This window comes from Pimephales promelas, chromosome 6 (genome assembly GCF_988280905.1).
Source record: "Pimephales promelas chromosome 6, fPimPro1.hap1.1, whole genome shotgun sequence".
NCBI classification, from domain to species: Eukaryota; Metazoa; Chordata; class Actinopteri; order Cypriniformes; family Leuciscidae; genus Pimephales; species Pimephales promelas.
Window position 1 is genome coordinate 13,902,456 of NC_142774.1, and position 288,358 is coordinate 14,190,813.

The window sequence follows — 288,358 nt, forward strand, 5'->3', positions numbered from 1 at the left end:
CAAGCTATTTGTACACTGTAAAATAAAATCCACCTGCCTCATTTCAATTTAAATTACATTAAGTTTACTTAAAAAAACTGAATCTTGTATAACTTAACCCTTTGATGCACAACATGGGTCTAAATAGACCCGACTCAGTTTTCATTTTCTATATCTTTGCAAGAAATTAATTTCATCATTCAGTATTCCAGGTATTCCTCAATTAACTTGTTTTTGATCATCACAAATCCTTATTTTTATTTTTCCTTTCTTACTTTTTGAATAAAAATAGTTTTTGTATAGCAACCCCTCTAATGCGCAACATGGGTCTAAAAAGACCCGTATTCATTTCCTATGGTATTTCAGTGATGGCTGAGTGTTTTCTTTGCTGAATCTTTAAAATATATGTATTTTATCATTTGTTATTCCAGTTATTCATTAAATATCTTGTTTTTGATTTCCACAAATCATTGGGTTTATGTTTCCTTTCTTACTTTATAAACAAACACAGTTTTTGTATTTCTACATCAATTTTACATACATGGGTCTAAAAAGACCCGTGTTCATTTCCTATGGTATTTCAGTGATGTCTGAGTGTTTCTTTGCTCAATCTTTAATTTAAAATATGTTTTTTAATCATTTCTTGCAGGTATTCATTAAATATTTTGTTTTTAATTTCCACAAATCGTTTTGTTAGGGTTTTTTTTTTATTTCTACATCAATTTTACATACATGGGTCAAAAATTATTATTAATCTTATTTTATTTTAACCACAGACTTTTTTTATATATTGTAAAAGATTACAACATAATATCTCAATATTAGGCTATGGTTACCTTGACCTTGTAAACCTATTGAGAAATTACTTGTGAGAAGGAGAAACATGTCCAATACTATTAGCTAGCTAGCTTTTGACATATTCTAGCTAGCTAATGTTAACTATACACTAAAAAAAATTGTTTTTTAAAGCTTATTTACATTTAGTAGGCCTAACAGTTCATAATCATTCATATGCTGAAATGATTCTTATACTGAACTCATTCTATGATTGAAATGATGCCCAGCTTTGCTAAAGACAGAAAAGTCAGCAGCTGGTGTTCCCAGAGCACCAGGCCTGTGTGCAAGGAGCACAAACATGTAGTTGTCATTTGTGAGGCATGTAAGCACTAAGATGGCAATTTGAGATGCCGCTGTACCAGTGCGATTTTATTTTTTCTGTTTTCTTTTCTTTTCTTTGATCACATTCACCACAATTCAATACAGTTACACTACACAGTTCAATTTCAGTGTTATCAGTTATCAGTTATCTGTGATATGTGAATGCTATGCGAGACAAAGTGGCAAATAAACATTTCAAGTGTTAAATGTGTTGTCTAAATTACTTCTAAGATGATTAATTTAACAAAATGTTGTCTTTATTCTTTTGTTTTATTATGCTTGATAAGTACATTTGATATAGTAACACAAAACCTAGGAAAAAAATGAAAAAAAAATATTTTTGGTAATTGAAAAACATATTTTTTTAATATTTATAAATCATGAAATTTATAGATAATGGAATATTAAATGCTTAAATAAATTGATCTCAAAAGATAAAAAGAAAAGAAAAGTCCAGCCATGCATTAAATAACATAGCAAATGAATACAGGTCATTTTAGACCCATGTATGTAAAATTGATGTAGAAATACAAAAACTGTGTTTGTTTATAAAGTAAGAAAGGAAACATAAACCCAATGATTTGTGGAAATCAAAAACAAGATATTTAATGAAAACCTGGAATAACAAATGATAAAATACATATATTTTAAAGATTAGCAAAGAAAACACTCAGCCATCACTGAAATACCATAGGAAATGAATACGGGTCTTTTTAGACCCATGTTGCGCATTAGAAGGGGTATCCATAGCTTGCGCATCAAAGGGTTAAAGTAACAGTAAAAACATATGTTGTCATGATTTATTGATCATAATTTTAATAAATAAATAAATATTCTCCATGAACTGTCTATAAATGCAGTCAAAACAAAAACATATAAATTCCAAAGGGTGCAGTATATTGTGACATGTATTGCATCATTTTATCTTGATCAATCAACATGACTTATCTGTTTTAAATACTTTCGGACTTGTGTTTTGTTATATCGTGGCATCAGTACAGTCACCAAGTCTACATTAGTTATAACTAACTACATAATATTATGCCCTAGTTGGTTCACAAGGGTTAAATTTGACAAGAACAGTTCTAAGAGTGTCCAACTTTTTGCGCATCACTGTAACTTTGCACATTTAAACATCACAGAGATTACAAAGAATGTGACTCTGCTTTGATATGACAGCAGATAAAGATATGAAAGTCTATGAGGGCTGCACGGGAGGGAGATGTTTAAACGATGACTATTTGATAGTCAGAGCTAGTCGAGTATGTTGAGGAATTCTTGAAGGAAGTTTTCTATATTCTACAAACATTTCCTCATTGAATTCTTGTAATAACCAAACACAAATGTGTTTTCATCTTATAATCAGTTAAAAAAAGAGTAAAATACTTAAAACTAGTATTTCTTTACATAGGTCGTTCATGATCACAGTAACTACTGCTAACGTACAGACACATTTTGTATAGGGTAAAGGTCGTTGAACTTATATCGGTCATATGAGTGAGAGGAGACCAGACGAACCAGACAACTGAGAGATCGCAGGTAAGGCCCTGAGGGGTGGGGTGTGACCACAGGGTTAACAGATAAGAAATCTTATAGGTAATCACTAGTAGGCAACCTCTGCTGAAAGATATGCAGCTTGGTTAGCTCACTGTAAGCATGAAGTTGTGACAAGAGATAAACAGTGTGTTGAATGACTTCCCTTACTGTGTGTCACAAATCTGTCATTAAGAAGCAATATGATCCTATGGATTGATTTTCAGAAGCAGAATTTCTGTATTCGAAACAAAGAAAAAAAAAAAACACAATGTGCAAACAATAAATGCTCTGATTACATTCAGAGTTTCTCCCCCATGAAAGATCACTTAGCATGCACACTGAGGCAGTGAATACAGATATCTGACAGCTCTAGGTCACAGAGGCAAGTACTGAACTTCCAGTGGCCTAGATCATTTCCTGACCCTGGTGCGTGCAACTCATGTTCACTTTGACAATCAATGTGCAAAGGGATTCATTACAAAGCAGCAGAAATGTTCATCCACTGAAAGTTTTGTTGTGTTTTGGAACTCCTCCATGCTGAGTAATAGTTCTGAGAAATGGAAATGAGGCTGAGTGCTTCCTTGTGTGATCTCTGCACAGGTTTAACTTTTGGTCTCCCAAGCAAAGCAGAAATTTTAACATATGCATTTAGAGAAATGCATGTGATAATTACCTATTATCATTGTAAAGCCACATTGGAACAACCTACATTGTTAAAAGCGCTATATATATGAAGATGACTTAATCTTATAGGATGGGGGGTTGGGTTGAACATGAAAAGGTGATCATTTGATCCATCATGCTATCTTCAAAATTAGACACACATTATCTATCAAATAAAAGTTATTAATTTTACACAAATAGTCTTAATTTCTGACAGCGTGTTGATAGTTTATTGGCGCCCCCCTCAGGACAAAATCCAAAATCCATAAAAATATACATATAAAACAAACACACACACACACACACACACACGTAGAACCATTACATTATTTTCCAAAACATTATTTACAGTTCATGCATTTCTCTATCAAAACAGTCTATCAAGAACCACTACTGAGAAACCATGACAGTAATTGCTGGTCAAGTCCAAAACAAATGTTCTGTTAAAAAATAAAAGAATTTAAATCAAATAGTTAACCCTTGTGCTGCATTAGATTTTTAACACCGTTGAGTGCATTAAGGACCAAAAATGGCCACATATTAAACATTGCCTAAAATATTATATATTATTATTATTTTCCACTTTTACCAAGTTAAATCTTTTAACCAGCATCAGTCCTCATCATAACTACCAAAAATGTATTCAATTTCAGGATTTTAACCCTTTAATTACCAGTTTTGTTTGCGAAACCATCGATTTGTATAAGAGGAAAAAACACAAAAATTCAATTATTTTCAATAAACTAAATGCAAAGAGAAAACTTTAGATTTGGATTATCACAGTCCCACTTTGCAAAAAATCCCACTTAGCGCGTTAGAGACCAAAAATGGCCACCTATTAAACATTGCCTATTGCCTAAAATAAGGTGCATTTCCACCCATAGGGAATAAATATGTAGTGACATCATCTGGTGGAATACACTATATAATGCAAATATAATGCTTTTGCTTCAAAATGAAAGGATGTTTGTGCAAAAATCATGCTTCATGTATTACTGACAGCCTCAGGTTTAAACAACGTTTTAATGGGTTTCAATGGGCCATATTTGGTCTTTATGGTGCTGAGTGTTACTATTTGATCTACACAGTATTTTGCAAAATGGGATCACATTTTTTACATGTATCCAAAAAGTCACAATTTTGCCAAATTTCATACCATTTGCATTAAAACAGCCAAAAAAATTAAAACTGCAAAGAAATCAAAGAAATTAAACTGCAAAAGACCAAAAATGTCCCTAATGCAGCATAAGGGTTAAAACTGTGTCTACTTGAAATACTTTGTTAGGCTGCCGTTGTGTCATACTGAGTCCCACATCTGGACAGTACCGCATTCTGACAACATCTGTGAACATTTGTGAGCACTTCACTATTACATATTGTAAAAGTATTGTTGGGTATCAGATCCAACTAAGGATTCAAATTTCAGTGTTTATAGACAACATTGCTAAATTCTGCTTTTTTGTGGAATTAAAGACAAAAAAGGCTAGCACTGAAGCAAAAATGTCATTGTGGAAGTTAAAGATACAAATTGTACTGTGGATTATCATTTTGTTAGAGATTAATGTATTTAATGCATCTCTTTGGGAGTTTAATATTGTGCAAATGTCTAGACCCATTACTTCGCTGTGTATTTGCCTATGCTTTCTATGTAATTCTTCAGCAGTCAGGCGGCCTATACAACGAAGCTGGTTTAGGTGGCTAGCCAGCTATGTTTCAGTTTAGTTTGCGCCAACCCTGGGTTTTAGGCACCATAAAAGTGGTTTGGCTAATAACTACACTCCACAGCTAACCTGGTCCGGGGCAGGTTTGTTCCAGGTAAAAGGTTGCAAACCAAACTTGGACCAATCAGCTGTGAGCAAAGTAACACATGTATGATAAACGTGATAAAGTCACTCCACCTCCAAATTAAAGGTCACTCAGCAAATGATTTTAAAAGACAAAATCTTGGCTTTTAGTGAATAAATTTGTATGATTTAGAAAGGATTTCTGTAATTATTATATCCTTAAACGATCTCACATGTACAATTTCAGTTCATCAATTATTATTACGCAGATTTTAAATTAATACGTATATAAAGGAAGGCTAATATAAATATGCTTTAGAACCAAGAAATGAAGCTACATGTGAGCTTAAATGTTCAATTCTCTCTATACCTTTATCAATAAACTAACTTCACAACTTACTTGCACTGATAGTAACGATACTTTTTCTTTTATTGTCCTCTTTCATGTAGACAGCTATTTTATTCTTGTTGTATTAATTTGTTTAAATTCTTAATATTTTATTTATTAAGTGAATTGCGATACATCTCTCACCAGAGTTTTGAATGAGTGTCACTCTTTCTCAGCAAGTGATTGGCTGTTCGCTACTGATGTCACACCACAACTCCTAAACTCACAATCAAAGCCTGAGTTGATAGAGAGATGATGCTCAGCATCATGGTACCAACAAAGCTTGGTTGGATTGGTTTGGTTTTGTCAACTGGAAACCAATTCTGCAACCCTGAGTTTGAACTACCATCATGGTACAGGCCCCTGGTGGGGTTTAAAGGGATACTCCACCAAAAAATGAAAATTCTGTCATCATTCTCAAGTTGTTGCAAACCTGTACGAGTTTCTTTCTTCTGCTGCTGCACAAAGGAAGATAATTTGAAGAACGACTATGGACTACTTTTTTTCTACTATGGAAGTCAATGGTGCTAAACAACTGTTTGGTTCCAATCGTTCTTCAAAATATCTTCCTTTGTGTTCAAAAGAAGAAAGAAACTCATGAGTTTCAGGTTTGCAACAGCGTGAGGGTGAGTAAATGATGACTTTATTTCTTTTTTATTTTTTGGGTGGAGTATCCCTTTAAGTGTTTCAAACATCGTTTACAAGCAACTGTCACCCAGGACAAATTACAGAGTGGGCCGAGGGGGCTATAGACCATTTTGCAAGATGTAAACAACACTGGTCTAGAAACAGTTTGTAACTGTTTTCTTTATTTCACATGTAAAGAAAACATCTTAAAGATGTTTGTTTAACTTTTTGATTCAGTTTTACATGTTCTGTTGGTTGAATTTTATCCCAGCTTTTATGTAGTGTTAAAAAAACTGAAACAGGAAGTGCTTCTGGACCAGTGTTGTTTAGATCTTGCAAAATGGTCTATAGTACCCTGATGCCTCTGACTATAAGCTAAGGGAACAAATGGTGACCTGACAGCAAGAAATAAGCCATTTAAAAAGTTAAATGGAAATAGACCAGTGAACAGCACTTAAATCTGTGCCAGCACTAAAGGTACCTTCTGAATATTTTATTGCAGCAAGCAGTTCTCATTGCTACTTCCCATACATGCAATGTTATTTTCTGTCATTTAGACCATTGCAGTGACCTCCTCACTACGGTATACATATAAACTGCTCACAGAATTTCTTCAAAGTGACAGATTAAAAACACTAACTTATTCACTATGAGTCAACAATGCTGTTTTTTTTTTTGTTGTTGTTGTTTTTGTTTTTTTTGTTTTTAGAATCAAGTTTTTGGGTCACATTCACCTTGGTCTGGGGTAAAACAAAAAATAGAATAGAGTATTTGCAACAAAGCAAGCTAAAAGCTGTGATAAGACACCCCCCTTCACCTCAGATTAAATGGGATACAAGACGTCAGGCCGGCCTGCATATTCTCTAGCCTCACACCCTTGTCACCCGTCCAGCGAATTGTGGTTTCTAGCTTGATTCTCGCTGGGGGCAAAGCCTGCATCAGCACAGGACAGGAAAGGACAGAGAAAGGAAAAGTTTAAAAACACAACCAATTAACTGCTGGTTTTGAATCATTTAATAGTGTTATGGTGCTCCTATACTACGCAAAAATCTGTTTTCAAATCTCTTACTGGGAAAAGATTTGGCCTCACAGATTTGCTCGATGAAGTGTTGCATTTTAATACATATATATAGTAAATACACCATCTGTACCATGAAAAAAAAAAAGTTAAATAATGCCCCAACCAGACACCCATACACACACACACACACAAAGAGGTTTTAAGTGAAAAGACAAAAAAATAGCTGAACAAACATAAAATTAATTTCTAAGAAGCAAAAATCTAGATGACCTAAATGTGTCCTCTTGTCACAAAGAAGAGGAAATGTGCAAACATGCCATTATTGTTGGCAGGGAGGCAGACAAATCTGAGATAAGGAAGAGGTGTTTAGTTCATATATTCATTACGGACTATGGTGGGAAAATCGAACACAATATTCTATTTTCTGCCAGTTCCAGGAGATATCTTCAATGTAAACACAGCAGGGACAGTCTCTTGGGATTGTGTCTGTATAGGCATTGTAAACTCTGCTGCTTTTGCACTTATTGCCAAATACAAGCCCAGCCTGATATTTGAACAGAGCTGAGATCTGTATCCTCAGGTGATGAAGACTAACTTCTAAATAACTTCTTAAAGATGTTTAGCACAGATACAGAATAAGATATACACGGCACAGAGAGCACCTTGTGGATAGTATCACTGTGTACATTCCCACTGGTGTTGCTAAGGACTTGAGACTCAATCAGCTCGTAGGTTTACAGAGACGCCCCTATGTTTATTTTACATCGGGGAGCCAAGTGGCCTAAATACTTGCCTATGTGCTCGTTTCTAATGATAAGATGTTATTGTATGGCTTCCCATGAGCATGTGAAAACTGTTTTGACTGGCAGGCAATGAGGTCTTGGCGGCTGACCAAGGATAATAACTCGGCTCCATATTGGCAAAGAAAATAAGCATTGAGAGTGGTGTAAATTTGTAATCAAGAGACTGAGGAAATTCTTTTCGGAACAAAACAATGAAATAAAATGAACGCTAATTTAAGAGGTTGGCAGAGAAAAAATATTTAGCCCATGAGGCAATATAAACATGTAATGAAGTTAGCTTTATATTATTATTTTTAAATGTTACACTAAAAAATAAAAGCTGCTGCTTTACATTTTTAAGTACAATCAACTTGGATGTTTGTCATTTCAACTTGAATTAAATAAAACTGACTTAAATTTTTTTTAAACTTGTATAACTTATTATAAAAAAAAGTTAAACATGATTTTAGCAATGTTAAAGCAATGTGAAAACATATGTCTACTTATTGATCATATATTTTTTTTTACAGTTTTATATCTGTATAATTTGTACTTTAATGTCTCACTATCAGCAAACAAAATAAATTATAATGTTTTTTTGCTTGCGCGAAGTGTTGAAAACGTTATTTCTGACTGCTCTCTGAACATTTAAAACATCCATGTTGCAAAATGTTTTTCTGGTTAGGCGAACGCTATAGAAAACATTAAGAAAATGTTCCATTATTTAATTTTGCAAATGCAATTTTTTTGTATTTCATCTGAACATTCTGAAACAATAAGTAGTCATTTAAATAATAATATTAAAAAAAAAACTTTGAACAAATGTTCTATAAACATTACAGAAAGAATATTTTGTTCAGAGAACCATGCCAGAATGTTAGATAAGTTTCTGAGAAAGTTCCTCGTAAGCGGCGTAGCTTTTTAATGTATTAAAAACTAATTTCAGCTTCATATGGCTGAAAGTCAAATAAACTCATCTGTGATTCTAATTATATCTCTTTCTCATTTCACTTTCTTCATCTCATTTACTTATGCCCTCCAACCTTTAAAAATGCTCTCATTAACTTGAGTGATTAGCTCAATTAGCCTTGTGCTCCACAAGAGGTGCAGATGCCGGCATGTCCGCGACAAACCAATCAGGAAGGTAAAGAATTCATAGACATGCATGAGGTCCTGCTAATTAGGAGTGAAAATGAACCTAATGTGTATAGGGATATGGAATGGTGAGGTTGGTGGAATGGAATGAGGGGAGCTTGCATAAACATACACGCTTTAAGAAAGAGGAGGAATGCAAAAAAGTGTTCCCTCTCACCCACTTTACCAAGTAGTTTCTCTCATCTCCCCCACCCCTCTTTCAGGACAATGATTAATGAGAGCAGGGGATTACAACAGCACTGGAGAGCAACAGAGCCGTGCTCCCAGTGGCCAATCAACAGAACCTAATGGCACATTCATTATTAATGGATCCCTGTTCTCATCTTTCATTCCTTTTTTAAAAAATAAAGAGCTGAGCATGGATTATTATTGCAGTCATCAGACCTCGTCTAGTCTGCTTCTTATTCATATCATTGCAACACATCAAGATCCAACTACAAACTCTCAAGTTACAGTAATTTTTTTTTTTCTTTAAAAAGCAACACAAAGCAAACAGATTTTATTTTATTTAGCTTGATTAATTGCTTTGTCTTTATTGCAGAGTTTCGAGGTTGATTTGATGCCAATATCATTTTTATTTTTATTTTTTTTTTTTTGCTTTAAGGCAAAATGACTGCTGAATGTTGTATGAAGCCTCAGTGAAGATTTTCCAATAAAATAAGAAAAGATCCATTCATTTTTAGTTACATAGCAAGGCCATTGACTAAATTAAGAATAAGTTCTGGTTTGTATTGGATGTTTTTTGAAAGAACCATTTCCTCATGCAGGATGAGACCACATGACTGACGAAATGGTTTCTTATGCTCCTCAAGGCTCCATTTATTGATGTAAAAATACTGTTAAAAACTAATATTTTGAATTATTATTACAATTTTAAATAATTATTTTCTATTTTAATGTATAAAATTTCAATTTATTCCTGTGATGGCAAAGCTGAATTTCCAGCAGCCATCCAGTATTTAGTGTCAAATGATCCCTCAGAAATCATTCTAATTCTGATTTGGTGATCAGGGAAAATTTCTTATTATTATAAATTTGGAAACAGTTGTATTGCTTAATATTTTTGTGGAAACTGTGATACTTATTTTCAGGATTCTTTGATGAATAGAAAGTTCAAAAGAATAGCAATTATTTTAGATAAATCTTTTGTAACACATGCATTTACTGTCACTTCTGATCAATTTAATGACATTCTCTGAATAAAAGAAGGCTATTAATTTCTTTAAAAAAGTGGTGAGTGGTGGTGTAAAATGCCCAACCACAGTTGAAAATGTAAAGAAAGAAATAGTTAATGGACCATATTACAGGAGTAGTTCCCCCATGCATCCAAGATGTCCATGTCATTCTTTCTTCAGTCGAAAAGAAATTAAGTTTTTTGATGAAAACATTCCAGCATTTTTCTCCATATAATGGACTTCAGTAGGAACCAAACGATTTAGTGCAAACTGTTCAAAGGGCTTTAAACGATTTCAGACAATTAATAAGGGCCTTATCAAGTGAAAAGATCGCTCATTTAAAAAAAAAAATAAATAAATAACAAAGTTTACGTTTTATAAGCTCAAATGGTCGCCTTGCTCTGTTCTGTGATGCGCGTTCGTGACTCTCCTGTTCGAACTCGTTCATCAAAATGAACAAATCTTTTTTCATGTAATTTGGTTCATTCAACGCACAAAGTTGACTCGGGAAAAGATTTGTTCATTTTGATGAACGAGTTTGAATAGGAGTCACAAACACGCATCACACCCTTAACCCTAACCCTAACAGAGCAAGGAGACCATTTGAGCTTATAAAACTTAAACTTTTCTTTTTTTTTTCAATGAGCGATCGTTTTGCTTGATAAGACCATCGTTTGAAATCGTTTAAAGCCCTTTGAACAGTTTGCAGCTTGCACTAAAACAGTTTTTTTGGACCTTGAACCGTTTGGTTCCCACTGAAGTGCATTATATGGAGAAAAATGCTGGAATGTTTACATCAAAAACCTTCATTTCTTTTCGACTGAAGAAAGAAAGACATGGATATCTTGGATGACATGGGGGCAGACCCATGGCCACCAAAGCGCTTTACATATTGCCTCACATTCACCCATTCATACACCGACGACGGTGACAGCCATGCAAGGTGCCATCCAGCTTGTCGGGAACAGCTGGGGTTAGGTGTCTTGCTCATGGACACCTCGACACTTGGTCAGGTGGAACCGGGGATTGAACGACCAACCTTCCGGTTTGTAGACAACCTACATGATCCACTGAACCACTGCCACCCCAATGCCAGTTTAAAGCAAAAAATAAAAATAAAAATATTTAATAAATATCTCAAAGGTTAACTTACTACTACTGTAAGTCTATGTTCACATTGTCAGTCCAATTCCGATTATTTCTGTATCTGATTGGAATTGGAACTAAATTATTGACTTTCCACACTAGCTTCCTAGTTCCTAAATTCCAATCAGATGCACAAAAAGTTGGATTTTAGCAGCCAGTCTGAACAAGGCTTAAGTGGCTCAAAGAATCCACTTTTAAGTAGGCCTACCCGGTAGGCTATTCCCAAAGTTCTCACTCTTTAAATCCAGTTCTAGTTATAAAAAAATAAAATAAAATATCTACTCGCATATAAACTCATATGCAGTCTCAAGGAGATAGCAGAGCAAAGGTTAAAAAAAAGTATTTCCCATTCACATCTGGCCCCAGCCAGAGGCCTGTTGATCCCACAGGGGGTTTCTGGGGCCCAGGTTATGATGTTATACAGCAGACTTGGTATATGGGTCAATGACATAGCTTGTTTTTTGTGAAGTTTGTTCACATTAATGAAAAGAAAACTTAAAAAAAAAAAATCTTGCTGTCTACCAAGTTCTTAGAAATGTTTGGTTTTGAAAAAAAAAAAAATCAAAAGTTATTCAAATATTAATACAAATTAAAGCAGTTTTGTTTAAAATGCAGACAGCAGCAAAACCCTGCATTGTGGCTAGTGGAGACGTTGTGCATTCCCTTCAGTTTAGAGAGGTAAAACTGTCCATTGGACACACATCAGTTCCCAAAGAATCTGTCTGAGCACCTCTTCCATGCTGACTAACCACACAAACACAAGCACACACTCTCCTTCAACATAATTACAGCGGTCATCTGACCTTTCTTTTCCTCTCCATGACTGCTTTTTGTCCGACTGATCTCAACAGAGCAATTCCTGTTCTGTCTGCACAGTATATAGGGCACCGAAAGGAAAGTCTGGAAGAACGACCAGAGGTCAGTGTTGTCTATATGTTGTCAGAGAGAAAATCCACTGATGAAAAACAGTTTTACTATCATTGCCTTGTACAGAAATATGAGAAGGGTAAAGCTGTCCTGTGAGACCAACAAGTCAGACCTCTGATGTATTTTTGTGAGACATCGCTAGGTCAAAGTCAGATCTTTCATGTTGTTTTTTTAAGGCAAACTGAAATCTGTTGAATGTGATAACTTGTGCAATGACAGCCAACACCAAAGGACCATCTAAAGTTCAACTGAACTCAGAAACATGCTCAAATTAGTACAAGAGATGGACTCTCGGGTATAAAGTAATCGTTCAATAAGTTCTACAAACACTCCCTCATCTGTCATTGGTCCAACACACACAAGAGAGTCACATCCCAAACTACAATATCAATAACATACAGAATCATACAATAACAAATACATTTCCTTAATAATTGTGCACAGGGACATCACCCAGTCATTTTAAACATTTAATTTACCCTATATTCAAATAAATGCACAACTGTTGTGTGGTACTAGCTGATGTTGCTTTCACAGAGTGCAATACAAAACACTGACCACAGAGGGCGCCATAGACTAATTCACCATAATGTTTTACTTGGGTAGCAATGCCATCTAGAGGACAAGCCACTTACTTTGCATGTCAATGCAACTGCAGAATCAATTGGAAGGCATGAGGTTATAAATATATATATATATATATATTGAACACTATATTGACATAAGGTGAAATATTGTTCAACCAACACATAATAATACAAATACCAAAATACCAAATACCAATTTTGTTCTGTTGGTCACAAAGTCTGACAGAAAGTCAGGAAAAAATAAAGCACACAAGTCACATGGTCTGTTATGATACTTATTTCCCCCTTTTTGGAGTCCGACCACTTCTGATCACTATGTGGGTATACTGTATACAGCAAAATTTTCAGTGTAGTTTAGAGTTGTTTTTATGGTGTTAAATTATCAGAGTTAAAAAGTGTTGATACTGGTGTTAATTTGAAAGGCATCAACACTTGCAGAGTAAATCTGTGGTCGGAGTCAGCGTAATTGCAGCGAGTTGACGTAATTGACACTGCGATGAGTTGATCCAATTTCCGGTTCTGGCACATTATTTCCTTTTTGATTAATGGCGGACGACCACGAGGAGAGGAGTGTTCAATCAGGTATTATGTTTTAACCACTTGATTTTTCTAACCAATTTTCATGTTTAGTTTACATTTATCACCATTTAGAATAATATTAGTACATTTCTCAGCATTGCCTGAGCGCTAAACTAATTTCCTTTCAGATAACACGACAGACCACCGATCGCACCTCGAGGACCTTTCGTTTGTTTGCTGGCAAATTGAGGTAAGAGTTGCAAAGTTTATATGTTAATTAGCAGTTTTAACCTTATAGTTTCATATATTTTAGAATCTGGGATAGATGACAGTGTAATTTCTGTGATTTGTTTAATTACGTCTACCGCAAAGCATCGGCATTCCCCCTTCTTGGTGTTCACGTTATTCGTTTTGGCATAAGGCATTGTAAATTTGTAATGCATTTTTATCTCCAATATTTTAGTATAACTGTGCACTTGTTCCACCAATAATCTCCGACTGTTTAAGTGTTTAGTAGTAGCGCGCGCGAATGTATTTTTTTTAACGTGAACTTTGAACGCGCCGCTTCGGTGGTCTGGTATTTTTAAGTATACGTTATAACGTTTACTCTTATCTACAAGGTAAAAGGCAACGGACATTCATTATCAGATAAACGAACTCTTAAGCATTTTGCTTAACTTTCTGCCAGTGCATATCTGTTTTCTCATTATATGAGACGCGTGATTGACGACAATGACGAGCATGCTTCATCTGCAATCCTGTTATGATATTAGATATGACATTACGAATTAATTTGCTGCAATTTCACATGTGGTGTGACAAACGGAGCTTTTACAACAGCAGCTCGTAGGAACTTCTTTAATATTAATAACTTCATAATCTGCATTTTTCTTGGCCAAACAGCTTTCATCATGCTGGTTAAAGTTCAGTATCAAGGTGTAAAGAAATTTGTGAAATTTCCCAGCGATCGTACGTTCCAAGATTTTCTCAATGATGGTAAGTGAAGAATCTTGTGCTATTTCTTAAATGAACTTAAGTCATATAGTAATATTGTATAATCCCACTAAGTCAAAACATTACAGTAGGTCTCATTTGTTAACATTAATGTGCTAACTACCTTCAGGATTAGTTAATAAAAGTAGAACTGCTTGTTTTGTTAAATTTAGTTCATAGTGCATTCATGTTAAAAGAGAGAACTATTGATTAACAAATGCCATAGACGTTTTGTTCATTCTTAGTCTGTTAACTAATGAAACATTATATATATATTTAATTGTTATTGTTAAAATGACTTTTCAGTTAAAAGCAAATTTGGTTTGGCAAGAACAGCAGCTCTTCAAGTCTTTGATGACACCGACACCAATGTGGAAGAGGACATCTTCCATGAATTGATCGAAGGCAGTCCACATTTATGCCTAACTGTAAGATGTCCAGAAGAAGATATTACTGTTGGTTTGTCTGATGGTAAGTCTTTAATAACACTTGAGACATACTTTTTAGGACTCCAGAGTAATCCCAGTGGCAAAATATCCATATTTTTATTTTAATGGGTTGGTTCACCCAAAAATGAAAATGTGATTTCTCGCCCTCATGTCGTTCCAAACCTGTGAGACCTTCGTTCATCTTCAGAACAAAAATAAAGACCTTTTCAATGAAATCCGAGAGCTTTCTGAACCATCCAGCGGCAACGTAATTACCACTTTCAAGGCTCAGAAAGGAAGTAAATACTGTAGTCCATGTGACTCCAGCAGTTCAACTTTAATGTTATGAAGCAACGAGAATAGTGGGCAAAAACAATGACTTTATTCAATAATCAGCTCTGATTTTATTTATTTTTATTATTATTTTTTTTTAACCTTTATTTATCCAGGTAAAATGTTTGAGAACCACTTCTCATTTACAAACATGACCTGGCCAAGAGGCTACAGGAAAAAATAAGAACATAATGTACAGCTGTACATAGTCAAACACATAACACTTAGAACAAGCAGCTAAATAAAAATAAAAAATACAACAAAGAGGAAAAGAAAACGAATAGAGTGCTTAAATAAGTGTGTAAATATGGTTCATGATTGTCAGCAGGAACAAGAGTCAACTATGTAATTTTTGAGGTTTTGCTTAAAGGTGGAGATTGGGATCAGAGATGTAAGTTTCAGGGTATTTTGTAGTATGTTCCAGTCGTGTACTGATGCAAAGCGGAAGGCATTATGTCCAAAGGTAGTAGAAGTAGGGGGGATACTAAATTTAATCAAATTACTTGATCTTGTGTGATAGGTGTTATGAGCGGCATGAAGTAGGGATGACAAATAGAGAGGTGCCTTGCCCAGAATTGTCTTGTATATGAAGAGAAACCAATGATGGAGCCGCCGGGTATGAAGGGAGGGCCAACCCACCAGTTTATACAGGTCGCAGTGATGAGTGTGATAGGGTGCATTAGTGGCAAAACGGATGGCTGAATGATAGATTGTGTCAAGTTTTTTTTAGAGCTGTGTTTGGTGCCATTTTGTAGATAATGTCGCCGTAATCCAAGATTGGCAGTACTGTCGTCTTTACGAGGGTACATTTGGAAGCATGGGTAAAGGAGGCTTTATTACGAAAAAGAAAAGCTTTTATCAAACATATCTTAATCTGTCTCTGAATATGAATGGAGGTCTTTTGGGTTTGGTAGTATTGAGGGTGAGTAATGACAATTTTAATTTCTTCTAAACTAACCCTTTAATTTGATTAAATTCTTGCTTCAGAAGTGAATAACATTTTGATAAAGCCTTTTTTAATGTCTTTAGAGAAAACATTAAAATTGTTTTGCTTTTCCCTGTCAAGAGTTTTCACCCACAAGATCCTCAACCCCCAGCACATGCACTGATACTCTTTCACTCTCATCAACTGACCATGAAGAGACAGAGAGAGCTGTGCAAAATCAAGCAGCAATGGTCAGCAACAGTTTTAGCATAGACGCTGAAAAGGCAAAACGGGTATGTATACAGGTTTTTTCTTGTGGTTAACTTGTCCTTATAATACTTTCACCATTTTATTAGTCTTCGTGTTCACCTGTATGTGGTCATGTTTAATCAGACTGTCCGAGATGCACTGGAAAAAAAATCAGGTGGTGAGGAAGTGCTTGAAGAATACCAGACAACTAAGACTTTAAAGCACAGCACCAGACGTCAGCTTGTTAATATTGTTGTCAGTCACATGACAGAGATTCATGGGTAAAGATTTCAATGCACCCAGATGTGAAATACACACAGCTGTCAATTGATGTAGAAGTTTACCATTTAACCTCATGTATTTTTTTTTTTTTACATTGCAGGAGGATTCCCACCCGCAAACAGCGGGAAACTTATGCTTTGGGCATTATTTCTCTCTTTCCTAGCCTGAAAGACCCATTTTCAGCAAAGGGCTATGTAAGAATCATTTGTATTGTTATAACTGAAATACGATCTAGTTTGACGAAGTTAAATGCTCCTTTTTTGTTTCATGTAATGACAGTTTCTCTTAATGTCTATATGTGTCATGATGATTCTTCAGATTTAAAAAAAAAAAAAAAATTCTTTTCTTTTTGACAGGAGCATTTCTATGATCCGGAAAAGGGAACGGGGTTCATCTCCTGGCGCCTTAAAACTTTGTCGAGGAAGAACCCAAAACGTGTTCGCTTGGAGATGACTGAAAGTGCGGGACCAAGTCGACGAAGGAGGATAGATGATGTGCAACAACTTGAAGGAGATGCATGCAGAGAGGCAATTTCTTTCCTTGTCCACACAGCTGATGAAGCTGAAGTTATGCAGAAGATGAAGGAAACGTTTAAGCATAGACAAGAACTGGTACATAATCCTGAAAGATCAGCTGACGTCCTTGATGTTTCCCCAAGATTTTTGGATGTAAAAGGTTTGGTAAATAAAATTTATTGTACTTTTCAAAGATTGTTTTAAGTGTGTTTTAGATATGGTTTATTTTATTTGTATCAAATGAGATCACACTAACATAATTGCTAATTTGACTCATTTGTTCATAGATTTATCACACTGCTCGTACATGCCTTTCAAACATAGTGATAGATTTTGTAAGAATTCAAGTAAATATACATTCATGATTTCTTAGTCTATCAAAACATGTGCACACTATCCATTTTGGTGGTAAATGATGAAAAAGTGCCAAGTAACCTCTTAGCCACCTTGTAATATGCTTTGTTATTAGATAAACCAGGACTTTGCTCTGCTGTTCAATGCTGAAACATCCAACATGCTTCTTAAGAGGTGGGAGACGGCATTCAAGCAAAAGATCATCAACGAAGCCAAGACTCTTACTTCAACAGCAGAAATGCGGAGTCTTCTCAATGCAGCAAGTGGACAAGGATCTGAAAATGGTTGGGATGATTTGTGAGGATGTCATAATTTCATATTTGGTCTGGTTTCTTGTTGTGAGCACTAAATCGTTTGTTTTTGTTTTATCTTAAATCGCCCACCAATCCCAAAACATCTACTCATTCAGATTGGGACACTGACATGTCATCTGTCCTGCTGCTGTTGCATCTCCTGCCGCCTCCTCCAGGGAGGAAGAAGACTAAGATCAGTCCAACAGAGGCTGTTGACAGACTTGTGCGTTTCCATAAGGTAACACTTACAATACCATTTTAAAGTCATTGTGATCATTTCAATTAAAATTGGGGTTATAACTTATAAACCCTAAAATGCAGTGTTTTTCATTCGCGGTCCTTGGGACTGAACCCTCTGCACATTTTGTCTCTCTGACCTGATGAGCATAAAGATAGTTCACCCAAAAATGTCACCCTCATTTTGTTCCAAACCTGCTTTGTACTGCTGAGCACAAAGGAAGATATTTTAAAGAAAGTTTGTGGCCAAAGCAGCCTGTTTACAAATTCTTCAAAATATAATTCTTTGGTTCAGCAATACAAACAAATAATATTGAGTTATAAAGAAAAACCCTAGCATGTGTAATACATTTTCAGTTTTGGGAGAAATTAACCCTTCAGTTTAGTTCGTGGAGCTTGTACCTAATGAGATGAAGAGCTGGAACGGGTTTGTTGAATGAGGCAGACATCCAATGCATAGAGCCATTGACCCACAGGACTGGGATTGAAAATCACTGGCATAATTTGACTTGTTTAATTGTCCCTTTTAGAGTCTCTAACTAATTGCATGCATTCAGTTGCATTCTATTGACCTACAGATCTCGGATTTCCATGTACAACTCTTTGTTCTAATGAAGTAAGTCAGTCACATAGCTTGGTTTGGTGGCTGAGGGTTGTAATGTACAAAGCATGATAACAACTGGTTTTGTCAGGCACAAATTGGGTTAAGGTGTGTCAGGTGGCTTTTTTTGTTTTGTTTTGTTTTGTTTTGTTTTTCTCTTTGTTCAATTTTATGTGAGCAAGTTTAATGCATTATTTCATATGTAATTTTTTTTTTCCTCTAATCTTTTTTTTTTTTTTTTTCCTCCTCAGTCCTGCACCAGTATTGAAGGCCTTCTCAATGGGAGGGAGGGCCACCAGCCATTTCTACTGGGATCAGGAAGGATCAAGGGCAGGATCGACCACTTTTACGTCGCTGTAGACAAACGCCTTATCCCTTGCCCTGGTCAACTTCTTTACCTTCCTGCAGACCACAGTTTACAACATCGATGTTGGTCTTTCAAGTGAGTCTCCAAGAGTAAGGGAACTGCGCGCAAAGCTTTTAAATTAGTTTAAATGTTAGTGTTTCCTCTGTAAAAGTGTGCATGCAAACAGCCACTCTTTGATAGCTCATTTAAGAGTCACACACAGTTTTTATCCTTCGTTAAAGTTTAAGTTGTTGTGTGCGCAGAGTGGCTGTAGTCGGCAGTTTTGCTCATATTCTGGGTTTCGAAAGCATTTGAACCGTTTTCACATGCTGTTGATGGCTGTCCCGCTTTTGAATTGTCATCTGGTGAACTGTCGTCTCAAAATGTTGATGATAATCAGTCAGGTTCTTTGTTTGTTGGAGAAAGTGATCCCCAAGTTGCTCTCATTGACAATGTTACCTTTTCCAGGAGAGAAACCGCAGATATATGTGCCTCAATTGTGGCCAAATTACAGTGCAGTGGAGTAGCCAATAGCTTGGTATCATCAGTTGTTTCAGACCTTGAGGACCTCACCACTGAACTGCATAGCCAAACTCGTCAAAATGTGATTTCTGTCATTCCTCTTGAAAACCCAGTCAGATCAGCTGTCGAAGATAGTTTAGAGCATTTTGAGAGTCCCTTTTCCATGTTTAACACTGAAACTAAAAGAAATAATTATTTTGTTGACAAATGGGGTGTTGTGGAGCCGGTTGAAATTGTGCTTGGGATGAGGTATGACATGAGGAGAAACAAAAAGACTGGATGTTATGATCAGGTCCCAGTAAAAGATACATTCGTGTATGTCCCAATTTTGGAAACATTAAAATGTATGTGTCGAAATGCAGATGTATGTACTCTGCTGAGAGAATTTACAGGAATGCCGAAATCACATTTTGAGGACTTTTGTGATGGAAGTTACTTCCAAAGTCATCCATTATTCTCCAAACATCCCAATGCTTTACAAATTCAGGTGTATTATGATGACTTTGAAACCGCAAACCCTCTTGGCTCTAAACGTGGGGTACACAAGGTTGGTGCTCTTTATTTTGTGCTTCGAAATTTACCTCCCAAATCTAATTCGAGACTGATGAATATCCATTTGATAAGAACATGTGAAAAAGTATGGTTTTGACCCCATCTTGGAACCATTGATTCGTGACATAAAGATTCTAGAGACAGATGGTATTGAACTACCCATATCAATGAGTAGAGTTTATGGCACAATATGTCAAGTAATTGGAGACAACTTGGGGATGCACTCAATACTTGGGTTCACAGAATCATTTAGTGGACATTACTCCTGTCGTATGTGTTTAACTGAAAAAGATGATATCCAGTTAGTTCACAATGAAGATGATTTTAGGGTTGTTTTGCGTGATCGTTCGATTTATGACCAACACTGCAGTGAGTTAGAATCGGACCCTCAACTTAAGTCAACACATGGCCTTAAAAGAAGCTCAACACTCAATAGCCTGCAGTATTTTCATGTGTGCCACAACTACTCTCTAGATGTGATGCATGACCTCCTGGAAGGAGTTGTGCAATTTGTAATGAAACTACTGTTTGAGTATCTTTCAGAAAAATTTGTTACACGGAGTGAATTGCTCTCCAGAATATATTCATATGATTATGGATATTTGGAGAGAAAAAATCGTCCAACAAAAGTCAATCTAGAGCACAGTGGAAATACCATAGGGCTTAATTCTATCCAGGCACTCTGTCTTGTCAAAAACATTCCTTTGCTGTTTGGTGATATTGTACCCTTAGGTGATCAAAATTGGCATTTGCTCCTGCTCTTGCTTCAAATTCTAAACCTGGTGTTTTCCCCTTGTATTTCTAAAGGCATGACTGTCCTCCTGAAGTATTTAACAATTGAGCACCATGAATTATTTAAAGAGTTGTACCCACAAAAAAAGTTGCTGCCCAAACACCATTTTATGGTGCATTATCCAGCCTGTATTCGCAAAATTGGACCGCTAGGGCACATGTGAAGCATGAGGTTCGAGGCTAAGCATAAAGTTTTTAAGAATACACTGAAGAATTTCAAAAATATCACCAAATCACTGGCAAAAAGTCATCAAATGTCAATAGGTTATCTTTGGGAAACAACACCATTTAGTCAAGTTGAGTGTGGACCAATGAAATCATTTTGTTGGAATGATGTTGAGAATGGTGAAAAGTTGGCAGGAATGCTACAGAATCCCATGCAAACTATGCATTCCATGAACTGGGTCAAAATAGATGGGACAGAATATAGACAAGACCTCATTGTATGCAATGAAATCTTGGATGAAATTGCTGTTTTCAGTCAGATTCGGAAAATACTTTTCATTGACAGCACTGTGTATTTTATTGTTGACAAACTTTTCACAGAACATTTTTCTGAACATTTTCATGCATTTAAAGTACAGAGATACTGTGAGTTGAGTGAACTTGTAAAAGCCAACAGCTTGAAGTTCTACAGGCCTTTTGATCTGCAGTGTTTATATGGGTCAGATGATGGCCAATATGTTGTATCATCCTCTGTGTTGGTGTAATTGTTGCAGCTGTTGTTGAAAATAAAATTTCAAACTGATACATCGTGTTGACTTTAACTGAATACACTTTTTTTCCCCTAATTTTTTTTTACACTAGTACCTTAATCAGGGTTTTTTTTTTTATGAACACAATATTAGTGTTAAAACTAATCTCTTGGTGTTAAGATATTGACACACCCAGTGTAGTTTCAACACTAACTTGGTGTAAATGAGGGATGAGGGGCACTAATGGTGTTAACGGGGAACACTAACAGTGTTGTTTTTACACTAAGCAAGTGTAAAAAAAAGTAACACTATTTAAAGTGTAAGTTTAACTCGATTTAGTGTGGACCTATATAAACTCCGAAAAAGTGTTAATTTTCACACTGTGCGTGTTAATTTAACACTTTCAAATTTGCTGTAAAAACATAATTTTATAAACTTTTATCAACTTAATTTTATTTACTTATTTCTCAGAAAACTGAAAAACAACACACAGGTTTGGAACAATGTGAGGGTAGTAAATAATGACACATTTAAAAAAAAAAAAAAAAAAAACTTGAACTGAGATGAGATTCACATTGCCGGCTCTATATTTTGCAGAATGTTAGCTGTATCCTTCATCCTGTAATGGGAAAGGAACAAACAATCTATTGATGTGCAGTCTTTGTCTAAGTGACAATTTTTCAAGCGAAATATTAAACTTTTTATTACATTTATAAAAATAACAACACTTACATATAAACTATTCTGTCCAGCCTTTCTTTAAAATTCTAAGAAATTGGAAGAAAAATATACAATAGTTATTGGATGGATGGATGGATGGATGGATGGGTTAGTGGATGGATGGATGGATGGATGGATGGATGGATGGATGGGTAAGGTGAGTGGATGGATGGATGGGTGGTCACCTGGTTCGCTGTTGGAGGAGTACTGGCTAGAAGATGCCCATTATCACTGATTTCAGATGGTGGTTGAATCACAGTAGAAAAGCCACTTGCAGATACTTTAACTGATACAAATAGAAAAAAATAATAATATTCAAAATAAATAAATAAAAGTGCCATTTGAAATTTTCTTCTAGAATGATCATTTTTATCAAGCTTGTATATTTAAGATCAGTGATTTCACTTAAATGGCAATGATAATTACCTATTAATTGTTATTTAAGTGAAATTACTGAACTTAAATATACAAGTTTGATAAAAATCATCATTAAATAACATTTCAAATGGCATTTAGAGGCTTTTGCATCTGAACTCTTCAAATATATTTATTTATTTATTTATTTATTAATATACAGGAATATAGGAATATACACAATCCTAAAGAGATTTGATGAATATTTCATTTATTTAAATTATTCAAATTAAAAAAGCTAAAACATTGCAAAGTACCTGTATTCTCTTTAAATTCAACCTTGCCTGAGTTGAAGTCCCCATCTTGTGAAGTTAGACCCTATAGGAGTAGAGAAATCTTTTGTGAGCACCATAGAACACATTTATTTATATTCATTACTTCTCAAGAGATGCAATGTCAACTTGTCATTTTAAAACAAATCACAAAACAAAATAACACACTCATGAACAGTTATATTAGGATATTAAATTGCAACAAAATTCAGTTTTTCTGAACAAATCAGTTCCTGTAGACTGGAATCTGACCTCTAAATTGGTTTGCAGTCTTCAAAAAACAAACTATTTTCCTTATACATTTTTCCGACTTAGAAACTGAAACATGAGAGCTTTGCTATAGTGCATGTATATGTGCTGACTGTCACTGCTTTTCATCCCGTAACGCAAGCTTGATCATCAAAGTGAGTTGGGAGAAAAAGGCATTATGCCACAATTGCAAAATTAAATGAAATTTAACTTCCAAAGGATGTTAAACTCCCCTACCTGTGCTGAGGTCAGTGCCAGTCTGGTCTCCAGCAGCAGCACGCGACTCTCCAAGTTCTCCCACTGGTTGCTCTCGATGATAATCTTGCCACCCAAGCTTTTCTCCAGAGTATGTATCCTGTGTTCCATGAGGGCCAATCGCTGCTCTAGTCTGCCAACACTCTCCAGAAGACTTAACTCCACGCCCCTCAGCCGGCTTTCTAAAACACAATACTAAAGAGACCCCATGTGCATTAGAGTGGATTGCCAAATTTTGCAAATGATTGTATGTACTAGGAATTGGCAATTTGAGTAATTGTGTAGTTTAGTTTTAGCCTAGTAATACCAAACTCTGCTACTTCGCTTTGCTTCGAATAGACAAAGTCTTGAGTGGCATCATTGAAAAGTGTTTTCTTTATCGCGAGGGGCGCTTGTCTGAAGTATAAAATCATTGGTTACCCGTAAGCCAATCACATAACGTTTGGTTATGCGCCAGCTCAGCCACATCGATCTAAACCTGTAAACACACAAGTTATATGATGCGAAAACGAAACCATCGAGCGAAATACCGGAGTGCACATTGCTGTGAACGACTTTTGTCGATTATGAGAAGTAAATCTACGCATCCACAGCACAATCTAAATTAATATTTGACAGTAGAGAGAAAAAGGAAAATATTTGCAGCCAACTGTCAAAGTTAGAATTAGTTCTGTTAAACACAGCTCTTTGTTCATTTCGAGTCTGTCGGATATGCTGCAATTTAATTGCAAGATTACAGCATGACATGGCAATATTTAAGAACTGGAAAAGAAAGCGGACACTGACCTGTCAAAAGGGTGCTAGATCGAGCTTGACAGATAAAAGAGACCGAGATACTCTCTCTGTCGGGAGTACGGTTACAACATCACCTCCATTCAAAATGTTTAACAAACACTTCTTGGTCGGGATTCAGTTTGCAAATGCCGGGAATATCCTGCACAACAGAGTGAATTGCATGTCGTGTCTCCATATGCGTGGTCGTTTTCGATTTCCCCAATCTTAAACATGGTGCTTAGCGTCTTCGTCACGGCTCTCAGCCCGCCCTTTGTTCGTTGATTGGGCCGGCTGTTTTCAGGCCGGAGGAAAACGAAGAGACATGTTGCTGTTTTAGACTGAGTACAGAAGCGAAAATAAATAGAGCGGAAGTACGAAGTCTGACGTAGTCAGGCTAATTTAGTTTCACAACACACAGAAAAAAAGTAAATGATTACCCAAAAAAATTTAACTAAAGCTGTAGTCCATAGCCTTTTTGGGGGTTAAAAATGATCCAAAATACATAACCATCCAGTGTTCAAAACTATCTGCTTGCCTTAGCTCGATTCAAAATGGTAAGCTTGTAATAATGTTTTTAATTCCAGTGGTACTGGTGGATTTCCAAGGGAGATTCAAGCATGTCTTTGCGTCATTACGCCACATCTGTACACATAAAGAAGGATCGAAAAAAAAGGTCTCGGGAAAGTCCTTTTAGGCAAGTCATGCCACTCGGCCGCCATCTTGGCAACGCCTCCGGGCAGCTATTTCGGACAAACAAGACCAGGCTCCTATCTAAATGAATGGGCAGAAAGTGAGAACTGCACTTTCACTGGTCACCGGGACATAAAAACATAAAAACAAAATATGTTGAAGTACAACTCACTAAAGTTGATTATTCTGTGAATGACTGCAATTGCAGATTTCGAACAGAGATGGCGAGGAAAACTGCGAACTGCAGCTTTAAAATGATAAAAAAAAAAGATCAAAAATGTATAAAGGTTTCAACAAAAACATTTGTTGTAACACTATGTAGTTTTTCAACCTTCATAATATATTTCCAAGACCCTTGTGATGGTACATCGAGTTACAATAAGTTAAATGACACGTCTGTCATAGCCTGACGTGGTCTGTATCGCTTTTACTTGCACTATGTAACTTTGGGTTTCGGGTAGTAACCGGAGCACAAAAAGAACCACAAAATTCAACTGCTTTACGTCATACGTCACTTAACCCACCACTTCCTCAAATTGATTCCAAAGCCGGTGCTGGATAAACAGCGAGCATGTGTGTGCGACAGTAGGCTGCGGTAGACTAAATTATTTACGACAGCGGTAAGCGACCGCAGAGAAAAAGTTACTTTATGATGCTTTAAACATTAACTGTTTCCAACATTTATGATAAGAAATGTTCTTGAGCACCATGTCAGAATATTAGAATGATTTTTGAAGGATCATGTGACATTGAAAACTGACTAGTTGGTGCATTATGTGCTCTCAACTAGATGATTACTCATGCACCTCCCTGTGTGTACATGTGTTGCAGGATGCGCACTTACAGTGGAATCTTTAGGTTGAGTTGAATCCTCAAGAGCCTCACTGTCTAACTCTGTCTTTTCTGTTTCCTGTTCATCTGAGCAGCATCTGATCTGAGCTGGTGCTGAGCTGCTGCCAAGATGCCTTTCTACCAGTGGCTGCTTCTGAGGTAACTAAGAGGGAAAGAAGCAGATACCTGTATGATGCAACAATAATTATTATTTACTGCATTTACAATAATAGTTTATTTTACTGTCAATTATGTTTTTACTTACTGTCAGGGCTGTTAACACCAGTGAATTACTCTCAGGAGAAGGGATCTCATTTTTAATGCAGCTCTTCAACTGAGGCCTTCTCTTTGGCTTACTGTCATGCTGTAAAACAATTTGCAGTTTATTCAATTAAAATATAAAAATATACATAATAAACATAAATAAATAAAATATGGCCAATAACCAAATCTGATATAAAAATTATATCATATTTTCTCAAAATAGATTAAAAGTAAAATCACTTTAAATGCTACAAGTGATTTAGTGATTTGCTAAATATTACATTTAACAGTGTTATTTAATATGTTTATTTAATATAAGTGTTTTTAAAGATTAACTTTTAAGTGACAGATGACAGCAAATGTAAAAACGTAAAAGTAAAAATAGGGGAAATGAGAATGCAAAATGAATTATCAAATTTAAAGGGTTAGTTCACCCAAGTTGTTCCGAACCTGTAAGACTTTTGTTCATGCTCAGAACACAAATTAAAACATTTATTTGTTTATTTTATTTTTTTATGAAATCCGGTTTAGTCCAAATTTTTTGAAGAGACATAATCACTTTGCATGATTTTAGGCTTTAATTCACATATAAACATTCATCAACTCACACATTGGTTGTGGTAAACGGAAGCTTTAACATGCTTGCTTGACGTGCAAGAACCAATGAGGTTAATTCTGGTGTGTTACGCAGCACATTTGAGCTTAAGCAAGAACCAATGAGGTTTATGTTTTAATCAGTAATAGTTGAGCTTCTGTTTGATCGCTCAACAATGTTTAAAAGTGAATAAAAGCATAAATTCCATCTGTCCATACAACGATCAAGTCTTTTCAGAAAATTTTGACTAAAACACTTAATTCGTATGAATTAGTTTTTTAACTTTTGAAGTGTCAAAGTGGTAGTTGCGTAGACTGTCAAAAGCGGGATTATAATCTTTCTATATTCATTTTATTCAAAATGTCTCATTTGTGTTCCAAAGATGAACAAAAGTCTTACGGTTTAGAAAGACATAAGGAAGAGTAAATAATGACAATGTAATATTTAGGTACCTATTTCGCTTATCACTATATTAGAAAACAATATATATATTTTAGATACCTTGCTTTCTTTCGTCAGTTCTTTGTGCTTGTTGAGAATAAGGCCAATGATATCACATAGAATGGTGACTTTCCTCTCAGCAAAGCCAAACTGAAGAAACTGCTGTTTGGTCAACAACGGCTTATAGCTGAAAACATCCCTCAAGACCTACATTTTAAGAGATTTTCCCATGAAAATGCAGATACAACAAAAAGAGTGCTAAAATAAATATTACAACTTCAGGGGTTTAACATATTAAAGGACTTGGAAGGAAATCATCCCCTCGGTGGATTAAAATCACAAACAAAAAACATGATTTGTAGAATTTCTGGTACAGGAGGAACTCCAGAAGAGCCACCAAGACTAATCACAGGAGGACTAAGCCAGATGTAAACAATGAGCTGTAGCGCAAAGGGAAAAAATATGACTGGAAAAATATGATAGAACTGCTTAACATACTTTCCTGTTACAACAACTCTATATTTTAGCAAATGCCATCGAGGTCCTCAAGGTAATATAGTGGGACCACTAATTCCCCCCAGAATATTTCACGTGAGCTGCAGATGATCCTGGGACGAAGGCCAGAACTTTTAGAACTGCACAAAAGGTCAATGGAGGAAGGAGGAAGTGTCAAAAGACAGAGCAGCTCTTCAGTCCAACGGTTGAACGTACAGAATCAGCTTTAAGTTAATCTGAGATCAGATGACTTGGACCAACATGAAGGCAAGCTTACTTTTTTGTTCTCTCACAGCAGGAGAAAATTTAATTACTCAAGACTTGGTGGAGAAGAGATGCCAGAACATCTCAATGCTGGAGAATGGGGTTACAGATGCTCCAAATCAGGAGGGTTAAAACCCTCTGAGATCAGGGACAGTGCCAGTAAATATGGCTATTAGGCAACATAAAGCATGGCTTTGTAAGTTTAGTTCAATTGTGAAATTGCTTTTCTTAAAAAAAAAAAAAAAAATCCACCTCGGCGACTCGGATACTTATTTTTTTACCTCAAAAATTAACTTTCTGTCCTCACAACTGAAACAAAGCAACTCCGACCACTTGGATCCAATTAAAACAACCACCTACTCAAAACCACTAGAACTTGAATGAAACAACAAACAGTTTATAAAAGTAAAATTAAAAGGGGCTGCAATATCACAAACATGCATGCTTATGAAGATCTATTGTTGATTTCAAATGAAAATTATCCACTAGCTAAACCATGATAGCTGTATTAAATATAGCATTTTAACTGAACTGTGACTCAATTTGTTAAACACAAGAGTTTAAAGGGATAGTTCACCCAAAAATAAAAATATTTACTCACCCTCATGTTGTCAAACCTATAGTTTTTTTTTCTTTTTTTTTTTTTTTCTGTTTATGCAAAATAAGATATTTTGAAGAATGTTGGTAACCAGTTTTGGTGACCACTGATTTTCACAGAAATGACAAAAATAAATAAAGTCTCTCGAAATATCTTTCTTTTATGTTCCACATAAAAAGAAATGAAAAAGTTAGCAATGACAGAATTGTATTTGATGAACTATCTCTTTAAAATATAGGCTATTCTTCCTAGCTAAAATAATATTTGATAAGCTACATTCAAGCAATTCACCTTGTAAACATTCTCAATAAATCGTAAATCATTCATTCCGGTTAATTCCACACCATAATCGACCAGGTGCTCTGCGATTGAGGGGGAAAAGGACGTGAAGGTAAAGCTCACAATAGGAAGACAAGCTGATGGATCTCCCACAGCCAATCTGGAGGAGTAAAACACAACATCATCAAATTATAAAGCACTTCTACTTACAAACAACATAAAAGTGTTACAAAATCAACAACATATATAGGATTTAAATCAAATCAAGTTTTATAACATGTCTGCAAGCCATTTTGAGTATCGTGCATGAGACAAATTAAGTCATTTTTCTGGATCACCTCCAGAATGTACAAGCCAAACGGATCTGTCTTTCAGAGAAGAATGTTGTGTTTGATGCATCTCACATCAAAACCTCTTCACTAAGCATCTGATGTGCAGCTTGAGATCCTGGTGAAGGAACAGAGCTGGTTTTTGTAAAGCATGTTTACAAAATAGCTCAGCATTGGAGAGGCTCGGGACAAGTCTTCAACTTCCCAAACTTCAAAACAAAATATGGGACATGAAACACTGGCAGACCCCCCTTTTGGATGTTTACGTGAGTCATGATGTTTAAAGTCTAGGCCAAAAAAGTGGGGGTAGAATTAGGGGACGTTAATGTCTAATGAATTACATCCCCGCATATCATCTCTGCTGACTGCATGTGAAAAATGAATTCACAAAAGCTATGCATTCATAAAGGCTGGAAAGTGAATGAGATTGGTATCAAATGTCAGTGTGGTCAGATTTTATTATAGGAGGTCCCTTTATTTACTTCATTTAGGTTCAGGGGAATATATCTAAAAACCTACTTTTAGCATCAAAGGTGTTTAATCTGTGTTTTTGAACAAATGATTCAATGACAAATACGCCCACTTCGGTGATAATTTGAAAATCTGAAATAACGAAAAGGTTAAAAAGACTGTTTGTGAAGTTGTTTCATAAGTTAACTGCTCTATCCGGGTCAGCGCCAGAGCAAACTCAGATTTGAATGTTTCGGTGTGATTTTGTCAAAGATTTAAAAGTCACAAGCAAATCATTGCCATTTAGGAATGAGATTGTTTGGGTGTTTGAATCGAGATTGGGGACACCCCTCGCTGCAGCCTGTAGCATGATGACATAGCTGGATGGTCCAATACCTGGTGGACGCTGTAACGCGCGTGCGCACTAGTCAAGTCAAGTCATCTTCATTTATATATCGCTTTTCACAATTTAGATTGTTTCAAAGCAGATTTACATAGATACGCATATAATTTAATGTAACAGAGATTGTTTTGGCTTTATAGCGGTTTATATACCGCTTTTAACAATTTAGATTGTTTCAAAGCAGATTTACATAGATACGCATATAATTTAATGTAACAGAGATTGTTTTGGCTTTATAGCGGTTTATATACCGCTTTTAACAATTTAGATTGTTTCAAAGCAGATTTACATAGATACGCATATAATTTAATGTAACAGAGATTGTTTTGGCTTTATAGCGGTTCGTGAATAATGTTATTCATATCTGTCGAAATGATAATTTTTTTTATTAAATTAGGGGACGACACCGTTCTCTCTAAACAGACTTTAAACGTGATCCTGTAATAAACGCTGATGGCACATGCACATTAAGAATTGATAGTTCGTGTAGAGAGTAGAGAGTTGGTGAACAAACGCACATTGATCTTCCAAGAATACATTTAAATATAAATGGTTACGAGTATGGAAGCTCTTTTCAGAGCTTTCAGAATAAAAGATTTTTTTTTTAAATAATTGCGACTTTTTCCTTACAATTGCGATTATACATTTCAGAATTGTGAGATATAAAGTCAGAATTGCGTGAAATAAAGCCTCAATCGCATGTTATAAAGACAGAATTGCGTGAAATAAAGTCCCAATTGTGTGCTATTAAAGTCCCTGTAAAGTCAAAATTGAGTTTGTCACACCACAGAAAAATGTGTTATTAGCCACCCAGCCAAATTTGAATGATAAAAAAAGTCGGCAAGTACATAAAATAAGCTATTAAAATCTTGAAAAAATGAGCAGTTATCTCTGTTCTCAAACGCTGGGGGAGTGTCCGCTGGCTGCGTGGAAACCACGCCCACTCGCGGGAAAGCTAGTGTCGACGGTGATATTAGCTGCTGAGATAGTTGGTTAAACAGCGGATTATCAGTGAAGCCCAGTTGTCTCTGAGGAAAGTTTATAAAACGATCCCGTGTAAAATGATCACCACAGAGGCGGGTGTTGGCGGTGATCCTCAGCTCTTCATCAAGGTTGGCTCTCTAAAAACCTCTCCTTGATGTGATCGTTTTTAAATAAAGGGATTTTAAATAAAGATACCGATCTGTTTTGTAAATGATCACATTCAGCCTATGCTGAATAGTAGCCTATGCATTTCTGTATTGAAGGCATAGCTAGAAAACTGTAGGCTCAGCTGTAGTAACTAATTGTACTGACAGTCACTCGCGATTGAGCAGTGAATGCAAATGTGCTCGGGGAGTGTTATTGTGTGTTAGGGGAGAGATCAGACTCTGTGCGTCATCAAATAGGGGTGTGTCCAGGAGGATTAAAGAGAAGAGAAGAGAAGAAAAGAGAAGAGTTATTTTGATTAAGGATTAGGAGGGCAGATAAATAAAATATTAATTATAATAATGGTGTGCACAGATCATTAATAATACTGCAATATTCCACAAAATAAATATTACTTAATACATTTTGATTTCAAGGAGACTTTAAAGATACGATTTAGAGTATAAACACTAATCTTATTTTATAAAGTGCTTACATGCACGCAGTACAAGAATGGAGATTTATAAAATGCACACTCTGCCATAGTACATTTAGATAGTACTTTTATTTACACAGGCATGATCAGCGTCATGTAAATTAATTAGGATATTATAATGTATAAATGATATTGTAGAATGGTCACCTGAACACCTGTATTTCCATGTGCAGAATAATTAGGTAACTGAATAATTAGGTAACCCACTGCGCAATGTGACGTCAGAGTGACGTCTTTTCTATGTCATTTTTGGACGTCCAATTTCGGTCCACTGAAGGGGTTGTTTTGTAATGTTGATGTCGGTGGGACCAAATATGGTTGTGTGGACATCTTTTCAACATCAAATTGAGTATCTTCTATAACGGTAGTCCCATGTTTTAAAAGGGTAGAGGATGTTTTTTGTACCATATATTCAAATTAATACATTTGGCAGACACTTTTATCCATAGTGACTTACACTGCATTACACATTTACATTCCTATTCCATGGCTTTCACTGGGAATCGAACCCATGATCTTGGTGTTGCACTAGGTGGCCGTCACACAAGTGCCAACGCTCTACTGTTTGAGCTACAGCACTACACCTTTGTATTTGTCAATTACCGAGTTTTTTGGAAAATTATCTTAAATGATTATAAATAATCTGTATTCATTTGTATTAATCATGTTTATAACAACAGTGCTGATATTTGTAAAAAAAAAAACAAAAAAAAAAAACAAATATTAATCATGTAAATTTCCTGCACCTGTAATAGACGTCCAAATGAGGTAAAAAAAAAAAAAAAAATTACCCAGTTCAATGGTCAAATGTTGAACATCAACATGACGGCCAAGTTGGGTCATGGTTGGATGTCCAAATAGTGGACCTAGTTTGGACATGGACCAACGGACCGAATATAGACATGATCTGCATGTCCGACGTCCAGTGTTTAATGGGAACTTCAATTCATGATTTTTTTTTATATAAACAATAATATATATATATTGTTATATTGCGTGCGTGTGAATGAACTAGGCCTATTGGTTTAAAATTCGTCATACCTTTGATAGTCCACTTCTCTCGGATACTTTACAGAACGGAGAGAGGCTTCTAGCTTTCTCAGACATCCTTTTAAATCACCAGTGCCCATCTCTGTAATGTCAGAGAATTTCAGTTAGGAGTAAACATAACGTTGTCGATGTCAATTGAATTTACCATTCGTAGACCATAAGTTACAATGTTACAAAATGATCGTGGCGTACGTGTTATTTCAACGAGTACATTAGTTGATTAAATGTCACACTTATTTTCGTTTGTAATACAGTAACAACTGACTTACCAATGGTTATGTTTTATAGATAAAAAGTTATTGCTAATTCCTCCCTTTTGTTTTTGCCGCTGAAACACCCGAGTTCGTTGTTATTGGTTTCTATCAGGTTTCTACGCACCAGACGACGGGTCAAACCTTTGTTTCACTTCTACACATTCTTGTCTTAGCTTGCTTCTTTGGGGTTTTAGAAGTACATACACATTTGTTGATTTAATTTCATGTAATTATTAATTTACTCATGTATTTTAATTCATTCACGCATATATTAATGTATTTTTTTGTATCAACTTCACTCCTTTATTCGTTTTATGTATGTATTTTATTACTGTACGAACATGACAGAAAACTTTTCGATCGAAAGTGCAACTGTATGTACCTGTGTTTGATTTACTCTGAGCGATATGCGTCACTTCCACCAATAACAAGAGAAACGTCAGTCTGGCCAGAGTGTTCGAGGAGGCGGAGAGACAGCCAGGAGGAGCGAGTGGACTGATGAAAGATAGTGTCACAGGACTGTCTCACCTCGATCAGCAGCGTTGGAGCTGTCAAGATGGCTGTCCTGGGCTCTTGTTAAAAGATTGAGATGATTTCATCCGTGAGACACTGGCAGGTCACTAGCAACTCATTTCGTCGCGGCGGCGGTAACGTTAGAAGTATTTCATATACACAGAGGTGGGTGGTGCTGCTTAGATTGACGCTGCGAAAAAAAAACACAAGCGTTTTTCCGCAACAGCCAATCAGAGTTCGAGTGTATGTGTCAAATTGGTATTCCAACCAATTGTTTTAGAGCGAGGCGGGCCTTTGTGCTTCAGCCAAACATGATAGAGGACCCATTGCTTAAAAAATACAAACTGTAGAAAACCTCGATTTGTATGTCAGTCATCACACTAAATGATATCTATTTTTATAATTTACATTCTCAGATATTGTGCTAATATATATACATTTTTTTTCTTCTTTAATTAATGTGTCAGATGAATTTTCTTTTGTTCCGTCAGAAATCTGAAAGGCTACTGATACTATGCTAATAAACTTTATTTGCATAGTATCAGTAGCCTTTCAGATTTCTTCCGGAACAAAGGAGGACTCATCTGACTATTTACAGTAACTATTTTCAGTAAACTGAGACAATACAAGCTAGAAAAAAACAGCTATACAAGAATACCACAAAAGTACCATTATTTACAAAATATACATTTTTTATTAAAAGCAGAAACATTAGGTCAGGGTTAAACTACGATTTAAGTACTTTTCAACTGACCTAAAATTTATTTTTAGATCCTGCAAATGGTACTTTTGTGGTATTCTTGTATAGGCCTAGCTGTTCTTTCCAGCTTGTATTGTCTCAGTTTTTATGGAAGCTTGTTTCCGCCATTGAATAAAAAATATAATAAAGAATTGTGACTTTTTATCTTACAATTCTGACTTTTTTTTCTCACAATTCTGACTTTTTTTCTCACAATTGCGAGTTTATATCTCACAATTCTGACTTTATTTCTCAGAATTGCGTGATATAAAGTCGCAATTGCGAGTTATAAAGTCAGAACTGTGTGTTATAAAGTCAGAATTGCGAGATATAAAGTCAGAATTGCGAGATATAAAGTCAGAATTGCGTGATATAAAGTCAGAATTGTGAGATATAAAGTCGCAATTCTGAGAAAAAAAGACAGAAGTGTGACTTTTTTCTCACAATTGCGAGTTTACATCTCGCAATTCTGACTTTATAACACATAATTGCGAGTTTATATGTCGAAATTCTGACATCTTTTCTCAGAATTGTGAGATATAAACTCGCAATTGCGACTTATTAGGCCAATTCTTTTTCCCCCCATCAGAAGAGTTTAAATCTCACAATTCTGACTTTATATCATGCAATTCTGACTTTAAAACTCGCAATTGCGACTTTATATCACGCAATTCTGACTTTATAACTCACATTGCGACTTTATATCACGCAATTCTGACTTTATGTCTCGCAATTCTGACTTTATAACTCGCAATTGCGACTTTATATCACGCAATTCTGACTTTTTATCTCGCAATTCTGACTTTGTAACTCGCAATTGCGACTTTATATCTCGCAATTCTGACTTTTTATCTCGCAATTGCGACTTTATATCACGCAATTCTGACTTTATATCTCGCAATTCTGACTTTATATCTCGCAATTCTGACTTTACAACTCGCAATTGCGACTTTATATCACGCAATTCGGACTTTTTATCTTGCAATTGTGAGAAAAAAAGTCAGAATTGTGAGATAAAAAGTCGCAATTATTTATTTTATTTTTTTATTCAGTGGCGGAAACAAGCTTCCATACAGTTTACTGTAAATAGTTTTGTTTGTTTTTTTTTGTTTTTTTGTCAAGAGTAACACAATTAGAACATGCATGGAGTTAATTGCCAGACCTGTTTACTTTCACTTTTAATAGAAAGACAAGAGTTAGATGAGCTAATCCACTGTGTAAAAAAAAAAAAAAAAAAAATGTTTATTATATAACTTTAATGAGGGCAAATGTTTTGTAATGATTTAAGAACAGCTTCTGCCCTTAGGCAAAGCAGAGGGAAATTACTTGTAAGAGTTCATTGACCTTGTTCAGATTTCCGTTCCATGTTTTAAGCAGGTCTAAGAATTCCCAAGCTCCTCCTACAGAATGCCAAGGAGCATTGCGTCAGTCCCGAATAAGGAATATGTCAAGATCATATGAAAAAAGCTGTTGCAGAGACAAAGAAAGCGACCCGAGAGCATTCAAGAGGCCTTTAAAGACAAGAATAACAAGGCTTCTCATAGACTGAGATATGTTTTAGAGAGAAAGGCCCTTGGAGGGAGTCAGACAGGGCCACATAAAAAGGCTTAATGCATATCTCAGAGAGAGGATTAGTGCTACTGCAGTGGAGATAAAGCTGCCATCAGAGGTTTTATTTCCCAGAGGACTACTGCACACTAGCACTAAAAACAGTTTCCTTTGGGCTGTTTTGCTCTGTCGGATAATGCAAAGATTCGGGGACCTAACAGCAAAGATCTAAATCAAAAAATAATGTGCTGATAGTTTGAGGCCTGTGGATTGGTTTAGTTTGGAGGAACAGAAGGCAGAGGCTTAATACACAATGCTTTCCTTTAATAATAAGTAAATACAAAACGAGATTATATGATTTACAAAAACTTATTTTCACTACTGATCAAACGTTAATAATCAAGTTTTTTTTTTTTTTTTATAAATTAGTCTCTTATGCTAACTAGGGCTGAATTTATGTAATGTAAAACAGAGTAAAAATAGCCATATTGAAAAAATATGATTACAATTTAAAGGGATATTCCAGTTTATTTGGAAATAGGCTAATTTTCCCACTCCCCCAGAGTTAAACAGTTGAGTTTTACCATTTTCGAATGTATTCAGCCGATTTTCTGATATTTAGAAGAATATCAGTAACCAGACATTTCCTGGTCTCATTGACTTCCATAGTATATTTTTTTCCTACTATGGAAGTCAATGAGACCAGAAACGGTCTGGTTACTATTATTCTTCTAAATATCAAACAAATCGGCTGAATGGATTAGAAAACGGTCAAACTCAACTGTTTAACTCTGGGGGAGTTGTAAAATTAGCCTTTTCCAAAAAAAGTGGAGTATCCCTTTAAAATAACTGTTTTCTATTTAAACATATTTTAAAATGTACTTTATTCTTGTGCTGGCAAAGCTGAATTTAGAATTGTAGTGTATCGTGGTTACCACAAAAATATAAAAAAGCACGATAATAATAAGTGATTCTTGTGCACCATTTTAGAATATTAGAATGATTTCTCAAGGATCACATGACTGAAGACTGTAGTAATTTTCATGTAGTATAAAGTTGGTGTCGTGGATTTTCTTTTCTTTTTTTTTTTTCTCAAGCTACACAAACTTGTATGCAAGTTTTTTTTAATGCATGAAGCTGCAATGAAATGCATTTTTAAATATGTTTTCAGATCTGCAGATGGGTCAGGTTCTGTGGAGGGTGGTGAGGAACCAGCAGCTGCAGCAGCAGTACAATGAGCAGTGCTTCCTCCAGCAGGAGAGAGAGCAGGGCCGAAGGATGGGTCCGCCACTGTCTGAACCGCTGCAGCAGCGCCGTACGTCACAGTGCCAGGTCCCCGGCTCCGACATCAGTCACCTGCTGCGCGTCCGCAGGGGCAAAGAGGAGCAGGGCTTCATCGATCTTGAGATGCTGCCGCCTGAACTCAGCATCACCATTCTCTCCTACCTGAATGCTACCGACCTGTGCCTGGCCTCTTGTGTGTGGCAGGACTTGGGCAATGATGAGTACCTGTGGCAGGGGTCAGTGATGCATTTATCTTCCATATAAAATATCATCTCAGTATTTTCTCAATAATAATTCAGGGAGAACTGTATAAGGGAGGATAGTGTTTCTTTCAATGGATTTGATGCAAACTTACGTAGCTATTATGAAATAAATAAAAATAGGGATATTACCTATTTTATGTTTAAGTATTCCTTTGTTTTTCTTTGTCTGCCCCCTAGCCTCTGCAAGTCCACTTGGGGTCACTGTTCCATATACAATCGAAGGCTTCCATTTGGATTTTCCTATAGAAAGCTCTATATGGAATTAGATGAAGGAAGTTTAACCTTCAACGCCAACCCGCAAGAGGTAGAAAAAATACACGCTTTTGTTCTCTCTCGCCACAATAATATCTCTGTAATTATATGGCAAAGCCATTTAATGTTTAAACGGGCAAAGAACAGAGAAATGATCATAGCCACAGTGTGCTTTGGAAACACAATTCTGACCAACCTCAGCTATGATTAATATGATGGTTTTCTCCTCCACCCTGTAAATTCCCACATAACCCGGCAATGCTCATACAGCAGACCAAATATATTATTTTTACAAGTTCACCTAGAATGAATAATGGTCCATGACATAGGCTTTTAGACCACAACCCGGATTAAAACGAAATGAATGGCTTTTCTCTCATGCAAGCTGCTCTTAAAACATAATTTCTGTTCAAAGATGCATTTGAATGTCTTGACTCCCCCTCGCTCGTGTGTCTTAGGTTAGATTAGCAAAGCTTTAGCTGTCCACTTAAAGGACATGCGATAGCCTTGCTCCGGACTAAACGCGGTGTCTGGCAAAAAAACTCGCCCCCACCTTCAGTTTTTCCCCTAACCCACACACCCTGTTTTTTGTGGGTTCTTTCATTTAGGGTATCAGTTACTTCATGTTCAGAGGTATTCTTTTGGACCACCCGAAGGAAATTGCCAAGTTTATATTCTATACCAGAATGCTCAACTGGAAGATGTTGCGGAATTATCTTGATGAACGGTTTGTTTCCTAATCTTTTTATTCCCTTTTATTTTTATATCATTATACCAAGCACTATATATATATATATATATATATATATATATATATATATATATGTATGTGTGTGTGTGTGTGTGTGTGTGTGTATACATATATATATATATATATATATATATATATATATACACACATATGTGTATATACATACATACATACATATATATAGAAGCTCTATATGGAATTAGATGAAGGAATATATATATATATATATATATATTCTGCTACTGATTAAGTTTCCTGTGATTGCAGGCGAGATGTCCTGGATGAGTTGGTCACACTTCATAATTTTAGTAACCAGTTCCTTCCTAATGCACTGAGGGACTTCTTCAGACACATTCATGCCCCGGAGGAGCGGGGAGAGTACCTGGAGACCCTCATCACTAAGTTTTCTCACCGCTTCTGTGCCTGCAACCCCACTTTGGTCCGGGAAGTGGGCTTAAGTCCCGTTAAGTGAACTACAGCACAGTCATTACAGATGCCAGAACCACACTTATACTACGATGTGATCTAGTGTGTAATTGCGACATCAAGATCACGGTGGTCACGAGTGACATTCAGAGATTTTTGCTATTAGCAACAATTAAAGTACTGGTTCTAATTTCGGTACATGCAAATCACAACTTGCAGGATTATTGTCGTGTATTGATTCAAATCGACCGTCTTTTATTAACTGCAGATCTGCATGATCTTGTCTTTGTATAGAACAACATGTGAGAAATCCTTGTACTAACACTGCCGTTTGCTTCTAAAGCCGAGCTAAGCCTGCTGGCTTAAACTGTTATCAGAAGAGGGCTCTGTGTTGAGTCCAACCAATCAGAGTTATCGCCTGCAATAACATGTGACCTGTAGTGCATGTATATACAGTAGCATGTACAAGCAGGAAGATTTTTAAAAAATTACTGACCGAGTTCAAGCCGAGTTGTGCTCTTCTCATATTGTTTACATTTCATTATACATGTGTGAATAAATGGGCAGTCAAAGGTTTGGACTAATCAGTTAATTAATTAGAATGATTAATAGAAATTATTTGATTAAAAAAATATTCTTACAAAAATAACTGCACAGTTTTTACTCAATAAAGTGAAGTTTCAGCTATATACAGTATTAAATGCAGTGTAAAATGTAAGTGTGTTTTAAGAAATATTATTGTTTTAGTGAACTCGAATAAAATAAGTTCAGAGTACTCATAACTATTGTTTTTATAAACTGAAATGAATTGAGGCAATCGGTTTCCTCAAATGAAATGAGTTAGCTTAACTTGTTGGGTTTTATTTGCCATTTCTTATTATTAATGATGAAAACAGCTGCAAAATATTTTGTGGAAAGAGTGCACCATTTAAAAATAATTTGGGCAATTATTGGGACAATTAAGTTATTTATTTATTTATATATATATATATATATATATTAGGGCTGTGCAAAAATTAATTGCGATTAATCGTATCCAAAATAAAAGTCTGTGTTTACATAATATATTTGTGTGTGCTGTATATAATTATTTTGTATATATAAATACACACACATGCATGTATATATTTAAGAAAATGTGTTACTCATATATAAAATATTTATATTTATATAATATAGATTATGCATTTATATATATACACAGAATTTAAGCACAAATAATTCTTAAATATATACATGCATGCATAGGTATTCATATATACAAAATAATTATATACAGCACACACAAATATATTATGTAAACACAGACTTTTATTTTGGATGCGATTAATCGCAATTAATTTTTGCACAGCCCTAATATATATATATATATATTTAACCAATACATTAAATTGATTCAAGTGCCAGTGACATCTATAATGTTACTAAGGATTTCTATTTCAAATAGATGCTGATTTTTTTTTTCTATTCATCAAAGAATCTTTGCATCACAAAGACACAAAATGTAAAAGTTTCCACAAAAAATGTTACTGAAATATAAAGCAGCAAAATTTTCAATATTGATAATAATATGAACCATTATTAATAATTCAGCACCAATAATAATTGATACTAACTGAGCACCAAATCAGCATAGTAGAAGGATTTCTGATTAGTCATGTAACACTAAAGACTGGAGCAATGATCCTGAAAATTCTGCTTTGCGATCACAGGACTAAATTGCATTTTTAAATATATTCAAACAAAAACCAGTTATGTTAAAATGTAATATTGTGAAATATAAATACTGTTTCTGCATAATGCAAACATTTCTACATTCTCTCTCTCCCTCTCTCTCTCTCTAATCTGGTTTTGCAGATGCTGTGTACGTGCTGTGCTACTCCCTCATCCTTCTCTCCATCGATCTGACCAGCCCTCACGTAAAGAACAAGATGTCCAAAAGGGAGTTTATCCGAAACACACGGCGGGCTGCTCAGAACATCAGCGAGGACTTTGTTGGCCACCTCTATGACAACATCTATCTGATCGGCCACGTGGCGGCCTAGGCACTACAGCGTTTGACACGTCAGGGAGAGCTGGCACTAGAAGGATTCCACTTGAAGCTGGAAGAATCACTGTCAGAACTCATTTTAAAATGAAGACCTATGAGCTCTAGATATGATGTGCTGCATTACAAACTTGGAGGACGGCCACAATGTGAAGAATCAGCGAAGCAAGTCAGTTGTTAGCAGGCTAGCAATGGTAGCGACACGGTTTACCTACAAGAAACCGCTTAAACATGCAAAAGTAGGTATGTAGCTACATGAAGATAAATGAGATAAGCTATGAAGTCTGTAAAAGCTGAATGTAGTGGGGCTTAATGGGGCTTATCAGTGTCATATTTACAACGACATCTCATTCTAATTTGAAAACCTCTCATTAGATCAAATGAATGTCAGCTTTTTTTTTCATATCTACAAAATTCAGGCAAGTCTAAGACACTCAATCGAGTCACTGTGATATCAAAGGATTGACAGGCGAAAATTGCAGAACTATTGAAAATGAACAAAAGCATTTTATTTTAACTGTGTGTGCACTTTTGTGTTTTAGGAGGATTTGTGTTTTTGCATCGTCACATAAGTCTCATCTTCCCTGAGAAGAGTAAAACCCTGTGAGACATTGTATGCACTGAATTTTTATCACATATGTTTTGTAGGTTTGGTACCTTCTTTTGGTCATATTCCTTCAATATTTTTTAACAACATGTAGACATTATGTTAGACTGTTTCCCAATCCTATATAAATTATATACATGCACATAATTCATATACAAGAAGAAATCAGCTCTATGTATCATCTGAACATCTGAGTACTCAAGAGGAACTTTCCAAAAAAAAAAAAAAATGAATTGGACATCTTGTCTTTTGGTTAATTCATTTCTTTCTTTCTTTTATTCAGATTTGTCTTTTATTTAGATTTTCTACAATTGGGTGCCAATAGAGAGGATTAAATACTAGACAACATATACACAATAATAAGGAATGATACTATTATTCACACGCTCTGCATAGTTTAATTTAATGTTGAACATTTTATTTGCACATAATGTATATATTTAAGTATAGAGATTTATAAACATTAAAATTTATTTTGGAGTATTTTAACTAAGAGTTGTGGTTTTTCCCTCAATTAAAAGAGTTTAATCTGGTTTGCACTTCTTTTTTGTTTTCTTTTAATATTTACAATGTCACAATGCTGCATAATTATGATAATTATTCACTGTTATCCAGTGCTGAATTAACTGTAATTTTAACCCCCTCAGACCTGAATTATGTTTCAAGTTTCTGAAAAATATAAAAGTACATTTTACCAGCTCATGAGGTTTCTATAAATTAAAACAAAAGAATTTTTTTTTTTATATAATTGCTTTCATTGTGATTTTTTTGTCCATTCCAATGGACATCAGGTCAAAACAGGTGTACTTCCCAAAAATGTACCAACATGAAATAAATTAATAAACATGAAATTTGTTGGTCTATACTTTAAGAACATTGGTCTATACTTTTAAAACATCCCAGCAGTATACCATTTCAACTATAATTTTGAGGTTTTTGTTTTACAGATTGCACATTGTTTGTAACAAACTAAATATCTTCGAATCAATCTAGAGTCATTTTTTTCTAGAGTCGACGGGAGGAGCCCGATATCTCAGCTCTGGAAGGGGCTAGAGCCTCCATTTTTGCACTCAGGTCTAAGTCTCATGGCCCTCTATCAGAATCCAGAGTTTTGGGAAGATTGGAGAAACTTAATTTTTAGCCTGAAAAAAAAAAACCGTAAGGGGTACCACTGTCGTTTTTTTTCGGGCCGGATTTTTGAGTTTCGATATCTCAGCTCTGGAAGGGGCTAGAGCCTCCATTTTTGCACTCAGGTCTAAGTCTCATGGCCCTCTATCAGTTTTGAGGAGATTGGAGAAACTTAATATTTAGCCCGAAAAAAAAAACGAAAGGGGTACCACTGTCGTTTTTTTTTTTTCGGGTCAAATTTTTGAGTTTCGATATCTCAGCTCTGGAAGGGCCTAGAGCCTCCATTTTTTGCACTCAGGTCTAAGTCTCATGGCCCTCTATCAGAATCCAGAGTTTTGGGAAGATTGGAGAAACTTAATTTTTCGCCCGAAAAAAAAACAACGTAAGGGGTACCACTGTCATTTTTTTTTCGGGCCGAATTTTTGAGTTTCGATATCTCAGCTCTGGAAGGGTTTAGAGCCTCCATTATTGCACTCAGGTCTAAGTCTCATGGCCCTCTATCAGAATCCAGAGTTTTGGGAAGATTGGAGAAACTTAATTTTTCGCCCAAAAAAAAAAACGTAAGGTGTACCACTGTCGTTTTTTTTTCGGGCCGAATTTTTGCGTTTCGATATCTCAGCTCTGGAAGGGGCTAGAGCCTCCATTTTTGCACTCAGGTCTAAGTCTCATGGCCCTCTATCAGAATCCAGAGTTTTGGGAAGATTGGAGAAATGAATTTTTCGCCCGAAAAAAAAAAACCGTAAGGGGTACCACTGTCGTTTTTTTTTTGGGTCAAATTTTTGAGTTCCGATATCTCAGCTCTGGAAGGGGCTAGAGCCTCCATTTTTGCACTCAGGTCTAAGTCTCATGGCCCTCTATCAGAATCCAGAGTTTTGAGAAGATTGGAGAAACTTAATTTTTCGCCCGAAAAAAAAAAAACGAAAGGGGTACCACTGTCGTTTTTTTTTTCGGGTCAAATTTTTGAGTTCCGATATCTCAGCTCTGGAAGGGGCTAGAGCCTCCATTTTTGCACTCAGGTCTAAGTCTCATGGCCCTCTATCAGAATCCAGAGTTTTGGGAAGATTGGAGAAATGAATTTTTCGCCCGAAAAAAAAAAAACCATAAGGGGTACCACTATCGTTTTTTTTTCGGGTCAAATTTTTTAGTTCCGATATCTCAGCTCTGGAAGGGGCTAGAGCCTCCATTTTTGCACTCAGGTCTAAGTCTCATGGCCCTCTATCAGAATCCAGAGTTTTGGGAAGATTGGAGAAACTTAATTTTTTGCCCGAAAAAAAAAAACGAAAGGGGTACCACTGTCGTTTTTTTTCGGGTCAAATTTTTTAGTTCCGATATCTCAGCTCTGGAAGGGGCTAGAGCCTCCATTTTTGCACTCAGGTCTAAGTCTCATGGCCCTCTATCAGAATCCAGAGTTTTGGGAAGATTGGAGAAACCTAATTTTTCGCCCGAAAAAAAAAAAAAACGTAAGGGGTACCACTGTTGTTGTTTTTTTCGGGCCGAATTTTTGAGTTTCAATATCTCAGCTCTGGAAGGGGCTAGAGCCTCCATTTTTGCACTCAGGTCTAAGTCTCATGACCCTCTATCAGAATCCAGAGTTTTGGGAAGATTGGAGAAACTTAATTTTTCGCCCGAAAAAAAAAACGTAAGGGGTACCACTGTCGTTTTTTTTTCGGGCCGAATTTTTGAGTTTCGATATCTTAGCTCTGGAAGGGGCTAGAGCCTCCATTTTTGCACTCAGGTCTAAGTCTCATGGCCCTCTATCAGAATCCAGAGTTTTGAGAAGATTGGAGAAACTTAATTTTTCGCCCGAAAAAAAAAAACGAAAGGGGTACCACTGTCGTTTTTTTTTTCGGGTCAAATTTTTGAGTTCCGATATCTCAGCTCTGGAAGGGTCTAGAGCCTCCATTTTTGCACTCAGGTCTAAGTCTCATGGCCCTCTATCAGAATCCAGAGTTTTGAGAAGATTGGAGAAACTTAATTTTTCGCCCGAAAAAAAAAAACGTAAGGGGTACCACTGTCGTTTTTTTTTTCGGGTCAAATTTTTGAGTTCCGATATCTCAGCTCTGGAAGGGGCTAGAGCCTCCATTTTTGCACTCAGGTCTAAGTCTCATGGCCCTCTATCAGAATCCAGAGTTTTGGGAAGATTGGAGAAACTTAATTTTTCGCCCGAAAAAAAAAAAAAACGTAAGGGGTACCACTGTCGTTTTTTTTTCGGGCCGAATTTTTGAGTTTCGATATCTCAGCTCTGGAAGGGACTAGAGCCTCCATTTTTGCACTCAGGTCTAAGTCTCATGGCCCTCTATCAGAATCCAGAGTTTTGAGAAGATTGGAGAAACTTAATTTTTCGCCCGAAAAAAAAAAAACGAAAGGGGTACCACTGTGGTTTTTTTTTTCGGGTCAAATTTTTGAGTTCCGATATCTCAGCTCTGGAAGGGTCTAGAGCCTCCATTTTTGCACTCAGGTCTAAGTCTCATGGCCCTCTATCAGAATCCAGAGTTTTGGGAAGATTGGAGAAACTTAATTTTTCGCCCGAAAAAAAAAACCGTAAGGGGTACGTACCACTGTCATTTTTTTTTCGGGCCGAATTTTTGAGTTTCGATATCTCAGCTCTGGAAGGGTCTAGAGCCTCCATTTTTGCACTCAGGTCTAAGTCTCATGGCCCTCTATCAGAATCCAGAGTTTTGGGAAGATTGGAGAAACTTAATTTTTCGCCCGAAAAAAAAAACCCGTAAGGGGTACCACTGTCATTTTTTTTTCGGGCCGAATTTTTGAGTTTCGATATCTCAGCTCTGGAAGGGTCTAGAGCCTCCATTTTTGCACTCAGGTCTAAGTCTCATGGCCCTCTATCAGAATCCAGAGTTTTGGGAAGATTGGAGAAATGAATTTTTCGCCCGAAAAAAAAAAACGTAAGGGGTACCACTGTAGTTTTTTTTTCGGGTCAAATTTTTTTAGTTCCGATATCTCAGCTCTGGAAGGGGCTAGAGCCTCCATTTTTGCACTCAGGTCTAAGTCTCATGGCCCTCTATCAGAATCCAGAGTTTTGGGAAGATTGGAGAAACCTAATTTTTCGCCCGAAAAAAAAAAAAACGTAAGGGGTACCACTGTCGTTTTTTTTTTTCGGGCCGAATTTTTGAGTTCCGATATCTCAGCTCTGGAAGGGGCTAAAGCCTCCATTTTTGCACTCAGGTCTAAGTCTCATGGCCCTCTATCAGAATCCAGAGTTTTGGGAAGATTGGAGAAACTTAATTTTTCGCCCGAAAAAAAAAAAAAAAACGTAAGGGGTACCACTGTCGGTTTTTTTTTTCGGGCCGAATTTTTGAGTTTCGATATATCAGCTCTGGAAGGGGCTAGAGCCTCCATTTTTGCACTCAGGTCTAAGTCTCATGACCTTCTATCAGAATCCAGAGTTTTGGGAAGATTGGAGAAACTTAATTTTTCGCCCGAAAAAAAAAACGTAAGGGGTACCACTGTCGTTTTTTTTTCGGGCCGAATTTTTGAGTTTCGATATCTTAGCTCTGGAAGGGGCTAGAGCCTCCATTTTTGCACTCAGGTCTAAGTCTCATGGTCCTCTATCAGAATCCAGAGTTTTGAGAAGATTGGAGAAACTTAATTTTTCGCCCGAAAAAAAAAAACGAAAGGGGTACCACTGTCGTTTTTTTTTCGGGTCAAATTTTTGAGTTCCGATATCTCAGCTCTGGAAGGGGCTAGAGCCTCCATTTTTGCACTCAGGTCTAAGTCTCATGGCCCTCTATCAGAATCCAGAGTTTTGGGAAGATTGGAGAAACTTAATTTTTCGCCCGAAAAAAAAAAACGTAAGGGGTACCACTGTCGTTTTTTTTTCGGGTCAAATTTTTAAGTTCCGATATCTCAGCTCTGGAAGGGGCTAGAGCCTCCATTTTTGCACTCAGGTCTAAGTCTCATGGCCCTCTATCAGAATCCAGAGTTTTGGGAAGATTGGAGAAACTTAATTTTTCGCCCGAAAAAAAAAAAACGTAAGGGGTACCACTGTCGTTTTTTTTTCGGGCCGAATTTTTGAGTTTCGATATCTCAGCTCTGGAAGGGGCTAGAGCCTCCATTTTTGCACTCAGGTCTAAGTCTCATGGCCCTCTATCAGAATCCAGAGTTTTGAGAAGATTGGAGAAACTGAATTTTTCGCCCGAAAAAAAAAAACGAAAGGGGTACCACTGTCGTTTTTTTTTTCGGGTCAAATTTTTGAGTTCCGATATCTCAGCTCTAGAAGGGGCTAGAGCCTCCATTTTTGCACTCAGGTCTAAGTCTCATGGCCCTCTATCAGAATCCAGAGTTTTGGGAAGATTGGAGAAACTGAATTTTTCGCCCGAAAAAAAAAACGTAAGGGGTACCACTGTCGTTTTTTTTTTCGGGTCAAATTTTTGAGTTCCGATATCTCAGCTCTGGAAGGGGCTAGAGCCTCCATTTTTGCACTCAGGTCTAAGTCTCATGGCCCTCTATCAGAATCCATAGTTTTGGGAAGATTGGAGAAACTTAATTTTTCGCCCGAAAAAAAAAAACGTAAGGGGTACCACTGTCGTTTTTTTTTCGGGCCGACTTTTTGAGTTTCGATATCTCAGCTCTGGAATTTTCTAGAGCCTCCATTTTTGCACTCAGGTCTAAGTCTCATGGCCCTCTATCAGAATCCAGAGTTTTGGGAAGATTGGAGAAACTTAATTTTTCGCCCGAAAAAAAAAAACGTAAGGGGTACCACTGTCGTTTTTTTTCGGGCCGAATTTTTGAGTTTCGATATCTCAGCTCTGGAAGGGGCTAGAGCCTCCATTTTTGCACTCAGGTCTAAGTCTCATGGCCCTCTATCAGAATCCAGAGTTTTGGGAAGATTGGAGAAACTTAATTTTTTGCCCGAAAAAAAAAACGAAAGGGGTACCACTGTCGTTTTTTTTTCGGGTCAAATTTTTGAGTTCCGATATCTCAGCTCTGGAAGGGGCTAGAGCCTCCATTTTTGCACTCAGGTCTAAGTCTCATGGCCCTCTATCAGAATCCAGAGTTTTGGGAAGATTGGAGAAACTTAATTTTTTGCCCGAAAAAAAAAACGTAAGGGGTACCACTGTCGTTTTTTTTTTTCGGGTCAAATTTTTTAGTTCCGATATCTCAGCTCTGGAAGGGGCTAGAGCCTCCATTTTTGCACTCAGGTCTAAGTCTCATGGCCCTCTATCAGAATCCAGAGTTTTGGGAAGATTGGAGAAACCTAATTTTTCGCCCGAAAAAAAAAAAAACCGTAAGGGGTACCACTGTCGTTTTTTTTTTCGGGCCGAATTTTTGAGTTTCGATATCTCAGCTCTGGAAGGGGCTAGAGCCTCCATTTTTGCACTCAGGTCTAAGTCTCATGACCCTCTATCAGAATCCAGAGTTTTGGGAAGATTGGAGAAACTTAATTTTTCGCCCGAAAAAAAAAAACGTAAGGGGTACCACTGTCGTTTTTTTTTTCGAGCCGAATTTTTGAGTTTCGATATCTCAGCTCTGGAAGGGTCTAGAGCCTCCATTTTTGCACTCAGGTCTAAGTCTCATGGCCCTCTATCAGAATCCAGAGTTTTGAGAAGATTGGAGAAACTTAATTTTTCGCCCGAAAAAAAAAAACGAAAGGGGTACCACTGTCGTTTTTTTTTTCGGGTCGAATTTTTGAGTTCCGATATCTCAGCTCTGGAAGGGGCTAGAGCCTCCATTTTTGCACTCGGGTGTAAGTCTCATGGCCCCCTATCAGAATCCAGAGTTTTGGGAAGATTGGAGAAACTTAATTTTTCGCCCGAAAAAAAAAAACGTAAGGGGTACCACTGTCGTTTTTTTTTTCGGGCCGAATTTTTGAGTTTCGATATCTCAGCTCTGGAAGGGGCTAGAGCCTCCATTTTTGCACTCAGGTCTAAGTCTCATGGCCCTCTATCAGAATCCAGAGTTTTGAGAAGATTGGAGAAACTTAATTTTTCGCCCGAAAAAAAAAACGAAAGGGGTACCACTGTCGTTTTTTTTTTCGGGTCAAATTTTTGAGTTCCGATATCTCAGCTATAGAAGGGGCTAGAGCCTCCATTTTTGCACTCAAGTCTAAGTCTCATGGCCCTCTATCAGAATCCAGAGTTTTGGGAAGATTGGAGAAACTTAATTTTTCGCCCGAAAAAAAAAACGTAAGGGGTACCACTGTCGTTTTTTTTCTTCGGGCCGAATTTTTGAGTTTCGATATCTCAGCTCTGGAAGGGGCTAGAGCCTCCATTTTTGCACTCAGGTCTAAGTCTCATGGCCCTCTATCAGAATCCAGAGTTTTGGGAAGATTGGAGAAACTTAATTTTTCGCCCGAAAAAAAAAACGTAAGGGGTACCACTGTCGTTTTTTTTTTTCGGGCCGAATTTTTGAGTTTCGATATCTCAGCTCTGGAAGGGGCTAGAGCCTCCATTTTTGCACTCAGGTCTAAGTCTCATGGCCCTCTATCAGAATCCAGAGTTTTGGGAAGATTGGAGAAACTTAATTTTTCACCCGAAAAAAAAAACAAAAACGTAAGTGGTACCACTGTCGTTTTTTTTTTCGGGCCGAATTTTTGAGTTTTGATATCTCAGCTCTGGAATTGTCTAGAGCCTCCATTTTTGCACTCAGGTCTAAGTCTCATGGCCCTCTATCAGAATCCAGAGTTTTGGGAAGATTGGAGAAATGAATTTTTCGCCCGAAAAAAAAAAAAAAACGTAAGGGGTACCACTGTCGTTTTTTTTTTTCGGGTCAAATTTTTTAGTTCCGATATCTCAGCTCTGGAAGGGGCTAGAGCCTCCATTTTTGCACTCAGGTCTAAGTCTCATGGCCCTCTATCAGAATCCAGAGTTTTGGGAAGATTGGAGAAACCTCATTTTTCGCCCGAAAAAAAAAAAAAAACGTAAGGGGTACCACTGTCGTTTTTTTTTTTCGGGCCGAATTTTTGAGTTCCGATATCTCAGCTCTGGGAGGGGCTAAAGCCTCCATTTTTGCACTCAGGTCTAAGTCTCATGGCCCTCTATCAGAATCCAGAGTTTTGGGAAGATTGGAGAAACTTAATTTTTCGCCCGAAAAAAAAAAAAAAACGTAAGGGGTACCACTGTCGTTTTTTTTTTTCGGGCCGAATTTTTGAGTTTCGATATCTCAGCTCTGGAAGGGGCTAGAGCCTCCATTTTTGCACTCAGGTCTAAGTCTCATGACCCTCTATCAGAATCCAGAGTTTTGGGAAGATTGGAGAAACTTAATTTTTCGCCCGAAAAAAAAAAACGTAAGGGGTACCACTGTCGTTTTTTTTTTTCGGGCCGAATTTTTGAGTTTCGATATCTCAGCTCTGGAAGGGGCTAGAGCCTCCATTTTTGCACTCAGGTCTAAGTCTCATGGCCCTCTATCAGAATCCAGAGTTTTGAGAAGATTGGAGAAACTTAATTTTTCGCCCAAAAAAAAAAACGAAAGGGGTACCACTGTCGTTTTTTTTTCGGGTCAAATTTTTGAGTTCCGATATCTCAGCTCTAGAAGGGGCTAGAGCCTCCATTTTTGCACTCAGGTCTAAGTCTCATGGCCCTCTATCAGAATCCAGAGTTTTGGGAAGATTGGAGAAACTTAATTTTTCGCCCGAAAAAAAAAAACGTAAGGGGTACCACTGTCGTTTTTTTTTTCTGGCCGAATTTTTGAGTTTCGATATCTCAGCTCTGGAAGGAGCTAGAGCCTCCATTTTTGCACTCAGGTCTAAGTCTCATGGCCCTCTATCAGAATCCAGAGTTTTGGGAAGATTGGAGAAACTCGATTTTTCGCCCGAAAAAAAAAAACGTAAGGGGTACCACTGTCATTTTTTTTTCGGGCCGAATTTTTGAGTTTCGATATCTCAGCTCTGGAAGGGGCTAGAGCCTCCATTTTTGCACTCAGGTCTAAGTCTCATGGCCCTCTATCAGAATCCAGAGTTTTGGGAAGATTGGAGAAATGAATTTTTCGCCCGAAAAAAAAAAAACGTAAGGGGTACCACTGTCGTTTTTTTTTCGGGCCGACTTTTTGAGTTTCGATATCTCAGCTCTGGAAGGGTCTAGAGCCTCCATTTTTGCACTCAGGTCTAAGTCTCATGGCCCTCTATCAGAATCCAGAGTTTTGGGAAGATTGGAGAAACTTAATTTTTCGCCCGAAAAAAAAAAACGTAAGGGGTACCACTGTCGTTTTTTTTTTCGGGCCGAATTTTTGAGTTTCGATATCTCAGCTCTGGAAGGGGCTAGAGCCTCCATTTTTGCACTCAGGTCTAAGTCTCATGGCCCTCTATCAGAATCCAGAGTTTTGAGAAGATTGGAGAAACTTAATTTTTCGCCCGAAAAAAAAAAACGAAAGGGGTACCACTGTCGTTTTTTTTTTCGGGTCAAATTTTTGAGTTCCGATATCTCAGCTCTAGAAGGGGCTAGAGCCTCCATTTTTGCACTCAGGTCTAAGTCTCATGGCCCTCTATCAGAATCCAGAGTTTTGGGAAGATTGGAGAAACTTAATTTTTCGCCCGAAAAAAAAAAACGTAAGGGGTACCACTGTCGTTTTTTTTTTTCGGGCCGAATTTTTGAGTTTCGATATCTCAGCTCTGGAAGGGGCTACAGCCTCCATTTTTGCACTCAGGTCTAAGTCTCATGGCCCTCTATCAGAATCCAGAGTTTTGAGAAGATTGGAGAAACTTAATTTTTCGCCCGAAAAAAAAAAACGAAAGGGGTACCACTGTCGTTATTTTTTTCGGGTCAAATTTTTGAGTTCCGATATCTCAGCTATAGAAGGGGCTAGAGCCTCCATTTTTGCACTCAAGTCTAAGTCTCATGGCCCTCTATCAGAATCCAGAGTTTTGGGAAGATTGGAGAAACTTAATTTTTCGCCCGAAAAAAAAAACGTAAGGGGTACCACTGTCGTTTTTTTTTTTCGGGCCGAATTTTTGAGTTTCGATATCTCAGCTCTGGAAGGGGCTAGAGCCTCCATTTTTGCACTCAGGTCTAAGTCTCATGGCCCTCTATCAGAATCCAGAGTTTTGGGAAGATTGGAGAAACCTCATTTTTCGCCCGAAAAAAAAACAAAAACGTAAGGGGTACCACTGTCGTTTTTTTTTTTCGGGCCGAATTTTTGAGTTCCGATATCTCAGCTCTGGGAGGGGCTAAAGCCTCCATTTTTGCACTCAGGTCTAAGTCTCATGGCCCTCTATCAGAATCCAGAGTTTTGGGAAGATTGGAGAAACTTAATTTTTCGCCCGAAAAAAAAAAAAAACGTAAGGGGTACCACTGTCGTTTTTTTTTTTTCGGGCCAAATTTTTGAGTTTCGATATCTCAGCTCTGGAAGGGTCTAGAGCCTCCATTTTTGCACTCAGGTCTAAGTCTCATGACCCTCTATCAGAATCCAGAGTTTTGGGAAGATTGGAGAAACTTAATTTTTCGCCCGAAAAAAAAAACGTAAGGGGTACCACTGTCGTTTTTTTTTTTCGGGCCGAATTTTTGAGTTTCGATATCTCAGCTCTGGAAGGGGCTAGAGCCTCCATTTTTGCACTCAGGTCTAAGTCTCATGGCCCTCTATCAGAATCCAGAGTTTTGGGAAGATTGGAGAAACTTAATTTTTCGCCCGAAAAAAAAAAAAAACGTAAGGGGTACCACTGTCGTTTTTTTTTTTCGGGCCGAATTTTTGAGTTTCGATATCTCAGCTCTGGAAGGGGCTAGAGCCTCCATTTTTGCAATCAGGTCTAAGTCTCATGGCCCTCTATCAGAATCCAGAGTTTTGGGAAGATTGGAGAAACTTAATTTTTCGCCCGAAAAAAAAAAACGTAAGGGGTACCACTGTCGTTTTTTTTTTTCGGGACGGATTTTTGAGTTTCGATATCTCAGCTCTGGAAGGGGCTAGAGCCTCCATTTTTGCACTCAGGTCTAAGTCTCATGGCCCTCTATCAGAATCCAGAGTTTTGGGAAGATTGGAGAAACTTAATTTTTCACCCGAAAAAAACAAACAAAAACGTAAGTGGTACCACTGTCGTTTTTTTTTTCGGGCCGAATTTTTGAGTTTTGATATCTCAGCTCTGGAATTGTCTAGAGCCTCCATTTTTGCACTCAGGTCTAAGTCTCATGGCCCTCTATCAGAATCCAGAGTTTTGGGAAGATTGGAGAAATGAATTTTTCGCCCGAAAAAAAAAAAAAAACGTAAGGGGTACCACTGTCGTTTTTTTTTTCGGGTCAAATTTTTTAGTTCCGATATCTCAGCTCTGGAAGGGGCTAGAGCCTCCATTTTTGCACTCAGGTCTAAGTCTCATGGCCCTCTATCAGAATCCAGAGTTTTGGGAAGATTGGAGAAACCTCATTTTTCGCCCGAAAAAAAAACAAAAACGTAAGGGGTACCACTGTCGTTTTTTTTTTTCGGGCCGAATTTTTGAGTTCCGATATCTCAGCTCTGGGAGGGGCTAAAGCCTCCATTTTTGCACTCAGGTCTAAGTCTCATGGCCCTCTATCAGAATCCAGAGTTTTGGGAAGATTGGAGAAACTTAATTTTTCGCCCGAAAAAAAAAAAAACGTAAGGGGTACCACTGTCGTTTTTTTTTTTTCGGGCCGAATTTTTGAGTTTCGATATCTCAGCTCTGGAAGGGGCTAGAGCCTCCATTTTTGCACTCAGGTCTAAGTCTCATGACCCTCTATCAGAATCCAGAGTTTTGGGAAGATTGGAGAAACTTAATTTTTCGCCCGAAAAAAAAAAACGTAAGGGGTACCACTGTCGTTTTTTTTTTTCGGGCCGAATTTTTGAGTTTCGATATCTCAGCTCTGGAAGGGGCTAGAGCCTCCATTTTTGCACTCAGGTCTAAGTCTCATGGCCCTCTATCAGAATCCAGAGTTTTGGGAAGATTGGAGAAACTTAATTTTTCGCCCGAAAAAAAAAAACGTAAGGGGTACCACTGTCGTTTTTTTTTTCGGGCCGAATTTTTGAGTTTCGATATCTCAGCTCTGGAAGGGGCTAGAGCCTCCATTTTTGCACTCAGGTCTAAGTCTCATGGCCCTCTATCAGAATCCAGAGTTTTGAGAAGATTGGAGAAACTTAATTTTTCGCCCGAAAAAAAAAAACGAAAGGGGTACCACTGTCGTTTTTTTTTTCGGGTCAAATTTTTGAGTTCCGATATCTCAGCTCTAGAAGGGGCTAGAGCCTCCATTTTTGCACTCAGGTCTAAGTCTCATGGCCCTCTATCAGAATCCAGAGTTTTGGGAAGATTGGAGAAACTTAATTTTTCGCCCGAAAAAAAAAAACGTAAGGGGTACCACTGTCGTTTTTTTTTTTCGGGCCGAATTTTTGAGTTTCGATATCTCAGCTCTGGAAGGGGCTAGAGCCTCCATTTTTGCACTCAGGTCTAAGTCTCATGGCCCTCTATCAGAATCCAGAGTTTTGAGAAGATTGGAGAAACTTAATTTTTCGCCCGAAAAAAAAAAACGAAAGGGGTACCACTGTCGTTTTTTTTTTCGGGTCAAATTTTTGAGTTCCGATATCTCAGCTATAGAAGGGGCTAGAGCCTCCATTTTTGCACTCAAGTCTAAGTCTCATGGCCCTCTATCAGAATCCAGAGTTTTAGGAAGATTGGAGAAACTTAATTTTTCGCCCGAAAAAAAAAACGTAAGGGGTACCACTGTCGTTTTTTTTTTTCGGGCCGAATTTTTGAGTTTCGATATCTCAGCTCTGGAAGGGGCTAGAGCCTCCATTTTTGCACTCAGGTCTAAGTCTCATGGCCCTCTATCAGAATCCAAAGTTTTGGGAAGATTGGAGAAACTTAATTTTTCGCCCGAAAAAAAAAACGTAAGGGGTACCACTGTCGTTTTTTTTTTTCGGGCCGAATTTTTGAGTTTCGATATCTCAGCTCTGGAAGGGGCTAGAGCCTCCATTTTTGCACTCAAGTCTAAGTCTCATGGCCCTCTATCAGAATCCAGAGTTTTGGGAAGATTGGAGAAACTTAATTTTTCACCTGAAAAAAAAAACAAAAACGTAAGTGGTACCACTGTCGTTTTTTTTTTCGGGCCGAATTTTTGAGTTTTGATATCTCAGCTCTGGAATTGTCTAGAGCCTCCATTTTTGCACTCAGGTCTAAGTCTCATGGCCCTCTATCAGAATCCAGAGTTTTGGGAAGATTGGAGAAATGAATTTTTCGCCCGAAAAAAAAAAAAAAACGTAAGGGGTACCACTGTCGTTTTTTTTTTCGGGTCAAATTTTTTAGTTCCGATATCTCAGCTCTGGAAGGGGCTAGAGCCTCCATTTTTGCACTCAGGTCTAAGTCTCATGGCCCTCTATCAGAATCCAGAGTTTTGGGAAGATTGGAGAAACCTCATTTTTCGCCCGAAAAAAAAACAAAAACGTAAGGGGTACCACTGTCGTTTTTTTTTTTCGGGCCGAATTTTTGAGTTCCGATATCTCAGCTCTGGGAGGGGCTAAAGCCTCCATTTTTGCACTCAGGTCTAAGTCTCATGGCCCTCTATCAGAATCCAGAGTTTTGGGAAGATTGGAGAAACTTAATTTTTCGCCCGAAAAAAAAAAAAAAACGTAAGGGGTACCACTGTCGTTTTTTTTTTTCGGGCCAAATTTTTGAGTTTCGATATCTCAGCTCTGGAAGGGGCTAGAGCCTCCATTTTTGCACTCAGGTCTAAGTCTCATGACCCTCTATCAGAATCCAGAGTTTTGGGAAGATTGGAGAAACTTAATTTTTCGCCCGAAAAAAAAAACGTAAGGGGTACCACTGTCGTTTTTTTTTTTCGGGCCGAATTTTTGAGTTTCGATATCTCAGCTCTGGAAGGGGCTAGAGCCTCCATTTTTGCACTCAGGTCTAAGTCTCATGGCCCTCTATCAGAATCCAGAGTTTTGAGAAGATTGGAGAAACTTAATTTTTCGCCCAAAAAAAAAAACGAAAGGGGTACCACTGTCGTTTTTTTTTCGGGTCAAATTTTTGAGTTCCGATATCTCAGCTCTAGAAGGGGCTAGAGCCTCCATTTTTGCACTCAGGTCTAAGTCTCATGGCCCTCTATCAGAATCCAGAGTTTTGGGAAGATTGGAGAAACTTAATTTTTCGCCCGAAAAAAAAAACGTAAGGGGTACCACTGTCGTTTTTTTTTTCTGGCCGAATTTTTGAGTTTCGATATCTCAGCTCTGGAAGGGGCTAGAGCCTCCATTTTTGCACTCAGGTCTAAGTCTCATGGCCCTCTATCAGAATCCAGAGTTTTGGGAAGATTGGAGAAACTCGATTTTTCGCCCGAAAAAAAAAACGTAAGGGGTACCACTGTCATTTTTTTTTCGGGCCGAATTTTTGAGTTTCGATATCTCAGCTCTGGAAGGGTCTAGAGCCTCCATTTTTGCACTCAGGTCTAAGTCTCATGGCCCTCTATCAGAATCCAGAGTTTTGGGAAGATTGGAGAAACTTAATTTTTCACCCAAAAAAAAAAAACGTAAGGGCTCACTGTCGTTTTTTTTTTCCGCGCCGAATTTTTGAGTTTCGATATCTCAGCTCTGGAAGGGGCTAGAGCCTCCATTTTTGCACTCAGGTCTAAGTCTCATGGCCCTCTATCAGAATCCAGAGTTTTGAGAAGATTGGAGAAACTTAATTTTTCGCCCGAAAAAAAAAACGAAAGGGGTACCACTGTCGTTTTTTTTTTCGGGTCAAATTTTTGAGTTCCGATATCTCAGCTATAGAAGGGGCTAGAGCCTCCATTTTTGCACTCAAGTCTAAGTCTCATGGCCCTCTATCAGAATCCAGAGTTTTGGGAAGATTGGAGAAACTTAATTTTTCGCCCGAAAAAAAAAACGTAAGGGGTACCACTGTCGTTTTTTTTCTTCGGGCCGAATTTTTGAGTTTCGATATCTCAGCTCTGGAAGGGGCTAGAGCCTCCATTTTTGCACTCAGGTCTAAGTCTCATGGCCCTCTATCAGAATCCAGAGTTTTGGGAAGATTGGAGAAACTTAATTTTTCGCCCGAAAAAAAAAACGTAAGGGGTACCACTGTCGTTTTTTTTTTTCGGGCCGAATTTTTGAGTTTCGATATCTCAGCTCTGGAAGGGGCTAGAGCCTCCATTTTTGCACTCAGGTCTAAGTCTCATGGCCCTCTATCAGAATCCAGAGTTTTGGGAAGATTGGAGAAACTTAATTTTTCACCCGAAAAAAAAAACAAAAACGTAAGTGGTACCACTGTCGTTTTTTTTTTCGGGCCGAATTTTTGAGTTTTGATATCTCAGCTCTGGAATTGTCTAGAGCCTCCATTTTTGCACTCAGGTCTAAGTCTCATGGCCCTCTATCAGAATCCAGAGTTTTGGGAAGATTGGAGAAATGAATTTTTCGCCCGAAAAAAAAAAAAAAACGTAAGGGGTACCACTGTCGTTTTTTTTTTCGGGTCAAATTTTTTAGTTCCGATATCTCAGCTCTGGAAGGGGCTAGAGCCTCCATTTTTGCACTCAGGTCTAAGTCTCATGGCCCTCTATCAGAATCCAGAGTTTTGGGAAGATTGGAGAAACCTCATTTTTCGCCCGAAAAAAAAAAAAAACGTAAGGGGTACCACTGTCGTTTTTTTTTTTCGGGCCGAATTTTTGAGTTCCGATATCTCAGCTCTGGGAGGGGCTAAAGCCTCCATTTTTGCACTCAGGTCTAAGTCTCATGGCCCTCTATCAGAATCCAGAGTTTTGGGAAGATTGGAGAAACTTAATTTTTCGCCCGAAAAAAAAAAAAAAACGTAAGGGGTACCACTGTCGTTTTTTTTTTTTCGGGCCGAATTTTTGAGTTTCGATATCTCAGCTCTGGAAGGGGCTAGAGCCTCCATTTTTGCACTCAGGTCTAAGTCTCATGACCCTCTATCAGAATCCAGAGTTTTGGGAAGATTGGAGAAACTTAATTTTTCGCCCGAAAAAAAAAAACGTAAGGGGTACCACTGTCGTTTTTTTTTTTCGGGCCGAATTTTTGAGTTTCGATATCTCAGCTCTGGAAGGGGCTAGAGCCTCCATTTTTGCACTCAGGTCTAAGTCTCATGGCCCTCTATCAGAATCCAGAGTTTTGAGAAGATTGGAGAAACTTAATTTTTCGCCCAAAAAAAAAAACGAAAGGGGTACCACTGTCGTTTTTTTTTCGGGTCAAATTTTTGAGTTCCGATATCTCAGCTCTAGAAGGGGCTAGAGCCTCCATTTTTGCACTCAGGTCTAAGTCTCATGGCCCTCTATCAGAATCCAGAGTTTTGGGAAGATTGGAGAAACTTAATTTTTCGCCCGAAAAAAAAAAACGTAAGGGGTACCACTGTCGTTTTTTTTTTCTGGCCGAATTTTTGAGTTTCGATATCTCAGCTCTGGAAGGAGCTAGAGCCTCCATTTTTGCACTCAGGTCTAAGTCTCATGGCCCTCTATCAGAATCCAGAGTTTTGGGAAGATTGGAGAAACTCGATTTTTCGCCCGAAAAAAAAAAACGTAAGGGGTACCACTGTCATTTTTTTTTCGGGCCGAATTTTTGAGTTTCGATATCTCAGCTCTGGAAGGGGCTAGAGCCTCCATTTTTGCACTCAGGTCTAAGTCTCATGGCCCTCTATCAGAATCCAGAGTTTTGGGAAGATTGGAGAAATGAATTTTTCGCCCGAAAAAAAAAAAACGTAAGGGGTACCACTGTCGTTTTTTTTTCGGGCCGACTTTTTGAGTTTCGATATCTCAGCTCTGGAAGGGTCTAGAGCCTCCATTTTTGCACTCAGGTCTAAGTCTCATGGCCCTCTATCAGAATCCAGAGTTTTGGGAAGATTGGAGAAACTTAATTTTTCGCCCGAAAAAAAAAAACGTAAGGGGTACCACTGTCGTTTTTTTTTTCGGGCCGAATTTTTGAGTTTCGATATCTCAGCTCTGGAAGGGGCTAGAGCCTCCATTTTTGCACTCAGGTCTAAGTCTCATGGCCCTCTATCAGAATCCAGAGTTTTGAGAAGATTGGAGAAACTTAATTTTTCGCCCGAAAAAAAAAAACGAAAGGGGTACCACTGTCGTTTTTTTTTTCGGGTCAAATTTTTGAGTTCCGATATCTCAGCTCTAGAAGGGGCTAGAGCCTCCATTTTTGCACTCAGGTCTAAGTCTCATGGCCCTCTATCAGAATCCAGAGTTTTGGGAAGATTGGAGAAACTTAATTTTTCGCCCGAAAAAAAAAAACGTAAGGGGTACCACTGTCGTTTTTTTTTTTCGGGCCGAATTTTTGAGTTTCGATATCTCAGCTCTGGAAGGGGCTACAGCCTCCATTTTTGCACTCAGGTCTAAGTCTCATGGCCCTCTATCAGAATCCAGAGTTTTGAGAAGATTGGAGAAACTTAATTTTTCGCCCGAAAAAAAAAAACGAAAGGGGTACCACTGTCGTTATTTTTTTCGGGTCAAATTTTTGAGTTCCGATATCTCAGCTATAGAAGGGGCTAGAGCCTCCATTTTTGCACTCAAGTCTAAGTCTCATGGCCCTCTATCAGAATCCAGAGTTTTGGGAAGATTGGAGAAACTTAATTTTTCGCCCGAAAAAAAAAACGTAAGGGGTACCACTGTCGTTTTTTTTTTTCGGGCCGAATTTTTGAGTTTCGATATCTCAGCTCTGGAAGGGGCTAGAGCCTCCATTTTTGCACTCAGGTCTAAGTCTCATGGCCCTCTATCAGAATCCAGAGTTTTGGGAAGATTGGAGAAACCTCATTTTTCGCCCGAAAAAAAAACAAAAACGTAAGGGGTACCACTGTCGTTTTTTTTTTTCGGGCCGAATTTTTGAGTTCCGATATCTCAGCTCTGGGAGGGGCTAAAGCCTCCATTTTTGCACTCAGGTCTAAGTCTCATGGCCCTCTATCAGAATCCAGAGTTTTGGGAAGATTGGAGAAACTTAATTTTTCGCCCGAAAAAAAAAAAAAACGTAAGGGGTACCACTGTCGTTTTTTTTTTTTCGGGCCAAATTTTTGAGTTTCGATATCTCAGCTCTGGAAGGGTCTAGAGCCTCCATTTTTGCACTCAGGTCTAAGTCTCATGACCCTCTATCAGAATCCAGAGTTTTGGGAAGATTGGAGAAACTTAATTTTTCGCCCGAAAAAAAAAACGTAAGGGGTACCACTGTCGTTTTTTTTTTTCGGGCCGAATTTTTGAGTTTCGATATCTCAGCTCTGGAAGGGGCTAGAGCCTCCATTTTTGCACTCAGGTCTAAGTCTCATGGCCCTCTATCAGAATCCAGAGTTTTGGGAAGATTGGAGAAACTTAATTTTTCGCCCGAAAAAAAAAAAAAACGTAAGGGGTACCACTGTCGTTTTTTTTTTTCGGGCCGAATTTTTGAGTTTCGATATCTCAGCTCTGGAAGGGGCTAGAGCCTCCATTTTTGCAATCAGGTCTAAGTCTCATGGCCCTCTATCAGAATCCAGAGTTTTGGGAAGATTGGAGAAACTTAATTTTTCGCCCGAAAAAAAAAAACGTAAGGGGTACCACTGTCGTTTTTTTTTTTCGGGACGGATTTTTGAGTTTCGATATCTCAGCTCTGGAAGGGGCTAGAGCCTCCATTTTTGCACTCAGGTCTAAGTCTCATGGCCCTCTATCAGAATCCAGAGTTTTGGGAAGATTGGAGAAACTTAATTTTTCACCCGAAAAAAAAAAACAAAAACGTAAGTGGTACCACTGTCGTTTTTTTTTTCGGGCCGAATTTTTGAGTTTTGATATCTCAGCTCTGGAATTGTCTAGAGCCTCCATTTTTGCACTCAGGTCTAAGTCTCATGGCCCTCTATCAGAATCCAGAGTTTTGGGAAGATTGGAGAAATGAATTTTTCGCCCGAAAAAAAAAAAAAGAACGTAAGGGGTACCACTGTCGTTTTTTTTTTCGGGTCAAATTTTTTAGTTCCGATATCTCAGCTCTGGAAGGGGCTAGAGCCTCCATTTTTGCACTCAGGTCTAAGTCTCATGGCCCTCTATCAGAATCCAGAGTTTTGGGAAGATTGGAGAAACCTCATTTTTCGCCCGAAAAAAAAACAAAAACGTAAGGGGTACCACTGTCGTTTTTTTTTTTCGGGCCGAATTTTTGAGTTCCGATATCTCAGCTCTGGGAGGGGCTAAAGCCTCCATTTTTGCACTCAGGTCTAAGTCTCATGGCCCTCTATCAGAATCCAGAGTTTTGGGAAGATTGGAGAAACTTAATTTTTCGCCCGAAAAAAAAAAAAAAACGTAAGGGGTACCACTGTCGTTTTTTTTTTTTCGGGCCGAATTTTTGAGTTTCGATATCTCAGCTCTGGAAGGGGCTAGAGCCTCCATTTTTGCACTCAGGTCTAAGTCTCATGACCCTCTATCAGAATCCAGAGTTTTGGGAAGATTGGAGAAACTTAATTTTTCGCCCGAAAAAAAAAAACGTAAGGGGTACCACTGTCGTTTTTTTTTTTCGGGCCGAATTTTTGAGTTTCGATATCTCAGCTCTGGAAGGGGCTAGAGCCTCCATTTTTGCACTCAGGTCTAAGTCTCATGGCCCTCTATCAGAATCCAGAGTTTTGGGAAGATTGGAGAAACTTAATTTTTCGCCCGAAAAAAAAAAACGTAAGGGGTACCACTGTCGTTTTTTTTTTCGGGCCGAATTTTTGAGTTTCGATATCTCAGCTCTGGAAGGGGCTAGAGCCTCCATTTTTGCACTCAGGTCTAAGTCTCATGGCCCTCTATCAGAATCCAGAGTTTTGAGAAGATTGGAGAAACTTAATTTTTCGCCCGAAAAAAAAAAAACGAAAGGGGTACCACTGTCGTTTTTTTTTTCGGGTCAAATTTTTGAGTTCCGATATCTCAGCTCTAGAAGGGGCTAGAGCCTCCATTTTTGCACTCAGGTCTAAGTCTCATGGCCCTCTATCAGAATCCAGAGTTTTGGGAAGATTGGAGAAACTTAATTTTTCGCCCGAAAAAAAAAAACGTAAGGGGTACCACTGTCGTTTTTTTTTTTCGGGCCGAATTTTTGAGTTTCGATATCTCAGCTCTGGAAGGGGCTAGAGCCTCCATTTTTGCACTCAGGTCTAAGTCTCATGGCCCTCTATCAGAATCCAGAGTTTTGAGAAGATTGGAGAAACTTAATTTTTCGCCCGAAAAAAAAAAACGAAAGGGGTACCACTGTCGTTTTTTTTTTCGGGTCAAATTTTTGAGTTCCGATATCTCAGCTATAGAAGGGGCTAGAGCCTCCATTTTTGCACTCAAGTCTAAGTCTCATGGCCCTCTATCAGAATCCAGAGTTTTAGGAAGATTGGAGAAACTTAATTTTTCGCCCGAAAAAAAAAACGTAAGGGGTACCACTGTCGTTTTTTTTTTTCGGGCCGAATTTTTGAGTTTCGATATCTCAGCTCTGGAAGGGGCTAGAGCCTCCATTTTTGCACTCAGGTCTAAGTCTCATGGCCCTCTATCAGAATCCAAAGTTTTGGGAAGATTGGAGAAACTTAATTTTTCGCCCGAAAAAAAAAACGTAAGGGGTACCACTGTCGTTTTTTTTTTCGGGCCGAATTTTTGAGTTTCGATATCTCAGCTCTGGAAGGGGCTAGAGCCTCCATTTTTGCACTCAAGTCTAAGTCTCATGGCCCTCTATCAGAATCCAGAGTTTTGGGAAGATTGGAGAAACTTAATTTTTCACCCGAAAAAAAAAACAAAAACGTAAGTGGTACCACTGTCGTTTTTTTTTTCGGGCCGAATTTTTGAGTTTTGATATCTCAGCTCTGGAATTGTCTAGAGCCTCCATTTTTGCACTCAGGTCTAAGTCTCATGGCCCTCTATCAGAATCCAGAGTTTTGGGAAGATTGGAGAAATGAATTTTTCGCCCGAAAAAAAAAAAAAAAACGTAAGGGGTACCACTGTCGTTTTTTTTTCGGGTCAAATTTTTTAGTTCCGATATCTCAGCTCTGGAAGGGGCTAGAGCCTCCATTTTTGCACTCAGGTCTAAGTCTCATGGCCCTCTATCAGAATCCAGAGTTTTGGGAAGATTGGAGAAACCTCATTTTTCGCCCGAAAAAAAAACAAAAACGTAAGGGGTACCACTGTCGTTTTTTTTTTTCGGGCCGAATTTTTGAGTTCCGATATCTCAGCTCTGGGAGGGGCTAAAGCCTCCATTTTTGCACTCAGGTCTAAGTCTCATGGCCCTCTATCAGAATCCAGAGTTTTGGGAAGATTGGAGAAACTTAATTTTTCGCCCGAAAAAAAAAAAAAAACGTAAGGGGTACCACTGTCGTTTTTTTTTTTTCGGGCCAAATTTTTGAGTTTCGATATCTCAGCTCTGGAAGGGGCTAGAGCCTCCATTTTTGCACTCAGGTCTAAGTCTCATGACCCTCTATCAGAATCCAGAGTTTTGGGAAGATTGGAGAAACTTAATTTTTCGCCCGAAAAAAAAAACGTAAGGGGTACCACTGTCGTTTTTTTTTTTCGGGCCGAATTTTTGAGTTTCGATATCTCAGCTCTGGAAGGGGCTAGAGCCTCCATTTTTGCACTCAGGTCTAAGTCTCATGGCCCTCTATCAGAATCCAGAGTTTTGAGAAGATTGGAGAAACTTAATTTTTCGCCCAAAAAAAAAAACGAAAGGGGTACCACTGTCGTTTTTTTTTCGGGTCAAATTTTTGAGTTCCGATATCTCAGCTCTAGAAGGGGCTAGAGCCTCCATTTTTGCACTCAGGTCTAAGTCTCATGGCCCTCTATCAGAATCCAGAGTTTTGGGAAGATTGGAGAAACTTAATTTTTCGCCCGAAAAAAAAAACGTAAGGGGTACCACTGTCGTTTTTTTTTTCTGGCCGAATTTTTGAGTTTCGATATCTCAGCTCTGGAAGGGGCTAGAGCCTCCATTTTTGCACTCAGGTCTAAGTCTCATGGCCCTCTATCAGAATCCAGAGTTTTGGGAAGATTGGAGAAACTCGATTTTTCGCCCGAAAAAAAAAACGTAAGGGGTACCACTGTCATTTTTTTTTCGGGCCGAATTTTTGAGTTTCGATATCTCAGCTCTGGAAGGGTCTAGAGCCTCCATTTTTGCACTCAGGTCTAAGTCTCATGGCCCTCTATCAGAATCCAGAGTTTTGGGAAGATTGGAGAAACTTAATTTTTCACCCAAAAAAAAAAAACGTAAGGGCTCACTGTCGTTTTTTTTTTCCGCGCCGAATTTTTGAGTTTCGATATCTCAGCTCTGGAAGGGGCTAGAGCCTCCATTTTTGCACTCAGGTCTAAGTCTCATGGCCCTCTATCAGAATCCAGAGTTTTGGGAAGATTGGAGAAATGAATTTTTCGCCCGAAAAAAAAAAAAACGTAAGAGGTACCACTGTCGTTTTTTTTTCGGGCCGACTTTTTGAGTTTCGATATCTCAGCTCTGGAAGGGTCTAGAGCCTCCATTTTTGCACTCAGGTCTAAGTCTCATGGTCCTCTATCAGAATCCAGAGTTTTGGGAAGATTGGAGAAACTTAATTTTTCGCCCGAAAAAAAAAAACGTAAGGGGTACCACTGTCGTTTTTTTTTTCGGGCCGAATTTTTTAGTTTCGATATCTCAGCTCTGGAAGGGGCTAGAGCCTCCATTTTTGCACTCAGGTCTAAGTCTCATGGCCCTCTATCAGAATCCAGAGTTTTGAGAAGATTGGAGAAACTTAATTTTTCGCCCGAAAAAAAAAAACCGAAAGGGGTACCACTGTCGTTTTTTTTTTCGGGTCAAATTTTTGAGTTCCGATATCTCAGCTCTAGAAGGGGCTAGAGCCTCCATTTTTGCACTCAGGTCTAAGTCTCATGGCCCTCTATCAGAATCCATAGTTTTGGGAAGATTGGAGAAACTTAATTTTTCGCCCGAAAAAAAAAAACGTAAGGGGTACCACTGTCGTTTTTTTTTCGGGCCGACTTTTTGAGTTTCGATATCTCAGCTCTGGAATTTTCTAGAGCCTCCATTTTTGCACTCAGGTCTAAGTCTCATGGCCCTCTATCAGAATCCAGAGTTTTGGGAAGATTGGAGAAACTTAATTTTTTGCCCGAAAAAAAAAACGAAAGGGGTACCACTGTCGTTTTTTTTTCGGGTCAAATTTTTGAGTTCCGATATCTCAGCTCTGGAAGGGGCTAGAGCCTCCATTTTTGCACTCAGGTCTAAGTCTCATGGCCCTCTATCAGAATCCAGAGTTTTGGGAAGATTGGAGAAACCTAATTTTTCGCCCGAAAAAAAAAAACGTAAGGGGTACCACTGTCGTTTTTTTTTTCGGGCCGAATTTTTGAGTTTCGATATCTCAGCTCTGGAATTTTCTAGAGCCTCCATTTTTGCACTCAGGTCTAAGTCTCATGGCCCTCTATCAGAATCCAGAGTTTTGGGAAGATTGGAGAAACTTAATTTTTCGCCCGAAAAAAAAAAACGTAAGGGGTACCACTGTCGTTTTTTTTCGGGCCGAATTTTTGAGTTTCGATATCTCAGCTCTGGAAGGGGCTAGAGCCTCCATTTTTGCACTCAGGTCTAAGTCTCATGGCCCTCTATCAGAATCCAGAGTTTTGGGAAGATTGGAGAAACTTAATTTTTTGCCCGAAAAAAAAAACGAAAGGGGTACCACTGTCGTTTTTTTTTCGGGTCAAATTTTTGAGTTCCGATATCTCAGCTCTGGAAGGGGCTAGAGCCTCCATTTTTGCACTCAGGTCTAAGTCTCATGGCCCTCTATCAGAATCCAGAGTTTTGGGAAGATTGGAGAAACCTAATTTTTCGCCCGAAAAAAAAAAACGTAAGGGGTACCACTGTCGTTTTTTTTTTCGGGCCGAATTTTTGAGTTTCGATATCTCAGCTCTGGAATTTTCTAGAGCCTCCATTTTTGCACTCAGGTCTAAGTCTCATGGCCCTCTATCAGAATCCAGAGTTTTGGGAAGATTGGAGAAACTTAATTTTTCGCCCGAAAAAAAAAAACGTAAGGGGTACCACTGTCGTTTTTTTTCGGGCCGAATTTTTGAGTTTCGATATCTCAGCTCTGGAAGGGGCTAGAGCCTCCATTTTTGCACTCAGGTCTAAGTCTCATGGCCCTCTATCAGAATCCAGAGTTTTGGGAAGATTGGAGAAACTTAATTTTTTGCCCGAAAAAAAAAACGAAAGGGGTACCACTGTCGTTTTTTTTTCGGGTCAAATTTTTGAGTTCCGATATCTCAGCTCTGGAAGGGGCTAGAGCCTCCATTTTTGCACTCAGGTCTAAGTCTCATGGCCCTCTATCAGAATCCAGAGTTTTGGGAAGATTGGAGAAACCTAATTTTTTGCCCGAAAAAAAAAACGTAAGGGGTACCACTGTCGTTTTTTTTTTCGGGTCAAATTTTTGAGTTTCGATATCTCAGCTCTGGAAGGGGCTAGAGCCTCCATTTTTGCACTCAGGTCTAAGTCTCATGGCCCTCTATCAGAATCCATAGTTTTGGGAAGATTGGAGAAACTTAATTTTTCGCCCGAAAAAAAAAAACGTAAGGGGTACCACTGTCGTTTTTTTTTTCGGGCCGACTTTTTGAGTTTCGATATCTCAGCTCTGGAATTTTCTAGAGCCTCCATTTTTGCACTCAGGTCTAAGTCTCATGGCCCTCTATCAGAATCCAGAGTTTTGGGAAGATTGGAGAAACTTAATTTTTCGCCCGAAAAAAAAAAACGTAAGGGGTACCACTGTCGTTTTTTTTCGGGCCGAATTTTTGAGTTTCGATATCTCAGCTCTGGAAGGGGCTAGAGCCTCCATTTTTGCACTCAGGTCTAAGTCTCATGGCCCTCTATCAGAATCCAGAGTTTTGGGAAGATTGGAGAAACTTAATTTTTTGCCCGAAAAAAAAAACGAAAGGGGTACCACTGTCGTTTTTTTTTCGGGTCAAATTTTTGAGTTCCGATATCTCAGCTCTGGAAGGGGCTAGAGCCTCCATTTTTGCACTCAGGTCTAAGTCTCATGGCCCTCTATCAGAATCCAGAGTTTTGGGAAGATTGGAGAAACTTAATTTTTTGCCCGAAAAAAAAAAACGTAAGGGGTACCACTGTCGTTTTTTTTTTCGGGTCAAATTTTTTAGTTCCGATATCTCAGCTCTGGAAGGGGCTAGAGCCTCCATTTTTGCACTCAGGTCTAAGTCTCATGGCCCTCTATCAGAATCCAGAGTTTTGGGAAGATTGGAGAAACCTAATTTTTCGCCCGAAAAAAAAAAAAAAACGTAAGGGGTACCACTGTCGTTTTTTTTTTTTCGGGCCGAATTTTTGAGTTTCGATATCTCAGCTCTGGAAGGGGCTAGAGCCTCTATTTTTGCACTCAGGTCTAAGTCTCATGACCCTCTATCGGAATCCAGAGTTTTGGGAAGATTGGAGAAACTTAATTTTTCGCCCGAAAAAAAAAAAACGTAAGGGGTACCACTGTCGTTTTTTTTTTCGGGCCGAATTTTTGAGTTTCGATATCTCAGCTCTGGAAGGGTCTAGAGCCTCCATTTTTGCACTCAGGTCTAAGTCTCATGACCCTCTATCAGAATCCAGAGTTTTGAGAAGATTGGAGAAACTTCATTTTTCGCCCGAAAAAAAAAAACGAAAGGGGTACCACTGTCGTTTTTTTTTTCGGGTCGAATTTTTGAGTTCCGATATCTCAGCTCTGGAAGGGGCTAGAGCCTCCATTTTTGCACTCAGGTGTAAGTCTCATGGCCCCCTATCAGAATCCAGAGTTTTGGGAAGATTGGAGAAACTTAATTTTTCGCCCGAAAAAAAAAAACGTAAGGGGTACCACCATTGGTACCACTCCAATCTTCCCAAAACTCTGGATTCTGATAGAGGGCCATGAGACTTAGACCTAAGTGCAAAAATGGAGGCTCTAGCCCCTTCCAGAGCTGAGATATCGGAACTAAAAAATTTGACCCGAAAAAAAAAAACGACAGTGGTACCCCTTACGTTTTTTTTTTCGGGCAAAAAATTAAGTTTCTCCAATCTTCCCAAAACTCTGGATTCTGATAGAGGGCCATGAGACTTAGACCTGAGTGCAAAAATGGAGGCTCTAGCCCCTTCCAGAGCTGAGATATCGAAACTCAAAAATTCGGCCCGAAAAAAAAAAGACAGTGGTACCCCTTACGTTTTTTTTTTTCGGGCGAAAAATTAAGTTTCTCCAATCTTCCCAAAACTCTGGATTCTGATAGAGGGCCATGAGACTTAGACCTGAGTGCAAAAATGGAGGCTCTAGCCCCTTCTAGAGCTGAGATATCGGAACTCAAAAATTTGACCCGAAAAAAAAAACGACAGTGGTACCCCTTACGTTTTTTTTTTTCGGGCGAAAAATTAAGTTTCTCCAATCTTCCCAAAACTCTGGATTCTGATAGAGGGCCATGAGACTTAGACCTGAGTGCAAAAATGGAGGCTCTAGCCCCTTCCAGAGCTGAGATATCGAAACTCAAAAATTCGGCCCGAAAAAAAAAACGACAGTGGTACCCCTTACGTTTTTTTTTTTCGGGCGAAAAATTAAGTTTCTCCAATCTTCCCAAAACTCTGGATTCTGATAGAGGGCCATGAGACTTAGACCTGAGTGCAAAAATGGAGGCTCTAGCCCCTTCCAGAGCTGAGATATCGGAACTCAAAAATTTGACCCGAAAAAAAAACGACAGTGTTACCCCTTTCGTTTTTTTTTTTCGGGCGAAAAATTAAGTTTCTCCAATCTTCTCAAAACTCTGGATTCTGATAGAGGGCCATGAGACTTAGACCTGAGTGCAAAAATGGAGGCTCTAGCCCCTTCCAGAGCTAAGATATCGAAACTCAAAAATTCGGCCCGAAAAAAAACGACAGTGGTACCCCTTACGTTTTTTTTTTCGGGCGAAAAATTAAGTTTCTCCAATCTTCCCAAAACTCTGGATTCTGATAGAGGGTCATGAGACTTAGACCTGAGTGCAAAAATGGAGGCTCTAGCCCCTTCCAGAGCTGAGATATCGAAACTCAAAAATTCGGCCCGAAAAAAAAAACGACAGTGGTACCCCTTACGTTTTTGTTTTTTTTTCGGGCGAAAAATTAGGTTTCTCCAATCTTCCCAAAACTCTGGATTCTGATAGAGGGCCATGAGACTTAGACCTGAGTGCAAAAATGGAGGCTCTAGCCCCTTCCAGAGCTGAGATATCGGAACTCAAAAATTTGACCCGAAAAAAAAACGACAGTGGTACCCCTTACGTTTTTTTTTTTCGGGCGGAAAATTAAGTTTCTCCAATCTTCCCAAAACTCTGGATTCTGATAGAGGGCCATGAGACTTAGACCTGAGTGCAAAAATGGAGGCTCTAGCCCCTTCCAGAGCTGAGATATCGGAACTCAAAAATTTGACCCGAAAAAAAAACGACAGTGGTACCCCTTTCGGTTTTTTTTTTTCGGGCGAAAAATTAAGTTTCTCCAATCTTCCCAAAACTCTGGATTCTGATAGAGGGCCATGATACTTAGACCTGAGTGCAAAAATGGAGGCTCTAGCCCCTTCCAGAGCTGAGATATCGAAACTCAAAAATTCGGCCCGAAAAAAAAAACGACAGTGGTACCCCTTACGTTTTTTTTTTTCGCGCGAAAAATTAAGTTTCTCCAATCTTCCCAAAACTCTGGATTCTGATAGAGGGCCATGAGACTTAGACCTGAGTTCAAAAATGGAGGCTCTAGCCCCTTCTAGAGCTGAGATATCGGAACTCAAAAATTCGGCCCGAAAAAAAAAACGACAGTGGTACCCCTTACGTTTTTTTTTTTCGGGCGAAAAATTAGGTTTCTCCAATCTTCCCAAAACTCTGGATTCTGATAGAGGGCCATGAGACTTAGACCTGAGTGCAAAAATGGAGGCTCTAGCCCCTTCCAGAGCTGAGATATCGGAACAAAAAAATTTGACCCAAAAAAAAAACGACAGTGGTACCCCTTACGTTTTTTTTTTTTCGGGCGAAAAATTCATTTCTCCAATCTTCCCAAAACTCTGGATTCTGATAGAGGGCCATGAGACTTAGACCTGAGTGCAAAAATGGAGGCTCTAGCCCCTTCCAGAGCTGAGATATCGAAACTCAAAAATTCGGCCCGAAAAAAAAAACGACAGTGGTACCCCTTACGTTTTTTTTTTTTGGGCGAAAAATTAAGTTTCTCCAATCTTCCCAAAACTCTGGATTCTGATAGAGGGCCATGAGACTTAGACCTGAGTGCAAAAATGGAGGCTCTAGACCCTTCCAGAGCTGAGATATCGAAACTCAAAAATTCGGCCCGAAAAAAAAATGACAGTGGTACCCCTTACGTTTTTTTTTTTCGGGCGAAAAATTAAGTTTCTCCAATCTTCCCAAAACTCTGGATTCTGATAGAGGGCCATGAGACTTAGACCTGAGTGCAAAAATTGAGGCTCTAGCCCCTTCCAGAGCTGAGATATCGAAACTCAAAAATTCGGCCCGAAAAAAAAAAACGACAGTGGTACCCCTTACGTTTTTTTTTTCGGGCGAAAAATTAAGTTTCTCCAATCTTCCCAAAACTCTGGATTCTGATAGAGGGCCATGAGACTTAGACCTGAGTGCAAAAATGGAGGCTCTAGCCCCTTCCAGAGCTGAGATATCGAAACTCAAAAATTCGGCCCGAAAAAAAAAACGACAGTGGTACCCCTTACGTTTTTTTTTTTCGCGCGAAAAATTAAGTTTCTCCAATCTTCCCAAAACTCTGGATTCTGATAGAGGGCCATGAGACTTAGACCTGAGTGCAAAAATGGAGGCTCTAGCCCCTTCTAGAGCTGAGATATCGGAACTCAAAAATTTGACCCGAAAAAAAAACGACAGTGGTACCCCTTTCGTTTTTTTTTTTCGGGCAAAAAATTAAGTTTCTTCAATCTTCCCAAAACTCTGGATTCTGATAGAGGGCCATGAGACTTAGACCTGAGTGCAAAAATGGAGGCTCTAGCCCCTTCCAGAGCTGAGATATCGAAACTCAAAAATTCGGCCCGAAAAAAAACGACAGTGGTACCCCTTACGTTTTTTTTTTTCGGGCGAAAAATTAAGTTTCTCCAATCTTCCCAAAACTCTGGATTCTGATAGAGGGCCATGAGACTTAGACCTGAGTGCAAAAATGGAGGCTCTAGAAAATTCCAGAGCTGAGATATCGAAACTCAAAAAGTCGGCCCGAAAAAAAAACGACAGTGGTACCCCTTACGTTTTTTTTTTTCGGGCGAAAAATTAAGTTTCTCCAATCTTCCCAAAACTATGGATTCTGATAGAGGGCCATGGGACTTAGACCTGAGTGCAAAAATGGAGGCTCTAGCCCCTTCCAGAGCTGAGATATCGGAACTCAAAAATTTGACCCGAAAAAAAAAAAACGACAGTGGTACCCCTTACGGTTTTTTTTTTTCGGGCGAAAAATTAAGTTTCTCCAATCTTCCCAAAACTCTGGATTCTGATAGAGGGCCATGAGACTTAGACCTGAGTGCAAAAATGGAGGCGCTAGCCCCTTCCAGAGCTGAGATATCGAAACTCAAAAATTCGGCCCGAAAAAAAAAACGACAGTGGTACCCCTTACGTTTTTTTTTTTTCGGGCGAAAAATTAAGTTTCTCCAATCTTCTCAAAACTCTGGATTCTGATAGAGGGCCATGAGACTTAGACCTGAGTGCAAAAATGGAGGCTCTAGACCCTTCCAGAGCTGAGATATCGAAACTCAAAAATTCGGCCCGAAAAAAAAAAAACGACAGTGGTACCCCTTACGTTTTTTTTTTTTTTTCGGGCGAAAAATTAAGTTTCTCCAATCTTCCCAAAACTCTGGATTCTGATAGAGGGCCATGAGACTTAGACCTGAGTGCAAAAATGGAGGCTTTAGCCCCTTCCAGAGCTGAGATATCGGAACTCAAAAATTCGGCTCGAAAAAAAAAACGACAGTGGTACCCCTTACGTTTTTTTTTTTTTCGGGTGAAAAATTAGGTTTCTCCAATCTTCCCAAAACTCTGGATTCTGATAGAGGGCCATGAGACTTAGACCTGAGTGCAAAAATGGAGGCTCTAGCCCCTTCCAGAGCTGAGATATCGGAACTAAAAAATTTGACCCGAAAAAAAAACGACAGTGGTACCCCTTACGTTTTTTTTTTTTCGGGCGAAAAATTCATTTCTCCAATCTTCCCAAAACTCTGGATTCTGATAGAGGGCCATGAGACTTAGACCTGAGTGCAAAAATGGAGGCTCTAGCCCCTTCCAGAGCTGAGATATCGAAACTCAAAAATTCGGCCCGAAAAAAAAAACGACAGTGGTACCCCTTACGTTTTTTTTTTGGGCGAAAAATTAAGTTTCTCCAATCTTCCCAAAACTCTGGATTCTGATAGAGGGCCATGAGACTTAGACCTGAGTGCAAAAATGGAGGCTCTAGACCCTTCCAGAGCTGAGATATCGAAACTCAAAAATTCGGCCCGAAAAAAAAATGACAGTGGTACCCCTTACGTTTTTTTTTTTTCGGGCGAAAAATTAAGTTTCTCCAATCTTCCCAAAACTCTGGATTCTGATAGAGGGCCATGAGACTTAGACCTGAGTGCAAAAATGGAGGCTCTAGCCCTTTCCAGAGCTGAGATATCGAAACTCAAAAATTCGGCCCGAAAAAAAAACGACAGTGGTACCCCTTACGTTTTTTTTTTCGGGTGAAAAATCAAGTTTCTCCAATCTTCCCAAAACTCTGGATTCTGATAGAGGGCCATGAGACTTAGACCTGAGTGCAAAAATGGAGGCTCTAGCCCCTTCTAGAGCTGAGATATCGGAACTCAAAAATTCGGCCCGAAAAAAAAAACGACAGTGGTACCCCTTACGTTTTTTTTTTTCGGGCGAAAAATTAGGTTTCTCCAATCTTCCCAAAACTCTGGATTCTGATAGAGGGCCATGAGACTTAGACCTGAGTGCAAAAATGGAGGCTCTAGCCCCTTCCAGAGCTGAGATATCGGAACTAAAAAATTTGACCCGAAAAAAAAACGACAGTGGTACCCCTTACGTTTTTTTTTTTTCGGGCGAAAAATTCATTTCTCCAATCTTCCCAAAACTCTGGATTCTGATAGAGGGCCATGAGACTTAGACCTGAGTGCAAAAATGGAGGCTCTAGCCCCTTCCAGAGCTGAGATATCGAAACTCAAAAATTCGGCCCGAAAAAAAAAACGACAGTGGTACCCCTTACGTTTTTTTTTTTTGGGCGAAAAATTAAGTTTCTCCAATCTTCCCAAAACTCTGGATTCTGATAGAGGGCCATGAGACTTAGACCTGAGTGCAAAAATGGAGGCTCTAGACCCTTCCAGAGCTGAGATATCGAAACTCAAAAATTCGGCCCGAAAAAAAAATGACAGTGGTACCCCTTACGTTTTTTTTTTTCGGGCGAAAAATTAAGTTTCTCCAATCTTCCCAAAACTCTGGATTCTGATAGAGGGCCATGAGACTTAGACCTGAGTGCAAAAATGGAGGCTCTAGCCCCTTCCAGAGCTGAGATATCGGAACTAAAAAATTTGACCCGAAAAAAAAACGATAGTGGTACCCCTTACGGTTTTTTTTTTTCGGGCGAAAAATTCATTTCTCCAATCTTCCCAAAACTCTGGATTCTGATAGAGGGCCATGAGACTTAGACCTGAGTGCAAAAATGGAGGCTCTAGCCCCTTCCAGAGCTGAGATATCGGAACTCAAAAATTTGACCCGAAAAAAAAAACGACAGTGGTACCCCTTACGTTTTTTTTTTTTTCGGGTGAAAAATTAGGTTTCTCCAATCTTCCCAAAACTCTGGATTCTGATAAAGGGCCATGAGACTTAGACCTGAGTGCAAAAATGGAGGCTCTAGCCCCTTCCAGAGCTGAGACATCGGAACTAAAAAATTTGACCCGAAAAAAAAACGACAGTGGTACCCCTTACGTTTTTTTTTTTTCGAGCGAAAAATTCATTTCTCCAATCTTCTCAAAACTCTGGATTCTGATAGAGGGCCATGAGACTTAGACCTGAGTGCAAAAATGGAGGCTCTAGCCCCTTCCAGAGCTGAGATATCGAAACTCAAAAATTCGGCCCGAAAAAAAAAACGACAGTGGTACCCCTTACGTTTTTTTTTTGGGCGAAAAATTAAGTTTCTCCAATCTTCCCAAAACTCTGGATTCTGATAGAGGGCCATGAGACTTAGACCTGAGTGCAAAAATGGAGGCTCTAGACCCTTCCAGAGCTGAGATATCGAAACTCAAAAATTCGGCCCGAAAAAAAAATGACAGTGGTACCCCTTACGTTTTTTTTTTTCGGGCGAAAAATTAAGTTTCTCCAATCTTCCCAAAACTCTGGATTCTGATAGAGGGCCATGAGACTTAGACCTGAGTGCAAAAATGGAGGCTCTAGCCCCTTCCAGAGCTGAGATATCGAAACTCAAAAATTCGGCCCGAAAAAAAAACGACAGTGGTACCCCTTACGTTTTTTTTTTTCGGGCGAAAAATCAAGTTTCTCCAATCTTCCCAAAACTCTGGATTCTGATAGAGGGCCATGAGACTTAGACCTGAGTGCAAAAATGGAGGCTCTAGCCCCTTCTAGAGCTGAGATATCGGAACTCAAAAATTCGGCCCGAAAAAAAAAAACGACAGTGGTACCCCTTACGTTTTTTTTTTTTCGGGTGAAAAATTAGGTTTCTCCAATCTTCCCAAAACTGTGGATTCTGATAGAGGGCCATGAGACTTAGACCTGAGTGCAAAAATGGAGGCTCTAGCCCCTTCCAGAGCTGAGATATCGGAACTAAAAAATTTGACCCGAAAAAAAAAACGACAGTGGTACCCCTTACGTTTTTTTTTTTCGGGCGAAAAATTCATTTCTCCAATCTTCCCAAAACTCTGGATTCTGATAGAGGGCCATGAGACTTAGACCTGAGTGCAAAAATGGAGGCTCTAGCCCCTTCCAGAGCTGAGATATCGAAACTCAAAAATTCGGCCCGAAAAAAAAAACGACAGTGGTACCCCTTACGTTTTTTTTTTTTGGGCGAAAAATTAAGTTTCTCCAATCTTCCCAAAACTCTGGATTCTGATAGAGGGCCATGAGACTTAGACCTGAGTGCAAAAATGGAGGCTCTAGACCCTTCCAGAGCTGAGATATCGAAACTCAAAAATTCGGCCCGAAAAAAAAATGACAGTGGTACCCCTTACGTTTTTTTTTTTCGGGCGAAAAATTAAGTTTCTCCAATCTTCCCAAAACTCTGGATTCTGATAGAGGGCCATGAGACTTAGACCTGAGTGCAAAAATTGAGGCTCTAGCCCCTTCCAGAGCTGAGATATCGAAACTCAAAAATTCGGCCCGAAAAAAAAAACGACAGTGGTACCCCTTACGTTTTTTTTTTCGGGCGAAAAATTAAGTTTCTCCAATCTTCCCAAAACTCTGGATTCTGATAGAGGGCCATGAGACTTAGACCTGAGTGCAAAAATGGAGGCTCTAGCCCCTTCCAGAGCTGAGATATCGAAACTCAAAAATTCGGCCCGAAAAAAAAAACGACAGTGGTACCCCTTACGTTTTTTTTTTTCGCGCGAAAAATTAAGTTTCTCCAATCTTCCCAAAACTCTGGATTCTGATAGAGGGCCATGAGACTTAGACCTGAGTGCAAAAATGGAGGCTCTAGCCCCTTCTAGAGCTGAGATATCGGAACTCAAAAATTTGACCCGAAAAAAAAAACGACAGTGGTACCCCTTTCGTTTTTTTTTTTTCGGGCGAAAAATTAAGTTTCTCCAATCTTCTCAAAACTCTGGATTCTGATAGAGGGCCATGAGACTTAGACCTGAGTGCAAAAATGGAGGCTCTAGTCCCTTCCAGAGCTGAGATATCGAAACTCAAAAATTCGGCCCGAAAAAAAAACGACAGTGGTACCCCTTACGTTTTTTTTTTTCGGGCGAAAAATTAAGTTTCTCCAATCTTCCCAAAACTCTGGATTCTGATAGAGGGCCATGAGACTTAGACCTGAGTGCAAAAATGGAGGCTCTAGCCCCTTCCAGAGCTGAGATATCGGAACTCAAAAATTTGACCCGAAAAAAAAAACGACAGTGGTACCCCTTACGTTTTTTTTTTTCGGGCGAAAAATTAAGTTTCTCCAATCTTCTCAAAACTCTGGATTCTGATAGAGGGCCATGAGACTTAGACCTGAGTGCAAAAATGGAGGCTCTAGACCCTTCCAGAGCTGAGATATCGGAACTCAAAAATTTGACCCGAAAAAAAAACGACAGTGGTACCCCTTACGTTTTTTTTTTTTTTTTCGGGCGAAAAATTAAGTTTCTCCAATCTTCCCAAAACTCTGGATTCTGATAGATGGCCATGAGACTTAGACCTGAGTGCAAAAATGGAGGCTCTAGCCCCTTCCAGAGCTGAGATATCGGAACTCAAAAATTTGACCCGAAAAAAAAACGACAGTGGTACCCCTTTCGTTTTTTTTTTTCGGGCGAAAAATTAAGTTTCTCCAATCTTCTCAAAACTCTGGATTCTGATAGAGGGCCATGAGACTTAGACCTGAGTGCAAAAATGGAGGCTCTAGCCCCTTCCAGAGCTAAGATATCGAAACTCAAAAATTCGGCCCGAAAAAAAAACGACAGTGGTACCCCTTACGTTTTTTTTTTCGGGCGAAAAATTAAGTTTCTCCAATCTTCCCAAAAGTCTGGATTCTGATAGAGGGCCATGAGACTTAGACCTGAGTGCAAAAATGGAGGCTCTAGCCCCTTCCAGAGCTGAGATATCGGAACTCAAAAATTTGACCCGAAAAAAAAACGACAGTGGTACCCCTTTCGTTTTTTTTTTTTCGGGCAAAAAATTAAGTTTCTCCAATCTTCCCAAAACTCTGGATTCTGATAGAGGGCCATGAGACTTAGACCTGAGTGCAAAAATGGAGGCTCTAGCCCCTTCCAGAGCTGAGATATCGAAACTCAAAAATTCGGCCCGAAAAAAAAACGACAGTGGTACCCCTTACGTTTTTTTTTTCGGGCGAAAAATTCATTTCTCCAATCTTCCCAAAACTCTGGATTCTGAAAGAGGGCCATGAGACTTAGAACTGAGTGCAAAAATGGAGGCTCTAGCCCCTTCTAGAGCTGAGATATCGGAACTAAAAAATTTGACCCGAAAAAAAAAACGACAGTGGTACCCCTTACGTTTTTTTTTTCGGGCAAAAAATTAAGTTTCTCCAATCTTCCCAAAACTCTGGATTCTGATAGAGGGCCATGAGACTTAGACCTGAGTGCAAAAATGGAGGCTCTAGCCCCTTCCAGAGCTGAGATATCGAAACTCAAAAATTCGGCCCGAAAAAAAAACGACAGTGGTACCCCTTACGTTTTTTTTTTTCGGGCGAAAAATCAAGTTTCTCCAATCTTCCCAAAACTCTGGATTCTGATAGAGGGCCATGAGACTTAGACCTGAGTGCAAAAATGGAGGCTCTAGCCCCTTCTAGAGCTGAGATATCGGAACTCAAAAATTCGGCCCGAAAAAAAAAAACGACAGTGGTACCCCTTACGTTTTTTTTTTTTCGGGCGAAAAATTAGGTTTCTCCAATCTTCCCAAAACTCTGGATTCTGATAGAGGGCCATGAGACTTAGACCTGAGTGCAAAAATGGAGGCTCTAGCCCCTTCCAGAGCTGAGATATCGGAACTAAAAAATTTGACCCGAAAAAAAAACGACAGTGGTACCCCTTACGTTTTTTTTTTTCGGGCGAAAAATTCATTTCTCCAATCTTCCCAAAACTCTGGATTCTGATAGAGGGCCATGAGACTTAGAACTGAGTGCAAAAATAGCGCTCTAGCCCCTTCTAGAGCTGAGATATCGGAACTCAAAAATTTGACCCGAAAAAAAAAAACGACAGTGGTACCCCTTACGTTTTTTTTTTTCGGGCAAAAAATTAAGTTTCTCCAATCTTCCCAAAACTCTGGATTCTGATAGAGGGCCATGAGACTTAGACCTGAGTGCAAAAATTGAGGCTCTAGCCCCTTCCAGAGCTAAGATATCGAAACTCAAAAATTCGGCCCGAAAAAAAACGACAGTGGTACCCCTTACGCTTTTTTTTTCGAGCGAAAAATTAAGTTTCTCCAATCTTCCCAAAACTCTGGATTCTGATAGAGGGTCATGAGACTTAGACCTGAGTGCAAAAATGGAGGCTCTAGCCCCTTCCAGAGCTGAGATATCGAAACTCAAAAATTCGGCCCGAAAAAAAAAAACGACAGTGGTACCCCTTACGTTTTTGTTTTTTTTTCGGGTGAAAAATTAGGTTTCTCCAATCTTCCCAAAACTCTGGATTCTGATAGAGGACCATGAGACTTAGACCTGAGTGCAAAAATGGAGGCTCTAGCCCCTTCCAGAGCTGAGATATCGGAACTAAAAAATTTGACCCGAAAAAAAAAAACGACAGTGGTACCCCTTACGTTTTTTTTTTTTCGGGCAAAAAATTAAGTTTCTCCAATCTTCCCAAAACTCTGGATTCTGATAGAGGGCCATGAGACTTAGACCTGAGTGCAAAAATGGAGGCTCTAGCCCCTTCCAGAGCTGAGATATCGGAACTAAAAAATTTGACCCGAAAAAAAAAACGACAGTGGTACCCCTTACGTTTTTTTTTTTTCGGGCAAAAAATTAAGTTTCTCCAATCTTCCCAAAACTCTGGATTCTGATAGAGGGCCATGAGACTTAGACCTGAGTGCAAAAATGGAGGCTCTAGCCCCTTCCAGAGCTGAGATATCGAAACTCAAAAATTCGGCCCGAAAAAAAAACGACAGTGGTACCCCTTACGTTTTTTTTTTCGGGCGAAAAATTCATTTCTCCAATCTTCCCAAAACTCTGGATTCTGATAGAGGGCCATGAGACTTAGAACTGAGTGCAAAAATGGAGGCTCTAGCCCCTTCTAGAGCTGAGATATCGGAACTAAAAAATTTGACCCGAAAAAAAAAACGACAGTGGTACCCCTTACGTTTTTTTTTTCGGGCAAAAAATTAAGTTTCTCCAATCTTCCCAAAACTCTGGATTCTGATAGAGGGCCATGAGACTTAGACCTGAGTGCAAAAATGGAGGCTCTAGCCCCTTCCAGAGCTGAGATATCGAAACTCAAAAATTCGGCCCAAAAAAAAAAACGACAGTGGTACCCCTTACGTTTTTTTTTTCGGGCGAAAAATCAAGTTTCTCCAATCTTCCCAAAACTCTGGATTCTGATAGAGGGCCATGAGACTTAGACCTGAGTGCAAAAATGGAGGCTCTAGCCCCTTCTAGAGCTGAGATATCGTAACTCAAAAATTCGGCCCGAAAAAAAAAAACGACAGTGGTACCCCTTACGTTTTTTTTTTTTCGGGCGAAAAATTAGGTTTCTCCAATCTTCCCAAAACTCTGGATTCTGATAGAGGGCCATGAGACTTAGACCTGAGTGCAAAAATGGAGGCTCTAGCCCCTTCCAGAGCTGAGATATCGGAACTAAAAAATTTGACCCGAAAAAAAAACGACAGTGGTACCCCTTACGTTTTTTTTTTTCGGGCGAAAAATTCATTTCTCCAATCTTCCCAAAACTCTGGATTCTGATAGAGGGCCATGAGACTTAGAACTGAGTGCAAAAATGGAGGCTCTAGCCCCTTCTAGAGCTGAGATATCGGAACTCAAAAATTTGACCCGAAAAAAAAAACGACAGTGGTACCCCTTACGGTTTTTTTTTTCGGGCAAAAAATTAAGTTTCTCCAATCTTCCCAAAACTCTGGATTCTGATAGAGGGCCATGAGACTTAGACCTGAGTGCAAAAATGGAGGCTCTAGCCCCTTCCAGAGCTAAGATATCGAAACTCAAAAATTCGGCCCGAAAAAAAACGACAGTGGTACCCCTTACGCTTTTTTTTTCGGGCGAAAAATTAAGTTTCTCCAATCTTCCCAAAACTCTGGATTCTGATAGAGGGTCATGAGACTTAGACCTGAGTGCAAAAATGGAGGCTCTAGCCCCTTCCAGAGCTGAGATATCGAAACTCAAAAATTCGGCCCGAAAAAAAAAAACGACAGTGGTACCCCTTACGTTTTTGTTTTTTTTTCGGGTGAAAAATTAGGTTTCTCCAATCTTCCCAAAACTCTGGATTCTGATAGAGGACCATGAGACTTAGACCTGAGTGCAAAAATGGAGGCTCTAGCCCCTTCCAGAGCTGAGATATCGGAACTAAAAAATTTGACCCGAAAAAAAAAACGACAGTGGTACCCCTTACGTTTTTTTTTTTCGGGCAAAAAATTAAGTTTCTCCAATCTTCCCAAAATTCTGGATTCTGATAGAGGGCCATGAGACTTAGACCTGAGTGCAAAAATGGAGGCTCTAGCCCCTTCCAGAGCTGAGATATCGGAACTCAAAAATTTGACCCGAAAAAAAAACGACAGTGGTACCCCTTTCGTTTTTTTTTTCGGGCAAAAAATTAAGTTTCTTCAATCTTCCCAAAACCCTGGATTCTGATAGAGGGCCATGAGACTTAGACCTGAGTGCAAAAATGGAGGCTCTAGCCCCTTCCAGAGCTGAGATATCGAAACTCAAAAATTCGGCCCGAAAAAAAACGACAGTGGTACCCCTTACGTTTTTTTTTTTCGGGCGAAAAATTAAGTTTCTCCAATCTTCCAAAAACTCTGGATTCTGATAGAGGGCCATGAGACTTAGACCTGAGTGCAAAAATGGAGGCTCTAGAAAATTCCAGAGCTGAGATATCGAAACTCAAAAAGTCGGCCCGAAAAAAAAACGACAGTGGTACCCCTTACGTTTTTTTTTTTCGGGCGAAAAATTAAGTTTCTCCAATCTTCCCAAAACTCTGGATTCTGATAGAGGGCCATGAGACTTAGACCTGAGTGCAAAAATGGAGGCGCTAGCCCCTTCCAGAGCTGAGATATCGAAACTCAAAAATTCGGCCCGAAAAAAAAAACGACAGTGGTACCCCTTACGTTTTTTTTTTTTCGGGCGAAAAATTAAGTTTCTCCAATCTTCTCAAAACTCTGGATTCTGATAGAGGGCCATGAGACTTAGACCTGAGTGCAAAAATGGAGGCTCTAGACCCTTCCAGAGCTGAGATATCGAAACTCAAAAATTCGCCCGAAAAAAAAAAAACGACAGTGGTACCCCTTACGTTTTTTTTTTTTTTCGGGCGAAAAATTAAGTTTCTCCAATCTTCCCAAAACTCTGGATTCTGATAGAGGGCCATGAGACTTAGACCTGAGTGCAAAAATGGAGGCTTTAGCCCCTTCCAGAGCTGAGATATCGGAACTCAAAAATTCGGCTCGAAAAAAAAAAACGACAGTGGTACCCCTTACGTTTTTTTTTTTTTCGGGTGAAAAATTAGGTTTCTCCAATCTTCCCAAAACTCTGGATTCTGATAGAGGGCCATGAGACTTAGACCTGAGTGCAAAAATGGAGGCTCTAGCCCCTTCCAGAGCTGAGATATCGGAACTAAAAAATTTGACCCGAAAAAAAAACGACAGTGGTACCCCTTACGTTTTTTTTTTTTCGGGCGAAAAATTCATTTCTCCAATCTTCCCAAAACTCTGGATTCTGATAGAGGGCCATGAGACTTAGACCTGAGTGCAAAAATGGAGGCTCTAGCCCCTTCCAGAGCTGAGATATCGAAACTCAAAAATTCGGCCCGAAAAAAAAAACGACAGTGGTACCCCTTACGGTTTTTTTTTTGGGCGAAAAATTAAGTTTCTCCAATCTTCCCAAAACTCTGGATTCTGATAGAGGGCCATGAGACTTAGACCTGAGTGCAAAAATGGAGGCTCTAGACCCTTCCAGAGCTGAGATATCGAAACTCAAAAATTCGGCCCGAAAAAAAAATGACAGTGGTACCCCTTACGTTTTTTTTTTTTCGGGCGAAAAATTAAGTTTCTCCAATCTTCCCAAAACTCTGGATTCTGATAGAGGGCCATGAGACTTAGACCTGAGTGCAAAAATGGAGGCTCTAGCCCCTTCCAGAGCTGAGATATCGAAACTCAAAAATTCGGCCCGAAAAAAAAACGACAGTGGTACCCCTTACGTTTTTTTTTTCGGGTGAAAAATCAAGTTTCTCCAATCTTCCCAAAACTCTGGATTCTGATAGAGGGCCATGAGACTTAGACCTGAGTGCAAAAATGGAGGCTCTAGCCCCTTCTAGAGCTGAGATATCGGAACTCAAAAATTCGGCCCGAAAAAAAAAAACGACAGTGGTACCCCTTACGTTTTTTTTTTCGGGCGAAAAATTAGGTTTCTCCAATCTTCCCAAAACTCTGGATTCTGATAGAGGGCCATGAGACTTAGACCTGAGTGCAAAAATGGAGGCTCTAGCCCCTTCCAGAGCTGAGATATCGAAACTCAAAAATTCGGCCCGAAAAAAAAACGACAGTGGTACCCCTTACGTTTTTTTTTTTCGGGCGAAAAATTCATTTCTCCAATCTTCCCAAAACTCTGGATTCTGAAAGAGGGCCATGAGACTTAGAACTGAGTGCAAAAATGGAGGCTCTAGCCCCTTCTAGAGCTGAGATATCGGAACTAAAAAATTTGACCCGAAAAAAAAAACGACAGTGGTACCCCTTACGTTTTTTTTTTCGGGCAAAAAATTAAGTTTCTCCAATCTTCCCAAAACTCTGGATTCTGATAGAGGGCCATGAGACTTAGACCTGAGTGCAAAAATGGAGGCTCTAGCCCCTTCCAGAGCTGAGATATCGAAACTCAAAAATTCGGCCCGAAAAAAAAACGACAGTGGTACCCCTTACGTTTTTTTTTTTCGGGCGAAAAATCAAGTTTCTCCAATCTTCCCAAAACTCTGGATTCTGATAGAGGGCCATGAGACTTAGACCTGAGTGCAAAAATGGAGGCTCTAGCCCCTTCTAGAGCTGAGATATCGGAACTCAAAAATTCGGCCCGAAAAAAAAAACGACAGTGGTACCCCTTACGTTTTTTTTTTTTCGGGCGAAAAATTAGGTTTCTCCAATCTTCCCAAAACTCTGGATTCTGATAGAGGGCCATGAGACTTAGACCTGAGTGCAAAAATGGAGGCTCTAGCCCCTTCCAGAGCTGAGATATCGGAACTAAAAAATTTGACCCGAAAAAAAAACGACAGTGGTACCCCTTACGTTTTTTTTTTTTCGGGCGAAAAATTCATTTCTCCAATCTTCCCAAAACTCTGGATTCTGATAGAGGGCCATGAGACTTAGAACTGAGTGCAAAAATAGCGCTCTAGCCCCTTCTAGAGCTGAGATATCGGAACTCAAAAATTTGACCCGAAAAAAAAAAACGACAGTGGTACCCCTTACGTTTTTTTTTTTCGGGCAAAAAATTAAGTTTCTCCAATCTTCCCAAAACTCTGGATTCTGATAGAGGGCCATGAGACTTAGACCTGAGTGCAAAAATGGAGGCTCTAGCCCCTTCCAGAGCTAAGATATCGAAACTCAAAAATTCGGCCCGAAAAAAAACGACAGTGGTACCCCTTACGCTTTTTTTTTCGAGCGAAAAATTAAGTTTCTCCTATCTTCCCAAAACTCTGGATTCTGATAGAGGGTCATGAGACTTAGACCTGAGTGCAAAAATGGAGGCTCTAGCCCCTTCCAGAGCTGAGATATCGAAACTCAAAAATTCGGCCCGAAAAAAAAAAACGACAGTGGTACCCCTTACGTTTTTGTTTTTTTTTCGGGTGAAAAATTAGGTTTCTCCAATCTTCCCAAAACTCTGGATTCTGATAGAGGACCATGAGACTTAGACCTGAGTGCAAAAATGGAGGCTCTAGCCCCTTCCAGAGCTGAGATATCGGAACTAAAAAATTTGACCCGAAAAAAAAAAACGACAGTGGTACCCCTTACGTTTTTTTTTTTTCGGGCAAAAAATTAAGTTTCTCCAATCTTCCCAAAACTCTGGATTCTGATAGAGGGCCATGAGACTTAGACCTGAGTGCAAAAATGGAGGCTCTAGCCCCTTCCAGAGCTGAGATATCGGAACTAAAAAATTTGACCCGAAAAAAAAAACGACAGTGGTACCCCTTACGTTTTTTTTTTTCGGGCAAAAAATTAAGTTTCTCCAATCTTCCCAAAACTCTGGATTCTGATAGAGGGCCATGAGACTTAGACCTGAGTGCAAAAATGGAGGCTCTAGCCCCTTCCAGAGCTGAGATATCGAAACTCAAAAATTCGGCCCGAAAAAAAAACGACAGTGGTACCCCTTACGTTTTTTTTTTCGGGCGAAAAATTCATTTCTCCAATCTTCCCAAAACTCTGGATTCTGATAGAGGGCCATGAGACTTAGAACTGAGTGCAAAAATGGAGGCTCTAGCCCCTTCTAGAGCTGAGATATCGGAACTAAAAAATTTGACCCGAAAAAAAAAACGACAGTGGTACCCCTTACGTTTTTTTTTTCGGGCAAAAAATTAAGTTTCTCCAATCTTCCCAAAACTCTGGATTCTGATAGAGGGCCATGAGACTTAGACCTGAGTGCAAAAATGGAGGCTCTAGCCCCTTCCAGAGCTGAGATATCGAAACTCAAAAATTCGGCCCCAAAAAAAAACGACAGTGGTACCCCTTACGTTTTTTTTTTCGGGCGAAAAATCAAGTTTCTCCAATCTTCCCAAAACTCTGGATTCTGATAGAGGGCCATGAGACTTAGACCTGAGTGCAAAAATGGAGGCTCTAGCCCCTTCTAGAGCTGAGATATCGTAACTCAAAAATTCGGCCCGAAAAAAAAAAACGACAGTGGTACCCCTTACGTTTTTTTTTTTTCGGGCGAAAAATTAGGTTTCTCCAATCTTCCCAAAACTCTGGATTCTGATAGAGGGCCATGAGACTTAGACCTGAGTGCAAAAATGGAGGCTCTAGCCCCTTCCAGAGCTGAGATATCGGAACTAAAAAATTTGACCCGAAAAAAAAACGACAGTGGTACCCCTTACGTTTTTTTTTTTCGGGTGAAAAATTCATTTCTCCAATCTTCCCAAAACTCTGGATTCTGATAGAGGGCCATGAGACTTAGAACTGAGTGCAAAAATGGAGGCTCTAGCCCCTTCTAGAGCTGAGATATCGGAACTCAAAAATTTGACCCGAAAAAAAAAAACGACAGTGGTACCCCTTACGGTTTTTTTTTTCGGGCAAAAAATTAAGTTTCTCCAATCTTCCCAAAACTCTGGATTCTGATAGAGGGCCATGAGACTTAGACCTGAGTGCAAAAATGGAGGCTCTAGCCCCTTCCAGAGCTAAGATATCGAAACTCAAAAATTCGGCCCGAAAAAAAACGACAGTGGTACCCCTTACGCTTTTTTTTTCGGGCGAAAAATTAAGTTTCTCCAATCTTCCCAAAACTCTGGATTCTGATAGAGGGTCATGAGACTTAGACCTGAGTGCAAAAATGGAGGCTCTAGCCCCTTCCAGAGCTGAGATATCGAAACTCAAAAATTCGGCCCGAAAAAAAAAAACGACAGTGGTACCCCTTACGTTTTTGTTTTTTTTTCGGGTGAAAAATTAGGTTTCTCCAATCTTCCCAAAACTCTGGATTCTGATAGAGGACCATGAGACTTAGACCTGAGTGCAAAAATGGAGGCTCTAGCCCCTTCCAGAGCTGAGATATCGGAACTAAAAAATTTGACCCGAAAAAAAAAACGACAGTGGTACCCCTTACGTTTTTTTTTTTTCGGGCAAAAAATTAAGTTTCTCCAATCTTCCCAAAATTCTGGATTCTGATAGAGGGCCATGAGACTTAGACCTGAGTGCAAAAATGGAGGCTCTAGCCCCTTCCAGAGCTGAGATATCGGAACTCAAAAATTTGACCCGAAAAAAAAACGACAGTGGTACCCCTTTCGTTTTTTTTTTCGGGCAAAAAATTAAGTTTCTTCAATCTTCCCAAAACTCTGGATTCTGATAGAGGGCCATGAGACTTAGACCTGAGTGCAAAAATGGAGGCTCTAGCCCCTTCCAGAGCTGAGATATCGAAACTCAAAAATTCGGCCCGAAAAAAAACGACAGTGGTACCCCTTACGTTTTTTTTTTTCGGGCGAAAAATTAAGTTTCTCCAATCTTCCAAAAACTCTGGATTCTGATAGAGGGCCATGAGACTTAGACCTGAGTGCAAAAATGGAGGCTCTAGAAAATTCCAGAGCTGAGATATCGAAACTCAAAAAGTCGGCCCGAAAAAAAAACGACAGTGGTACCCCTTACGTTTTTTTTTTTCGGGCGAAAAATTAAGTTTCTCCAATCTTCCCAAAACTCTGGATTCTGATAGAGGGCCATGAGACTTAGACCTGAGTGCAAAAATGGAGGCGCTAGCCCCTTCCAGAGCTGAGATATCGAAACTCAAAAATTCGGCCCGAAAAAAAAAACGACAGTGGTACCCCTTACGTTTTTTTTTTTTCGGGCGAAAAATTAAGTTTCTCCAATCTTCTCAAAACTCTGGATTCTGATAGAGGGCCATGAGACTTAGACCTGAGTGCAAAAATGGAGGCTCTAGACCCTTCCAGAGCTGAGATATCGAAACTCAAAAATTCGCCCGAAAAAAAAAAAACGACAGTGGTACCCCTTACGTTTTTTTTTTTTTTTTTCGGGCGAAAAATTAAGTTTCTCCAATCTTCCCAAAACTCTGGATTCTGATAGAGGGCCATGAGACTTAGACCTGAGTGCAAAAATGGAGGCTTTAGCCCCTTCCAGAGCTGAGATATCGGAACTCAAAAATTCGGCTCGAAAAAAAAAAACGACAGTGGTACCCCTTACGTTTTTTTTTTTTCGGGTGAAAAATTAGGTTTCTCCAATCTTCCCAAAACTCTGGATTCTGATAGAGGGCCATGAGACTTAGACCTGAGTGCAAAAATGGAGGCTCTAGCCCCTTCCAGAGCTGAGATATCGGAACTAAAAAATTTGACCCGAAAAAAAAACGACAGTGGTACCCCTTACGTTTTTTTTTTTTCGGGCGAAAAATTCATTTCTCCAATCTTCCCAAAACTCTGGATTCTGATAGAGGGCCATGAGACTTAGACCTGAGTGCAAAAATGGAGGCTCTAGCCCCTTCCAGAGCTGAGATATCGAAACTCAAAAATTCGGCCCGAAAAAAAAAACGACAGTGGTACCCCTTACGGTTTTTTTTTTGGGCGAAAAATTAAGTTTCTCCAATCTTCCCAAAACTCTGGATTCTGATAGAGGGCCATGAGACTTAGACCTGAGTGCAAAAATGGAGGCTCTAGACCCTTCCAGAGCTGAGATATCGAAACTCAAAAATTCGGCCCGAAAAAAAAATGACAGTGGTACCCCTTACGTTTTTTTTTTTCGGGCGAAAAATTAAGTTTCTCCAATCTTCCCAAAACTCTGGATTCTGATAGAGGGCCATGAGACTTAGACCTGAGTGCAAAAATGGAGGCTCTAGCCCCTTCCAGAGCTGAGATATCGAAACTCAAAAATTCGGCCCGAAAAAAAAACGACAGTGGTACCCCTTACGTTTTTTTTTTCGGGTGAAAAATCAAGTTTCTCCAATCTTCCCAAAACTCTGGATTCTGATAGAGGGCCATGAGACTTAGACCTGAGTGCAAAAATGGAGGCTCTAGCCCCTTCTAGAGCTGAGATATCGGAACTCAAAAATTCGGCCCGAAAAAAAAAAACGACAGTGGTACCCCTTACGTTTTTTTTTTCGGGCGAAAAATTAGGTTTCTCCAATCTTCCCAAAACTCTGGATTCTGATAGAGGGCCATGAGACTTAGACCTGAGTGCAAAAATGGAGGCTCTAGCCCCTTCCAGAGCTGAGATATCGGAACTAAAAAATTGGACCCGAAAAAAAAACGACAGTGGTACCCCTTACGTTTTTTTTTTTTCGGGCGAAAAATTCATTTCTCCAATCTTCCCAAAACTCTGGATTCTGATAGAGGGCCATGAGACTTAGACCTGAGTGCAAAAATGGAGGCTCTAGCCCCTTCCAGAGCTGAGATATCGAAACTCAAAAATTCGGCCCGAAAAAAAAAACGACAGTGGTACCCCTTAAGTTTTTTTTTTTGGGCGAAAAATTAAGTTTCTCCAATCTTCCCAAAACTCTGGATTCTGATAGAGGGCCATGAGACTTAGACCTGAGTGCAAAAATGGAGGCTCTAGACCCTTCCAGAGCTGAGATATCGAAACTCAAAAATTCGGCCCGAAAAAAAAATGACAGTGGTACCCCTTACGTTTTTTTTTTTCGGGCGAAAAATTAAGTTTCTCCAATCTTCCCAAAACTCTGGATTCTGATAGAGGGCCATGAGACTTAGACCTGAGTGCAAAAATTGAGGCTCTAGCCCCTTCCAGAGCTGAGATATCGAAACTCAAAAATTCGGCCCGAAAAAAAAAAACGACAGTGGTACCCCTTACGTTTTTTTTTCGGGCGAAAAATTAAGTTTCTCCAATCTTCCCAAAACTCTGGATTCTGATAGAGGGCCATGAGACTTAGACCTGAGTGCAAAAATGGAGGCTCTAGCCCCTTCCAGAGCTGAGATATCGAAACTCAAAAATTCGGCCCGAAAAAAAAAACGACAGTGGTACCCCTTACGTTTTTTTTTTTCGCGCGAAAAATTAAGTTTCTCCAATCTTCCCAAAACTCTGGATTCTGATAGAGGGCCATGAGACTTAGACCTGAGTGCAAAAATGGAGGCTCTAGCCCCTTCTAGAGCTGAGATATCGGAACTCAAAAATTCGGCCCGAAAAAAAAAAAAAAACGACAGTGGTACCCCTTACGTTTTTTTTTTTCGGGCGAAAAATTAGGTTTCTCCAATCTTCCCAAAACTCTGGATTCTGATAGAGGGCCATGAGACTTAGACGTGAGTGCAAAAATGGAGGCTCTAGCCCCTTCCAGAGCTGAGATATCGGAACTAAAAAATTTGACCCGAAAAAAAAACGACAGTGGTACCCCTTACGTTTTTTTTTTTTCGGGCGAAAAATTCATTTCTCCAATCTTTCCAAAACTCTGGATTCTGATAGAGGGCCATGAGACTTAGACCTGAGTGCAAAAATGGAGGCTCTAGCCCCTTCCAGAGCTGAGATATCGAAACTCAAAAATTCGGCCCGAAAAAAAAAACGACAGTGGTACCCCTTACGTTTTTTTTTTTGGGCGAAAAATTAAGTTTCTCCAATCTTTCCAAAACTCTGGATTCTGATAGAGGGCCATGAGACTTAGACCTGAGTGCAAAAATGGAGGCTCTAGACCCTTCCAGAGCTGAGATATCGAAACTCAAAAATTCGGCCCGAAAAAAAAATGACAGTGGTACCCCTTACGTTTTTTTTTTTCGGGCGAAAAATTAAGTTTCTCCAATCTTCCCAAAACTCTGGATTCTGATAGAGGGCCATGAGACTTAGACCTGAGTGCAAAAATTGAGGCTCTAGCCCCTTCCAGAGCTGAGATATCGAAACTCAAAAATTCGGCCCGAAAAAAAAAAACGACAGTGGTACCCCTTACGTTTTTTTTTTCGGGCGAAAAATTAAGTTTCTCCAATCTTCCCAAAACTCTGGATTCTGATAGAGGGCCATGAGACTTAGACCTGAGTGCAAAAATGGAGGCTCTAGCCCCTTCCAGAGCTGAGATATCGAAACTCAAAAATTCGGCCCGAAAAAAAAAAACGACAGTGGTACCCCTTACGTTTTTTTTTTTCGCGCGAAAAATTAAGTTTCTCCAATCTTCCCAAAACTCTGGATTCTGATAGAGGGCCATGAGACTTAGACCTGAGTGCAAAAATGGAGGCTCTAGCCCCTTCTAGAGCTGAGATATCGGAACTCAAAAATTTGACCCGAAAAAAAAAACGTAAGGGGTACCACTGTCGTTTTTTTTTTTTCGGGCGAAAAATTAAGTTTCTCCAATCTTCCCAAAACTCTGGATTCTGATAGAGGGCCATGAGACTTAGACCTGAGTGCAAAAATGGAGGCTCTAGCCCCTTCCAGAGCTGAGATATCGGAACTCAAAAATTTGACCTGAAAAAAAAAACGACAGTGGTACCCCTTACGTTTTTTTTTTCGGGCGAAAAATTAAGTTTCTCCAATCTTCTCAAAACTCTGGATTCTGATAGAGGGCCATGAGACTTAGACCTGAGTGCAAAAATGGAGGCTCTAGACCCTTCCAGAGCTGAGATATCGGAACTCAAAAATTTGACCCGAAAAAAAAACGACAGTGGTACCCCTTACGTTTGTTTTTTTTTCGGGCGAAAAATTAAGTTTCTCCAATCTTCCCAAAACTCTGGATTCTGATAGAGGCCCATGAGACTTAGACCTGAGTGCAAAAATGGAGGCTCTAGCCCCTTCCAGAGCTGAGATATCGGAACTCAAAAATTTGACCCGAAAAAAAAACGACAGTGGTACCCCTTTCGTTTTTTTTTTTTCGGGCGAAAAATTAAGTTTCTCCAATCTTCTCAAAACTCTGGATTCTGATAGAGGGCCATGAGACTTAGACCTGAGTGCAAAAATGGAGGCTCTAGCCCCTTCCAGAGCTAAGATATCGAAACTCAAAAATTCGGCCCGAAAAAAAAACGACAGTGGTACCCCTTACGTTTTTTTTTTCGGGCAAAAAATTAAGTTTCTCCAATCTTCCCAAAACTCTGGATTCTGATAGAGGGTCATGAGACTTAGACCTGAGTGCAAAAATGGAGGCTCTAGCCCCTTCCAGAGCTGAGATATCGAAACTCAAAAATTCGGCCCGAAAAAAACAACAACAGTGGTACCCCTTACGTTTTTTTTTTTTTCGGGCGAAAAATTAGGTTTCTCCAATCTTCCCAAAACTCTGGATTCTGATAGAGGGCCATGAGACTTAGACCTGAGTGCAAAAATGGAGGCTCTAGCCCCTTCCAGAGCTGAGATATCGGAACTAAAAAATTTGACCCGAAAAAAAAAAACGACAGTGGTACCCCTTACGTTTTTTTTTCGGGCAAAAAATTAAGTTTCTCCAATCTTCCCAAAACTCTGGATTCTGATAGAGGGCCATGAGACTTAGACCTGAGTGCAAAAATGGAGGCTCTAGCCCCTTCCAGAGCTGAGATATCGGAACTCAAAAATTTGACCCGAAAAAAAAACGACAGTGGTACCCCTTTCGTTTTTTTTTTTCGGGCAAAAAATTAAGTTTCTCCAATCTTCCCAAAACTCTGGATTCTGATAGAGGGCCATGAGACTTAGACCTGAGTGCAAAAATGGAGGCTCTAGCCCCTTCCAGAGCTGAGATATCGGAACTAAAAAATTTGACCCGAAAAAAAAACGATAGTGGTACCCCTTACGGTTTTTTTTTTTCGGGCGAAAAATTCATTTCTCCAATCTTCCCAAAACTCTGGATTCTGATAGAGGGCCATGAGACTTAGACCTGAGTGCAAAAATGGAGGCTCTAGCCCCTTCCAGAGCTGAGATATCGGAACTCAAAAATTTGACCCGAAAAAAAAAACGACAGTGGTACCCCTTACGTTTTTTTTTTTTTCGGGTGAAAAATTAGGTTTCTCCAATCTTCCCAAAACTCTGGATTCTGATAAAGGGCCATGAGACTTAGACCTGAGTGCAAAAATGGAGGCTCTAGCCCCTTCCAGAGCTGAGACATCGGAACTAAAAAATTTGACCCGAAAAAAAAACGACAGTGGTACCCCTTACGTTTTTTTTTTTTTCGGACGAAAAATTCATTTCTCCAATCTTCCCAAAACTCTGGATTCTGATAGAGGGCCATGAGACTTAGACCTGAGTGCAAAAATGGAGGCTCTAGCCCCTTCCAGAGCTGAGATATCGAAACTCAAAAATTCGGCCCGAAAAAAAAAAACGACAGTGGTACCCCTTACGTTTTTTTTTTTGGGCGAAAAATTAAGTTTCTCCAATCTTCCCAAAACTCTGGATTCTGATAGAGGGCCATGAGACTTAGACCTGAGTGCAAAAATGGAGGCTCTAGACCCTTCCAGAGCTGAGATATCGAAACTCAAAAATTCGGCCCGAAAAAAAAAATGACAGTGGTACCCCTTACGTTTTTTTTTTTCGGGCGAAAAATTAAGTTTCTCCAATCTTCCCAAAACTCTGGATTCTGATAGAGGGCCATGAGACTTAGACCTGAGTGCAAAAATGGAGGCTCTAGCCCCTTCCAGAGCTGAGATATCGAAACTCAAAAATTCGGCCCGAAAAAAAAACGACAGTGGTACCCCTTACGTTTTTTTTTTTCGGGCGAAAAATCAAGTTTCTCCAATCTTCCCAAAACTCTGGATTCTGATAGAGGGCCATGAGACTTAGACCTGAGTGCAAAAATGGAGGCTCTAGCCCCTTCTAGAGCTGAGATATCGGAACTCAAAAATTCGGCCCGAAAAAAAAAAACGACAGTGGTACCCCTTACGTTTTTTTTTTTCGGGCGAAAAATTAGGTTTCTCCAATCTTCCCAAAACTCTGGATTCTGATAGAGGGCCATGAGACTTAGACCTGAGTGCAAAAATGGAGGCTCTAGCCCCTTCCAGAGCTGAGATATCGGAACTAAAAAATTTGACCCGAAAAAAAAAACGACAGTGGTACCCCTTACGTTTTTTTTTTTCGGGCGAAAAATTCATTTCTCCAATCTTCCCAAAACTCTGGATTCTGATAGAGGGCCATGAGACTTAGACCTGAGTGCAAAAATGGAGGCTCTAGCCCCTTCCAGAGCTGAGATATCGAAACTCAAAAATTCGGCCCGAAAAAAAAAACGACAGTGGTACCCCTTACGTTTTTTTTTTTTGGGCGAAAAATTAAGTTTCTCCAATCTTCCCAAAACTCTGGATTCTGATAGAGGGCCATGAGACTTAGACCTGAGTGCAAAAATGGAGGCTCTAGACCCTTCCAGAGCTGAGATATCGAAACTCAAAAATTCGGCCCGAAAAAAAAATGACAGTGGTACCCCTTACGTTTTTTTTTTTCGGGCGAAAAATTAAGTTTCTCCAATCTTCCCAAAACTCTGGATTCTGATAGAGGGCCATGAGACTTAGACCTGAGTGCAAAAATTGAGGCTCTAGCCCCTTCCAGAGCTGAGATATCGAAACTCAAAAATTCGGCCCGAAAAAAAAAAACGACAGTGGTACCCCTTACGTTTTTTTTTTCGGGCGAAAAATTAAGTTTCTCCAATCTTCCCAAAACTCTGGATTCTGATAGAGGGCCATGAGACTTAGACCTGAGTGCAAAAATGGAGGCTCTAGCCCCTTCCAGAGCTGAGATATCGAAACTCAAAAATTCGGCCCGAAAAAAAAAACGACAGTGGTACCCCTTACGTTTTTTTTTTTCGCGCGAAAAATTAAGTTTCTCCAATCTTCCCAAAACTCTGGATTCTGATAGAGGGCCATGAGACTTAGACCTGAGTGCAAAAATGGAGGCTCTAGCCCCTTCTAGAGCTGATATATCGGAACTCAAAAATTTGACCCGAAAAAAAAACGACAGTGGTACCCCTTTCGTTTTTTTTTTTTCGGGCGAAAAATTAAGTTTCTCCAATCTTCTCAAAACTCTGGATTCTGATAGAGGGCCATGAGACTTAGACCTGAGTGCAAAAATGGAGGCTCTAGTCCCTTCCAGAGCTGAGATATCGAAACTCAAAAATTCGGCCCGAAAAAAAAACGACAGTGGTACCCCTTACGTTTTTTTTTTTTTCGGGCGAAAAATTAAGTTTCTCCAATCTTCCCAAAACTCTGGATTCTGATAGAGGGCCATGAGACTTAGACCTGAGTGCAAAAATGGAGGCTCTAGCCCCTTCCAGAGCTGAGATATCGGAACTCAAAAATTTGACCCGAAAAAAAAAACGACAGTGGTACCCCTTACGTTTTTTTTTTTCGGGCGAAAAATTAAGTTTCTCCAATCTTCTCAAAACTCTGGATTCTGATAGAGGGCCATGAGACTTAGACCTGAGTGCAAAAATGGAGGCTCTAGACCCTTCCAGAGCTGAGATATCGGAACTCAAAAATTTGACCCGAAAAAAAAACGACAGTGGTACCCCTTACGTTTTTTTTTTTTCGGGCGAAAAATTAAGTTTCTCCAATCTTCCCAAAACTCTGGATTCTGATAGAGGGCCATGAGACTTAGACCTGAGTGCAAAAATGGAGGCTCTAGCCCCTTCCAGAGCTGAGATATCGGAACTCAAAAATTTGACCCGAAAAAAAAACGACAGTGGTACCCCTTTCGTTTTTTTTTTTCGGGCGAAAAATTAAGTTTCTCCAATCTTCTCAAAACTCTGGATTCTGATAGAGGGCCATGAGACTTAGACCTGAGTGCAAAAATGGAGGCTCTAGCCCCTTCCAGAGCTAAGATATCGAAACTCAAAAATTCGGCCCGAAAAAAAAACGACAGTGGTACCCCTTACGTTTTTTTTTTCGGGCGAAAAATTAAGTTTCTCCAATCTTCCCAAAACTCTGGATTCTGATAGAGGGTCATGAGACTTAGACCTGAGTGCAAAAATGGAGGCTCTAGCCCCTTCCAGAGCTGAGATATCGAAACTCAAAAATTCGGCCCGAAAAAAACAACAACAGTGGTACCCCTTACGTTTTTTTTTTTTTTCGGGCGAAAAATTAGGTTTCTCCAATCTTCCCAAAACTCTGGATTCTGATAGAGGGCCATGAGACTTAGACCTGAGTGCAAAAATGGAGGCTCTAGCCCCTTCCAGAGCTGAGATATCGGAACTAAAAAATTTGACCCGAAAAAAAAAACGACAGTGGTACCCCTTACGTTTTTTTTTCGGGCAAAAAATTAAGTTTCTCCAATCTTCCCAAAACTCTGGATTCTGATAGAGGGCCATGAGACTTAGACCTGAGTGCAAAAATGGAGGCTCTAGCCCCTTCCAGAGCTGAGATATCGGAACTCAAAAATTTGACCCGAAAAAAAAACGACAGTGGTACCCCTTTCGTTTTTTTTTTTCGGGCAAAAAATTAAGTTTCTCCAATCTTCCCAAAACTCTGGATTCTGATAGAGGGCCATGAGACTTAGACCTGAGTGCAAAAATGGAGGCTCTAGCCCCTTCCAGAGCTGAGATATCGGAACTAAAAAATTTGACCCGAAAAAAAAACGATAGTGGTACCCCTTACGGTTTTTTTTTTTTTCGGGCGAAAAATTCATTTCTCCAATCTTCCCAAAACTCTGGATTCTGATAGAGGGCCATGAGACTTAGACCTGAGTGCAAAAATGGAGGCTCTAGCCCCTTCCAGAGCTGAGATATCGGAACTCAAAAATTTGACCCGAAAAAAAAAACGACAGTGGTACCCATTACGTTTTTTTTTTTTTTCGGGTGAAAAATTAGGTTTCTCCAATCTTCCCAAAACTCTGGATTCTGATAAAGGGCCATGAGACTTAGACCTGAGTGCAAAAATGGAGGCTCTAGCCCCTTCCAGAGCTGAGACATCGGAACTAAAAAATTTGACCCGAAAAAAAAACGACAGTGGTACCCCTTACGTTTTTTTTTTTTCGGGCGAAAAATTCATTTCTCCAATCTTCCCAAAACTCTGGATTCTGATAGAGGGCCATGAGACTTAGACCTGAGTGCAAAAATGGAGGCTCTAGCTTCTTCCAGAGCTGAGATATCGAAACTCAAAAATTCGGCCCGAAAAAAAAAACGACAGTGGTACCCCTTACGTTTTTTTTTTGGGCGAAAAATTAAGTTTCTCCAATCTTCCCAAAACTCTGGATTCTGATAGAGGGCCATGAGACTTAGACCTGAGTGCAAAAATGGAGGCTCTAGACCCTTCCAGAGCTGAGATATCGAAACTCAAAAATTCGGCCCGAAAAAAAAATGACAGTGGTACCCCTTACGTTTTTTTTTTTCGGGCGAAAAATTAAGTTTCTCCAATCTTCCCAAAACTCTGGATTCTGATAGAGGGCCATGAGACTTAGACCTGAGTGCAAAAATGGAGGCTCTAGCCCCTTCCAGAGCTGAGATATCGAAACTCAAAAATTCGGCCCGAAAAAAAAAACGACAGTGGTACCCCTTACGTTTTTTTTTTCGGGCGAAAAATCAAGTTTCTCCAATCTTCCCAAAACTCTGGATTCTGATAGAGGGCCATGAGACTTAGACCTGAGTGCAAAAATCGAGGCTCTAGCCCCTTCTAGAGCTGAGATATCGGAACTCAAAAATTCGGCCCGAAAAAAAAAACGACAGTGGTACCCCTTACGTTTTTTTTTTTTCGGGCGAAAAATTAGGTTTCTCCAATCTTCCCAAAACTCTGGATTCTGATAGAGGGCCATGAGACTTAGACCTGAGTGCAAAAATGGAGGCTCTAGCCCCTTCCAGAGCTGAGATATCGGAACTAAAAAATTTGACCCGAAAAAAAAACGACAGTGGTACCCCTTACGTTTTTTTTTTTCGGGCGAAAAATTCATTTCTCCAATCTTCCCAAAACTCTGGATTCTGATAGAGGGCCATGAGACTTAGAACTGAGTGCAAAAATGGAGGCTCTAGCCCCTTCTAGAGCTGAGATATCGGAACTAAAAAATTTGACCCGAAAAAAAAAACGACAGTGGTACCCCTTACGTTTTTTTTTTCGGGCAAAAAATTAAGTTTCTCCAATCTTCCCAAAACTCTGGATTCTGATAGAGGGCCATGAGACTTAGACCTGAGTGCAAAAATGGAGGCTCTAGCCCCTTCCAGAGCTGAGATATCGAAACTCAAAAATTCGGCCCGAAAAAAAAAACGACAGTGGTACCCCTTACGTTTTTTTTTTTCGGGCGAAAAATTAAGTTTCTCCAATCTTCCCAAAACTCTGGATTCTGATAGAGGGCCATGAGACTTAGACCTGAGTGCAAAAATTGAGGCTCTAGCCCCTTCCAGAGCTGAGATATCGAAACTCAAAAATTCGGCCCGAAAAAAAAACGACAGTGGTACCCCTTACGTTTTTTTTTTTCGGGCGAAAAATTAAGTTTCTCCAATCTTCCCAAAACTCTGGATTCTGATAGAGGGCCATGAGACTTAGACCTGAGTGCAAAAATGGAGGCTCTAGCCCCTTCCAGAGCTGAGATATCGGAACTCAAAAATTCGGCTCGAAAAAAAAAAACGACAGTGGTACCCCTTACGTTTTTTTTTTTTTCGGGCGAAAAATTAAGTTTCTCCAATCTTCCCAAAACTCTGGATTCTGATAGAGGGCCATGAGACTTAGACCTGAGTGCAAAAATGGAGGCTCTAGCCCCTTCCAGAGCTGAGATATCGGAACTCAAAAATTTGACCCGAAAAAAAAAACGACAGTGGTACCCCTTACGTTTTTTTTTTCGGGCAAAAAATTAAGTTTCTCCAATCTTCCCAAAACTCTGGATTCTGATAGAGGGCCATGAGACCTAGACCTGAGTGCAAAAATGGAGGCTCTAGCCCCTTCCAGAGCTGAGATATCGAAACTCAAAAATTCGGCCCGAAAAAAAAACGACAGTGGTACCCCTTACGTTTTTTTTTTTCGGGCGAAAAATTAAGTTTCTCCAATCTTCCCAAAACTCTGGATTCTGATAGAGGGCCATGAGACTTAGACCTGAGTGCAAAAATGGAGGCTCTAGCCCCTTCCAGAGCTGAGATATCGGAACTCAAAAATTTGACCCGAAAAAAAACGACAGTGGTACCCCTTTCGTTTTTTTTTTTCGGGCGAAAAATTAAGTTTCTCCAATCTTCTCAAAACTCTGGATTCTGATAGAGGGCCATGAGACTTAGACCTGAGTGCAAAAATGGAGGCTCTAGCCCCTTCCAGAGCTAAGATATCGAAACTCAAAAATTCGGCCCGAAAAAAAACGACAGTGGTACCCCTTACGCTTTTTTTTTCGGGCGAAAAATTAAGTTTCTCCAATCTTCCCAAAACTCTGGATTCTGATAGAGGGTCATGAGACTTAGACCTGAGTGCAAAAATGGAGGCTCTAGCCCCTTCCAGAGCTGAGATATCGAAACTCAAAAATTCGGCCCGAAAAAAAAAAACGACAGTGGTACCCCTTACGTTTTTGTTTTTTTTTCGGGTGAAAAATTAGGTTTCTCCAATCTTCCCAAAACTCTGGATTCTGATAGAGGGCCATGAGACTTAGACCTGAGTGCAAAAATGGAGGCTCTAGCCCCTTCCAGAGCTGAGATATCGGAACTAAAAAATTTGACCCGAAAAAAAAAAACGACAGTGGTACCCCTTACGTTTTTTTTTTTCGGGCAAAAAATTAAGTTTCTCCAATCTTCCCAAAACTCTGGATTCTGATAGAGGGCCATGAGACTTAGACCTGAGTGCAAAAATGGAGGCTCTAGCCCCTTCCAGAGCTGAGATATCGGAACTCAAAAATTTGACCCGAAAAAAAAACGACAGTGGTACCCCTTTCGTTTTTTTTTTTCGGGCAAAAAATTAAGTTTCTTCAATCTTCCCAAAACTCTGGATTCTGATAGAGGGCCATGAGACTTAGACCTGAGTGCAAAAATGGAGGCTCTAGCCCCTTCCAGAGCTGAGATATCGAAACTCAAAAATTCGGCCCGAAAAAAAACGACAGTGGTACCCCTTACGTTGTTTTTTTTTCGGGCGAAAAATTAAGTTTCTCCAATCTTCCCAAAACTCTGGATTCTGATAGAGGGCCATGAGACTTAGACCTGAGTGCAAAAATGGAGGCTCTAGACCCTTCCAGAGCTGAGATATCGAAACTCAAAAATTCGGCCCGAAAAAAAAAAACACAGTGGTACCCCTTACGTTTTTTTTTTTCGGGCGAAAAATTAAGTTTCTCCAATCTTCCCAAAACTCTGGATTCTGATAGAGGGCCATGAGACTTAGACCTGAGTGCAAAAATGGAGGCTCTAGCCCCTTCCAGAGCTGAGATATCGGAACTCAAAAATTCGGCCCGAAAAAAAAAAAAACGACAGTGGTACCCCTTACGTTTTTTTTTTTTTTTCGGGCGAAAAATTAAGTTTCTCCAATCTTCCCAAAACTCTGGATTCTGATAGAGGGCCATGAGACTTAGACCTGAGTGCAAAAATGGAGGCTTTAGCCCCTTCCAGAGCTGAGATATCGGAACTCAAAAATTCGGCTCGAAAAAAAAAAAACGACAGTGGTACCCCTTACGTTTTTTTTTTTTCGGGTGAAAAATTAGGTTTCTCCAATCTTCCCAAAACTCTGGATTCTGATAGAGGGCCATGAGACTTAGACCTGAGTGCAAAAATGGAGGCTCTAGCCCCTTCCAGAGCTGAGATATCGGAACTAAAAAATTTGACCCGAAAAAAAAACGACAGTGGTACCCCTTACGTTTTTTTTTTTTCGGGCGAAAAATTCATTTCTCCAATCTTCCCAAAACTCTGGATTCTGATAGAGGGCCATGAGACTTAGACCTGAGTGCAAAAATGGAGGCTCTAGCCCCTTCCAGAGCTAAGATATCGAAACTCAAAAATTCGGCCCGAAAAAAAACGACAGTGGTACCCCTTACGCTTTTTTTTCGGGCGAAAAATTAAGTTTCTCCAATCTTCCCAAAACTCTGGATTCTGATAGAGGGTCATGAGACTTAGACCTGAGTGCAAAAATGGAGGCTCTAGCCCCTTCCAGAGCTGAGATATCGAAACTCAAAAATTCGGCCCGAAAAAAAAAAACGACAGTGGTACCCCTTACGTTTTTGTTTTTTTTTCGGGTGAAAAATTAGGTTTCTCCAATCTTCCCAAAACTCTGGATTCTGATAGAGGGCCATGAGACTTAGACCTGAGTGCAAAAATGGAGGCTCTAGCCCCTTCCAGAGCTGAGATATCGGAACTCAAAAATTTGACCCGAAAAAAAAACGACAGTGGTACCCCTTTCGTTTTTTTTTTCGGGCAAAAAATTAAGTTTCTTCAATCTTCCCAAAACTCTGGATTCTGATAGAGGGCCATGAGACTTAGACCTGAGTGCAAAAATGGAGGCTCTAGCCCCTTCCAGAGCTGAGATATCGGAACTCAAAAATTTGACCCGAAAAAAAAACGACAGTGGTACCCCTTTCGTTTTTTTTTTTCGGGCAAAAAATTCATTTCTCCAATCTTCCCAAAACTCTGGATTCTGATAGAGGGCCATGAGACTTAGACCTGAGTGCAAAAATGGAGGCTCTAGCCCCTTCCAGAGCTGAGATATCGGAACTCAAAAATTTGACCCGAAAAAAAAAACGACAGTGGTACCCCTTTCGTTTTTTTTTTCGGGCGAAAAATTAAGTTTCTCCAATCTTCTCAAAACTCTGGATTCTGATAGAGGGCCATGAGACTTAGACCTGAGTGCAAAAATGGAGGCTCTAGCCCCTTCCAGAGCTGAGATATCGGAACTCAAAAATTTGGCCCAAAAAAAAAACGACAGTGGTACCCCTTACGTTTTTTTTTTTTTGGGCGAAAAATTAAGTTTCTCCAATATTCCCAAAACTCTGGATTCTGATAGATGGTCATGAGACTTAGACCTGAGTGCAAAAATGGAGGCTCTAGCCCCTTCCAGAGCTGAGATATCGAAACTCAAAAATTCGGCCAGAAAAAAAAAACGACAGTGGTACCCCTTTCGGGTTTTTTTTCGGGCGAAAAATTAAGTTTCTCCAAAATTCCCAAAACTCTGGATTCTGATAGAGGGCCATGAGACTTAGACCTGAGCGCAAAAATGGAGGCTCTAGCCCCTTCCAGAGCTGAGATATCGGAACTAAAAAATTTGACCCGAAAAAAAAACGACAGTGGTACCCCTTACGGTTTTTTTTTTTCGGGCGAAAAATTCATTTCTCCAATCTTCCCAAAACTCTGGATTCTGATAGAGGGCCGTGAGACTTAGACCTGAGTGCAAAAATGGAGGCTCTAGCCCCTTCCAGAGCTGAGATATCGAAACGCAAAAATTTGGCCCGAAAAAAAAACGACAGTGGTACCCCTTACGTTTTTTTTTTTGGGCGAAAAATTAAGTTTCTCCAATCTTCCCAAAACTCTGGATTCTGATAGAGGGCCATGAGACTTAGACCTGAGTGCAAAAATGGAGGCTCTAAACCCTTCCAGAGCTGAGATATCGAAACTCAAAAATTCGGCCCGAAAAAAAAATGACAGTGGTACCCCTTACGTTGTTTTTTTTTCGGGCGAAAAATTAAGTTTCTCCAATCTTCCCAAAACTCTGGATTCTGATAGAGGGCCATGAGACTTAGACCTGAGTGCAAAAATTGAGGCTCTAGCCCCTTCCAGAGCTGAGATATCGAAACTCAAAAATTCGGCCCGAAAAAAAAAAAACGACAGTGGTACCCCTTACGTTTTTTTTTTCGGGCGAAAAATTAAGTTTCTCCAATCTTCCCAAAACTCTGGATTCTGATAGAGGGCCATGAGACTTAGACCTGAGTGCAAAAATGGAGGCTCTAGCCCCTTCCAGAGCTGAGATATCGAAACTCAAAAATTCGGCCCGAAAAAAAAACGACAGTGGTACCCCTTACGTTTTTTTTTTTCGGGCGAAAAATTAAGTTTCTCCAATCTTCCCAAAACTCTGGATTCTGATAGAGGGCCATGAGACTTAGACCTGAGTGCAAAAATGGAGGCTCTAGACCCTTCCAGAGCTGAGATATCGAAACTCAAAAATTTGACCCGATAAAAAAAACGACAGTGGTACCCCTTTCGTTTTTTTTTTTCGGGCTAAAAATTAAGTTTCTCCAATCTCCTCAAAACTCTGGATTCTGATAGAGGGCCATGAGACTTAGACGAAAAAATAAGTTTATCCAATCTTCCCAAAACTCTGGATTCTGATAGAGGGTCATGAGACTTAGACCTGAGTGCAAAAATGGAGGCTCTAGACCCTTCCAGAGATGAGATATCGAAACTCAAAAATTCGGCCCGAAAAAAACGACAGTGGTACCCCTTACGTTTTTTTTTTTCGGGCGAAAAATTAAGTTTCTCCAATCTTCCCAAAACTCTGGATTCTGATAGAGGGCCATGAGACTTAGACCTGAGTGCAAAAAATGGAGGCTCTAGGCCCTTCCAGAGCTGAGATATCGAAACTCAAAAATTTGACCCGAAAAAAAAAAACGACAGTGGTACCCCTTTCGTTTTTTTTTTCGGGCTAAATATTAAGTTTCTCCAATCTCCTCAAAACTGATAGAGGGCCATGAGACTTAGACCTGAGTGCAAAAATGGAGGCGCTAGCCCCTTCCAGAGCTGAGATATCGAAACTCAAAAATTCGGCCCGAAAAAAAAAACGACAGTGGTACCCCTTACGTTTTTTTTTTTCGGGCGAAAAATTAAGTTTCTCCAATCTTCTCAAAACTCTGGATTCTGATAGAGGGCCATGAGACTTAGACCTGAGTGCAAAAATGGAGGCTCTAGACCCTTCCAGAGCTGAGATATCGAAACTCAAAAATTCGGCCCGAAAAAAAACCGACAGTGGTACCCCTTACGTTTTTTTTTTTCGGGCGAAAAATTAAGTTTCTCCAATCTTCCCAAAACTCTGGATTCTGATAGAGGGCCATGAGACTTAGACCTGAGTGCAAAAATGGAGGCTCTAGCCCCTTCCAGAGCTGAGATATCGGAACTCAAAAATTCGGCCCGAAAAAAAAAAAAACGACAGTGGTACCCCTTACGTTTTTTTTTTTTTCGGGCGAAAAATTAAGTTTCTCCAATCTTCCCAAAACTCTGGATTCTGATAGAGGGCCATGAGACTTAGACCTGAGTGCAAAAATGGAGGCTTTAGCCCCTTCCAGAGCTGAGATATCGGAACTCAAAAATTCGGCTCGAAAAAAAAAAACGACAGTGGTACCCCTTACGTTTTTTTTTTTTCGGGTGAAAAATTAGGTTTCTCCAATCTTCCCAAAACTCTGGATTCTGATAGAGGGCCATGAGACTTAGACCTGAGTGCAAAAATGGAGGCTCTAGCCCCTTCCAGAGCTGAGATATCGAAACTCAAAAATTCGGCCCGAAAAAAACGACAGTGGTACCCCTTACGTTTTTTTTTTTCGGGCGAAAAATTAAGTTTCTCCAATCTTCCCAAAACTCTGGATTCTGATAGAGGGCCATGAGACTTAGACCTGAGTGCAAAAAATGGAGGCTCTAGGCCCTTCCAGAGCTGAGATATCGAAACTCAAAAATTTGACCCGAAAAAAAAAAAACGACAGTGGTACCCCTTTCGTTTTTTTTTTCGGGCTAAATATTAAGTTTCTCCAATCTCCTCAAAACTGATAGAGGGCCATGAGACTTAGACCTGAGTGCAAAAATGGAGGCGCTAGCCCCTTCCAGAGCTGAGATATCGAAACTCAAAAATTCGGCCCGAAAAAAAAAACGACAGTGGTACCCCTTACGTTTTTTTTTTCGGGCGAAAAATTAAGTTTCTCCAATCTTCTCAAAACTCTGGATTCTGATAGAGGGCCATGAGACTTAGACCTGAGTGCAAAAATGGAGGCTCTAGACCCTTCCAGAGCTGAGATATCGAAACTCAAAAATTCGGCCCGAAAAAAAACCGACAGTGGTACCCCTTACGTTTTTTTTTTTCGGGCGAAAAATTAAGTTTCTCCAATCTTCCCAAAACTCTGGATTCTGATAGAGGGCCATGAGACTTAGACCTGAGTGCAAAAATGGAGGCTCTAGCCCCTTCCAGAGCTGAGATATCGGAACTCAAAAATTCGGCCCGAAAAAAAAAAAAACGACAGTGGTACCCCTTACGTTTTTTTTTTTTCGGGCGAAAAATTAAGTTTCTCCAATCTTCCCAAAACTCTGGATTCTGATAGAGGGCCATGAGACTTAGACCTGAGTGCAAAAATGGAGGCTTTAGCCCCTTCCAGAGCTGAGATATCGGAACTCAAAAATTCGGCTCGAAAAAAAAAAACGACAGTGGTACCCCTTACGTTTTTTTTTTTCGGGTGAAAAATTAGGTTTCTCCAATCTTCCCAAAACTCTGGATTCTGATAGAGGGCCATGAGACTTAGACCTGAGTGCAAAAATGGAGGCTCTAGCCCCTTCCAGAGCTGAGATATCGGAACTAAAAAATTTGACCCGAAAAAAAAACGACAGTGGTACCCCTTACGTTTTTTTTTTTCGGGCGAAAAATTCATTTCTCCAATCTTCCCAAAACTCTGGATTCTGATAGAGGGCCATGAGACTTAGACCTGAGTGCAAAAATGGAGGCTCTAGCCCCTTCCAGAGCTGAGATATCGAAACTCAAAAATTCGGCCCGAAAAAAAAAACGACAGTGGTACCCCTTACGTTTTTTTTTTTTGGGCGAAAAATTAAGTTTCTCCAATCTTCCCAAAACTCTGGATTCTGATAGAGGGCCATGAGACTTAGACCTGAGTGCAAAAATGGAGGCTCTAGACCCTTCCAGAGCTGAGATATCGAAACTCAAAAATTCGGCCCGAAAAAAAAATGACAGTGGTACCCCTTACGTTTTTTTTTTTTCGGGCGAAAAATTAAGTTTCTCCAATCTTCTCAAAACTCTGGATTCTGATAGAGGGCCATGAGACTTAGACCTGAGTGCAAAAATGGAGGCTCTAGCCCCTTCCAGAGCTAAGATATCGAAACTCAAAAATTCGGCCCGAAAAAAAACGACAGTGGTACCCCTTACGCTTTTTTTTCGGGCGAAAAATTAAGTTTCTCCAATCTTCCCAAAACTCTGGATTCTGATAGAGGGTCATGAGACTTAGACCTGAGTGCAAAAATGGAGGCTCTAGCCCCTTCCAGAGCTGAGATATCGAAACTCAAAAATTCGGCCCGAAAAAAAAAAACGACAGTGGTACCCCTTACGTTTTTGTTTTTTTTTCGGGTGAAAAATTAGGTTTCTCCAATCTTCCCAAAACTCTGGATTCTGATAGAGGGCCATGAGACTTAGACCTGAGTGCAAAAATGGAGGCTCTAGCCCCTTCCAGAGCTGAGATATCGGAACTAAAAAATTTGACCCGAAAAAAAAAACGACAGTGGTACCCCTTTCGTTTTTTTTTTCGGGCAAAAAATTAAGTTTCTTCAATCTTCCCAAAACTATGGATTCTGATAGAGGGCCATGGGACTTAGACCTGAGTGCAAAAATGGAGGCTCTAGCCCCTTCCAGAGCTGAGATATCGGAACTCAAAAATTTGACCCGAAAAAAAAAAAACGACAGTGGTACCCCTTACGTTTTTTTTTTTCGGGCGAAAAATTAAGTTTCTCCAATCTTCCCAAAACTCTGGATTCTGATAGAGGGCCATGAGACTTAGACCTGAGTGCAAAAATGGAGGCGCTAGCCCCTTCCAGAGCTGAGATATCGAAACTCAAAAATTCGGCCCGAAAAAAAAAACGACAGTGGTACCCCTTACGTTTTTTTTTTTTCGGGCGAAAAATTAAGTTTCTCCAATCTTCTCAAAACTCTGGATTCTGATAGAGGGCCATGAGACTTAGACCTGAGTGCAAAAATGGAGGCTCTAGACCCTTCCAGAGGTGAGATATCGAAACTCAAAAATTCGGCCCGAAAAAAAACCGACAGTGGTACCCCTTACGTTTTTTTTTTTCGGGCGAAAAATTAAGTTTCTCCAATCTTCCCAAAACTCTGGATTCTGATAGAGGGCCATGAGACTTAGACCTGAGTGCAAAAATGGAGGCTCTAGCCCCTTCCAGAGCTGAGATATCGGAACTCAAAAATTCGGCCCGAAAAAAAAAAACGACAGTGGTACCCCTTACGTTTTTTTTTTTTTTTTCGGGCGAAAAATTAAGTTTCTCCAATCTTCCCAAAACTCTGGATTCTGATAGAGGGCCATGAGACTTAGACCTGAGTGCAAAAATGGAGGCTTTAGCCCCTTCCAGAGCTGAGATATCGGAACTCAAAAATTCGGCTCGAAAAATAAAAACGACAGTGGTACCCCTTACGTTTTTTTTTTTTTCGGGTGAAAAATTAGGTTTCTCCAATCTTCCCAAAACTCTGGATTCTGATAGAGGGCCATGAGACTTAGACCTGAGTGCAAAAATGGAGGCTCTAGCCCCTTCCAGAGCTGAGATATCGGAACTAAAAAATTTGACCCGAAAAAAAAACGACAGTGGTACCCCTTACGTTTTTTTTTTTTCGGGCGAAAAATTCATTTCTCCAATCTTCCCAAAACTCTGGATTCTGATAGAGGGCCATGAGACTTAGACCTGAGTGCAAAAATGGAGGCTCTAGCCCCTTCCAGAGCTGAGATATCGAAACTCAAAAATTCGGCCCGAAAAAAAAAACGACAGTGGTACCCCTTACGTTTTTTTTTTTTGGGCGAAAAATTAAGTTTCTCCAATCTTCCCAAAACTCTGGATTCTGATAGAGGGCCATGAGACTTAGACCTGAGTGCAAAAATGGAGGCTCTAGACCCTTCCAGAGCTGAGATATCGAAACTCAAAAATTCGGCCCGAAAAAAAAATGACAGTGGTACCCCTTACGTTTTTTTTTTTCGGGCGAAAAATTAAGTTTCTCCAATCTTCCCAAAACTCTGGATTCTGATAGAGGGCCATGAGACTTAGACCTGAGTGCAAAAATGGAGGCTCTAGCCCCTTCCAGAGCTGAGATATCGAAACTCAAAAATTCGGCCCGAAAAAAAAAAACGACAGTGGTACCCCTTACGTTTTTTTTTTTCGGGCGAAAAATTAGGTTTCTCCAATCTTCCCAAAACTCTGGATTCTGATAGAGGGCCATGAGACTTAGACCTGAGTGCAAAAATGGAGGCTCTAGCCCCTTCCAGAGCTGAGATATCGGAACTAAAAAATTTGACCCGAAAAAAAAACGACAGTGGTACCCCTTACGTTTTTTTTTTTTTCGGGCGAAAAATTCATTTCTCCAATCTTCCCAAAACTCTGGATTCTGATAGAGGGCCATGAGACTTAGACCTGAGTGCAAAAATGGAGGCTCTAGCCCCTTCCAGAGCTGAGATATCGAAACTCAAAAATTCGGCCCGAAAAAAAAAACGACAGTGGTACCCCTTACGTTTTTTTTTTTGGGCGAAAAATTAAGTTTCTCCAATCTTCCCAAAACTCTGGATTCTGATAGAGGGCCATGAGACTTAGACCTGAGTGCAAAAATGGAGGCTCTAGACCCTTCCAGAGCTGAGATATCGAAACTCAAAAATTCGGCCCGAAAAAAAAATGACAGTGGTACCCCTTACGTTTTTTTTTTTCGGGCGAAAAATTAAGTTTCTCCAATCTTCCCAAAACTCTGGATTCTGATAGAGGGCCATGAGACTTAGACCTGAGTGCAAAAATGGAGGCTCTAGCCCCTTCCAGAGCTGAGATATCGAAACTCAAAAATTCGGCCCGAAAAAAAAAAACGACAGTGGTACCCCTTACGTTTTTTTTTTCGGGCGAAAAATTAAGTTTCTCCAATCTTCCCAAAACTCTGGATTCTGATAGAGGGCCATGAGACTTAGACCTGAGTGCAAAAATGGAGGCTCTAGCCCCTTCCAGAGCTGAGATATCGAAACTCAAAAATTCGGCCCGAAAAAAAAACGACAGTGGTACCCCTTACGTTTTTTTTTTTCGGGCGAAAAATTAAGTTTCTCCAATCTTCCCAAAACTCTGGATTCTGATAGAGGGCCATGAGACTTAGACCTGAGTGCAAAAATGGAGGCTCTAGCCCCTTCTAGAGCTGAGATATCGGAACTCAAAAATTTGACCCGAAAAAAAAAACGACAGTGGTAACCCTTACGTTTTTTTTTTTCGGGCGAAAAATTAAGTTTCTCCAATCTTCTCAAAACTCTGGATTCTGATAGAGGGCCATGAGACTTAGACCTGAGTGCAAAAATGGAGGCTCTAGACCCTTCCAGAGCTGAGATATCGAAACTCAAAAATTCGGCCCGAAAAAAAAACGACAGTGGTACCCCTTACGTTTTTTTTTTCGGGCGAAAAATTAAGTTTCTCCAATCTTCCCAAAACTCTGGATTCTGATAGAGGGCCATGAGACTTAGACCTGAGTGCAAAAATGGAGGCTCTAGCCCCTTCCAGAGCTGAGATATCGGAACTCAAAAATTTGACCCGAAAAAAAAACGACAGTGGTACCCCTTTCGTTTTTTTTTTTCGGGCGAAAAATTAAGTTTCTCCAATCTTCTCAAAACTCTGGATTCTGATAGAGGGCCATTAGACTTAGACCTGAGTGCAAAAATGGAGGCTCTAGCCCCTTCCAGAGCTAAGATATCGAAACTCAAGGGGTACCACTGTCGTTTTTTTTTTTCGGGCCGAATTTTTGAGTTTCGATATCTCAGCTCTGGAAGGGTCTAGAGCCTCCATTTTTGCATTCAGGTCTAAGTCTCATGGCCCTCTATCAGAATCCAGAGTTTTGAGAAGATTGGAGAAACTTAATTTTTCGCCCGAAAAAAAAAAAACGAAAGGGGTACCATTGTCGTTTTTTTTTCGGGCCGAATTTTTGAGTTTCGATATCTCAGCTCTGGAAGGGTCTAGAGCCTCCATTTTGCACTCAGGTCTAAGTCTCATGGCCCTCTATCAGAATCCAGAGTTTTGAGAAGATTGGAGAAACTTAATTTTTCGCCCGAAAAAAAAAAACGAAAGGGGTACCACTGTCGTTTTTTTTTCGGGTCAAATTTTTGAGTTTCGATATCTCAGCTCTGGAAGGGGCTAGAGCCTCCATTTTTGCACTCAGGTCTAAGTCTTATGGCCCTCTATCAGAATCCAGAGTTTTGGGAAGATTTGAGAAACTTAATTTTTCCCCCGAAAAAAAAAAAACGTAAGGGGTACCACTGTCGTTTTTTTTTTCGGGCCGAATTTTTGAGTTTCGATATCTCAGCTCTGAAAGGGGCTAGAGCCTCCATTTTTGCACTCAAGTCTAAGTTTCATGGCCCTCTATCAGAATCCAGAGTTTTGGGAAGATTGGAGAAACTTAATTTTTCGCCCGAAAAAAAAAACAAAAACGTAAGGGGTACCACTGTCGTTTTTTTATCGGGCCGAATTTTTGAGTTCCGATATCTCAGCTCTGGAAGGGGCTAGAGCCTCCATTTTTGCACTCAGGTCTAAGTCTCATGGCCCTCTATCAGAATCCAGAGTTTTGGGAACATTGGAGTAACTTAATTTTTCGTACGAAAAAAAAAACGTAAGGGGTACCACTGTCATTTTTTTTTTCGGGCCGAATTTTTGAGTTTCGATATCTCAGCTCTGGAAGGGTCTAGAGCCTCCATTTTTGCACTCAGGTCTAAGTCTCATGGCCCTCTATCAGAATCCAGAGTTTTGGGAAGATTGGAGAAACTTAATTTTTCGCCCGAAAAAAAAAAACGAAAGGGGTACCACTGTCGTTTTTTTTTTTCGGGCCGAATATATGAGTTTCGATATCTCAGCTCTGGAAGGGGCTAGAGCCTCCATTTTTGCACTCAGGTCTAAGTTTCATGGCCCTCTATCAGAATCCAGAGTTTTGGGAAGATTGGAGAAACTTAATTTTTCGCCCGAAAAAAAAAACGTAAGGGGTACCACTGTCGTTTTTTTTTCGGGCCGAATTTTTGAGTTTCGATATCTCAGCTCTGGAAGGGTCTAGAGCCTCCATTTTTGCACTCAGGTCTAAGTCTCATGGCCCTCTATCAGAATCCAGAGTTTTGAGAAGATTGGAGAAACTTAATTTTTCGCCCGAGAAAAAAAAAACGAAAGGGGTACCACTGTCGTTTTTTTTTTCGGGTCAAATTTTTGAGTTCCGATATCTCAGCTCTGGAAGGGGCTAGAGCCTCCATTTTTGCACTCAGGTCTAAGTCTTATGGCCCTCTATCAGAATCCAGAGTTTTGGGAAGATTTGAGAAACTTAATTTTTCCCCCGAAAAAAAAAACGTAAGGGGTACCACTGTCGTTTTTTTTCGGGCCGAATTTTTGAGTTTCGATATCTCAGCTCTGGAAGGGGCTAGAGCCTCCATTTTTGCACTCAGGTCTAAGTTTCATGGCCCTCTATCAGAATCCAGAGTTTTGGGAAGATTGGAGAAACTTAATTTTTCGCACGAAAAAAAAAAAAAAAAACGTAAGGGGTACCACTGTCGTTTTTTTTTTTTTCGGGCCGAATTTTTGAGTTCCGATATCTCAGCTCTGGAAGGGGCTAGAGCCTCCATTTTTGCACTCAGGTCTAAGTCTCATGGCCCTTTATCAGAATCCAGAGTTTTGGGAACATTGGAGTAACTTAGTTTTTCGTCCGAAAAAAAAAAAACGTAAGGGGTACCACTGTCGTTTTTTTTTTCGGGCCGAATTTTTGAGTTTCGATATCTCAGCTCTGGAAGGGTCTAGAGCCTCCATTTTTGCACTCAGGTCTAAGTCTCATGACCCTCTATCAGAATCCAGAGTTTTGGGAAGATTGGAGAAACGTAATTTTTCGCCCGAAAAAAAAAAACGTAAGGGGTACCACTGTCTTTTTTTTTTTCGGGTCAAATTTTTGAGTTCCGATATCTCAGCTCTGGAAGGGGCTAGAGCCTCCATTTTTGCACTCAGGTCTAAGTCTCATGGCCCTCTATCAGAATCCAGAGTTTTGGGAAGATTGGAGAAACTTAATTTTTTGCCGGAAAAAAAAAACGTAAGGGGTACCACTGTCGTTTTTTTTTTTCGGGCCGAATATTTGTGTTTCGATATCTCAGCTCTGGAAGGGGCTAGAGCCTCCATTTTTGCACTCAGGTCTAAGTCTCATGGCCCTCTATCAGAATCCAGAGTTTTGGGAAGATTGGAGAAATGAATTTTTCGCCCGAAAAAAAAAACGTAAGGGGTACCACTGTCGTTTTTTTTTTTCGGGCCGAATTTTTGAGTTTCGATATCTCAGCTCTGGAAGGGTCTAGAGCCTCCATTTTTGCACTCAGGTCTAAGTCTCATGGCCCTCTATCAGAATCCAGAGTTTTGGGAAGATTGGAGAAATGAATTTTTCGCCCGAAAAAAAAAAACGTAAGGGGTACCACTGTCATTTTTTTTTTTCGGGCCGAATTTTTGAGTTTCGATATCTCAGCTCTGGAAGGGGCTAGAGCCTCCATTTTTGCACTCAGGTCTAAGTCTCATGGCCCTCTATCAGAATCCAGAGTTTTGGGAAGATTGGAGAAATGAATTTTTCGCCCGAAAAAAAAAAACGTAAGGGGTACCACTGTCATTTTTTTTTCGGGCCGAATTTTGGAGTTCCGATATCTCAGCTCTGGAAGGGGCTAGAGCCTCCATTTTTGCACTCAGGTCTAAGTCTCATGACCCTCTATCAGAATCCAGAGTTTTGGGAAGATTGGAGAAACCTAATTTTTCGACCGAAAAAAAAAACGAAAGGGGTACCACTGTCTTTTTTTTTTTCGGGCCGAATATTTGAGTTTCGATATCTCAGCTCTGGAAGGGGCTAGAGCCTCCATTTTTGCACTCAGGTCTAAGTCTCATGGCCCTCTATCAGAATCCAGAGTTTTGGGAAGATTGGAGAAACTTAATTTTTCGCCCGAAAAAAAAAAACCTAAGGGGTACCACTGTCGTTTTTTTTTCGGGCCGAATTTTTGAGTTTCGATATCTCAGCTCTGGAAGGGGCTAGAGCCTCAATTTTTGCACTCAGGTCTAAGTCTCATGGCCCTCTATCAGAATCCAGAGTTTTGAGAAGATTGGAAAAACTTACTTTTTCGCCCGAAAAAAAAAACGAAAGGGGTACCACTGTCGTTTTTTTTCGGGTCAAATTTTTGAGTTCCGATATCTCAGCTCTGGAAGGGGCTAGAGCCTCCATTTTTGCACTCAGGTCTAAGTCTCATGGCCCTCTATCAGAATCCAGAGTTTTGGGAAGATTGCAGAAACTTAATTTTTCACCCGAAAACAAAAAACAAAAGGGGTACCACTGTCGTTTTTTTTTCGGGTCAAATTTTTGAGTTCCGATATCTCAGCTCTGGAAGGGGCTAGAGCCTCCATTTTTGCACTCAGGTCTAAGTCTCATGGCCCTCTATCAGAATCCAGAGTTTTGGGAAGATTGGAGAAACTTAATTTTTCGCCCGAAAAAAAAAAACGAAAGGGGTACCACTGTCGTTTTTTTTTCGGGTCAAATTTTTGAGTTCCGATATCTCAGCTCTGGAAGGGGCTAGAGCCTCCATTTTTGCACTCAGGTCTAAGTCTCATGGCCCTCTATCAGAATCCAGAGTTTTGGGAAGATTGGAGAAACTTAATTTTTCGCCCGAAAAAAAAAAATCGTAAGGGGTACCACTGTCGTTTTTTTTTTTCGGGCCGAATTTTTGAGTTTCGATATCTCAGCTCTGGAAGGGTCTAGAGCCTCCATTTTTGCACTCAGGTCTAAGTCTCATGGCCCTCTATCAGAATCCAGAGTTTTGGGAAGATTGGAGAAACTTAATTTTTCGCCGGAAAAAAAAAAAACGTAAGGGGTACCACTGTCGTTTTTTTTTTCGGACCGAATATTTGAGTTTCGATATCTCAGCTCTGGAAGGGGCTAGAGCCTCCATTTTTGCACCCAGGTCTAAGTCTCATGGCCCTCTATCAGAATCCAGAGTTTTGGGAAGATTGGAGAAATGAATTTTTCGCCCGAAAAAAAAACGTAAGGGGTACCACTGTCGTTTTTTTTTTCGGGCCGAATTTTTGAGTTTCGATATCTCAGCTCTGGAAGGGTCTAGAGCCTCCATTTTTGCACTCAGGTCTAAGTCTCATGGCCCTCTATCAGAATCCAGAGTTTTGGGAAGATTGGAGAAACTTAATTTTTCGCCCGAAAAAAAAAAAACGTAAGGGGTACCATTGTCGTTTTTTTTTTCGGGCCGCATTTTTGAGTTTCGATATCTCAGCTCTGGAAGGGGCTAGAGCCTCCATTTTTGCACTCAGGTCTAAGTCTCATGGCCCTCTATCAGAATCCAGAGTTTTGAGAAGATTGGAGAAACTTAATTTTTCGCCCGAAAAAAAAAAACGAAAGGGGTACCACTGTCGTTTTTTTTTTTCGGGTCAAATTTTTGAGTTCCGATATCTCAGCTCTGGAAGGGGCTAGAGCCTCCATTTTTGCACTCAGGTCTAAGTCTCATGGCCCTCTATCAGAATCCAGAGTTTTGGGAAGATTGGAGAAACTTAATTTTTCGCCCGAAAAAAAAAAACGTAAGGGGTACCACTGTCGTTTTTTTTTTTCGGGCCGAATATTTGAGTTTCGATATCTCAGCTCTGGAAGGGGCTAGAGCCTCCATTTTTGCACTCAGGTCTAAGTCTCATGGCCCTCTATCAGAATCCAGAGTTTTGGGAAAATTGGAGAAATGAATTTTTCGCCCGAAAAAAAAAAACGTAAGGGGTACCACTGTCGTTTTTTTTTTTCGGGCCGTCTTTTTGAGTTTCGATATCTCAGCTCTGGAAGGGTCTAGAGCCTCCATTTTTGCACTCAGGTCTAAGTCTCATGGCCCTCTATCAGAATCCAGAGTTTTGGGAAGATTGGAGAAACTTAATTTTTCGCCCGAAAAAAAAAAACGTAAGGGGTACCACTGTCGTTTTTTTTTTTCGGGCCGAATTTTTGAGTTTCGATATCTCAGCTCTGGAAGGGTCTAGAGCCTCCATTTTTGCACTCAGGTCTAGTGGTACCCCTTTCGTTTTTTTTTTTTTTTTGGTGCGAAAAAATAATTTTCTCCAATCTTCTTGAAACTCTGGATTCTGATAGAGGGCCATGAGACTAAGATCTGAGAGCAAAAATGGAGGCTCTAGCCTCTTCCAGAGCTGAGATTTTGAGATATTTATAATAGCATAAATGCTGCGTGGGATGTCAATATCTCAGCTCTGGAAGGGTCTAGAGCCTCCATTTTTGCACTCAGGTCTAAGTCCCATGACCCTCTATCAGAATCCAGAGTTTCAAGAAGATCAGAGCAACTCAAAATTTCGACCCAAAAAAAAAAACGACAGTGGTACCCCTTTCGTTGTTTTTTTTGGTGCGAAAAAATAATTTTCTCCAATCTTCTTGAAACTCTGGATTCTGATAGAGGGCCATGAGACTAAGATCTGAGTGCAAAAATGGAGGCTCTAGACCCTTCCAGAGCTGAGATATTGAGATATTTATCATGGGCCATGATTCATGGCATAAATGTTGCGTGGGATCTCAGTATATCAGCTCTGGAAGGGTCTAGTGACTCCATTTTTGCATTTTTATTCCATATTTGTCCATTGTGAAATGCTCCAGAAGTTAAAAAAAGGGGGCTGACATGTGATGTCCATTGTAATGGACACAGGGTCTGAGTGGGTTAATAAGAGATTACAGCTCATCTTGTTGTTGTTGTTTTTTTTTTTTTTTTTTTCGCTATGCTCAGCATTCTATTGGTTATCCAGAAAATGCAATTCTATTTGAACAAATCTGCTTAGTTAAATAGCAGAACGAATTTGTTTAGGATAGATTTCAGATAACACTGGACTAACGCACTTATAGACTGTAAAAAAATAAATAAATAAAAATAAAACTTTGAAAGTCACTGTTTGCATAGTCGCGTGTGCATGTGTGTCCACTCCTTAGCGGTTCAAAATGCATTTGTTTAAATAGGACATTTTCTTTTTTTCTGAGTTCTGATATTGCATTAGCTAATTGATTAATGATTTTTTTTTAATTTACAGAAATTCTGCGACTACCTTTATTAAAGCAAGCTATTTCAAATGAATATATGATTATTTCTTCCTGAAAATTAGAAAAAGCAAACATTTGGGTCTGATATAAGGTTAAATGCGATTGTTTCAAATTTGTAATTCTTTTAAAATTATTCTGCATGAGAAAGACATCGCAAAAAATGATCGTTTCCCAGTTCATGTGTGCGGGCAAATGTTTGAAAAAAAAAAAGAGATTTAATGAGACCACTTTTAAATGGAAGTGGCCTATACAGATTTCTGCTTGAAATTGTATACCAGTAACTGATTGTTCGAGTATTATTATGCAGTCGACTGGGGCTAGTTATCGCAAACGTTTGCAATTCACTAAATATAAAGTAAAATTGTTGTGAAATGTATATCCTCCAAATTGAACTTTCAATATAGCTTATATAAACGCACTAACGAACATTTAGGCAAGAAGCAATTATAGGCCTAATGACTAAATATTATGCGCTGTTTTCTAGTTGGGGCGAGTTGTGTTTTAAATGTTTTACATTTATGCAGATACTTGGAGAACAGCAAATAATATAGCTTACCTGTTTTTGTTGCCAAAACTTTTAGCTAAATGCGCCCATAAATTATCTTTAAAAATAATACTCTAACAAATTTGTGTGAAAAGTGTGACAACTGGCCTCGGTTTCCCTACTTCTGTAAAATAAACTAGCCTACATATGATTAATTTTATTACTTTGCTCAACCGCTAATATGTCATCAACCAGTTCAGTGGTAAAAACAATACAAGTTTTATTCAATCAAATGCATGTTATTTTTGCAAGTAGATAACCTATAGCAGCAGGTCCATATTATATTTTTTTTTCTGTTTTGTCCATGGATTTATCAAAGGCATAGCCTAGTTAAAATGTTGTTTATCTGAGGTGACGTTATGTTTCTCAGGTCTATTGGCAGAGTTTTGGCTATAATTTGGCATGATTGATGAAGTCCTTGCCTTCGCTATGACTGCATTTCATCAATACAACTGACTCAACAGCGCGAGCCTCTCTGACGCCTGAAATTGCGTCTGGTCTACCTGACACCCCAGAGAAAATGCATTTTGACACTTCTCTGTTCACGGAGATATGGAATAGCCTTGTAAAAAAAAACAAAAAAAAACGACGTAATAAAAATTATATATATAGGCTATCACGAATGTTGTCTTAATATTATTTTGGATTGGCTATGCTTCTGTGCGAGTGTTTTAACACTGTTACTCCCACGCAAATCGTTCGTCGACATGAATGCCAAGCAGATGCCAAAAGTCATGATGCTCAAAAAAAGAACCACAACTGCCTAACCAAAGGTCCCCGCTTTTATAGATGTCTTGAGTAATTGGATTTTTTGGGTTTTTGTTTAACAATAAAGTTTATTGTCTGGGCCTTGGAAAAGGCGAGTTCGACGTACATCTGCTGTCTTTGAAGTCGATAAATTTGACATTTTCTGTGTTAAAGGACAGGGGCAATTGATGCAGATCCAATGGAGACAGGGCCATTAAGCGTGTCTGCTTTTTTCGGTTTTAAGCCCTGGTTTACCATATCGTCTAAAATTGTTTCGAATAAGCTAAATGAATTTGATTTCAAAAGCCAAATGCAGTCTTTATGATCTCGCACTGCTATGTGAGTTTTGAAATACGTAAGCTACAAATAGCCTATGGATGTGGAGGTATAGCTGATGACGGCAGGTTGTTTAGGCTGGTCCTCTAGGTGTCTTCCTTTATAATAAGGGTATAACCCAGACTGGCTTGAGGACGGGACTGCCCCCGTTTCTATAATTGTTTCCTGCAAACCACCCCCACCATCACCCGACCACCTCCTTAAACGCAATGGTTTCTGTACTAAATAATCAGAAATTTCTGAGAGAGTGATTATTTGGGTTGATTGGCTTCCTTAGTCATTTCACAATCATGTGTCATTGTTGAGACAATGTGATGAATTACTTTTTCTGTGCTGAAATGCAGTCTGGTTTGCTGGTCTCCCAACATGGCCAGGCTGGTTTAACAAAGGTTTGGGGCACTTGTAAACTCGTCAGAGACCTGCATAGATGACTTTTGAACATAAGCCTAGGTTTGGCTAATTTAACCATGTTTGGTTAGGCTGTGAGACCAGTTTAAACTAGATAAAACCAGCATATAGGCTCGCAGTTTTCGGGGTTGGGGGTTGGGGGGGGGGGGGGGGGGGTTACCCAGCGCCTAAAATCCTACAGAGAAGGATTTATTACAGGCCTGCCCATTTTAGCTTATTAAAATGTCTTACCTTACATTGGTTATGCTCATTTGGATGCAGGAATTTAGGCAATCAACTGTGGTGCTGATGATGGACGCGCCTGCAACTGCAGCATTTCCCTTTGCAATGCCATTCAACAGACTCTGCAGACCTTTAAAATCAAATAAGTTCAATATCCAGATAAATAAAATATCATTATATAGCCTATTTTGATTAGGCCTAAATTATTTCATATAGCCATGCAGCTACACACAAAGTATTTGCACAGGCCTATAAAATAGTCAATCCTAAATCTGTGCAGTTTTTAAACTGATCGCTTTTTAAATAGCCTAATGATGAAAATGAGTAAAACATACTATTTGACAAAACAGACCAAAATACAGACTATGCTTGATTCAACTTTTTATAAAGGCACTATCAAAGGGAAGGATTGTTTCTCAGAAGAGTATTAGTAACATGTTCCTTTGATCATTTTTTTTTTTTTTTAATGAGCGCACATCATATCAGATCTAAGATAACAATGGAGCTGGATATGAGCTTCCTAAATGAGCTGAGCATGTTGCCTGTCTCAGGTCTGTGATGCACAGATATAATCTTCCATCATTCACACTATATACGGCCTTCACAGAACGCCACAGGTGTGCCACAGCTGTGAGCTTGTGCTAGAAACCAGTCTAAGACCATCAAATGTTCCTGGACCTGAGAGCTGTTTCTTTACCTGTCTGAGGTGAGCTTTTCATGTGAGACACGTACAGATGGCCTTCACAAGCACGCTGAGTTATTGAAACCCATCTTAAATATTATCGCAGAGGTTTGTTTTATGGATTGTTTATGAACGAGGCTGTATCTGTTTGACATGGGCTGTCCACTGTCACATCATGCCATACAGGACGCTTGACGTTTGCAGGTGTCTGACACTTGTGGGATTAAGAAAAGAGTCGTTCCAGTACCGCAGAGCCGATGGAAGACATTCATGTAGAGCATGTCATCTTATACAGGCTACAGGTATAGGCCTATTGCCAACCACTACACCAACTGAACCTCTGCATGTTGTTTTGGCGATTTGCACGGATTTGTCAAGGAATACCGGACAGTCCATTATAAGGAGATTGAGTGATTCAAAATATGTATGTTCACAAAATGAATTCACAATCTCTCCTATACGGTAAAAAAAAAATAAATAAAAAAAAAAATAAAATAAAATAAAAAAAAATCTACATATATATCATTAGGGTATGACAACATGTTTTTGCATTGCTTTATCTAAATTAGTTAAGTTGCGTTAAGTTCTAAATTGCTTTATCAAAATAAGTTAAGAAATGTTCAACTCTTTTATAAGTTACAAGAGTCTGCATTTTTTTTGTTTGTTTTTTGAGTCAGTTTAATGTGATTTAAGTATAAATCACATTAATCTCTTAAATGACTCATATGTCATATAGGCTATTATCTAGGCTAAATCAGTGTGTTCTCATAAACAATTTTAAAGCCATAAATTACACTTATATACAATTAGGCTTATAAAAGCTTTTCATCAGCATGTTGTAAAATATTAAAATAGAAAAATGAAATGTAACTGCAGAGGAATGACATTTTGTAGCTATTTAATTAACAGGAGACACTCGTACAAACTTAAAAAAAAACAAGATGTTTATGATTGATGTTACAATTCAATATTGTGGCAGATTATATCTGGCATTTAGAGAAATGTAGATTTCTAAATTACAATAAAAATTGCAATATAAAAAACATACTCTCTAACTTACGCTTTTGACCATACGTCAACTTCCGACGTTTTAGGGTCATCAGTTTAGGGTAGTCGACAGTTTTAGATGACGATCCAAGGGCGTCATCTCACTGACGCTTTAACTTTAGCGTCAGTTATATGACGCGGGCAGGTTTAGGTCTGGGGTTGATCTCCCTATTATGGGCAACGAAATAAACTTAAATAGTCAATCTCATGTAAACCAGACAACATAGTTGATTTGCAATGAACTCATTTTTTTTTTTGTCGAGCCATATAGAAAGAAAGAAAGAAAGAAAGAAAGAAAGAAAGAAAGAAAGAAAGAAAGAAAGAAAGAAAGAAAGAAAGAAAGAAAGAAAGAAAGAAAGAAAGAAAGAAAGAAAGAAAGAAAGAAAGAAAGAAAGAAAGAAAGAAAGAAAGAAAGAAAGAAAGAAAGAAAGAAAGAAAATACAAACGTAGTTTGGATGCTCTTCAGCATATCTGAATAAATGCTGTAAATGGTTTAATAGGCTAGATATGTTTGCCATTCAGTAACCCACGCCCTAAATCAGCATGACCTCACCGCGTGTGGATTGTTGGGAACTCGTTTGGAGAATGCAGAATTCATCTCCCCTCAATGGCCTGTTAATCAACAACGCCGGTGAACTTGGAAAACCCTGGTGCTTAAATATGCAATATGGCGCGGGAGCCGTAGGGCCAGCGGGGTCAGCCCCTCTCCGCGATGGTAGGTGTCTGGCCCTCCGGCTCTCTGGCTACAATAATATCCAGTGGCTCCAACGCTGAGCCTGGATAATGCATCTGTCCAAGACTCGTAATTACAAGATCATAACATTTCCCCAGCCAGCACCCAACACAGCATTCGGACCCCCTTCATAAGCTGCGCTCATTGCGCCAGTGTCAAACTGTTTGATCTCAGGCAGCACTGCTGGAGAACACACTACATTCGCAAGTCCACTGTTTGGAAAACCGACACAGCTATTGTTGTACTATTTCATACTATAGGCTAATTGTTTATTGCTCTTGTTAGATATTTGTTTATTTATTTAGCCTATTTTGACACTAAAAAAATGCGCACATGTGTACTAATGCATAATTGTTTGCTATCTGCTCAATCTCAGTCTTTTAACTTGGTACTTCTAATAAGGATTTAATTTCATAGCCTAACCAATTTTCTTATCAGGCTGATGATCATATGTATCTCGCTAATCAGCGCACGGATTTCAATTTGGCAGTTTCGTGTAGCCAAGGTTGTCGATATCTTTGGTTGTTTTAGGTGAAATGTGATTGTTGGACTGCATTTTTATTGTAATTATAATTACCATATTATTAGGCTAGCTTCATCAGAGTTTTCTTTTTCAGTGTGTAACACAGAGATTTGCTTCAAGTCTTAATTGACTATGAACCCTCCCTATTTTCACACATTATTACGTTGTAAAATAAGAAACCAAGTTAATAAAACTCAGAGGTGTGTGCGTGCATTTATTCACGGAAAGCACATTCATAATGACTTCAGAGGACAGCGCCAATAACGACACATGGCTCTTGAAGCCATTTCTCTTTCACGTTTGATCGCGATTACTGTCGTCCTATTCAAAATAAATATAGCCTGGTAATAATCATGTTATCTGGTACTTATTAGACAGACACATTTTTCATGGTGTTAATCATTGTTAAACTGACAAAAAGAAAATATGAAAAAGAAATGAAATGTGTCAAGCAGGTAGCTTCGTGCGCAATTATTTTACACTATAGGACATATTTTCATATAGCCACATAAAATGCTTAAAAATAAATAATTCATTACAACGCGATAATAACCTAAATAAATTCGCAAAATAATTAAGCTGTTTCATACGAAGTCGCTATGTCTTTCGTTTATTATTCAATTTATCATGCGTCATAAATTGTTTACACATAGCCTACATTTTTTAGGTGAATTAACTGCCAGTAATTTTCGGCAGACGCGAACTGATTACATTTGCCCTATTTTGTACACCTGTAAATAAATCTATATTTGGGACGCAATGTGAAGTGATGAAGTTTGTGGGTATTGTGCATTGAGAAAGAACAGGTCCTGCAGCAGATCCAGCCCTCTCCTTTATGGCTTCATCGAGGATATTGAGTAAGAATGTCAAGAGTGGCTTGTCTAAAACATTTATCACCAAAGATGAAGAGGCTACAAGATCATCAATCGCCGATGATGCCACAGAGTGCCAATTAAATGAGATAATATTATTGCTTATTTAAATAGGCCTGAAATAAAAGTGGTTTGAATGCTTAAAAACAAATAACTAAATATGATACGCCTATTATTATTATTATTATTATTAAAAAGGTTTTGCTGCCATATAAAATGCTAGCATTGTAAAATATAAAAAGAAGACATTAAATGTGTGTTAAATATGAACAAAAATATAATAATATCCAAAATCAAAGAGATTATAACAGCTCTTTCTTTCTTTCTTTCTTTCTTTCTTTCTTTCTTTCTTTCTTTCTTTCTTTCTTTCTTTCTTTCTTTCTTTCTTTCTTTCTTTCTTTCTTTCTTTCTTTCTTTCTAATTGCATTCATTTAGACTACAAATGGATTTAATCATATTTTCATTGTTTTCATGAATGTGCGTAAATCTATGCGCGTTCAATTTTCTTAAATTCAAAACCAGGGCAAATTCAAATATATTGGCTGGGCATAATATTTCCCCATCCGGGTGAGCGGGACATTGATGGAAATTACTACACCCATGCCATTTATGGATTAGGTTTTGTAAAGTCCATAAATTCGTGAAAGAAAAAAAATATATATATATATTTTAAACAATTAATCCATGATTCCATGTCGGGATATGTTATTTAGAGCGGTATTCATCATTTTGGATTTTCATTTCACCACTTTGGTTTTTGCAACAGTGTAAAAACGTCAGTTTTATGACTTTTTGGGATGAGAATGTGTTGGTTATTAAACAAATAATGGTGGTATTTTTGTGATAATTCTGTGTCATTTTGTATTGTCTTTATCTTACTGTTGCAGAAAACTATTACTGTTTGTTTTATTTGAATGTATTTAAATTATTAATATCCAGTCAGGTACGCAGGAAAAAAATCCTGAAGAAACAGAATGCGTTGGAAAATAGCATTTACTTGTTGAACCTTAATAAGGATAATTTAAAATGACATAGGCTACATGCTTCTACATACAAATATATAGGCTACTGCATTTCTTTATAGTGTTCCGTTTATATCTTCCGTGGTAGAAACTCTGCATTTTCTTTATAACCTAACTTTAATTACTTACAAAAAATTGAGCGGATTATCATCTTGCACACGTTTTATGAATACAAAAATCATGATAAAAATGTGTTTCGTTTTCTCCTTTTCCCACTTTCCTTTCAGTATTGGGTTAGTTAATATTGTTTCGAAATTTGCATTTATAGGCTAGATGCATTTCAAGCGCATGCACCACTGACGAAGTTGCGAATGCAAAGCATTCATCTGCAGCATTAAAACCATTAACCGCTAGGTGGAGATAAAAACCCCTCCAACCATGTGGTTTAGTGGAAGGCTTTCAAGTGCCTGTCTTTAACTTCCCTCTAGGCTGGATCAAAATAAAACCAGGTCACCATAAACCCGCTTGCATGTGAATGACACTGAAATAGAAAAATAAAACTAGATGTTATGCAGTCATACACCCTTAAACTGTAAGCTGCTCCCCTGGCACGTCAACCTCAATGATCCAGAGACATTTATTTTCTATCACATCATGCAATAAAGATTATGACAGAACCTGAGAAATCTCCGAAGTGTAGCCTACTCCTTCACCCCCCACACATACAGTTCCCTCCATGTTTTCCAACAAGACTTGCATACTTACAGGAAAAGTTATCCCAATCCCCTCTCACTCACCTCTAAGGGTGCTCTGGAAGTGGGTTAGACTTGAGAAGAACCCAGGTGGCCACATGAAGTCTACCCAGCTGCATTCCTCCGCCTCTTTATTAATTGAAGCTGCAAGCAACACTGTAAAAGACTTTTTTTTTCTTTTGTCAAATCAATTTGGATAATTATTGTTCGGATGACATAATATTTTGAATATTATTATTCATTAAACCATTAATGTATTAACTTATTTTTTTTTTTATCTCAATGTAACCATGTAACTTACTTTTTTTTTTTTAATTAAACCAACAGTACACTCTAAAAAAAATGCTGGGTTGTTTTAACCCAATTTTGGGTCAAATATGGACAAGCCCAAACATTGGGTTAAAAAGTTATTTAAAATTCAACCCAACGTCTGGGTTTGTCCATGTTTGACCCAAAGTTGGGTTGAAACAACCCAGCTTTTTTTTTTCACAGTGCCAGCAACACATGCTAAACTAAACATTATTTTCAGAACATAAATAAATGCGTGGCCAGTTCAAAACCCCAATGTGTTAAGGAAATACAAAGGTTCTGCCCAAAGCCTCTATATTTTCAGTATATTATGAACAGGCAGCTAAATCTCTTAGCAATTAAGCTGTGCTCAGCATCAATCACGTTTCTCGTCCCATTGGCCACAGTTTTATAGCTGCTTCAGACACTAGCTGCTGAAAAGTTAAAAGTGAAGCCCTGTACCTGGATTATGTTGCCTTTTGATGTTTTTCTCTCTCAGACGTCCCTGCAAAAGACGTACACACACACACTTACACACAGACAGACAAAAAAAGGCCCCTTCTGCCATCTAAAGGCCAAAGAACAAGATAGACCACCAACAGCCACAGCATAGACTGTTAGGCTTTTATGGGCCTTGACCGCATAGTGGCTTAAAATGCGTTGGGTTCAATATTGCGTTGGCGGCGGGAGGGGGAATCAGTTGAGTCGGGTATACTATGGCCTCAAAGGCCTTTGGGAAACACCGTGAGTTGTAAATCCGGGAGTCCATGAGGCCTTTTTTATGGTGCTATATGAATGAGACTTGGGTCAACTTTCAATTCAGAAATAAAACAAACTCAGGCTAAAACGTGCTTAAAAGCACCACAGCTTTTGCTTCGGGCCTCATTCCAGACAAAAGAATCAAAGAGGACAAGGAACTCATTGTGCGACGACCGCCGAGACAATTGAATTGTGTACGATGGCTAGGATCTGGTGACAGACGAGTGATTTCATGGAAAAACCGAGGGGAAACAAGAAGGAATAGGGAAGGCAAACTAAACTGCCCTTTTGAAATGGGGGAGGAGTGATAGAAAAAGGAAAAGAACAAATGACAAATAGAGAGGAGATAAACCACACTCCCTACCGACACACATCCAGGTCACTGCCTCTATAACAGTATCCCCTGTGCCATGGGGTCTTTCCTCCAGCATGGCGTCGTTTGATACAGAGACCAGGCCTCTGAAGCAACAGGGTGCCGACCCAATCACAGACTTCGCCCATCCCCTTGGGTTACTTTTGGCATTCACTGAAAAAAAACAGATGGCGTCTTGCATTTACCAGCTCGGCTACAATGAGCGTAAGGGATCTGTTGTGTTTTTCAGCATGCGATTTTGCTTAAGGCTAAAACTCTGAACACAACGGCACAATTTTAGGCAAGACGGATTCTTCAGTTCACATGAAAGAAGCAAATCCGCATCCATTGGGTTTCCGAAACTCTGCAGGACTACATCTCCCAGAGGTCTTTGCGAGTCTGTAAAGTAACAGCACTGTTGAAAGCTTTGGAGGAGACGCCAATGCTAAGCAGAGCTGCTCAAAAGGGTGTTAGCACCTGGGTGGTAAGGCAACTTTCCCATGTCATAACAGCTCTGGCGGTTTCTATCACACCGATTACAAAGCTGTAAAAATACTTGAAATGCACCGCATTAAAACGGCATCGGATTTATTACTCTCAGCGATAACGCAACCTCTGTGTTCGTCAATGCGCACTTTGTGACACGTTGACTGACAGGTCCAAGTATGTGCTGTCAATACAGAACAATAGGCATGTCTTATTCAAAGGGCCGTTAAAAGAGAGGATGACATTGACCCCGACACCTCAGCACTTGAAGGTGATACTTTGATCACTTCAGATTTGTCCAAACCCATGAAGAAATCACAGAATAAAACGATAAATTGAATAAAAAAGTCATTCGCATGACTCAAGGAGAACCATGTGGTCTTAATGACAAAGCCTCTCTCTGTAATGACCTTAGTTAATGGCTACATCGCAAAGGGGCCGGGGGCCCATGTCTGCAAGACACAGACAGGAATGAGATGACAATAAGAGAGGCCAAGGCAACCAATCAACCACTGAGAACGATACCTTCTTAAAATAGACACATTAACGAAAACAAGCTGATGGTTACAAAAACAATTTCGTCTATTTGATTGACAAAATTTAAATCAAAATTTGTTTTCATGGTCTTACGGTGACACAAAAAAAATCACTCTGCATAGTTTTACATTAGAAGGCATGGCAGTGAGTGGTCAAAGGGAAATGTAAACCCCTAATTCCTACCAAACAAGCTGTTTCTCACATTTGGTTTATGGAAAGCACCACACACACACACACCCAAAGGCTTCACACCTCATTAGCCGAAATAAAACCCATCCAAGCATTTGAACGACTTAGGCCAGGGCATTTTTACCTGCCTTTGCAATAATAAAGTATGTTTTGTGTGTTAGTTTATGTCCCAGCTTTGACTTTCAAAAAAAATTTAAACTTAAATATTTAAATAAAGCTTAAATAATATGTGTATTTAAAGGGATAGGTCACCTAAAAATAAATATTCTGCCATCATTTACTCACCTTAATAGATCAAAATTACCTTCGTGAATAAATGACAGAATTTTCATATTTACTGTAGGTGAACCAGTATATTTATTGAATTAAAGTGGCATTATTAATTCATGTTTTTAATGCTTTATTTAGAATGTAAAAACATCAATGTATATATATATATATATATATATATATATATTTTTTTTTTTTTTTTAAATAAGTAAATACAAGCAGGAGTCGTATAAATATCCCATATAATCTCAGTGAATAGGACTATGATTTTGCATTGTCATTTGAGACATGCACTGAAGATGTGAACAATCTGTAAAGAGTCAATTCTGAATATATTTCATGCTATAATTGTGTACTAATTAACAGAAGCCACCGTCTCACTGTGGGATAATTTGTCATGGAAAAATGTTTCATTAGGCCAAAGAGTAAAAAACAATCTAACTATCACATTTTTCTTTATCACTGCGTGTATGCTAGCGGATATGTGGGATTTCCTGTGGCAGCGTGTCTTCTCAGTTTTAAATATGTCCATTCTCACTAGTCTCCAGTATTTTTTCCTACTAGCAGGCAAGAAAGAGAGGGACAGAGAAAAAAAAGCAATATACTTAAGGTAAGTTACCTACATTTTTAGATAATACAATGAAGGAGACTCAAAATGTTATGTTATCTAAAAAAAATCACATTAATTATCTAAGTTAATGTGACTAAGGAAAAAATTAAAAAAAAAAAAAAAAAAAAGGCAAACTCTGCCTGCTACATTATAGATACATAAAATAAGAGAGATACAAACAAATAATAATAATAATAATAATAATAAATAAACTCCCCTCGTTTTTACAAAATTCAAATCGTTTGAATGTCCTACACTTTTATAGCTCTGGGTAAAGAGATTTACAGCTGTGTGTTTCTCTGGGTTACATAGCCTTTCTTATTGCAGGGTGAAAGGTCAGTGATAATGTGTATGGGATGAAGCAGAGATGAAACACTAAAGCTTGGTTATCTCTGCGGCCCGTTTCCCACAGTAGATATGTCATAGAGGGCCTCTTTTTCCTTACCTTCCCTGACCCCTGCGCTGATGTGCGCGCCTGGATGGTTTTGTCATTTGTTGTGCTTAACATTATAGACATCGTTCACCACCAGGACAGGACCAATCTTTGCTCGGTGCAGAAATGGCTCCTGCTGAAAACTTTCTGATAAGTGTTGATGTTGGAATGCCGTCCATGCTGCAAAACTACTGACAGGAATTACAAAGAGCATATATATATATATATATATATATATATATGTATATATGAATGTTGTTTTACTGAGACTGACTGTTCTTTCTTTTTGAGTACTGAATGTGTAAAAAAAGATTTTTGTTAAAATAATTATATATTAATGTTACTTTATAATATTAATATAACATCAATATTATGTTTCCTTTGACTTACAGCTTACAGGTTTTTTTTATTAACTTTGGTAAAGTGTACATTTTCAAAACTCTCAGTCGAAAAATCTAAATTGATCCCACTTGTAACTCATTATTTCAAAACCTGATCCCATGCTTTTGTTAATGGTATGCACATTTCACTCAACATAATCATTGTTTCAAACACAAGATTATTGTAAAATGTAATCACCGAAACACAACTGTATGATCTTCTTTCAATTTAGTACTTTAAAATCATTTAATAACAAACAATGCAATATATACGTTTTAATTAAATCACCCTTGCTAATAAAAGACAATTACAGTAACACAGGCTTTATATGTAACAATCCATAATGTCTGTAATAGTATCCAGTGTGTAATCAAAAGGTGTGATGAAGTTATGAAACTGTTATGAAACTGCCGTGAGGTTTTGTGTTAAAGTTTGCTGGCAAATCAGTAAATGTTCTCACTGTCCCATTATGAATATACTGTAGATGACCTTTACAGATTTACGGAGTTGTGGCAGTCTTTATCATGGTAAACTGTTTGATGCCATCATGGAAAAAAACTGTTTGATGCCATCTGTCTCCCTTCTACCAATGCATCTCTGATCAATCGGATGCTATACTACATTTTTATCTCCCTTGTACTACACACTCTAAAAAAACGCTGGGTTGTTTTAACCCAATTTTGTGTCAAATATGGACAAACTCAAACACTGGGTTAAAAAATGTTATCCAAAAATGTAACACAATGGCTGGTTTTGTCTATATTTGACCCAAAATTCAGTTAAAAAACCCCAGCATTTTTTTAGAGTGTATCCTGCTCTGTTCACAAATTGCAAATCACACAAACACATTATCTATACATTACTAATGTAAAAAGAATTGAATAATTTATTAATTACATTTGGTTATCCATATCTGAAAATGCAAAGTTCTATGAAAACTGTCTATGGAATCAATATCTAGAAATCTAAATGTGTACCAAATGATTACTGTAATTTCATTTAGATTAAATAATAGACAAATGTATTACACTGACCAAGAAGAGATGCAAATTAAAAGTTCGACGAACTTTGTGAAAGGCACTGTGAATGAAACATTTATAACTGAAACACTTATTTTGTGTTAGATACTTTGTGATTTTGTGTATTGTACTAAGATATTACTAAGAGAATCAACTTATTTGAAAATAGCACCAACAATAATAAACAATTATAGTTTTGATAATATCGAAGCAACAAAGCAGATTTGTACCTTTCAGACATGTAAAGTTCATTTGTTATCCAACAGTAACGTTGTTTCTGTATCAATTTGATCGCAGCAAAACAAACTGTAGAATAAAATACAATAAATAAACAATAAATAAACACAAATACAATAAATGTGCAACAATACAATACATGTGCATTTTGTTTATTTACTGAAATACAATAAATAAACAAAATGCACATGTACACCAATCAAAGAATGATGATAGATAGGATAGATAGATAGATAGATAGATAGATAGATAGATAGATAGATAGATAGATAGATAGATAGATAGATAGATAGATAGATAGATAGATAGATAGATAGATAGATAGATAGATAGATAGATAGATAGATAGATAGATAGATAGATAGATAGATAGATAGTAAAAAATGATCCGTTGATTTAACTCAAAAAATTTAAGGAAAACCGTTGCATTAAAATTATTAAGAAAATAATTTTTACAAAACAATCAGTATATGCCACACAAACCCTCCCCCACTACAGAGCATTCCAGGTAACATGTGGAAGCTAATGAGTGAGTCCAGGCCGCACATTAAGTGCATGCTGCATAGGTGCTGTACAGGGATGAACAGATAAGAAAAGGAGATAGGAAGTACCTCATACAGTGCCTCTCTTCTCTCTGAACGAGCTGTTCTCTTTGATTAGTCAAATGAGTGGAGCGTCTGGTTGTGGATGTTAACGTGATTAGGCCTTTGCTCCGATGCCTTGATGTCACATACCCTAAAACCAGAGGCTTTAGTGGCACTGAAGGCCAGCTGGTAGATATGTGGCTGGATTCTGGACAGCAGGCTAGGGTGAGGACAGCTGTGGATGGAAATAAGAGGGCTCTTAAAGGGCCATAACTGGACCACCCATTGCTCTATGCCTTTGAGTAACACTAAACAGGTTATAAATATCATTCTCACAACAACAACAACAAAATAAGACATTTCTGTCATCATTTACTTACCATTATGTCATTCCAAACTTGGATCTTTCTTTCTTCTGCAGAACTCAAAATGTATTTATAAAACCCTTTTCCACAGACAAAATAAGTCTTTGAGCGACATGAGCGTTCGATGATAGAAATTAAAATTTTCAATTACAATTTTTAATAATAACTAATAACTAATTGCTAAGCTATTTTAAATAACTTATTAACAATCTAAATCTAAACTGAGTTATTTGGTAATGGCAATATAAAGAACAAAAAAATATATTGGCTAAGAGTTTGCTGTTGTTGTTAACCCTAGAATGCATAAAGGGTGTCAAATTGACCCGACATGCTGTGATTTTTTAAATATTTGATCAAAGAAAATATATTCTTGATAGTAATTTTAATAAGTTAAAATTATTTATAAAAAAAAACTTGTTTCTGACCCGCATCAATGCAATTTTCACATTTCTTGATCATGGGAAAAATATATAATTTTCATTTATTTATTTACTTATTTATTTATTTATTTATTTATTTATTTAACAGGGGCCATATAGTCAAAGATAGTTACAATATAAAGCCTGTAACTGATATGCAGCATAGAGTTTGTAGCTAATTTTTTTAACTCCTGTCCCTTCTAACTACATTATTAATAATACATACAAATGAAAAACATTCACATTTCTTCAAACACACACACACACAGAAAAATAACAATACTTAAAAATGGTTAGTTTTGGTTTGCCTTTAGCCACAACATAATCCTGGAAGTGAACTTTTTAAAGTCAGATATGTCCTTAATGTCAGATGGTAACAAACTCCAGAGTCTAGAGCTCTTAAAAGGCTGTCTGTGCGAAGCTTGTCCTACAGTATATTGTACAGTTATGATTTGTGCTGCCTCTGGGAACTCTTTTGCTGTTTTGTATTTGAATAAATGGTAACACTTTATTTTGATGCTCCCTTTTGAACATCCTGATGACTATAAGTAACTTTGCAACTACATGTCAACAAACTATCATTAGAGTATTAGCAGACTATCTGCTTAATATCTGCCATCTCTAGTAACTTTGCAGCTACGTCAACTTATTCTAACCCTAGCCCTGTCTACTAATATTCTATTAATACTCGATGTAGGTGCAACGTTATTTATAGTCAATTGAATGTGTTAAAGGGACCATCCAAATAAAGTGAAACCGAATAAATTTACATACAATAAAGTGGCTCGGGTGCTAAATCATTAATACACTTGAAAGTTAATTACTAAAGCTTTCAAAGTCTATATTATATTTCTCGAGGATGTAACAGTGATGGTAACAGATTAGCTATCCATAATTATTAAATTTTGATTGTAAAGTGAACTAATGTGTTTTGTTGCAGACGGAGCTGCTTGCACCCAAAATGTCATGCAGTGTGAAATATCATAGCATGCATGTACAGCAGGGGTGCCAGGTTTGGTATGTAATTTCTGTTCAGCTTAAAACTGTGTATTGTTTTAGAGATTGTTTTTATATGTTTAGCAAATTTAAGTTAAGGATCTATGACCAATCCAAGATATTTAAATTCTGTAACAGATTGAATTATTCCATTTTGTAAATTATTTTTTAAATCTTTCACTTAGTTTCTTAATAGAAAAACACATGGAACACTGTTTTTGTCAAATTTAGCACCAACTGATTTTGATTGAGCCATTGTCCGACATCGGCCATACATCAGACAGTACATCAGCAGCCAGCTCTGGTGACTGACTCAACACAGTACTTTTTTTATACATTTTTTGTCAATAATATTATTTATTTTCTGTAAACTATGGATTTCTTAAAATATTTTGTGACTTTTTTTTACTCTGAGCTAATTATTTGCCTCAGCACCAACTGTTTTAATATACCTATAGGTGAAAAGTAGAATGATAAATGAGTAATTCACAGTGGTCATAAAATGGATGACCTACTACACACTATTTCCGGCAGGATTCTGAAATTCATGTGGAATAAACACTATTCAACAATGCTATTGAGGCGGATCTAAAACAATCAGATTGCATTCATACTAAACACATTCATGCTATAATTTCCATATAAACACATTGTGTATACATCGTCATACATCACTGTGCACACTAAACATTACATCACTTTTGTAACATTGATGGAGATCTTCATCAAATGTAGAATTTACTTTGACAGTGTATGCGATTTCAAATGCAATAGACGAGTAATGAAATGCTACAGGATTCAATTATAAATATTTTAAATGTAACTTTCTGTGCACTCCAAATAATACGTTCAATATATGATCTTTTTTGTTGTTGTTGCTACCAATCTATATTAAGAGGCCTACTCAAATAGAATAACAAACACATATTTGTAAAATAATTATTTTTTATCAGTGTACTGTATAATATAAATAGTATAAGAATGATAAAAAAGAGAATACTGGACTTTATTGGCTGTGATGTGGTATTTGAACTAAATGCTGTCATTGAAAATCTAGGAAACTGTTAAGGCTCCATATTTTCATGTGTGAATCGTAGTGGTTCTGCACAATGGCCACTCTGCTTTCTCCAGCTCTGTGGGCCTTTTGTATGGGACTGTGTGTGTGTGGGCACACCCTAATACTATCCGGGACAGCAGTCGTGTCCAAGGCTATTCGTGCAGTCACAAGCAATTAGGAGAATCATCTCTCTGAAACACAAAGGTTAGCAGCATGCCAGCTTTCATCTCCACTGTCCCTCTCAGTGTGCGGGTGGCATTGTCAAAGGCGGCCATTATCCAGCCTCGCAACTGCCTGGCCAGAAATAAATGATATTGTTGTGTTGAGACGTCTCATAGACTGCCTGTAGAGGACTGCCAGAAAGCAATCGAGGATTTCCCTAACTGGGGCGTGGGAAGCATTTCTTCATCTTAAAATACACTTTTTTTACGACTGCTATGACAGATTTTTCAATAGTTTTAACAATTTTCCAAAACTCTTAAAGGAGTAGTTCACTTTAAAAAAAAAAAATTTTGCTGATAATTTACTCACCCCCATGTCATCCAAGATGTCCACGTATTTCTTTCTTCAGTCGAAAAGAAATCAATGTTTTTGATGAAAACATTCCAGGATTTCCTCCATATAATGGACTTCATTGGGAACCAAACTGTTCAAGGTCCAAATGAGAGTTTCAGTGCAGCTTCAAAGGGCTTTATACGACACCAGACGATGAATAAGTGTCTTATCTAGGACCCTTCGAGTCATGGCTCGAAAAAAGATTTGTTCATTTTGATGAACAATTTTGAACGGGAGAGTCACGAACGCTCATCACAGAACAGAGCAAGGCGAGAATTGGTGCTTATAAAACTGAAACTTTTTTATTCATTTTTTACATGACCGATCACTATGCTGATAACGACGGAACTTGCGACCATAGTTGGCTAACGATGCTTTCGGGAAACGCACCCCTGGCTTGATCCCATGGCCTGGAGATGGAGATTGTTTTTCACCATCATCCACAGGACCAAATGTCCCTACTGGATGCAATGGATGCTGCATGCCAAGACATCCCAGAACACTGCCAGGGGTGGATACGGAATGCCAAATGATTCTTCCCAAGAAGCCTTGCCAGAGAAGATATATCAGGTGTGATGTGGATGAGAACATGTGGCCAAATGGAGAAGACCGGGATGATTAGAAGATGGCTTTTTCTGTTTGTATATTTTGTATTTTCACATACAGTAATACTGTAAATGGCAGCTATTGCATCTTGCAGAAATGTCAAAGCCTTTACTGCACCAATTCTGTCTCTGTCTTCTTTTTTTCATGAACCATACATTCTATACTGCTATTCTGAGAAAGGTCATTATTTTTTAAATTTGTATTGAATCTCTACAGCAAAGGAAACAAAATGCACACATTTCCTAAACCCAAACAAAACTGTAGAGAGTGTTTTTGTAGACATAGTGTATTGTGTTGGAGTTTAGTTTACAGTGTGTGATTTTGAGCATGAAATTGACCGTTTTACCAATTGTGTGTTGGTGTGTTAAGGAAATCTGTTAAAAGTATTGAAAAAATTAACACAGTCTCATCCCAAAAAGTCATATAACTGACGTCTTGGGGCGTATTTTGACCATACGTCAATATCCGCCTTTTTAGGGCCCCCTTAAACGTTGGTAGATGGCGATCCCGGGCCGTCATACAACTGACGCTTTACCTTTAACGTCAGTTAGGTGACGGGTTAGGTTCAGGGTTAGGTTTAGGTATGGGGTAGAGTTAGGATCCCATAACCTCATCTACCGACGTTTAAGGGGGCCCTAAAAAGGCGAATATTGACGTATGGTCAAAAGACGTCCCAAAACGTCAGTTATATGACATCTTGGGATGAGACCGGGTTGAAAAAATTGTCATAGAGATTGTAAAAACTGTAATTACAGTTAGCACAAACCCAGTGTTTAGTGACCACTGATTAGTAGTCTGCGTCTGCAAGTGTGCATGTTTTGGTCAGCACGAGTGCCCTCTTCCACTAGCAGCATGATCCAGTACTGTATGTGAGAGGGCAACGTGAGGAGCAAAAGGGAAGCAGGAAGCTATAAATCAGAGAAACTGCCCGACCGATTGCCCTCGCTAAATCAAATCAGCGAGCAAATGCTTGAATTCTCTCCCTGTCGCCCTAACCCGATTTCAAAACCGACTCCACAATACAACGTATCAGTGAATGAAGCCTCAGGACTGAAAGAGGACGTCCAAAGCCAGTCCAACCAACACACGCGCGCAAACTCAAACTATGGCCAGGCAACCGCTGACACTCACCAGATACCCAGCAGCCCCGGTGCTAATCTGTTTAGCCTCAGCCCCAGTGTGGTTCTGTGTAGCCATCGGCTTTTGTTTCGGCTTTGTGAAAAGAAGAGCTAACCGAATTTTGGGATGGGTAATTGATGCCAGCGTATATGGTTGTTCTTGGAACAGGAGAGGGGAGAGAGTTGATAACGTGGTTATATTGTACATGCAACGATTAATCGTAATGCGAAACAGACACAGTGTCATAGCTGACTTTGTTATTTGTCCATTCTGCATCGTGTGATGCGGTCTGCCTGTGATTTATTGAATCAATGGCATGATGTTGCTTTTACCAATCTCATAATGTTTTTGTTGTGTTTTTTCCCCTTCAAATGGCCATTCAAGCCTCTGTATATAAAATTCTTGGATGGAGATGTTTCTTTTACTCTAATGCGTCTGTTGACTTTTAAGAGGAGATCAGCAAGTTCCTCATTTCCAGACCCCACTCCTTCTGTGAAAATGTGCTTTTAAAAGTTTGGATTTATCAGTCGTTTCGGGAGAACTATGTTTCTTATCCATATCTTAGCGAAGAGAGGGATCAGAGGTCAGAGTTCACCTTGTAGTTCCTAAAAGTGATGATAGGCTCAGCAAGGCTCTGATAAGAAGGAGCCACCAAGCTCTGCGTATTCTGGAGCCATCAGGGCAGAGATAACGGGAATTCACACTCTGATATATAGATTTTTAAAAATACGCTTGAAAATACTTATTTGACATTTGAAGATTATCTTAATCTTGAAAATGAAAATGTAAATAAAGCCTGCATCCACGGAGTTTTCTGTTTTTTTTGTTTCTCTCGTTTCTATTTATTTTAAACCGCCACACAAATTAAACACACACACACACTAAGGTTAATGTATTCTTTCTGATAAATATGTTTTTTTTAATCTTATTTTATCAATGTTATGATAGAATTTTGTATTGTCAGTTGTGTTCCATGTAAGAGTCATTAGTTGAACTGTGTTTCTGTTCCAGAAAGCTGCTGGAACAGTATTAAACTGTTTGGTCTGGATTGTGTATTAAGTGTCATAAAGACAAACAGGAAACAAGGTTCAAAGAATGTACTCCGCAGAGAGTTTAGTTGTGTGTGTGTGTGTGTGTGTGTGTGTGTGTGTGTGATTAGTCATTGAAATCATTAAAACACAATCATTGAAAAAACATCAAAAAGGGCTTGGCTGCAATTTTTGGATTATGCAAATGATACCAAATAAGAAAAAAAGACATTACGGTATAAATAACGATATAAAAACAGGACAAATATATTTGTATATAAAAAAAAAAATACCTGTATGCACACAAAGCTGCGGTGTCATTAAATAAAACATTGCATCAATGTGCTAATTTTTTCTTGCACTATAATTGCCTCATCTGAGTGGGGAATAGTAGCTAAAAAAGAAGGAAAAAGTTGTTTGCAAAACGTGACTGTTACTGTTAATGGAACAACACCTTAGTCAATTCACATTGTCTTCAGTAAATGTTTTGAGTGCAATATAAATATGGAAATAGTCTGCAGATCAACAAGCAAGGTAACTAAGGAAATATTTACATTTGGATGGCTCTAAGGGAGAGAGGCAAAATGCCAGCAGAGCCGCAAGTGGTCAGTTAGTTGTCAGCTCTGCCAGGTATAATGTCTCTATCCAGCCTCTGCACTACCCGAGTTTAAAATGTGACAGTCTCAGGACAACAGCTCTGAGTAATCTGTGGAAATGTTTGCTTTGAGATAGTCTATTCCATGACAGACCTTATTACAAAATATGTTTAATTTAGTTAACTCAAAGAGTGTTATATTATTTTTTAAATATAACATTTCATCACTTAAATTTCTGTAAAAGAAACATCTATTATCAAGCACTGTGGTAACTTCTAATTCAAATGACTAAGCAAAATAAAAGAATAAAATTACAATAGTTTTTCAGATTTTGAAAGTTTTTGATTCTGAGTTTCTGGTGATATTCATTGTATTAACTCAATTTTTCCATTTCAATGAACTTAAAATTTTAAGGCAACCTGGTTACTTATTTTTTAAAGATAAACCAACAATATATATATATATATATATATATATATATATATATATATATATATATATATATATATATATATATATTTTTTTTTTTTTTTACAGTGTAATAATATGGAAATGTCCAATTTATGCATCGGTGCAATATATATATTTTACCAAATTTACAACACAGTTGTTTGAAATACAAATATTGCTTTGAGTGCATGACATAAATATAAATATAAAATGGATATTTGTTTCATTTTCAACTTGTTTTTACAAATATGTTCATGTTTTGTTCAACTTCTAGGAAAATAAATGTTACATAAATATTAAATAAAGAGGGATATTACTTTGCTGACGGAGAATAATTATTTCCCTAAAATCAAGTTGAGCTCAAACTGGAAGTGGAATCCATATCGTTGCAAGCAGTGTTAAATTATCTAGGCAATTAACCTGTTCAAACAGTTGAAAAAATCCTGTAAATTAAATTAAATATAGCCTAATCAAATTAATTTGAAAAAAGGCTATTTCATTTTGAAGCTCACACTTGCTCACATTTCCTAACCTTTCCCCACATGTTCACTATACTGTACATAGTACAGCTATATTACTATACTCAAAAAATGGTTTTGTCAGGTATCTAAAAGAAATGTCAGTATACTACATCACATTTTCATGGTAAAGATGACATGAACACAAGATAAAGATATCATAGGCAAAGGGTTTTCATGGTCACTGGTTTTCATTTACCAAAATAAGCTGGAGACTGATGGCCAATATTCACAACACCAAACCGCATACTGATTTATCACCTAATCAGCAGCTAAATGGGGAAAAAAAAAACCCCAATGTATTATTGTTTTTGGAACGCTATTAAGATTTGGAGTTTTAGAGAGCTCACTTTGTTCTCATACACACATATTTTTGCCCAGAGTGTGGTGAGAGCACCAATATGGTTCTGATTTGGATGTTCTTCCATCTCAGACATTTGCTCTCAAAGAGAAGGGCTGCATTTGAGAAAGAAAGAAAAAAATCAGGTGTGCCAGCTTAGAACAAAAAGGCAAATAAGAGGAAAAAGCTTGAGTGGAAGAAAGGAGAAAGACAGAAAGGTTAGCGGTTGTAGAAATAAGAGAGGAAAGGAAAGCGAGAGACATTTTAGCTTTTCAGATAAAAGCGCGGCACACCCTGTATCCCCGGACATTTTTATGACCGCCTTTCAAGATTACTGTGCAGAAATACCGCGGCTCATTTGGAAATCAATTAGCCGGCAGGGTGATGAGGTGTAGGCCTCTCTCAGCCTGACACCCGCTGTCCCCGAATTATTGTCAGCACTAGGGTGGCTCACACCCACCTCTACATTTGGGCATCTGGAGTACACATGTTGGCTCTCTCTGTCTGAAGGCCCCTCTCCCTGAAGCAGCTAAGCTCTCCACACCAACAGTGAATCCCTTGCAGCTCTATTGAGATTAGATGAACATTTTAGCGATGAACCCCTCGATTCTTTGATCCTCTGGCGCATAATATGCCCGAGCGGCGAAGAGTTAAACACACAGACTACTGCAACTGGTCTACAACTCATTTATATTTCATGCTGTCGGGGCGGCTTTTGAAAAACAACCAGTTTGCATATTCAAGGTTTTAGGGACAGCATAAAGCAGATGCAAACTGACAAACTAAGCATTCCAATAGGAAAACAAAGGGAAGCGAATGTCAAGCACTTGGCTGAGGAACAGCCCCAATGTTGTTCTACAGTAGGAGTTTGGTTTCAGGATCTCAGGCTGATATGCAACAAATGTCCCTGAATGGGAATCTGTTTTCTCAGTGTAGTGAGGTCACCACCGGTGTTGGGGGTGCCAGGGTCCCTATAGTCACTGCTGCTGGCCTGCTGTTCGGAATAATTTCAACTCACCCCCACCACCACCTCTTAGCTTCCACCCGGTCTCCCTCCCCTTGCTTGGGCACTGCACGCAGATTAGGACCCAGCTAGGTGCCAGTGTTATCTGTGTTAGTGCAGAAAAGGTTACACTACACTAACAAGAATGTCCCTGGTCATGCATGACAAAGTCCAGCTGCCTGCTATCCAGCAAACTATGGCTCGATGTTCAGAAGGTTCCACTTAAAAGCCCTTGGCGAGGAGGGGGTTCGGGGTTGGGGCGAGCTGGAGGCGTCTCTGGAGATTACGGACTCTAACTATACGTTTCCACCTAGGAGAGGAATGGACCGGCTCATTGTGCTGCTATTGGCCCGCGTTCATTGCTGTAGTTTGGGCCAGGCAGATGAAATCATTTACCTTTATAACCTCTTGAACTTTTATGGTAGTTTTTGCTTTGTTCGTCAAAGTACCTCAATGCTGAGTTAGTTGGTGTTAAGGCTGCAACAAGAACATGAAAATTGAATTTCGTCTCTGCATTTCTCCTCATCTTGCTTTCTTATCCAGTTTGCTGATAAATCTGCCATTGTATATTACAAATATTGTTGGCTCTGACAAATTGCTTTACTTTTGTAAGGTGTTAATAATAAAGGCATCTGATCTGCTGAATACATAATTGCAAATTTAAATTCATTAAATACATTTAAATAATGTTTGATACTAAATAAATAAATTAACCCCCGCTCCCCCACACAGAGAGAGAGATATTTACAAATTCAAAGCATTTTCTTCACTCTCCTCCCTTTTGCTAAATTTCCCGTTGTTTCATTTTAAATCGAACTGCGCGAATAAAAAGTGCGCCGTTGCAAGACGGCTAAATGATAGATGCCGGTCTTTTGTCACCATAGCCCTTGTCACATGACCAGTTGTACTCTATTATCCTGTCAGGCTGTTGATAATGGAGAAGATTGCTTGTTTAGACTATGTAGTGACTCCCTTTAATTCACCATGGCTCCACAGTGACACCTTTAAATGGTCATCATTGGAAAATCCACATTTTCCAGAAGGACTTAAAACAACAGGAGCCTGGCTGGAGCAAAATTATCTCCTCTTTAGGCCTAATTACCTCCTCAAGTTTAATCTGCAATCTGTTCCAAATTCATCCCATTGCTGACCGGAGAGTGGCGACTGCCAAGAAGAACTACTCAAGAGAGATACGTTTCAGCTATTACCAATGGACAAATAATGTGAATGTGAATCCTAGAAAGTTGTGGTCAGAGCCAACCCGATCTCACGACCAAGTCGTACTAATTCGACGAATGATTAAAAAGTGGCTAATTCATAACAATTCATACGACCTCACTCGTACAAATTAATAAGATTTTGCTAAATCGTACATGTTTTACGAATTGGCCAATTCGTATGAATTCGTACGAATGACCTACCCCTTACCCCGCCCCTAAACCTAACCATCACGTGGGTTTAGACAAATCGTACGAATTAGTACAAGTGAGGTCGTACGAATTAGTACGAATTAGTCAATTTTTAATCATGCATCGAATTCGTACGAATTGGTCGTGAGATAGTGTTGTCAGAGCTCATAAGTGGACAACCTGACATCCATCTTTAATCATTTAATCCATATTTTATTATTCTACACAGTCCATATGAGCATCTCTGAAAAACAGATGATCTTTTGATCTCAGAACGATCACTCATTTGAATCTGATCAAGCGGGTCAGCTTTAGAGCGGCGATATGTAACGGCCACATCACAGTGACCTAATATGTTTAAAAACGATCCAAGGCAATAATAGGAAATGCAGTACAGTGCTCCATTGTCTGAGATGAAGCAGCAGCTTGTCTCCCAAAAGGCCTTTTGGAGTCCACCATTCCCCACTCATAAGGTCATCATTGTCAAAATTGCAAAAACCGACAGTTTTTCCCCATGACATATAAATCACACTCAATTTTGAGAAGCTCAAACAACATCACAGACCTTGATCTCAGACTCAGGGTTGGTCCGGGTTCCGTCTAGCCACTCTGTTCCCTCCGTCTACCGAACAGCTGTGATTTAGGAAGTGATGTTAGTGAACAGAACATTTGCAGTGGAGGATCCAGCGTACCTTAGCCAAAATGTGCTAAAGTGCTACTGACAGCTAAATCAAGCATTGCAGTGGTTAGAGCTCTGCTGAAAGGTGACAGAACTTAACCGCAAGATAATGTTAATGTGGAGTGGTTTCTAAGCTCTGAGGCCTTGGAAATTTGTTTTGGAAAGTCATATTGCAGAATATCATTTTTTACGGGGGCTTTTCTCAAAATAGGCATGGGATCTCAACCCTGAAGTGACACCAAGGACACCAATGTCCACCAAAGCAAACACACTGACTCTTGTTTCTGCATCAACCTCCATCTCCTTGGAAATGTTGCCATGGAGATTCCATCTGCGATCATCTGGTCATGAAGAGTTTATGTTTTCCCACAATTCTAACTAATTATTTTAATAGCGACTTCTCAACGGCCATGACAGACTGCCATGCTGCTACACACTAAACTCTTTTCGAGTTCAAAGGGGAATTAGCGGAGCTTTGTGTGAGTGACTTCATAATTCAATTATTTTATGAACAAGCAATTACCTGAGAGAACTGTTGTGAAGCTTGATAGCTTAATACATCCAGTCACAACAATAGCTAAAGATTGCTTCCTGGAAATGCTAACAGAGCTGTTAGCTTACGTCTAAAACTCAAGTGGCAACACATCTCGGCCGTTCGCTAGTTCGTTTCTTTGTTTGAGACAACCGTCTTGTTATCATGACGAACAAAGCAAAATTAAAAAATATATTTTTTTTGGAAAATACATCATTTTAAGCATTATTTATTTGGTAAATACAAAACTGCTCAAGATTGTCTGTCAAAATAACACAGTCTCATCCCAAAAAGTCATATAACTGACGTCTTGGGACGTCTTTTGACCATACGTCAATATCCGCCTTTTTAGGGCCCCCTTAAACGTCGGTAGATGGCGATCCCGGGCCGTCATACAACTGACGCTTTACCTTTAACGTCAGTTAGGTGACGGGTTAGGTTTAGGGTTATGTTCAGGTCTGGGGTAGAGTTAGGATCCCATAACCTCATCTACCGACGTTTAAGGGGGCCCTAAAAAGGCGAATATTGACGTATGGTCAAAAGATGTCCCAAAACGTCAGTTATATGACGTCTTGGGATGAGACCGGGTTGGTCAAAACAAATATGTGTGCTGCAAACCCTAAAAATTTATAAATAATCATCTTAAAATATCAGATCATTTGACATTTGTATGTCAAAATCTAATTACATTTACGAATGATTCATTCATATTTTATATAATTTAACCGTTGTAAAACTATTGTTAAACACCGAAGTTTTCAAAGTTTTAGATGTATAAACACAAATGTTTCCAATGTGTAGGAAAATGTACCTTATTTACATTTACGGTAAGTAAGGTGTAATTACAGTACCTAATTACAGTAATTTATTTTTACTTGATGGTAACACCACATGACATTTTTAGAGAGATTAAATTTGATCATTTTGTGAAAACGGTATTAAAAGTTTATCAAAGCAATATGAAAGTTTTAACATGAACGCAAAGAGAAAATGTCTAAAGACGTTTATTTTATTTTTATTATTACTCTTATTTGCTATTGACCCAAATAACAACAGCCCATAGAACAGTGTGACTTCTTGGAAAAACAATTTTCTCTGAACTCGCACAGAATGATCATCACACGGCACTGCTTTGCTATATTGCAGAAGAGATTTAATGCAATGCAGAGTGTACTGCATATGGATTATAGAGGGTGGGCTGTGTACATACAGTAGATGGCAGCTGCTTCCTGTAGCATTAAAACAAAATAAACCGCTTGACATTCAGGAGCTGTAATTCTTTTGCTTGTTAAATTTCAAAGCAGCTTGGCTGTATGAATTAGACAAGAACAACCGCCGCAGCCATTTTTCTTTCCATGGCACGCATCCTCAAACACTTCAAATTGTCAGTGATGCTGGAACAACAAGCAAGCAAGTAATGTTGATGTGTGCGATTGCGGCGTGTGCTTTTCTGGTTCTGCATTTATCACCATTACAATCTGATTGGAGTAACTGGATCTGCCACAATTTGGCAAGCGATTTTCCTCTTCAATGGTTTCTGATTTGTGGAATCGCATGCTGTTTAAGAATCCCATTCGTCACATAAACACGCAATCATCTTCAAGCCAACCATCCGTTGGAGCACACATGTGCTGTCCTCAATGTCCGAGATCTGCTTGCTGAATTCCGGCACCTTCAGCATAAAAGCAAATGTTTATCCCGCTCACTCAGTATTTCACTCCACAGCATCACTTCAGAGAAGCCAGATGCCAGAGGTTGGACTCACCGTCCGGTCATCAGACGTTGACGGAGAGATGAAAATAGGGTCAATCTCCTCACAACAAAAGCGTGGCAGAGTCGCAGCCGCCGATACGCTTGGAGATCAATGAGGCCTCGCCAGAGTCCTTCTCTCATAACCTTAAATCACAGGTACTTCAAAGAGGCACGGATGGGGCTGAAGATCCATGGAATGGGTTGAGAGGGGGGGACAGTGGCCTGCAGTGCCCTGGATCAGCTTGTGTTATCTGCCCTGGTCAGCTTGACCTCCAGGATAGCCCATCTCACCCTCCAGTCTACCGCACCATAAATTCACTCTACACACCGTTAATGTTGCAAACTGGGACCGATGTTTCAGACTTCAGCGCACAAGTGTCCATAAAGAGTGCGAAGGAATGTTACACATTTGCTAATCAAGATGGTGCTGTTCATGAAGGTGGTCACACAGAGTGTGGGAATATGTTCCCTATAAAGATACATTTTCTGTTTATTAGTGTTCCCCCTAGGTTTTATAACCCTCTTAAACCCTTGTGTGAACATATGGGGTTGGAAATTGCAGATTGCTTTTTATGTAATTATTTATTTATTTATTTTTGATTGTAAACGATAATAAGTTTGAAGAGTTATGTCAGGCTTTTCATTTATTAAACCTTTTAGGGGTTTCCGTCAGAGGAACTATATATCTTTATAGAAATCCATTGAAATTTTTTTTCCACGAGTTTAAGCTTTCTTTTACTGTTTTTAAACGTCTCTTATGTCCACCACGTCTGCATTTATCAGATCATAAATAGAGTAAAAGCAGTAATATTGAAAAATATTACAATTCATGATTACTATTCTCTATTTGAATATATTTAATGCTGTTCCTATTCATTCGATGGCAAAGCTGAGTTTTTCAATGTCATTATCCCACTCTTCGGTGTCACATAATCTTTTATAAATAATTATAATATGCTATTATACACAAGAAGCATTTCTTATTATGTTGAAAATAAGTGTACTGATTAAAATTTAGCATTTAAAGGTACAATATGTAGGATTTTTGCAGTAAAATATCTAAAAAAAAAACACTAGGCCAATAATATATTTTGTTTAGTTGATTACATTCAATATCCCAAATGTTTTCAACTATTTGTAAATCGTGAGAAAATTGCGATTTTTAACCAAGGAAACGTGACATGTGAGCAGGGGTGAGGAGTCACCAGTCAATGACGTCATATCCGCGTTAGCCGCGGTTTCCGCCAGGTTTGGCAACAAATTCTCATCCTTTAGCGTCATATGTGACGCTATATGACAAAACGGCGAAATACTACGCACATGGCACCCGTTATCGTTAATATAACATGTGCTGTGATGGGTAAGTTTAGGTGTGAGGTAGGGTAGGGTAGTCTCATATTAACCCTAAAGGATTTATAATGCCTTGGGTTCGCATGTTATATTAACGATAAAGGGTGCAATGTGCGTAATATTTCGCCGTTTTGTCATATAGCGTCACCTATATAACGCTAAAGGATGAGAACGGGCTGGGTTTGACCTTGTACTGCAACAGTAACCATAGCGTCAGACGTGGACAACTGAGTCGGTTATGCCCATTATGCGAGCTCAACAGCGTGAGCGTCCCTAGCAGTGTTTTGTTCAAACATTATGGAGCATGGACTTTGAGACAAAAAGAGGACTAAAACGAAGATCAACATCTTTGGAGATGCCGAGAGCTCCACGACCGCGACTAACTTTGATTTGACAGACGCGAGTGTTGCATGTTGCTTGAGCAAACAGGTGAGCAAATTAATCAATGTATGTAAATCTAATCAATGTTATATAGTTCAACATGATGAAAAGTTAGAATATGATCATGTTATTCTCTAATATTAATCTAGCTTTGTCTCATTCAGCCAACAAACGACCTAACTAACAACATTCAACACACACAAATACAGTTTAGTTTGATAGTGTAATGTTAACCGTTAAGTTTAATTCCTTTAATAAACTGACCTGTGTGAGTAATTCAGTGTGTAGAATAAAATGTCCTTATTTCCTTTACATCCACGGGACTCGCGTTACGTTTGGCGCTGGTATACGTCTGGCAATCGCGCCCTGCTTCATACTACAGTCATGTTAAAAACATGTATTCACTCATCTATAAAAGATCCATCAGCTTGACGACAAGATCCATAATTCCGCTTAATGTGGAATATACGTAATTAATACGCCTTTGTTATTGTAAGAGGTTAGCGACCCCTGGTGGTGAAAAAATCTTGCATATTGTAGCTTTAATAGAAACTGTGATTTTTCTTTTGAAATTAGCATTTTTATGTTAATAATTTTTCTCTAATTGTACCTTTTGAAAATGAGGCATTTCAATAATTGACTGATTACCCTTTCATTGCCATTTTGATTACTGAACCTAAATAGGATCCTGATAAAAAAATGTGGTAACACTTGGATGGTCCCTTTTGAACATTCTGTTGACTATAAGTAACTTTGCAACTACTCTGCTAACTCTTTATTGTGATGCTCATTCAACAGACAATCTGACTATAACTTTACAACTGCATGTCAACTTATTCTAACCCTACCAGTCTACTAATACTCTAATGAGAGTTAGTAGAGATGTAGATGCAATATTACATGTTAAAAAAAGAATGTGTTAAAGTGAAAATCAATTAAAGTGAAACCAAAAAATGCTAAATTAAAAGAAGAATTTCACAGACTCAGATGTTTTTGCATATGAAGTCTCCTGTATATATATATATATATATAAACTTGTGAACAATTCAGTTGTACAACTTAAAAAAAATAAAATAGGATAACGTTTTGGTTTCATGTCTTTAAAATCTTTAAAGCAAGGTTTTTTTTCCGCCCTATTATGAACCATTTAATAAAATGTGCTAAATGTATTTTTTCAATTATTCAATTAAGTGCCATGGCTCCTAAAATACACTGGACATGAACTACATACTCCCCTGTGAAATCTACACATTGCTGCAAGCATAAATCTCAGTTGGAGTCATGGACTCTAAACACAAAATAAAATCCCTACCTGCTTCTCACGACTTAGCGTGCGTACGTGCATGTCTATGCATGACATAACGTGGGAAAACCCAAACAGAGATAGCGGCGCGAGCCGGTGACATACTCGCAGCAGGGCCGCTGGGCCCCTCTCCCCCTCAGAAGCCCAGATACTAATGACGACTGTTAACATTCCTCCCTTCAACCTCACATGTGCTCTGGCGCCCTGAAGAGGGTTCTAGCACCGCTGACAGGTCAGAGCTTTCTCACCTGTAGTCCAAAGCTTCGATGCACGCAAATGCTGCTTGCTACACAAACAGAATTAATTTATGCGTTATGATTCACATATGTATGTATATTGTAACATTTGTACTGGTCACGCTTGATTTTGCCTTATAAACGCCAATTCTTCATGATCTAGAAAAGAGCAGTGCATCCATTTCCACCTCGCAAATTTAGGACTGACCTCTGAAACAGATTGTTGTTACACTTCTTTTGAACGGACTACTTGCTGTGGGTTTCTTGACGAACATTCAATTTGAAATATTGCAGCTCATTTGCTTCTGGTGATGTGTGTTTACAATCAACCACAGTTGCTTAGTTCCCGAATCGCAACTTCAAATGAATGTTTGCAAGTGGGTTTTCATATCCAGACATTTTCAGAGCCAGAAGTGTGCAGCACCTTCAAAATTTAATGGGATATAGCATTTTCCAAGCTTTCCAGTCCAAGAGATTTGATAAAAGCAGTGGCTGGTACAGTACGTAGGCCTACACACCAGTCCATTTCACTGCTTCCTCAAACAATAAAGATTAGAAGTCAGAGATGTCTGAAATAACTGGAAAATGTTATCTGTTCTCATTCCCACTCATCTTAATGGCACGTTGCATATTGGGTGCATAATACATAGATAATCAGATAGAGACTGGGTAGTTTCACCATCTACCAGAAGGGGCTAACTGGACCTTGCTAACCTGACTTCTTGTTAGTAGCAAACATTTCTCCACAGATCACCTTGAACCACAAATCAAAGAGTTGAAGGAGATTATATCATTAGTGCTAGTGCACTTTCAGTAAAACAACTTCACCCTTCAAACATTGCAATGCTCCACTGTGTGGGAGAGTACTGAATTGACTCTAAATGTCTGTGTTCATTACTATGTTGTGCATTTTAATTGCCAATTATTTCTATATGTTGACATGCAATTGATAATCATTGATAATCATGTCTGTATACACAGCATATGTTAAAGTAGTAGGACTGGCAGTTTGAGATTGATGTCAACAATTCAATCTTTTTATTTAATCTGACATTATAACTGTTGTCTGATTTCTAAAGATTTCTAAAATAACAGCACCAGCACCAGGATACAATGAACTGATTAAAAGTGTCAGACGTTGTTGCAAAAACATTTCAAATAAATGCTGTGCTTTTGAACTTTTTATTCATCAAATAATTCTGGAAATAAATCTACAACATCAGGATATTAAAATGATTTGTAAAGGATCACGTGACACCTGCTTAACAGTTTTTGATATGTTTTAGCTTACCTCAAGGGCACCCAAGACGCAGGTAAGCGCCGGAAAGCCCCGGAAGTGATCTCTCGCGCGTGTACGTCACTTGTTGTTTAAACAGAGATTTCAGAAGTGTTGTCCTTCACTGTGAAGATCTGAAAATATTTAGATATACAGGAAATTGCAATGGAAGACGATTTCGATATATCAATAGACAACGTTTATTTATTTATTTTTCGCAACCGCGCATGAGATCACTTCCCGAAGCGCCCGTGCCTTCGGATCACTTGAACGTGGCTGTGGTTACAAGAGGTAAAAACTATATAAATACCGTTCATTTTCTCACACAAACCACTCGTTTCGTGTCTTAGGCCATCAATGTGTACTTAACATTTACAAGTCATTAAATCATGTTTAATTTGGACTTCTCTGTGCATGCTCTTTTAGGAGATCCCATAGACCTCCATTATATGACTGACAGACAAGAACGGTTTGACCTAAAAATATCAAAATGGAAAATATTGTGAAAACAAAGACACCTACATCTTGGATGCCCTTGAGGTAAGTTAAAACATATCAAAAATTAATTTCAACGTGAACTATCCCTTTAACTGATTCTCAAATCTAATGGGCCGTTTAACAAAAGCAAAGAAATTTTTAGTGGTATGGTAGAATGTTATATCATTCAGTATTAAACAATATCACCAATATGTGAATCACATTGTTAATAAGAAAATATATATTATTTGCAAAAATATACAGTATATTATTTATGCATTACATTTGGAAAGAAAAAACATATAAACATGATATTTTAAAATATCATGCCAAAGACATGATATTTTCTGTGAATTGACAGCTCTAAAAAGTTTGCCTTCTTATGAATAACCACATTTTGTCATCTAAAAGAGCCATTCACTTCCATAATTACTTCTTTACTATCTGTTTGTATCATCTGTATCATGTTGTATTTCCATATTCCATCAGTCAGCATACCAGCAGACAAAGGTACACACAATCTCCTCTCTGACTGAGGCCTCGGGCATCGTGCCTCACGCCACATTTCTCTTTACCAGTGATCTGCTTTAAAAAGACTAATGATCAATCACGGACTGGACGGCCGACTCCAGGACTCAATTTGCTCGCGGCAACAAGCGTTTTATCATAATTACTAATCAGCCACATTCATTGACGCCGACTGAGAGAGAGAGAGAGAGAAAGAAAGAAAATGCCAAATGTAGAAGTTACATAATAATAGAACTAGAACATGAAGGTCTGAGACTCGTTTTCAAATGACACAGACACCTGAGAGCTGTTGTTGTTTGCATGGAGGCAAAATGTGAAAGAACGTGCAGCGCCTTGGCGGGCTGTGATCTTGTGTCCATGTTGGCAAACAAGGGAGGCAGACAGGGCGTGACCTTTGACCCCTGCCTTGTGCCTTGTCAAACAATCCCTCCTGTTGGGAGTAATTACTGCACTGAGAGGCCTCTATTTTAATGTGCTGCAAGGCTTTTTCAGTCACACCCAGATTTAAATAGCATAGAGCTGTTTATAGAACACGGAGAGACTCATGAGAGGCTAATATGCATTATTTGCGAACACATGTAAACATGCTCCTTTGAAAGAATGCCTATGTTGTTTGAATGATGCTTTGGTTCTTCAAAGGACATTTTTAAACAAGTGTTAGCATTGAATTAGGACATTCAATCAATTAACATGTTTTAAAAATTAAATATTTACACAATATGGTGATTCATTCGTCATATTGATTACAAATAAATGTAGAAATCTCATGAATGCAGAAAAGACCTTGTATTAAGATTATTCAAAAACTTTACATTAAACTGATATATATATATATATATATATATATATATATATATAGCGTCTATAACTATATATATATATATATATATATATATATACTAAGTACTCATTTATCAATCACTTGTTTGAGAAGCAAAATTACTTAAGATATTAGTCTTGACTGACTTAAGTCTTGTTTTATGAAAAATTAATCAGAATTAAGGGTGTTAAGGCTTAAAACAAGAAAAAGAAATCTGCCATGCAGTCAGAAAAAATAAACTTAATTCAAAGGGAAAACAAGATTTTTCTGACCCCATTGGCAGATATATTTTCTTGTTGATTTTTTTCCAGAAAATAAGACATGATATCATTTCGTTTTTAGATATTTGTAAAGGAAAACAAGACAAAAACATTGAGTTGAAAACAATAATATATATGTATAAAAAAGTATATTTTCCATGTAAAAATTCCTTATAACTGAACCTACACAACAATCCAAGGTTTGCTATTGATTTTAGGAGTCTGCATGTGCAAACATAAAACAAGATCGTTTTCACGAACTGTTTAGTAGAAATAGTCAGCCTTCCTATGAATAAATATGTGAAAATTGTTATCTAAAATGTGGAAGATGCTGTGCAAGTACTTCGTTCATTTTCAAAAATGTCAATATAAGTTCCATATAAAATTCTGCAATAGTCCTTAACTATCTAGTTTGTTTGTAATCGATTTTAGCATTCTGTGTGCGCAATTTTGTTAATTGTTGGTCTATACATGTGCTGACAGACATCTTTGGCTTTCCTTTGCTGTTTTAAAACATTTTCTTTTCTTATTTGCTCTGAATTAACACATTAAATAGACATCCTTAACATGTTTATCCTAAACATGCAAAAACCTTTATGTGACTGATGTTTGCTTTTTTTCTTTCTAAGTGCGTGAGTGCATGTTTTAAATGTTTTGAAGCTAAGGTCAGATGACTGACTAATAATGGCCCTGTGCATCTGCTCTTCGCGGATTTCCTTGAGACAAGAAGGAAATCAGGGCCATTAGAGCAATAAGCATCCATTTGTTGTTGTAACGTCTAATAAATATGGCCATTTAGTCTGTGCGCTGAAGCTCAGGCTCCTTGACACTCATCAATTTTCCTAGGCCCACGTCTGATTCCCAGCCAGCAGTCTTTCAAACTATTTGCTCTCTGACAGCGCTATCCAAGAAAACTTCAGGAAGCTCCCTGAAATAAACCACACTTCTGTGTTTCCATATTAGACTGATATACTAGTGACCAAAATCTAAAATCTGCATATAAGGTCTCCCTTCCTCCCACGGAGCTTCCAAGTGACTCTAGAGCATGGTTAGCTAAAATGAACTTTAACTAAAGACCCTTTAAAACTGATAATATGGACTCTATACAGCAATTGACTCAAGTGCAGTCAATTAGCTGTGGTCAGAGCTAATGTGTGACAGAGTTAATGCACCATGAACAAAGCCCGTCAAGCGCCCATGGGCTTCAGTCGGGGAGTGAGTGAGTGAGTGAGGGGCCCAAGTGCATCCACTGTGGGATCCCTCGCTGTAATCTGTTTTAGGAGAAACAAATGGACAAGATAAGTTAATTTGGCTCAGAGGCCACCCCTCCTTGGAGCCCTCAGGGGCCGTGAGATGCTCAAGAAAAGGTCGGGTCCAGGACTCTTTACCCCCTGATTCGGCACGCGCCTACAGACGGCGCTGCCTGAAACTTTGTTACCTTAATCCCATGTAGATCTAAGCAACTATAGTGATTGAGTTACTCCTTTGTTTTTGATAGAAGATAAGAGAGCAGAGAAAAGTAGGAGGACAGGTTAAGAGATAGTCCCATTACATTTAATAAGAGCTGCAGGAACACCTGTTGCTCTGAGCCATAGAGATAAAGAGAAACAGAGAGAGGGAAAGAGGTTGTATGTGTGTGGTTTGTGCGTGTTAATATCTCTGTCCCAGAGGGCAGTCAGCTGGCAGGGGGCAGATGTCAGCATTAGCCTCTCTGACCAACAGCACTTTCACCCTGACACACACTGCCTGGGGACGGGAGGGATCTCAGAAACACGGAGATGCAAACAAACGCACACTTAATGCATACGTCCAATTGGTAGCATTGAAACACGGACAAAAACCAGGTTGGTTTTAAATCATAATGACTGGTGTTACATAATGTGTTTTAATGGACATATTTAATGAATGTTTACATTTGTAAATATCAGGGACATGTATCCGTGATACTGACATGCAGTTGGAATTTTATTTGGCTTATTTAAAAATATCATGAATAGTAATTCTAAATTAATTAATATAAGTTAGTACACACACACACACACACACACACACACACACATATATATATATATATATATATATATATATATATATATTTAATTCTATAGAACAACATGCACAATATGGATGGAATATGTATTTGATTACAGATGATTTTTTATGATAACTAAAAAATAAATAAACAAATAACAAATTAATAATAAAACTAACTGAAAAATTTTACATAATTATAAATGATACAACTTTTTATTATTATATTTTCATTATTATTATGTATATACTGTACATATATATATATATATATATATATATATATATATATATATATAAAAAAACACACTCTTGGGCAAAAAAAAAAAGTTCATAAAGAGATTGTAAAACTAATCCATATGAATTGACCAGTTTAGTCCAAATTTTCTAATGAGACTCGATCCCTTTATATGGATGAACAGATTTAATTTACACTTTTATTCACTTATTAACACTGATCAGCAAACATAAACAGAAGCTCAACCAAACCCGTTTAACGAACGTCAATAAAACTCTCGAATCCTGAAGCTCAAACATTATGCGTAACATACGAGAATGAACCTCATTGGTTCTTGGAAGCTAAAACATGATGCACAATGCACGAGAAGCGACCTCGTTGGTTTTTGAAGAAGCTCAAACGTGCTGCGTAACACAAGAATAAACCACATTTGTTCTTGAAGAAGCTCAAACGTGATGCGTAACACAATAATAAACCACATTGGTTCTTGAAGAAGTTCAAACGTGATGCGTAACACAATAATGAACCTCATTGTTTCTTGCGGAAGCTCAAACATGCTGTGAAAGGTAAATGGAATGGTAAATGGACTGCATTTATATAGCGCCTTCATAGACCTAATGGCCACCAAAGCGCTTTACATTTGCCTCACATTCACCCATTCATACACTCATTCACACACCGACGGCGGTGTCAGCCATGCAAGGCGCCAGCCAGCTCGTCGGGAGCAGCTGGGGTTAGGTGTCTTGCTCATGGACACCTCGACACTTGGTCAGGTGGAACCGAGGATTGAACCACCAACCTTTCGGTTCGTAGACAACCCACATGAACCACTGAGCCACTGCCGCCCCATCAAACAATGAAATGCCGTTCATTCTTGCGAATCACACAAGAATGAACCACATTTGTTCTTGAAGAATCTCAAACGTGATGCGTAACACACCAGAATGAACCTCAATGGTTCCTGCAAGTCAAATGAACATGCTTGAGCTTTCGTTTACCACAAATGATGTGTGAATTGCTGAATATTTATAGGTGAATAAAAGCCTTAATTAAATCTGTTCATTATATAAAGTGATCGTGTGAAAATTTGGAATAAACCACTCAATTCATATGAATTAGTTTTACAATCCCTTTATGAACTTTTTGAATTGTCAAAGTATCAGTAGCTGTCTATGGAGGGACAGAAAGTCTTACAGGTTTGGAACGACATGATGGTGAGTAATTCAACTTTTTCTTTTTTGGGGTGACTATCACTTTAATAATTTGTAATGCACTGTTTTTCTTCCAGAATGTATGGTAAGCAACCTGATAACACCTTTTATATGTTGTAATCACATAAGCACACAATAGTCCTCTGTGGTAACAGTGTGACAGCTGAACTGAATATAGACTTGACTGCTGTATACCAACAAGAAAGAGATAGCAGGACCAGCTCAAACAATGCTTGACTCAACTTTTCCCATGATATGACTGAAAGTTGATCTAAGATTGGTGACGTGAGTGTGTTTACCAGTGGAAATACTGAGAGCTTGCTGTCTATCAATTCGTTATCTGTTGTTTCAGACTTATTTATTCAATGATAATGACAAAACCTTTGAATCATAATGTAGCTCAAGGGCTCATTGGGAGAATGCAACGTGAAATGGCCCATTTTGTCTTTGTTTTGGCGTCGAAATGCAGTTTTAGACTCAATAGTGTGTGAAATGTTTACATTCGAGCTATTAAAAAAACCTGAATTTTATGTCCTACTGGAAATATTGCAGCTGCTATTTATACATCGGGTGATTAGATAAATTTTACTAGTGTGGAGAGCGAATGTCTTAAGGAAGATACACCTACAGGATCTGAAGGTATTTATCTTAAAGTAGATTTGCCAAATCATTTTCCATTTCCCAGCTTTTCTCCGTCTCTCCTAAATCTGTCTGGAGTTGAAGTAACATTGTCGGCCTTTACTCAGAGCTCGGAAACAGCTGGAACTCTGAGGTTTCGTCAACCAATAAAACCAGTTTCCTATCCACAAAAATATGTCTTTCTCACACAGGTCCGGCCGGCTCGCCCAAACCACAGTACTCCCGAAATAAATCACCAACACACACCGGAGACAACTCTGCTGACCTTTGTCAAACTATACCAATCACTTCCCTAAACTCACCTCATCTAAATCACACATCTGTGTCAAATGTGTCTCAATACACACACTCCGGAGCGAGGAGAGTGTAACGAGAGTGTGTTTTTTAAGGAGCAGCGTATATGTGCACTCCTGAGGGCCTGCGTAAATGGACTGTGCTTTGAGGTGGACTGAAGCTGCCTGTCAGTGCTCCTTATTGCCTCTCCTAATGAGTGTTCCACTGCTGAAATGCCTGACAAATATATGAGGTGGAATGCATCCATATAATTTGCTCTAAAGATCGCCCTTGTTTCCCAAGGACTGGAAACAATGAATAGTACTTTTTTTGTGGGAGTGTAGGATCTTGGGGAGGAGGGGAAGAGAGTGGGAGAAAGCGAGAGGTGTAAATACATGACTAAAACTCAATGTATATGCCTGTAATTTCACCTCATGTCAAAAAAAAAAAAAACATGACAAATACTTTCTAGTATGTCATATTTAATTCAAATAGTATACCATTAGTTATTACTCGTGAAAATACGTTGAAATGTTTCTGCACTCTTAAAAATAAAGTTTCTTTATTGGCATTGAGGGTTCCATGAAGGATCTTTAAAATCATGGAACCTTTTCACTGCACAGACGGTTATTTTGAGAAAGGTTCTTTGGATTATAAAATGTTATACTTTATAACTTTAAAAACGGTTATACTTTATTTTACAGAGTCCTTGTTACTCTATGTCACCCTGGACCACAAAACCCAATACATGGGTACATTTTTTGGAAATTTGATATTGAATTCACATGAAATGTGAATATCACATGATATTCACATGAAAGCTGATTGATAGATAGATAGATAGATAGATAGATAGATAGATAGATAGATAGATAGATAGATAGATAGATAGATAGATAGATAGATAGATAGATAGATAGATAGATAGATAGATAGATAGATAGATAGATAGATAGATAGATAGATCGATAGATAGATAGAAATATAGATAGATAGATAGATAAATAGATAGATAGATAAGCTTTCCAATGATGTATGGTTGCAAGGATATATGGTTGAAATATGACAATATTTGGCTGAGATACAACTATCTGAAAATCTGGAATATGAGGTTGCAAAAAATCGGAACATTGAGAAAATCGCCTTCAAAGTTGTCCATTTATGTTTTGATTGTGCTGCATTTACTCACACAAATAAATGTTTTATATATTTACGGTAGGAAATGTACAAAATATCTTCATTAAATGTGATTTTTAGCCTAATGATTTTTGGCATGAAAGAAAAATCGATAATTTTGACCCATACAATTTATTGTATACATTTTATGGTTCGTTCTACTATATATATATATATATATATATATATATATATATATATATATATTTGGGCTGTCAAACGATTAATTGCAAATAATCGCATCCAAAATAAAAGTTTGTGATTACGTAATATGGGTGCACTGTGTATAATTATTTTATATATATAAATACACACACATGCATGTATATTTAAGAAAAAAAATATTATTTATATATAACATATTTATATTTATATATAATATAAAATATATATATGTATATATATATATATATATATATATATATATATATAAATATAAAGAAATTTTCAATGAAAAGTTATTTAGGGAACTAATGGCATGCAATCTCTGCAGAAAACTCTTGGAGCCTTTACTTTTAATAGCGCAAAGCAATTATTATTTTTTTTTTTTTCAGTGTAGAACACCGCCATTGAGGTAATGTCTGAATTCACTATCAAATGCCTATTCAAATTTTTGATAACACACATAAAAAATAATGTTCCGTCTGGAATAATGTTTAATGATAATGTCCACAGAACTTACTGTGCCACATTGAAGGATTCAGAGATTTCCTTTCATGCCCAAACAAATAAATGATTTCATGTAACTGATATCATTTAAGACTTTAAGACTGGCAGAGGTACATATCGAGATAAGAGCAGTTTAATACTTTTTTTTTAAACATGTGATGTCTAGAATAATGATAACGTAAGTTATGGTTTATATTACTCAGTAGGTATTTTATGAACCATTGACCATGTCCAAAAACATACTCCTAAAAATCACTTTTACCATATGGCTAACACAATGCTATCTAGTTACATACGTGTTTTCACAACAAGTGTGATATGTCTTACATCTGCATGGCCTTGTTTTCACAGCACAGTTATTGCTGCTGTTGGGTCGATTAGGCAGACTGCTGTTTAAAATGAAAAACGAGGCCTTGAATCGGAGCACTGTCTCCTCTAATAGAGAGATGAAGGAAAGAGTTCGGGAAGTATCCATAAAAGCACTTTTATGGGTTTTCTTTAAGGCTCTCACTGAAGTCTGATCAGCCACCTTCCATGGAAAAAGAGACAGAAAGGACAGGAAATGGAGTAACACAGTCCAAAAATGGACCCGTTGACTCCCACTTATAGTCCATTACTCAGTAAAACACTGATCTCTATCCTCTATAATGATCATCACCATCTCAAGGATGGACCAAGATCAAAATGTTTCCATAACATGTTGGTATCTTACAGTTTTTCTCAATTGCTTTGGCTCAATTCTCGAATTATTTTTTTTTAAGTACAGTAAGTACATAGTAGTTAAGGACACCTAATATAAAGTGTCACCAAATGTCCATTTTCTTTTTGTGTGCATTGACTTTTCCTCGTAAAACTGTGGAAATCTGTATCTAAAAAACTCAATGACGAGTTTCAGCCAGACAAAACTGATAGTCTTGTGTGGTATAAAAAGCAGTCAGTGCCAACAAATAAGTTGAACAAACATGACATTTTGTATATAACAAATATTTCCATGGTGAAAAACATCAAAATATTTCAACTAGTGTGGCTCACACTATGACAAAAATCTATTTTGGCTGTGGTTTCACGCAGACAAGACTTACAGTAAGCATAGTCCCAGACTAAAATGATGTTTGAGCTGTTTTAACTGAAAGTAACTTGCACTGACATATCTTAAAATAAGTCAGTGCTATTGTTTTGTCTCAAAATGCACACCAGTAATATTTGCGTTGTTTTTCCAAGGCACATTTATAAAACCTACCGAACATAAGGCCAAATCCTGGCTTAATAAGTTTTGTCTGTGAAACCAGGCTTTTATATTTGGGCAACATTGGCCAATTTACTGACATAACAACTAGGTTGTAAAGCATGAATTCAATGTTTTGGGTAAGAAACTACATTTTACAGGCATGCATTAAAAGTCTGATATTCAAGCAAACAGTGGTGAAAATTGCAGTTACAGTTTAGAGAATGTTAAGATTGTTTCGAAAAATGTGCCAAAGCCATTGAGAAAAATGTAATAGGCCCTTCTCAGCATAAAGAAGGGTGGACCAAGCACTAATCTTTATGGATGAATAGATGGATGGATCAGTCAGAAAATTAGTCAGACAATATTTTTCATTTTATTCATTATTTATAAATACTGAGGAAACAAGTCTGTTTATGGACAGTCTGATTCACCCTCTAGTCATCCTCTGTGAGATCCATGGGGGAGTAAGAGACGATATGATGTTTTACGGAAAAGAGATATTGGGAAGGAACACATGTTCTCTGTATTTCTGGAGCCAAGGTATTGATGTTTCTAAATTAGTGTCTTAATTGGGCCTGGGTTCTGTTACTAGTAATATTTTAAAATAATTAAGATTTCAGCCCTTTGCTAATGACTGCATGGTCACAAGGGTTAAATGCTCGCTAATCCTTTCGTTAGCCTCATCCAAACGTTATCAGTGGGCTTTCAACCAATGTAAATGTGCTGGCCTCCATGAGTAATACTTCTTACATGAACTCATAAGAGACTCCCAAGTATTATATTTTATATTTCTCATTTGGGAGACATTTAGTATCACAACAGCTGAATGAGTGTGCTTGCGGTGAGAAAGGAGGACTAGAGAAACATTCCTCTATGCAAATATCAACCACAATCAAAAACACACAAATTAAACCTTGACGATGAGATCCATCTTGAAACTTAAAACAAATAAAACTTGAAACTTTTTTACATAAATGGAAAATCTAAAAATCTAAATGTAAAATCACTAAATATCTCTTGCAAAATAAGTTATTTAGAAGGCTGCTGTTTTATGAAGTTGGCCATTCTCTTTCATTGTATGGAAATGAAGTTCGGACATCCTCTTAATAACTGCTATTGTGTATTCCCAGAACAAAGAAAAATAGATTTAATAGTGTAAATGTATTCCCTTTTCAAAGCTCTTCTTAGACGTCTAGAGACCCTTGGTTTGGCCACCAGGTGTGCCTTGCACAAAATCAACCATGAAATGTCAAGTCAGCAGAGGCAAACCACTGTATTTCCCCTAACTTTAATTGCTTTCAAAATATGCTCTTGTCTATGGAGATTGCGGGGGTTGTCTGATGTTGATATGTAAAAAAGATGGCAGCTCCAGTGCGGGTGCAATTATCCCTAATGGTAACAAGGGACCTTCCGGACCTATTCTGAAGAATGTGTGTCTCTTCCGTCTGAAGTCCAAGCAGCAGCTGCTTTCAGCTATTATACTAGTCTTTTTCAAACCTAGATTAGACCTGGATCTTTGTTAGCCAACTTAGGCCATGACCTGACTCACCGAAAGCTGGGGAAACTCCTAGGTAGCTAATTATTTCTATAGGCCTACAACTGAATATTACATTTTGTTATAGCACTGTTTAAATATAGCACTGGATTAATTTTCTGTCCAAAGGCTACACATTTGAACATTAATAAGGGATTCTGTGGAACAGAGTGAGGAGAAGAAAACAAAAAATCAATCGCCTTTTTTTTTCGTTTCTACCTTGAATCCTTGAATCAAGCATGTGGAATGATTTTCATTCTTTTATTTACTTTTTATCAGTAATGTGTTAATACTTACCATGTGATATATTGTTACACAAAATGTTTTATGAGCACCAAATCAGCATATTAGAATGATTTATGATGTAGCATTTGACACTGAAGACTGGAGTAATGACTGATGAATATCTAGCTTTACCATCGCAGGAATAAGCGAAGCCCCAGCAGCAGCCATCATCCAGGCCTCAGCATGGAGCAAGCCACAGGAAGTCGACCACGCCCGTCCAGGCCGCTGCAAAACCAGGAGGCAAGCCGAGGTGCAAACGACCCTGAGACGGGCGACCCAGAGTGGGATTCTTCAGGAGATGGTGAACGCACAGCTCTTTCGCGTGGGTCAATAAAAAAGCAATTTCTCAAACCTCTAGGTCCCAAGAGGGTGCACTTGGCGGTCAATGATGCTATGCCTTGTCACCCTCAAGCCCCTCTTTCATTGCCAGCAAGCAGCAGTGGCTGTGTCCCAGACTCCTCCGCGTACTCACTCTGCCCTTCGACAGAAGCAGGTACGTGTTGCACCACAAACTCAAACCCTACTCCGGGCCGCTATGCCGTCCGAGTTGGGTCCCTGCGTTCCGCCGTGCTGCCTCACCCCGGGTACGTCTCTGGTGCTGCTGGTCTGGGAGCCTGGCTAGAGCTTCCCAGCCTGTATCTCTGGCTCATCCATACTGTCAGACTCGGCTATGTGATTCAGTTCACCCGGCGCCCCCCAGCTTACAGGGGCATTCAGTTCACCTGTGTTCTGATGGACAGTGCCCCTGTGCTCAGGGCGGAGATCGTTGTCCTACTGCCGAAGGACGTCTCTCCAGCCGATATGAAGACCGGCTTCTACAGCCTACTTCATTGTACCCAAGAAAGGTGTTGGATTACGACCAATCTTGGACCTGTGTGTCCTGAACCGATCCCTTCACAGGCTACCATTCAAGATGCTTATGCAGAAACGCATTTTCAAGTGCATCCGTCCCCAAGATTGGTTTGCAGCGATTGACCTGAAGGACGCAAACTTTCATGTCTTGATTCTCCCTCGACATAGACCGTTTTTTCGCTTTGCGTTCGAGGGATGGGCATATCAAAGTCAAAGTCTTACCCTTCGGGCTGGCCCTGTCACCCCGTGTCTTAACAAAAGTCTGTGAGGTGGCCATTGCTCCCATGTGCGAGCGTGGTGTTGGCATTGTCAGCCTCAATGACTTGCTTATTCTCGCCCAGTCGATAGAGTAGTTGTGCGAACACAGGAACATGGTGCTCAGTCACCTCAGCCACCTAGGGCGTCGTGTCAACTGAGGAAAAGAGTACACTCACTCCCAAGCAGAGGATCTCTTTTCTCTGTATGGAACTGGACTCGTTCAACATGACAGCACACCTCACGAGGCCCGCATCCAGTCCGCATCCAGTGTTGAACTGCCTTGAGTTGTTAGCAGTACAGCTTGTGCTGTGCCGCTTCAAAACATCGCTACTAGGCAAGCATGTACTGGTCCCTTCGGACAGCATTGCAACTTTTGTGTACATCAACCGCCAGGGTGGTCTTTGCTCCCGTCACATGTCACAACTTGCTCACCATCCGTATTCTCCACATGTCACCTCTGTTCGGAACCGTGGCTTCCTCAACATCCCTTTCCCCTGGAAAGGCACGCTTTCCCAGTGTTATCCAAGAGTTCCACTGGGTGGGTTATAACGGAACAGCAGTCCGAACTCCCTCTACGCGGGCCTTCCGCCCCAGCCAGTTGGGTCTGAGAGTCTTGTGCAAGGCGCTGGATGTGGCAGCAACCGTGGCATCCCATCGATGTTACGTCAAACGTGAGCGATTGAAAGGGTAACGTCTCGGTTATTATTTTAACCCTCATTCAATGAAGGAGGGAACGGGAGACGTGATGTCCCGTCGCCACGGTTGCTGACATCGCTGCACAGCCGTCTCAATCTCGGCTACTCTGTGAAAACCTCACTCAAGACATTGTTTACAAGAAGGTTCATCAAATGGATTACAAAATGGATCATCTGCAAATACCAAAGAACCAGTTATGTATGGCACTTATTCAACTTCTCCAGCAACAGAAGTGGCCTCTAAGTCAATAATGCCTCTTAAGAACAGCATTCCTAATTCCCAAAAATGACAAGTCATTGTTGCTTTTGTTGTCTGATACTAGTGTGGTATCATGATGCAATGAATGGGATGGATGACAAGAGGAAAATGAGGTAAGAGAAGGAATGGCACTCACAAGAGAGTGTTGGTGAGAGAATGACAGGGGTTTACTGGAGTTGGTGTGGCAAAGCTAAAGTGTTCATTATCACTCTGTTAGTGATTTGATTGACAGTTGTGGATAGCTTTATCAGTCTGGCTCCACTGAGGACTTTGTCTCAGCATTGTTTGGCCCTAAGGCGTCTAGGAATATATAGAGAGAGAGAGGTTTGAAAAGTCGCGACTGTGGGAACCACAGACCATTTGATATTCTAGTAATTCACAGTCAATTATAATTGAAATCTTGCAAAATGGTAAGAACAAGATGTCATGCCACTAGAAAATGAACACACAATGTTCACATAAAAAAACAACATATATATCTATAGTAATTATATTACAAATTAAGTGTGGTTGCATTTGAAGTCTCTTGTTAAAGAGTTTAAAGGCTGTGGAATCATGAAGGGTGGAGGCTCTCATTTGAGGAACAAAGGTCAAATTTCACTTGACACATCACAGCAAGGCTCACAAAGGGGAGCCATCCTTTCTAGTTTCTGTCTGTCTGTCTGCCAGGAAAGAGGTTCAAGCGCAGATTAGCTCTCTCATCTGTCTACTGACACATGTACTTGTCTATACACAAGCTAGGATTTACAGTTAGCCTAGGGCTACAAAGCAGCAAGCTAGGCTAAGAATGGCAGAGAATAATGAGGTACTTGGATTTGCAATAGACTCTCTATGGAAGATTGATCTTCTTATGTTTCACTTTGTTCTTCTTCCCATTTGTTGTTCTGGGTTTGTCTCTAAACAGTAGAATCCAATGTTATTCATAAAGGACAGCCGCTTTGATCTAGGCCTACTTTTTTTTAATATTAAATAGGCCTCTACAAAATATTCCAGTTTAAATTATGTTTATTTGTGTGCCTAGCAGACCATGCTGCCATTTTAGTATATTACTGTTTTACTGTTTTAACAGTGCTCAGAAACATGTTATATCTAATTAAAGTAAAATAAATAAATAAATAAATAAAATGTCCCCACACAGATGAACACAGTTATAAATTCATACTAAGGGGTGTTTTTTGAAAATGTAAAAATTTAGAAAGTTTTCTGTGATGGGTAGGTTTAGGGTTGGGGATATAATATACAGTTTGTAAAGTATAAATATATATATATATATATATATACACACACACACACACACACACACACATTACTTCTTTGGAAAGTCCCCATAAAACATAAAAACATAAAAATAAACAGCACAACTGTTTTCAACATTGATAATAATAAGAAATTCTTTTTTGAGCACAAAATCAGCATATTAGAGTGGTTTCAAGGGGTCGACTAAAGTAGGGAGACAAAACAAAAACAAAAACTGGGCAGCCAAAGTGGATGGAGATTCTGATTGCTCGACCTATCAGTCTCTCCTTACCAGACCTGTGATAAGTCAATCCATCACTCCACACATAACTTCAATCTATTCATAGATTCAAGTGGGCAAATCACAACTGCACTAACCCAGCTCACATGTCCTTCTATTCTCATTCAAAGAGCCACTAAAGGCCGGCACATTAAACAAATCACTTATTCTCTTCTAGCGAGACCACTGACTCATAATTGTCTAAGCTGCCCATTGTGGACACTGGGTCCTAATAAGCCCTGCTGGCACAGGCCTGCTGCTGAGAGAGGGTCAGAGAATAATTGGATTTGTTACTGAACTGTATATCACTGGCGGAGATGGACAGGACCACCAAGGGTAATACTTGCCACTTCTAGAAAGGCACCCCAAAAATAGTATTAAGAAGCATTCATATTACTTGAGGGCATTCATTGTATTCACTCACCATAGCCTATTCTTTAAAAGCTGAATAAACTCTTAACAGATAGCAGATCTGTGCAAGAGCTGATATCAAGGATGCATGGTTTTAGATCTTGGTTAAACATTTTAATCCAAATGTTGGGGTCGTTTTTGTATATATTATTTTTATCTGTATATTGTAATCATTATGTTATTAATTGAATTTAGTTGTTATTAATTTGAATATGTATTGAATTGAATTGAATTTAGTTATTTTATTCAGCAAGGATGCATTAAATTGATCAGTGAAAGTAAAGACACTAAGAATGTAATGACATATTTCAATTAAACAGTTCTTTAAAAAATAAATAAAATAAAAAACTATTTTAACATGATTTCCAATAAAACAGTAAACAGCACAATCACTATTAATAATAAGAAATGTTTTTCTTGAGCACCAAATAAGATAGAATGATTTCTGAAGGATCATGTGACACTGAAGACTGGATTATATATATATATATATATATATATATATATATATATATATATATATATGAATTAAAGGGATAGTTCACTTTGAAATTAAATTAATAATTTCTGTTATGTTTTAACCTTGAGGGCATGTAGGTGTAGGTGTTTTTGTTTCGGCAGTAGTTTCAATGGGCTCTATTCACGGCGGTATTTCCGGTGAAGGATTAAGGATGCTCGATAACTTCCGCCGATCGTAGAGTCCAATGCAATACTGAGAATTTATATTGAATTTTATACTCCATGGTTATAATAAAGAAACGTAGTCACAAAAACAGATTAAACATACACCCCTCGTTGTGTTTATGCTTCTTTTTAAAATTATATTAAATAAACATAACTATACATAAAATTACATCTAAATGTATGTACGTTTCATTTCAAAGACGGGAGGACAGCAAATTTTGAAGACTCTGCCATAATCCCATTTTCCTCGGTTCTCCGCCGCTTAAATCTCCACAACCGGAAATGGACGAGCATCCTTGCGTCAAATGCGGAACTTATGCGTGCATATAGCCCATTTTGATATTTTTAGGTTCTTGTTAGGTCAAACCGTTCTTGTCTGTCAGTCATATAATGCAGGTGTATGGTGACCTCTTCAAAGAGCATGCACAGAGAAGTCCAAATTTAACATGATTTAATGACTAGTACCCATTGATGGCCTAAGACGTGAAACGAGCGGTTTGCGTAAAAAAACGAACAGTATTTATATCGTTTTACCACTTGTAAAAAGTGCCCGAAGTGATCTCTTGCGTGTGTATGTCACTCATTGTTTACACGTTTCGGAAGTGTTACCTTTCACTGTGAAGATCTAAACATATTTAGATTCACAAGAAATTGCAATGGAAGACGATTTCGATACATCAACAGACAACGTAGAATTTTTTTTTTCGCACGAGGGATCACTTCCGGTGTTTTTTCAGACCGAAGCGCCCGCGCACTCAGATCACTTGTACGTGGCTGTAGTTACAAGAGGTAAAACGATATAAATACTGTTGGTTTTCTCACACAAACCAGTTTCGTGTCTTAGGCCATTAATGTGTACTTACATTTACGAGTTATTAAATCATGTTTAATTTGGACTTCTCTGTGGATGCTCTTTGAGGTGGTGACCATAGACCTGCATTATGTGACTGACAGACAAGAACGTTTTGACCTAAAAATATCAAACTAATTGAAACTACTGTGGAAACAAAGACATCTACATCTTGGATGCTGTTGAGGTAAGCTAAAACATACCGAAGAATAATTTCAAAGTGAACTATCCCTTTAAGTCACTATCATGTTTTTTTTTTTGTTTTTTTTTTTTAGCTTTTTCACGCTTTATTTCTATAGAGATCTAGATCTACATCCAGATGTGTGGTGTAGTCAAGCATAATTTATTCATTTAAAAGAGCTGATAAGTGTAACTAACACAGTGTCTGCAAATACATTTTTAGGTACAATGTTGTAAAAAGCTGTACATCAGTTCTGCAGGGCTCTCAATCTCCAGATCATGGAAATAGAGTTAAAAGTACATAAAATCATAGACAGAGCCTGTCATCTGTTCTCAAAGAGCTCTACCTCAGTGCTTATCTCTCCCTCTTTCTGTCTTACTCAAACCTCTACAGACTTATCAGGGAGCCCTGAGGCACCCATAACTTAGGCCCTGGCCTGACAGTGCAGCTCAGGCCGGCAGCTGACAGTGCAGGCCGCATAGGGCATAATCTTTCTTTCTCTTCTCCGTTTCTCTCTTCCTCTCTCTCTCTCTCTCTCTCTCTCTCAGGGCTCTTTCACTCAGCTCCTCCGCTGCGCTTCTGAACTGTCAGTTGTGGGCTGATAAGAGCTGATCGATGGCTAGCGCTCTGGCTCCGCTGTGACCCAACCCAGCGGAGGGTTCAGTGCTCAGACAGGGCAGAGGGCTAAAAGGCTCCAGCGAGCTAGAGGACCACAGATTGACCTCTGGAACGCACTGCATATACAGTACACATGCCTCGTGTTTGTAAGTTAGCACTAGCATTGGCATGTGGGACATGCGGAGAATTAAATTAGATAAGTATACTAGCTAACACTCTGAAGGATGATACTAATATGTGCACAAGCACAACATAAATGGATAATGGGATGCCAAGGATGCTGCTAATCTACACTATTACTTAAAAGTTTGAAACAATTAAAAGTTTAAGTTTAAAATAAGTCACTTACTCACTGTTTTCTATTTTAATATACAGTATATGTAATTTATTCCTCTGATGACAAAGCTGCAGTTTCAGCATCATTACTCAGTGTCATGATCATCCGGAAATTATTTTAATATGCTGATTTGCTGCTCAATTCTAACCAATTATTTATTATTGATTGTTCTTACTATTATCGAAATTGAAAGTAGTTTTTCCGGATAATATGTTTGTGGACAGCATTATATATTTTTGTTTTAAGTTCAAAAGAGCTGCATTTATTTCAAAAAGGTTTTTTTTTTGGTAACATCATAAAGGTTTTTACTGTCACTTTCGATCAATTTAATGTGTCCTCGCTGAATAAAAGTATACATTTATTTATTTATTATTATTTTTTTCTCTATTGTTTTCTTACCCCAAAACTTTTTAAGGGTATACTGTAGTTTATCATCTGCACTAAAGACTGGAGTAATGGCTGCTGAAAATTCAGCTTTTCCATCACAGAAATAAATTACATTTTAAAATATGTTAAAAAGAAAAATTATTTTAAATTAATAATAAGTTATAATATTGCTATTTTAAGCGTATATTTCATTTGATAAATGCAGCCTTGGTGAGCATAAGATACTTCTTTCAAAGACATAAAAAAATCAACACTTTTGACCAGTAGAGTGTATTTGCTAACTCTCTGAGAAATGTAAGAACACTAAAAACAATTATATCCAAATGTCTCTTGGTCGCCTTAATAGCTGTACAGCACCGTCTGGTAAAAGCCATCCCTAAAGCCATTAGAACGAGGTTATGATGGATGACGGGGTTGAAAGAAAGCGATCACCATATTTGGAGACAAATAGATAAAACGGTAACCTTGTTCCCTCAGAGATTGAACATTCCAGAGCTGTAATAAAATGTGCGGGTGATAGTCACAGGACCGCTCGTCATATACAAAAAATAAATCAGCGGGCAGGTATGTAAACAGTCTCGGACGGTTTTGTTCCACGTTGAGCTTTGCAGATTATAGACTGACTTCCCTTTGGACCAGGTTGTTTCCTCTGACACTCAACGATTAGATTGTATCACCCGCAAGATTAATCTAGTTTACTGTAGTTATAACTCGTTACAGCAGATTTGAGCCCTGGTGTTCTGTGTTGTCTTGGCAGAGCAGATTTATAGCCTGCTGGCACAGTTGAAAACTGCAAGTGGAAATACATTTAGGGGATTATAGTGAGAAAGAGTTTGTGGAATCATGCAGCACCAGATACGAATGAAGGGGAAATATTTTCTCTCTCTCTCTCTCTCTTGTTCTTTCTCAGTCGTTTTCTACTTCCTCACTCAATCCATTTCCATTTCTTATTGATACCTTGAGCCAAAAGCTTGTCTTCCATTGGGGGTGCACACTTGTTAATGTAATGATGTTGTTAGCATTATTGAAACTTAAAGCTCCCGTTCTTCGTGATCCCATGTTTCAAACTTTAGTGTGTAATGTTGTTGTTAGAGTATAAATAATTTCTGTAAAATTATAAAGCTCAAAGTTCAATGCCAAGCGAGATATATTTTTTTTTAACAGAAGTAGCCTACATCGAACGGCCATTTGAACTACATCCCTCTACTTCCTTCTTTAATGACGTCAACAGTTTTTTGACTTAAGTCATGCCACTCGGCCGCCATCTTGGCAACGCCTCCGGGCAGCTATTTCGGACTTAAGAAGACCAGGCTCTATCTAAATGAATGGGCAGAGAGTCAGAACTGCACTTTCACTGGTCACCGGGACATAAAAACTGCATGTATAGAAACAGCAGTAAAATATAATAAAAATGGCTGAAAAAGTTTGGTGACTTTGCCCCAAAATAAGCTTTAAAACGTTGTTTTCCCACAGGTTATACTTTTACTGCGCATGCGCAAGGGTTCTCTCGCTCTCTGTCGCACGCGTGCTGCACAGTTTGAAACACAGTATGTGCGCGCTCTTGCTCACTCGCTAACTAATTTTTGGTTATCAGCGAGCCTCTATCAATCTTCGGGAGACACCCGAAACTTCTGGGAGACTTGGGATGTCTGATATTTACACAACGCACACCCTGCATATAAAAACTGCCGCCTTTTCAAACAGTAACGTATTTAAATGTTTACCGGCTTGACTGTTAAAAGCAGACGATTGGCTGTCCAGCGAGATGGGCGGGGCATTTGAATACAACCGCCATCTTTGGTGTAACGGGTTTTCCCTATACATTTAAGGATTGAAGAAGTGGCATGTCTCTATATAAATAGTCTCTGCTAACGTCCGCCCAGGACGCACTTCTTGTAACTTGATTTTCTGAAGTAAAACTGACGCTTCATCTTTTGTGTGATGTACAATAAACTTTATTAAACTCATCAGTATATTTTTGATCATCATTCGGACCTGGTCCGAAACAGTAGACTTGTAGGCTATTAATAAAAAATGGATACATACAAGCAGATGACAAATACGTTATAATAACCATAATTAAACTACTAAACTATACCTGTTCCATCTCTATACAGCACTCTGACTCTGTAGGCATTATTGTCCGACTCAAAATGAACAACGTTACTGAGAGTTTCTGATATTATCATCATTCCGTCAGATGAAATTGTCCTGAGAGACTGAGTGTTAGCTCATGAAGCTCCGCCCCCTGTGCCGGCAGCAGCAGGTTATTTGCATTTAAAGGGCACACACTAAAACAGCTCGTTTTTCTGAGCCCCAAAAAATGAAAATTTATACATGCTGTAAAAAATGATCTGTTGGGTTTTTTGAGCTGAAACTTCACATACATATTCTGGGGACATCAGAGACTTAATATACATCTTGTGAAAAGGGGCATAATACGGGACCTTTAAAACTAGAGAAGAAATCCAGAGAATGACCTTCAGAATGGCATGCACAAGAACACATCATTCAGTGGTATCAAGCGAGAAGCTCACCGTTGTGTCGGTGGAGGGAGTGACAGAAAGCACCGGAGCAAGACGAGAGTGAAAAAGAAAGAGCGGTAGACAGCTGAAGTGGATTTTCTGTTTCTAGTGGCTCTTTGGTAAAATTAAAGTGACAAACAGCTGCTTACACTTGGCAGGCGGGCTGGCTCTTCACAGCTGTTTCAAAATAAACAGAAATGGAGACCCTTGTAAAGTTTACATTCCGTACCAAACTCTCCCTTTAATTATTTTGCAATCTGTCCGCTGAGCACTTTTTATCAATAGGATGTTTATGCCCCCAATAGATTAAACTGAATGCATGTTAAACACAGATAAGTAGTTACTTCATGTTGAACTGCTTCTAAAGCTAATTTTGGTTTGGGTGCAATCCCACAAATGGCAGCATTCACTGATTCACTGGCTGAATGCGACCAGTGAATTGAAGCTTACAGGCCCCTCATGGGGCGCTTGAGTTTAAAAACGAAGGATAAAAATATGGAGAGAGAAAAAAGAAAAGAAGGGGAAAGAAAGTAAAACTTGAATGGACTTATTTATCAGGTGACAAATTATAAATGATTCTTCTCAGGTCTCTGCCTATTCATGTGTGTTTATTAAAAAGCAAATGTTTGAATAGATGTAAGAATTGTGTAATATAAACAATGGAGCAGCCAGAGGAAAAATGATGGGCGCGCATGACAGGTATTGGTGTAGTGTTTATGAAAGGCTATGTATGAGTGTTGGACTAATATCAACCAGCAGAACGCTGTTTGCCCTTAGGGGGCCCTCAAAGGGACAAAGTATTTCAGAGAAGATAATATCCTGGTACCAAAATTATTTTTGCTGTAGTTTTCCTTTATCGTACAAAAAAAAAAAAAGTATTGTTTTGTCTCAAACAATGCTGATGGACCCTCTTATTCCGACTCCATAAGGATGCTCTTGAACGCAAAGCAATGCTTTTCAATATATCACCAGAAGTCAAAGGAGGAAAAGGTGAAAACTTTTCATTTTAATTATGTTATAGTCCAGAAACATCGGCTGCCAAGACAAGAGAGAGTTAAAAAGGGAGGGTTTGATGGTGTCTCACTTGGATAATTTACCCCAAACTTTCACCTCATTTTAACTTGAACTGTCTTGCCTGTGATTTATCGTGAGATGTTGAACTATGTGAAGCAGGCCAACTTATAGGAATGTTGTTGATTTTGCACCTCGCTGAAAGACTTCCTCGCTCTCTCTGAAAATTCTATTTAAGCAAAGGGATGCACAGCAATGCGTAAAAATAACGCATCGAGCATGGAACAATATCGGGATTCGGAAATAGGAGAATATAATTTTAAGACATCAAAAAAATAATTAAATCTGCTTAATCTAGATTTAAAACTGGTAAAAATGAACATATCTGAAGAAAGAAAATCTGTATTAAACATTGTTTATTTTGCTTTTAGCTTTTCTTATTGTCAGATTTCAGTTTCAGTGTGATGTCAATCAGGAAACCAAGGTCATACAATTAGAAGCTAATAAAATATACTGGACTTAGTTGACATGCTAACAAGAAGACTACATCTAGACATCATCTGAGAGATAATTACTTGTACATGACAATCTAACAAAGTAGTGAGCTATATTAAATTATGTTTGATGCTAGGTAATGCACATTAAAAACTGCAGATTAAAAACTAAAATTGCTTTGTTTCTGTAAGTAACACTACAATGACCAGCATTTGTCTTTTCCCCATATTTAGCAATAAAACTCGTTTTTGTGCCTAAAATAAAAAAGGCTAACACTCACAATATGTCAGCATTGAACCTTCCGGGTCTAGGATTGTTGGCAAAGGTACACATCTGGAAACACTTCACACGTTCCAGACTAGTCAAAGGTGAGAACCAAGGTCTGAGCATCAACTTTAAAGGAGAGTGTAACGGAGTATGATTTCTCTTAGTACTTGACACAGCGAAGTAATGAACAATTACTTTATTACACAGCCTCGATTCGCAGTTATGATAGATTTACTATAGTGGCAAACATACAACTAGTAGATCATAAATGTAGTAAAATAACTTTGCTGATAATTTACTTTTAGATAAATTCATTAATTTATGGTTTGTATACTTAGCCAGCCATTTAGATAAATAATCGTTAAGCTTTTTAAATTAATAACAACGTCTCTCCTAAGACTCTTTGGACATTTTTGGCTCATGGCCCTGTTGAATCTGACATAGCTCATATGGCGACTTTAATGTGTTTTTTGCTGACTTGCCATTTGTTCAGAGGAACATGAATCAAGTTGCAAGTGAAGAATTCTTTTGCATTTGCAATGTTGCATTCTGCAGAATTTTGCATGAATTAAGCAATAAATCCCATTATATGCTATCTTATGCTATAAAAAATTATATGTGCCAAAATTGACTGTAGCCTACCATTGATAGACCTAATGATAAAGAATAGATCACAATTTAGAATTTAATAGAGGATGCCAGAGTGTAACAATCTGCGGAGGAGCACAACAATTTAAAAACATAAGAATTCACACAAAAAATAAATAAATAAATAAATAAATAAAATCATTGCTGTATTAATATTAGAGTTTTATTATGCTGATTTTTTTTAGCTGTCAGGAATTCTAAAAAGTATATATATTTTTTTGTTGCTAATTACTTGTGAATTGATCATATTCCTTTTTCTCAGACAGAAAAAGGCCTCTGGTAATCGTATGCAGAATAGTTTGAATAATGGATGAATAATGGATGACATGAAAGTTAAAAAAATGTTTATTGAATTTCAACCCTGTTTAGCGTGGTATTATATGAGAACAATCTCATAAAATTGTAAAGCATCTGTTTGTGTCAAGAGCGATTTTATGGGTTCCTATTAGAGCACTCAACAAGACCAGCAGACAAAGCAAAGTGTCTCTTTTGATTATAGTTTCTCTCTAATTCAGTTTCTCCAGTGCTCCCTTTAAGGTCAATTAAATTAAACCCAAATAAGGTAAATTAATAAACTAACAAAACTTATATATATTAAAAACATATATATATATATATATATATATATATATATATATATATATATATATATATATATATATATATATATATATATATATATATATATATATATATATATATATATATATATATATATATATATATATATATGTATATATATAAGAACACATTAACAAAAAGACTAACAATTATAGTAAAACCTGTGGTTCGTTGGAAAACAGCATGAGCTACGAGCTCGAACATGGGACCCTGTAGAGTCAGATGTGGTAATATAATCAAGGCCTTCAGTGTCCTTAGACTCCTGCTGAAATGCCCCACTGTGCTTTAAAGAGTACATGTGTCCAACTACACATGTGAGTTCATGCTTTACTGTTGAAACTAACAGCAATATATATATATATATATATATATATATATATATATATATATATATATATATATATACTGTATACATAACTTTAGTCTTCAGGATAATCCTGAATATCCAAAAAATAGAAAAAAAAATACAGTATCACTGTATACGGCATTCTAATATTCAGTGAAATCAGGGTTTTGACAAATATTTTAATTTGCAGGTTATTTTTGATTTAAACCCTGCAATGGATGACTGACAGGCGAGAAAGACACTCAGGAAGCTTTAGTGTTTACATTACAAATGCAATTTATGTGTATCTAAGTGCTCAAATCACAATTTGTTTTTGATTCTGTTTACACCGTTTTGTCCACTTGTGATCAGACTGATGTATGTTACGGGACCAATGATGCTTTAGACAGGTCTCAATCACCATTGCCTAATCAATGCTACCTAGCCTAAGTGCTAATGTGGACAAAGTGGCTAATTTGACAGCATCTGTGTTAAAAATTACACCTTGTGTTTGTGCAGCAGTTAGCAGGAGCACTGGAGCCTATTTAACACATCACAACGTGTCAAAATGAATACTTCAACCCTGCCTCCCCCTCCTCAATCCCTCTCTGTGCTCTTCTCGTCCATCATTGTCCTCTTTTTGAGGTTGAGCCTGTGTCATGGGCCTTTGAAAGTATGTTTATGGGTTTACGGCGCTTTCCTGGCATGTGGCAGAACAACAGGACTCTGCTAACAGACCCAGCAGGTGTTAGAGACCCCAACGAAGCCCTGCTGAGCACCGGAGGATAACCCAGTGATAAAATAATAATAGCCGTCAAATCTGGTCCAGAGCAAAGATATGGCGTGTCTTTGACCGGCTTCTTCCTTCCCTTTTAAATGGAGACCAGCATCCTAAAAGTACCACAGAAGCCAAAGATTGGTACTGGTTTTTATAAGTCAGAAAACAACAAGATTAAAGAAAGAACAACAAGCTTTTAAGGAAATAATGGCATCATTTGCTTGGTTAGGGTGAATTGTGGAAAGTGGAAAGAGCCTCAATCTGAGTTTCAAAGAGAGGGGGAAAGAGAAGGCGAGGGGGTGGCCCCTCCGGAGTGACTGGGTCGTTAGGATAAGTCTACGGCCTCCAGTCGGCCTCTCATCCAGATAACAAGGCAGAGACAGCCTCACAGATCAAGAGCCATTATCAGAGACTCTTCCTGGGCAGTGGAGCATTAAAGTTCCGAACAGATCCAGCACTCTCTCAACCCTGTTGGGACCACCACCAGAGACCAGCAGGAGGGAGATGAACCTCAACATCAGAGCTGAAGAACATTCCTTAAGAAACTTCTGAATCATGGACCAAACTGCTATGTTTGGATGTTTCTGTGGAATGGCCTGTGAGTTTTGACCACACACTTAGGGAAGGACAGTTCCAGAATTGTCAGTAAATAAGGCTCAATCCCAAATCACTCCTTGGTCCTACCACTTAGCCCTACCACTCCATTTTGCGCGTTCACGTCTAGGGGTAGGGTGTCCCGATTCTTGTTGAGATCGAGGGGTAGGGCGAAGGGGTAGGGCTACATAGCCCTCGAATCGGAGATTTTTCAGAGGCACACTCCAAACGGAGGGCTACGAGAAAAGTTCGCGGAATGCATTGGAAATCACCGGCGAGATGGATCGCAAACGGTTAAACATTTAAATTTAGCGCCAGATGATTCCACCACCCACTTTATTTACTATAATAACACTATAGTCATTAAAATTAAGAAATGGTATAATAAATTACCTTTCCGATCAGAAAAGACATACATTTCGAGTAAGGGATGTTATAATCATCATGTTTATTCAAAGTTAAGAGCAGCTGCGCTGATTGTCAGTTGTTGTCATGGAGAAATCCTGTACAAACTCTGTAACGGCAGAGCCATCACCGACGACTAATGACGTATCGGGTTCATGTAGGGTTGTTCCATTTCGTAGAGGAATATTTCAACCCCTTGGCCCTTTTAAGGGCCACGGGGTACACTCAAAAACAAGGGGTAGGGCCAAGGGGTGAATTGGGATTCAGCCTAAGTTTGTTTTACATGTGTAGTTATAACTGTTAATCTGACTTCAGAAATATTAGATTACAATATTGGTATGATTTCAGTTGGAATAAACTGATTGCGTGACATTTTAAAACAGGGTGTCAAAATCCTGGTCATGTAAGGTCACTATATTAATCAAGGTCTTCAGGATTTTTAGAAACTTACTGGCAAGTGTGTTGGTGCAGGTTGGAACTAAACTGTGCAGGAACTTGACCCTAAAGCAGCAGAATTGGACACACTTGCTTTTTAAAAGAAAACTAAAATGGAACTTTTTAGTGCATGCAAATGGTCACTGCACCTTGTAGTGGGTTTGCCAGGTAAGACCTCTTCGTCGATCAACACATTTTGTTGATCATGGAACAACATTCCTGTCCAAAAATTGTCCAATCCCTACTCCTAAACCTATAACATATCCCTAAAATCAGAGGGAAAAGGTGATAGGTGAATAACACTGATCTAGAAGCAACTGACATAGAACCTAAACTGTAATATTATCCCTCAAATCTGATTGGTTTATTGGTTGATGTTCTTCCAGGATCAACTAAGATGTTGTTGACTTGGTGAAATCACGTTCAAACGAAATCACGTTTGGCATCTAGTAATCTATTCCTAAAACACAAACATGAGAATCTTGAGATCTTTTTTTCATTGCCAAACCTTGAAAGTTTGACGACTCAATCATTATTCTAAACGAGAACCAGCCAGTTTCCAATTTCAGAAGGTGCAAGTGGCAGACACAGCTCCAGGCTAAAATCTCTCCTCCAAGTGGAAGCGCCACAGAAAGGCATGAATTATATCCCCAAGCACTCTATGATCACATACACATCACACGAAACCCTCATTCTGTACGACACATAGGTCAAAAACACCATATAAGCATTGTGTAGCTACGCAACTTCCTGAGCTTGCTCACTGTTTCCCTCAGCATGAGCTAGACTTGACGCATAGAGCCTACATACACACAACTGCACAAAATCGGTAGGGGGTGGGGGGCTGGGATATTAAAAGATTAAAGGCTCCTGTTTTTACTATATATTTTTATGTTGTGTAGTGAGTCGCGAGATACAATGGCACTGTGAAGTCAGTGTCCTGTTACTGTTTTTTTCATAGTCGCTTTCAATTTGTTATACTGAGGCTCAGGGTCTGGAGGGCAGGGAACATTTGTCATGCAGTCTTTTGCCTTAAAAGCCATCTGTGCAGAGTCTAATTCATTTCCTCTCTCTGCCGACCACTTCTCTATAAACCCCCACCAAATAAGTCATTAGAAATAAAGTCATCATAAAACTGCTCGAGCAAGATGAACACGACTGCCACTCGGCCTGGGTGAACAACAACACTTAAACATCATGGGAGCCCTGCACTCGCAGAGTTTGACCGGCGCCAGACAAAGAGAGATGCTGTGGTGGCAGCAGGCCTGTTTCTTGAATAAGTCTTTGATTTTGGGGGCTTGAATCCTTCCTTACCATATTTCGCCATTCACCCAATGAGGTTGACAAACATTCACCTAGAGTACCGCTTATACCATGACATGAATCACTGCTGTATATAACCAGCACATTCTATGTATCTATATGGGCCTCTTGGTTCATACTGGACTGTGTTCTAAGAACAGAAGTTTTAATAAATCAAGGGGCGCCAAGCAGCATTTGGAAAGTGCTCTTTTCTTGCTCTTGCTGCAGATGAGCAATACATCCAGCCTGGATCGGAGTTGCAAAACGCTTCATTTCATTTTTGGGCAGCCAAATAAAGGAGACTCACTAGCGAAAAGCCGAAAACCTCCTGCTGCAGCTGAATTATACACCAGTGTGTAGCATCGCAAACACCAAATCATATTATTTACCATCTTTGATGTCCCTATACGTGGATCCTTTACATGGAACTAGTCATTTCAAGTTCTCCAAACTTGTTTTGTGGATCGAGAGGTCAGGTTTTCCTCCCTATCCTTTAAAACTTCCAAACAAATAAGAGCTTATCAGTTATAGTGAATTAAAACATGACCATCCATCTCCCGGATGGAAAAGAACTCTTCATCCAGAGGCTTGTTCCAGCCCTCCAGGAAAAGGAGAAAAGTTCATGCAGGGAGCGAGACAAAGAAAGCGGGAGACGTACTCCCTCTTCATCCTCAAACGATGGGCCGCCTTGTTTACAAGTTAGACATGTTGGCTGCGGCTATCATACTATGCCAGAATGAATCGCACTGGTTTATCTGTCAGATATTCTTCCCTGAATTTCCATGTGAACGTAAACATGTTCAGTGGGAGAGGCTCTGGTAATTGAACTGCGAATATCCTTAGTAACATCATGAGGCATTTTCAGCAAAAGGAATAATCTTATCACAGCCATAGAGGGGAAGGGAGAATTCGTATATGTGCGGTTCCAACAGGACAGTTCTGCCTAACAAGTGCAAGTCCATTTTTGCTGACAATTATTACATACAGAAAACATGATATCCTGATAAAATATTTTTCAGAATCAGTTATCACAACTATCTAAAACACTAACACACTTTCCACAGAAAGATTGTTATTCAAAGTAAAGTTGGAAGTTAATTCCTAAATCCTATAAATATGTTTTTACAAATTTTATATAATATTACAGATCCCTGAAATCCTTAAAGTTGACAAATAATAAAGGGGAAAAAAATGCCTATAGTGTTTTTCTTTAATAATAATAATAATTCTGATTGTAAAAATGAAGATTTAAAAATGTGACTGAAAATGTTACAATGTAAAATAATGCTGTCTATAGATGGTTAAATTAAAAATGTTTTGTAATTACATTTTCAAAAATTTATAAAAAATGTGAATAACTACTATTTGCAAATTACATTGTATTATCTATGTCGCTTTTAGCAAAGCAACTACAGACACAGATTAATCTGCATCTGTAAAACCAACCTGTCTATCTATAGTGTCTACAATAAACTATAAATAATTAAAAAAAACCTCTTATATTCAGCAATGTGCAATAATGGGATATTGGTTTCACTAAATTTCAGACATTGTTTAAACTGGAAGAAGTAAATGCTGTGATAAAACTTTACTACATTTTTAAATGGCCAGTCATGTTTTCTAATTTTCCAGAACTTTAGATCTAAGACGCTCTTAAATTCCAGAAAAAAATGAAGGAAATAAAATAAAATTGTGCTTGAGGAACACAAAGTCCTAGTTTACCACATGTGTCATAGATAAAGGTCTCTAAAGTGTGTCTGTTATAGCAACAGATACAATTAAAGCTTGTGAACTTGTTTGTGAAGCTCACTTACCCCTATAATTTACATACTTTGTGAGCATTGTGGACTGTAGATATTTACAGTTGCATCTTTTGGTCATGTTCAAATAATTTGTTATTAAAGATGCAATGTGTATTTTTATAGCAACATCTAGCGGTTCGGTTGCAAGTTGCACTGAGGGCTCAGCCCACGCCTCCCTTTTGAAGACGTTGGCTAAAACGGGACAAACATATCGTAGTCAGCAGAGAATAGCCAGAGTAAGTCAAGAGTGTGTAACATTGTCACTGTTTTCGTACCACAGTCCATTATAAACCACATCATGGATAAAGTTTACAAAGCCGTCATGTGAGGATCAAGGGTCTTAATATATAATATAATAATAGTATTACTGATTACTGATTGTCTTAAAAATGTAACCAGCACATTTCCCCCCCACATAGCTAACCCATAATACAGTGAGAGAGAAGAACAACATGCAACTATGTATTTTTTTTAACAGAGTAGTAATGGCTAAATATGTGCTATGCTGTGGTTGAGCTGGTTAAAGTGTAAGCCTTGTTTAAACTCGACGCGTCCACATGAGCCCAAAGGGTGTCTAGGGGATGCAGAGGCATACACGCGCTCTTACAATCATGTTATTTTTGCTGTGTCCGCGCATCTCCACATCTCCCATACACCATTTTCTACACACAATAGGCTTTTTTCTGATTTTAAGAACGCGAAATCGATCGACGGGTTGGTGATTCCTGTAACATACTGTTTTATGGTCAATGACAAGGGTAGCTGTCTCACAAACCTAACCAGCACATTTATTCCCATAGCAAAGCCATAACACAGCGAGGGAGAAGAACTAAGTTACATGAAACAATCCAACTACATATACACCACTGACAATGGAAAGGTCACTACTCACTGTGTCTATAGCTAGCTTTATAGGTTTCTTCGGCTTCTCTTTTAAAGTAGTGACGAAGCACACTCTGTAACACTGTTTGTTTGCTGTCGGCTACGGTAGAAACATGACGTCACAATATGTCGACCTTCGTTGAAGGGAGTACCCGCGGTAAATGTCTCATTCTAAGGTAATAAAAACATTACGGTTTATTAAGTAAGTTCTTTATACACCACTGAAAACATAGTTATGGATGTCATTTGCATTTCTGTTAATAGATATAAAAAAATTACACATTGCACCTTTAAAAGTATCATTTTGTATTAATATCAGAATAGTTCAATGATGCATTTATCAGTTATAAATACAATGTATTTATTTTGATTTTGATCTATGAAAGCTCTTTTATTTATTTCCAGAATAAGAAGGATTTTACATTCCACTAACCCGTTAAAACATTATTTATGATACATATATTGTTATGTTAAGAGTTCAGCAGCACATTCCTTCATTGTGGTGACAACACTAAAATAATCAGAGTCTGCTTGTCTTTACAGTTCCACATCCTGAGCCTTCTCAAACTTTTATGATTTGTGGCAAAACAAAAATATATATCTTTCCCCTTTTCGGCTTTGAGCAAGCAGTCCCTGTACATGTAGTTGGACCAAATCCTGGAAAAAGGGATTCAGATGTAAACACAGAAAAAAGTTTGGATGTGGGACATTGAAGTGGTCTGAAAGATAAGTGGGATTCATAAAACCAAAACATCAAACGCATTTTAAAAATCATGAGTGCAACCATTTCAAATAATTCACAGTGACAGATTATGATCTCAAAAAGAGCCACGTGACCTTGCTTTTACGAAGATGTGAGAAACTACAATACTGGCCATGTAAATGTGGGTATGAAACATTGAAATACAAAAAAATCTGTCCCATTAAAAGCCCTTGATTTACTCATCCTCAAGTTATCCTAGGTGTATATGACATTCTTCTTTCAAACCAATCAAAGTTATAGTAAAACATGTCCTGGCTCTTTCAAGCTTTAGAATGGCAGTAAATGGCCATTTCTATTTCGAAACCACAAAAGAGCTCCACACGGCCCTGGGCGGTTAATAAAGGCCTCCTGAAGCAAAGTGATGTGTTTGTGTAAGGAAAATATCCATAACTAAAACTTAATAAAGTAAAATAACTACACTGTGAAAAATGTTACTGCTATTTAATTAAAAAAATATACATACTGTATATTTTTGAGTAATTAAGGCTTAATTTATTTCATGGAATCTACCTGAATAAATAATGTAAAATCCCCTTAATTATTTAGTCAATGATACAAGAATTTAATATTTTCAGTGAAATATATATTGTTTTATTATTATTATTTTAAGTTGACCCTCATAAGTGTGTGATAGGGAGAGAATGGATATAACCTGTTTATAATTGATGTTGATAGTATTGCATTATTATAAGAATATGCTGCTAGTACAGTGCATAACCAAATTTGTCACTGTTCTTGTAATATATCAACGTCTTTGCTCCAAGAACAAAGTAAAATTCCTCCAGAGGTCAATATTCAAAAACTTATACTAAGCCCTACACTTCTGCATAACGATCAAAACTTCTACATAATATAAACTCTTTCAAATGTCAAACATAACTGAACATAAAACATTAACAGATGTTTCCCTTTACTCAAAAACATAAAATAACACTTAATTTCAATTTTTCCTCTCCACAAGCCATGTGCAAATCATGCTGGGAACTATGATATCTCTAAATAAACCACAATTGAGCTAATTCTCTAAAAATAAATTAGTAGTTTCCTTAATTGTATTAGCTTAATCAGTTCCTCAATTCAAGGTTTCCTTAAAAAAATGTATCTCTTGGTTTTATTAGTGAAATGTTCTCAATATTTTCTATACAACACTGAACCACAATTTTCTTAATTAACAATATTGTTCATTATCACTTTCATTTTTAAAAAAATGAAAATTACAAGACCATGATTAGTGTAGCTTTCGGCTAAAACGAAACATACTGATTCAACTGTCACCTAAAGCACAACTTACACAACTTGTGACGTCAGAAGTAGAGTAGTGTGTCATGGCGTAACGTAAATTTCAGCAGTACGTCACATTACTCGAATAAGTTCTTCAGTTGAATCCGTAACCAGTTGAATCTGCAACCACCTTCTAACCATTACAAAAGCACATGTGTGATCGCAGGGGTCTGGCATCTCCAACTTAGGCAACATGGTGTCAGTGTGGTTGATGCAAACACCATGTGAGCTGGTCATAATTCCCACAGTTACTCCTCTTCAATCCTAGCGGTTATCTGTATCCTCTCCCTACTTTTTTCTGACAAGCAAGAGTTCACACCGTGATATGCTCACACTCCTAAAAGTGCTGCTTTTAAGACCCTCACAAAAAAGAGAGCGAGAAATCCCTGAGAAAGAATGTCCAGCATGCCCAAAAACACTTTCCTGGGTGTTGCTCCACTGCACTGATGTATGTGTTCCTGTTAAAACATATTTTAGCATGCACATGACCTTCGTTGAGTTCTATATCCTGATAAAATATGTCTCCTAATACCGGAACGGATTATTTTCTGTCACCGTATCTTTGGGGAGATGTCGACATAAATATGCTCACTTCCTCACCGCAAAAGATTTTAGCACATTGGTTAAAGTTATGGCCATGGCTGTAAATCATTGGAGTCAGATTTGTGTTCTTTAAAATGCGTAGGACTGCATCATACATTATTTATCTTGTTCATCTTCACAAATTAAAACACTCCCTTTACAAGAATAAGAATTATTCACCGCTTCTCACTGCAGAAGCCAATGCCATGGTTAACAGAGTTTCAAAGACATTTGCCAAAACGTTTCCCCCAGCTTCATTTATCACTTTTTTTTAGATTATCTCTGCCAAATCAGCTCTAAGGTTCATGTCATTTAAATTGTTACCTTTAAAATGCACGGTTTTATCAACAGAGATCTCGGTCTTCTAACTGTATCTCTAAGCTGGGTGTTTCAGGTTCTCATTTAAAAATTACCGGTTTGGGCAACCTGGACGTTTGCCATGAGCCCCATTACTGAACTTTCTGAGGCGCTCACTCTTACCGTTGTGTTTATGACAGTTTTGGCTAATTAGAATCAATGGGTATGTGTAATTTGGGTCTGCTTGGCATCACAAATATGCCAATAGTGGCAAATTTATCAAAGAAACACTAAAACTGCCAGGTGTACACAAATAAATGAAGGCAATTCATCATGCATATGAGAAACTAGGTATCATGGACATCAACCTAAAGACCTAAACTCCCTGGTCAAATATAGAAATGGCCGTTATTACTCTTTAAATGGACAGGACATCTTCATTCACATAAAATATTGCTGTGAAATATGGCTGTGGTTCAACAGAGAAGTGTTAATGTTGGCACTTCTACTTTGTACACTTTTAGTACTGTTTTAGTGTTTATAGATATGCGCCTGATGAATGGAATTTCATACAGCTCTTCTGCCCTATCTTTCCTTTTTCAGTCATAAGGGCTCACTAAAGTGCAGGAAAGGACGCCATAGAAAATTTTCTAGCAGTGATGCAGTGATGGCGTGCTACAAAATAATGTGATACAAAATAATGCCTAATTTACCTCAACTGTGTTGTACCATCTAAATTTGGTATTTTTTTGTAATTAAAGTTGGTGAATAAGAAGTCAAGTCAGTATTCACAATTGTTTTGTTAATTGAACATCATCTCTTACTTTTTATGTTGTCGCTTTACGAAGGTGAAGAACAAGGAGGAGGCTATTTTTCATCCAATAGTAATTAGAGGAATGTTCTGGGTTCAATAGAAATTAAAGGGATAGTTCACCCAAAAAAGACAATTCTGTCAGAATTTAGTCACCCTCATGTTGTTCCAACCCCATAAGACCTTCGTTCATCTTCGGAACACAAATTAAGATATTTTTTTTTTAATGAAATCTGAGAGCTGTCTCACTCCTCCATACTAGTCCATAGGCTTCTTGAGGGATTGAAACTTGACGGCCTCGAAAAGTTATTAAAGACACTGTTAAAATAGTCCAAGTGACAACAGTGGCTCAATCTTAACTTTATCTAGTGACGAGAACACTTTTTGTGCGCAAAAAACAAACAAATAACGACTTTATTTCAACTATTAATTTCCTTCTCTTTGGGCCTCTAGACAGTTAAACGTCACACGTAGGCTCACTATTGGCCGACGCTGGTCATGTGTGTGATGCGTGTGACGTACAACAGATTGCCCAAGAATGAAATGAATAGTTAAAAAAAGTCGTTATTTTTGTTTGTTTTTTTCGCACAAAAAGTGTTCTCATCGTTTGATAAACTTAAGATTGAGCCACTGTAGTCACTTGTACTATTTTAACGATGTCTTTAATAACTTTTCGAGGCCGGCAAGTTTCAATCCCTCAAGAAGCCTATGGACTAGTATGGAGGAGTGATCCAGCTCTCAGATTTCATTAAAATTATCTTAATTCGTGTTCCGAAGATGAGTGAAGGTTTTATGGGGTTGGAACAACATGAGGGTGAGTAAATATTGACAGAATTTTCATTTTTGGGTGAACTAAGTTATCCCTTTAAGCTTAATCAACATTTGTTTGATTAAGTTAATTTTTTTTTTGCCTTATGTGTAATTTAAATGAAAAACATTTTAAATGAAAATACAGACACTTTTAAGAAAAGTCAGGTACCAGTAGGTTTGTATTTTTTGTTTTGTTTTGTTTTTGTTTTTTTCCAACAAAGTTATTGCACATATAAATTGTCAAAATGACCACCATGGTTGTATAGTGTTAATTGAGCTGTATTGCAGAATAAATCATAATTTTAACAGACTTTAAGGTTGTAGGTGTCGCAATGTCATGGCGATGAAGTTGTAAAATTAGATATAAATTTACATTTGCCACATTGTAAACGCTTCACGCTAACCCCAATTTTTGCTTTTATTAAAGAAAAAGAGGGCCAATTCGAGATTAACATTGTGACAAGTACTGCAATGGTGACTTATTAATTTTTAATTTAAGTCATTTCAACACAATGCCTTCCAATACCAACACCTAAACACCTCTGACCAGTCTGAACCCAGACTTTTCATTCTCACTGCAGAAGAGCTCAAATTTATTACTTGTTATCAATTCTCCAAATCTCCCTAACACCATTACATAACATGCCCAAGGTAATGTACACACTAATGGGGCAAGTGGTGTAAATCCATCAGTATGCCATAAATTAACGCTAGGCACACTTTGTGTGCATGGATTACATTGTTGGGGGGGATAATGGCCGCCAAGAGAGCCCCGCCATGATATATGTCCGTTTTAACGTGAGCGGCACTACTATAAATCGGCTTGGACCACAAACGCAGGGCAAGTAATGCCCAAACAGTCCGGTAAAGATGTCACGGGATGCCTGGGATTTGACTCATATCTAGGTATTTATCTTTTTGGAATTCTCTGGCAGCCCTCTTTGTCTCTCTTTTCTACACATTCACATTGAAAGACACACCCACTTTCTCTGGTGAATAAAGACCATGTCGTGTAAACCTAGACACACTTTATTATTGGTGGAGGCATGGGTGGACTAAGGTGAAATACTGCAGAGTCAAGAAAAGCTCTCCATCATAGCCGCTGTGACAGTCTACCCTCACCACATTAATGATGGACTGGATGTTTGGTGTGCCTGGTGTCTGTCCACTAGGGTTTGATATGATGACCCAGCATAGAAGTCTCACAAAACCTAATGGCTCCACTCAGAGGGAAGTAAAATACAAGCACTGACACACATCCATTGTTTAGTCAAATAAATACTGAAATTGAGTTGCTGTTGTCTTGCATTATAAAAACATGTCTATTAATGAGCTGTGAACATGTAATAACAGACTATATCCTGTCTGTTTTTATTCCACCGTGAAAACAGGAGGAGGAAATGGGGAGAAAAGACCTGGAACAAGAACAATCTGAGAAGACCGCAATAGGAGGACTTTTCCACTTCACCAAAAGAGCAACAAGTGTTTTCCACACTCATTCGAAAGAAAAACAATTGCTTAGCGATGACCCTAATTACAGAAGACTAACTGTAATATATTCCATTCAAAATGTTTACCTTCACAAACAAGCATTGCCAAATAGGACTCAAATAAGACTTTATGAAAATCCTATAGTGCAAAGTCACACATAGACAAATCCAAGCCATAAGGAAAACAAAAGCAGACCCGCGGGCTTGGCAGCCAACACACAGCAAGCCACGTTAGCACCTGTTAAGGGAACGGCCAATCACAAGCAAGGTAAAAGCCCAGTTTTGCTTGGCACATCACACCCATTGCAAAAAGATGAAGTCAATTGGGAAAAGGCCACGCTTTTGCTTGGCAATTCCCATCCATCATCCAACCATAAAGAGGGAGCTGGTCTATTGGCATTCAAACATGATGATTAAATAAAAAATTACAACAACTTGGCTCCGCAAACATGGTGTCACATTCTGAAAGGTTTTAAACAGCTGCATTAGATAAAGTGATTCATGGCCTCACAATTCCTTTCTGAATGTTTTGATAATAGTCAGACGTGCAGCAGTCCATAGTCTTCTATATGGAATACACCAGCTGTAGTAACACTACAGAAATGAGCTGATCATCAAACAGTTCCTCTCATCCGTGTGGCATGATTGGATAAGCAGGGCTTTCAGACATGTGTGGCTCAGAGTCCAGGAGGATGTGATGCAGAGCAGAGTAATCCACAAGTGTGTGATTGATTGAGGGACACGATAAACCAAAGCCATTTAACAGCTAGACAATATTATGGGGAACTGAGAAAGGAGATTCCCTATTGTATAATTTTGAAGGTTTTCATTGTGCTTCATACTTAAAAAAAATAAATGTTGCATAGTTAAAGGGACAGTTCACCCAAAAATAAAAAAGGATGTCATGACTTTTTTTAAAAATTCTTCTTTTGTGTCCCACAGAAGAAAGAAAGTCATACAGGATTAGACAAACATGATAATCTTTCATTTTTTGGGGGGGTGAACTATCCCTTTCAGTTTTAATGGAGGAACAATGCCACAGCCACTTCAGGAAGAAAAACGGATTGTCTCAGAAACTGTGACATAAACTGAGGAAGAGGTAATTTACAGCATATTGTGTTGTCTACCAAATGGCATAAGATGTCATGTTGTTGTGCATTCGATGTGCACCGCAAGCATGTGCACATATGGCTCTGATTAAAGCCCAGATTCTCTGTTTTTTATTGGATTTGGGATGTATTGTATAAACTGGTTAGTAGTATTGTGTTAGGGCCAAAGAATGTGAATTATGAATCTCATTTGTCTCTGAAATTACTCTGAGCTCTGAAAAAAAGGCCTGTCTGTAAAAGCAGAGACTCTGGGGGGTGAAATTGCTTTAGAAGGTGTAGCCGCATTAGAGAAACATACAGCAGAAACCCCGGAGGGCAGACTGATGATGATGATGATGATGATGATGATGATTGGAAAAGTGAGTTTGACTGAAAACAAGCTGTCCTCGTTAGTGTAATGATTTTTCTCTCTCATTTTATTTGGGAAGAGATTGATTGGTGATAGCAATTAATGTGGTTGCAAATGGACATCAGGAGGAAATGGCTGCATGGCGAGCAAATACAGTATGAACTTCAGTCTGGTGTGTGAACGGATGAGTTGTACGTGTTACACTGGGGCTTGTCTGATGCTTTGGCTCTGAGGCCTGTTTTTCCCACATGTGTCAGGTGTGCTGCTCGTATTACTGTCTGTAGGGCTTCAACGTTGATCTCAATGGTATGAAACGGACAGCAGCCTGATCAAGAGGCACATGGAGATTAACCTTCTATTCAGATCGGCCCTTTTTCTCACACATTTCTGCTTTACGTAATCAGAGAGTAACTCTGTATAGGCAAGAAACAATGGAAGTGCTGACCCTGCATTTCTCTCTCTCTCTCTCTGTGTGTGTGTGTGTGTGTGGTGAAAGGAACTGAGTGTTGGTGAAGGAGAGGTGAGGAGACTTTGAACCATCAAAAACAGTTCAAGAAGAAAGGGGGGATGAAAACAGAAGTGGGTGGTGATGAAACGATGAAGAGGAGGGGAGAAAAAAATTCTGCGGTCTTTGTGGGGAAGTCTGTAAAAACATACGGAAAGAATGAAGATAACTTTGAGATGGATGGAGATAATGGCATTGGTTCTGATCAGACAGAGAGGCAACCATCATTGGAAACCAGTAAAACCAGGCTATCTGCAAATTGCTTCATAATCATTTGCATTCTGGGAGCTCCAGAGTGCATTCTGGGAGCTTCAGTCTGAAGGATGAGATATTATGTGTCAGGGGGTGAACAAGTGTTATAAGACATGGACTTCTGAGTGATGATTAGTATAGATATGAATTATTAATGGGTTGGAGAGAAGGAAAATAGTGACAGGAGAGAGAATGTTTGAAAATTGATTGCAAAAATTCACAGGAGCTAAAGCTGCTGACAAAAGTGATTCGTTTAAGCATCTATGGAGATGTAGCCTATCTGAACACAGAATTTGTGATTTGGAAATATCAACATTTATACTGTAATAAACACTGCTACATGTTGTATATGGTGTTATAATCACCCTTATTAGCAATGTGTACCTGAAACTATTACCTTCCATTTATACCTGCTTTCCCTAGATGAGTACCAAATAACATCAGATATTCCATAATTTTTTTCATTAAATATTATATTTATTCATAAATATATGTATATTTAAATTTCCATTAAAGTTATATCCACTTAATATATTTATTTTATCAAAACAAATAAATAAATAAATATTGGTGTGATCATTGCTTAACACCTGAATAGAAATTGCTATCATTGTGTTTATTTTATTTTTTATTTTTTAAATACCAATAAAATTAATGGAAAATTGTAACATTAATATTTCTGATAGCAGGTTTTTTTTTTTTTTTTTTTTTCTGATGGCAGATTTACAATTGCAAGTACTAAAAATAGCATTCAATGTTTTTCTCTTGAAGAAAACCACGCAAAACACAGAAGCTTCCCAATCGTTCTCTCTTTTGGCAAAATATAAATAAATAAATAAATAAATATCACAATTAAAATATTTTTAATTTGTCATTTGTAGCTAAATGCAACGTTGCATTAATCATTACCGATTATTTGACTAATAATTACGGATAATATAACTCAATGAATACCTGTTCGCATAAAAATATTGTTTTTATTAAAACAAAAATAAAAAACCTATATATGGATTAATAATCAAGTAATAATAAGTGTAATAATATAAGCCTAATTAAATGCGATATATAGCCTATTTTAATTATTTTCCCCCTGAAAGAAAGAAAGAAAGAAAGAAAGAAAGAAAGAAAGAAAGAAAGAAAGAAAGAAAGAAAGAAAGAAAGAAAGAAAGAAAGAAAGAAAGAAAGAAAGAAAGAAAGAAAGAAAGAAAGAAAGAAAGAAAGAAAGAAAGAAAGAAAGAAAGAAATATTTTTGTCACCTTAATATGTTTGGCATAACCTGTTTATAATGACTGTGATTTGCGAGGGCAGATGAATTGTATTAAAATCTCGTAAATGTCCCCTAAATCTGGCCGTTTGCCTGTTCCATATCAGTTGACATATCAGATGGGCTTAATACCGATATAAATTAAGCTGGGTCGCTTGTTACGGCTTACCTGGCGGCATATTACTGGAGAGGCAAGGTGGGAAAACATGTCGGTTTTCCGAGACAGTCAATTATCACAACTACAACGACAAAGAGAACAAACGTCTGGCAGAAAAGTTGGTTAACGTGATTTGTGTGGATTTTCCGCCGGTGTGACTGAGCGGCTTTATTTAAAGTCACTGGATTGAGGAAATGTTGAAAATAGCACACGACTCTCTTAATGAGACCTCCAGAGGAAAGAAGGAGCACACCGGTCACTGGACTGACTGACTGGGGGATGGGACATTAGAGGCTTCAACTCATTTCAGGATGAGGTAGGCTATATGTGAATAAAGAAAATGTTAATTTAACAAACCGTATTATATTATATTCAAAACTGTCTACGGATAGCAAGATAGTCCTGGTTAATCACGAAACAACAACAATGAACTTCCAGACATTAACAGGAAACCTGAAGGCAGAGTTGGGATATAATCATCAAATATATGGCCATTTTAAAATGTGTAGGCTATATCCATCAAAAACGCGGACGCTTGCAAAAGGGTGCTTTTAAAGCGACACTTCGCGGTTTTAAGAATTTCTTCTTCATGGTGACATTTCTACATTGTAATTATTTTATTTTATTATTTACATATTACAGTGAAAAACAACTGCAGCCAGGCCTTTATTGTCATTTGCTTTAAGTAGCCTATTAGGCTATTGTTTTATTGTTTCCAGATTCATAACTTACCTTAGTCCTGGCTTACAAGCATCAATTCGGATCATTTAGAGTCTATAAGTTTTGATTAATTCTACGATTATTAACCACTTCTCTCATGCTCACATCATTGGTTCTGCATTACTTTATTTATTTTTAAAAAATTCAGTTTGAAAGGAGATCAGGAGGAGGAGGAGGGGTCTGTACCAGGAGTCTGACCAAGTGACCTACAGGCTGATTATATGTCATTAACTGGAGACTCGGCCTATTTAAATTACTCGAGAACTTCCATTCAGACAGATGAATTACGCCTGAACCCCACACAACAACACTTAAACACGAATAAATCATGAGCCTTCTTTTGTGAAATTTGTGAAATTTTACACACACACAGACACACACACACACACACTTATTCCACTCCCCTTTTCTCTCACTCTCCTCTTGCCTTTCCCCTCACCTCTCTCTCTCTCTCTCTCTCTCTCTCTCTCTCTCTCTCTCTCTCTCTCACACACACACACACACACACACACACACACACACACACACACACACACACTCACACACAAGAATAGCTATGCCTATGCCCATAGATATTCACACATTGTTTAACATAGCTGTTATACTTGGCAACTGGAGGAATACACTGTGAACTGTCAATATAAAACGACTCAATTTCAAGTCCCCTGAAATGGCTCAAATGCAGTCAACACGGGCTATACTTGCACGGTACAAGGGTATTACAACCAATCTTGTTCAAAATTACCATGGCTTTTGGATTCAGTTAAAAAATTCTGCACTTTTCTTCGCCACATTTAAAAATATGTCTTCAAACATGGATGTCGTGAAAAATGAACGGCCAATTGAGTATTAACAGATCCCGGAAACATAATTCTTGTAAAGTGTTTCGTATACAAATATACGACATAAACATATATTACAGTCAAAATCATTGGCCTGTTCTTGATGATGTCTAAATTTTAATGTCACATTTTTTTATTTATTTTTTTTTTCAAATACGCCCTCAGTTGGACTTTACATGATGAAACCGTGTTGATGGACTTATTGATTTATCAAAGACAATCCTTAAACAATTTTTATTAAAATGACAATGGCGTGATTATTTTTGTCAGAAATTTTAAATGTAGCTAGTCAAAAAGATGAGATGCTTTACCAATATTATTTTATGCATTTTACATTACATTATTATTATTATTATTATCATCATCATCATAGTGTCTTGTATGTATAGCTTGTGCTTTTATTAGTTCATTTAAAATTTTCGTGAAATACAGTTAATTAATAGCTACGGAAAGGTAAAGACATTCAATCAACTTCTAAATGAAAAACATTTCTCGTTTCATATAGGCCTACTGAAGCCTATAAATTTAATATTTAATTTTGTGTTGGAAGTATTTTGAGATATTTCAGCATATTGGCCTTAGGCTATATTTAAAAAAAAAACGCTCTGCTTATGAATCCGTATTTTGTTATTCCCAAAAATACGTGTCAAAAAGCGATAGGCTATATATAGGCTATTGTTGAAAATTTTAAATTTATAGACGACCTAAAGTACAAATAATTAGTTCTAACGATGCATAGTAGCTACACGGTGGCTATGAGAGAATGAATAATATCCTATAAGTTTTAACGTCCGCTGAAATGGCAAATCTGTTGCTCTGCACTTTGCTTTTCCTTCCTTTTTTCAAGAGGCAGTGATAAAACCCCCCAACACAAGTTCTACTCTTAACGAGGTTTTTATTTTAATTACGGTCTATCTATTTGGTTCCTCTAGGTTATTTGTAAGTTTAATTACTACTTGCTCAAAAAGCACATTTTTATTTATCCTATTTTATCACTAGCCTACATTAAAGCTTTAAATTAAAAATTTACAATAATTAAATTGTAAATTTAATAATAACACACACACAAATCGTTTTTTTTTTTTAATTACACATATTTAAATGTGTAATTAAAAAAAAAAAAAAAATAGGCCGAAATGTCAATGTTAGCTTTGGCACATATACATAGGCCTATATAAAAAAATAAATATATAGCTAATATAAACATGGCATGGCAGTATTTACCAACCACTTTTGTATGTATTTCAAAGTTTTCTCCATTTTAAATATAGTCTGAGCATGCTATCTTTGCAAGAGTTTGAGCAATTTAGGAGCGTAAACACCCTAACGATGCAGTTCATGTCCCTCCTCCTCTTCAACGTTATTGGCTGAGAACCGTTTTGACGACATATATGAACCCAAGCCGCTCTAAAGATGTAGCTGACATGGAGATCAAACGGCGGAATTCGCCTGCTTCTACCGAGTGAATCAGGCTGCGAATTGCGGGCACAACATCGACTGGGATTGGATCTTTTTCCATCCAACGCTCATTGATTCCACAACGGGTGTGAAATTCAGAAAAAGGCTGTGAACTCTGCTCAAACAATAATAACCATGAGCAATGGAACTTTTTCGTGATGGATATCTGCAGTGGAAAATATAAGTGTGAGTAAATTATTTTTTCAGTAATAACTCGACTGCAGTTAGCCCACATCCAAAGCCTATTTTGTTCATCCGTTAATGATCTGCTATATTTTCAGCGATATCTTTGTTATGGACAAATAGCATAAGTAGGACTGTATTTTTTACATTCTGTCAGAGAGCAACAAATCAGTACTTTTTTTTATGGGGAGACAGCCAGTGTCTAAATCACCAAGTCAAAGTACGCACAATCTGAGAGACAAAGCGAACTCCGTCTGTGGTTCGCCGTAGGGTGCACAAATCTGTCGCCATGAGTTTAGTTGGAGGGTTTCCCCACCACCCGGTGATGCATCATGACGGCTATTCCTTCGCTGCTGCAGCTGCTGCCAGTCGCTGTCATGAAGAACCCCCCTATTTTCATGGGTGGCTTATCAGCCATCCGGAGATGTCTCCTCCAGACTACACGATGGCACCCTCGTATAGCCCCGAATACTCAACAGGAGCCCCCGGGCTTGACCACTCGCACTACGGAGGAGTACCGGGCGCCGTTGGAATGGAACCCCGACCAGTGAAACGTAGACCCACGGCAAACCGAAAGGAGAGGCGCAGGACTCAAAGCATCAACAGCGCCTTTGCAGAACTCAGGGAATGCATTCCCAACGTGCCCGCGGATACGAAGCTGTCCAAAATAAAAACCCTTCGTTTGGCTACCAGTTATATTGCTTACCTTATGGACATTCTGGACAAAGACGAACAGAACGGGGAAGCAGAGGCCTTCAAGGCGGAATTCAAAAAGACAGACGGCAAAGAAGAAAGGCGAAAGAAGGAAATGGTAAGTCTAAACATATCTCAGTAGACTTTAAACTTTAGTTTAAATAAATATTATGTAGGCCTACTAGACTTATAATTTATCACGCACATATGCAAGTTAAAAGATAAACAGCTCTGCGATATATTAGACATAAATATAACGGAAACTTGCTTTGACTTTGATATATCTTCAACTTTATTCTGTTCCAAAACTTTCTATTTTATGAACGTTGTTGTTCCTGTGTCTTAGTTGCGTAAAAGCATTTTGCTGTCTTTACCGTATATTGATGACTTGCAATAGGCATATAAATAATCTATTTTGTATTCTTTTTTTCACAGAATGACGTTTTGAAAAGTTCAGGGAGCAGCAATGACAAGAAAACTAAAGGGAGAACTGGTTGGCCGCAGCATGTATGGGCATTGGAACTGAAACAATGAGACTAATGCAAAAGACACGAAATGAGGCCCTCTGAACTAATTTTAGTTGTTCTCTCACTTTATTTAATGGAATATTTATGTGCAATTTCCCGCATCGGACAGTGGATATTTGAGGAAAAAACCATTCCATTTTAGAAGGAGGATACTCTCTTGGTAAGAAATTGTATGTTGCTGTCTGATATTGGGTTATCATTGTTTGTTTTCGTGTCCCATTGTGAATCAAAATGAGATATCTGCCACTAAGGAGTACGTGAAGTCTTTTTCTGCCTCTCTATCACTTTCAGTATCTATCTCCCTCTCTCTCTTTCTCTCCTTTAATTATGAGGAAGAATAGTCGATGTTATGATATAAATGTTTTATTTGAAAATGTCATGAAGTGTTATGATGTAATTTTGTGGTCGTACAATGTTGGTGTCTGTTGACAACTGTTGAGTCCACCCAGTGCACTTCCGTCCAGGGACACGAAATTTAAATAATATTGGAGATGTAAACAATGTAATTAATTCAATAAACCACTGTGTTTTTAACGATCTTAGACCTTTTGTTGTATTGAAATGTAATTTAACTTAAAGGTGCCATTAGTAAATTGCATACTTAATAAGTAGCCTATTCAGAGAAGAAAAGTGCTGTTCGTGAACATTGAGTATAGAAATTAATGATACGTTTCAGAGCCTAGAGAGGCTGTTGAAGGTATTTTCAATTATACTTACATTAACTTGACAGTCAAATCAAACAGCACTCACGCGATGCATACCCGGCAGCTCCTCGAGCACAAACAGAATGATTCTCAAAGCCCAAACTGTGTCCCGCTTCGATGCATTTTGGCTTTTTTAAAAAAAATGTGTTTTAGAGTTTTAAAGAAGAGTTACATTTGACAAAGCTGCAGTACTACGTGTCAGCAAATGTGACTGATGTGCACATTTTGTCTTTTGATACTTGCAATACTGGGATACGCCAAAAAAAAATGTGTTCTTGCTAGCTATCGTCCTAATGTAGGCTATACAGACTAATTCATTTTACAAGCAGGCCTACAATTCGATGTAGATACTACAACAGTCTGTAGTTCCGTGTTATTACAATATAAAAAAAAAATAAGCGATAAATATTATCATTTTTATCTTAAAATGAGAATTGTATATGCTTATTTAATTTACCTCCAGTTGTAATACATTTGCTAGTGTACAAATGAAATTAGATTTAATCATATTAAAAAGACAGGTTTGATGAACAGGTGATAGGCCTACGGTTTCTGCAGCAGGTGCCCAAAAAAAGAAAAAATATAGACTAATTTAATTAATCAAAATGATGATTTGACTTAATGTCTGTGACATATAAATAGGCTACAGTGCTCATTTAATTATACAAAAAAAGACACAATAGTCTACCGATTAAGGCAAAAATGGATAGAATCCCGAAGTATTGGTGTAGCTGTTAAATAGGCAGCCCTTGATATTTTAATAAAACAAACACTGAGACTACAGGGTCGATTAGACAGCGAATGAAGTTAAATTCCATTATTGATTGAGTAGACTTACTGGAGCCAGTGGAAAATGTCAAAATGATGTTAAAAACAAAATACGGAGTAACGGTCAGCTCGGATGTGCAATTGATTGATAATGTGCCGATCAAAACGCGCAGCTGAAACTTCCCACTGGTGGGGGGCTGGGTTAGCACCGCAATTCATCGAACCGAATTTTGGCTCTGATGGCAATAACAAGAGTCAGTAGTAGCTGGAATTATGGCGTAGGCTACAACAGTGATTTATAATAAATCCCCCCCCCCCCCCCCACACACACACAAACACACACACATACATATATTTTTCTTTACTGTTAGGGCTTTTTTGTGAGTTTTATTATTATTATTATTATTATTATTATTATTATTATTATTATTAATGTGGGCTAACGTATTCGTTTCAGGCCTCATTCGTCTGATTTTTTTTCATTTACGCAAAGGCATGCAATTAAACTGACATCTCCGGGAGAGTAAATCTCTTTAGATAGGAAGACACACAGACAATTTAAGACCTATCCAATTGCTTTAAATTACCGCTTACTTTACATTGTATTGTCTGATTCCACTGGTCCTATGCGCTAATAATTGTAGATAATTTGTTGAGAGTGTCAAGATGGCGTCTCAGATAAAATTAACCGTCCGTAGGCCTACTCCCTTGATTAAGAATAGCCTACAGATAATACTGTGACCTCACTCTGACCTTCTGCTGCTGTAACATGAATGGCTCTCCAAATGGAAGAGAACACGTATCTTACATTCGACACCATGATTCCTGAAGGCCCAAAGTATATAGTCAGGACCTCTTATTACATCTGGCACTAAAGCAAACGAAGTCGTCTAATCCTGGGAGATAGCCTACTACAATTTAGTTACAGCCGACAGAGCTCTTTTATCTCTCACTTCCCCTCACTTCATGTCCCATGAATGAATACAATTCTAAGCATATACATTCTGACCAGCAAAAACGCTTAGACCTACATTTTAGTTGCCTATGTGTTGTTTATTTCAACTCGCTTCGACAATGGCAGGCATATACGCCACTTATCAGCCTGATAACACATCGATTTGTTTTCTTACGTAAAATTGTCCAAAACTATTAAAGTTCTCGAATGATGTCATATTATATTTTAAAGCATGGACCAAACGCCATCTCTTTCTTAGTATAACAGACATCTGTAAACCATTAGCTCATAAGGCCCTCCTCCATTTTTTCTGTCTGTGGCAGTGGTTGAGACGTGTTGACGTCAGAACAGAGCATCCTGAGCCTATACAGTATATGCAAAACATAATCACGTAGCCTACGAGACCTGTGATTCTACCTCAACAAAAGGCCTTGCATCAAACCCGTTCAGTGTAAATAACTTATGATAAAGGCAATCTAAGCTTTCGAAAAAAAAAAATATATATATATATATAGTCAATGGCTTGAAGTGCCACAAACAGACATAGCTTACAACATTAAGATATCTGTTTTAGTCTGTTCGTGCTTGAAAAAATATAGATGTCGCAGTCTTAATCATTTTAAAATGAAATTCATGGCTATATGTTCTAAAATTGTGTGATACGAGTAGTCCGGGCTGCTATCTCTTTGCATGGTTTTATGAACAGATCACACTCTCTTGAAAATAAAAGTTTACTGTAGGCCTATCTATATTTTTTTCCTGATTATAAAGAACATTTTAACAAAACAATTTGCACTATATGCACGCAATGTTAAGGTTCCATTTATGTTAAAGGTTCTTCGTGGAACCATAGATTGCCTTAGGCTACGCGTAATATCACATTTTAGAATGGGAGATTAGACTAGATGTACTCAGTGTAATTAGATTTAGCATAAAGACTTTTGTCCCACATCCTCAATGTGTACCGATATAACGGAGCATTGTAACTTTTGATAACGTTTCGCCGACATCTGCAGTCATTTTGATCGGCAGGTTTAGAGGGGGAAATGAAGTCCGATATTGACTGAATTGGATAATTAAACACTTTATATTATTTTTAATAACATGCTAGTCTAATAAGTATCTTATACAATTTACGAATTCCTGGTTTGTTCTTGAATTAGCGTAGCCTAAAATAAACGGACACGGCAATATTAGGTGCCTAGGCCTAAAAGTGCAATCTTAATGTAGGGCCTGTATTTATACATAAATGTGTTTACTACCCAAAAAGTCGCTTTTATTTTTGAATCCGAGTGAATTCTCTCACAGTCACTGACCCAAAAAGTGTTCCGTGAGTTAACTGAAAGGACTGCAATATCAATCTGCTAAATTTCTCAAATACAATAGAAATGCGCCACACTATCAGGTTATAAACTGTCAACTGTTTTCACCCCAAAATTAAACAACCAGACAATGTGACTTTTTGAGAGACTGTCCTGTGTCTTGTTGAATGTTTCACGGAAGAGCAGGCCAGTGCCCGTGGTGCTGTCAGTTGTGACAGTTCCCAGATGGAGGCCGCTACTGTATGCGAGATTGAGTTTCTCACAGAAACAACTCCCTCTTCTTCCAAACCGTCCTCCAAAAGTTCTTCAGGCACTCGTGCGCCCCGACGCCTCAAACATCGGTAACGCGGAAAGAATGAGCGGAGTTTTGAAGGAATAAGGATGCATCGCTCCATCAGAGTAGCCTATGCTTGAGAAGAGATGGCTTTAAATCTGCGTGACGAGCTAGTGGCAGGATCACTGATGGTTACTACGGTAAACTGGATTTGCCTTGAATGTGTAAAGTGATTTATTGGTTTTATAAGGAACTGGCACACAACTTATACACAACTAAGAGCTTTCTTTTTTATCAAGGGGATATCTCTTATCAATAGCATATACTTTATAGAAAACCAGGCATTCGAAATAATTATTATGTTTCTTGTACTGTTTTTGTTTTTCTATCAGTTAGCTTTAGTTAACATTACAAGTCTATACTTTTAGATTTGCACTCACCTAATTGTAAAGCGGTGCATAAAGTTGCAAAAAATGAGTTGCAAATTGTTTAGGATATTTACACATTAACCAACCTTTTTAACCTTTTGTATTTTCATTTAAACATTAAAAATAAACTTGGCAGGTCCAGATACCAGACAACATGCGTCTATGGATGGCCCTCAAACAATGATAACGTTTTTAAAAATGTTGTAGGCTACAAAGTACGAGCCGTTACGCGATTTGCTGCAAATAATGCTTGATTTGCTTATATTTAATAGATCCAGTGTATTAAACAAAATATGTTTATAATATAAATATATTGTACAATTATATTTTGATAGTTCAGTTGCAAGATCATTTTAAAGAACATTTTCAACAATAAAAAGCTGGAGTAAGATATTGTACGTGTACACGGTATACAGCGAAATTTAGAGTGGCAATTCTCAGAGAGCAAATATACAATTAGCTTAAATATATAGGCTACACACACACATAATATATATATATATATATATATATATATATATATATATATATATATATATATATATATATATATATATATATATATATATATAAATATAGGTAGGCAATTGCATATTACAAATAGCCTATTTGCACTTTTAAAATGTCTATATAGCCTAACGCCATTGAAGCCATATTGTATGAGGTGTTGCATGTATTGTATGTTCTTCAAGGTTTGAACTTAACCTAATTTAAGACTACAAAATATAATTTAAATATGTTAGGCCTACTGAATATTTCGCAAATAAAAATATTCAAATCAGATTACAAAAGTGCCTACGTTACGCGGGGTGAATAGCTTGGCATCACAGCCCAGTAATGAGCACAACGACTCCTTCAGAAAAAATTTCAGAAAAGTTACGTAGGCTATTGAGCCTGTGAGAGGAGAGGAAGACCTCCCAAGTGGTCAGGGCATGCGTGTCATTTCAAGCGAGTCCTCTAACACTCCATTTATCCCTGCGAGCATGAGGCGACTGCTCTGTTTTGTCGGTGATAAACATTTAAAACCTTTAAACGAGAGCATAAATCCAGATGGGGGGAAAAACACATGAAAAAGGCTACATTTTCAGAAACCAACCTGATAACGTGGAAATGCGCTTCGCATAGATCAACAGGCTGTTTATTTCGTAGGCTAAATAATCGTTTACTAAATGTATTAGGCCCTATGTTAAAATTGAGCAAGCGTGAAATATGCAAATGTGAGTACAGTCTTCGAGAAGTGCACGGCCTTTACAAAATAAATAATGGTCTGTAAAAATGCTTATCAGACATTTACATTTTAATCTTCAGTATACACAATAGACATTTACATTTTAATCTTCAGTGATACACAATATAAGAGCGATTCTAATAAATAACATGTAGCCTATACCAATAGGTCACGCAGTTATTGTTGTGGGGATGTAATCATTGTTCGTGTAGCTAATACTGGGAAATACTGTAAAAGATTCCTTACGACATCGTGGTTGTTAATTTCATAGCTCTCCTCCATCCGTGAAAATGTCTTATATATAGCCTATGCACTGTTGGATGTGTGAGGAGATGGTGATCAAACCATTAACGGTATAGGCCTACCACCTATTAAGCTAATAGTAATGTTTTTTCAGCTAAACGTCCAGGATTGACATTGCCTGACCCTCGCCAAATTCGCGCTTTCTTTATCCCATTTATTTAAATGGAACTCATAGGAGTGGTAGTGCAATACATCTTCAGTGAATAATAAACAGACTTCGTTCATCACAGACACAAATTACTCACAGTGTTAACCTTTTAAACTGACCAATTAAACAAACTGAATGCAGGTCTATTCAAATCATTGGTCTAGCTGGAATAGACCTCGCTTAATACTCAAACTCAATCAAAACTTCCGACCTTATTTCAGTAATTGCACAAGCTGTTATTTACTTTAAAATAATATACTATTTTATGACAGTGAATGTGATTCTTGATATTAATTCTATAATAAAAATGTGGACAGCGCGAAATAAGATATTACAAAAAAGCGTCTATAGGCTATGACCTTGAACTTGTCTTTTGCAATTGTGTTGCAAAATCTGTTGATGGAACCAACCGTTCATTATAATGTGGCCTGCACGTTTCAATCGATACAAGCATGCATGCCAGATGTTAACTTGTATTTTTTTTAATAATAAAATGGTGTAAAAGCACACGGTATCTCAGCAAATATTGGATAGCAGGTTTAACCGTTTACGAAATTACCCTTGGGGAAAAAATGCTTTTGTATTACATTACAACATAGACGTCTATTTTCAGTATAACCAATCACAATTAGAAAACAAAATCTACCGTTGAGCACAAAGAGAAACATTCAAGTAGAGACAACAGTCAGAAGACACTTACATTATTGCACAGGGGCCTCACGATGCTGCTGATGGTCTATAAAGATATCTTAATCTCCCTCTGATTCTCTCATGGTTCTAACTAGCTATCGAAGGGGGAAATGGCGAAGTGATTTTCAAAGAAATCACATGAATGCAGGGAGATGCAGCAGGCAGATGGACTTTTCAAAATAAAAAAATAAAATTAATTACCTAAGTGTTGTGTGTCCTCTATTAAATACAGTGTGCAATGTGCAAAATGCAAGTAGGCCTACAAAAGTATGGTCGTATTTCACTGACTGACTGACGGTATTTAGTCTTTATTTGTGAAATGTTGTTGCTCACAAAATTGAAATGTTCCTGGTCATGTAATAAAATTTGAAAAGGATTTGAAATGACGAAACTCGGGCATTGCAGAGTCTAAAAATCCATTCATGAATTATCTCACACAAGGAGATGGATGGGCCAAGGGCTAAAACCAGCATTCTAGCATTATCACTTGGGGTTAGCCAATTCTATGTATCTGCAATATGGACGGTCAGTTTTCCATTCATGAAAACATCTGTTACTTTGCACTCCACAGACCTTGCATATGCAATAACAGACTGTAAAAATAACCTGTGGCATGTGGTAAAAGACAAACGTTTAGTCACTGCTTGTGGCTATACATGAGAGTATGGTGCCACGTCCAACTAATTTGCTAGGCTACGAATTTTGGAAAGAATGGCTTCTAAGTAAGGACAGTATCATTAATGAAGAGCAGATCAGTGAGTAACCATGGAAACAGTGATACCATGGCAACCCCAGGTTCTCCTGTCACTCAGGGGCCCCTCAGGCCAGTATATCCGGGGATAGGTTCCTCTCCAATCCATCATGGGCAGTAATGGAGAGTTTCTGGAGCAGTCTGTGGCTGACTGTGTTAAACCACAGCGATGACAGCTATCTGCTCCCCAGCTCTGAGCTACCCTTCTTTCTCTTTACATTTACTATCACATTTATTTTTCTCTATTTCCGTTTCTCTCTCACTTCTCATCAGACATTCTCATTTACAAAGGGTGTCCACTTTTTTACACCGCAAAGCCTTCCTGGATCACAATGGATATTACCTATACATTTTCAGTTTGTGTTCCCCTTCACATTCAATGGGTTCCCGTCTTTTCAGAGGAACAAACATGAGATGCCCAGACGACATTTATGGTCTCTTTTTTAAGCCTAATGAACACGCCATAGCCTACAGCAATATGTTTAATGCAGGCTATAGTTTATTGAGAAAAAGGTTTTTAAAAGACAAAACTCCAACTTTTTCTCTTATAAAAACGAGTTCTTAATTAAACCTTATTTTTATATTCTACATGATACATTTTCTTTATGCTATCACTATGCTATACTATCAGGTATTTATTTTTTTCAGTGTGGCTAATATATATATATATATATATATATATATATATATATATATATATATATAAAATCAAATTTTTAATGGCCGGAAAATGTTTAATGTAAAATGTTCATTGTAACCTTTTTCTTTTTCTTTTTTGCAGAACGATCAATTTCTTAAGCACAAACACTAATTCGTTTGCAATGTTTCATACATAGCCTGGGGGTTCGAAGTGCAAGCTTCATGTGATAGGAGGAGACAAAGGGCCAATGATAAGGATATGAGTAGCTGACATTCGCCATTCTGCGGGGTGCTTATCTGGAAGTTGCGCTTTTGGGATATTATTTTCACAGTTTCATGAAAGTGCGTATCTATTCCACGAATGTCATTTCTCTTGGCACTTTTACTGTTTTTTTTTTTTTTTTTTTTGCGTGCATATGCTACGCACATAAAACCCATTGGATATATAGATTTAGGGGGGAGGGGGGTGGGGAGTTCGTGCGTATTATACGCCATAAAGTGCGTTATATGCACGGGAAAAACGCGTACCAAATACACGCAAAAACTATTTTTGGCGTATAAATGGCACGAGAAATGACATTCGTGCTATAGATACTAACTTTCATTAAATCGGGCTCTTTTCAGTTCCTCTGAATTTAATTTATATGCCTGTCAATCATGCCACTTCTTTGACTGTACCAAAATCAGTGCATTCTTTTGTTCCATTTTTTTTTTTTTTTTTTTGTTTAACTGCAGTTAGCATTAGGTACTGTAATCACTGGTACAATTAAAAGAATAGCCCACTGATATTAAAGTCACATTTTATTGATCTACTGGACAACAGTTATTTGCAACATATACTGTCTGAATTTATTTATTGTGTTTTTTTTTTTTTGTTTCTTTACTCACTTATCTTTTTTTTATTATTTATTTTATTTTTACTGTCTTCTATTGTTGTTTTGTGCACTGTAAGCTCCGTCTTTCACCAAGACAAATTCCTTGTTTGTGTAATATTTGGCAATAAATCTCATTCTGATTCTGATATTAAGTTCTTGTGTGATTTTGAGTTTGTCCTGCAAATGATTGCATCTCCTTACAATGCACTTAGCACTAGTTTCTTGCTCCAGAGCATTTTCGGGTTCTGCTATGGTGCTTTGGGAAACAGCCCCAATTCAAACCATTAAAATAAAAATGATTGAAAATGTTTCTATTTAAAAGAGCCGGGCACGGGACATGTCTTCTATGCACATTTCATTCATTCATGCATTTTTTAAATGGCCTAAAAAATGCCTACGTGATTTATTTATATTCCAATTTTAGTAATGGACAATTAATTTACAAAAAGTAATAGCTGTAAAACTTTAAATCAAATAGGAACACAAAAAAAAAAATTCTCCGCCAACAAATACATTATTCAGGGCTTGACTGAAATTGAAATGTTTTCAATAGGCTACTGTAACTTTCTTGATCCGAACATTTAGACCTCACTGTATAAGGTAAAATAAACGATACGGCGCATTTAAATGTGTTATCCTTGTCATGGCTGAATGAACTGTATACCAACAGCCTAAAAAAACACTAAAAATTCACACTATCAAGTGCAACTAAATTGCCGTTTTTTTCAGTGCTTATCCCTACACTTATTGATTTAGGAAGTGGGTGGCAGATTGATTTGGGACTGTAGTGGCCCCATGTTTATTGGGCACACAAGTCCGCAGGTCTGAGGTATTAGGACTTCTCACGGGTGGCCAGGCCACTGTGATACACCACACCCCTATACTGATTTCATTGCTTGCCGCAGAATGGTTTTGATCATAGTCAAAGGAAAACGTATAACACCTTGATTTCATGTGAGAGTAGTCATGTTGGTTGCACAATTTTAGGACAAAACAGCAAAAACAAATTCATTAATATTCAATATCAGTGTCTAATCTTATTAGCCTATTTTAAATTAAATGCTTTTAAGGGGAATTCGATAATCCCAAACTGCGATGGCAACGCACATAGATTTAAGGAGCATCCAAGCCGTGGTAACCAAGCCATTCATAACTCATGCGGGGTTCCCTAAAATGTAGCTACCAAACGAGAACGCGCGAACAGTGCAACAAGAGTCACGTTTTGTTTATGACATGCTGAAATGTAAAGTCATGGAGGGAAATGTATAAGCTAAACATATTTTCTTAAATATTCAACTTATTTATTCCAATTCCAAAACACTTATGTGTAATTGCCATACTTTTACAAATTCACAGCTCCATTCTGAATGTCATTTGCGATTTCTCAGATTTAGGTCGAGGTGCAATCCTGCAATAAAGCACTTTGTTTGAATGGTATTTTGCTCATTGTAGACATACTTTATGTATTTAAATATTTGCCTATTTTTTATTATAATTTGTGCATTAAGCTATTTAACAGAATGTCATTAAAATAATTGATAACATAAAAGCGCAACTATTGTGCATTGTACGCAATGAAAGCCTAATTAAACACTCGTGCGTAACGTGGATGAAATCAGGTTGATTTTGGGACATTTTTTCTATGATTTGGGGAAAAGTGTCCTAAACCTGAATTCAAACTACAGGAAACATTTAAAAATCACTGCATAACTTGGAACTATATTTTGCCGTTGCCCTGCAGGAGATTCTCCGGCTATACTTCGATTATTCGTTGATCGTTCGTTTTAACAATCTTATTTGGGGTTTAGATGCTTTTGGAAAAAATAAAACGTATCCCAACCATTCCAGCAATGCTATGAAGACAACCAAATATTGTTACAATACTAGATTAATAAAATGTTGAATATTAATAAAAAAATCACTGCAGATTATGCTATTAATAAGAAGGGTGAGGAGACTCAAAAAAAAAAATCAACTGCCTATAGCAGCAACACTATGGTCAGAAGCGCTGTCTCAGTGATTCAGCGGGAGCTTTAAAATGATTGCTGTTATGACACTGATCTCAGAACGATTAGAGGACAAACCTTGTGTGATTAGAGCTGTCAAATAGCCACCACTGAAACTGTCACTGTTTACAATCACTAGCAGTGAACATCATCGTCAATTTTCTTTCCACAACAACGATCAAATAAGGTTACGCGGTCACCGTGCTCATGGTGTAAAAATAGTCCTCTGTTCTGCAGAACATTAAGACTTTATTGGAGAATAAGGGTAAACACAATTATCCACATCCATGCGGTCACACGATAACGAAACTGAATGAATCTCACAAGTGCTTCTACATTTTGTGGAAAAAGGCTATCAGGTTGTTGCCTGAAAACACTGCATACACGATATGTAACCAGATTTTAGAAGAAAAAAAATGTGTATGGCTATATTAGTCTCCTATAGGCCACATGTCTTTAAAAAAAAAATACTTTAGAAATATTTTGTATGCTACAATATGAATAACAGGCCGCATACATATTTCTAAACTACTGATTAATTATTTGCGTTGAATAAATTACGAGTCTTTTTATCCATAGCTGTTGATCCTCCTTTGGAAAAAAATAGCCCAAGAACATAGGGTAAGAGAGCCATCTTGTGGTTGTTGCGTGTTATGTGCTAGTGCAAGTTCTCAATTGTAGCTAACAATCCTTTAGTGACTAACTGCCGACTAACAATAATATCATTTAAATGTATTTATATATTAATAGAAAGCCAAATATAAAAAGGGAATGCTATATTCTTAAAACTTAGCCTACAAGGGCTTAAGCTAAAAAAAAAAAAAAGCTTAAAAATTCAATATCGCTTAATTGGCTTAATTCTCGCTTAATTGGCTTAAAATCGCTTAATAAATCATAAATCTAAGCATTCAACAACACATATGAATGGTCCATTTCCTGTTTTTTCTTTATTTTATTTTTTACAGTAGCCTAATGCAGGCACTGTCATTTATTTATTTCATGAGATGTGCAATTAGCTAAGCTAAACCGCCTGCAAAAAAATAATAAATAAATAATAATAATTATATATATATATATATATATATATATATATATATATATATATATATATATTCAATGATCGAAACTGACATGGCATTATAATTATATAAAAGGAGTGAAGAATATGCGACAAATTAACACCTTGCTTGCAGAGCCATTTTTAAAAGAGCAACAAGTGCTGAGAGTCTGTTTCTGCAACTTTAGCGATGCTGTGCTACAGCTGTCCACTGTAATTACACGATCCGGCCGCTAGAGCGCAGTGGAGATCTGGTTTCAGTGGTCTGCTAGAGATCTGGTAGCGAATGGGCCTATTTTTTTTACAGTCTATCTATGGGAAGGGCTTGACGTGAATGATTGTTTCTGAATATTTAATTCTTGAGCTAAGCTTTCTTTTCCCGTTGGCTACCTAATAAATATTCAGTAGGCTACCCCAGCATGTATCATTGGAACGTTATGCAAGGTCAGCTTTGCGAAATTAATATTCATTAGCTCAGCTCAGAATCTATCGCCATTGTAGGCTTTAGTAATTTCGCAAGAGGGCGCCAAGTTAAGTTTACAGGCAGGCACACCGGATCCGGTCAGCGGCGGTCAGTGAATAGAGGCATCTTTGTTACTGCTATTTTGAACCATCTATTAATATAGGCTATGCACATGACCAACAGGTAACAGCGTCAGCGTGGTTAGACCGATATAGCTACAGTTGCTTTTTTGTTCGATGTAAGTTAACAATGTAACGATTAGATAACTGACTAAATAACGGGACAGGACATTTTCTTTTAATCGAGCTAATTGTTACAGGCATATAACTCATTTGGGACCAACATCTTCTTTGCAATTCCATGCAATAACGTATTGAGCCTTTTCTCTAAGTGAGCAAATCCAGCCACAGAAGGAACTGGTTTGGTGGAAATCAGTGAGAGGAAAATGCGAAATAAAGAAATTATTCAATAATGAACTGGCTCTTAGCGCTCCAATAAAGAATGTTTATCAAGTTTCATTCCGTGTTACCTACAGACGGGCTCTGAAGGGATAGCAGCACAAAGTGTGAAGCAATGTTTTGAACAAATAAGCCTCCGTTAGGGGGCAGTATTTCCCCAATCTCGTTCCTGGAGGGCCACTGTCCCAGTTTAGCAGCTCCAACCCTTACCAAACACCCTGATCAAGCTAATCAAGGGCTTCATGATTGTCAGAAACTCACAGCTAGGTGTGTTTGATCAGGGTTGGAGCTAAACTCTGCAGGGACAGTGGCCCTCCAGGAACGAGATTGAGGAACCCTGGTACAATGGTTTAAAAGGGGTGCAAATCCGATACTTTTTCCGATATTGTATTACAGGTTTTGGGAATTTACTGTCTTTAATTTGTGTCTGCAGCCTTATCTCGATGTTACATCTGAAAAGCACTGTGTTCATTTGATGTTTAGAACATTAATCCACACTTAAAATAATGTAATCCTTGAAAATTTATGATTTTGAAAAATATTACAATGATTAAGTGACATTAACTATTGAAGGTTAGATGACATCAGAGTCAGAAGAAGCTTTATTGCAAAGTAGGATGATTAAGATGCCTCTTTATGAACAATATGGATTTACTTAGATATTTAGATAGATTTGTAGAAAGATAGATACAATTCTTATATATATATATATATATATATATATATATATATATATATATATATATTAAGATAGATAGATATATATTCTGAAATTTATTACATCTAATTAAATACTGAATAATAACCCAATTAATTACAATAATTATTAAACTAACAAGGCCTTCTGTGAAAACATCTAAAAACATGAATGTTTTTAGAATCCACAAATCCTTCATTAACAAATAGACACAAGAAAACTTTGATATTCAATATACAATGTCAGAGATCATTATTTATTTATTTATTTTCCAGAATCACAAAATTAGATTAATTAGCCTCAAACTGAGGCCTAGTTTTACAGACAAGGCATGGATTAAGCCATCAGGCCTTAGTTCAAGGACATTATTCATGTGTCTTAGACATTACTGGTGTACATCCTGAGACAAAACAAAGGCACTGGCATATTTTAAGATATGCTTGTGCAAGTTGCTTTCAGTTATTACAGTTTGAACAATGCATCCATAGTCCAGTACTAGGCTTAAGTCTGTGAAATCAAGTGTAAATTGAAGGGTAGATTAAATTACAAACTTTTAAATGGTGTAGCCATCCATCAAAAGTGCTGAGATGAGATTCTGTGTCATCTATGGTCATCTCTCAGCCGTCCTTGGGGCAGGCCAATTAGAGGTATGCTATGCTAAATAAATAAAATACATTATTGCTATAGGTCATGTGACACTGACCAACTCTTTTGAACAAAAGGTCAGAATTTATTGCATCCTTTGGAGCACTACATGCTCATTGGAACACAAATCATACGATCATCAGGTTTTGTTTGCAGAGTTAATGCAGCTCTAGTGTTGCTGTCAATAAAAATCAAAAGCAAGGCATACCAAAGAAATCCTGCAATTCATGTTAATTTCTCAATTACTTTTCCATAAATTGTTTTGCTGACAATACAATTTGTAAATAAAAAAATACAAAAAAAAAATCCTGCAAAGAGGCACTGTACAATCATCCTAAACAAATTCTAGCACTCTTAACATTTGTAATAAGATGATTGTGGTTCATCAGCATCTATTCTTGCCAGCACTCTTATAGCACCACACCACAGATGAACAGGATGTGTTTCATGCATATCTGAACGGAAGGGCATGTTACAGAAGAACGAAAAGAGGATAGTGTTTTACCTGGCCATTTTTCTATAAGCCTACCTATTAATTGCAAATATTTAAAGGATGGCACATTTAAATTAGCACGAATCCAACGACGAGGTGTTTGATATAAAAGGGATACTGAAAAACAAAGACCAGCAAAAACTTTAGTTTAGTTTCTAGTCACATTTGGGATTAAATGCCCTCCTGATTATTCATAAATAATATTTTTTCTCCTATGTATAATTTCTTATTCAGTCTCTTATTTAACCAAGACTTGAGTTATTCTCAATCACGCCTTTTGTGCTCTGAGCACAAACTGTGCTTATAGGGTACTTAGACAGCCATTTGGCTAATGCTCTAGAACTGTTTTACACCTCTATTGTCCTAACCTATTGAAATCCAATGGCAAAATGTAGATAGGTTTGAATGTGAAGTGCTGCTGCGATACATTTGGTAACAGTGTCATGCTAATGACCTCATTTACAGTTATCCATCACAGTTAAAACTGAAATACGTAATTTTGTGCAAATATATTTAAGATGTTTCTGTATAAATAAATCAGATTTTTTATATACTATTTTTTATAAAGTTTGCATAAATACACCATATTTATTTTATTTCAAATAAAGTTTCCCCTCTTTAAATATCACCAAACTGCTCTCGTTATTCATATAAATTTCCGCTGAGTTCCAGTTGCCCATCCCCTGTTGGCCTTTCAGTTGTCTGAACAGCTGAGTGTGTTTTCCACAATGAATCTTGATGGCACATATTTTATGGAACTGGCTTGAACTGGCCAAACAAACGCTTCAGATTAGATTTTGTGATTAGAATTTTTTGGGGTATATATATGGGGGGGGGGGGGGGGCCACATTATGAAATAAATGTTTTTTCTCCAAAACATGTTCATACCCATTTATTAAATACCATTTTGCAATCTCCTTTTGCCAAGAGTTCTGCTCTGAGTTTTCTGCTATAATGCCTGATAAGTTTGGAGAATACCTGACAAGAGATCAGAGACCATTCCTCCATACAGAATCTCTCCAGATCCTTCAGATTCCCAGATCCATGTTGGTGCTTCTTCTCTTCAGTTCAGACCACTCATTTTCTATAGGGTTCAAGAAGAAGCTTCATTTTTTTGTGTTGATTTTGATGTTTGATGATTAATTCTGGGCACAACTGTATATATATATATATATATATATATATATATATATATATATATATGTGTGTGTGTGTGTGTGTGTGTGTGTGTGTGTGTTTATTAAATGACATTACCACGGACAAAATTCCATAACATAAATAACATAATACAACAGCAGCAATTTATCATTTAGGCCATACTGTGATTTATGCTAGAATAGTGATTCTAACAGATATTCTTAGATCTCTCTTAATACGTTAAACAATAGAAGAAAATAGCTTGTTACTATAATAGTTTTAAGCATGTTTAAGCGAACTCTGCAATGCTTTGTCTTCTGTTGTATTACTTTATAACATCCAATGGTACTCTTAACAACAAACGAATGCCCTTTCCCCAACAAAGGTATCACGTGATCATGTGTTTACTAACGCAATATTCACGTCACCAATGTGTAGATTATTTATTTATTTTTTTTAAATGCGTTTGAAAACGTAAGGTTTTTGTTTTGTTTGTTTGTTTGTTTATGGGGCAAAAATCAAAGTAACACAATAAAACATATACTTACAGAGAAAAATGAAAACTAGATCTATCATCATTTAACGGACAAAAGTGTAGCTAACGTTAGGAGGTGTGTGAGCAGCAGAGACCCCACCCGCATCAGACGTCAGCTTTTGTCCATATGGCGCGACGTTGTTTTTGTCGATTAAAACTTTAAAACCTAAAGCCTTCGAAACCCGATTCTGTTCAGCATAGTGATGCTCCCTCAAACAATTTTACTCAGAACGTACAACGTATTAATAATTGTTACATAAAGAAATTTGGTTAAAAGAACGAAACAGGGGCGCATTTCCTTGATTCAAAGACTTACCGCTCATTATTTTAAATCCCCAGTTCAACCAATAACTGATGGTATCAGTGGTGTCGTCATCTGGATCTAATTTTCACAAAGAAACTTGACTGCGGTCATAGACAGCCAATACCGCGTCTAGAACGTTGCTAGTTCAAATTCGAACGTGTCCCAACCAATCAGACGAGAGCTCTGAGGGTGGAGTCTATGGGCATTTAATCAAGTTTGTGCGCCCTGCAGCACACACAGCGACAAAACAGTTTACAACCAGCAGTGTAACTTACGTATTGAACAGTCGAGGCTGATTAGAGGTAAGCTGTATGTCCTAATGTATCAGATAAATCTTTTAAACTGAGTTTTTAATCGTAATGTCTAAGAAATGTAACATTACACGGTCGCGCTAGAATTTTGTATGGAACTTTTAATAGTTTTTTTACTGCTTCTACAGTTGAAACAGAGAAAAGTGTTTTTAAAAAGATGCTTAAGTGTGTTATCTCAGCTGTAGCTTTTGGTTACGTGAGCAGGTAACGTTAGATTTAAAGGGTTTCACCAGCTTAGTGATTTTTTTTAAGTTAAGAGGTGTAAGCAGCCATGACTGGTTTGAGTTCGAGGTCGTAATGGAGCGCAGCGCGCGCGCCCGGAGACCGAAGCGGCTGAAAGTGTTCAAGTTGTGTTCCATACAAACTTGCTTATGTTATTTACTTTCAACGACTAGGGTCTGAAATTAATAGCATTCATGCTTTATAGTGCATATTTCCTGCAGTTTAGGCGGGAAAACAAAATGGAGGGGCGCTTATTGTTCTAGTTGAGTGATCTGGTGGAAACGAAGCAGGAACTTGATCGGATTAACTAACGTTGGCGTTTAATGCGCGATCATTTCTCTTCTCGCTTTACAAAGCAACAAAACGTTGGTTTGACTAATTATTATAATGCATGCTGCTGTTTCTAGGGGTTCTTTTTAAAAAGAGTTTTGTATTTTTATCACTTTCAGCACATTACAGCCATGGGTAAGGATCCTAATAAGCCCAGGGGAAAGACGTCCTCTTACGCCTTCTTTGTGCAAACCTGCCGGGAGGAACATAAAAAGAAAAATCCAGGGACCTCGGTGAACTTTTCAGAGTTCTCCAAGAAGTGCTCTGAAAGATGGAAGGTGAGCTGAACAGAAGGGCTGCTTCAATGTTTTTCCGGGGGGTGGTGGTTGTTAGGGAGGGGGTGGGGCAGAATTACACGATGCATCTGTTACTCAAGTGACATGAGGCAAATGTAGGGCGGGAGGATAAAGAGACATGCACTGCGCCTGCCTGGCACGATCTAATCATAGTCTCGTGTTTTTCAGACCATGTCCTCTAAGGAGAAGGGCAAATTTGAAGAAATGGCCAAAAATGACAAGGTCCGCTATGAACGGGAGATGAAAGGTTATGTGCCTCCTAAAGGTGCAAAAGGAGGGAAAAAACAGAAGAAAGACCCAAATGCTCCTAAGAGACCACCGTAAGTAGTGCACTAATAAACCCCTGAGATTTTTCTTTTAATTATTATTTTTCTATTTGAATATTTATTTTAAGTCTTTCTTTTTTTTTCTTCTTCTCTACCATCAGATCGGCTTTCTTTGTGTTTTGCTCTGACCATCGCCCAAAGGTGAAGGGTGACAACCCTGGCATCTCTATTGGTGACATTGCAAAGAAACTTGGGGAAATGTGGTCCAAGCTTTCACCAAAGGAAAAGTCTCCATATGAACAGAAGGCTATGAAGCTCAAGGAGAAGTATGAAAAGGTAAAGGTTGGCCCGAATCAGGTACATTTGATAGCATTTTTCTTGCATTAACAAGTATTTTTGTACCAGGACGTTGCTGCATATCGCGCCAAAGGAGCAAAACCAGAAGGTGGAAAGAAGGCTGGACCTGGCCGGCCAGCAGGAAAAAAGGTGGAAGCTGATGATGATGATGACGACGACGAAGAAGAGGAGGATGAGGAGGAAGAAGAGGATGAGGAGGATGAGGATGATGATTAAACTTCAGGAAAACATGAGCTGAGTTGTTTGCAAAACAATGTGAATGCATTTAAATTTCTCAAGACATGTACAGAAATGTGTATAATTGAATACATGTTGAGGTCATGTGCTGTTTTGTAAATGTAACAGCTTTTTTTTTTTAAGCACTGCTTTTTTGTCTTGATAGCTGTGGTTGCTTGTTTTCTTCCCGTTTCATATTATTTCTACTGCCATTTTAAGACAAATGAGGAACAATTTGTGTAGTGTCAATTTTTAAAATGAGCTTTAAAAGTTGTGTAGACTGAAGTTTTTTTTTTTTTTGTTTTTTTTTTGTATATTATGACCAGTTTCCCTTTCCACTGTGTGCAATTTTGACTTGGTTTGACTTATTAAAGATTTTTTCAGAATTTGTTCATATTGCGTTTTGTCAGACCACATTCGTTCATAGCAAAAGTTGCTGATTAAATATCATTGAGGTAAAAATTTAATCATTGCCTAAGCAAATTGTAAACCAATATTTTAGTTGAAATTTAAACTTGGTTCTGATTAGGCTGTTTTACTATTTTGATTTTGTTTTAAATTAGGCTTAATTTATTTTGGACTAGTCATGATGCAAATTTGAGACCATAACTATGGACTGTAATTGTTAGGGATAGTTTTCCCCCTATAAAAAAATGTCATTTACATTTCCTCATGTACCAAACCTTTAGAAGTTTCTTCTGTTGAACATTTAAAGATATTTTGAAGAATGTTGATGACCAGACAGTTGATGGACCCCATTGTAGGGAGAAATTACTAAGGAAGTCAATGGCTACTGTCAACTGTTTGGATAACAGAAACTATCTTTTGTGTTCAAACTCACAGATACAGACCTGAGGGTGAGCAAGCAATGACAATTTACATGTTTGGGTGAACTATCCTTTTAAATACAGTGTTTTTTTTTTTTTGTTTTTTTTTCTACTTTGACTTAACTGTTAGTTATCAGGTCAACTCCACAGGGAATGCTAATCTCACCTGTGAATAACTTGATCTGAAAAATAAGAGGCATCAATGCACATGCAACTTCACCTGGAACCAGAGTTATGGTTGAGTGCATTAATGATTTATGTTTGAGCTGAAATGTCCTTATGTTTGGTCATGTGACATAGGTTGGATGTATTGTTCTTCTATGCAGTGATAATTTATGTATATCATTCATCTGCATGCAAAAGCTCAGTCTACTGCCTTGAACAACCAATTCAGCATAGGAACAGAATATTGGGATCAATTCCACATTAGCAGACACTTTCCAAGAACACTGCAAAACAAACCCATAACATATACATTAAAGGGAGGTGTTTAAAATTCACAAACTCGGAAAACAATTTAATAATTAATAACTTGTTGAATGATTTAACTTTTAGATTTGCAAATAGTGTTACCAAATACAGAAACCATTTATTACTACAGTAGTTAAACTTTTCATGGTTCAATTTAGTATTAGGCAAATATGTAACTAGTAACAGGACTTGATACAGATTTTTTTTGCAGTGATTTATGCAGCTGTTTATATATGTATGTATATACAGTATATATATATGTATGTGTATATATGCATGTATACACACATATATATATGAAGAGTTCAGATGCAAAAGCCTCTAAATGCCGTTTGAAATTTTCTTCTTTAATGATGATTTTTATCAAACTTGTATATTTAAGTTCAGTAATTTCACTTAAATAATAATTAATAGGTAATTATTATTGTCATTTAAGTGAAATTACTGAACTTAAATATACAAGCTTGATAAAAATGATCATTCTAGAAGAAAATTTCAAATGGCACTTAGAGGCTTTTGCATCTGAACTCTTCATATATATATATATATATATATATATATATATATATATATGAAGAGTTCAGATGCAAAAGCCTCTAAGTGAAAATATATATATATTTCCATATATATATATGGAAACCAACAAAATTGCCAACTTAATTCCCTAGATCATCCTAAAGGTTGAAATATCAGTGCTTATAACCAACTAAAAACAAACTTTAATACAGCTACAGACTGGTAAAAATGTTCCATTTATTTTCTTGAGAAAACAGCCATTATAAGTTAGATATTTACACCTTCATTCGGAACCCCACCATATCTCAAAATGTTAATTTAGAAATAATCATATTTACATTGTACAAAACAAACAAAAATGTACACATTGCAATCATTCCCAACCTTAAAACACAACTTTGCTCCATTTACTTGTGATTTTTGGCCATGAACAGTATAAATCAATCAATGATTTTCACAAACAAGTAATGTTCCTCAACCAACCAAACATTTATGCAGTAGATAAAAATAAATGAATCACTTTTTTTTTTTTTTTTTTTTTTTTGACCCCTTGTCCTCATTTCCCTTGTCTTTCCACTTCCATTCTTTACCCATAGAATGTGGCAAAAAAATGTGCCATTGTGCCAAAGATGAAAAAAGTTCAAGTGGCAGGTTGACATCTCAAACAAAGTTCCAGTGTTAAAAAAATATATTATTCATCCCAGTACTTGATGGACAACCTTTACTTCATAATGGAGCAGCAACAGAAGTGGTATTAGATAATTTATCTCAGCACACATTGTGCACATTCTACAAAAGATAAACATTCTGTTAGGTAAACCCCTCCAATCCACAGATTACAAAAAAAAAAAAAAAAAAAAACCCATGCAATGGACACGGGATGAACCGATGTAAACATTGTCTTCAATGGAGAAAAAAAAAAGAATATGATCAGAGTTCAGTTGCGATGACTAAAACCTCATTAGCCAGTATACTGGTAAAACATGTTTCTGTAGTCAGTGGTTTTCCTTGAAGCATATTTGAAACAGTAAAGCCAGCTCTCAAACTGCCACAATATTGTTCATCTCCCACTTCTGCGAGCTCTTACTGTTGTCACAGTCAGTTATATAAACCTTGTGTAATACATCAGAGCGATCCAAACATTTCCCTGTAGGTATATGTGTGAATCGATGCAGATCCTACGAGAAATCAGAAGCGTTGGAAAAGTTCGGTGAAGAATTAATACAGAAAGGTACAGAATCAAGCTTGCTAAAACTTTACAATAAAAGTTACTAAATTGGGTATCATGAACTTAAAAAAACTACTTTACAGAATTATTAATGTATTCATGTATAAAATATTAATAATTGTCAATGTTTGTTAACTAAGGGATATTGTTTTATGTTTTACTAACTATGCATTAAAAGGATCAAAAGGGACTTTTACACAGTTAAAAAAAAATATAACGATATTCATCAATAAATCCTGAAAAAACATAGATAACAAGAAAAGCACAAAATCAGCATATTATGATTTCTGAAGGATCATGTGATGCTGAAGACTTGAGTAATAATGGTGAAAATTCATATTTGCCATCATAGTAATAAATGACATTTTAAAAAATATATTAAAATAGAAAACAGTTATTTTAAATTGTAATATCACAATATTACAGTTTTTACTGTATTTTTCATCAAATAAATGCAGCTTTAGGTGAACATAACGGACTTGAAATGCTAAAGTTTTTTGAAATGCTTAAGTTTTTTTCATTGTTAGATCTAGCGATTACATGCACTACTGTTAAACTTTATTGTTAAGTGTCATCTACAGTTTAATTTGTGTATAGGGCATTATTAAACTTAAACAATTATTCTAAAATATTTTGATGCAATCAACATGTGGTAAAAATGGTGGTTTTGTTGATTAGGGGCTCATTACAAAAGAGTAGGGCTGGGTAATAAATATCGATTTCTCGATATTAATCGATTCTCATTTTTACGAACCGATATCGATTCTTAAATCTCAAGAATCGATTAGTCATCCTGTTTCATTTGAATGAATGGAACATTGTATCGCGGCTGCATGCATCCAAAAACTCACCATAATCTTTGTCCTTTGTTACTATTGATATGAAACAAAGTCTAAATTTTCAAATTGTGTCCATTTTCGTTAGAAATTCAAAAACATAAATAGCTGATCTCTCTTCCGGGTTAATAATACCAGTTACAGCACGAAATAAACATGAACGAGCATCTGAACGTGTGTTAAAAGATAGAGTACAACTTATCGAACTCCGTATCATGTCACATTGATACGCTCAATCAGCATTTCAACCGTGGAAAGACGTCAGTTAAACAGCTTGTAATCAATGTATCGTCATATATTTACCTCAGAAAACCCACATAAACTCGTTAGTCAGCTAGAAAAAATAAACTCTAGAGAGGAGCATTTTGCTAAATATATACACCATATTACATATGCATTATAATCTTAATGTTCTTCAATATTTAATGCATATTTGAATAAATCTGGCAATTTTGACAGCCACCATTTAAATGTTTATATTTCATATGATCTTCTTATTATAAAAATAAATAAAAGTGTAATTTAAGTGTTTGTATAGCTACAAAACAGTTAATTATTACCTTCATGATATAGGCTAATGAAGCCTAGGCTACAACTAGACTCCCATAGTTTACAGTATTAGCTAAGAGATTTGATTTCCTTGTGAAAATTTGCCATTTATTGTAACTGATATCCAAAATAATCAATATTGAATTGAATCGAAATCGAATCGAATTGTGAAATTTGTGTCAATACCCAGCCCTACAAAAGAGGGTCGCAACCTGTTGTGACATACCTTAAAATATTTCCATTCCGTGTACTCGTTCAAGTTGCAGTGTGTTATGATGACGGCAGTTCCATCTCCTCCTTTTGTCAGGCACTGGTCGTACTGCATGAGTTGGTTTGCTTCATTAATTCTGAAGAGCTGAAAAAATGCCAAATTGAAATGAGATCAAAAACTTGTTCTAAAAGCACAGTACTGCTGCTAAAACTTTTCCCTATACCTGATTTCCACCCATTCTGTGACAAGGCCCAATCTCGACATTGCCACCATTGGTGTGGCCCATGCTGTCAATGCAGTAGCTGGTCTCAAACCCACGGATCTGTCGAAAGAAAAATCGACTGAATAATGACAAATTCCACAACATTCACTAGCCCTTCAACAAACTGCATTTACTCCATTTCTTCATTAACTACTATATGCACCTCTCCCCATTCAACATTCTTTGGAGGAAGTGGGTAATGTAGAGGGATGTCATAGGCGATCTCCTCCATGAACCACTTGAAGCTCTTGCAGCGATGTTCCTCTCTGAACTTTTTCAAGCTGCTGATGTCCCCGTAGGCCAGCGTGAGAGTCTCAGGCCGACTGGCGTAGAAATAGTCCTTATACTCATCCCACCACACCTCCACGACCCGCACATAGTTCTACATGCAGCCAATAAGGAGAAGGGAGGTTACAGACTAGATTAAAGTTTATCAGTAAAGTATAGCTTTGACCCAGTTTTGTTTTCAGATTCAGAAAGGTCTGATTATAAAATAAAAAGAGTAAAACTGACCTTCAGTGTGGGGGATGAGCCTACATGAGCAGGAGGTGGGTTTCCTTGCCAGCCCTGCAGACGGTAGATGTGCCCCACCCGTGAACATGGCACGAACAGAAGCTGCCCACCACATTGCCATATCTACACAGGACACACACATGGCTGGGATTCAGAAATTGTCCATGTACAAAAACTGCTCAAGTTGGCTAACTGTGTTGCTCTGTGCAATTATTGTAGAAGAAATATCACCCTGAAGAAGGTTATTTTGTAATAATGATATTTGTAAATCCCCTCACGCATTTGTGGATTTTGAATCACTTCTGGTGTTGATGGTCTAACTCTAACAAAATCCAAATTTTAAACATATTTTACTGTAGAAATATTATGGGCTTTAGCCTTACACTTCCTATTTGAGCCAATGCAGATGAACCATAGACAGAGATGAACGTGAATGATAAAAGTTAATTCAGAGCAAGACCGCCCCAGTGTAAAGCCTAACGTGATTGGTTGTAGCGAGAACATGCTACGATTGGTCAGCTCAATGTGGCCGTTACCTGATTGGCTTGATGCACAGAAAGTGGTTCACAAATAAATCCCAGGCAGAGTTGTAAATGTATTTTTTATTTTTTTTATTTGCAAATCTCATTTTATCTATTTGTGAGTTTTATATATTTTTGTGAAACTCTTTACATTTATTTGTGGATCATAATCTATTTATTTGGAATAATGCAACAATTCTCACCCCATGCAACACTATTAGGGCCCTATGAAATCCGTTTTATTTTTTCCCAAATTCCGTTTTATTTTTTTTATGACGGGTTGAGGGGTTTGTGTCGCCCAAATTTGCTTCCCCCGGTCTGCATTTTCACCAGACATACGTTCATCTCCCACACAAAAACAGAATTTCAAACCAAATATGGAAAATTCCACGAAATTCCGCGTTAACACTAGATTCCGCGTTAATTGGCCAATTCCGCGATTCCGTCCGCAATTTCGTTATCGCGAAAATCATAGGGCCCTACACTATCAACGGCAAAATTAATCTGCAGCAGTCGCGTGATATAGATCAGTGATCTTTAGATCAAGTTTATTTTTATGTTAATTTTTATTGCAGACATGCCAACCTTGAAATTAATTTGAGTAGTATCAGTCTGGGGGGGCTCTTCGCATGACACAAACACACATGCGTCTTGCATTGCCTCAAAAAATTATGACCAAAAAAAAAATATATATATATATATATATATATATATATATATATATATATTTTTTTTTTTTTTTTTTTTTTTGAGACAAATGCAAGACACACAAACACATGCCTATCTCCATTAATTCTAGTTTTGACTTCTAAAGTTTTAAAATTTAACTTGCATATAATGTGTGCTGGTCAAGTAGTCTAAAATTGAGAAACCCCTTGAAAACAGTAAAAAATACAACAACAAATAGATGTGTATAAAGGTCCCATTCTTTGTGATCCCATGTTTCAAACTTTAGTTAGTGTGTAATGTTGTTGTTAAGAGAATAAATAATATCTGTAAAATTATAAAGCTCAAAGCAACATATTTTATTTAACAGAAGTAGCCTATTCGAAGTAGCCTCGAACGGCCCATTTGGACTACATCCCTCTACTTCCTTCTTTAATGATGTCAGTAGAACAGTTTTTGACTAACGTCCACCCACAGGAATGCTCCCTCAACTCATGCACTTCTTTTAACTTACTGTGTTTACTCAGCTCTTACGGTGATTTTCTGAAGTAAAACTGACGCTTCATCGTTTGTGTGATGTACAATAAACTTCATTAAACTCATCAGTATATGTTTGATCATCATTCAGACCTGGTCTGAAACGGCAGACTTGTAGGCTACAAATAAATAATGGATACATACAATCAGATGACAAATACATTATAATAATCATAATTAAACTATACCTGTTCCATCTCTATACAGCACTCTGACTCTGTAAGCATTATTGTCCGACTCAAAATGAACAACGTTACTGAGAGTTTCTGATATTATCATCATTCCGTCAGATGAAATTGTCCTGAGAGACTGAGCGCAAGCTCATGAAGCTCCGCCCCCTGTGCCGGCAGCAGCACCTTATTTGCATTTAAAGGGCACACACTAAAGCAGCTCGTTTTTCTGAGCCCCAAAAAATGACAATTTAAACATGCTGTAAAAAATGATCTGTTGGGTATTTTGAGCTGAAACATACATATTCTGGGGACATCAGAGACTTATTTTACATCTTGTGAAAAGGGGCATAATACGGGACCTTTAAGATAAAGCTACATAATTTATTATTCCATGGCAATATCCAAATATGATATTAAATCCCACAAAAAGGGCTTCAACAAACAGGTGCACAAAGGTGTCACCAGGTTTTTGCATAATTTAAAGTGACAAATTGTCAAGTCAAATGCGTATCCGCTATATAAAAATGCGGATGGGTCAGCAGGTCTGTTATTGAGATGTTAATGCACTTTGAGACATAAGGATGTTTAACGCCATCTCTCATGACACTTTTGTTTGCTTCTTGCTGTAAGCGTTCATGTGTTTTGGAGGTGTGGCTTTGTAGACACTCTAAAGGAAGGGTGGGATCTAATGTTTTCAAAGCTAGCTCGCCATTGCTAGCCTCTCCAAAAATGACCGACTCTACCTTAAAAAATAAATAAATAAATAAAATGTAGGAACACAGAATTAACCTCTATGCAAACTTAACTAAACTAGTAAAACTTTCAATTGAGAAAACTATGATCAATTTCTAGGTTTACCTTGTAGGAGATCTCAAAGTTTTCTCCTCCCCAGATCTGAAGGCCTGGATCATAGAGGCCCAGCTCGAAAAAGAATTCTCTTTCTATTGCGAAGAGTCCTCCAGCCATGGCAGGAGACCTGGCAAACAAATTCACTCATCACGATTGTTCAGCCTTTACTTTTCACACACATACAATACGCTATTTTACAACATTAAAGGGATACTCCACTGTTTCTTTTTTCATATTAAACTATGTTATTCTCTTAACTAAGTCGAGTTGATACAAAAGCACAACTTTTTATTTTGTATCACCATTCTTGGTCGAGTTACTCTACTCGTGAATCTGTATTTAAATAGGGAAAACGTGGAGGTGTTTGGTCGCTTCTCTGTCTGGATCCTAATGAATGAACTGGGCTGGTTAAGTGCTATCAAAGTGTCTCACACGTCAGAGTGATTGAGTGCACGGATTGAGACAAAAGAGGTATGCATCAACTCGTCTTAGTTAAGGTAATAACAGTTTAAAATGAAAAGAACGGTGGAGTATCCCTTATAAAGATGAGGATTTGTTCAGACAGGCAGTAAAAATCTGAAATCAATTTAGTAGTTTGTAGTCTGAATTAATGAAAAACAGTGAAAACAAACTGCAAATATGCACATCACAGCTGATGACTACAATTAATTTACTCCTCTTTGAGAGAAAAAAAAAAGAAAATAATTTACGGGAAAAAAAGGATTTCCCTGCAGTGTGAACAAAACCGAAGAGACACCAAAACAAACAGTAAAAATTTCATCATGGATTTCGCAGACGCTTTTATCCAAAGCAACTTACATTGCATTTGAAGGTACACATTTACATTCTTATCAGTTCTTGCTTTCCCTGGGATTTGAACCCATGACCTTGGCATTGAAAGCGTGTCATGTTTTGTCTCAGTGCCTACATAATTCTGCAAAATTTTGGTGTCTCTTTTTACATTATATTACCCATAGAATCAAACATCAGACAGAGTGCACAGAAAATAGCATAAATGTAAAGATGAAGCTCTAGTGAAAATTCAAGCAGCAACAGCATACACACCTTCCTTTGCTTGGTGGCACATATGCGCACTTAGGTTGTAGACTTATGCCAAGTCACTACCAAAGAAGAGATTAGTTGGTAGACAAGAGAGAATGGAGACTACATGCAAAGAGAAGCAGAAACAAGGTCTGGGAGTAGTTCGTTTCTAAATTCTAGTAGTCGAGCGACTCAACCAAAACAGCCATAGTGGAGTCATAATATATGAAGCATTTTATTTAAATCACTTCATTGTTTTATGACCACTTCATAGTAGTTAGTATGCAGCATGAGCATCAAACGAGCTGAACTGTTAAAGAAGCAGAGATAAGCAGACCACCACCAATCTTTACAAGAGAGAGAGAGACAAAGTCTCTCCATTTAGGCGTGTTGTGGTCAGCCCTAATCAGCTCAAGATTAAGGCTCTAAATTACCGATAAGGCTCAGTTCTAGTTAGTCTCTTCTGCTTCTCCTTGTCACCCAGTGGCACACGTTTCCAAAGCATGCTCCAGTCCCATGCTCCTCTGGCAAAGCCATCCTCGTCCCCGCCCCCCTGGGGCTCGATGGTATAAGTCTTGCCGCTAATAGAATCTATGAGAGGCACTGTGCACACCGTTCTGAACATAGCCACAGAGGATGGAGGAGAGACAAGGGGGGAATCCATGCAAGCAAACATGGACACACACACACAAGAGGGTGGGGGAGACAAAACAAGACAGAGAGAGAGAGAGAGAATGGATTAAATGATCATGCTTATAGGAGAGTGGAAGTTTACCGATAAGGCTCGGTCTTATGCTTTCTCTTAGCCTTCTCCCTGCTGCTAAGAGGGACCCTTTTCCACAGGAGGCTCCAGTCCCAGGCGCCACGCGCCAGGCCTTCCTCGTCCCCGCCCTGCTGTGGCTCTATGGTATAATCATTGCCGTCTATGTAATCTATCAACGGTACTGTGCAAACCGTTCTGCAACATTAACACAACACAGTATTAACAATACATTTAGGATTAAAAAAAAAAACACAAAAAAAACACACACAACACACCTGTGTAGTGTACTAGAAATAAAATGTAAAAAACAAATAATAATAATATTATATATATATATATATATATATATATATATATATATATATATATATGAAGAGTTCAGATGCAAAAGCCTCTAAATGCCATTTGAAATTTTCTTCTTTAATGATGATTTTTATCAAACTTGTATATTTAAGTTCAGTAATTTGTGAAATTACTGAACTTAAATATACAAGTTTGATAAAAATCATCATTAAAGAAGAAAATTTCAAATGGCATTTAGAGGCTTTTGCATCTGAACTCTTCATATATATATATATATATATATATATAATATATATATATATATATATATATATATATATATATATATACACACACACACACTGTATATGTTTTTTGTTTTTTTTTAATTTCATGTCCACAAAACCAAGTCACGTGGTCAAACCAATACAAGGGGATATATCATAGAGGAACTGCAGCCCTTCTTTAAAGTATTTTAATTAATTTTACATTTTTATAAGGCAAGATTAGTTGAAGACTGAAGATTATTTTTTAAAGACTGAGTCTTTAAAAAAAACAGTTAATGATATTTATTAATTCATGATATTTATACAAAAAAAAAAAAATGTGTTCGCCTAAAATATCTTTTCAAATTTATTTTCAAAAGAATGACTTAGATTAATCTGAACTAACTCTATAGCAGCAGATACTAATGGCTATTAAGACAGCACCACTTACTTGCGTTAATACAGCGTTTTGTTTTTTACGAATACGACAACCCTATTCTATAAGCAAACTCGACACCAGCACATTTTCAGGACTCACAACTGCATTTTCGAGAAAGCCACGCTAATTGAACGGAACCGCACTGGACAACTAGTTGTCTGCCACGTCATGTAATGTGAGAGCCACAGTGAACTATATCATCAAGGGTTTAGTTCACTTAAGGAGACGGAGACGCACGCTGCTCAACCATACTGTACTCTCTGAACTAGTTACTGGTTACTAAGCATTTAAAGTCCTTGTTGCTTATTTAAAATATCAGATGGATGAACTCACGTCTTGATTGGACCCCTTTTATTTAACAACACAGTGTCATTTGTGATAAAACTTCCCGATGTTATGGAAATCACCATTTTTGCAACTGTTTCTGAATATGGTTGAGAATTCTGAAAATGACTCGTATTAAGCGGCGCTGCCTTACTAGCCATTAGTATTTATTTTTGTTTAGTACGAAACACGACAGTGGATTAGGAATGCATTAACACGCAGTTACAGCTCTAATTATGATGTGAGCACTCAGATGTTTTTGAGGAGCAAGGTAAATGCGATGTTTAGGTTATACCACATGACCTTTTTTAATTTCATTAAATATAAACTTTTCTTTTAAAACAAGTTTTTTTTTTTGTTGTTTTTTGTCTTTTAATAAACCAACATGAATAGGACGAGAACATTTCTAAGAACACATGCACATTAAACAAAAAATATTTTGACAAAAGACAAATGTATCTTCAAAGTCTCTTTTTTAGTGAGCACAAAAGCAGCCTAGAGCTTAAGTCATACCTGTCTTTTGAAATGGGGGCCACCAATGGGGCGTACCAGTTTATCCCAACTTCACAGTGAGCATCCAGGTAGATGAGCACCTGAGGACAGAACCACAGCGTGAGACAGCTACATTTATGCAGCACCATTAAACAGCATGTTATTAATGGGGCCCATACCTGTCCTAGAGTGGCTTTGCGGGCTCCTATGCTCCTGGCCTGGATCAGACCCTCTCTCTTCTCATTACGAAACAGTTTGACCAACCCATTCCATTGTTTTATATACTCCTCCAGCCTCTCTTTAAGATGAACTAGATAGAGAACACATACAAACACTTTAAGGCTTTGTCTACACTGACAGACACAACAATGTCTTTATTTTTTATGTTGTCAAATCACCTCATGAGCTCCATGGGGACATAACATGAGCAAATGGCAAAATTTCCAGCTTTCTGCCAGCTCTTGTTAATTATACCTTGCTACTCAGTTGTAATATAGGGTTATTGGCATATTGTTCAAACCTACATCATTACTACAGCAGCCAGTGAGTGTAGATATAGCAGACATCGATTATGTCTAAGCAACAGAGCCGATTTGACCACTTGTGAAATAACAGTGCAGACAGTCAGCCCATAAGATTGCATTTGAAAACCAAATCGAAACTGTGTGCAGCATGAACAAAGTTTTACTGACCTTTACTAAAAAGTTCATAAAACATTCTGAGCCTATACGCTCTTTATCGATTCTTATCGGCTAATTCTGCAGGACTGCATTCATTCATAGTTCCCCTGTGAGCGATCTCTTAAAGAGTAATGATCTCCATTCAGTAACAGTCTGCTTGCCCCATATTAATGAACAAGCGCTAAGCATTAGTCTTCAGGCAAACTGCCTACAGGTTGTGGCGAAGATATGTCTCTTTCACTCATGCGTGCAGAATAGACTCTCAGGAGAGAGAGATATCAAAAAAATAAAGCCATTCATCATTTCCTTAAACCTGAAAAACCAGTAACAGCTGAAAGACAACATGCAAACCCCAGAGCATTTTGGACAAGAAAGCAAAAAAAAAAAAAAAATAGGGTGCACAACAGCTTCTGTATTTAAATCAAGTGATATTAAACTTATTTACTATCTATTTGCATGTTATTGATCTTATTTTGAACAATTAATATGTGCATCCATATACATGCATACATATCTGACATTGTAATTGGTTAAGGCTCTGGAGCTTAGGTTTGCTCATATTCAACCATAAAAAAACAACATTTATGAGACAGTTCTTGTTGCTGATTTGTGATGTTATTTAAATTTGACTGTGGCAAGCAATTTTTGAGATTTCAGGATTCCCCCATTCAAGTAGATAGGACTTAAGGGCCTTTCACACCAATCACGATAACTATAAAGATGCGTTGGTGTGCGTCCATACCAACAGACTGATCTCATGAAGTAGCATGTGTAGACACGCCAATTCGTATTTCCATTTTTGGCGTGCCATCAAGACGCATAATCGCTTTTCAGCGTGTTTATGAATGTCGTTGACTTAACGTTATTACTGTATATATGACTTACCTCAACCCCGTCCCTAAACCTAACCGTCACTGGGGTTAATGGCATTTATGATTGTTCCCTTACCATCTTAGGAAAAAAAAAAAAAGATCGCTCCCCAGATGTAGATCTACATTTTGCTTCGTTTCGCGGGGACATTTGACGGCATGTACAGACATGCAGAATCACTCGGACGTTAATGGCGTAGACATACACGCATACACGCGGATAGCTCAAAATGCGTAGAGATAACACACCACTTGACTCGAAAGTGGCGTGTATGTTTACGCAAAAGTCATGATGTCATGTTGGCAGGAGCCATCTTTGGAAAACAGTCACGACAAGTCAAACCACGAACGACGTGCTGAGTGATCTGAACTGTATGAAGTTCAGGAACTGTATGAACAGCGTTCGGGGATTGAGTTATCGAGACTATTTTCTAAGATGGCTCCTGTCTGTATACACGAAGTGAACTGTCTTTATAAAGTATCTTCTTTTTAAACGGTCTGTACACTTACAAAGTTCTCAATGCTTCGTTTTTGCATGTATAGACCCTCATTATGTTACTGTGTTAGTGTGGGGCTATTTTGAGCCTTGTAAGTGGTATAAACTAGCAATTTTTTTTTTACTTAGTCAATGCCCCAAGTACTAGCATTATACGCTAAACAGTTTTTAGAGATAAAACTTTTATCATTCCATTATCATGAAAACAAATCTCAGAGAACGGTTGACTAGGTACCGATGTTTTATCAGACCAAAGGTTCATTTGCACCGGCGTTCTCCTTTAACTTCTCTGGAATGTCATCTGCCATTTTAAATGCGCGAGACCTTTAAATTAGAATGGATTCTGATTGGTTGTCAGTGTTTTATCGTTGGACAGCTGGAAAGTGATCCCAACGATATCGTTCCTCATATCTTTATCGTTATAGCTGTGGTGTGAACTCTGTTAGTCTTTAATATGGAGAACGATTTTTAGAATTATATCTTTATAGTTATCTTTATAGTTATCATGCTTGGTGTGAACAGGCCTTTAATCTTGGATGCAAGCTCATTCAGGTAATACCTCCATCCAATCAACAACCGACTGATAAAAACAAGTACCTGCCTGCTGTACCTTTTTTTTTTTTTTTTTTTTTTGATAATCCATTTCACATTTCAATATGGAACAAATCTGTTGCTACTTCAGTTCTCACGACTGAATCAGTGCAATGTTTGCTGTCATATGAGCTCGCAGGTGATTTTTTTTTCCTTTTGGGAGAAATTGCATGTAAACTGATGATGCTTGTATGATCATGACTCGCGTGTTATGAGAGGAATTACGAGCCGAGCACATTATGAGCACCTCCCGATTTTTTTTTAAAACATGTACAAAAAAAAAATAAATAAAAAAATTCAGGGAGTTGACATGATTTTGACCAGTGTCCCCAATCTGCCCTCTATTGCCCATATTAAAACACAACCACTTCACATAAGCTAGATCTATGAATATTACTACAGCCTAATGCATTTAGTGCTACTAATACAGCACCCAGGCTTCTGAATAGCTCACATAAGTTTCAGCACCTCACTCCTATTTTGATCTCCTTGAAATGGTTGCCGGTGAAATTTAGAGTAGAATCCAAAATATTCACCCTGGTTTTTAAATCCTCACATAATCTTGCTGAGTAGGTGCATTCACACAACTCTTTGTGACCACTCAGATCAGGACATTTAGGAATGCCATCCATCCCTAGATCCAGATTGAAACACAGTGGTGATCAAGCTTTTTCTATTGCTGGTCCAACACTCTGGAACAATCTCTTTTTATTTTAAGTCTATGCTTAGATCAAATTTTCTTGGTGTTGTTAGTCTAAAATGTTGTTGTTGTATTTTATCTATCTATCTATCTATCTATCTATCTATCTATCTATCTATCTATCTATCTATCTATCTATCTATCTGATTGTATTTATTTATAGTATAGCATAGCAGGTATAGCACTTTGGTCAACCCATGGTTGTTTTTAAAATGTGCTTTATAAATAAAGAAAAGAAAGATTATCAGGTTAACTGACGTGTAACGTGTGCAATCGTTCATGTCCTCCCGAGTGTCCAAACTTCCACAGTGTACGCCCGCCTTAGAGTCAGAGAAACACCCATCGGGCAACGAGTGGAAAACAGTAAGCACGCGCTGTTTTGTTTATGGTTTTTTATACCTGCAGTTTTAGTTTCACGTTCTCTTTTTGAATGACGAATACAGATGTATCTGCTTAAATGGACAGTTAGGCCTATCTCCCGACTCCTTTACACGCAGAACGCAGATGCTACTTAACAGTCACTTTTACTCCTTCCAGTGTGTTCAAGCACACATCAGCATCGTATGATATTACTTTTTTCTAATTTCTAATCTAATTTATAGATTAATTCAGAATACATACAATAAAACTAGAAAGTTCGAAGTAAAAAAACAGTAATAAACACTTCACTTAAATTAATTGGTTAATCTTTTTTTTTTAAAACAGTTTCTTCTAAATTACCAAACAGGATGCAATAACCAATAAAATAAAACAATTCAGACTTATTGGTATTTGAGGAGGACTGGAAAGTGTGTTTGATTATTGCTTGTTTGCTTGGCTGTTGCAACAATAAAATGTGCAAGGGACATAAAAAAAACAGCAACACTACTTCCAGTTACTACATCTACATTGATTCGAAAACAGCTGAGAGCTACAGTCACAATACTTGTAAAATGTCATTATAGTTCCTTTGTGATTGTTAATTTAAAAACTACCAGCATCAGTGCACTTTGTGGTGCAAATATGACTTTAGTTGTCAGACCTGATGCTTTTTTTTGCACAAGCATTGTGCTGTTTAAAGAATAGTGCAAACCACAGACATGTGCTATTTAGAGTATCTGATGAAGAAATGAAAACGCTGCTCACACTACCTTTGTTACTGAAGTCATCAATCATGACTATCTCAGCCAGGTATCTTCTTGGGGTTCTTTTGATGACACTGTGCACTGTCCTCATCAGGGTGGACCAGCCCTCATTATGGAAGACAATGATCACGCTGGAGGTGAGGAGGTTGTCATCATAGTGCCAGTATTTACACCTGCAGACAATATAAACAGCTATAGAACAGACTCTGTACTGGAAGTGAGTGTTGATGTTATGTGTGCGTGTCTGGTCTGCATTACTGTTCACGGGTTTGCACGCGAATACACAGCTTGTCATGTGTTAGCAGTAGATTCTTACACACTGGCATGCACCTCTATCCAGTTAAAGATATTTGTGCGACAGGAAACAGCAACTTTGCTCACGGTTTCCTCCGCACAGGGGGAAAACAATGCCCAGTTACACTTCCTCATTCTCTTTCTAAGCTTGAAATTAAAGTTTCTTTATTCAGTTTTATTCACTTGCAGTAAATAATATATTTGTGTGTGGGACTGGGGGAGGAATGCTGTTTAGAACTACATGTAGAATTGCACAAACTCCATGCTATTTTATGAAGCTTTGAGCTTCCAGACACCCTAATATATTTGAAATATAGAAAGAGGTGGGGAAAAGGCGCCTATTTGAGCTATGAAACTGAAGGATATGCATGCACAACCAATTTGGCTTTGTGTGTAGGTTCTAGGTGGGCTATTTGTACTAGGGCTTAAAGGGATAGTTCACGCAAAAATCTAAATTCTGTCAGTATTTACTCACCCTCATGTTGTTCCAACCCCGTAAGACCTTCGTTCATCTTCGGAATACAAAATAAGATATTTTTGATGAAATCTGAGAGCTGGATCACTCCTCCATACTAGTCCATAGGCTTCTTAAGGGATTGAAACTTGTTCCTCGAAAAGTTATTAAAGAAATTGTTTAAGAAAAATAGTCCAAGTGACTACAGTTGTGCGCAAAAACAAAACAAAAATAACGACTTTAGTCAACTATTAATTTCCTTCTCTGTGGGTCTCTCTCGATTGAGCTCACTACTGTAACGGTGTAAGCTTCTGTTGTTGTACGTCACACGCCAATAGTGATCATACGTGTCACACTACGTTAACTGACTAGAGGCCCACAGATGAATAGTTGAAATAAAGTTGTTATTTTTGCTTGTTTTTGTGCTCAAAAAGTATTCTCGTCGCTTGATAAACTTAAGATTGAGCCACTGTAGTCACTTGGACAATTTTAACGATGTCTTTAATAACTTTTCAGGGCCGGCAAGTTTCATTCCCTTACAAGCCTATGGAGGAGTGATCCAGCTCTCAGATTTAATTTAAAAAAATGTCTTAATTTGTATTCCGAAGATGAACGAAGGTCTTACGGGGTTGGAACAACATGAGGGTGAGTAAAAACTGACAGAATTTTCATTTTGGGGTGAACTATCCCTTTAATATATAGTTCTTACATACATAGTACAAACAGAAGTTTTAAAGTAAAAGTTTGAAAAACAAAGAAAATATATTGATGAGGAATTTCTTGATGCCTTTATGTAAAAATTATTTTTTACCATAGATTTACCTATGCATAAGACTGATTAAAACACAAAATGTACCTCCTAAACCATAACAAATATTGTTTCCTGCCTGCAACAATAGACTGCCAGAGCAATACTTTCTTTCTTAAGGTGATTTAACCTCTTTTTAGCATCAGACTTAGGTTCCAATGTTTTTAAGTGTGCAGAGACCTAACTTGTGTATTACATAGCACAGTAAAGCCACTTAACTGGAAGAACAACTCACTCCCATGGCATTCAATCTCGCTGGAGATGAAGGTGTGTTGCACTACTTGTAAACACGCAGTCACCATCTGACTGCTAATACTAACTGTTCTTCTAAACAACATGGATTCTACATAGTTACACGTCTTAGCTAATTTTAGCACTGAATCTCTGAGGTAATGGAACTGTTCGCTTGTGACGTCCATTTGTAGGCCAACTAAGAGGGCCAATTCATCATGAGTTCCCATGAAAATTTCCACTGCATCTTTGCCGTGCTGAAACGTTTTATGGGTGTGGATAAAAGTATTTATCCTTGGTAGTGAAAGCTGTATGTCAGGGTGTAGGATTAGAGGTTAGTTTCTGTTACAGCAATTCACCTTTCGGCACGCCCACTATATCGATCTGCAGCTATCTCTCTCTAAAATAGGGTCTTGCAAAGCTCACTTGAAGAGACTTGTTTTGCTCTACAATATTGGCTAAAATATTATACAGTTATACATCAAATGTGAATCTTAATAATAGTAGCAAAAAAAAATAAAAATCTAGAAGAACTACAATGGTTGTTGGAATCATGAAGCTCGTCAACCCTGTTCCTTGTGGTGGTTGTAGTCTTCTAAAACAAGGTCTCTTCAAAACAACCTAATGTAAACCACTCACCTTATTTCACTCATAAATTAAAAAGCAATTTCCATTGATGGCCATTCAAATGCAATTCCGACGAAATAACATTTTTTGAAAGTAACAAATTTGACAATTTAACATGTAAGTTATAGAGTATAGCCTAGAATATTTGGCTTAAAAAGCAGAAAATAGATGGATCATTGTGTGTCCTCGTCTGCTTCCTTTCATGTCACATATCAGTATAACTGCAAGGGAAGTTGTTGGCTCAAAAAACTTGTTTGTGCCAACAAACAAAGATTTAAAATTACAAAATTGATAAAGCTATTCTTACTTGACTTGACTAACATGCTGCAGTGTTGACTTATGAAGAAGGCATGATTAAATTATGAAATGAAGTAAAACATCACTACTAAAAAAACAAAGTGTGTAAACACTGACATCTTCAGACAAAAGTTGGTATCACAGAATACCCTTATCAACAATTTAGTTTGCCAAAGTATATACAACCAATACAAATGCCATACCGTAATCATTCTAATATCTATATAATCATAATTACGTCTGTGAAAAGTTAAAAATATATCTGAGCTCTGCTGAACTCTGAGAAGTCACATACCTGCAGGCTCACAACTGATCAGTACAAAAGGGCCATATTCTAACCAATGTTAATAATAATACTGCAAAAGATCAGCGGTGTTCTTTTTCCCAGTAACATTTAGTGCCATACTGCAAGTTCATAAGCTGTTGAAAACCTTTGCACCCTGCCTGTACCAAAGAACAGTGATGTCTATTGTTTCAGCCCTAATAGATTTCTCTACTAAAAAAAGAAGGAAGCAATTTTAAGAGAACATGTGTCGTTGTGTATTAAAAGCATCCTGGCAATTAAGTCAAAACGTGTAACAATGACATTACAACACAGCTGAATGAATGAGCATGAATGAGCATGACTGAATTTGGTTATATTTAGGATCATGTCCCTCAAATAGCACAATATTGTACCTGGTCGAGTTCAATTTCCAGGGAACAAGCATGCTGACAAAATGTATACCTTGAATACATTTTTAAAAGCATCTTCAAGATGTATACATATAATGTTTAGATAATAAGCTGGTTAAATAAGTTAAATACAATTATCATTAAAGGAATAGTTCACCCAAAAATAAAAAAATTACTCACCCTCATGCCACTCCAAACAATGATGGTAACAAAACAGTTTAGATTTCCATTGTACAGAAACATTTCTCAAAATATATTTTTTAAAGGTCATACAGAGAAAGAAAGTCATTCAGTTTTGGAATGGCATGAGTAAATGATGACAGCAAGTGAGTAAAAAGTGAGTAAATGATGACAGCATTTACTTTTTTTGGGTGAACTATCCCTTTAAAAGCCACCATTCAGGCTATCTGCAAAAGAAACAGCACAGACCAAAGCGCTATAAAATGCACTAATGATTAAACTGCTGATTGTGAAAACACTGCATGCTCTCTATACCATCAACTTTTGCCCAATGACAATGTATACTAACTAAGCGTGAAATGTAACCAATGATATTGTTGAATAAAAAAAGGAAATGAGTTTGTGTTCAAACTGGATAACCTTGGTCAACTCAACTATGAAGCTGAAGCTGTTGTTAAACCCTCAGGTAGAACATTTCTGAAGCTGTATGAGCTCATAAAGCAGTCTCAGGCAGATAATCCAGCTTTCCAGCTTGGAGGGGAGTTAATGAGAGAGACTGCGGCTTATCATTCAGCTGTGACGTGGCTAAACAACATTTTGGTGGCTGAGTTATGGCTATAATGTCTGGAACATTAGTAGAGTGCAGCAAATTATCTACCCTGTACTAACCGTCCTTTCAGTGAGAAGGGTAAATGCAAACAATCTATATACATATATCCAATAGTGTAAATAACAGCAGCAGCTTTAGGTTGGTAGTCCAAGGCATTGTTGTTTATCTGTACTTCTGGGGTTTTTCCCACCGGAGCCTAACTTTCGATTTCAAAATGGCAGCTGTGTGAAATCAGTTTATAGGATCCATTCCTTAATATACGGATACAACACGGTAGTGTTTGTATCCGAAGGAACTTTGATATTTACATACATGCTGTTTACAATACATGGTACACCGAAGTACTTCTATGTTCCATGGTCTTACTTGACAAAAATTATGTGAAATTTATGTGAGAAATTCAGGATTACCAGTTTGTGGGTGTGTGAACAGATTAAAGGAGAAATGGAAAATGACGTGGCTCAAAAGGAGGGTTTTCTTCCATTACTACACCACTGAAATAGCTTGTTTGAAAAGGTGTGACCTTATCGTTTTCATCTTTCTGGGTGTGATCACAAAAATAACTCAGCGAGTCAAGATGTCAAACTTGACTGTCTATAGTGTGTGGTCTGCGCATCTTAAAAAGAAATGTAAATAATTTTGTAAATGGATACTTTAGTCAAATAGCCTACATACTGAAACAAAAGAGGACCAACCTGTTAATATTAAATGAAGCCAAACACGATTTAAAACCATCAAAACACTGCAAAAAAAAAAAAAAAAAAGTCCTCATACTCACTCTTCATGCCGCAAGTCGCTGACAGTTCTATCCAAGGAGATCATATCGCTGGCAACCATATTAAAGCCGAATTCCTTGATGCTAGCCTGAACCGCATCTTTATACTCAGGTCCCAACACAAACGCTTTGCTCCCCTCTCCTGGTCCGTCCAGGGACCCCTGAGGCTCAGGTTCTTTAGGCTCAAAGTTCCCCAGAATCCCTTTTTTCAACACAGGTTCGCTAAAAACATTGGTGTGAGGCTTGAAGGTGACATATTGCTTTTGGATGACATTCTGTTGGTTCTGGGCTCTTAATTCAGGGTTTGGCTTGTCACCATTTTTCTGGCGGATAGACTCCAGATCAACCTCAACTCCTTCAACGTGGGGCCAAGGAACAACGGGCTTGAACTGGTCAACCATGTCATTATTGTGAGGGAGGGGCTGTAGAAGTTTATCTGCATCTCTTCCTGCCTATGAAATGAGACACATTTTACATTAGATGTTAACCCTATAAAGCCGTATCTACTTTTTTAGCAAAGTAAAAATCCCTTGAAATGCTCACCTTCAGATTGTGGTACACACAATTTCACTCTTTTTGATTTGAATTACTTAATGATTTTAATAAAGTAAACGTAACAATAACATTTATGTTGTCAAGGGGTTAGTTCACCCAAAAATAAAAATGATCACATAATTTAGTCACCCTCAAGCCAAGGTGTATATAATTTTCTTTTTTCAGCCAAACACAATTGGAGATATATTAAAAAAATATCCAAACTTTGTAATAGGTGATAATGTTAGTTTATAACTTCTGAAGCCTTCTGAAACGAAGCGATGCGTTTTTGTAAGAAAAATATCCATAATTATAACTTTATAAACTGTAATCACTAGGATAATGGAAAACAGCCATCCGCAAGTCCACGTGAGAGTTCTAGCATATGAAATACTAAGCTTAGCATAAGCTAGGTGAAAGTAGACGCATCTCGCGGTTCAAACAAATAGGGCTGGGCAACAAACTCAATCTTCTCCGACATTTCTTTTTAAAAATCCTCGTTTTAGACTTCTAATTCAATCGTGACAAAGTGTTTTGTTTTGCACTATCCTGTGGGCCGCATGCTTTCGCCAATACATGCGTCAGGTCAGGGCAGGGGTCACTCAACTCTCAAGTGAACATGCATACGACCATATAAAAGTAATAAATAAAACACATCGCTTCACTTCAAATAGCCTCAGTTTGAGCCTCTGAATAACATTAGCCTAAGCCAGTGGTTCTCAACTCCTGTCCTCGGGACCGACTGCTCTGCACATTTTGTATGTCTCTCTTATTGACACACTCAGTTCAGTTAATAGAGTCTATACCAAGCTGAGGATCTGAATCAGGTGTGTTAAATAAGGGAGACATACACAATATGCAGAGCAGTGGGTCCCGAGGACTGGAGTTGAGAACCACTGGCCAAAGCCGTTGACCCCCCCTCTTCGAATGTAAGATCCATTTTCTTGCTACATACCAGTAATCATGTACATGGGCCATACAAGTATTAGCCTACGTATTATTTCAAATGACAGCTTTACATATGTAAACACACACGCAATTTCAAATAAACATTTACATAAGCACACATTATGCAAAAGACAACCTGAGTGAAATGAGTAAACAAAAAAGAAGAAACAGTCCCAATGTGCTCCGTACAAAAGCAATGCAAATACATCCGCGAGAATTACACACCACAGAGACAAGCTACACCAGACTGGTGTTGACAGAAATGTGTCAATGTGCCACGTGTCACTTCCATTTCTGTGCAATCTCTTCTGAAAGCAAATAAATGTGTTTACATGTAGCCTAACACTTAGGTACTCATCTCGAGCTGATCATTTAAATTTAGTCTGCAAGAATATTGACCCCCTATTCGATCTTGTAGACCCCATTAGTAGGCTACATAATCAGTAAAGTTACTTATACAGCAAACCATCTAAAATAAACAGTTTACATTAAATGTTTATATTAAATAATTGACATTTTAAATTAAATGCACGTGTCTCAAATACGCAACCAGTGAGATAACTACATAAACGACCTTCCGGATTTTCGCTGAATTTGCTGCTAACGTTACTTATGAGGATGTAGACACTGACAGCGAAATGTAGCTATGCTAGTAGCTGACATCCATATCTGCGTTTTAAGTTTATTCAGAATGGAAATACATATTTAAATACTTCTCAAGATGAATAAAAACGTCCTGTGTCTGATTCAATCCATCGGTCAGTTCTTGCTGCTCATCTCCATGACAACCGCAGCAGTTAGCATGCTAATCATCATGCTAGCCGACCCTCCTGAATACTAAAATATGGCGAAATTAACAGCAAACACAGCGAAAACACTCACATCTCCAGATGAATAACGTTAACGACCATTAGAGTGATACTTTACCATTAAGCCAGCGAACGGGTTATCGTCGCCTGCCTTCGGTGTCAGGGATGACCAAAGCAAAACCAGACCCAAAAATGTGCCGATGACCAGTAAACTTCGAAGGATAAATCCAACCTTTAACCTCATTTTGGAAAAATCGGTTGAAAAATAATAAGAAAGAAAGAAAATGGAGATCTAGCACAAATAAATAAACACTCCGAAGCCTATATGGGCACATCGAATTCCTCCCTCCCTTCCTCTCACTCTCTTCTTCTTTCTCACTCTCTCTCTCTCCCTCCTCTGCTCCTTTATTCAATAAAACTCCCACTATCCTCAATGATTCAGTCACGAAAAAAAGCCATACAATAAGCAAACAGTTGCCTTGCCTGCGCGTGCGTGCATGCGCGCAACACTGCCATGAGGTCTAAACACACGGATGTGTGAATGAACACACGGACGTGCGGTGCGGAATAATTGATAGGACATAATAGGCCCGTAGAGATGTGCGGGGCGGAGACTTCCACAAGTGTTGCAGTATAGGCGTTTTACGCACAACTACTGCCAGCCAATTTGACCCTTCTCGCTTTGTGCCACGCACACATCCGTTTCGTAGGCTATCTGAAGAGACCGAGATGAACAAGGGTCAGAGATCAGATTCGTTCAGTATTCTGGATGTCGGGATGAAGTCAAAATGGAATTCTGTACGGAATATTGTAGTTGGGGAGACCGGGGATGAAAGTAACATATTTTGTGTGAGCATTAACTCAGTGGTTGTTTGTGTTATAGCTCTCAAAATTTGATACATTGTAGCCACATTTGTCAGCTAAATATAACTCACAGCACGCATGGGCAATCACAAATGGTGAGTTAAATGTCAAACAAAGAGTTCCGTTGTTACAACCCCACAGAATGGGGATAGATAGTAGCCTAGCATTGAGAGGTGATTTGCTGAAGTAAGATCCACGCAAACTTAAGCCAAGAATGTTATTGAAGAACAATGAATAACCCGTTTTGATTTAATCAAAACGGGTTATTCTTTGTTCTTCAATAACATTCTCAAAAACTATTGCTGCGTGTTTGTGCAGGGCAGGTCTACTGCATTCCTGTCACAAAACAGTTCAGTCAGTCACTATGTTGCCATCCATCCATTTGTGATATCACATAATAATAATAATAATAAAAAAGCTGTAGGCTATGGAAATGCAGAGATGTGCATAAATTCTGAAAATGTGCTCAAAAAAACGTATGTGCTCAATTAAGGTGGACAATGATGGTTGAACTATGATGGAAACAATATTTACAATAAATTCCCCAATGTGCAACAAAACTCACATGGTTTTGTCTTCACATGGGATGTGATTGATAGCTGGAATCATAAGGGGTTGGTTGTAACATTTTTAATGAATTGTTTCAACTTTCCCCAACCCTTAACTTAGCTTACTCATTTAACAGGTAGGTTTAAAGTTAGCATGGATGCAAACATCAAATTAAACTAGAGAAATTGCTACTTTAGATAATACAAGTCAAATAAATCAATGATTGTGTGACAAAAAAATAAATAAATAAAAAATTGGATACTTTGATTATTGAAAATAATCTTTTTGTTCATAAAATGTACAATGTTGCTTATAGTCACATGCCACTTCTCATGTGAACTCAAAAACGTTATGCGAGTGAATGATATTGATGACATCAGCACCGCTCTTTTCTGACTTATCAAACAGACAGTGTACAACTGATCCTGTGTTACAACACTTCCCTGTCTCCCCAATTTATTATAAACAGGGGGGGGCCCTCTTGTCAATTATTTATTATGCTGATATTTTCTGTGTCAATGGTCCACTTAACATTTACAACACTGTGTATGCTACGTAAAAAATTGAAAAGTCCTGGTGAATATGTAAGTACTCTCTGCCAGTAAGTGGCTCTAGAATAGCAGAATTATAGCGGTATCCGGTCACAACGGGGTAGAGTCACATTCTGTCACCCACCACTTAATTATGTGACCCTAGTACTAGGCGCTGTAGTGACGGTAGGGTTAGAATTAGAATTGGGTTTAATAGGTCGGATTAGCCCAATACAGTAGGATCACATAATTCAGTGGTTCAGAATTTGGCACAAATCCGGCAACCCCTGAGTAAGATGGAAACAAAAAATGCATTCGAAACTTTCCTGCTCGAAATGTGACGGGTTTACAGGTATGATATAAACACCATTTTGAAACATAAATTAATCATAATTCATCAGTATAGATCAAGCAATTGGGATAACTATTGGGTGACAGCAAACTGCTCTGAAAGTGCGAGTAGGCCTAGAACGTGCAACAGCACCATATTTTTACTTTGAAATGTGCAGTTTTCACATTTATTTAGTCTAATAATAATTAGTCATAGTCTTTTGAAGTTTATTGATCACGTCAAGCCATTGTGATTTTCCGCTGGTTCCTTAGAGATTTTCCTATGGGGTTTTAGAATTTGGTTTTTCGATTTATGTGTAAAATAAAACCTGTGGTAAACATAACTTGATGATACTTTGAAGTTTTATACATCTACAATGTAATGTACACACAGTGTACGTCGTAGAACAAAATGTCAAGTATTGTCAAGTTATGTTTACCGCAGGCTTTATTTTACTTATAAATAAATAAATAAAACATTCTAAAACCCCCAAGGAAAATATCAAAGAAACTAGAGGTGAATTAGACTTCCGGGTTCTGACTTAAAACCTGCTACACTCTGTTGGGACATGCCACTATATAGTGACATCCGGTGGCACAACCCGTTTTCTTTGGTATATGCCAGTGTATAGCAGCATGTGCCACTAAAACTTGCGAAATGTGGCACATTTTGCAATGCATCAACATTGCAGCATTGCATGCCACTGGCATTGTTGTGGAGCAATCGGTGAACGTTGCTTAAACGGCAATGTTGTGGCACCTACAATTAAATATGACCAGTGTTGTGCAAGTTATAAACTGTAATACATCATATATTACTTGTTACTGTTATTTAAAGGGGTGGTTGATTGTGATTTCACTTTTTTCATTTTAAATAGTGTGTAATGTTGCTGTTGTTGCATGAATAGTATCTGCAAAGTTGCAGCGCTGAAAGTTCAGTGCAAGCAGAGATATCCTCTTTTAAAAATCAGGAAGTTTAATGCCTACAAAAACGACTCAAATGGGACCACAACGGGTTTTATACGTAACTAACCCATGGATTTGCATCAACCCTCCCTCCAGAATATGCAAAAAAGGGCTTGGTCATATTTCTGCAGCTCATCGAAAGTGTTATTTTCTTCCTCTGTGTCCGGGCTTCCCACGGACGTTGTGGTTCGTCAACAATGGATACAATTTATGTTTGACTATGTTCCTGAAAATTACATTTTAATTTAATCGTAATTTCTCGCTTTTCGCTTTGTTTTACCACCACCAACAGTGCCTGGTCGTCATAGCGATGCCTTTCGTTCCTCTTTGCCCCATCAAGCTCTCGCTGGATCCTCTCTTCGGCAACCAAACAAAGGAAAGCCTGCACCTCCGATTATAATTATATTATTATACAAGCAGTTGTTGTTGTCTGACAAGTCGACACGCGGGGTAATGACATCATCGTTTCACAAAATATATGGATTGGTCGTCCACACGAAAACGCAAGGTTGTCATTTTCAGATTTATCCACCTTGGCAACCGGTTTCAAAAAATAGCGATTTCACTCTCCCAAAATGCTGGATCCGTGTGGACGAAACACCAATACGATAAAAAATGTATACGTAAACAGCGACACACGTCTTCGTGTGGACGGGGCCTCGGTGACGCCTTTCAACTGCAGCAGCCTCAGGAATGACTTCCAAAACAGCAGGTTCAGGAACCGCTTTCTCTGCAGAGGATTCAGCGACAGTTCTCTCTGCAGCAGATTCTGAAGTAACTTTCTCTATTGCAGTGGCGGGTTGGAGAACCAACACGGACTCGGGCGAAGACTGACACGGAGAACAAATGATTCCCTTCCTCCTTTTCTTCCTTCTTGGTAGCAGGGCAGAAGCTGTAGCCGGACCTGTGACCGGTCAGAGAGGTTCAGCGGAGACCGTAATTGGTGCTGGGGAAACCACCACAGACAAGGAGGACACAGTCGAGGAGGACTCTGATGCCGACTCCCACGAGAAACGTCTTCCCTGTTTGCCGCGGACACTTTTTGGTGCGGACGATGCCTCGGGAGTCAAGGGGGAAGGTTCCTGGTTCCCCAGCGTAACCATGGCTGATACGTGACCCTACGGGATCACAGACAGCCTGGCAGGAGGTGACGACACAGTGGGACCCTGCGGCTCCATTTGACACAAACAGTCCACCATGTCCCGGAACGGGCAGCAGACCAGTCTCTCCGTTCAGCCAGAGGAGGGGGAACATTGAGACCCGCGATGAGGTAACAGTTGGCGAGGATCTCAGGTAAGAAAAGCCTCCTTGCTTCCATGGCCTGGGCATGTCTCCTCAGGGAAAGGAAGCTTGCCCAACTTGCTGCCACCACAATTCCTGGTCAGTCGACTGTTGAATAGCAGAAAAAGACATACAGTCTGCTGGGTTTTGTAATGGTCGGACCATTCTGTCATGGGGGTGATGGATGAACCCATTGCAGACAATATGCAAACACACAAGGTTTATTTATTACAGAAAACAGGGAAAACTAAACCCACGAGGGGGTAAAACAGAGGTAAGCTTCTGCAGCAGAGCGATGACATCTCAGATCATTATCTAGTGTTATGTAAACTTCATTTAGTCAAAGCAGCAAAGTAAACTCAGTGTTATAAATATGTTAGACCTATAACTTCTGCCACTAAATATTATTTTATCAATAATCTTTATCAAAAATCTTTTTTTGATCAATAATCTTTATCAATAAGCTTTATCAATAATCTTCCTAATCAGTTTCATCATCTCAGCATCCCGGATAGCTTAGAAGAACTTGATATCCTGGCAGAAACTTCTGGCAGAAAAATCACCCAATTCTGACTTTATATCACGCAATTCTGACTTTATATATCGCAATTCTGACTTTATATATCGCAATTCTGACTTTATATCTCACAATTCTGACTTTATATCACACAATTCTGACTTAATATCATGCATTTCTAACTTTATATCTCACAATTCTGACTTTAGAAAACGCAATTGCGACTTTATATCACGCAATTCTGACTTTATATCTCACAATTCTGACTTTACAACTCGCAATTGCAACTTTATATCAGGCAATTCTGACTTTTTATCTCGCAATTCTGACTTTATTTCTCAAGAAAAAGTCAGAATTGCGTAATATAAAAATAAACAATTATTTATTTTATTTTTATATTCAGTGGCAGAAACAAGCTTCCATAGCTTTGACACAATCTGTATTGTAAAACGCACTATATAAATAAAGGTGACTTGACTTGACAAAAAGTACCCAAAAGCAGGTACAGGTACAACTTTTACACAGTGGAAAACCAAACAAAGGCAAGCCGAGCCAAGTCGAGTCAAGTCAAGCTGGTACTGTGTAGTGGAAAAGCGCCATTAGGTGCCCTCTGTGCAATAGAACCATCCAAGCTGTTAGCTGTAATAACTTTTGTGTCCTCAATATGCATGTACAATGCCACAACTAGTTCTAGCCCTAATAGAGAAGTGCCTGACTTTACCACTATGAATAAGCCTTGTCGTGTAAATTCTTTGCCTAGATATTAAATAACAATTGAAGAACAGTTGTTCCTTTTTGAAATCGTCCTCAGGGAACTGAAGCACAAATGTGGAGGTGACAGACTGTGAAACACACTGTGAGGCAGCGCAGTCTCATCCCAAAAAGTCATATAATTGACGTTTTGGGATGTCTTTTGACCATACGTCAATATTAGCCTTTTTAGGGCCCCCTTAAACGTCGGTAGATGAGGTTATGGGATCCTAACTCTACCCCAGACCTAAACCTAACCCGTCACCTAACTGACGTTAAAGGTAAAGCGTCAGTTGTATGACGGCCCGGGATCGCCATCTACCGACGTTTAAGGGGGCCCTAAAAAGGCGGATATTGACGTATGGTCAAAATACGTCCCAAGACGTCAGTTATATGACTTTTTGGGATGAGAATGTGTTGTGTGAGGAGGCTGGAGGAGGCTGTGGTCCAATCAGGTTACAGCAAACTGGCTTTGTATCAGTACTGCAGAGGCTGTGATGTACAAAACTGACCGGACTAGACAGATTTGCAGGACTCAGACTAGAATGTCTCTTATTAGAGTGTGGATTACCAAGAGCACTGGAGAAGGTGCTCTGCTCTGTTGGTCTGATGTTGGCCGGGCAATGTGACATTGCATCAGCATTGAGGTGACTGTGGCCATCCTTGTGTCATTGTCAATGGGTATTTTTCTGAGACCCAAGAGAGGTTTGTGCTCAGTGACAATAGCAAAGGGTTGTTTGTAAAGGTAGGGGTGGAATAGTCACACGGCCCAGACAATAGCCCAGAGTTCTCTGTCATATGTTGACCATTTTCTATCTGCTTTTCTGAGGACATGACTAGCATAAATCAACCACTTTTTCTTGATTCCCTTGTCTCTGAGCAAGCACAGCACCAATAGCAGAGCCTGAAGCATCTGTGTAGAAGGAGAATGGCACAGTAAAGTCAGGGAATGCAACAACTGGAGAGTTTGTGACTGTATATTTTAGAATTCGTCCTGACATTGAACAGTCCATTGGAAAGTGAATTCTTCTCTGTGAGGGTGTGTAGGGCAGTGTTTCCCAAACCTGTTCCTGGCGGCACACCAACACCGCGCGTATTCTTTGTTTCCCTTATCAAACACACCTAATTCAACTCATCAGCTCATAATCAGATGGGTTAATGAGCTGATGAGTTGAATCAGATGTGTTTGATTAGGGAGACAAAGAATACGCGCAGTGTTGGTGTGCCGCCAGGAACAGGGTTTCGAAACACTGATGTAGGGAGTACTATGTACTATGATGTGCAAAGCTTCGGATAAACTTACTGTAATATGAACAAAGTCCCAGGAATGCTCTTACTTCTGTAGCTGACTGTGGAATAGGCCAGTCTTGAACACTTTTCACATTTCATGGGTCAGGCTGAATGCCATCTTTGGATACAACATGGTCCAGAAACTGTTCTTGATCTCAAAACAGCATTTTGAGGGATTCAGGGAATCTGGAGAGAATTTCTTCCAGGAGCTGGAGATGTTCACTGAAAGAGCGCCTATAGATGAGGACATCATCCAAATACACTAGGCAGGTTTTCCATGGGAGGCCACGAAGCATTGTCAAGCGCTGGCATGTGGCTGGAGCATTGGTGATACCCACTGACATAACTTTAAAGTGATAAAGGCCACTAACTGTTGTGAATGCTGTTTTTTTTTTCATGGTTTTACTCATGCAGCTCAACTTGCCAATAGCCATGTTGTAGGTCAATTGTGGAGAATCAGGCAGAGCCCAACAAAACATTCAGTGTGTCGTTGACTCTTGGAAGAGGGTGGGAATCTTTGATTGTCACTGCATTGAGTTTTCTGTAGTCCAGGCAGAAATGTCATGTGCCATTTTTCTTGTGCACCAAAACAACAGGTGCAGCCCAGGTACTGTAACTTTCCTCAATGACATCTGCTTTTAACAGGTTTTCAGCTTGAGTCTGTATTTCAGCTCTCTGTTCTGGTGTCACTCTATAGGGTCTCTGTTTAATTGGAGTGGCATCACTGGTGCGGATTTGATGCTTGATTATGCTTGTGCGACCTCTGTCCTCTCAGTGTTTACTGACTACTGCTGAGTATTTCGAAGCGATTTCAGAGACTGGACCTGGGAAGGTGACACGTTGCTGTTGTTTATCTGGACAGATGGAGCCAAATCATGTACTGGGGAGGTTGCACACCCCGTCCTTCCACCTGTTATGATGTGATGTCAACTGATGAAGCCGAATAAAACTCACCCAGGTGTTGACCTGAATGCAGCTCCACATCAACTCTGTCTGGAGGGATTTAAGATTTGCCATTTTGAACCTCACTGAGAGAATGTGCCACAATGACGTCACACGATGGGTTGGGCATAAGAACACCATAGTAGTCAGTTTGCATGGGAGAAACAGGTGTAGCAGCTGACACACAGGCTGTGATGAGGGTTTCACTCATAGCTGGAATCTTAGTGGGCGCTAGCACAGACACATTACAGCAGGCGGCCACTTCATGTCCTTTGGGCACTTCATGTGCATCATTCATATATATATATATATATATATATATATATATATATATATATATATATATATATTGCCACTATCAATATAAATATATTTAAATGTAAAAATAAAGAAAATTATGTTCTAAATTGCTGTATGGAAGCAGTATTTTTCTTAGTTGCTTTTAAGAGACCTTTTTTCACTGTAATGTCTTAAATTCTGGGATAGTAATATTTGGAAATCAACATTCTGTTATCCTTTACTCAAAACTTGAATTTCTTTTTCTGTGCATGGAACATGGTAGCCAAAGATGTTTGGTTACCAAAATTATTCAAAATGTCACATTCTGTGTTCAGCAGAAAAAGTCATACAGGTTTGGATAAATAAATAATTTTCATTTTTTAGGTGAAATTCCCTTCAGTTGTTCTCTCATTCAGATCTTTCCGTCTCTTAGCAGTTCCTTGTTCTTCCGAGCGATGCTGTTTTTCCTGCTTTTACTGGGAATTGTTCATGTTTTCTAGCCATCTAATAAAGGATTTATGCTCAATGACAATATTAAAATCGTAAAATAGTTAGTTGTAGTAATCGTTTTAAATCACAAGATGTCGCCAAATCATCACTTGCATGCGTATTACTCCCAAACTATTTGTTTTATGGGAACCTTCTGACAATGTGTAGCCTATCTATTGTGTATATATATATATATATAGGCTATATATATATATATATATATATATATATATATATATATACACACACACCAAATTTTTTAAGTCCACATACAAACTGTATAGCCTATTAAAACCCCATGCTGAAGTGTAAACGCTTAGGACAAATAAAGTTAGTTATTGTTATGGAAACCTGAGTCACACTCTTGCAACTTTGACTGTTAAACCGGGACATCTGGTCATCCTGCCTTTGTCTGATTTGTAACATTTAAAGTCTGTCAGTTAAGGGTGTTTTCCAGTTTCACTCTCAGACAGGCTAAAACACATCATCTGTCATTCATGCTCATTAAGTTGGATTGTATGAAGGTAAAATGATGTCATAGCCTACTCATAAAGAATCGGATGCGCAGGGTGAGATTTGTGAAAGAGTCATAAGATTGCAAGTGTAAAATAAATTTGCATGCACAAGAGAAGATTTGTAAAGGTATAAATCGACCTTCAAGAGTAAGGACAAAAAAATATTAGCAGCTTTTAACACTTATTCGTAAGTGTAATTAATGTATTTTGAAACTGCAGCTTCATGCTAACGGAAATAAGATCAGTAGCCTATTCTTCAGACTTTCATTTTTTCCGCGCTTAAGGCCATTGCACACTGAGCACGAAATATTCGTATGCGTATTTTCGTGTTCGTCAGCTTAAAAATTCGTCACGCATAGAAACCTTGCACACCGAGTCCGTTGCGTATTTATTAAACCTTTGCGGGAAAAAACGCAAAAATACCAAATGGATTCGTCAAGCAGTGAGGATGATTTTTGCCCTCTCTCTTATTGAAAAGGGAAGAAAGAGAAAATATTACGTCCATCCGATCCTAAAATTGCGCCGAGAGGAAGGAGAGTTCCTTATCAAGGAGTTGCGAATTTATCCTGAGCGATTCAAAATTTACCTCAGAATGTCAGTGGGACAGTTTGATGCTTTGCTAGCGATTCTGGAGCCACATATTAAAAACAAGACCACCAATTTCCGTGAACCAATCGATTCTTAACGGAGACTGGCAGTGTGTCTGGTATGGACCAGGTATGGACACACACACACACCCCCGCGCGCGGCCCGGTGGAAGCGCTGGGCAGACAGAACAGCTAGGCTGTTATTGTGTATTGTGCCCAAATAATACATTAGTTATCGAATAGGCTGCTCAATCACACCTTATTCGATCCTAAATTTCAATCTGATTGAAAGGGGAGGTTTATTAATTTCATAATCCAATATAGAGAAGAGAACATAAACACTTGATCGAATTGTAAACCGAAACTGAAAGCACGGCGCATATGTGCAATGATTTGAGGACGAGCTCCCCCCGGCCCTGAATTGTCAAAAGACCTCTCAAAATGCTGGCTCTGGATGCGAAAAACGCAGAAAATCGAACCCGATCCGATTAATTTTATGACGGACGAAAGTTTCGGAGGCGGTGTGCAAGCGTGACTGACATAACGCGAGGTCGAATTTTTTTTTTTAACGTGCGAAAATTTCGGATGCGAATTTCGGACTCGGTGTGCAATGACACGGTTTTTGCGCTAAATGCGTGCAAAAGCATTGCAGGCCTAAACAGCAATTTGCAGGCGAAAACAACAGACGCAGTAACTGCAAAAAAGTTGAATTATGTAAAATCAAACTTTGTGTAAAAATTAAACTGTTGCAAATGTCTAAATGACTTGTGTGCATGGGACAAAAAAAAAAAAAAAAAAAAAACAGTTCCCGATATAACCCGATTTGTAAGTTTCATTCTTTTACCTGCGCTTCCAGTTTTGGCTGGAGGGCGGGTCTACCTTCATCATGTAGCCATGTGCTCCTCGCTGACACTTGTTTGACTGATCTGATTGGTTCAATTAACACGCCAGTCACCAGAACACATCTTGTGTTTATTTGGCTCAGAAATGTTCTCATTGCCGAAATGGTACTTTTAATGCACACGTTAAATAAATAAATAAATAAATGAACAAATAAATAAATCATGATTGCGTAGCCCTCAAACAGTATTCACTTTATATTCACTTTGTAATTGTGGACAAATGTGGGCACAGAGGACACAGGTGTGATTCTAATTTTTATTTATTATAAATGTTATATCACTGTCTTCGATAAAGTTTTGTCTATCCATTTATGGTGTTTTTTTATTTTTTTATTTTAGGGGTATTTTTGAATTTATTTACTTCAAAAAGTACCATATTTTCAATGTAAATTATTTCTATGTAGTTGAATTACCATGTAGGATAGTTTTATTTTTTTTATTTTTTTTTAAACTGCATTAAAATATCATTCCAATAAGTTCTTAGAGCCAAAACCTAAAGATGAAGTGACTTTGAAGTGAGAATGCTCTAAATTACAGTTTTTCCCATTCATTTCTATGGGTGCCCATTTTTGACCCAAATACAAGATTAAGGAGTTTTTTTCACCCACTTAACATGATAAAACAAAAGAATAAAGAAAACGTTTTTGTTAAAATAGCCTAACCAATGTCACAGTTGTTTAGATCAACAAATAATATGTGTATTGACCACTTTGTCACACATAACACACATATAACCGATAACACTGAAATTGAACTGTAGAGGCATGTTTCTCTTTTGCACTGGTAATGGATTTCAAGGTCAAGGTAACCTTAGCTTAAACTTTCAATAGGCTATATCTAGATATTGTCACGAGGTGTGATGCTGGCAGAAGGCAGATGAGGCAAAAGCTCTAATTCAAACTGTTTACTCAAAATAATTCTCACAAGTACAGACAGGCAGGATGCACAACACTCAAAAACATATACATCGACCGACAAGGACCGAATGAACAGAGGGAACTAAACACAGGTACAAATGAACACTAGCGAGGTGAAGACGGGTGACACAGATGATAAAGACAATGAACAAAAATGACCCGTATAGGAATGTAAAGGTTCCTATACGGGTCATTTTTGACCCATGCGTGTAAAATTGATGTAGAAATACAAAAAAAAAAAAAAAAAACGTGTTTGTTAATAAAGTAAGAAAGGAAAAATAAACACAATGATTTGTGGAAATCAAAAACAAGATATTTTATTAATACCTTGATTCATAAATGATCAAATACATTTCTTTCAAATATTCAGCAAAGAAACATGAATACGGGTCTTTTTAGACACCCAAGGGTGAAGCAAAAAGGATTTTTATTCAAAAAGTAAGAAATGAAAAATTTAAACAAGGATTTGTAATGATCTAAAACAAGTTAATTTGAGGAATACCTGGAATGCAGAATGATAAAATTCATTTCTTGCAAAGATATAGAAAATGATAAACTCAGTAAGGTCTATTTAGACCCATATTTTGCATCAAATGGTTAAGAAATAAAATGTCTGTGTATGTATCCTGCTCATCAGGCCATGCAACTTTGCAATCTCGATGCTGCTGAATGTAGGCATATTATTTGCACTAATGCATGCATAATTTCACCTGTCTAATGGTCGGGGGATTCCAGAATTAATATTATTATTTTACCAAAATGAGTTATTATAATATTATTCCCTTTATCATGTATTTTAAGAGCACCTCTAAATTATGCACCATTTATTACCTGCAATTTATTATGTGTAACCACTATATTGCTGTATAGCCTTATAAACAGTGTATTGTTGCTGGGTTTTTATTCAGACATAATTAGTCACTTTTTGTCAAAGTTGAGTTCATGTTGATCAGTTTTTCATTAGAGTCAACTCTGGACACAGAGATAGCATTTTATTATAGCTAGCTACAATGTCTAATGTTTATGCATTATGTGTTCTGAATGCATTGCAAACCATGGTTAAGGAGGTTTGGATGGTTTGAATCATCCTGTTAGCTGGTATAATAATAAGAAGAAAAGAAAGTTTATTGAGCACCAAATCAGCATGTTAGAATTATTTCTGAAGGATCATGTGAAACTGAAGGCTGCAGAAAATTTTACAATATTAATGTTTTTACTGTACTATTTAAGATCCAATAAATGCAGCCTTATTGAGCACAACAGACTTAACAAGTAAACTTGTTTTGTTTTTTCTTCTCGTTTTAAAGAAACAATAAAAATCATACAGACGTAGTTTTGAAATAAAATAAATAAATAATGTTTTTGTAATTGCATTTTAGTTTGATTACTCAGTATACAGCCACTATAATTATAATTGGTTTATGTAAAATAACAGAAGTTTATGGTATGTTCTCATTAACCTTGTTTATGTGTAGATGCATCTGAACAGCAGGATTCTGTGTTATGGTAGATCATAACAATATTACACACATGCAATCCTTTTTAGTTAATAATTAAGTCCAGAGTGCAAAAACCATAATTGAAGGGAGCTTGGGAGTCATATTCACATATCTCTGTTCCACACTTTTTTAGTGACTTACTTTACAGTGACAATTCAGTACATATGCAGTATATAATGTCCAATTGTTAGACATATTGTTAAAACACGAAAAAAAAGAGGAAAACCCCACACTGAACAAATCTTTGTAATAATCGTTGATATGTAACGTTAAGCGTAACTGTCCTCAGTGATAAATCACTTGCAGTGAGATAAGACATTATTTGTAGAAGATAAGCTCCCCCTAGTGTTCAAGATTGAGATCACAGACCTCAGATTTCTGTTATTGATTCGCCAGAGATAAAACTTTCAGGACGTAATCACTTTCTCCTCATATCAGCGATTGACCCAGCAGGCCAGTAAGTCTTCTCTCAGTCAGACTAGAAAAAATACCACCAAATGAGAATTCTGTTGTCGCATTAAATGTTCTGGAAATATTAGCGCGCATTACTGGAAAAGGTGGTTAAGACAGATGGATGGATGGATAGATATTTGTAATATATAGCATTATATTCTAAAGAAATTATTCAGTACCTTTTGTAGCACCTTACAGAAATATACACACAAAAATAATAGCGGTATTGCTGTGGCTGTACCTGTGATTATTTGTGTTAAAGAAATAAACATTTAAAAATTATAATCTGCTAAGTATTTAGCATGTGTTTGAATTGTTCTTGTAATCATCCCCATGAAGCATTACTATGAATGAATATTAGTTCTAATTTTAATTATTATTTTAATGTTCATTGAGGTTCACTTATAATGTTGATAAAGTGGTTTGCACAAAAACAACATATACAGTACATATCAACCTTCATTTTCAACCTTCATTCTGACCCTCTGATTGAAATGAACCATTTTTAAGAGGCACTGAAATGATTTTTTGGTATGTTTTAGCTTACATCAAGGGCATCCAAGATGTAGGTGTCTTTGTTTCTGCAGTTTCAATTTTGATAATTTTCGGTCAAACCGTTCTTGTCTGCCAGTCATATAATTCAGGTCTAACGTAAGTACACATTGATGGCCTAAGACATGAAACGAGCGGTTTGTGTGAGAAAATGAACAGTATTTATATATATATATATATAATTTGACCTCTTGTGGTTAGGCTACTATATAAATACTGTTAGTTTTCTCAAACCGCTCGTTTTGTGTCTTAGTCATCAATGTATACTTACAGTTACGAGTCATTAAATCATTTTTAAGTGGTGCCATAGACCTCCATTATATGACTGACAGACGAGAACGGTTTGACCTAAAAATATCAAAATTGAAACTACTGCGGAAACAAAGACACATACATCTTGGATGCCCTTGAGGTAAGCTAAAACATACCAGTGAACTATCCCTTTAAAGCTACAAAATGTCTTTTTTTTTCTAGGGATCGCTAACCTCTTACAATAACAAAGGCGTAGGTTTATGACGCATAAGCGTAACTATGGAACTTGTCAATTTAATCATGTTTATGGATGAGTGAATGCATTGATGTTCTTAACATGACTGACTGGTATGAAGAATGGCACGATTGTTAATGAGAGACAGATATCAGCGCCACACGTGAGTCCCGCGGATAAAAAGACATTTGGACATGAGAAATGAAGACATTTCATTCTACTGAGTGCTGAATTACTACTCACACAAGTCAGTTTATTAGACGAATGAAACTGAGCTAATGCAGCACTGTTTCACTTGGTCTACATTATCAAACTAAACTGCATTTGAGTGTCTTGAATGTTATAATGTTATTCTAGGTGTTTGTTTGTTGGCTGTATAGGGACTAGCAGTGAACTAACATTAGAATAACACACTAATCATATTGTAATATTGCATCATGTTGAGCTATATAACATTGATTAATTTTATGTAGCCTACATTTGGTCACCCGTCTAATAAAGTTGGCCTACATGCAAGAGTGACGTCTCTGTCAATTCGAAGCTAGTCTCGGCATCTCGAAAACACCACGCTGATATTGATTCACTTCAACATTAAAAGCTAAAATATTCTCATCCTACCCCTTGTTCAGAAGACCTATTGGTACAACAGGTTGTTTATATATTGCTTTTGTTGCTTTTGGTATTCTATAACAACGACGAGATGGTAATCATTTAAGAACATGATTCCAAAGCCAAAGCTTTTCTCTGAACATCATATAATTGATCATTGACTGACGCAAATCTTATTATTTTACCCAACATTCTTGTAATACTTGTTTAATTTTACTTTATTCACAGACGTTATTTGTCCTAACCACATTGAGATGTTATACCAGTGGCGGCTGGTGAAAATTATTGTAGGGGGGGCTGAATAAGAGGGGGGTCTGGGGGTTCCCCCCAGAAGATTTTGAAATTAGTAGATGTGATTTCCTGCATTCTGGTGCATTTTAGGCCTTAGGCCATGCCCTTACCTATACCAATAAAATAACTTAAACCAGTTAATACCAATGGTCAAATAATACAATAATAATAATAACAGTTTGACAGTTAATGATAATGAACAAGTTGCATGTTTATTATGCTCTGTGTGCTGACAGAAAAAGTGCAAACGCATAATATTGATAAATTATAATATAATAATAATTATAATACCTATAGGTAATACAAAAAAATAATAGGTAATACAACAATCTAGTTTAATCAACCCCCAGCTGTAGACTACATATTTTTGACAAATTGACAATTGGATAATGGATAACAATGTGTTGATACTAGAGAAAGAGAGAGAGAAAAGGCTCTGAAAGAGAGGTTGGGACAACATTCTTGATTGTAACACCCAAGTATGAGAAGAAAGTTGATTTTAACTAGTATGAAACACAGTAATCTATCTCAGAACTTAAAAACATCAAAAACAAAGCAAACACACAGGTATTAATATTCCTATAACTATTTTAATATCAAATGTGTGTGAAACAGTGTTTATGTGTGTGTGAGTGAGTGAGTGAGTGAGTGAGTGAGTGAGTGAGTGACAGAGCGACTAACTTTACATTATTTCCACTCGACGTCACTGGCGCTGCCATTCTTCTCTCATCTGAGGTAAAAAAAAATGTCCCGTGGTGCGCGTGCACAGTGCACTCCCCTAATCTGATACTGTGGGCGATATTTTCAGCGCCCCCAAACCATAAAATTTGACGGCGCTGATTGGCGAAATATAAACTTTTTTGCATAGCAACCGGGGAACCATTGGCTTAAATTCCAGCACTGTGGGGCTGAGCGAACTGGCGCCCTGACAAGACAGCCTATTGGCTATACTAGTACTACACCAACATGATAAAAGTAACGAAAGTGAATGCAAATATCATTCTGGTGAGTTCAAAACACTTTTCAAAGTAAAACCATTATTAGCATATAATTAACAAAGATTATTTTTCAAAATGATAAATTATAATATATATATTAAAAAAACAGACAGACAGGTCGGAGGGAGGGCGGCGCCCCAGCGCCCTCTATGGGCGAGCCGCCCCTGTGTTATACTCTAAAACACTCCCAGTTAAACTGATATAAAGTCTTTGCTAAACAACTAAACTCACAAGAATTTCTCTCAGTTTCCTTAACAGGAATTTGATTTGCTTTCTTACAGAGAAGGTCCACATTATCAGAGAAATTCAATTTACAGTCAATCATAGTTACCAAATACTTAAAATTCTTCACAATTCCAACAGGTTGATCACATAACATTATTTCTGTTAGGAGTTCTGGTTTAAAACCAATTCTTTAGTCTTACTGACATTTATCAATACAGAACTCACTTCACACCATTTTTCTTGTTTTAACACCTGCTCCTCTCGCTCAATTGACAATTTACACTGTCTTTCCATAAAAGTGCAACAAGTGCATGTCATCTGCTGCATATGTTTATCATTTTAAAATTTTCATTCATGTATTTCATATTTCATTTCTAAAAACAGAGATCAACAGAGGTGACAGAACACAGCACATCCTTAAAGCAACACCAAGTAAGATTTTTTTACCTTATTTTAAATAATGTTTCCAAAATCGTTTCAGTGGTTCATTAAGTCGTAACCGGGTAAAAGGGCACTTCTGGATTTGCTTTGCGGTCCTATATCTGCTAAAACCACATTATGTAAGATTGCCAGATCGGGTCGCGTTTCTGTAGTTCTAATGAGATGTAAGAAAACTACAAATTTGACTTGCTTTACGTCAAGCGTTACAATAGTCATTATTTAGTTTTTCTTCGTTTCTGATGTCGCAATACATCATACTTTCATGAAATCATGCAACAAGCTCTCTTGTCTGTGGACATCATTCATTCCAAAGCCGGTGCTGGATAAACAGCAAGCGTGCAGTTAGGTTAAATTATTAACGACAGCGGTAATAACCTGTAGGGTGACCGCAAAGGAAAAGTTACGTGGTGTTGAAAAACATAAAAACATCAAATCTGATTTAACATAAGACCCAGATTTTTAGCTCCCACATTTTTAGGAAGAGGTCATATAAATTATGTTTCCACATATTTGGTACAATATGTAAATCTAATAAAAACAGAAATAAGTTTGTTAAAGGGTACGTTTGTTAATTTCCACAAGTCTTAAGGCCATCTGGACCCGATGCTTTACAGGGCCTAATACACCTAAGACACCTTCTGACCAGGTCACCTGTGAGAATCGATGGTCCCACTGATTCCTAACTGATTTCCCAATTTGTTCAAACTTATTCCTATTGTCAGATACATCATATCTTCCATTAAATAAATTCAAATCATTAGCCCATTTAAAAATATCTGTCTCTAATATCATCGTTTACACTTCTCAAATCACGGCCCATCATCTTATTCAGACCTTGCAGAGCACTCATTGCATCTTGATTTGCCAAGCGATAAATTAATTTTTGTATCATAGCTGTCAATTATCTTAAAGCTACACTGTGTGATTTTTACCCCCATCTAGAGGTGAAAGGGTATATGACCATCCAGTGAATATTAGTATCTGTTCCTCTCAATTCCGATTTCGTTTTAACTCCTACGGTAGCCAATGTAGTCCAAGATTAACATGGCTTCCAGTTCGACCTCGTCCATGAGTGTTAACTCAAACGTAAACGCGAAAGGCGAAGCTTGAATTAACGGGTATGTCCCTCTTTGGCTAATGTACATTCAAAATGGAGGGGCAACATGGCGACCGACATTAGAAACCCTTTCAATGGCATATTATACATAAATATAAATTAATGAGCACATACAGTATATTTTGGAAAGAACTAAGTGTTTTTAGCTAAGAATAAACTAAAAGAGATACACAGTGTAGCTTTAAAAGCCTCATAATTATTTTTTACGAAAGGTCAAATTCTTTTCATTAAGAAGTGAACACTGCCTGCATCATGGCATGATTAAAATAAATCACCATAATGCATTATTTATGCATGACAATGTCGTTTTAGTTTTCCCACTAGCATTCACCAAACTATTTGGGAAAAAATGAGTGAAATCTTAAGTTAACGACTTTTCGTGGCATTCTGAAATAGCTTTTTTAGAGCCTCGTTCCTGGCAACACTAACACAGTGGGATGTTTTTGCTTGTTTTAAACTGCAATTAAAGAGCAGTGTCTTATCATTAATTTTTTTTTCTTTTAACAATTTTTTCAGTTATGTTGCTACTTGCTTTATAAGTTGCCAAAAGTCAAGGATGTCTAAGTGTCCTCTTAAAAAAAAAAAAAAAAAAAAAAAAAAAAAAAAAAAATCTGAATATGACTGTAGTCTAACGCATTAATTAAGTGCTCTCATTCAAGTTTAGGCTATTTCATTTTCCAGAGTATGCTCTAAAATAGGGAAGACTGAATATTTTAAGCTATGGAACTTGCAAGATGTTTTAATGATTCAAAGACCTCCTATTTGTCAAAAGATCAAGGCATATTTGTTTTCTCGGCATGCCCCCTTTAAAGGTCGAATAATATAGTAAGCTCTTCAAAAACTCTTCTGCATATGGCTCAACACCAGAGGGAGACAAACCACCACTTTTGAGATAAGACAGTACGCATGATATCATCCATTAGCATGACAAAAGACACACAGGCAAGGCAACACACAACCACTCATTTTCTGATTTATTTATAGACGAGAAACTCTGTAACAAGATAGATTCCATTGAAAAAGTCAAATATTTCATTGAGCAACTCACCGCCTCAACCCAAGTTTGACTCTACAGGTACAAGAGATGATAAAACAGAGTCAATACACATAAATTAAATCTGGAAAGGCACCAAATAAATACAAATAAATATGCATTTGAAACAATCCCAGATAAATAAATAGCAATACAAAAAAAAAAAAAAAAAAAACTCTTTCCAGTTTCTGGTTTTGTACAAATCCACCATGCAATCTTCAAGAACTGATACAGAACATTATTTCATTGGTCTGCACTTCCAAAGTCCTAAAGATGCTCTGTTTTTCAATGTGTAGGAAGCAACTGAGGGCCCACGTTAGACCCCTACGAGAGAGTCGGGCTGTCCGTATTCTCCTCGACCAGCAAGGTGCTCATTGGATGCGTTTCCACCAGCCTCGTGTCTCTCCTCGTTTCTAGTCCCCTCATTCAGACGGCTGCAGAACCTTGAGAGGGACCAAGAGCCAGATAGTAAGAATATCCAGGCCCACATTTAGGATTGTGGGAGGTGGTGTGTTTGTGTGGAAGCCAGCTGATTGGCTTGACCACAACCCCAGGTCCTATGAGCTAGAGGCGCTGTTGAATTTGTCCAGAACGGTGGCGTTGACTTTCTGGAAGATCCACTGTTGTGTTTCAGACTCGGGGTCACACTTGTTCATGAAAATCCGCTTATCGCCCGGGCTACAGTCTATGCAACCGCTGCTCACCAGGTGGTACAAAGATTTATCCTGGAGCAAGAAGAAGATGGGAAGGAGAAAAAGAGAAGGAAGGAAAAATAAACAAGAAACAGTGACTGTGACTGCGGCAGATGTCTAATCCTGCATTATCTCCCTCTAGCCTTCAGTCATATTACAGGAGTGGAACTGAAGAGCCAAAACATGGAATGCGCTAATCAGAGAAGCGAACTTTATTTCTTGGCTTGAGTTTGGAAGTGAAACGTGAGAAATTGAGAAATTATGTACGGGAAGGGCATTTGGTTGCTGAGGCGTTTTCTCTGAGGATGCAAAGGGAGGCAGTGTCTTCTCAGATAATATCCACTGTGCACAAATATAACAAAATACGGCATTAAAATTGTGTATAAATATATTTACACACGGTGACAACAGTAGTTAAAGTTACAGCGTGAGGCAGTGTCTCTCTTCCCTCCACTGAGCCCATTGAGTTTTAAAAGACTCCCTTGAACATGCCATGGGTTTGGTGGGGGCTAACTAAGTCACATGAGAGAAAGTCACATTTTGATTGGCCTATTATGTTGTTCAAGTGATAAATTCCGATTGGCCTATTACTTTCTTCAAGCAATAACTTTTGTGTGCATTCCACATCTTCACATCAGTCTGACTCTGAATGAATAAATATATTGGTGTTAATGTAAAGACTAATTAAAAAGTAAGAACTCACCCACATAATTATCACCGTTTTATGCATATCAAAACCAAACTTGGAAATGACAATGGAATAGTAGTGCAGTGGAATGAAAAAAAAAAAAAAAAGGCCCTAAGTAATGTTTATTTAACCTGGAAAAAATTAAGTTTAACTGGAACATTAATTTACATTGGATTAAAATTAAGCATTAAAAACAGTGATGACTTTGCCTCATGATTTCAAAACACCACTGAACTAAAAATTAATACGACTAAATATGAAGAGTTGAAATTTTCTTCTAGAATGATCATTTTTATCAAGCTTGTATATTTAAGTTCAGTGATTTCACTTAAAAGGCAATGATAATTACCAAAGTCACATTGTTATTTAAGTAAAATTACTGAACTTAAATATACAAGTTTGATAAAAATCATCATTAAAGAAGAAAATTTCAAATGGCATTTAGAGGCTTTTGCATCTGAACTCTTCATATGTTAAATCTAATCAATAAAATTAAGCCAACAGATTACAATCGATATTAGTAAATTTAACAAATTAGAATTGAGTAATAGTTATCCAAATGAATCAAAAGTTAACCATTTAAAATGAGTAAAATGTACACATTTTTCTAAACAAATATATCGGAATAACAGACCGACGTCAAAGATGAATAAAGAACTCTTTTAAAAAAAAAAAATTATTGCCAACATTGAAGACACCTGATGATAACAAGAAGAATCACAGAAGGAGAAAACCACCATTATGGAGATCAGTGTGTGTTTTAGTTGGGCTCTTGACCCTTAAATCATTAACTTTTAAAGTATAACGTCTTTACAAGACGTAAAACTCACCGAGTGGGGTGTTCACTGATATGCTCACACAAAAATCGATGCAAAAGATGCTTTCCAACAGTTTTTATCGTATTTTTAGTATCAAGTCAAGTCAATGTAGTCGGACAAAAACGATAAAAGTATGATAGAGTATGATAAAAACCTGTTGGAAAGCATCTTTTGCAGTGATTTTTGTGTGAGCATATTAGTGAACACACCAGACCACTGTTTCACGTCTTTGTAATGCTTTTTATGAATGAATGTTCAGACAACCATAGACAACCATTTTGCAGGTGGGGGGGGTGCTAACACAGAAACCTAAAATTCTCGGGACAGCAGCATTTGTCCAAATTCCAATCATAACCATTCTATTTCATCAGAAATTATCTTAAAACAGGGCTTTAAGAGTAAAATACCGAACTAACCCTTTAAAAATGCTTTTCCATGGTATGGTTCGATATAACTCGGTAAGGCTCGCTTTGGCACTTTTCCATTGCATGGTACGGCTCGGTGCGGCTCAATTTGAGGTACTTTTCCACTGCATGGTACAGCTCGGTATGGATTGCTTTAGGTGGTACCACCTCTGTTGAGGTTCCAAGCGTGCAGTACCGATACTAAAATGTGAAGTGAAAACAGATCAGTGATTGGTCAGAGAAAATCGTCACTAACAGTGTCATTGGATTTGCAACACGAGACACCAAATCCACTAGATTTAAATAGACAGCAACAGCCACCGCAGTGTTATTTCTTCGCACATTTTTTTAAAATGGCTTGCTTGAAAAATAAATAAAGTAAACTTTAAAAAAGAAATGCCTGAATCGTTGTGACTTGTCAGTAGACCAGTTGCAGATGTCCGTCTTGTTGGTAGCCGAGGAGCGGATCCAGCGAGAGCTGGATGGGGCGACGATCAGTCTATAACCACCCATTTTGAAGCGGTACTAAACTGCTGTGGAAAAGCAAACCGAGCCAAAGCAAGCCGAGCCGAGTCGAACCAGGCAGTGGTAAAGCGAAGCGAGCCGAGCTGTACCATGCTGTGGAAAAGCGCCAAAATATATACCATTTAGTTACTAATATGCACTGTTTAGGTACAATTGAGTACCTTTAGAAAGGGTACCGCACCAGTGACAGTTTTTGTACCTTTTTTTTCTGAGAGTGAAGAAAATGAGAAAGGTGAAAGGTAAATAAAAGTTAAAGAATGGTGGATTCATCATCAATTTCCTATCAAAAAGTGGAAGACAACAAAGAAAGTCTCCACTTGAAAGTGTTCTCCACAGCACACAGAGCATGTATATTTTTGCGCTAGAAACTACTGAGTATGCCAAACAGAGCCGGTGAAAAAATAGAGGATGTGTCCCTAAGGGAGTGATCAGGCTGAGCAGAGGAGGGACATGCCTTCGGGCTTTCGGCTCCAGTTCTGTGTTGCTCTCCCCTGGGTTGATTTACTGTTCTCTGCGCCTCAGGCAGCTCAACTTCCAGGTACCACCTCTTCCTTTCAACTGTGTATTTCTTCTCTCTATAACGCCGTCATTGACCTATGCTGCAATGACAGTGATTTCTTTGCTTGACACCTTAAAGCCCTTGTGTGAGATGGAATATCTCAGTTTGGGCTCATGGTACTTCGCTAGAGGGCAAGAAAAACTGTGCTTCTGTATTAGGCTCTGTCGTTCGTGATGGGCCCAGAGCGATAGGTATTAGTCTAAAGGGGCTTCTGTAACAAGATGTACGTTCTGTCCCACCACTGCTCTGTTGCTGTAGATATACTTTATTTACCTATTAAAGAAGATGTGAAGAGGGAATATGGAGGAAGACAGGTGCAGCTTCTCCTTAGAGATGGTATGAAAATTTATGAAGAGATCTGAAAACGTAACACCTGGGTGTAAAACATTACTCATGCTGACTGTAATGGAATTTATCTCAATAACGTCATGCCCTCTTTTATCCCATCAGTTGTCTTATTTAAATAGTTTTATAGCCAAGTATTTTTTGTTACATTACTTTTTCTTAGAACATAATGTATAAATGAACACACACGCATACACACACACACAAGGTTTTCTAAAGTTATAAAATCTTAGTAAAAATTCTCATCATTTTGCCCAGAATTTTGACATCGATGGGGCAAAACTGCCATATAGATATTTTTAATATTATCTCATAATTTGGAAGCAGATATATTAGGCTACTGTCACTTTAAGACCTGACACACGGATTCATTTACTGTTACAAATGTTTTTGTTCCCCCTCAACTGTTTACATTCACTTAAAATATAACTAAATCTGTTTAGTCAAATACTCAAAAAGGCTGTCATTTTTACATTATTTTGTGTGTATTTGACTGTTTACTGTAGCACAATAAGCAGCGGAAAAAAAAACAACAACAAAAAAAACTTCAGTTAGCACTGATAGGCAGCTTCATGTGCACACACTTCAGATGTGAGCACAAAATCTGCATAATGAGTAAAATTATGGGCAATATGCGCAATCCCATGCTGAAATGCATGCTCTGTAATACCAATGATATTTATCTGGAGCAAATGAAAGGAGTGTTTGAGGGAAGGCTGGTTTGTGTGTTAACTCGCTGCCTGAGGGATCACGAGAGAGCGAGAAAGCACAGCTGGTATCATGTATCTACAATTTGGAAAATTAGTATTCGAAGCGTTTCAGTTAAATATAAAATTCAACTAGCCAGACTGGCTAGTAGGAGTGAAACCTCAGACAAACCTTGACCCCTTGGCACAAACTTGTAATAGGCACAGGCAATTTTTTAAGAAAGAAGTTAAAACATAAGATAGTTTGGATATGTTTTTGGTCACTACACAGTAATTCCTCACACTTTTGTGTTATTTCATAAGAATGATTAGCTCTATTCAAATTTGTGACTAGTAGTGTATCTGTAATACGGTATTACCTTCCTGTAGCTCCAGTGCTGGTTGCCTTTCATACCATGGCAGTCATACAGTGTGATGGGACTGTTCTGACTAATTGCATCGAAGCAGAATTTTCTGGTGTGCAGGGGATCTCCAGGCCTGATGTCCTCTCTCCAGCCAAACGTGAAAATCTAACCACCACAGGGAACAGCAATACTCTCAGTCTCAAAAGAGATTGTCAAGGAATACGCTTCATAACATGATTTAATTTCATCAAAGTATCAGTTCATTTTTTAGGGATTTACTTAAGAAACTACACTTAGTCAGCCATCTAATGCTGTTTACATTATTCTAACATGTCTGATACTAATCAGTAGTACTGAATAATGTGGGAAGTGTACTGAAAAGGAGCCTTACCTGCTCATGTGCCCATGTTCGCTCTGCACCCTCTTTCAAACAACTGTCCAGACGCAGTTCAGTGCCAGTGGAGCCATGTTTAGAATCGATGCACAAACCAGATGCCACATTGCGGATCTGCGGAAAGAGAAATAGATTTCTTAATAATTGCACAAGGAATTAAAGTTGCACTCTAAACAATGCTGGGTTGTTTGAACCCAAATTTGGGTCAAATATGGACAAACCAAATGTTGGGTTAAAAATGTCATTTCAAATTTTAACCCAACTTTAAACTCTCACTTTTCAACTGTGCATTTGTTTAATTGCATTTTTAACCCAACATTTGGGTTTGTCCATATTTGACCCACATTTGGGTTCAAACAACCCAGCATTTTTTAGAGTGTAGCTTTAGCATTTCCTGAGGAAATCTAGCATAATGCATCCCATGTTTTTTCCAGGCTGGTTAGTGCTGATGTAGTGCTGTTCTAGTTGGTGGACCAAACTGAGCTGGTTTTGCTGGTCCATCAGCATTTCCGCCTCCCATGCGGAGTCCCAGCATGAAAGACATACTTTATGCTGGTGAACAGGAATGTTGGATTTTTCATCTGGGTTGTCAGTATATACAGTATAACAAGATACAAGAACAAAGCATCTTGAGATCAAAAGGTTTGTAAGATAAAGATATATATATATATATAGACATTAAATATGCATAAGCTCCCCTCCACATAGCCAGCAACTGAACTGAAAAATTTCTAATTAGGCAACATTTATTTATATATATATATATATATATATATATATATATATATATATTACAGGAAGGTTTATTAATGTGTTATTGAAATAACAGGACCATTATTAATAACAGCTGCATTAATAAAAACCTTCCCGTAAATATGGCAGCATTTGCAGGCACCAAAGGCTATTTTTTTATCTGTAGTCCCTGGACAGAATGGTATATGTGAACCTAAAACTAATATGGTTAAGATACACAACACAATCCATAAATCAATCTATCAATAAAAAGAAACCACAAACAAACATAAAAGAACAAGACCAAGAAGAAATAGCAACAATAACAGAAGCAATGAGAACACGAAAGGGATACTCAAATGAGCATTAAATTTGCAAACTATTTTTTATCAGGATTGAATTAATTAATTACTTCAATAATAATAAGGACATGTTCTGCTAGTGTTTGCCCTGCTAATATTTTAACTAGCCCCACCACAAAAACATTAATGTTCCTTAAATGTGTCATAAACATTTATATTTTGTCATACAATTTTAAGTACATTTCTTTCCCCCCCCCAAAAAAATAGCAGAAAATGATCTAGTGTTAACAAAAGCTAATGTGACATAAAAACGAAATCGTAACCACGGTATTTAAGCTTGTTTTTGAACTCTTTTATCATGGCTCGTCTTTAAAGAGTAACTAAACACTCAACCAACTTTTTTTAGTTAATGATCTGTAAGAATGGATCTTTATTAATACCAGTCATTGATTCGAGTAACTTTTTGACATTTGTTTAAAAGTGTTCTATTTCTACAATATATGGTGTAAAAACGTCTTAGTGCTGCCCTCTTCAGGTTGAACGGTGGCTACTGCAGTTGAATTTTCCTATTGGATGTTCCGCACTTCGTGGCGTACCAAGGTTTGAGCTCACCACGCGAGCTACGCCCTTGGCAGTATAAAAACTATCTTGTGTCAAAACTACTGTAGGGAGTCAGGAATTGGGATTGAGAGTATTGAAAACGATCAGGATAGAGTGTTTTAGCATCTATTTCGTCCCCTCTATCTCCGCTGGGGTCTGCCCACTTTTTCAGCATTTTCAAATATTGACAGTGGGTGGAGTCAGGCTCTGACCAGGGGTTTAGTTACCCTTTAAAGTGATTCATCCCCAAGCTCTCCGCATCACAAGAACAATTCTTTACCATCTGGGCTATTGAGCAAGCTTAGTATAGCAGCAAAACAGCAGATATGGAGCTGGTTGATTGATTCAAACACTCAAAATATTCATTTACAAATCATGCATTGTGGTAAAATGTGTTTTGGAGGTCATAACATAATTGTGCAAGGTGCCGTGCGAAAACATGTCTTTATGTCACTGTAATCATAACTGTGTGTGAAAACGAGCAAAAGTGATTGCTGTTTTGCTGCCTCCAGTGTTCATTTGTTAGAAACTGCAGTGATATGTACCTGGTTGTACATAGTCTGTGGCGCTGCAAAAAAAGTGTACAGAGGTAGGCCTAAAATTTTATATTATTACACATGAGTTTCTTGGGAGCACAGGAAAGCAGTATTTCCCGACCATAACAATCATGGTTAATGACCTCTACGGTGCTCACGGTGTGCATTGAAGGTAAAAGAATGTTAGTCAAAAGTTTTACTTCTTCCCCAATTGTGCGGTGAAGTATAATGTGACCCCTGGTCTGCAATCTGTTCAAGTGCAAAATCGGACTATTTAAATAATGATTCATTCATTCACAAATATGAGTGCACTTTCCCCATTGTATGAACTCTAGCCATTTCCGCTGCGCCGTGTCCTTACATTTTTCTCTTTTTTTTCCCCTTTTTTTGATTAGCTGTCCAGGTCGCCTAATTTTCTTGAAGGCATTCAGGTGTACTGACTGTTGTCACAGTGCAGCTCAATAATGCATGAGCGGCTGGAGCCACTGCCTCCTGAGCAGACACAGAAGAGTGGGCAGCAGTTCTGGGCCAATTCTGCTCACTTATTCACCTCACTAGGGAGACATAGGGGGGCTAGGGCTTGGGGCAAGGTCACACACACACACACACACACACACACACACACACGTACAAAAAAAGGAGGCCTGACAAAGAGGATGAACTGTGGGGGAGCATATTATGCTGTGCAGCGTAGTGCATGCACAATGCATAAGCTTCCACTGCTGAAATTGTGCACTGCATACCAAGGCCATCAGGGGAAACATTGAGTGTTTGTTGGAGCCCGTTTCCTCAAATATGTTTTTCTCACGCTCATGAGTCCTGAACGATTGAGGTGAGGGATTTAGGGTTTTTGCGCTCTTGGCAAGCCATGACTGTTGAAAGTAATTGGAAATCAGTTAGTAGGCTGCAAAAAATCAACATGAAGTTGTGCTCTGTAAATACATGACTTGAAGCAGATTTTCATGTTGGTGACTTGATGCATTTGCTGCTGCTCACAATCTGAAATTCACTTGAAATGTTGACACGACTGTAAACCTAGGCTGGAAACTAATGCAATCAAAACGCAACAAGCTTTCTGGGGCGGCTGAGGACGTCAGAATAAAAATGTCCTAACTCAGAATGTGGTCTTTATTGTAGTTCAGGTCAACACTTTACTGCTTATTATTTACGGGAAAGAAAATGGTGCACCTTATTTGAGCTGTGATTTCTTTTCAAATGAGCTGGATTGGAGAATTCGAGTGAGGACGAGCTTGACAAATGGAACAAAATGAAAGCGAAAAGCAAGGTCACACCAAGCTCTGCCTTGCCGATTTATTCTTAAAAGCTTATTTTAAGCTTATTTTAACCCTGAAGTTATAAAAAGAAAACATGTTTAATTCATTTTTTTTTTTGTCTATTAGCCTGCTTCTCGCTATCTTTTGGACCTTCCTTGCGCCTGCTGCCGTGTGATGTTTTCAGGATGAATTATTTGACTCATTCAAGACATGCATTAGAATCTAATTTTCTGCGTTTGCAGCCAATTTACTACCAAACAACATTTTTTTTTGTGAAGTCAAAGCAACTATAAATATGTTCCAATATGTTTTAAGAAGCTCAAATCATGTTTGTTGTGGATTTTCGAAAGCCTCTTTTCTCTTAATTTCTTTTTTTAAAGTATTCAGGAATTTAGCAGGAGGTTGTGCTGATTAGAAAGAAACGGCAAGAACATTTCCTCTCGCATCATTTTAAGTGCTGCTAAAGGGCTCAATCATCATGGTGTGGCATTTTTTTTTTTCGATGCAGAAAAAAAATGAATGAATTGATTCAACTTTGATTTATAATATTTATACCACAAAATAAAGAAATAAATGAATTCACTTTTCTAGGTTACACTAGAAGAGTGCATGTAATCACAAGCTCCTTAGAGGTAAATACAGCAGAATCAGGCCAAATCAGCATGGGTCTCTCCTCTTTTCTTCCTCACAATCCACAGGAGGGGGGAGGGGGTACTCTAAAATGGGCCTGAAAACTGCATTTATACCGTAAAAGCCTTTGGCAGCAATGGCTGTGAGCATAAAAGTGGCTGAAAAGTGTGCTGATTGCATTTAAAGTATTTGAGTGTATTGAAGAGGCAATGAAACAGCTGTGAGGGAGAGAGAGAGAGAATATATGTTTGAAGGTGGGCGAGTGGCAAATGGTTGACAGCCTGCTTACCCATCTCACCGCCCTGTCAGCTGGAGGTCATGCCGACGCTGACCCCTTGTCCTTTGCTGAAAATGCCGACAAGAACCCGTTTAATTCCTCAGCTACCCCTCTCCCTCTCTGTCATGGTCCATGGGGGTGGCTTCAAATGTCCAATGAGGCTCTTTTATTGTGCAATACATCAAGCGGGTGACAGGTGGCCAGAGCAGGGTGTATGAAGCTATCAACTTGACAGTCAAATTACTATCATTTTGCTTCAGGAAAGAAGATATTTGCCGTGCATAAATTTTACCCGAGCAAGTTCCCCAGCCGCATGCCGCACAGCCCTTTTTTATCATCAATTTTATGCCGCTAATGCAGAAAAAGCCAATAAGTGAAAGGGAAGGGGTGTTGTTTGCTAATGGACTTTTTTTTTTTTTTGGGTTTCATTACTCCGCAGAAACAATTGAAACCAAAGTGCTGTTTCCATTACTACCTTAGTTGGTTTCGGATGGACGGATGTACTTTACGGTAAGCGTCAGCCCTCCAATTAATTTGGAAGTGATATTAATTACATTTGTAAATTATTACTTGCCATCTCTGACACATCACAGTATGGGGACTGAAAAAAAGAGGAGATGGTGTTCCCTGGGGGTATTCATTAAGGCATGATGTCTGTGAGGTACATCATTCAGCAGTGATTAAAAAGGCCCATCAAAATGCACAAGATGGGAATCACTCCATGCATATTAAATACCCCCCTATGACAGACATGGCAGAACCACAGATGGAGAGAAATGACAGGCCCATCTCTCCATGCGTGTTCCCAAGAACCACTGTTCTGGCACAGCAAACCTGCATGATAATGAATAACCCGAATAGCCTGTCTGCCTGGATAAGCTCGAGTAATAAATGTATAACACATCTTCTGTTTATTTATGGATTAGGGAGCAGTGATGCAAACAATAGTTATGCTGTGATGTCGCTGTATATTAGACAGCACAGTTTTAGGTGAGGACCGGCCGTCTGCTTGTCTTTGGCGGAAAATGTGTTATATCTCACCCGGCAGTGCTTCTCATAAATCAAAGAATATTTCCGCATAACCTCTCTGTCATATGCACGCATGCACACACAAACACACACACACACACTTGTTCTGTTCTGGCATCTGTCTCACAGGATGTATTGACGTTCGTGCCATCTTTAGTGTGTAATTCGAACCAAGTAAGTGTGTAAAAGTTATGTGCCCAATTATGGGTAAACAAAGAGACATGAGGGGTGTCAAAACTGATTGGTAACTGAAAGATTCAGGTCGAAACCTCCATTTTACCCCTGAGCACCAGGAAAAGTGGACCTGTAAAAACTCGAAGTTGCTTCAAATAAAAGTGAATGTCAGGTTTCTTGAATGCAGTCTGTGGCAAGCAGGACGAGGCCGGTGGTGTGATTTATGATGAGCGACACCTGTGAGATGCAGAATCTCTCACGGAAGGAGCGGAAGCATAAGGCCACGTTTACACAAAGCCGGGTATTTAGCAAAACGAATATTTTCCCCCTCTCCGTTTTCAAAAATAACATCGTTCACACACCCGCATAAATACGCCGTCGAGCGCCATCATAACTATGGCAAACCTATTGGCGGCAGTGTAGGGGTTAAGGAAAAAGCCATGCAAGCCAATCAAAATCCTCAGAATCGACAAGAGAGAACCTAAAACGCTGTTTCTCCCAGTTCACATGACAACATAACCGGCGTTTTCAGAAATCTCCACTTTGGCCGGAGTTTTTAGAAATAATCGTTTTCTGTGATAAAAATGGGAATCCGCAGGAAAATATATGCGTTTTCCCTTTATGTAAACGGGGCCTAAAAGGAGAAGTGATGACAGTGGAGATCAAGAGAGGAACAGGCCTGATTTTACGTTGTGTTTTGTGTGGACAGCAGTCGTCCGCGAGGGGCGGCTATACTTTCATTTATGTGTTTGTTGATTTATTTTATTAAACTTGTTGAATGTTTCCTCCTTCTTCCCATAACAATGAAGCGCATTACACTGGTGCCTAAACCCGGGAAGAAGGAGGCGGGAACCAGTGAACATTCGACAAGTTTAAGAAAATAAATCAACAAATTTATGCTTCGTCTCCTCCGTGAGAGATACGAGACCAGTGTGTCGCGCAAGTGTGTCGCTAATCTGTAATTACGTCACCATCCTCGCGCCGCTCTCTCACAGCCCTCGCCACACAGTCATTTTTCAAAATACATAAAACTTAAGGTATAAATATAAATCTATCATATCCATCAATCCATCAGGTATATACGCACGTGTTCAAAAGTTTGGTGTCAGTAAGAAAATGGTGTCAGTAAATATTTTTATTCGCATATATTTAATTTTTCAAATATTTTTATTGCTAAAAAAAATCAGCATATTACAATAATTTCTGAAGGATCATGTAACACTGAAGACTCCAGTAATGATGCTGAAAGGTCAACTTTGCCATCACAGGAATTAATTACATTTTGAGATATGTTTAAAAAGATTTCAAATTGCAAAAATATGTATGTTTTTACTTTATTTTTGATCAATTGCATGCAGCCTTGATAAAATTCTTTCAAAAAAACATCATACTGTCACATCCCAAGAACTTTCCCAGAATGCTCTCATTTACTATAAAAGTGTCAACGAAGAAATTTTATAAGATGGAAAAGTGTTCTTGCTTATTTCTATTCTTCTTTGACTATAGAAATGCCACTGTGTGGCTAATTAAATTCTAATTCAAAGTCATAAATCAAAAGATTAAAAAGCCAATGGCAAAAAAAAAAAATCTGCATTTCGCTCAACCCTGGTATCTTCACAAATTTATAGTGGCATTGTTCACCCACCTCTCCCCAGGCAGCTGGCGGCGGCTCCACAGGTGGGTAATATTTGGGCAGGTCCCAGGCCACAGTGTTCATATACCATTTGAAGTCTTTACATTTGAGTTGCTTGCGGAGCTCCTTCTGAGCGGTGATGTCGCCAGTGGAGAGGTGGCGGTACTCGGGTCGACGCTGATAGATGTACTCTGTGTACTCGTCCATCCATGTCTCTGCCACTCGTTTCAGGTTCTGTGAGAAGGAATAACATATATATATATATATATATATATATATATATACACACACACACACACACACACACACACACACACACATATATATATATATATCCACAAGTTTCCTATGCCCCATGAGGCCTTGCGTCAAAAGTGGGCGCGTCTTCCGGTTCGAAGTAAACAAAGCGCTACTTGACATACTTCATACTCGTTCATTCAACAGTTGACAGTCATTCAAGTTATAGCGATCCAAACTAGCTAACGATGTGGGAACACAACCTCAACGAAATTAAAAAAGGTGAAATAACAGTACCTTTACCCTCCGCAGTAGTTGATTGGGATTATTATAATAACATTATTAATAATCAATACTCATCAAGGCATGGTGACAGACAGTTGTGTGAGCTGACAAACAATTAAAATAAAAAATACACACTTAGTCATTGTGCTTTGGAGTTTATTCAAAATTATAAATGAATGTGCTACTTGAATACATTAACTGGCACATTTGGTATTCTGTCAACACAGGCTTTGATCCTGAGTTTAGCTGTAACATCAGTAGCGAACAGCCAAACACATGCTGATAGAGTTTATAGAATATTAAGAATTTAAACAAATGTACACAGGAAGATTCGTCATCTTTTGGGAGGTGATGGAAACTATAGTCGTTGGCAGGATCAGAGACGGGCTCTGGCAGGATCACTCTGATTTCGTTTTCGGCTTATGTTCAAAACAATCACGTTTAAGCCACTGAAATAGTTTAGTCCGGTTATACATACAACCGCGAACAGGACATGTTGTCCCTGAGCTCCGTAACGACATCTCTCATAAAGATTTGCGTCTTTAAATAGTAAAACAATTCTCCAAAAAACAGCTAGCCTATTCGCTAACTAACACACAAAATACCATTGGAATGCTACTTCCGCCGCCTTACCGGGAGTTTCACCCACTTTATTTTTTACAGGAGCGCCCCTCGGAAACTTGTGGATATACATCCATCCATCCATCCATCCATCCATCCATCCATCCATCGTATCTATACACTATTTAGAGCAGAGTGATGGTCTCTCCCTACAATTTATCTTTTATCATGTGTACAGAATATGAATAAGAGCATCTCAGGAACATTGTGAATCTAGAGCACTATAAACTAGCAGAATTGGGCCACTGTTGAAAAACACTCTATCCTTTCTCATTTGGAAGGATAGTGGAAGTTCTACTCACTCTTGCCAGGCTGGTCCCTGAAGGCACCTTGTAGGGGACGTACTTTCTGTAGATGTGGCCCACCCTCGAACAAGGTACATCATACATGCTGCCTCCGCACATCCACACCTGAAAAAGCACATACGCACACACATACTCAAACATTTATACCACATCACAGTACAGAGTTTTTTCCCATTCTGCATTCTCTTAGACAGTAAAAAAAAAAAAAAAAAAAAAAACTCAGAAAGCCTCATGCATCACATCCTTGCGAGCTCCAGGGAATATGTGGACAGACTAGCTAGAAATACTGCTACGCTTCCACATCGAACCAGAAACAAGCAATGTCCTCGCCGTGGGCTCCAATTACTGATCGACTGGCGCATTCACTGAAGGAAAGAAGTACAGTTTCCCTTCTGCCTTATGCTTGTGTCTCTACTTTTCCTCTTTAAACCAAAAGAAAAGAAAGATAAAGAAAAAAAGCGGGGTGTCCCTTCCTGTCTCTCTCTTTCTGTTCTACTAAGGCCAAGACTTTGAAGTGCCTGTCCGTATCGAGTATTGGCTCAGGCATGGTGGAGTTTGGACTCGGCCAGGGCCAACGACACACAGAGGGAGGTGAGAAAGCGGGGGGGAGGGCGGCTTCAAGTCGGACGAGTTGAGTCTGATGGTTTCTCTCTATTCCTCAGTCACCCGCTGGGCCCGAGAGAGCTGTCTGCAGATATCAAACCGCACAGACCTATCTCTCCTGCCAGGCGGCGGGTTAGCGGTCAAGCTAACTAACTTCACAGACCCCATCGTTATAGGGAGAGAATCGTTCCAAACATCAATGCTACAAAGTGAGTGAGAAAAAGCCCCTGCAGATCCCTCATTTGAGGATAAACGAGAGAGCCATGCAACAAATGAAGTTTTAGGAATAATTTTCACAGCCTCTTTTATCATAACGCATTGAAGAAGGCAGCCATGGCAGGACTTTAGATATTAAGATGACTTGAATTGCATTTAGAAAGCTGCCTACATCGAACAGATGGATGAAACTTGGACGGAGTGTGGCAGGCAACCAATCAATGGGATGACGCCAAGCCAATCAGCCTTTGCTTTTATTTTAGTTTGTAATTGCACATTGGAGTTTGAGGGGGACACTCTATTACAATACCAGCTATATTTAAGCTTTCAAATGGAGAGTTGTTTGGCATGTTACTACCATATGTTAAGGTCAACCACACAACTTTATGACAAATAGCAACAGACCAATAGGCTGTGCATAAAAAAGGAAATAATGACAAAATTTCTCTCAAACAGGCGGTTTAGACTCTAAACTATTTTTGCGGTTGCCATGGTTACTAGAGAGGTGCAGAGGATGGTGTTCCGATAACAAAGTTCAGTGCCAGCACAAGTGAGAGTCTAATGAAAAAGAGTGTGGTGGCAGGTATGTCAGAACTGATAAATAGAACACTTCCTCACATCCATCGGCGCCAGTTTTTGCCCCGCTAATCAAAACCGAATCACTTCAGAGCCACAGCCAATCACTGGATCACACAATCTAATTAGTTTCACTAGTCTAGCCAGTCTAAACACATACACACAAACACGCACAGACTCACAACTACGGCATCTTCACCGCCTTATTTTGGCCGACTCATGTGCGTTTGGCTCTGAGGCTTCAGTTAGTAACACAGTGAAGAAAATAACCTCGGCCGTCCAATCTCATTCTGCCTTTATTGTTGAAAGAAATGAGATGGTCTAGACAGACAGACAGAGCACATTAAGTGTGAGAAAAGGGAATCTGGTATAGAGGTTCGCAATGGATCAGGAGCGATGAGCTATTGAATGTGGTTTTCGAGTGTGTGTCTTGGAATCCATTTTAAGGCCTGGATTGCACAATGCATTGAAGTGAGACACTGTCTTGTGTGAGCCTTATTGTGTTCTGTTAGATTATGAAAGGCCAAAAACAAGATGCAGCCTTGGAAAAGTCTGTGAAAATGGATGTATTATTTGTGAATTGCATACAGGAATCAATGCAGAGGCTTTAACTCACCTTGAAGGATATTTCAAACTGCTCGCCTCCCCAGATCTCAAGGCCTGTGTCATATCCTCCCAGCTCCCAGAACCACTGTCGGTTTACAGCAAACAAGCCTCCGGCCATCACAGGAGACCTGCGGGGGGAAGCGGAAAGACCAACATGCTCAGCCATGTCTTAAGACTTCATTCTGCATTTTTTCATCAAGTTTTAATGGAACCTGAAGGGTGCAGGGTGCGGAACCAAAAATTAAGGTCAAATAACCCCTGGAGAAACTCTGTGAGAATCAGGAAGGAAAAGTCACTTAATATGAATTCAGTACATTCAATAAAATTCTTATGATGAATCAGTTGTGTTACAGTATTTCTCACTTGTAAGTGGCTTTGGGTTACTGTAAGTTGAATAAATGTAAATGCAAGGGAACAATCTTTATTTGATGAGTGGGTGGATATACTTGGGCTTGCGCATGACTTACTTTTATTAGTGAACTGTTCATACAGCAAAATAGTTGACTACTCAGTGCGCAGGTCAATGTTTACCATACAGTATGTACGTGACTCACAATAAGCTGATAAAGAGTCTGCATGCTGCTTGCATTGACATTCAAAAAAAAAAAATAAAAATATTCCATTTGGTTTTTTTCCATACCAGTCTTGTGGCGGCATCTAATTTGTTTTAGAACAAAATAATTGAATCTTTTATGTGAATACTTTAACCATTTTTAATGTCAGCAAGCACTTTTTATATGGCCACAAAACACTCTGGGTTTCTTATCATTTGTTTTTCATTTAGCTAATTCCAAATATATTTTTCCATTGTGGGTTATTATACAAAATAATGACACACAACTATGCTGAGGTGAAGTTTGAGAACAGCAAGGTTGAGTGACATTCAGAACTCGAGAGTGCCTTTTAAAATACAGTTTTTCTCAGTCGCTTTGGTGCATTTCTCACATCACTATTTAAATTTGCACAACAGTTAGTTCAACCTCCACAACATTTAGTCATTTGTGCACATCATAGTTGCAGTTTCTCATTCCTTCCAACAAATTGCAAATGCTTTTTGACATGCATCAATTGCTTTCATACAACTCTTTGCTGTTTTATAACGTTATCATTTGCTTATGTCATATCAGTCCAAATTAACTATACTTGTGAATGCTGAATAGTCATTCCACATAAAACTAATAGTCATCATTTCATTGCTTGAGTCTTCACATACAAAAATGTTGAACTAGTTGTCAAAATCTGTTAAGCAATTTTTTTTTTATCTTAAAAAAAAACTTTTTTATCCTAAATTGAACAATTTATCGCAGGTGAACCTCAGCTTTCACTGATGAGAATAGATGTGCATGAAGGATTTACAGTATATGTATGTTGTTTGTTCAGTTCCAGTACTGTGATATTGTTTACAGTTGTGCACCGATCTAACCAAAGGGAGTTTATTTTTGTTGTAAATAAGGGTGTATTTTTTTCTTTCGCACAATGTTGTGAACAAATTACTGTAGAATTGCAAAGAGCATCTGTCTTGTACTCAATTACTGTACCTCACTACGTAAATACAGTAATGTGAAACTTTACTGTAGTTTTCAAATGGCTGTGCAAATAGTTTATAGGACTGTCTTGAGCATTTTCAGGTATAGTGTCACCAACATCTGACTTTTTTTGCATTGGCAAACACTTACAGAGTAAACTGTCATAATGAAAACATGACAAAGCCATTTGACTATCTTGTTCATAAACACTGGTGTTAGGACTTTTCATCTTGACGACACTGACACTTTCAATGACATGAATACTTGCTTTTGATGAATGCGTTTTGCAGGTTATCGACTAAGTTTTGCAGTTTGTACAATTGTTTTGAGAACTGCATTAACTGTTGTGCAAATGTAAATAGTTATGTGAGAAATGCACCAAAGCGATGGAGAAAAACTGTAATAAAATCATACATTTGCATTTGACTTTGAATTTGATCTGAGGTAGAGATCAGGATGCAGATTTGTAATTTAGATGTAAAGGATCAGAATAAAATAAAAAAGATTCAAATCATTCCATTTAACTTTTTTTAAATTAGCAAAGCACAGACAGACAGACAGATAGATAGATAGATAGATAGATAGATAGATAGATAGATAGATAGATAGATAGATAGATGATAGATAGATGATAGTTAGATTGATAGATGAGCCCGTTCTCCCCCCAAAGCGCCATATAAGACACTTTTGCAAAAGCGTAAATATCCAACGCACATGGCACCCTTTAACGTCAAATGAGACGCAGATATATTTGGGCAGAAGGCGCCCCCTAGTGGTCTAACCCTTACCCTACACCATACCTAAACTTAACCATAACCGAAGCGTCTCATTAGACGTTAAAGGGTGCTATGTGCATTGGATATTTACGCTTTTGCAAATGCGTTGTTTATGGCGCTTTGGGATGAGAATGCGTTGGATGGATGGATAGATAGATAGATAGATAGATAGATAGATAGATAGATAGATAGATAGATAGATAGATAGATAGATAGATAGATAGATAGATAGATAGATAGATAGAAAGTAGATACTGTAGATAGATAGATAGATAGATAGATAGATAGATAGATAGATAGATAGATAGATAGATAGATAGATAGATAGATAGATAGATAGATAGATAGATAGAATGATGTGATTCCATCACAGGAATAAATTATGGTTTTACAACCATAAAACTGTATTAATGTTACAATATGTCAGTAGTCAAATGGTTTGTACATATTGAGAAAGAGCCAATGGGCATATCGCACCACACCATTCAAAAGCATACAATATAACACATGGAATCACCATAGCATGAATTAATAAGCTCATTTTACTTTCATGCATCTCTTCAGGCTTCTGTGTTTTGAAAGGTGAATCATAATCTACATCTGCAAACAGTCCCTGATGGTAGAATCAAACATAAGCTGCAAGCTGAATTCTGCTAACTGACACGATCAGGCTCATGGTCCAGTCAAGATCACTTGTGGGAAAAACGTTGAGATTTATTGGATAATTCAAGGAAGATCAAAGTGAGAGAGGATTGCTGTTAAGCTGTCAACCACATATGCAGATGAGCTGCTGGTATCCTCATTGTGCTATTTTCATTAATGCTTATTGTGCTTCCAAAACTTGTATGCAGTGGTTTTATCACATGCACTTTTGGGCTTAAGCCTGGCAATGAGGTTTGAGAGGGGATACTGATGGATTTAATGGATATCTCCAGCTGTTCAATTGGGTTTGAATCTTGAGACTTGGCTAAAGCAGTCATGAAGCGGTACAAAGTGTCTGTTGGTAAGTAGTGCAATCTTTTAATAGAGCATGTGGGATGAAATATGGTAATACATGGGCTGGAATGACAGCATGTTTTGGGATTATGGTTATGCATATACTGCTCTTGCACATTGCACAGATGACAGAGAGCCCTGCGTAGAGAGAGGATTAGTGGTGGATTTATTTATTCCGTATTCTGAGCATTGGGAGGGGTAAAGCTGAGATGATCTGGGCAGACACTTTCCGTTGGTGGTTGTGATGCGGGTGGCAGGCCTCATTCACAGTCAGTGAAATTGACAACAACAGTATTACGTACTTGCACCATATTACATCAATGTGTTTGGACGCCCTGTAGGCTGATGAGGGTGTGGCCTATCTGGAGGAGGAAGCCTCCAGGGCGGAGCAAGCTGTGCATGTGGCCAGGGCGGAGCAGGCCTTTCGTGGTGGAGATGACCCTTCGGGCGGCCATGGTGGAGACGTACCCCCCCCCCCCCCCCCAAAAAAAAAAAAAAATGTCCTTGGGAGGAACCACGGGCTTAGGGACAGGCTCAGGGACAGGTTCAGGAGATGTGACGGGAACAGTCTCTGGCTCGGTGTGCATGAGGTAAACAGTCTCTGGCTTGCCTGCATGACTCGGTGGTTATGCGCAGACACGTGAAGAGAAGGCCGAACAGACTTGGCGTGAAGATCAGGCCGATCAGGCATGACGTGAAGATCAGGATTATTGACGTGAAGATCTAATTATTACCAATGTTGAAACATTTGCACTGCTTAGCATTTTTGTTGAAACTGTAAACCATTTTATCAGGATTATTTGCTCAAAAGAACAGATTTTTTGTAACATTATTAATGTATTTGCTGTAATTTTGATTAATTAAATACATCCTTGCTAAATAAAAGGGTAACACTTTACAGTAAGGGTACATGAATTATCATGATTTCATTTATATATTCATGCATGAATTATGCATTCAGTCATGCATTAATATCTCATGAATCATCAGGAACTAACACGAGTTCAACGTTTTTCATTCATGACTTCATGGATGAACAACACCTCAATTAAAACATTAACTAAGATGAGTACATCATCATGAGTTATGATTTATTACGCATGATTATTATGATTTTGTACTGTATCAAATACAGTAGTCATAGTTGTTTTAAAAACAGTAGTTTTAATTAAGTTGTTGTTCATTCACTAGTGTTAGTTCCATTCTCACCCCAAGGCGTCACCTTTGACCATGCTTCAATATTTGACGTTTTAGGCGCCCTTTAGCGTCAGTTACATGACGCGATCCTACGGCGTCATCTAACTGACGCTAAAGGAAAGCGTCTGTTAGAGGACGCGGTTAGGTTTAGGTGTGGGGTGGGGGTAGGGTACACGCGATCCTAGGGCGTCATCTAACTGACGCTAAAGGGCGCCTAAAGCGTCAGATATTGAAGCATGTCCAAATGCTTCCCAAGGCGTCAGTTAGGTGACGCCTTGGGAGTGAGAATGGGCTGCAGTTCCTGATGATTCATGAGATATTAATGCATGAATGAATGCATAATTCATGCAAGAATTTATACATTAATTCATGATAATTGATGTACCCTTACCGAGAAGTGTTACCAATAAAATTATTTATTTCTTCCAAAAAAATAAAATAAAATAAAAAATTGATAAAATAAAAATCTTGCTGCTGTGCCAAAATATCTGTTGTTTCCTTAATTTTTTTTTTTTTTTTTAAATATGCCAAACTGTTCCCAAAACACAGCCTCATATCCAGTTTGGCATCCTCTTTGTTCACTTCATGAAGCTTTCTCAGGATTGACTTAAAGCCAGATTTACTAACCTTTCAAGCCCCATTTGAACAAATCTAAGCGCATGGTCTAAACCACACAGGGCAAGTGCACCTAGGACATATCCAAATTCACTTTTGCCACAGTAGTTTGATGACGGGGAAAAGGGTATGTACGCCCGGCGCATGGTCTAAAAGAGTTGTCCCTATTCTCTTAAAGGGTTAGTTCACCCAAAAATGAAAATTAAGTCATTAATTACTCACCCCCATGCTGTACCAACCCCGTAAGACCTTCGTTCATCTTCGGAACACAAATAAAGATATTTTTTGATTGAATCTGAGAGCTGGATCAGTCCTACATAGACTGCATAAGGGACTGGCTCTTGACGGCCCATAAAGTCATTAAAGAAAAGGTTTAAATATTCCATGTGCCTACAGCGGCTCAATTATAAGTTTATCAAGCGACGAGACTACTTTTTGTGCGAAAAAAAACATAAATAACGACTTTATTCCACTATTCCATTACTTCCTCATGGGCGCATACGCAAGAACTGAGACGAGGACGTTCTCATTCGTCTACTTCTTGTTACCGGCTGCTCACCGCTTAGGAGTTTTACCGCCCCCTACCGTATAAGATGATGTGCTGATATAGCTGGAAGCGCAAAACTTTCTGTTTACAAGCAGAGGAAGATGCGCGCTGTACATACGATTCAATTTCAATTTGCGCCTTATATATGGATCATCATTTTATACAGTAGGGGGCGGTAAAACTCCTAAGCGGTGAGCAGCCGGTAACAAGAAGTAGATGAATGAGAACGTCCTCGTCTCAGTTCTCGCGCATGCAACCCATAATGAAGTAATGGAATAGTTGAATAAAGTTGTTATTTATGTTTTTTTCGCACAAAAAGTATTCTCGTCGCTTGATAAACTTATAATTGAGCCGCTGTAGGCACATGGAATATTTAAACCTTTTCTTTAATGACTTTATGGGCCGTCAAGACAAGAGGCAGTCCCTTTGGCAGTCTATATAGGACTGATCCAGCTCTCAGATTCAATTCAAAAATATCTTTATTTGTGTTCCGAAGATGAACGAAGGTCTTACGGGGTTGGAACAGCATGGGGGTGAGTAATTAATGACTTAATTTTCATTTTTGGGTGAACTAACCCTTTAAAGAGTAATGTGTGTTTTGGGCATAATGTGCAATAAACCAATCAGAGTCTCAGCTCCCATTCCCTTTAAAAGCCAGTTGTGGTCGCGTCATGGCGGATTCACTATTTACATCGCTATTTACTATCTGACTGTAAGCGGAAAAATCTGCTAATGCGCGAGGTAAAAGTGCCCTTGGCGTTAAATTAGCACTGAAAAGGCGTGGACAGGTTTTTTTTTTTTTTGTTTTTTTGTGGCTGTCATTATTGCATATGGATTTTTAGGAGTATCAGTCTCATATATTTCCTATTAAAAATAAATAAATAATGATGTAAAAGCCAAGTAGATGCAGTGGAAACCTCATTGTCAGCATTTAACAAGAATGAAAATTGCAAAGTACTGTTGGTTTCTGTGTCCTCTGGGAACTGGACATAAGCTAAGCGGGGCCAAAATATTATGGATGGTTGAAAGTGAGAGAAAAGAGAGGAGAATGAGCAAGAGAGCAGAGACAAAGAGACAAGCCATAAACAAAAATTGGAGGAATGGGTTTGTGTAAAGACGGCCAAAGTAGATGAGCAGCAATGCGCCAAAATCAATTACTCTCATGTAATACTCTCTGGCCTGCTTCCTTCCGATTTAATAAGGTCCTGAAATATAATAGTCTACTCAATTAAGGCAGCGAACAAGCACTCTACTGGAGAAATGACCGTGTTGCCATTTCCCCCTCCACCGTCAATAACAGCAACTCCAGCAGGTATTGTGGCTTAGTGGAACATGCAGTCCTGGAATGGACATTTGTGTCTTGGCTGTTGCAGACGATGGACTGTGTGGGTGCTTAGCCAGCTCATTGGCTTTGGGGTCTGCCGATGGTTTATTTGATCAGCTGGGCACCCAGCTAGGAGACTCAGGCAGAAAGAAATAGAATCACTTAGACATCCAGAGAAGCAGGAATCAGCGATGGGGATGATTGGAACGACCGATCAACAGACTCCGGGGTAGCTTTGACGACTTGACAAGTGTCTTTGACGACTCTAGCCACAGCTAGGGCTCTTGATTGTATTTGCACGCTTTCGTCTCCCAGTGCGTTCATGCATGCACAATGACACGGTCCATTTAGGATGTGTCTGTTTTTCAACATTCTGTCTCTTATTCAGATGCAGAGGAGAGAGCTGATTACTTCAGGGGGCCGCTCACATGGTGAGGTTGCCGTGTGAGGTAAATATAAGGATGTAGGAACAGCTGCCTGTGGCCTTATTGATTGGCTATTTAGGCACTGATCTGTGGGGAGAGTGAGGGTCGATGTGGTGGAGTGTGTGTGTGACGGAAAGTCAGGTGAATGGAGCAGAGAAACCTCTCAACAGGAATGTTCTGCACCACTGAAGCATACCACCAGGTCAAATACCTTACTACAGAGGAAGAGAGAGATAAGGAGAGAGAGAGAGAGAGATAAAAAGAGAGAGAGAGAGAGGGAGAAAGAAATAGGGGGGCACTCCTGGATATAGACCACCTAGCTAAGTGTAAATCTAACAAGCGGAGCACAGAGCGGAGCTGTTTGATTCTGCCTGGAGCCACGAGGGATTTTATTACGGAAAGACAGAATGTTGTGAGTTCTTTCACTTTAAGATCGCTCTGATACATGGCAGCACAGCATGTTAACAGACTGTAATGCAATGGCATGTCTGAAAGTAGCCACCATGTTTTTTTTAAAAAAGGTTAAGACTATTCGAAGTCTGAAAGAAATACAGAAGTTATTAAGGTAACACTTTATTTTACGACCCGCAAACAACTGTGTAAGTACACTGAAATTACGGTATACGTTTCTGTAATTATAGTGTATTTCCGTGTAGGTATAAGGGAACAATATGTTAAGTTTTGGGTAATAAAGGGGTAACAAGTACCAGTTTAATTTACAGCCCGCAGGAGTTACACTTACCCTGTAACTACACAGAACAAGGGGGTAACAAACGCTACTTACTATGTAGCAATATGAAACAACACTATTTGCACAGTAATAATTGCAGAGAAAGGTACTGTTATCCAAAAAAAAAAAAAAAAAAAGTTTTAATTACACAGTATATTTGCCCTGACATTTAAGTGTCATTGCAAATCAATGGGATAAGGTAAGTACTAATTACCACATGGTACGGTCTAAATTAAAATCATAGCAAAAACAAATTATTTTGACTTAACATTAAGTAATCTAGTAAGAAAAGCCAATAATTTTTTAGCATATATATATATATATATATATATATATATATATATATATTAAGTAATCTCCTAAGAAAAGCCAATAAATTAAATTTTTATCATAGTATATATATATATATATATATATATATATATATATATATATATATATATATATATGTGTGTGTGTGTGTGTGTGTGTGTTTAATTTTTAACCCACAGATGTCAAAATTACCCTGTAACATTGCACAAGAACATATTTTGCCAGAAATGTGATATGTTTTATAAACAACAGATGTACAATTTTTGCCTGGAATATATTAACAGAATAGGTACCTGTTATTTTTTTTAACTAATTAAATAATTTGCTTGTATATCTGCTTGTTACCCCTTTATTACCCCAAACTTAACATATTGTTCCCTTGTATCTACACGGACTATAATTAGAGAAACGTACATCGTAATTTCAGTGTACTTACACAGTTGTTTGCGGGTCATAAAACAAAGTGTTACCGTTATTAGTTTAATCACAAAAAATAAAATCAAACTTTACTAATTCAAAAATGACATTTATAATCAGGAAGACACACATTTGCTCATTATGAGTGAATGTGATAATGTATTGTGGAGAAAATAAAATATGAAGTGTTCCTTTAAAGATATACTGTAGTTCACCCAAAAAAATAAAGTGCCCCTTATGCTATAGCTATTTTAAAGGTTACTAATTATGTTTTGTAGGTTTACATGCATCCAAGGTCAAAAACCACTTTCATTTCAACGCATTCTCACCCCAAGGCGTCACCTTTGACCATGCTTCAATATTTGACGTTTTAGGCGCCCTTTAGCGTCACTTACATGACGCGATCCTACGGCGTCATCTAACTGACGCTAAAGGAAAGCGTCTGTTAGAGGACGCGGTTAGGTTTAGGTGTGGGGTGGGGGTAGGGTACACACGATCCTAGGGCGTCATCTAACTGACGCTAAAGGGCGCCTAAAGCGTCAGATATTGAAGCATGTCCAAATGCTTCCCAAGGCGTCAGTTAGGTGACGCCTTGGGAGTGAGAATGGGCTGTTCATTTTCTCATAAACTACATTGCATATCACCTAATTTCTCAAGGAGACTGAAAACCATTCGTTTGCAAATTCACTCTCTCTAAAACCTCCTTTCTGCGAGCCAACTCTGCTCTTGTCAGACGGCCATGTCTGTTATGGTTGGTTTACCACTTTCAGAACGTGTCAGAAATTAAACGCCCATTACCCTATTTGAATTTCAGCTCTGGAGGCTTCCTTGACAGATTGCTTCAGTTTATCTTTATCAATTCAAGTGCAAAACCTCATCCTTTGAAAGTCCATGCAAAGTGGATTTGTGGCATTGAAAGAATAACACGAACCGAACACTCTTCCAGGCAGCTACAACTACAGCTTTAGAGGATGGGTCAACGTTTATGTAGCCAATGAAGACCATATGTTGGCATTATACAAATTTGTTACATTGATATGTTCGTTTATGAAGTTACAACTATCCGACGACTTGTTTTGGCAGTTCAGAATCGATTCTCTCTTTTAAGAGACAATGAACTTATTTATCTTGCATTTTGATCTTCAAAACTTTGCAGACCATTAACATTCACAAACAGCTGACCCAACATACACAAACCCACAAACACTGCATGAAAGGTAATATTCAGAAAAAAGCATAACAGGGGCACTTTAACATTATGTGATTATTTACTCACTCTCATGTCGTTCCAAACCGGTATGACTTATTTTCTTCTGGAGAACACAAAAGAAGATATTGTGAAGAATGTTTTAAAGAAAAAAAAAAAAAAGTTTGGTTGCCATTGACTTTCATTGAATGGAATAATGCTTTTTTTATTATTTGTTGACTTTTAATTTTACATTACACATATAATATATTAGCCTGACTTTGTCATACTCATATTCTAGTGAGAATATGAGTCTGAAACCACTCCGTAGGGCTTTGATTATGAGGCGTGTCTTAACCGAACCAGGAAAAAAAACCCTCTGCACTCAATTGGATAGTCGGTAAACCTACAACCAATCAGAGCAACACAGTTCAACTACAGAACTTACTTATTTTAGAAGTTAAATAACGAGTGTTGCTTCTTTTACTTACTTCTCTATGAGTGCGACCAAAGGAGAAACCACAACGACCACGGCTTTTCATTACGTCCCATCTTCTTAGCGACCGTCAGAGCCAGCTGATAAGTTACACTTTTTCCGAATCATGTAGGAAGGACGCCAAAAATATCTTTCCAATCGACAAAAGCCTTGATTGCAGTTCTCTGTTCGCCTATTAAAATGAATGCGCTGTCGATTTATTTTACAACAGACGCGACAGTGGACTCTATACATCTCAATTCTCCAGCTGCAGTCATCTCTGAGGGAAATCAGTTAAGCGCTCTTTGATAACGTGATGATTACGTCCTTGCAGATCATCTGTCCATCATCGTATAAAGCCCGCCCTGGCAATTTGATTGGCCCGAACGTTTCTTGTGTGATCATAATTACTCCTCAATGGATCGAGTCCAGACCGAACTTCCCGACCAAAAAAATGTTGTGGGCGGAGTTCGGGCTGGCATCCAGGCTAATAATACTTTAAATATACTTTTACAATTTCATTTTACATGTGAAAAACATAAATCTCGAATCTGCTTAATGCTTTATTTTGTTAGGAAATAGAGTAAAGGCAAGAAAAGGCACTCCTTCTCTCAGATGTGTATCCTATTCAAATATTATATACAAAAATTGTCATAAAATCATACAAATCTAGGAATCAAATAATGTTAACTGACAGCCCATTCTCACCCCCAAGGCGTCACTTAACTGACGCCTTGGGAAGCATTTGACCATGCTTCAATATCTGACGCTTTAGGCGCCCTTTAGCGTCAGTTAGATGACGCCCTAGGATCGCGTGTACCCTACCCCCACCCCACACCTAAACCTAACCGCGTCCTCTAACTGACGCTTTCCTTTAGCGTCAGTTAGATGACGCCGTAGGATCGCGTCATGTAAGTGACGCTAAAGGGCGCCTAAAACGTCAAATATTGAAGCATGGTCAAAGGTGACGCCTTGGGGTGAGAATGCGTTGTAACTGATACATCTTGCGCCCAGATATGACATTAAAAACAGTCAGCGTGAAATGGAAAACTCAGAGTGGAGTTAGAGAGGAGTGATTACAGAATGCTTTGAGCAAGGATTGGAAATTGCTGTCACTCTACATCTCTCCAAACAGTAGGTGCTAAACACACACACACACACACACACTTTTTTCCGTCTATATGTAGGACACTCTGGGGCAGCTTTCTCTCCAGGTCTTGAGGGACTCAGTGGGGTCTCGACCTCTCAGCCCTGTTTCACACTCATTAGCATTCATCACCTTCTCACACACAGCACACATGCCACTTCAATACTGCTCTCATTTCTATTACCATTCAGCATACTGACCTAAATTCACAAGCACATGCCGCACACACACACACACACGCACACACACAAACACACACAGAGAGAGAGAGAGAATGGCTCCCTGAGGACATGCATGCCCTGTGTTGACATGCCCTCTTGGTGGTCTGTTTATTCCACTGAGGCTAATATAAAGCAACACTAAGGGCTAATTGGTGTAGGTAATTCTGTAATGTTTTGTGACTAGGCACATTTTAGATTAATTTTCATTATTCCTCAATTAAATACTGTAAACTCTGGAAACAGACCTCAGGAGAGAGAGAGAGAGAGAGAGAGAAATGTATTTACAAATGAAGAGCTCTTTTCCAAAACGCGTTAAACGACATTTTTAAAAAAAATGAGTTTGTCGTGTCATTCTGCTGCGGACAGAACCCTTTCACTGCTCTATCAACGTTTCATGCCGAATCGCTATATTTCCTTGTTTAAAATGTACTGCAAGATACAGTTTCTTCCCAAGCCGCGATAAGCGCCAGCCCTGTTTTTAGCCTAAACACGATAAATCCTCAAATTCAATGAGCGCTCTACACAATCCAGCACGGCGGCACTCTGAACAGAGGTTTATTATGTTCATTCATTCCTCAAAATGAGTCCTAGTTTTCTAGTCGACTAGTAGTAGATCATTTAAGTCATTTGTATTATCAGTAATCACATATATTGATTTAATTAAATGGGACTACCCTATCTCACGACCAATTCGTACGAATTCGTACGAATTAGCCACCTCGTAAAATTCGTACGAATTCCCGTGAGATCGGGTTGAATGGGAGAGAAACCATATGAGCGTTTTTAATTGCATATTCCGCATCTCAACGTATGCATAAAGCTTGCCACAAAGAACCGGCAAAAGTAATGATTATGCATGAAACATTTGAATTGTTTATTAATAAACTAGTGTTTTCTGTCAGTGTCAGCAACAAAGATAAAGTTGATGATGCTTACTCGCCATCTTCGCAGTGAACGCGCATAGAGAAACGCATACTTCGAATTAGCCTATACATACGCAGAGAGTTGCCAATTTATTTTAGTTTTTAATTGTTTTGTTTAAAAGTAGATATTTAAAGCTTTCTGTAGCTTAGTTCTCAGGCCTGTGTGAGGCAAGCATCGCGGTGTTTCGGTTCATATTATGAGACGCGCTCCGGTTCACCTGCGCGCCTCTGTGTCCTGATTATATTGTCTGATATTTACTTCTAATGTATTAATCCAGTCAATTTGTCGATGAAACATTTATTAAAATGAAGATACAATTTATATGAAACGAAATTTACAAGCTTTCTACAAAACAAAACTTAATAAGTGGTCAAAATCATGTCTGACGCACTCCAAATATTTTCCGATATTGGGCAGCTTTTGAATTTTGATCCTATCTTACTCATCTCATGCGGTTCCCTTTTCATAGCCTACTCAACATAGATGAAATAATAAAAATAAGTAATGTAATATTATTAAAAACAAATGTGAAATGTTTATTTTTTTTTTGTTTTTTTTTTAACTTATATTTAAGCGTCATGCTGCTCCGCTTTGCTCACATGTTATGTAGCCTGTGTGTGTGTGTGCATGTGCTGGAGGGGTGCCCATCCCTTTTTTGAATATCGTTATCATATATTGATCATTTTTAATAATTCGTTTTTTCATGCATATGTTGAAATTGGTATTAATAATTTGTTTTTTTTCATGCATATGTTGAAATTGGTACTATTTGTTTGAGGTTTATTTCGATTTATAGCGTTTTGGAAAAAAATAAAATTAACTTTTAAATTATCATTAACAATATTGTTGTTTGATTTAATAATTATTGTTCAAAATGTTCAGACTGAACCAATAAAACATTTAAACAGGATAATTTGAATATTCACAAAATGTGTGGGTCTAGGTAAAAAATGTAGTTTTCCTGAAAACTATTGAAATGGATTTATAGCGTTTTGGAAAAGAGCTCTTCAAATAGAGTTACAATGACGTTTGCTTTCTCGACTTAATTATTCTGAGAGAGGAAGAGACGAAGGAGTTTGTGCATTGTATTCTAGTTAAATGTGCTGTCAGTCAGTGTGGCTCCATGTGTCTGTCCTCTGCGGATGGGCTCTAAGTTAAATGATCTCTATGCTTTGTGCTCTTCCTAATATAAATAAATGTGTTCAGGCTGGTTGGACAGCCCCTCAGAGCAGTCCGCTAAGTGCAGCCGGCATCGATCCTCGTCTCTCACGACAAAGGATGTGCAAAACAACACAATTTTGGGAACATTTTTCAATAAGCTTCAATTTGTTAATATAGAGGACTCAGTCTCACGAACAATGAGCAACAATGTTTACAGCATTTAAAAACCGAGGTTAATCAATTAGATTAGTTAATTCTTAATCTACTTGTTCATTGCTAATTCATGTTAATTTATAATACATTCATTAATTTTCATTTACACAAACTTAATTGCTGAAATGTTCTAATACATGTAGAGATGTATCAATATTATTAAATGATTTATAAGTATTGTCCATTGTTATTTCATGACACCTATATATTTACCAAATGATGAGTTGGTTGATTGAATGACTAATTGATTAATTGTTGCCAAGGAATCCCTGCCATTAATAAATTATATTTTAAAATACACAAAAAAGTTATTTTAAATCGTAATACTACTACTCAGTATTACTGTTTTTGCTGTATTTTTGATCAAATAAATGCATGGTGGGCAAAATAAAATGATTTGAAAGGTCTTCAACTATGTCGGAATTACCATTGGGTTTGACTGGGCTGCAGCCCATGGGCCCCTTCAATTGGTTTGATTTGTTTATTTATGACAGCCAGAAATGATTAACTGGTGAGGGATATATGAGTGAATGTTGAGGACCAGCCAGGGCTAATAGACTCCAACTGTGAGCTTAGAGGACATAATCAAACGGCATAAACTGGTATTTATCATTATTTCAGATAAAAGAAGAACACACATTATAAATCTGCTCTGATTTATGTGTGATCCCATGGCAACTTTAAAAAGCTCTATTTAGGCTTTTAGCCCAAATGTGTCACGATCCACACTCAGGAAACACAAAAGATCCAATAATGTAGTACGTTTTAATGGGGAAATCTGTACTCACAAAACAGTCCAGGCAGAGCTAAATATCAATCCAAACACAAGTAACAAAGAATAGGCAGAAACAGACCTCAGATGTGGTGTAATAAAAGACAAGGACTCCGTAACAAACACTAAACAAGCAGGGAACTTATACACACAGACCAATGGTGCGTTAATTCATATGCTATGGTAATTATGGTAAATGCCAAAAGCTGACGTGGAAAATGCACATGAACGCCCCCTCATGTGGTATTTACCACTGGGCAACTTGTAGAATATTTTGATGGACGAGTTGCCGAGATGAGATAACCTTTGACCATTTCAAAAAGGCGGAAAGCACCACGAGAGTCTTGATAGGTAAAAAAAAAAAAAAAAAATACTAGAAAATATACAGCATATTATTTACCTTTTGAGTTTTGGTAAATCATTTTCTTGCTGTTGCAGATGACTTAAGCAATCTAAAATAGTTTTAGCTAAATAACAGTTCTGGATCTCCATCTTTTTACCACATTACGACAACAAAAGCACTTGAACGCAACACACTGGTAAATACCAGTTCACAAGTGGAAAATATCCCATTTTCCATAGCACGTGAACGCAGCATAACAATCATAATGGATGACAGATGGGTGTAATGAACAGATGAGAATAAAGGATTGTGGGAAATGCAGTTTCTAATGTGGGGGAAAAGGACCTCCAGTGGTGAACCAGGGAAACACAACCCATACTGTGACAAAATGAGAACAACTTTAAGATATTGATACATTTTCATATGTATGGAGAATGATCATTTCTGGTTATTTTCCTTTAAGTTATGCGAGCTGAAGAGTTTGGAATGCTCTCTCCTGTCTTAATGCCATCACACTATAATGGGACAGAAATGTCATAAAAATGATAACAATTTTATGAGTTCCTGTTTTTTATATTTATAACATAAGCCTATGATATAGGAATTTTCACTCAATCAAGAGTGCTGTTTTTCAGAACATTTGCATGATTGTGATTTTATACAACAGTTCAATAAACAAAGTTATTGAGGTACTTATACACAACCCATTCTGTTTTTGCTCCATCAAATAAAATAAAACTATAAAACATCAGGAACACTGTGTTTGTGTAAGTGTTTTGTTAGTCAAAGAAATCTATGTCTGAACAAATCAGAGTAAATGAGTCAACCCATTCGTAAATGCAGTCTTAATTTAATATTTCTACATTAAAAACGTTATATTTAAATATGAATTTATATAATTATACTAATTACGATAGTGCCACGTCTGAGCTGTAAACAGTATGTGTAAATCCAATGCTTGATTTAGTTTATACTGATTTAATTTGATTGATGGTAGCCATAAAGTGTATCTTTATTCTGTTCAAATTTATTAGTTTACATAATTACATAATGATGTTCTAGTTGAGGTCATTTGTGGTGCCCCCAAAGTCCTGCCCTAACTGGAAATTACATTACACTTTTTTATGGTCTCAAGATACATTTTTAATACTGTATATGGGCTATTTTTAACTTTCTCATTTAAAATAGTACAAATGAAGAGTTCAGATGCAAAAGCCTCTAAGTGCCGTTTGAAATTTTCTTCTAAAATGACCATTTTTATCAAGCTTGTATATTTAAGTTCAGTAATTTCACTTAAATGGCAATGAAGATTACCTATTAATTGTCATTTAAGTGAAATTACTGAACTTAAATATACAAGCTTGATAAAAATGGTCATTTTAGAAGAAAATTTCAAATGGCATTTAGAGGCTTTTGCATCTGAACTCTTCAAATATTGCAGCCGCACACTCAAACAATGCGCAAGATCAATTTATTAGCAAGCTTTCGGTCTTGCGACCTTCTTCAGCCTTTCTCATTTAAAAAAAAAAATAATAATAATAAAAAAAAATTGACGTTGCACTCCAAAATCAATGCAGGATGTGATGCAGTGGTCTAACACATCTATGTCATTTGACATCCATATGATGACGTCTGGCACATTATGAGTTTGTTTTTTGACCTGTTTCTTTGTTCTGTTCAGGTTTGTGTTCCTTTGTTAACCTTCAAGTCTGTTAATTAGTTCAGTTGTCCTCCATTCTCTCTATATGTTTCTATGGACACTAATTGATTAGTTTCCTCAGTTCATGTGTTGTGTTAATTATCTAGTTAATTTCTCCCTCTATAAGTGTATATAAGCCCTCAGATTGAGTTAGTCTTGGTTCTGGTATTAGTCGTGTTTAGTTGTTGTGTAGTGCTCTCTCCTACGAATTCCAATATTAATAAAAAAATAACCTTTCTTTGGATCTTGATTCCTGCTTCCTGCAAGTGTCTGAACTCTGCTATTGCTGTATAGTGATTTAAACAGGGTTTGTGTAAAAATGGTACAATGCTGTCAACACTAATAATACCACAACTGTTGAAAATATCTAAATGCTAAAATGCTGAACACACACACACAAATGTTTAATAAAAAAAATCTAGTTAACCTTCATGACCCATTCCTAATTCAAAGCATTTCTGACAGAAAAAGAAAACAGGACCTAATTTTTGCATTAGCTTTATTCTGGACACCACTTCTCTAAGCTCCTCTTTCTCTTTCAATCATGGACAAAAAATGCCAGCCTCGCAGATGCCAATCACAATTTGCATTCAAGGCCCGAGCAACATAAATCCAATTAAGTTCTCCCCAAATACAACATTTATGAAGCTTAAATGTCTTTGTGGAGCAAGGAGGACACAGACTGAGGAGCTCATCAGCTTTTCCTCTTTCTCTCTCTCTCATCATCCCCGCTGTCCCTGTGATTTCCATAAATATAAATCCACTATTTACTCCCCTCACTGGCAAATTCAGCAGGAAGATTTCTATTCTCAGTAGAAAAGACCATTCCATTTGGTAATGCCCAATCTTGCTTGAATGGGGGCTGGAAGTTGAGCGAGTTCCAGCATAATCGTCGCTCTCTGAATCCTATTGTGCGGCTGCGTATTAAATGGTAAAAGACTCACGAAACTGTGGGGGAGTTAGAAGAGATTTTAGTGGGAAATGATTTCCAATGTACTTCCTTTTACGTCAAGGTCAGAATATGCATAAAGCGAAAGAGACACAGAAAGAGACAGAGGCGGTTAGACGGAGAAAGGATCGAGTCCAATGTCATCTATCATGCTTTCCAGGAATCCCATTATACCTGGACAGAAAACTTAATACATTTGCACATTTCTGTGAGTTCAAGGTGTCATACACGCCAAGCAAGGGCATATGTTTGGAAGGCAAGACCGTGAATGACTACTAAACCATATGTGCACCATAAATACATTATTCATTTCCTCCTTTGAGGAAGGCTGAAGATAGGGGACAATGTGACCCCATTATAGAAAGCCATCTCTAATGAATAAAGGGCCAATAAGGTCTGTAATATATGGAAATATGATTGTGGCGTTATCCTCGTCATGCCGGCTTGAGAGTCTCCTCATCCTAGCCAGAAGGGGGCGAAGTGAGGACAAGGATTCAACTTTAGCTGGGAGTTCCGTGTAGGTCGCAATAGATTCGCAGGCTGGGGTTATAATGTGATTTAACCCAGCGGCTAATGCATGTCACAAGTTAGCAAGCTGGATCATTCGTTGCGCTTCCTTTAACGCCAATGCGTTGGGTTTACTACTCTTTCTTCTTCTCTCAATCAATCAGAAAGAAGTCGGGGAAGAAAGCTCTGACTTCTCAGTGGATCAGTCATTGCACAAATGAGCTGTGATCCAGATAGAGGGCCCGCTTTCATCTTGTAACAGGCGGTAAGATCTATATTAAGGCTTCTTAGCTGCGTACGCTTCGCACATGTGAATACGCCAGGCTGGCTTGCTCAGCCAGCAGTCGAGGCAAAAGGTAATAAAGTATTAAAATAAAAGGATGGGGGATTTCGAGAGCCAGAAGGATTCTGTTCCACGGTTGGAGGGAGGCTGGCAGGAGAGACTCATTACGTACCCGTCTCGTCGCAAAGTCTTTTGCATCTCTCTTTCAGTGCCGATGTCTCACAGAGAGCAAAAAGCGTGCCTGGAGACTGAACGGATGCATTTTGTCTTCCCCTCCTATATGCTTCTTTTTCACCCTCATATCAATGTCTCAGTCTTCTCCTTTAGAAGTAAACTTAACAAATTGGCGGAGGAGACAATACCCCTCTAGCAACGCGGCTCTGATGGAGGAGTCTCAGCCCACGCGAGAGGCTTGAGTGCGCGACGAGAGAGACGTCAGCTTAACTTTGGCTTGTTAACTGCTTTAGGCAGATGTTATGCACTGTAGGGGGACTTTTCACAAAGAATTGAAGAAGATGATAAACAGCATACAGGGGACTTAGGACGGCCTGCTTACACCAGACAGAGTTAAACAGAACTGTTTGTGACAGTAAACACATCGAATGGAAGGCAACAAATCTCTGTTGTGGTTTGCAATATGTGTCAAAAAGCCCTGGGTCTGCAGAATGGTTGGAATTTATAAACCCCACTAAAATGTTTGCGGGTTTGGTGTCACATTCATGAGTAATGTTTTTCAGCAAATGTCTCCACTGCCTTTCCTGTGAGTCAAAGAGAGTGAGTGTGGGAGAGTACAGATATGCAGGTCAGAATAAAGTGTGAGCCAGAGTTGCATTTTATTGGTAGCATAGTGTGAAATAAAAACACTGGAAGTAAAGGCATTTCTCACTAATATCCCACGAAGAGAGCTCAGGATTTGCATCCTACTGATCCAACTATCCCTGTTATCTCTCCTCAGAGACTGACATGTAATGAGAAATGTCTCCTACTCAGAGTGTATTATGTAAGATATGAAGAATATTACTTTCTGTATTGATTTTGTGTAAGCATTTCCCCAGCTTTGATTTTTCATAAGCATTTTCTCCAAATGACAAATCACTAAATGAATAAAACTTGACTCGCTAGAGAAACCAAATCCCTGGTTCATACGCTCAGATTTGAGTTGTTTATTACTTTCACTTCATATAAGCACATCAAATTAATATATAAAAGGGGTTTTATTTCAAATACATAAAACCCCACTGAATACTGTTCAAAGTGTGAATACTGATTAATATCAATTTCTCTATTCTAAATCTAGTTTGCATGTGAAAAACACAAATTTATATAATAATTGTATATAAATTCATTTAAATCAAAATGAAGGAATCTTTTTTTCTTGTCATTTGGTTCATTCAACGAACAAAATGAACGAGTTGACTCTGGAAAAGATTTGTTCATTTTGATAAACGAGTTTGAACGTGCAGAGCAAGGCGAACATTTGAGCTTATAAAACTTAAACTTTGTTATTTTTTTTTTTTTAAATGAGCTATCGTTTCACTTGATAAGACCCTTATTCATCATCTGAAATCATTTAAATCCCTTTGAACAGTTTGCAGTTTGTACTGAAACTGTCTTTTGAACCTTGAACCGTTTGGTTCCCATTGAAGTCCATTATATGGAGAAAAATCGTGGGTAACACTTTATAATAACTGCACGCTAATAATCATTAGTTAAGCATGA

At 38.2% G+C, this 288,358-nt stretch overlaps 6 protein-coding genes, 1 long non-coding RNA gene and 1 other non-coding gene across 12 annotated transcripts in view; 4 read left to right on the plus strand and 4 right to left on the minus strand.

Annotated features, from left to right (window-relative positions):
- The first annotated feature begins 13,122 nt into the window (after positions 1-13,122).
- Positions 13,123-21,619, plus strand: LOC120461553 (uncharacterized). Its single transcript, XR_016168834.1, has 11 exons — positions 13,123-13,510; positions 13,636-13,697; positions 14,351-14,443; positions 14,747-14,911; positions 16,268-16,419; positions 16,520-16,656; positions 16,758-16,851; positions 17,014-17,337; positions 17,642-17,810; positions 17,936-18,057; positions 18,909-21,619. It is a non-coding gene; the product is annotated as an uncharacterized LOC120461553 (transcript).
- Positions 21,603-33,484, minus strand: cep44 (centrosomal protein 44). Of its 3 annotated transcripts, none has more exons than XM_089132143.1 (11): positions 33,344-33,484; positions 32,553-32,643; positions 28,718-28,865; positions 27,130-27,276; positions 26,035-26,133; positions 25,783-25,932; positions 23,457-23,669; positions 22,956-23,016; positions 22,470-22,570; positions 22,297-22,331; positions 21,603-22,183 (listed from the first exon to the last, which is right to left on the minus strand). In XM_089132143.1, the coding sequence occupies exons 2-11, from the start codon at positions 32,639-32,641 to the stop codon at positions 22,135-22,137; spliced, it is 1,092 nt and encodes a 363-aa protein (XP_088988269.1). In that variant the 5' UTR covers positions 32,642-32,643; positions 33,344-33,484; the 3' UTR covers positions 21,603-22,134. The 3 variants fall into 3 exon arrangements, with proteins under 3 accessions (XP_088988269.1, XP_039547166.2, XP_039547176.2); XM_039691232.2 differs by lacking the exon at positions 33,344-33,484 and adding an exon at positions 33,198-33,324; XM_039691242.2 differs by lacking the exon at positions 33,344-33,484 and adding an exon at positions 32,831-32,954.
- fbxo8 (F-box protein 8) lies at positions 33,353-41,778 on the plus strand. The gene is made up of 6 exons (XM_089132144.1): positions 33,353-33,493; positions 36,787-37,135; positions 37,340-37,466; positions 38,023-38,141; positions 38,433-38,628; positions 40,448-41,778. Exons 2-6 carry the CDS (start codon positions 36,795-36,797, stop codon positions 40,634-40,636), a joined length of 972 nt encoding a protein of 323 aa, XP_088988270.1. The 5' UTR covers positions 33,353-33,493; positions 36,787-36,794; the 3' UTR covers positions 40,637-41,778.
- A 73,964-nt stretch (positions 41,779-115,742) lies between these two features.
- Positions 115,743-206,999, minus strand: LOC120487544 (uncharacterized). The gene is made up of 5 exons (XR_016168979.1): positions 206,613-206,999; positions 205,906-206,011; positions 122,059-122,101; positions 121,354-121,437; positions 115,743-115,867 (listed from the first exon to the last, which is right to left on the minus strand). It is a non-coding gene; the product is annotated as an uncharacterized LOC120487544 (long non-coding RNA).
- hand2 (heart and neural crest derivatives expressed 2) lies at positions 188,569-190,565 on the plus strand. Its single transcript, XM_039691197.2, has 2 exons — positions 188,569-189,614; positions 189,932-190,565. Exons 1-2 carry the CDS (start codon positions 189,093-189,095, stop codon positions 190,028-190,030), a joined length of 621 nt encoding a protein of 206 aa, XP_039547131.1. The 5' UTR covers positions 188,569-189,092; the 3' UTR covers positions 190,031-190,565.
- A 69-nt stretch (positions 207,000-207,068) lies between the features above and the next one.
- hmgb2a (high mobility group box 2a) lies at positions 207,069-209,295 on the plus strand. The gene is made up of 5 exons (XM_039691184.2): positions 207,069-207,205; positions 207,886-208,044; positions 208,231-208,382; positions 208,490-208,664; positions 208,734-209,295. The coding sequence occupies exons 2-5, from the start codon at positions 207,898-207,900 to the stop codon at positions 208,899-208,901; spliced, it is 642 nt and encodes a 213-aa protein (XP_039547118.2). The 5' UTR covers positions 207,069-207,205; positions 207,886-207,897; the 3' UTR covers positions 208,902-209,295.
- A 1,637-nt stretch (positions 209,296-210,932) lies between these two features.
- On the minus strand, positions 210,933-232,927 carry galnt7 (UDP-N-acetyl-alpha-D-galactosamine: polypeptide N-acetylgalactosaminyltransferase 7). Of its 2 annotated transcripts, none has more exons than XM_039691172.2 (12): positions 232,488-232,927; positions 230,082-230,530; positions 225,134-225,300; positions 220,847-220,977; positions 220,689-220,768; positions 218,877-219,059; positions 217,070-217,187; positions 214,315-214,437; positions 213,965-214,183; positions 213,763-213,861; positions 213,555-213,683; positions 210,933-211,893 (listed from the first exon to the last, which is right to left on the minus strand). In XM_039691172.2, the coding sequence occupies exons 1-12, from the start codon at positions 232,611-232,613 to the stop codon at positions 211,756-211,758; spliced, it is 1,962 nt and encodes a 653-aa protein (XP_039547106.2). In that variant the 5' UTR covers positions 232,614-232,927; the 3' UTR covers positions 210,933-211,755. The 2 variants fall into 2 exon arrangements, with proteins under 2 accessions (XP_039547106.2, XP_039547099.2); XM_039691165.2 differs by lacking the exon at positions 218,877-219,059 and adding an exon at positions 218,536-218,718 and having other exon boundaries at positions 232,488-232,926.
- An 18,784-nt stretch (positions 232,928-251,711) lies between these two features.
- The window catches only part of galntl6 (polypeptide N-acetylgalactosaminyltransferase like 6), a 251,525-nt gene continuing 214,878 nt past the window's right edge, over positions 251,712-288,358 (minus strand). For both annotated transcript variants that reach the window (XM_039691143.2, XM_039691148.2), the window contains 6 exons: positions 267,905-268,022; positions 265,891-265,998; positions 264,458-264,679; positions 257,256-257,372; positions 256,880-257,029; positions 251,712-252,507 (listed from right to left, as the gene is read on the minus strand). In XM_039691143.2, the coding sequence (XP_039547077.2) occupies positions 252,340-252,507; positions 256,880-257,029; positions 257,256-257,372; positions 264,458-264,679; positions 265,891-265,998; positions 267,905-268,022 (883 nt within the window). In that variant the 3' untranslated portion in view covers positions 251,712-252,339. The remainder of the gene's footprint in view (positions 252,508-256,879; positions 257,030-257,255; positions 257,373-264,457; positions 264,680-265,890; positions 265,999-267,904; positions 268,023-288,358) is intronic.

Bases quoted from the DNA above. Each gene is read 5' to 3' on its own strand.
- cep44 (XM_089132143.1), bottom strand. From the start codon at position 32,641: ATGGGCACTGGTGATTTAAAAGGATGTCTGAGAAAGCTAGAAGCCTCT. The intron at 26,134-27,129 runs GTATCTAAAATA...ATTGTTTTACAG, and splicing joins AACTGACGAAAGAAAGCAAG to CATGACAGTAAGCCAAAGAG. The intron at 25,933-26,034 runs GTAAGTAAAAAC...TTTCCCTCTTAG, and splicing joins TGGTGTTAACAGCCCTGACA to TTACCTCAGAAGCAGCCACT.
- fbxo8 (XM_089132144.1), top strand. From the start codon at position 36,795: ATGGGTCAGGTTCTGTGGAGGGTGGTGAGGAACCAGCAGCTGCAGCAG. The intron at 37,136-37,339 runs GTCAGTGATGCA...TCTGCCCCCTAG, and splicing joins GATGAGTACCTGTGGCAGGG to CCTCTGCAAGTCCACTTGGG. The intron at 38,629-40,447 runs GTTAAGTGAACT...TCTGGTTTTGCA, and splicing joins GGGAAGTGGGCTTAAGTCCC to GATGCTGTGTACGTGCTGTG.
- hand2 (XM_039691197.2), top strand. From the start codon at position 189,093: ATGAGTTTAGTTGGAGGGTTTCCCCACCACCCGGTGATGCATCATGAC. The intron at 189,615-189,931 runs GTAAGTCTAAAC...TTTTTTTCACAG, and splicing joins AAAGGCGAAAGAAGGAAATG to AATGACGTTTTGAAAAGTTC.
- hmgb2a (XM_039691184.2), top strand. From the start codon at position 207,898: ATGGGTAAGGATCCTAATAAGCCCAGGGGAAAGACGTCCTCTTACGCC. The intron at 208,383-208,489 runs GTAAGTAGTGCA...CTCTACCATCAG, and splicing joins AATGCTCCTAAGAGACCACC to ATCGGCTTTCTTTGTGTTTT. The intron at 208,665-208,733 runs GTAAAGGTTGGC...TTTTTGTACCAG, and splicing joins TCAAGGAGAAGTATGAAAAG to GACGTTGCTGCATATCGCGC.
- galnt7 (XM_039691172.2), bottom strand. From the start codon at position 232,613: ATGAGGTTAAAGGTTGGATTTATCCTTCGAAGTTTACTGGTCATCGGC. The intron at 220,769-220,846 runs GTATGGGCCCCA...TTCTGTCCTCAG, and splicing joins GCAAAGCCACTCTAGGACAG to GTGCTCATCTACCTGGATGC. The intron at 217,188-218,876 runs GTAAACTTCCAC...TTTGTTTGCCAG, and splicing joins CATAAGACCGAGCCTTATCG to GTCTCCTGCCATGGCTGGAG.